Source organism: Pipistrellus kuhlii, unplaced genomic scaffold (genome assembly GCF_014108245.1).
Source record: "Pipistrellus kuhlii isolate mPipKuh1 unplaced genomic scaffold, mPipKuh1.p scaffold_m20_p_4, whole genome shotgun sequence".
Classification (NCBI taxonomy): Eukaryota; Metazoa; Chordata; class Mammalia; order Chiroptera; family Vespertilionidae; genus Pipistrellus; species Pipistrellus kuhlii.
The window spans coordinates 64,944,734-65,233,091 of NW_023425540.1; the positions used below are offsets into that span (position 1 = coordinate 64,944,734).

The window sequence follows — 288,358 nt, forward strand, 5'->3', positions numbered from 1 at the left end:
GATGAAGAGCAGGTATTAGAATCTAGTAACTAGATGAAAGTGTTGGAGTTCTTACCCTCACCCCGGCAATTACTGATCTGGGCCGCAATGCTATTCCAGGCACCAAACACCTCTTCCCTCACTGCTCTGTTAACTGGCGCTGCACAATCTTGAATTCCCTTCTAGCTGAGGTTATGGGAAGAATTTCGGAACTTTTTGATGCTCATTTTGCACATTGACTTCACATCAGAGATGAAGGCCTGTCCTATCAGAAGGGACCACTGGGGACAGAACAAGCACGTCCTGGGAATGGGAGCGAAAAGAAAGAATCTGCTGTGAGCAGCAGGGAAATCTGTTAGAGCTCCCTACGGGCGGTCTTATCAAGCAGCCTTGGAAGTGTTTCCAAATGGGGTCCCAGTGTTTCCCAGAATGGCTCCCAGGCGACACTGCCTCAGTCTGGGGAATACCCGCCCAAGTCCTTCATGGAAAAAAGAAGCTGCTACTGTCAAGCAGACCCTTCTGTGAGCGGGGAGGAAACCGAGGGCAGATAGGACAAGTCCTGCACCCCGTGGTCCTTCTGTGCTTCTGACATTAGGAGCATTTTGTTTCTTTGCACCCTTGTCTAAACCAACAAGTCATGACTTTAATCCGGTATCAGATTAAAGGGCAGGAAGTTTGGCCCTTTCCTTTCCCAATGCTGAGGGGTCCATTCCCTCCTCTGGCGACAGTCCATCTTCTTTCACCATCGACTACTTTCCTACTGACTCAGTTTCTGGCCCACAGGAACTGCTGTGCCTGGTCCTGCCCTGCCCACTCTGTGTGCACTAGGACCAGAAATGAGAGAGAGAGAGAGAGAGAGAGAGAGAGAGAGAGAGAGAGAGAGAGAGAGAGAGAGAGAGGATTTTCCTGCATTTGGAAGAAACTGCACAAATGAAAAGCAGTCAAGTTTCTAGTGGGGGCCAAATCGAGTGCAATAGGAAGAATGTACACCAAGAAAAACATTAAGTCATTACAGGATGGTACTTCTTTATGCTTAGCTCTTAAAATATATATATATATATATATATATATATATATATATATATATATATATATATAAAATTAATTTCAGAGAGGAAGGGAGAGGGAAAGAGAGATGGAAATATCAACGATGAGAGAGAATCATTAATTGGTTGCCTCCTGCACTCCCCCTACTGGAGATCTAGCCCACAACCTGAGCACGTGCCCTTGATCAGAATCGAACCCAGGACTTTTCAGTCCACAGGCTAATTCTCTCTGTCCACTGAACCAAACTAGCTAGGGCTATGCTTAGTTCTTTTAATATTTTGTTATAAAAATGTTTAAATAGACATACTCAGAGGGAAATGTTTTGGATTGGATTTGAATGTTTTACGTTTCAAATACTACTCTTATACAGAGGAAGATGGAGGTGCCAGGGACAGGCACTGAATGTCCTCATTATGCCGTTTAGTTCTACTGCTAGAAACAAAACATTAAGCCAGCATGCGTTTACATCAGTGTGGTAAAGAAGCCCTACCTGGGCATCATGAGGGCTGGGTCTTCTCATTGGTTCACACTGACCACCCTAAAGGCCAGGCTTTTTCAGATGATTCGTAGTTGAGAGTGTGTTGGGCAAAAGAATGGCCCTCAAGGATGTTGATGCCCTAGTCTCCAGAACTTGTGACTGTGTTGCCTTGCATAGTAAAGAGACTCTGTAGATGTGGTTAAGGTGATGGGCCTTGTAATGGGAAGAGAATCTGGGATTACCTGGATGGGCCCCATGTAATATCATGAGTCCTTACAAGACGAATAAGAAGGAAAAATAGGAGTGAGAGAGATGGCAGCATAAAAAAGGTTCAAAACCCTGTTGTTGGTCCTGAAATGTAGGGAACTAAGTGCAAGGACCCGAGAGAAGCCTCTCTAGGAGGTAAGGGCAGCCTCAGCAGATTACCAGCAAGGAGACTGGAACCTCAGTCCTATAACCACAAGGAACTGGATTCTGCCAACAACCCCAATGAGTAAGGAAACAGATTCTCCCCCGGAGCCTGCGGGAACAACTTGTTTTTATATGATGAATCCAGGGTTGAAATTCTGACCTTTAGAACAGAAACTAAGTAAATGTTTGGTGTTTAAGTTACTAAGTTTGTAGTAACTTGTTATGGCAGCAACAGACAACTAATAGAGGAAGCATCTATGTGGCATAGGGTAGGACCAATAAAATTTTCTATTGATCAGGGAAGAGCCCTCAACTCCCTGAGGGACACTGGCCACCTCCACTGCTGACATTAGTGAGGGGGCACCATAGCCAACATACAATAGGGACAGTGGGCCCAAGACTTGCTATCTCTGAATACACAGCTATCACCCAGCATGTACAAATGTGGATGCAAATATTTAATGTTATGTTTAATTTGTTGTAATTTTAATGTTCTGTTAATATTTTTTAACCATAAAATGGATTCTGTAATATGTACTTTTTTAAAAATAATGGGCAAATGCAGTTGAATTATTTGATGATTGACTTTTGGTGCCAGTGACTCCATGGCCTTGCCCTGCCCATCTGTCTGTCCTTTTCATGAGCTATGGAAGGGAAATAGGGGCATAGGCTAAAATAGTAGATGAATAGAGGAATCTCTTAGTAAGGTATTGACTGAAAATAGTCAAAATACCCAAATTCTGAAAGTGCAGATATGGTGTGAGCAAATGTGCACATCTATAAAGTATGCTGGACCATCAAAATGACTTGCTTAAAGTGTAGAGAAAGGCTAGGCCAAAGCACCTGATCTGAGGACCAGCATTCAGCAAATTATCAAGAAAAGTTTGCTTTCAATGTCTTCTTCTCCCCTCTTTGAATCTTCTTCCCTTCCCCTTCAACTCCTCAAGGTTTCTCCAGGGCCCCACCTTCCACCGACTACTACCCAGACTTCTGTTTCTTTTGGAAAAAGGTATTTCCATCTTCCAGATATTTCTCCATCTCTCCCAACCCGCCCTTCAATATTTCACTGCCTGGGTCTCTTTCTCTGCTCTTCATTAGGTATTTCATGAGAGGTAAATGTAAGAAAGTCATCTATTATGTTAAGGGGGTTTATGGATGACCGTGGTTTAATCTTTTCAGATGATACAGTTGTTTTAAAAGTTTCTTAGAAGTAGTATGTCTTTACTCAAAATAATGAAACCCACATGGTGAAATGGAAGTCAAGGAGGCATGGGGAGTGGGCCTCTTCTGAACCCTTGGTGTCCTTTTTGTCACAACACACAGACCTCTGCTAACTCCATGGCCGAGCCAGGGCACCTCTAACAGCATATCCATTTGCAGCTTGTATTAAGGTGGGCCAGCTGCTCTAACAGACAGACCCAAACAGTATAATGGCTTAAATAACCGGGACACTTATTTAAAAAAGAGCCAGGAGCAAGTAAACAGTTTAATGATCTATAACTCCATGAAATCATGCAGGGCCCTAAGCTGCCGCTATGCCATTTTCAACACATGACCCTCAAAAGTTGCCCTGGGAGCTCCCTTCCTTGCAGCCCAGCCACAAAGAGAAAAATCAAATCGCATGGAGTGACACATTTTGCAGATTTGTATGGGCCAGGCCTGGAAGAAATGCTCACCATTCCGCTCACACTCAGTTGGCTAAATCTCAGCCACTTTGGCTTTCCTAAGCGCACAGGGGGCTGGACATGGTGTTCTCACTGCAGCAGCAGGAGGCAGCGGTGAGTGGGATTTGGAGGAACAGGTAGCAGTCTTGCCATGCACCTCAAAGGTAAATCTATCCCTGGATTTCTGTTATGGGGCCACTTTCCCTCTTGAAGAAAATTGACAATATTTGGACTCAAACCCAGGAGGATAGTGCACTGTTTTTACCATCAAGGCAGACAAGATGGATAAATTAAGACAAAAAAAAAAAAAAGTAAAACTAAAGTACTGCAGCCATTTTCATATGTCAGGAATAGCAGTATCAATTTTTGAAAGATTTTTTTGTTAACTGTTTGAGGAAACACTCTAAAAGGCATTTTAAATATGCAACGTTTAGTCCCCCGAGGGTTTAGTTGCAACAAAGAGGAGAGAGAGAATTTTGCAAAATAATGTGAATGGCTACCTTTATAGCAATGGAGCTGATACCAAGTTTTGAATGTTCCTTTCCTGCATTCTAATTATGCGCATTATCGTCAAGCCTTCACTCATTAGCTGTACTGGGGTGTGAGATGGAGTTGTGAAGTGTGAGGGGAGTACATGTCTACACATGGAAAAAGAGAAAAAGCACTTGGAACTGCATGGACCACACCAAGCCGCAGTTAGGAGCAAGGGGTGGCCAGCAACAGCCAAGGCAGGTGCGTACTCTCTGGTCATCCTCAGAATCATCTCAGTAGAGGACTGGGATTTCTTTTTCTTTTTTAAATATGTTAATTTTTTACAGAGAGGAAGAGAGAGGGATAGATAGCTAAAAACATTGATGAGAGAGAAACATCAATCAGCTGCCTCCTGCACACCCCCTACTGGGCATGTGCCCACAACCAAGGTACATGCCCTTGACCGGAATAGAACCTGGGACCTTTCAGTCCACAAGCCGACTCTCTATCCACTGAGCCAAACTGATTTCAGCAGGACTGGGATTTCTGACAGGATCTAATGGAAGCTTAGATATGGATTATTTGGCTGGAAAAGAGGTGTGCAGCCCCAGAAGGTCAGAGAACCGGGGTCTATGGTTAAGCATGCTCCAATTAAACATCGGTGACCAACCCGAGACTGTGTGTCACTGTGACAAGCGATGCTGGAGAGCCCTCACTCCTGCAGCCAGTGCGGGTGAGAGGACTGACGCTGTTAGGAGGACCTCCTGGCAGAGGGAGGTTGGAGCTGGCCCTGACCGGATGAACTGGTAGAGGCAGATGGGGCACGAAAGGACACCCCAGGCCAAAGGCCACAGGGATTGTGTTCTACCCCAAGGATTGCCGATGGCGTGTTTTGTTTCCACTCTAGTTGGCTTGTTTTTCTCTATTACTCCCTGGGGTTTGTCCACAGGATTTCCTGGTACTCTGATAAAGCATGTTCCTTGGCCTGACTCTGGCACGTTTCCTAGACCACAGCTTCCTAGCCAGTGTGCCCGGTATTGGTGTGCTAACACATTCATCCCCTCGGCCCTCCAGTTCCATCTGCCAGGGCCTGTGGAGGTGGCCTCTGGCTGCAAGCAGCCCCTCTGGCTCATGTTGCTGTGCCATACCAACCTCAGCATTTTCTAGATGTGTTGTAAAGTGAAACATAGTGGAAAGTTCTATGTTCTTTACATCAACAAGTGGCATTGGCTGCAGTGGGGGAGGTGAATACAGAGACGTTAGACTGTTGGATCCGCTTATAAAAAAAAGTTATCAAAGTTCACATTGTAGTTGCTTGCTCTGCCTAAAATTGGGCCTCTCTCTCTCTCTCTCTCTCTCTCTCTCTCTCTCTCTCTCTCTCTCTCTCTCTCTCTCTCTCTCTCTCTTTCTGTTCTCTCTAACATGCTTCCTGCCCAGCTCCTATTATCAATGTGCTGTTTTCCAGATCCAGAAGAAGCCATTCCATATACCTTTAGGCGCTGAGAGCCAGAGGGGAAAACCTGTATACAGCTGGGCGATCAGGCAAGGCCCCCATAGGCGGTTCAAAGTGGGCGTGTTATGTGCAGTTTCCGGGAGAGTGGCGAGGACAGCAAGTCGGACGACCGGCTGGGCTGGTGCGAGCAGGATTCGTGTGCTAGAAAGGTGAGGGGCAGGGACAGTGAAGAAATCAGACAGTCCTGGCTTCATCCTTCCAAGCCCTCGGCTATGCCAAAGCAAATGGGACAAATTATTACTTGTCTGCTTTTGCTCAGGAGGGCACTGGATAAGAGAACCTGTGCAGGAAAAATGTGGGGAGGGAACCTAAAGGCGAGGAGGGTTATAAATCTGCTCTTGCCATTTTCTTCCCACACTTGCCTTCTCCTCATTTTCACTTTCTCACAATCTTTGTCCCCAATTTCATTTCTCTGCACAGGCAGGCTCATTCCACACAGCTCTAGCAGTAAGCACGCTCTCGCCAGAAGAGGGCAGTGTTCGGAAGCAATGAGGCCAGAGATTCTCACAGGGCAGGCACGGGCCTCACCAGGCCAGAGACGGGTTTGTCATTTTTTGTTTACTTTGGTAACAAACTATAAAAGGAACACAAATATACTCCTGAAGTCTTATCATGTGACTTCATCTGCCCTTCCTCTCAGCTTTTTTAAGGAACAATCATAAATATTTAGGGTACAGATATTAACTTGGCTTCATAACAGGTCATGCTTTGGCCAGTTTTCTTTTTTTTTTTTTTTATGAAAGTTACATAGAAGATAGAATGCAAATATCTAAATATTGTGAGTGATTCAGGCAAAACTGATGCTTTGCTTGAAGTATGGCTGCTCTGCCCTGGCCAGGTGGCTCAGTCGGTTGAAAGGTTGATTCTAGGTACTGGCACGTATGGTAGACAACCAAGCAATCTCTCTCTCTCTCTCTCTCTCTCTCTCTCTCTCTCTCTCTCTCTCTCTCTCTCTCTCTCTCTCTTCCTCTCTCTAAACATATCCTTGGGTGAGGATTAAAAAGAACAACACACATATGACTGCTCTTACTATGCAGTTGTCAAGTTACATTTGATTGCTACCCAGTTTTTTGTTTGTTTGCTTTCAATATGAGTATACAGATCATTTATTAACTTTCTCAACCATTATTTCCTGAGCACTTAGGGTGAACAAGGGGGAGGTTCAGAGATGACCGCAATAAAAGAGAGACTGGGTGGTATAAATGGATGACTTGAGCTTGAAAGAAACTGGATTTTTTAAAAAGATACAGAATTTCTAAGAAGGGAAAACAATGGGAAGTAGTCAGGCCCCATCCCCAGGCCCTGTGAGATGTGGGATAAGGGAATGTGACAATGTCCTTGGGGACAGCTAAGATTTTTTTAGAGTAAGAAGAATTCTTTTGACCATGAAATGGGGATAGAGGGTATTCTGCTGACGACAAACTGTAAGGCAATAAAAAAAGGGGGTAGAGTAGGGAACTGAGCAACATTATGAGAATACAATGTGTGTTGCAGTCCTTCACTTAGAAGGGCCCCATGCTTGGTTACTGCAACCATTAAGAAATTCTTACTAATTTCTAAAATATATTTTTATTGATTTCAGAGAGGAAGTGGGGGGGGGAGGGAGAGAGAGAGAGAGAGAGAGAGAGAGAGAGAGGATGAGAATCATTCATGGGCTGCCTCCCTTCTGCATGCTCCCTACTGGGTATTGAGCCTGCAACCATGGCATGTGCCCTGACTGGGAATTGAATCTTTACTTCCTGGTTCATAGGTCAATGCTCAACCACTGAGCCACGCCAGCTATTCATCTTATTATTTTTTTTTTAACAAGGACCCTACATTTTCATTTTACATTTGGTGCTGTAAATTCTGTAGCTGGAGCCCAGGGGCATGTGGAATGGGGGTAAAGTCAGACTAGGGAGTTACAGATGTGTCTGTGGTAAGAGTCTCCATGAGGCTCTGGGAAGCTTGAACTTCTGGTGATGTTTAAACAGGATGTAATTCCCAATGAGATTAAAATACTGATGGTCTTTTAAAGAACGCTGGCTCCCCATTCTAATTAAGTGGGGCGGGGGCTGAAGAGAGGCAGTACTCTAGGGGCACTCACTGGTCTGTGGGTCAGGAAAGGTGGCTCTGGTCGAAATGTGGGGCCTCACTTAGGCCTAGGGGTACTTGGTGCTCAGTCCTTTCCTTTCTATACTGCATGGTAAAGTGTGGTGAGGGATTAGAGAGAGCTTCGGGGCCTTCCTTAAGTCCCACTATAGGCAGTGCTATATCTGAAAGAGCAATGTCTTATCAGGAGCCATACATCTGAATGTGATAAAATAGGTTAGACTTTTTCTTTGTGCTTTCTGAGTATGATGTCCAGGTGAAAAAGCTTTCTTCCTCACCAAGGCTATAGGTTGATCTCTTAAATTCCCTCTAACAATGTTTATTTGTTATATGTAGGCTTTAATTCATCTGAGATTTTATTATTATCTGATGCATAGTAGAGATCTAACATTTTTGTTCAATGAAGTTATCCAGCACTGTTAATTAATTAGTTTATCCTATATAAAAATGGCACCATTTTTAATGTTCCATGCCATTCTATTGATCTATTTTCCTATCTTTGCAACAGTATCACACTGTTACATGTTTATCTTTAGAATATACCTTAATATTGTACAGCACAGGCCTGCTTCTTTTTCAAACATTTTTTGAGTTGTCTTTATTTCTTCTTCTAGATGAATTTAGAATGAAGTGTGTCAAATAACATAATTCTGTTAAGATATTGATTTGCATTGAATCAAATTGATAAACTCCTTTAGGAAAAATCAACATTTTTACAACGTGGGTTCCATTCAGGAGGAACACTCTAACAATCTGTTTGCGTGTCTTCTACTTATTGGTGGAGCTGTTGGTGTCTCCCTTCCCCTGGGATGTGTTTTCAGATAACTCTGAGGGGCAGTGAACACATATGAATTAAGAGTTTGAGGACAGTAAAAACTTCACACAAATGTTTGAACTACTACCCTGTTTCCCCGAAAATAAGACAGTGTCTTATATTAATTTTTTCTCCCAAAGTTTCACTAGGTCTTATTTTCAGGGGATGTCTTACCTTTCCACGCACTAGGTCTTATTTTCGGAGGTTGTCTTATTTTTGGGGATACGCGGTAAGAGCCCTCGTTCATTTCTTAAATCTACGTTGTTAAATTGAATTGTTTATTATTGTAAGTGCTCTAGAAAATATTTGCAAAGTTTTCCTCAGACCCTGAAGATGTCCACATTAATAATTCCTCTGCAATCCGACAGTTAAAAGGCAAAGCCATATGGAATTAAATGCCAACCATCATTGCAAATCAGTATCCTGTTGGGAAAGCACCCTTCATAGTTCCCTCTACTTTTCAGGAAACCCAAACCTTCAGCAATGCCCATCTTGTAAAATGCAGAAAGAAGAAAATCATTTCTATTCAGCCAATTCACTTATTACACTGTCCAAGGCTAATCAAGGCATGTGATTAATAATATTCCCTTAAAATCATCCTGGGAAGTGTTTTCACTTAGGTTTAATGAAAAACACTTGGAAACAATTGAGTGCTGTGGAGAAGTGGTTACTCATGATCCTTGTTTACGAATTAGCATGAGTTTAAAGAGTAGTTGATGCTGAGGGCTAAGTTTTTATTTCTCTTTCACAACAATGTTCCATCTAAACTGAAACAGAGAGATTGACAAATGTCAGAGGGTGGCTAGCCTGCCAAAGAAGCCAAAAGTCTAGCAAAGATGTGGAATCGGAGGTTGTGAACTGGAGAGGCTGAGGAAAACTGAGGAGCCCAGCAGGTGGCAATAGAGGCCCTTCTCTCCCCTCCATGTGCAGGCATTTCATGTTACCCAGCTTCCTAAACCATCATGAAGACAAACCTAATTTCAATTATCTACGGTCTCCTTGTTGTCATGGAAACGAGAATAGGAGCAGTCAGGGAACACTAGGAGGAATGAAAGCTTCTAAATAAAATCTGAGCCCTTGAGAAGGACTTTGCTTTCCGGAGTCACTAAGGACTCCTATTCATAAAGAACATGCATGTTTTAATGGCCTCTGTGCATGTTACCATAGAATTTTTTTAGCTGGGGAGGGACAATAAAATTTTAATCATCAATAGTTTTCAGCTTAATAGTCAGGCTCTTGGCAGACGGTTTGGTATGGCTTATTTGTTCAAAGGGAGATCATTGCAATGCTTGAACTGCTAATGACTGTTATAAAAAGCAAAAACTTTAAACCCCGAGTGTTTTCATGCAGAACCTGGAAAGAACTGCATGTTACAAGAAGGAGTTGGAAAAGGGATACTTCTACACTAGGTTGGATTAGTGTTTTTAGGTCACACCTGGAAAAGAAGACATTCTAATGGGTGTTTCTCAAAGATCTTGAAAGTAGACAGACCTTTCTTTTAGGTCTTTATTTAATTGTTAAAGTATGCTTGGTGGAAATAACATAGACTTTGGATCTTACAGCTTGAATCCAAATCCCACCTCCACTAATTACTAGCCATGGGATTTCAAGTAAATTATTCATCCTTTCTGTGCTTCAGTTTCTTTGTCTGTAAAATGGACTTAATAATGGGATTTGCCTCATAGGGTTGTCAGCAATCAATGTTAAGCACTGTGATATTATAATTTATGATAATAAATATATTTATTTGGTTTTAGTCTCTATTTCTGGCACAGGACTGCTAAAAAACCTTGGACTTTCTTAATTAAGGAGCGCCAACAAAGGTGTCTTTTGTTATGTTAATGAGATACTTTTTCACTAAACCTAAGGATGGGGGGGGGGGGGCTGGGGGATAGAGGCTGGTTGCAAAGAGAGCCAAGCATGTGACTAGAAGGCTGAACCTTTTAATCCTACTTCCTGACCTCTAGGGAGGGGAGAAAGTCAAATCTGTTGCCAGTGGCCAATGATTTAATGATTCATGCCTATGAAATGAAGCCACTATTAAAACCCCAAAGGATGGTATTGGCACTTACGCGTTGGTGAACAGGCACTTCCGGGTTGGGAGACTGGCATTCCTGGGACCAAGAGCATGGGAGTTCTATGCCTTTTCCCCATTCCCTGCCCTATGCAGCACTTTCATGGGCTGTTCCTGAGTTACACCTTTTTAAAATAAGCCATGCATCAGGTAAGTAAAATGTTTCTTTGAGTTCTTTGAGATGCTGTAGCAAATTAATCTAACCTAAAGTCAGGGTTGTTGGAATCTCTAATCTATAACTGGTCAATCAGAAGCACAGGTAATAACCTGGACTTTGGATTGTTATCTGGCGGGGAGGGGCAGTCTTGAAGGACTGACCCTTTACTTGTGGGATATGACAATGTTTTCAGGTACAGTGTCCGAATTGAGTTTAGTTGTAGGACGCTCAGCTGGTGTCTAAGAAATGTTGTTTGTGTGGAACCCTCACCCTACCCTGGTGGGGTTAGGTGCAGAACCTTTAAACGCTTAGAAGGATATTGTCACATGGACATAATCAATAGACATTGGCTATTGTGGTGGAGACAATTAGTGCTCGATGCTTCTTTATTTGTTCTGCTACATTTCTCAGAATCGGATTAAGGCCATGTGCCTAATTATAGCCAATGAATTGAAGCAGCAGGATTGAGGCAGTTAAGAGCCAGTGTGCCTTTGAGATGTCCCTTTCCCTGATGAAGGGAACTTGGCGGCCATGTGTTCCAGATGGTACTGCTCCAAATGGAGGAGAGCCACCCAACCCACATTAGGGTACAATCGGGGTGACAAATAAGTTGTTGTGTGATGTCACTAAGGTTTCAAGGTTAATTTATTATCACAGCATAGCTTCACTGTGTAAGGAAGACATAACGTTTGACTATTAGGGTTTCTCTATAACTATTATGAATTCTAGATAATGTCTAATAAAATATTGAGATAAAATAAGTAGCTAACTTCTAGTTCTTTTTTAAAATATATTTTTTGATTTTTTTTACAGAGAGGAAAGGACAGGGAGAGAAAGAAACATTGGTGAGAGAGAGACATCAATCAGCTGCCTCCTGCACACTCCCTACTGGAGATATGCCCAAAACCAAGGTACATGCCCTTGGCCAGAATCTAACCTGGGACCCTTGAGTCTACAGGCCAAACTCTATCCACTGAGCCAAATGGGTTAGGGCTAACTTCTAGTTCTTAATAAGCTGAAAGTAATTTTTATAAAAAGAGGGATTTTATCTGTCTTATTTAGCCACTACCTAAAACAGTGCTTGGCACATAGTAAGTGCTAAATACCATATTTTCCGGCGTATAAGACGACCCCCTAATTTTACAAGTTAAAACATAAGTTTAGGCCTATATTCACTGTATAAGACTACCCCCCACTTCCGAGGCAACAACAGTTCTTTATTTAATAGATCGCCTCTCTGACTCTGGCCAATCTGAGTAGGCTTTTTACTAGTGTCGTCTTATACGCCGGAAAATACGGTACATTTGTGTGTGTGTGAGGCTCGTTACATTTTTAAAGCACTCTTCATACATTGTGTATGTAAATGCACAAGAAATAAAAACTTGGTCTTTGCCCGGCCAGTGGTGGTTCAGTGATTGAGTGTTGACCTAGAAACCAAGAGGTCACCAGTTCGATTCCCAGTCAAAGCACATGCCTGGATTGTGGGCTGGATCCCCAAAGGGGGACATGCCATCAATGTTTCTATCTCTATACCCCTCTTCCTTCCTCTCTCTAAAAATCAATTATATATATAAACATGGTCTTTGAGTATATAATCTTATATACCTCAGCTGAAGAGAGCCATCTGGGCCAAGGTCTCATTCTCTTTTCAGGGCAACCCATATCCAGAGATTGATTGACGCCAAAGTGTAAAGATTAGGCTCCTTGCCTTAATGGAAAGACAATTCTGACCCTGCTGGAGTTGCTCAGTTGGTTGAGCATTGTCTTGTGCACTAAAGGGTTGTTGGTCAGGGCATATGTCTGGGTTTTGGGTTTGACCCCCAGTGTCCGGAATGCAACTAATTGATGTTTCTCTTTCACATTGATGTTTTTCTCTTTCTCCTTTCCTCTCTCCTCTCTCTAAGCATATCCTTCTCAGGTGATGATTGAAAAAGAAAAGATAGTTCTACAGCTGTCCCAGCGCCAAGCTCCCCATGAGATTGTCAGAGGCCTTTGTTGTGACTGAATCACAGCCTCCTGTATTGCAGCCTAACATCTGTCTTTGCCCACAGGCACCAATTCCCAAAGTAAGCCCATTGCTTCCCATCTCCATCTCAAAATCTGCTTTCCAACAGATAGTGAGGATGAGATGAATTTATGGAGGGTCACACAGCCAGGAGGAGCTTAGAGCTTAGACTTGTTGGAGAAAAAAAAAAAAAAAAAAAGACTCACTAATGACTTTCCAGGGAAGAATTTAGCCTAGTAATGAAATGGAGGGAAGGGAATGGTGGGTAGGTGGATGGAGGCAAAGATCCTACTTTGGAAAAGTCAAAAATCACTTCCAAGAATTTTGCTGAATGCCAATGGAGCCCTTCAGTGCAGTTCCATTGTCCAGACCCTGTTATATTTGCCTGAAATGTGGCTATTATTTTGAAGTCCACTTAGGACTCTGAGCTACAAGTCTAATGAATAGAAGGGAGTGAACTTTCTTTCAGTCACTAAATTTCTCAGAGGTTTCTAGAAGATACTTGAGTAACCTCATAACTGTGGTTTTGAACTCTATATCCAGTAGTTTGCTTTCATTCATTTCTTTCATTTGTGACTTTTTTCTTTGTCTCCATCTTTTGGCTGCTTCCCTGTGTTTGTTTCTATGTACTGGGTAGCTGCTAAGTCTCCTTGAGTTGATAGAGTGGCCTTGTGTGGTAGGTGTCCTATAGGGCCCAGTGGCTCAGCCACTGAGGTGGACAGTCTTGGTGCACCCCTTTGTGGGTTGTGTGCGCACTTTGTTGTAGTTAACCCTTGATTGCTGTTGGTATCACTGGAAGGAATTGACCTCTAGGCCAACTGGCTGTGATGACCAGCTGTGTCTACACTGGAAGATCTGTTGTGCAGGAGACACCCTTATGGGGCAGGATTTGCTTCAATAGGGCTTTGGTGTTCACTGAGCTGCCCCTTAAGTGGGTCTCTTACAGATGTGGAGAATTATAATCTGGTATGGTCTCACTCTGACCACTGGGTACACTGGCTCTTGGATCTCCAAGGGGGTGCAAGGACAACCACTGTCTGGGGCCACCCAACAGGCTCTACAGAGACATCTGCAGATTCCTCCTCTTTGTATGGGGATTGGAAGTGCCCAGATGAGGTCCAGCTGTGAAGCAAGGGGTTCTCTGACCCAGCTGCAGTTTGACAGGTTTTAGAAGGAGAAAAGACAGGCCATTCATATGCAAAAACTGATGCACACAGCTTGGGTAGAATTGTAAATTGGAAAGGGTGGGGTCTCTGGGAATCACCCTGGCAGAGCAAACAGCAATGGCTGTCAATCATCCCTACACCTGAGAGGTCCTTGGGTCTCCATGCAGGAACAATGATCACTGAGAGCACCTCTGAAAGCCACTCTTGCATTCCTGTCCCAATGCCAGACAGTCCAGTTTCTCCCTGCATGTGTCAGGGTCCCCCAAAGTCTCACCCGGAACTGGAGTTCAGAGCAAGCAGGAGCTTGTATGTCCCTCCGGATTAAAAGAGCAGCACCTCCAGGTGCCAGCACTTTCCTCACCTCTGCACCTCTTACCAGTCTCACTGAACTTTCCTCACCTCTTTAGTTGTGGAATTTCTACTCAGCCAGCTTTCCTGTGGTTCTGGGTGGTAGTTGTTCTTCCTTTTAGTTGTAATTTTGATGTGGTTGTGAGAGGCAGCTAGTAAAAGTGTTTACCTATGCTGCTATCTTGGTTCTCCCTTTTTATTTCTGTATAGTTATAAAGATGGCTCTAGTGACATTGGGAATATCAGGGCATTATGTCTTAGATGCTGATTGCTATTAGAATCATGCTCATTTGATAGAAACAAATCTAATACATATTTTCAATAGAGTCTTGGGAAACTTATTTTGATTGGAGCAGTTCTAGAAATGCTGATTAAATATTTAAATAAGAACTCTGGAAAAAAAGGGTTCTTCTTCTAAAATGTTTTTATAATAGGGCTATTAGCTCTAGGGAGCTTGGCATGCTATGCCTGTGGCCCCAGACTGATGGAAGAGATGTTATAAGATGTAAATGTAGGAATTTTTATATTCAAAGGAAGGAGCAGAGATGGATATCCTCAGGGAGAATATAAGCAATGAATGGTCTTGATGCTAATGAGCCCATTTAGATGGGAATTATTTGCCTTCTGAGCTCATTTGACAAACATTTCTTGAGCCCCTATACCTTGTGCTAAGCACTACGTGGAGTGTGTTTGGCAAATTTATGAAAAAAAACTGGAACTGGTAAGACTTTCTGAAATCAGAACAAAAAGGTAAAAGAGACAAAGGGTTTGGAAAAGAACTGAAGCTTGTTATTAGGCAACTAGGGTGAGTGAAATCTGGCCTGAGTGGCCATTACCAGTCAGATTCCCTTATAGGTTGAATCAGGCAATCAATCCTGTGACCTCTGGGAAGAGAGGCATCTGCGGCATACGGAGTGGTTCGAAGCGCCTGTCTAGAGTCAGGCTGCCTGAGTTTACATCACAGGCCTATCGCCACAATCATTCAATGTTGGCTGGGTTCCTCAATCCCTCTATCTCTCAGTTCCCCACCTATAGTACAATAGCTCATGGGATTGTTGCTAGAAAGTAATAAGATAATTCATGTAGAGTACTCCACTCAATACCTTGCACTCTATGTAAGTCCTTGAATAGATCTGCACTTGCTCTATGACAGTTGATGTACCGTGTATGAGGGAGTTGTCACTGGAGAAATGAAAAGGGAACGTGTCCTTGGGAAGCAGTCCTTGCTAATGCCTTCCCTAAATTCCCTCGGGGGAGGGAATAGAAAGATCGCCCAGCTCAGCAGCTTGAGGAGCAAAGCTACGAGACATTCATTCTCTCTGGACTCATTTATCTCACTGCAGACATCCATACAGACGCGTAATTTCTTTCCTCTTAAGTTTATAGCTTATAGAATGTCTTCGCTTCTGATAGACTGCAGGTACCTTCTGGTGAGACTTAAGCAATTTTCTCAACTTTTGCTTAATAAGAATAATTCACTCTAAGTGCCAAGTCAGCATAAATAGTTCCTGACAGATGAAACAGTTTATAAATCCTCAAGAGCTTTTTATTATCCTTGAAAAAAAAAAAAAGCCTTTACACTTACTGTCTGTGGGCCCCGAGGGCCTGTGGTATGGGAAGAGCTCCCCCCATAAAGAACAAAGGCAGGCCGAAACCGGTTTGGCTCAGTGGATAGAGCCTGGGCCTGTGGACTAAAAGGTCCCAAGTTCGATTCCAGTCAAGGGCATGTACATTGGTTGCGGGCACATCCCCAGTAGGGGGCGTGCAAGAGGCAGCTGATCGATGACTCTCTCTCATCGATGTTTTTAACTCTTCCTATCCCTTCCTCTCTGTAAAAAATCAATAAAATATATATTTTTTTTTAAAAAAGAAGAAGAACAAAGGCAGGCCGAAACCGGTTTGGCTCAGTGGTAGAGCGTCGGTCTGTGGACTGAAAGGTCCCAAGTTCAATTCCGGTCAGGGGCATGTACATTGGTTGTGGGGTGTGCAAGAGGCAGCTGGTCGATGTTTCTCTCTCATCGACATTTCTGGCTCTCTATCTCTCTCCCTTCCTCTTGGTAAAAAATCAATAAAATATATTTAAAAAAAAAATCTTCCCTGATACTATCTCCATTTTTCAGATGGAAATATGGGCACAGAGAAATTAGGGGAGAGGCTCAATTAAAAAAAAAAAAGTAGAACAAAGGCAGGCATCGGTTAAAAAAAAAAAAAAAAGGCAGGCATAATTGCCCTGCTGGACTGAGACTCCCTTACACTCCAAAACTTCAAAATCTTGCTCACTTTTAGGTTGAGCACTTCATCAAGAGCAGGAGAAAGCCATATTCGTAGGATCTCCATGTCAGCAATGCTGGGCCCATGCATGGCAGGTAACAAATGGCTTTTTCTTTTCTTTTTTTTCATTCATTGTTGCAACCTCTGACATATCTGAACTCTTGCTCTTATACAATATCTTCTCTGGTCTTTGAGGTAAATAAAGCAGCTGCCGGTTAAGCAGAGGTAAAGTAGATTTTGAAAGGGTTATTTTGGCTTTCCGAAGCTCCAATTAGGAATAAAGTAAAGAGAAGAGATTTAATTTGCCCCAAATGACAATATATCCTAATAGGAGAGAAGAATAGCATCGTCTGTAACTCCCATCAGATTCACCCAAGCCAGCTGGTGAAAGTCACGTTCATTTCCTGCCCTCTCTACTTAGGGGGACACTTGGCTTTCTAGCTCTTCACTCATCTTAGTTCTGGGTGTGAGCCACGTAGAATACTGGAGGTTATCTTTGGGTACGCCTTTGTATATCTGCAAACTTAATTAAGGCCCCAGGAAAAACTTTCTAGAGACATGGTGCTAGGAAACAATTCTCCAAGAATCTCATGTTTCTGCACTTCTTGCAAAAGAGATACAAACTGTCCTTTCTTCTTGGCCATATTTCTAAGAATGTTTATATAGTGAACAGCCATGGAATATAGTGTCTCCCTCTGGAGCGAAGGGCAGGCATGCCTTAGAAAAGATTCGGAGACCCTTAGCTTGGGTGCCTAGCACACTGCGTGTACAGATTTACTATGGCTCTCCTTGCAGTGCCTGTGGGAACCAAGCTCAGAGAGAAGGATAGTGATGTTATGTAATAAACTGTGTGTAATAAAGTGTCCTTAGACTCTGATCCAAGAGTCCTGTATCTTCTGCCAGCCTCCCTGAAACTGTGGCAAGCTAATTTGTATGTAAGTTGAAATCTTAGGCCCTTCCCAGTTCTTGACACATAGTTCCAAATTTAAAACGATTCCAAGATATGTTAACGTACAGAATCCCTGACAAGAATTTGTAATGTGTGGACCACTGTGATGCTATACCCAACTAGCATCCCACTACTAGCTCAGCATGACTCACTACCTTCTCTCTCAGAAACTTATCCTATGTGTGTAACAGTGGCTGCACGCAATCACTATTCTTTTCAAAGCATTATTTTTGGAAACTTTTGAAAAGTTGGTAAAAAACAAACAAACAAAAAATACACACCACACATTCAAATTTCAGATTACTTTCTAAATGTCATCAGATGCTTGATCTATGCACTAAGGATTAAGGTCCTGTAGATGGCTGGGACAATTCTTGTCTAGTGATAACACAAAAGGATTCTCTGTTCCCACTGTATAGATTAGTCTAGTCATTCTGACCCATTCATTTATTCAAATCAATTTATGCATTAACTTAAAAATACATCTCACAGGGGTGAATACTACAGGTACATTTCTGCCTTCATGAAACTTCTTCTTTCCTGGGAAATTAAAAATAATTACAAGAAAATACTATTATAAACATTATAAATGAACTAAATATTATGAAACAAGATAAAGAATGTAATAGGAATTTTTTTTCTCTTAAATTTCAAAAATACATATATTATCAATGAAAGTTATACAAAACTATAAAACCTTTTAAATAATTGAGGGCTTTTTTTTTTTTTTTTTCTTAGATCTAGTAGGTAAGTAAGAAATAAGAACTCAAGTATATATGTTCTTCTCAGTTTTACCCAAGCTCCATTGATAATCTTTGAGAAGTTGAAACTTGTTGGCCATTTTGTAGGAATTAGAAACTGGAGCATGTGAGAAAAGAAGGGGCACATTTCACTTCTCAAATCAGTAAAGTAGACTTAAGACCTGAAAGAATTTTCTCATCTTTCCTGGCCAAGTTGTATAACTATATTTCGATGACTACAGCCTGTGATTATAAACATCTAATCTGTTAAGTATTAAAATAAGACCATTGAAATAATGAAGAGGAGAACACACATAACTAGTGGTTAGTTATAAACACTCCAAATTAAAATCATAGAAAAGCAAAAACAGGGAGATTTTTCTAGACAAATCTCAGCTTTATTTAATTCACAGATTGATTTGAGAAAAAATTTGTTTTTGCAAATCAGCAGGGTCAGCTAGTATGGTAGACCTGTGGGGACTAGGCTTTCTGTGTCTGTTTCTCTCTGCATGTGTGTAAACTTATTGCCTTGGTTTTCTGGATAATTCAAACATTTGTGTTTTAACTTGTGAATTATTCCAAATTAGGCAGATAATTTACTAAAATCTGTACTTGGCCTCATATTAGCAAAGTTTGCTTATAAAATCCAAGCAATAAAGCTATCTTTAAGGGGGAATGAAGAAAGCCTGGGATAGGGAGGGGATTTAGCTGAGGGATAGTTTTGAAAAGAAGGTATTATTATGTTCATCTAGATTGAAGGAATCTAATCCAATTGAAATTCTTCTTTTAAGGTGGTGCCAGAAAGGAATTTATTCTTCTTTGTAGTAATGCTGGGACTTGAAATAACTTACCTAGTAATTACTTACTTCATGGGAAAGAAAAATCTTGTTTGTGTTGCATACTGAATCAGAAGGCCAAGGAGCCAAGATGTGGTAGACCAGTTCTCTTCATCTGTCAGCAATGGTTGATGTTTACCACTGTGTCTCCACAAATGCTGCATGTGCATGTGGACGAGGCTGAAGCTTTCTGCCAAAGCATGCAGAACTGTGCTGCTATCCAGCAAGCCAACTGCTCCCAGCTATTGCTTCTGCTTGGTGACCCTCACTACACTGCACAGCTCATTTTGGACAGAGATTGTTCGTTATGCTTGTCCCTTGTTCTTAAAAGCACATACCTTACAAATTGTCCTAAGATTTCTGGTTTTCTTTCAGAATGTGTGTAGATGAGTGTATTTTCTCTAACCCTATCAGTAGCACAAACACCCTCTCCTTTGACGCTTTAAATGTTTTAAATTTATCTTTATTGTGCAGAGTGTTACATATGTCCTCTCCCCCACCCCTTTGGTCCCCCACCATCCTGCGCTCCCTCCCTCACCCCCACAAAGCTTACCACGCTATTGTCTGTATCCATGGGTTATGCATATATGCATATAACTTCTTTGGTTAATGTCTTCCTGTTCCCCTCTTCCTCCCTTCAACATTTTAATTTTATGAGCGCTTTAACACTGCCATCAAAGTCAAATAGGAGTTCAGAAGGCTACACTCTTTCATTTCTTATCCCTGTGAGGGAGGGAATCCTGGGGCGAGGCACAGGTGGGAGTAAAAGGCCTTTTTGTGTAAGAAGCAAGCCTGCATTATATTGCCTGTGTTTGGAAATATCCGCACGGTGTTCGATTTCTTTCTTCACGTCCAACACCGGCAGTTTCTGGCACCTAACAGTCGGACTCTGGTCTCCTCTTTGAGTCTTGGTAACCGCTGCTACTTCATCTGAATTACAGTTTGTAAAATAACATAAGCAACTAACTCATATTGTATTAATAAAGGAAATTCTCCTGCTGGATCCAAGTCAGTCTCACAATGCCTACACAGAAAACAATTGTGGGTTTTATATTGGCATCCTTAGTTCTATCTATTTCTGCAGGAGTCGACCTAAGTGATACTGCCCTGAGAATTTTATAAACAGTAAGACATTTCCATTTAATGACAATTGAAATGAAAGCAAGTACTTTCTGCTTTAGAAAGTTATTCTACAAAGATTCCCATTGATAGTGGAAGTGTTGTGACTCAGTGAGGAATCACAGAAGCCATACCTCTGAATGTGTCTTTAAGTGTGGTGAACCGGGGGCTCTTGCTGACCTGAGTCTCCCCCACATGTCTCCTAGAGTCCTAAGTCCAGAGCCATTTACATCCAGTACTGCCTTTGGGACTAATTGTATCATAATCATTTGGGGAACTTTAAAAATAATACAGATTTGAAGACACCAGTCCCAGGATTCTGAGTCAGTTGGTCTTAGGCAAAGTTTTAGAATCACTCTTACTCAATTTTAAGGAATGCAAATTTGAGAAACAGTTTTTAAATCCATAAGATACTTTAGCTACTTTTTCTTGTAATACTTTTCCATGAAGAAATTAACTGACTTCTGGTCAAGCCAAAATAAATGTCCTCGTGCTTTTTTGTTGCTTTTATTTTTTCAAAGAGCCTGCTTTGATGGCAAAGCACTATCAATAGATTGTTTGGGAAGAGCCAGCTCGGGCAAATTTGTGTAATTTGTCCAATTTGTCCAATATGAAAACATTCAAGAAATGGCGTACCTCTATTATTATAACTGCTCTTGTTTTAGTTACCCTTAGGCCCTCTCTTTGTCCACGGTTACCTGGGTATCTGCATCAGTCAGCATAAATTAGGTTGTACCATGGAAAAGAACAGTCCCCAAATCTCAGTGGCTTAATACAACAAAGTTTATTTATTACGCGTGATACAGATCCATATGATCGACCTTGGCTTCGCTCCACAGCATTTTCCCTGGGGCTCAGGCAGACAGAACGGCCTCTGTCTAGAACATTGCTGGTTGTTGTGACAGAGCGATAGAGAAGACATGGGCACCATGAGCAGGTCTTCGAGCTTCTGCGCAGGGAGAATCACACAGCTCTGCGTGAAGTCTGTGGGGAAGGGGGCAATAATCTCCCAACAGGAAGGGATAGCAAATATTTGAGACTCAAAGTGCACCACATAATTCTTTATAGAATATAAATAGTGCTGATCTTAAACCAACAGAAAACAAGTACCCACTAAGTACCTACCATGTCCCAGACACTGGGGATATAACAGTGAATGGAAAACACAAAATCCCTGAACTGTGGGGCTTTCATTGAAGGGCTGGGAGGGGGAATGACAATATTTTCCTTTGAAGAAACTACAGCAGGATCGGAGAGTAAGTGTAATGAGAGTTTTGTGAGTTCTACTTGGACAGAATACTCAGGAAAGTGTCTTGTGAGATATTTGAGAATAGAATTTAAAGAGAATAGAGTCTATCCCTAGAGCTGGAGGAGATTTTGAGGGCAGACCAACAATGGCAGATGTCCCGCGGCAGAATGTTTGTTGCCTGACAGGAACTACAAGAAGGCCAAACTGAAGAGACACTTCCATTCCAAAAGGGAAAAATTGGACAGAAAGAAAAAATAGCAGGTCTCCAATAAGTCCAAATTACAAGGCAAATTGCATGAGATCTTGAAGTTCAGGAACACTTCCCCCTGGTGTGAAGTGCTGCCCTGCAGGTCTGGCCCACTTTCCAGACACACTGCAGGGAGCTCCCACCCTGTGACCATCTTGCCCCGAACTTTGCCAGACCAGAGTGGGACCTCAAGGCTCTGGGAAGCCCCACCCCATGATATTGGCTGGTGGAAAGTGAAGGGATGGTCTTCCCTTTGGAAACCAAGGAGGCAGCCCTCATGATCCCTGAGACGCCTTCAGGGTTATTCTTCCCTTGTCTTGAGGAACAACACACATTCTCTAGCTTTATGTCTTGTAAAATCCTAGAAGTCCAACAGTCTTCCTTCTTCCTTCCCATTCCTCCTGCTTTGGTTCAACCTGGCAGTTTTCCTGGTGAAGTGGCTGACTAAATCCATAGTGTACACATTCATGCATGTGTGTGTGTGCTTACACACACACATACACACACACACACACTTCTCTCTTTACCAAAAGAATGCATGCCATACTCTCCCAGACACATTTTCTCAATATTTTCCAATATAAACAGGTTGAACATTTTAAAAATTTTAAATATCTGTCTCCTTTTTTGCTTAAGTTCATCTTTAAGTTATTTCTCTCTCCCCACATTTAACCATAAGCAGAGAGAAGGGGCCTAGCCATAACTTCAACACTTGCTTAGAAATTCTTTCAGCTAAGTATTATATTTTACTGCTCACACGTTCTACCTTCCGCAAAATACTAGAACTGAAATGCAATTCAGTCAAGTTCTTTGACACTTTATAAGGAAGAAGGCTTTTTCTTCAGTTTTTATTCAATAATATGTTTCTCTTTTCTGTCTGAAACCTCATAATAATGGCCTCTATAGTTCCTATTGCTACCAGCATTCTCTTCAGGAGGACTTAGGCATGCTCTAGGAAGACTGGGGTATTCTCTATAGCTCTCCTACTTTCCTCCTGAGCTCTTCACCAGAATCTCCCTTAAAGATCTGTTCATAGCAATATAGGCCTGTTCTAACATGCACTTCAAAACACTTCCAGCCTTTATTCATTACCCAGTTCTAAAGCTACTTCCACATATGTAGGTATTCGTTACAGCAGCACCTGACATGGTACCAATTTATATTTTAGTCCATTAGGCTAAAACCAAATGCTGTTTTAGATAGGGTAGCTTGTAAGCAATATAAATCAGACATTTATTTCTCACAGTTTATTGATTTTTTTATATTCCATACTATTCCACAGGCCTATCTGTCTATTCTTTTCCCAATATTTAGCAATGCCATATTAAGCCCTTTTTTATTATGATGTACATTATTCTATTAATGAAGTTCTTTATTAAAAGTGCTAATGTTTTCTGTAACTGTGTGATAGATGTTAATTAGAGGTCTTATGGTGATTGTTTCAGTATATGCAAATACTGAATCATTATGCTGTATATCTGAAACTAATATATGTTGTAAATCAATTATCCTATATAATAAAAGGCTAATATGCAAATAGACCAAATGGCAGAACGAGCGGTTGCTATGATGTTCACTGACCACCAGGGGGAGATGCTCAACCCAGGAGCTGCCCCCTGGTGGTCAGTCTGCTCCCACAGAGGGAGCACTGCTCAGCCAGAATTCAGCCCCATGCTGGCAAGCACAGGGGCAGTGGCAGAAGTCTCTGATACATATCCGACTGCCAGCCCACAGGAAGTGGGCCTAAGCTGTCAGTCAGGCATCCCCTGAGGGCTCCCAGACTGTGAGAGGGCGCAGGCCAGGCTGAGGGACCACCTCCTCCCACAGTGCACGAATTTCATGCAACAGGCCTCTAGTACCTTAATAAAAATGGTAATATTTTATTTAGGGTTTTGCCTTTAGCTTTATAATAAAAAGACCTATTATGTTCTCTTTCTAAAAATATCCTAATCTGATTCTGTAACATCCATATTCTGGCTTTAGACTATATTTTTCAATTAGTCTATGCTGCTCGTCTGTTGTTTTTTTTTTAATTTCTTGATGCATTCTTATTAATTTATATTTCTAAGGAAGTCAATTATATTTTAAAAATTATTTTGTGTAAAAATGTTCTCTTATTTTTAAAAAATTATGTATTTATAGTTTTGATGTCTTTATCACTTTAATGTTTTATTTTTGACCAGGTTAGTGAAGGTGTACAAATTAGATTTCATTGGCATTTTCAAAGAGGCATCATTTGCCTTTACATATATATTCTATTGTGTGCTTATTTATAATTATCTTTTGAATTGAATTGAATAGTCTTCTACTATCTTTGGGTGTATTTTTTTTTTGTTATTTCTCAAGTTTATCTTGGCTATTTGATTTATTTATATTTAATTTTTATTGAATAAATACTTTAAGCCTAAATTTTTATTATTATCATTTTGTGTATTTTTAAATTTGAAATGAATAGGTTTTCCTGTGTTGGTTTCTCTTTTTTCTTTTCTTTAGAAGTTTTTATTTTGTTGCATTTTTTTTTTTGTCTACTTTATATATATATTTTTTTGTCTACTTGTATTGTCCACTAATAAAGGTTTATTAAAGTCTCCCAAATTAGGATAAAGTCATGTTGCTGGACTAATCCCAGCACACACATCACAAAATATCTATGGATTGCACTCAGAGTTCCAAAGAGAGAGAAAGAAAAAGAGAGAGGGAGAGAGCTGGAAGAATAATACCTTAACGCAGCAATTTTTGAATGGTATGCTGCAAGAATTTTTAGTCAGGAGCACTAACCTTTTTTCCCTTGGATTGTCAAATAAAAACAATGACAACAGCCAACACAACAATAATTGTCCAGGGTGAATGAATCAAGATTGTCCCTATTTTTTGTGTGTGTGTCAGATTGGGCAAAAAATATACTATGCTTTTTGGTGTGCCACAACATTTCAGTAATTAGCTTATGTGTGACATGAGATGAAAAAGGTTGAAGATTGCAGCCTTAATGCAATGCCTGTTGCATCATATCTTTATTTCCCTAGCTAGAGCCAAATCAGCAGTACTCTTGGCAAGCTAGACCCTCTCTGGAGCAACTGTATGTAATTAATGAACAAAGCAATCTCTCTCTATATGACATTTTTTATAAGATTTCCTGGAAGTGATGAAGGAAATTGGAAATTCCCTGGTGAAAGTCTTTGTATACACTCTGAGCACTCATTTACTTCCATAAGATGCAAATGTCTGAACTGTTAAACAACTAAATGACTTTGACAACAGTACCTCCTTTCCAAAGGAAGAAAATTTGATTTGTAAAGAGGTTGGAAATGTCATGGCTTCAGAGAAAGTTTTCCAAAATGGATTATAATTAAAGTTTATTCTAGTTCATAGCGTAGTTTCATATACACTAGATAATTTTATACTAGCAGCAATTCTGTGCCTAAAGTGGAAAAGACGTGTCTACATCTCCATTCTGCTGGATGCCAGGCAGAACTAGGGATCAGAAGTGACTCCTTCAAAATTACCCAGCTAGCGCATGATGACATCAGTATCAGAATACACGTTTTAGGACGTCAACTGCCCAGTTACTTTCCCTTTATCATAACAGTTTCCTATAATCCTGAGACTCAGTTTTCATAGGAAAATGCTCCTTGGATCTCAATTCATGTAGATGATGAAATATTGGAAATGAGGAATTCTTCAAATGGAGTTGGTCAGTAGACATTGGCTGATTTTAATAGAAATGTGCTAGATCTCTTCCAGTCACCCCTTCACCCTTTCTGCCATGATGGTACACCAAGACTCTGACTTAAACCCAGCATCTTGGGTTCCTTTACCCTGTGAGGAAGGGTTGACCAATGGGAGTGCAGCAGGAGATGCTGTGGAAGAGGAGAGTGAGAGCAGGGCCCTCCTTGCAGGTTGATTTGGGCTGGCCATGTAACTTAACTGAAGATCCCACTTCTTATCAGAGGCCTTTTTCACCCAGTTCATTTCTCCCCCTAGTCCAGTAGCAATATCCACCCTTGACTTCTCAGGCCTCGGATGGGAATGGTTCCCCAAGTGTTACTTTCCCTAAGAACTATACCATCAACTTGAGGTTTCTCTCTACCCTGCTCACACCTTTGCAAAGGTTTCTTTTTAAACAATCCTCAAATTATCCCATTTAAAATATGCCAGCTGTTTTTCTGCAAGGACCCCTACTGATAAAGGAGACAAATTACTTTCAACATTTTATAGTGTAAGTAAAAAGAGATGGGGTGAAGGGACAAGCTTCCTAGCCAAGCCACAGCTATTCAGAAACTAATATCTGATTACTACAGTTTTGGAAAGGGGTTGGTTCTTTTAATATATTTTTCATTGGGGATTACATATTTTCTGGACCAAAATCATAATCAGATCCAAAAGATTTCTAATACTTTATATATGGTTAATAAAATTTAATGGTAACGGGGGAACAAAGAGAAAAGAAAACAATCCTTTCAGTTTCGAAAGCAGCAAAAAGAAGTGCAGTCCTCCTAAATCATTCCGTTTCTAGGCAAACTTCTTTGCCATCCCACTCTAAGAAATCCCTTGGAAGAGCTGATGCCAATTCTTTGCCTAATTAAAGCAGGCATGGGCACCGCGAGGGCTCTCCTTCCAAAGTTCAGTGTGAGAAGAGAGTGGGAATGCTAATTACATGTGAACAGAGGGATTGAAACAATACCTTTCCAGCAGGCATTTCTATGTGAATGTAGATACACACACACACACAGCCAGAAAGGCCAACTTGCGGAGAAAATGGTGTGATTCTCAGAATTCACTCTGCTGCTTGGGGACTAGACGGGAATGGAGGCTATTACTTTCCTCCTGAGCCGGAGCAGGGTGACATGCTGACATGTCTGGTCTTTTCTGCCAGTTGGCCATAATTTGGGTGGGTGGGGAGATATACTCACTCCAATTTTCCTTCCATATTCCCCTGCCATGGGTTAATTTTTAATATAGCCCACAAGGAATATTATGATTCAACAAGTCAGAAAGGGTTCAAGCTGCCTAATTTCTTAATCAATATGAGATTGGTCTCCCTGTCAGATGGCGTGGAGCATTACCCTCCAGTGGGTTTGTTTTCCTGTGGTTTGTACGGGAGTCAGACTGACTGCATTTTCCTCTTCTGCATTTTAATGAGAAGGGGGTCTGGAAACTAACACACAATGACTGCAGTCACTGTGGAGCAAAGCAAGAGCGGGCCATTTGCATTAGCAATGTTCGGTTTTGAAGTCTCTCTGTTGTCATTCAAGGTGATGAGATAAAACGGCCTACTAGAAATTTCAGTTTTAAAATTTAAGATTTAAAATCTTGACCAATTATTATGGATTGCTCTGTCCTTGGTTCCATTTTTAGGAGCATAATAGTTATTTCCTCGGACCACCAACTTAGAGGTACAAGCATGGCACAAAATAATAATAAAACAATTTGAACGTCAGCCCTTCTAGGTTTGGAACAAGGGAGTTGAGAGTAGTATTGTTAAAATTTACATTTAGCCGAAACCAGTTTGGCTCAATGGATAGAGCGTCAGCTTGGGGACTGAAAGATCCCGGGTTCGATTCCGGTCAAGGGCATGTACCTTGGTTGCGGGCACATCCCCAGGAGGGGGTGTGCAGGAGGCAGCTGATCGATGACTCTCTCATCAATGTTTCTAACTCTCTTTCTCTCTCCTTTCCTTACTGTACAAAATCAATAAAATATATTAAAAAATATATATATATATATTTTAAATTTACATTTAGTTCTAATATCTCAAAGTGAGTAAAAATAGCTTTACTTTAAATGAAAATTGATATATTGAGAACCACAGGTTTAAATATATTACTTAAAATTATAACTGCAATTGCTATTTGAACTTAAAATAGTCAATTTTTTCAAATATCAATGGAGATGGCAAAGAAATGGCAAAGAAAGGAGATGCAGCATATTGAAAGCAGAAGATGACATCAGTATGACAAAAAGTCCTGATATATTGGCTTAATGGTAAAAGTAATGTCATAATGATGTAAATAAATCAAACGATGGAAGAAACTTTATCCTAATATCAGCCAGAGGTCAATTCAAGCTAAAAGTTATACTTACTTAATGATACTGATTAAAAGCTACAGAGAAGTTATAATTATTCCTTATTTCTTATTAGTAAAAATACAAATAAAACAAAATTACAGAAGATAAGAGATATATTTATAAGAATTATTAAATGGTAGAAGGTGACACCTCACTTTCAATTCTTGATGGATAAAAAGGGCAAAATTTAAATGTAGTATATTTTTATAGTAATATGTGTAATAGTAATTAGTAGATATTCATATGTCAAATATCAAACCCTAAACACAAAGAAATGCATATCTTTCCCCCCCCCCAAGGACCTATAAATATTCAGAGAATTTATCATCCTTTTGAAAGACTAAAACTATAATATTAAGTTCTAAAAAGTATAATAGAAATACATTAGATAATGTTCTCTAACCCAAATGCATTCAATGCTAGAAACAAATAAGAAAATTTGAAATTAAACATCTTTATTAAATAATTCTTAGGTTAAATAAATAATATAATCACAACACAGAATGTCTACAATATAAGTGCGAAAATAATTAAAATCATATAATTTATATTACTAAAGAAGAAACAATGGAAATAAGTAAGATGTGACTTGTTCAGCTATTATAGAAAAACAAATAACAAAATAAACTTTAGAAAAAACAGAAGGAAGAAATTTTTTAAAATATGCAAGTATCCATAAAGAAACAAATGATAGAAATTATAAATAAGTTCAAGACTTTGTTCTGTGGGAGAAAAAAAAATCAAACAAATAAATCATTTACTAACTATGAGAGAATAAAAGAGAGAAGTAACACAAATTTCTAAAATAAAGAAGGAAGCCCTGGCCATTGTGGTTGAGCATCCTCCCATGCACCAGGAGGTCCCAGGTTTGATTCCAGGTCAGGGCACATACCGGGATTATGCACTCCATCCCCTGAAGGGGGGGTGCAGGAGGAGCCAATTGATGATTCTATCTCTTGCTCCCTCTACATTCCTCCCTCACTCTCTTTAAAAATAGATAAAACGTTTTTAAAAATAAAATAACCAATAAAAAGGGAAATGCCTACTGAAAATGAGAAAAATCATAAGAAAATCCTTTGTGCCGAAACCAGTTTGGCTCAGTGGATAGAGCGTCTGCCTGCTGACTGAAAGGTCCCAGGTTCAATTCTGGTCAAGGGCATGTACCTTGGTTGCGGGCACATTCCCAGTAGGGGGTGTGCAAGAGGCAGCTGATCAATGATTCTCTCTCATCGATGTTTCTAACTCTCTATCCCTCTTTCTTCCTCTCTGTAAAATATCAATAAAAATATTAAAAAAAAAAGAAAAAGAAAAGAAAAAAAATCTTTTGCAAGCTTTATAAGGATATGTTTTTATTGATTTAAAAAAAAGAGGAAGATGGAGAGAGAAAAACATCGATGTGAGAGAGAAACATTGATCAATTGCTTTCCATACAAACCCCTACTGGGAATTGAACATGTGACTTTTCAGTGTATGAGATGATGATTCAACCAACTGAGCCTCATCAGCCAGGGCTATACTAAAAACTTTTAAAACTAGTGTGTGTGTGTGTGTGTGTGTGTGTGTGTGTGTGTCTGTGTGTGTGTGTCTGTGTGTGTGTGTTTTCAGGAAGAAATAGATTACAAATTGTGAATGTTGTCAACTTTTCCAAAAAGCTTCTGTCACAGGTGTCTTTGGTAATATATATATTTTTCTTTTCCAAGAAACAGATTATTCCAATATGATTTAAATTTGTTTCAAAGCAACATAAAACAAGGAATTCCTTTCAAATTACTTTATGACACCAGCATATGTGTGATAGTCACATAGAACAGATTTTCTCTCTTTCTCTCTCTCTTTCCTCAGAATAATTCTGATTGACATATTAACAGAGAGAATTGAGGTATACATTAAAAAAGTACTACTATATAACCGAGTACTACTACCAGTATATATCCAATTAATTCAAGAATGTGTCCAATTCAACACTGGATACATTGATTTCTTTAGAAATACACTGATTTCTTTCAATCAGACAAATCTCATTATACTGAAAGGTATCTGATTAAATTTAGGACCTAACAAAAAACTTGACTTAACAAAAAACAACTTTAAAACTACCAAAAATTATAAATAAGAAGATATTATTGTAATAATAATAATATGAATTTGGCAAAAAAGATACTGTAAGAAAAATTATATTCAAAATAGTATTATAAATAAAAATATCTATGAATAAACTAAGAGATATTAAGTTGTTTTAAATTTCAAAATTAAAATTTTAATTAAATGATTAGAAATTCTCTTTTAAATGTACAAATGTGATCTCCTAATTAATATTTTATCATCAGTATTATTACATTTATTAAAGAGGCAGTATAGCCAACTGGTTAAAAATATTCTACTAAGCCAAAACCAGTTTGGCTCAGTGGATAGGGCGTCGGCCTGCGGACTGAGGAGTCCCAGGTTCGATTCTGGTCTAGGGCATGTATGTTGGTTGGAGGTACATCCCCAGTAGGGGGTGTGCAAGAGGCGGCTGATCAATGTTTCTCTCTCATTGATATTTTTAACTGTATCCCTCTCTTACTCTCTGTAAAAAAATCAATAAAATATATATTTAAAAAATATATTCTACTAAAGGACATTAAATATAATTTAGTAAATGAAAATATGTCCTGTTTTAGGTTACAAAAACTCAATACTTTAAGCTTATTAACCTAGCCACTTTCTTCAAAATAATCTATACTATCAGTGTATTTTTATTTAATAGTGAAGCAATATTTTCTTAAGAACTTATAAATTATCCTAAAATTATTTTTTTAAATGGATAAATGAAAAAACCTAGAAAATTTGGAAGGACTAAAAAGAAATAATGATAAGGATACTTATTCTCTTATATATTAAAATTTATAAATTTCTGTATTTAAAACAGAACCTCTAAAGGAGGCACAGAAACAGTCTGAATTGAAACATAATAAAATAGTCAGAAATAGAGTCAGGAATATGTGGTACTTAATTGTATAAATAAGATGGCATTTTACATTGGTGAAAAAGAAAAGAATTTCCAATAAATCATGTCTTACTGGCTAGATATTTGGGGAAAAAAGAAAGCTAAATCCTTTAAAGGAAAATAACTTCCAAATGGATCAGAGATTTAAATGTATATTTTTGAAAAGATAAGAAAAGAGAAAGAAAGAAACTAGGCCCTAGCCATATTGGCTCAGTGGATAGTGTGTGGGTCTGCGGACTGGGGGATCCTGGGTTTGATTCTGGTCAAGGGCACATGCTTAGGGTTGAGGGCTTGATCCCCAATAGGGGGCCTGCAGGAGGCAGCGGATCACCGATTCTCTCTCATCATTGATGTTTCTTTCTTCCCGTCTCCCTCCCTCTCAAACATCAATAAAAATATATTTAAAAAGAAACCAGAAAACATGAGTGAATAATTGTATAATCTTAGAATGGAAAAACCTTCCTAAGCCATATAAGTAATTCAGGATCCATAATTAAATGTTGATAAGTTTGGTTATATAATAATGTAAACTTTCTGTACCATGAAATAAACTTAGAGTAAATCCAAACACAAAATACAAGCTGGCAAATATAGGAGAAAGAATTACTATGCTTAGCATATGAAGAACTCTAGCATATCAGTGAAACTGAACCACTCCATCAGAAATATGGGTTAAAAAAATAACAGGCAGTTCAAACAAGGAGAAAATACAAGGACCGATAAACATGTGGAAAATTAGTCACTCTCACTAATGGAGAAATGGAAAAGAAATCAGCTATATTATTTTTCACTCTTGAAACTACTGGATGTTTATGTGACTGTAGGGAACACTGAAGTGTCCAAGTCCTACTGGTGTGAACATAACTCCATAGACATCTGGAAGGCAGTGTGGGAGTGTGTAATATATCTTAAATTAGATATCTTTGGCCTAACAACTTACAAAAATTTATCCCAAGGAGATCATTGTATGGGTTAAATTAATATATATGTATGAGGATTCTCTTTAATGTTATGAAATACCAATATAGATCTCAATATAATTACCCAGAAGGATTCTCATGACATATTTTTTGGGTTAAGAAGTTTAAAAATTAGTAGGTAAAGAATAAACTGAGTGTAATATTGTATGTAACTAGATACCCTGTGCACAAATTTGTGCACCAGTGTGGTCCCTCCGCCTGGCCTTTGGGATCAGGCCAAAATAGGCTCTCTGACATCCCCTGAGGGGTCCCAGATTGGGAGAGGGTGCAGGCCAGGCCGAGGGACCTCATCAGTGCATGATTGGGGCCAGGGAGTGATGTGGGAAGTTGGCCAGCCAGGGAGGGACCGCAGGAGGGCTCCAGGGCATATCCAGCTCATCTCGCTCAGTCCTGATTCACCAGAACCCAGCAGCAAGCTAACCTACTGGTCGGAGTGTCTGCCCCCTAGTAGTCAGTGCACATCATAGCGAGTGATTGAGCAGCCTTAACATATCATTAGCATGTTATGCTTTGATTGGTTGAATGACAACAGGACACTTAGCATATTAGGCTTTTATCATATAGGATAAGACCCATCTATTAGATATACACATAGAAATATACAAATGTTTACCATCCCGTATTACTTATATTTCCCTTGAATACAAGTAACAGAAACTCAGTCCAAACTGATTTAAGCAAAAGGGGAAATTTTTAGTTCAGATGGTTGAAAAGTGTAGAGTTTCGGTTTGCTTTCAGGCACATCTCTTCCCCAGGCTTCAGCCAGGGTCATCAGGAAGAGTCAGTTTTTCTGTTCCCAGTTTCTGCTCTTCTTTTTCTGAGGTGGTTCTATTTTCAGAATGGTATCTCCCCTCATGGTGAAAGATGACTGCCACAGTTTTTGCGCTTCCTCTCCATTTCAGCACTAACATGAAAGAAAGTCTTTTTTTTCGATTATTCGGTTTAAAATAGTTTCATGGGACCTCGTTGACTTGATTTGGGACATGTGCCCATACTAAAATCAACTCTGTGCTCTAGAGAATATAAGATTGCTATTGGCTTAGGCCTGTGCATCACATGGTCCACCATATATCCATGATGCCCACAGATAGTGCAGGATAATACCTACAGCTTGTAGCCTGAGATTTGAGTTGGGTAGGGAAAGAGAGGAGGAATCTCTCGAAAGGAAAACAGGTGGTATTATTATTACCTGGAGAGGGTGAGTGGATGCTTGGCTACTAAAAGAACAAAAGAAGTTTGCCTATTCATGATGATGTTTCTGGACACATTTATTCTCTGTTTTCTACTTTTTTGTGCTCTTTGAGAATTTACCACTTTTAATTAGCAAAACTATGAAAAAACTATTAGCTTGCATAATTTTTTATATTTTAAAAATCTATTTTCAATATAAATCATATAGACAGATATTTATTTCTCTAGTTCATGCTGTGTTTGTTCTTTTGTATTTCTGCTTTTTGCTTATTTATTTTTGTTTTCTATAAACCTTTCAGCATTACCTTTTTCTGTTATATTTCTATAATTATTCAAGCATACAAAGTCACAGACCCAAGAAACTGTGCAAAAACTGAACTGTTACCCTAGGAAGTGTTTCAGAGAAAGAAGTGCAGAAGTAAAGAAATAAAAGGTGCTCCAAATGTTTGAAGGCTGCATTTAAGGACTCATTTTTATGTTATATTTACATAGCAAACACAAGAATTTTTTACTTTTCTTACAAGTACCTATGCAGTTGCAGGAGGAAAGGGTGGCTTTCCCAAGCCTATTTGATCCTGCTTTTGGTGAATGGTTTATTTAGACCAGTGCCTAAAAAAGCGTCCATGTACATGTGCATCACCTAGGGATCTATTAAAATGCAGATTCAGATTCATATGTCCATGATTATTCATAAAGGCTCAAGATTCTTCATTTCTCACACACTCCCAGATGGAGTTAAATGCTACAAGTCTATAGGCCATACTTTAAAAAGGGAGCATTTGAATAACATTTTCCTATCAAGTAAAAAACATGAGCATCTATAACAACAAAAAGAATTTGTTGATGAATAAAAGTAGTACCAAAACCTATATGTATTTTTATCAGAGACATTGAGCTTTAGTAACCAAAAATATCTCATAGTAAACAACTTTCTGCTGTAAAATCATGATGCTTGTTTGATAGTGGATGTTGGTGGACCATTGATGTAGACAAAGTCTTAATATGTAGGTTAACCTTTAACCTTTCTCCCAGAACCCAGAGACCCCCACAGTGTTCTCCTGTGGCTTGGCAATTCATCTCCCCCTTCCTTCTCTGGGCCTCAGACACTTGGTGACCGGGGACCCTATAGGACTTTAGAGTTAATGACGCCAGCATTGTGGCATTGTGTATACCCGTAGACAAAGTCTTGCAAATGTGTGTGACAATTTTTTTTTTTTTTTTTTTTTTTTGCAGGTGGGAGGAAGGTGGTGGGTCTTGTTTAAACACATCTGTGAACTTGGCTGGATGAGTACAGTTGGGAGATCTGGTGACAGGCACCAACAAGCAGTATCAGGGCTTGCTGCAATACAGGGGAAGTCACGGTTATTTAAAAATACTTTTATTTATTTATTCAGAACTGGGTGTGATGGAAGAACAGCAACTTTGCTGAGATATGATACTGGGAGGGGGGGGGCAGGGAGACTGAAATGTGATGCTGGAAGCTCTTCTTGACTCTGAAACGAGGCCTGCTCACCTAAGTGCTCACCAGTTGCACTTGTTACCCCCCACCAGGCCTCCTATCCCTGCGTGTGCAGCATGAACCTGGGGTACAGTGGGCAGGAAGCAGCTGGAGGGATGCTGGGAAGAATCCAAGAAGGGGCTATCCAGGGCCTGCATATAGGAGTGGTGCTGCTGCATGATCTGGTTGGTCAAGACGGCCTTCCATTTCTCTTTGTGCTGAGCCAGTGCCACCTAGAGCGGCTTGGTGCCCAGGATGTCCCCATCCATCTCTGTCACAGCCTTCCTTGCCTCTTCTGGAGAGGAAAGACACACAAACCAAGCCCTGGGTTGGCTGCCCTCAGTCATTCCTGGCACCAGTGATCACTGAGTAGGGAGAGAACTCTTTCCTGTCTATCAAGACCCGAGGAGTCCTCTAGATTCCTCACATGCAAGTTCATTCCCTGATAATGGTTTAGCCGGTCCTGCTCCATCTCTTTCATCTGCTGGAGGCTTCACATGAGCTCACGCTACTGCTCCTGGGCATGGTCCAAGTAGAACAGCTGCCTGCAAATCTCCTTCCCGTTCTTCACAGCCTTCTGCTTCCCATAGGTGACAAAGCCAAAGCCTTGGGAGTGGCCGCTATTGTTGCTCTAGCCTTCATACTCAGCATCTCCCCTGACTGGCAGGAGACTCCTCCAGGACCTGCTCATCTGTGTCTGTCTGCAGGTTCTTTGCATAGCTGTGAACCCAACGGCCCGAGCCCCAGCTCCGCCTCCCGCTCCAGTCAGGACTTGAGGGGGCTAATGAAGACTTTGCAGTCCTTGAGCCGCACCCCATTCCAAATGCTGAGGGCCTGCTGGGCAGCCGCACGGGTCTCCAAATGGACAGAGGCAAAGCCTCGGGAGCCACGGTCCTCACATGTCACCCTGCAAGGCAGGATGTTCCCAAAGGCAGAGAAGGTGTCATCCAAGACCTTGTTGTCAATGGGCTCCTCTGGGTTCTTCATGAGGATGCTGCCCACACCTGACTTTCCCAGTGGTCTCGCTGGGGCCACACAATGCAGTTGGCCTTTGAAAACCTTCAAGTTCATTTGTCCGGTGTCTGCGCTGTGTGGGCCGATGCTGGAAGGTGCTGTAGGCCCAGCCCAGCAAGGGCCTGGCCACGTAGCGGCACAGGTTGGTAGACAGGGTGGGCCTGGCGCAGGGAACTTCTCAGAGAGCACAGCCTCGGTCACCTTGGGGTGCAGGTCGCCCATGTAGAGCGAAGCAAGTGGGCAGCCGGGCCTCTGGTGGTTTTTTTTTTAATATATATTTTATTGATTTTTTTACAGAGAGGAAGGGAGAGGGATAGAGAGAGACATCGATGGGAGAGAAACATCCATCAGCTGCCTCTTGCATACCTACTGGGGATGTACCCGCAACCAAGGTACATGCCCTTGACCGGAATCAAACCTGGGACCCTTGAGACCGCAGGCCAACGCTCTATCCACTGAGCCAAACCGGTCAGGGCCCACTGGTGTTCTTGGTGGGCGACGGGGGAGACCAGGAGCTGGTGCCCATGTGAGTCACTGGGTGAGAACCTAGGCCGAGGTGGCAGAGCACAGGAGACAAGGGACTCTCCTGTGGCTAATTTTTAAACACATAAGGAGAAAAAAATGTAAGTTCCCTGATTTGGGGATATAAAACGTAAGCTATGGCAGAACACATAAAGGATTCCAATATGTTTTGAATAACCCATTTATTCTGGAGCATCTGGCAAACATAAACTTGGAAGTATGGAAGAACCTCCATGTTAACAATGGCCACTTTCCAAAGAGCTGTGAGGGACATAGATTTAAAAACAACAACAACAGAGCACAGACCACAGTCCTCTGCCACAGGAGTAACGACGGCAGGAATTCTAAAGGCTGGTGATAATGAGCGGAAGGCTCTGCCTTCAAGTCCTGCCAGGGAAAGCCAACTTAATGAAATGAGGGTTTAATTAGAAAAACAAAGATGACTTTCACTTCTATTTTTAATTTCGTGGATGAAAAGTCAGCCTCAGAAATATGAAAGGACCAAATAAAGGCATCAAGTAAGAAGAACTTAAACTTCTTTTCTTCTCCTGGTTTGGGAGAGGGTTGGGGAGTTTTAGAGCAGAAGATCCTTTGGCAAGCAACAGATAAATATCAGCAAACTGAAGCCCTTGACTTTGCCTTAAGTGGCAAAATGCATGATGAAGACAAGGCTGAAGGAGGCTGAGTTGTATATAAACATGGAGGCAATTATTGGTCTTATTTATTGGCTTATAAAGCCCTTCTTGCTTAATAGAAGGTACTGTGGTGAAAAGCAGAATGTCTATTAAAACCTCAAAGTGGAGACATTCTGAGAACTGAAAGCCTACAGAATATTTCTAGATACTTCAGAAAAGAAAATATTATATGTCGATCTATGAGTATGAGAGAGTTTCACTCAATAAGGATTCTAATTTCAAAATGAATGCTGTACCATGTGCCCAGATGGCAATGGGTTGAACCTAAACAAAGAATTTAGGCGAAAGCATGAAAACAAATGAAGGTATTTTAAATCTAATTTATTATTCTTACATTATTTTTAAACTTTTTTTTTTCTGGGTGAGGGATGGTGGGGGGTTAGGAAGGATGATGAAAAGAGTTACAGAAAGAGAAGTGCCACAGTGGTTAAGTCAAAATCAGTTAGTTCAGAGAAACTCGGTGGGAGGTCTATATCATATTTTTTACATTTGTAATAAACCCAAAATTGCATTGGTCTTCTTTTTCCCCCCTAAACTGGCAAGTTTATGTGGCTGTATTTATCTATACCAGGTCTGAGTGGGCATATACACAAACCAAAATGTTTAAAAAAAATGTTTTGCCTGTCTCCAGGACATTTTCAAACTAATTTATTTAACTCTACATCATCATTAAGAAAGATTATTTAAACAGAGGCACAGTCTACTCTTTGAATATCCTACCCTGGAACTAAAATTAGCAATGAAACCCATGAATTTAAACCATTCCAAGTTTTGCATCCAATCGTATTAACCTTCCTACCAGTTTTCCTGCTCAGTTTAATCTGATAGCCCCAAGAGATGGGTTCTGAAGGAATGCCTGGGCTCTTGGGGAAGGAAGTGGTTAAGAAGGAAGAAGTACATTTCTTGGCAGAGTTTCTGAGCATGCAGTGATCTTTCTCAGGGCTGGAGTAGATAGGGCCTAAATATCTCTGAGTCTAAAAGTATAATGTAAAGGTGTCAAAAGGCCTACCAGCTCTAAAGTACCTATGTTCTCACCATAAGCACTCATCAAGCATACATTTGTTAATTAAACATTTTGGTTAGAGAGGGTACCTATCTTATGCACAGTTTGTGTTTGGCATTTATGGGAGGTTGGGGGTGGGGTCGGGACTAAAACATGGCCTTTGATTTCAAGAACAGATGCACCTCACATTTTCCAGGCCCTGTCAAGAATGCAAATGGAAGCCCCACACCATATGTCTAAATATTTTAAAGCCATAAATTAAATTTTTAAACAACTTATTGAGATATCTTAAATATACAAAATAGTGGATATTTAAGGGATACAGCATGATGTTTTGATATACCTATATATGTGAATAGAACATTACAATCAAGCTAAGTAATTTTTTCATCACCTTTACATAGTTACTATTTTGCATGTATGAGAGAGAAAGAAAAAGAGAGGAAGTGAAAGAAAGAGACTAAACAAAGAAGCTAAGTTTAAAATGTATATGAAATGCTAAAAGATCAAAAATACCCATGACAATTTTGTAGATAACAAAGTCGAAAGATTTACACGAGTGGATATCAACACATATCATACATCTACAATTAATAAAACAATATGGTATTCAGAAAAGGAGAAAAAATCCAGAGAACATTGCAAAAAATTAAAAAGCAGGTCTATACCCAAAAGAACATTTGATTTGTGACAATAATGGTCCTGCTTATGGTGAGGGAAGGACAGTCCCTTTCATTAAGCGATGATAAGTTCATTGGCTAACCATATATGGAACTGAATGAAATTTCATACCCAAACATCAATTATAGATCTAAATGTGAGAGGTAAAGCATCAGAAGGTAGCATGGGAACATCTTTCCGAACTTTAGGGATGAAAATCTATTTTACAACAACATAAAAGTGGTAACCATGAAGAAAAATATTTACAAATTGAACTTTATAAAAATTAAGTTCTGTTTATCAAAAAGATCATTAACACAGTGAGAAGTTAAGCCAGAAGATATTTCCTGTACATATAAATATCTTACAGGATTCACATCCAGACTATGTAAGAAACTCCTACAACTACGTAAGAAAAATACAGATTACACAATAGAAAACGGGCAAGAAATTCGAGTAGGCACTTCACAAAGAGGATATCCAAATGGCCAAGAAATGTGAACATGTGCTAAACCTGTCAGTCATTAGGTAAATACAAATGAAAACCCCAATGAGATATAAAAGCACATTCACCAAAATGGCTAACATTTTCTAAACGATTATCAATATCAAGTTTTGGTATAAATGTAGACCTCTTGCACTTTGGTGATGTAAATATAAATTGGTACAACCACTTTAGAAAACTTATTTGTAGTGTATATTAAACCTAAAAAAAATCTTATTCAGAGACCGAGTAATGTAATTTTTAGATATATACCTATCAGAAATGCATACATATGTGCATCAAAACAATGGACAAAAATGTTTAGAGCAGTAATATTTGCAATGGTCCCAGATAGTTCATCTTAGTAACAAGATGCATATATTGTTGTATGATTATACAATGAAGTGATGTTCAGCCATGAGAATGAACTACACTATAAGCAACATTAAGGGTGAATCTCATAAATATTATATTGCATAGAAGAAGTAAAATGAAAGAGCATATTCTATTTTATAAATTAAAAAACACTCAAGCTAATCTAGATGTTTGGATGCAGCTATTTTTGGGTAGAAGAGAATGAATGACCCAAAAGGGGCCAGGAGGTGGGTGTCTGGATGCTGACACTGCTCTACTACTGGACCTATGAAGGTCACTGTGTAGAAATGTATCAAGTTGTATAGTTAGGATTTATGCAGTTTTGGCAAACATTAAATACTTTGAGCACATGTGTTTAAATGCTATGAAGAAGCCCTGACCAGTGGCTCAGTTGGATGAGCATTGTCCTAGGCACCAAAAGGCTGCTGGTTCACTTCTCATCAGGGCACATGCCCTGGGTCACAGGTTCAATCCCTGGTAAGGTGTGTGCAGGAGGTAGCCCATCCATGTTTTGCTCTCACAGTGCTTCTCTCTCTCCTTTCCTCTCTCTCTAAAAATCAATAAAAATGTAAAGAAAAATAAACAGTGATGAAGTAGAGAACAGGTTGGAGAGGTGGGGGTGGGGGGAGGGTAAGTGTCAGGAAAAGGCTTCCTGAGGATGTGAATTCCTAGAGCAATGGCTCTCAACCTTTCTAATGCCACGACCCTTTAATACAGTTCATGTTGTGGTGACCCCCAACCATAAAATTATTTTTATTGCTATTTCATAACTGTAATTTTGCTACTGTTAATGAATCATAATGTAAATATCTGTGTTTTCTGATGGTCCTAGGCTCTACAGTAGTGGTTCTCAATCTGTGGGCCGCTAGGAGACCATCAGAAAACACAGATATTTACATTACTATTCATAACAGTAGCAATGTATAAATCTATTGATGAGTTCAACAAACATGTATAGATCTATTGATGAGTTCACATGAGCAAATCCACTCAAGGGAGCTGAGTGAACAAAAAATACATAAGTTGGGGGTTTAGAAAGGAAAGACAGAGGAGGTGGGCTCCATTAATAAAGATAATATGAAAATTAGATACATAAGTTTGTTTGACATCTTCCGGGGAAAATTAACCATTTTATAGACATTTGTCACCTTTAAACAAAATTAGTACATGCACAAAAATTAAGAGATCATGAGCCAAAAGGGGAATGCAATAAAGATGAAGACAAGTCTTCTGAAAGCCTTCCTAGGTTCCATAATTGATATTATGAAGAAATGAATTAGAGTCACATTCAAAAACCATGACAATGACAAAAAAAATCATACTGACCTTTTTGCATTATTTAGAAAGCGCCTGATACGTTACTCCTCTGCATAAATAGGGTTTTCATACACATCTTGAGTATAGATGTTTCTAGCTCTTGGGCTAGAAACTTTATAGACAGAAGAGAGTGACGATGCCAACCTTCTGAGCATCGTAGCAACACAAAGACTGACAGGTTCACACACAGCTGACGGTGTGGTGTTTGAGAGAAAGCCAGTGTAACTAACCAATCCTCCCAATTGTTACTTCAGGTATTTGTTGTGCACAAAAAAGGTTCAAAGTAGTCATATTAGTTTGATAGTAGAAATAGGAAAATCCAAAATCCAAAGACTGCTCACAGAGTTCTAAAATTATCACCATAAAATTTACTTTTGCAGGTGTGAGCCAGATGCGGTAAGGTTATTTTAAGGTACTTTCTCTTCTGCAGAGACTTTCCTTTCAACATATCCTCAAGGATTATATATCGACGATTCACACTTGTGTTGAACACACTCCAAATTGCCTGAGTAGGAGTTACTTCTAACAAAAATCAAACGAAGGCTTTTGAAGATTTATTTAACTGGTGCTTTCTTAGGAGTCATTTATTTTCTAGCATTTCGGGGGGGTGGGGCAAAAATCTGAAACATTAAAATACAGTGGACATTGCCATCATTAAAAAGTAATCAGTGATAATTAACTGAGAGCTTGTAAAGCAATAAAAAAAAGGTCACAATATTTTTTTTTTATTTACAGAATCCTTATTGCATGAAGTAATACTCAGCTCATTACAATGAAAGACTTTCTTTTGGGGCAAACAGGTATGTAACAGCTGGGAAAAGCAATTTGAGAGGGGCGGGGCCGGAGGGCACGCCACCAGCTAAGAGGCCTCTGGTTAGCCAGCACGAGTCACGTGATTCCAGGTAGCTGATGTCCATGCAGCCTGCTCAGCTCCCCTGACCTGAGTCCTCCGAAGGGCCTGGGTCGGGTGGTCTGCTGGCACCTTTGCTGTCCCTAGCTATGGACAACCCCGGGAAGGAAGCAGAGGCGATGCCGCTGCTGGCCAAGGCCGACTGCAAAGTGATCCTTCTTCTTGGGCCTCTTTGGAGGCTCCTCCAAAACCGGGGAAGCCTGCGAGATCTACACCGGAGCAGCAAACATGTTCACAATGGCCAACAGCTGGAGTGCGGCCGGCAACGCCTTCTGCCAGGCAGCGCCGCTGCATCTGCGGCTCCAGAATAAGGACGCAGCACCTGCTTCGTGGACGCCAGTAATGCGTTCAAGAGAGCGGACCCCAAGAGGCTGTTCACCGTCTGCTGAGAGCCATCGAGATCTACTCGGACCTGGGCCGCTTCCCCATCGCGGCCAAGCACCACGTCTCAGTCGCTGAGATCTACGGGACGGAGCTGGAGAAGGCCATGGGTCTGCAGGCTGCTACCTGAGCAGGGCGTCCAGCAGCCCAGCCCGCAGGTGTCTGTGAAGGCAGCTGGGTACATGGCGCAGCGGCAGCAGTGTCAGAAGCCCTGACATCTACGAACAGGTGGGGACCAACACCGTGGACAGCTCCCTCCTCCGGTACAGCGCCAAGGACAGCGCCAAGGCCTCTGCTACTTCTGTATCCACACGCTCAGGGCCAAGCTTGCTGTGCAGAAGTGCGAGGGGCTATTCCCCGGGAGTGCGAGCTGATGAAGAAATTGCTAGACGCCCACGAGGAGCAGGACGTGGACAGCCACACCGAGGTGGTGAAGGAGTTGGACTCCCTCTCCCGGCTGGACCAGTGGCTGCCCACCGTGCTGCCGCTCATCAAGAAGACCATCCAGGCCTACGAGGAGGACCTGCTCTAAGCCCCACGGCTGGCACCTGTCTTTCAGCCCCTCTGCTTTCCCCAGAGGCCCCTCCAGACACTGCGTGAGCCCAGAGAGGTGGCCCAAGACCTGGCTGAGACCTTCTCTCCCTCCCCCGCCCCCAGGAGTCTCGGGGGCCACAGTGCAGGCTCCACACTGCCTCAGGGCCCTGGAGGCCGGCCTGCTGGTTAGACAAGCACCTCGTCCCTCCCATGCCCATTTAGTTAAGCCCCAAAGAGACCTTTTTCCACACCGAAACACCAAATCTGTGGCATAGACCTGTTAGCTGTGGGTGCTGCCAGGGGGTGGGGTCAGCATCTGATCATCCATCACCTGACGGCTGGGGCGGGAGCATGAGGTTGATTTCTGTCTCTGGACTTCTGACCCTTAGCCAAGCTCTGAGCACATGTAGCAGCAGCTGAGATTTGCTCTCCGCTGTGGGGGGAGCTTCCCACCGCCCCCCACTTCCTACCCCCCTGCACCGGAAGCCTCCCAGCCTCCTGCAGCCCAGCCTCCCAGGAGAGACCCCAGGCCCTGGAGCAGGGCTTCATCCTGCACCCGCCCCACATCTGCTCCTGCCATTGTGCTTTGAGGTTTTGTTGGTGGGAAGCTGCAATTGGCCCCCAAGAGAAAAGAAAAAAAACAACAATTTTGAAAAAAAGAAGAAGAAAAAAATTTCATATCATAAAATATATAAATGACACACTCCCCTTGTCTTCAGTAAACGTACATATATATAGCCTAGACATAACAAAAAAGATTAATAAATATACAATATACATTTTGTGGTAGGGTTGAACAAAGATAAATTACATTTTATTACACTATAGGTAAAACTAGAGAAATATTTGGCCTTCTTTCCCCAAATTTCCCACTAGTCCTATGTCCAAAAAACAAATGTTAGAAAAATGCAGTGTACATTTATCATGTAGGACACCTAAAACTGGGACTGAGGCTGTGACAGGGGTCTGTGTGTCACAGCAGGGGGACGTCCTGGACGGACACTAGCCCATGCTTTATGGGAAGAGGGATGGGGAAAACACATCTAGTGCTGAGGCATTTTTCTAGGCTAATTGGGATGTGACAATATTGTAGTAGAATCCTCCCTCTGGCTGTTCTTACCAGTTTCCAATGATGGCAGCAGAGAAATCTCACCTTGTGGCTTTTCCTTCTCCAGGAAACAATGTGTCTCAGGGGAATGGCCATGGCTCTCAGCTAATTCCATCACTGCCAGTGATGCATTGCCAGACATATCCTGGGGAGAAGCATCTGTAGGCTTCTCCCATGCAGTAATGATGACTTCATTAGACACCATCTCTGGAACCACACCTACGAAGACCCTCCCCAGGTACACACTCACCCCCCCTGACCCCTCTCCCCTTTATCATTTCCCCATCTCCACTGCCTCTCTACCTAGGGCTCTTTCTCAGGTCCCCTTTCCCAAGCTCTCACTCTGTTATTCATTTTTCATCTCTTGTTCTCCTAGCCATCTTGTTGTCATCCTCTTTGTCTCTGTTTCATCCTCCATCTCTACTTCTTCCATCCAACCTGCCTGTCTATTTCCTTTGTCCCTCTTTCATCTATTTAGTGTATTTGGGGATGGATGCCTCTCTGAGCATATTCTCAGCTTATTTCAACAGCTTTCCTCAATGTCGCATCTTTGCCCCACTGCACACCTCACCCTGGGTCCAAGCTGAACCCTTGTATTCCAAACACATCATCCCCAGTAGGAAGGTAGAGTGGGTTAGACAGATAGATATCTTATAGAAAATCAGTCTCCTATTGATTTATTGCTATCAGCAACACATTCAGGCTGGATTTTCAAGGGCTTTACCCTTTCAGAGTTTCCTGTTTTTAAGGCTTCTTTTTTTTTTATTTTTAAAGCCAGTAAATTGTTTCCTTCAAAATAGGATACCAAAAGCTAATTTTATCTCATTAAAATGAAGGTTGTTCCTTTGGAAATCTGGTAAAAAATATTGGTGGAATTGCTCTATTAGTCAAGGCTCAAAAGACCAATAGAATGCATATCTTTAGGAGGGAAAAAATGGCAGTGTTGTGACTACAACCTAATGATTGAGGTAGATGTCAGAGCCAGCAACTGATATCACCGTGATGAGTCACCAGGGCCTGCGTTTCAGAGATGAAGTGGCTGAGGAAATTAAGCCTGAAGTACACAGATGCCATCATCTCCCCACTACTGCTTTACTGTCTGTGGGGAAATAGTCCAGAGTCAGACCCCGGGAAAGGGGGCCCCTTGGAGTTCTGTTGGTGGGTGCTCTGCTCATGGAGTGCATGGGAACATGATTCCACGCACCACCACTCCCAAATAATATTAACAACTATATGGTCATGAAAACTGAGCTCCTGGATTATGTGCCCACTTTCCCCTTTTTTCAAAATGCTGTTTGGTTCTTTACACTGTGAATTCTCTTACCGTCAAAGTGGGAGTTAAACATAGTGCTTATCTGTGTTGTCCTTGACAGGATTTCAAATGAAGCCAAATTCTTTCCTCCTGCTTGAACCAGACAAGAAGTTATCGCCTTCATGTTTCATTACTGAGTCCTATCAGCTGTTTCATGATTCCCAATTCAGCATGTGAACGTGGGGTTCTTTCTGCAATTACCCCAAATTAGAGTTTACATTATCTGATTTCTTTCAGGTTTTCTTATTGGATGAAAGAAGCATACTTGGCATTCATTGGAAATTATGATAATGAAAATGACCCTAGCCAGCCATCCGGGAACTAAAAATATGTGGTTTGCTAATTACAAAAGCCATTATGAAAAGATTAAATCTTTATCTCTTAATGGGCAGAAGGCTCAGAGTTTCCTTGTCTGAAGGTTGTCCTTAAATCAATGACTCCCTTTGTATTGGAGTCTAAGGAATCTGCTTTTGTTACTTGACACGTTCAATAGGAATTGCTAGCAATATAAGAAATACTTTGAAATGGGTAAGGGAACTATCTGAAAATGAAAAGAATACCAACCAGTTAATTGTTTAAAGGGCATAAATATTTGTTTTCAAGTATATGCACACACACACACACACACACACACACACACACACGCATACACACATCTCATAACATTTACATTTTCCCAAACGATCATAGAATGTTCACATTGAAGAGGATTTTAGAGATCAACCAGTGGTTCTCAAGTGTAGCTTGCAGCAGAAACACTGGGAGGGCTTGTTAGAACACAGCTGGTGGCTTCACCCCCGAGTTTCTGATTCAGCAAGTACAGGTCACGCCGCTGCTCCGGCGATAACACCGTGAGAACCTCTGACCCGTGCCAACCCTCTTCATTTACAAATTAGAAACCTGCACGTTCAATACATTGCCCCGTACTAAACACCTTGAGAATGGATGAGGTAAGAAAAGAGCCTGTCTGTCTTGCTCCTAGTTTCAGTCTTGGTCTTCTACAGCACTGCTTCTCACCCTCTAACCTGCATGCAAATGACCTGTGAAAGAATTTGTGATTCAGAAGGTCTGGGCTGAGACCTGTAGAAACATTTCTAGCAAGCTCCCAGGTGCTGTCCTTGAAGATGGACCGCAGATATGCTTCAAGTGAGGAAGGTCCTACACTGTATGTATATATATATTTTTTTTTTATTGATTTTTTTCAAAGAGAGAGGGATAGAGAGCCAGAAACATCTATAAGAGAGAAACAATCGATCAGCCGCCTCCTGCCCACCTCCGACTGGGGATGTGCCCGCAACCAAAGTACATGCCCTTGACCGGAATCAAACCTAGTACCCTTGAGTCTGCAGGCTAACTCTTTACCCACTGAGCCAAGCTGGTCAGGGCAGTGTTGTCTTTTTTATGTTAATTACTTACATTCAAAAAATGTAGACCAGATTTTTTTTTTAATAACAAACTTTATTTTAGAGCAGTTTTAGACTCAAAGAAAAATTGAGCAGAAAGTGCAAAGATTCCCCATATACTCCCTCTTCCCACCCCATGCACACTCTTTCCCACTATCGAGATCCCTCACCGGTGGGATTGTGAACCTACATCAATGCATGATCACCCAAAGTCCATTGATCACATGAGGGTTCATAATGATCCTTGCAAGTTCTATGAGTTTTAGCAAACATAAAATGGCAGGCATCCATTATTATACTATCTTACAATATAGTTTCACCGCCCTAACAATCCTGGATGCTCTGCCTATTCACCCCTTCTTCCCGCTAAGTCCTGGGAACCCTAATCTTTTTTACTGTCTCCATTGTTTTGCTTTTTTTTTTTTTTTTTTTTTTTTTAAGAAAGTCATACATTGAAATTATACAATATGTAGCCTTTTCAGTTTTACTTCTTTCACTTAGGTTCCTCCATGTCTTCTCATGACTTGATAGCTCATTTCTTTATAGTGCTGGATGACATTCCATTGTCTGGATGCACCTCAGTTTATCCATTTAAATGCTGAAGGACATCTTGGTTGCTTCCAAGGTTTGGCAATTAGGAATAAACATCCCTGTGAAAGTTTTCCTGTGGATGTAAGTTTTCAGCTCCTTTGGGTAAATACCAAGGAGTGGGATTGCTGGGACAAATGGTCCAAGTATGTTTAGTTTTATAAGAAATGTCCAAACTGAGTTTCAAAGTAGTTGGAGCATCATGTATCCTCACCAGCAATTCATGAGAGTTCTATTGCTCTGCAATCTCACAGCATTTGGTGTTGCTCAGTGTTCCAGATTTTGAGCATTTTAATAGGTGTTTGGTGATATCTCATTATTTTAATAAGGTCCTTTACCCATTTTCAATCAGTTGTGGGTTTTTATTTTGAGTTTCAAGAGTTCTTTCTGTATGTTGGATACTAGTGCTTTATAATGCGTGCCTTTTGCAAGTGTTTTCTCCCAGTCTTTGGCTTTTCTTCTCATTTTTTTTTAACTCAATCTTTATTGTTCATATTATTACAAAGGTTCCTCATTTCTTCCCCCCTCCACCAGGTTCCCACCCCACCCTCCGCCCCCTTCCCACCCCCATTTGTCCTCATCTATAGGTGCACAGTTTATGTTCAGTCTCTTCCCGCATCCACCACTCCCCCTTTCCCCAAGAACAGTCAGTCCACTCCCCTCCCATATCGCTGACTTTACTACAATCAACAGCTAATATTGTTCATCAGGTTCTTCAATCTCCTTTTTTTTCCTCATTTTCTTGATAGATATTCTTTTTTTTCTTCCTTTTTTTCTTTTTTAAGGCAAAGGGCCTCATTCATTTCTTGCTTAGGTTTTTATTCTTTCATAAGTTTAAGCTTTACTGATTGGCACTAATTCTATATTATGAAAGTATGTGAATTATTGAAAATATGTTTTAAACTACTATTTTATTATTTTGAGAGGAAAATGTACTCTGAATATTCTGAGCATCTTTGAGGATGTGTTAAAATATTTCAGTGAGTAGTTATTAAATAGCCATTGCTAGCTTGTATATGTACCCGTTCATTCAAGAGCATTTATTAAAAGTACTTTTCCTGTGCCTGAAACTTGGAACATGAGAGTCATAAGGTCCAGTCTCTGCCATCAAGTCTAGTCAGGAAGGCAAGTGTAAACTGAAGTGCAGAGTGTGCTGTCGTAGGTGTTAGCTCAGCAACACGTACGGGAATGGAATGAGTACCGGAGGGAATGAGAGTTTAAGGATGACTTTCCAGAGGAGGTGACTTCTAAGCTGGATATAAAAATACACTTGGGAGTTTGACAGACTTTGAGAGGGGGAAGGAGGGAGAGACAGGCATTCCCGACGGAGAAGTCATAGAGCCCCAGACTAGAAGAGGAAAGGCCTGAGAAGGAAGCATCGAGGAAGGTTCACATTTAGGAAGGTGAAGGAGGAAGAGAAAAGCAAAATAGAGGGAGGGCATTTTCAGAGATACTAGTGACTTCTAAAATGAAATCTAATTGTCCTGAGCTCCAGCAGATACAAATAATGAGCAACTAGCTTTTTTATTATTATCATTTGAGAGAGAGAGAAGGGGGTGGATTTGGTCAGCCGCCTCAGGCCCTTCTGGGATACAGAACAACACCCCAATGAACTGAGCCACACTGGCTAGGATGCACACCAGCTTCTTATCAGCTAAGAAAACCCAACACATGACAGCTCAATAGGACTAATTGTTAAGGCAGACACACTGGCTAAAACTCCAGGGATTCATATAAATTTAGAAGTGGTAATTTTACAAACATTATCCCTCTTAAGCAATTAAAATGTAAACCGATAATATCTAGCCCTGGCCGGTATGGCTTGGTTGGCTGTGTCCTGTGCACCAAAGACTCACTGTCCCATTCTGGTCAGAGTACAGGGCCAGGTTGCCGGTTTCCATTCCTGGTCAGGGTGTGTACTGGAGACAACTGTTTGATTTTCCTCTCTCACATCAGTTGGTTGTCCTCTCTCACATCGATGTTTCCCTCTCTCTCAAATCAATAAAAAATACAATGTAAACCAATATATGATCATCTATTTTAAGTGAGATATATTTTTAAGCAACCCAATAACATAAAATCAATTTGTTAGACTGGGAACTTTAGAAGAACAGGACTGTAAGTTCCATAGTCTTTTAAATATTAACTAATATTTTACTTACTTTTCGCCCTTTACTTCTTTTAAAACTTATATATGTTTTTAAAGAAAGGACTTCTTTTCTTTCTACATTTATTCTCAGCTTAGCTGAGTTGCAAACCCCTGCTCTTTTTGGCAGCTCACTTCTCTTCAGGGAGTGATCTTTCTCTGACTCAGACATTTCTGCCTTTTCCCCTCTCTCGTGTAAGACCTCTACCTAAATTTTCCAGCTATATTTAAGCTGAAATATCCCTTCTTTCCTGTGTGGGTAATTCATTTCTTTCTAGTGTATTTTCTTCTCTGCAGTTTCCCTGTCCTTCCTTGAGAGAAAGACCTTTTATAAAACTTGGTTAGCTCAACAAACATATCTGTGTATAGTGATTTAGAGTTATGTTGCAAATTTCCCTCAAATATGACTTTTTACATTAGGAGAGAATACTTGTAAATACCCAGACTCTCTTCAAATGTAAACTTAACCTATTATCTGCCAATTAACTGATTTTTTTGTTTTCTATCTAAACTTTTGTCACCATGAATAGTTAAATTCTAAACATTGTTACCAATTTAAAAATCATTAAGTATTTAACACAGTTCATATCTATGGACTGGCCCTTATGTAAACTCATAAATTGTTAGATGTTAAAATAAAAATATAAATATAGAAAAATAAACTTTTTATACCATTAATCAGAAGGAAGAAAATAATAAAGGTAAGAATATTAATCAATGAAATTAAAACAGAAAAACAATAGAGAAAATCAATGGGACAAAACACTGATTCTTTAAAAAGAAAAATCAATAAAATTGATAAATCTCCAGCAAAACTGAAAGATAGAGAGAGAAAATACAAATCACCAAATCAGGAATAAAACAGGCTATCGAAACAGATCCTGCAGACATCAATGATAAAGGAATACTACAAACAACTTTATGCTGACAAATATGACAGCTTAAGAAATGGTCTTAGCCGAAACCAGTTTGGCTCAGTGGTAGAGTGTTGGTCTGTGGACTGAAAGGTCCCGGGTTTGATTCTGGTCAAGGGCATGTACCTTGGTTGCGGGCACATCCCCAGTAGGGGGTGTGCAAGAGGCAGCTGGTCGATGTTTCTCTCTCATCGACGTTTCTGGCTCTCTATCTCTCTCCCTTCCTCTCTGTAAAAAATCAATAAAATATATATTTTTTTAAGAAATGGTCTTAAAGATCACATGCTACTAAAACTCATCCAAGTCAAAAATAGGCAGCTGAATAATCCTACAAACACCAAATTGAGTTAATAATTTAAAAGTGCCTGAAAAATAAATCCCCAAGCAGAGATGGTTTCACTGGGGAAATCTACCAAACATTTAAATAACTAGTACCAATTAAACACAATCTCCTCCAGAAAAATAGAAAAGGAGAGAACATTTTTCAGGTTATTTTTATGAGGTTTCTATTACCCTGATACCCAAATCAGTTTCCCTGTCCTTTCTTAAGAGAAAAACAACACAGAAAAAGAAAACTAAAGTCCAATATTTTTCATGAACATATTATATTAAAAAACTATCAACAAAACAAATCAAATTTACAAATGTGTAATAATAATTACATAACATGACCAAGTGGGACTTATTCCAGGTATGCAAGGCTGGTTCAACATTTGAAAATCAATCATCTACCATATCAACAGGCTAAGGAAGATCATATGATTATATCAATGCAGAAAAGGCATTTGACGAAATCCAACTCCCAATTATAATAAAAACCCTTGGCAAACTAGGAATAGGGGGAAAACATCAACTTGATAAAAATGCATCTACAAAACATCTATTGCTAATATCACACTTAATAGTGAAAGACTCAAGATAAGGATGTCCATTCTCATCTTTTTTATTCAACACAGTAGTGAAAGTTCTAGCCACTGCAAGGAGGAAGGAAGGAAGGAAGGAAGGAAGGAAGGAAGGAAGGAAGGAAGGAAGGGAGGAAGGAAGAAGGGAGGGAGGAAGGGAGGGAGGGAGGGAAGGAGGAGAAGGGAGGGAAAGAGAAAGGGAAGAAGGGAGGGAGGGAGGAAGGAAGGGAGAAAGGAGGAAGGGAGGAAGTGAGGGAGGAAGGAAGGGAGGAAGGGAGGGAAGAAAGGATAGCCATCAGATAGGACACATGGGTCTGGTGGGGGGTTGGGTTTCAGGATAACAGCACTGTAGTACTAGGGATGTAAGGGGTTTCTTAGTGGTATCTAAAGAAAAAGAGAAATTAATACTCATCATCAGAGGGCAATGTTATTAGGAGTAGATCTTTACCAAAGTCGGTGTAAAGATATATCAGATGTAAATTACTTTCACTTTGTGGCTGTTTGTACCTGGTATCTACTGTTAATCCTCTAAGGAGTTTAAGAGAGGTGTTGGAATTTTTTCACTTGCATATTAGTTAATTTGAGACATGTTTTTTTGAGGCTAATTTATAGACTTTCATATTAAGTGTTTAGTAAAATCTTAATGTCAGGCAAAGTGTCTACTCACAAATTTGAACTTTTTCTTTCCCCATTTCCCCAGCATCTGGACACCCTGGTGTGAGTGTATGTGGGGGCTGGGGTTGGGAGAGGTAAATAAAGGAAAGTGATCAGACCACGTAGGATCTATTGAAAAACTGATATTAAATTTTTTAGAAACTCTAAGAACCACATTCAATAACTAAAAAGTAATTTCCATCATAGTAAAAGATAGCAAAACCACATTTAATGAACCCTGCAATTGTAAAACAATGTTTGGTTTGAATGTGAAGGTTGATCAAGTCCCAAACCTGGCTTATCAATTTCTTCAGATAATTTTCAAAAGCTTGGGCTTTGAATTTGGAAAAAATTTTACACATTAAAATAGTTGGTCATCATTACGCCCACCTCTAATTTAACTAATGAGTGACATAATAAAAATCACATATAAATAAGGTCTTCAAATGCAAACACAAAGCCCTCACACCCCCTTCCTGCTCCTCCTCCTTTCTATTTCCGGAAAGGATTGGAGATTCATAAAACAGACCTGTTTTAATCAGCACAGTTCAAAAAAAAAAGTTTAGATTCAACAAAGAATGTTTTTAATTTAGTCTGATGAGCTGAATTTCAAATAGCCATGTAGATTGGATGCTTGAGAGTCATTTTCTTATACATACACACACCTACCCCTTTGATGGTCACAAAGCAAACTCTTGTAATCACAAGATTGCAGGACTGAACTCCTTGGGAGGCATGCCATCTAAGAACCCACAACTTCAGAGAAATTTAATTACCATGTTGCCCCATGGAGCTTATCCTCAACTCTGATGAGTAGATTTCATGTTAATCTTATAAACAAAATGTCTAAACTCTTATTGCTCAGAATAAAGAAGAAAATGACTGTATGTTTTCTCAAGTAATCAGCCCCAAGATAAAGAATCCCGAAAACAATCTAATCTAATAAAAAGGGAATATGCTAATTGACCCTCACGCTGTCATAAGGATGACAGTGCCCACAGCCAATAGGAGGGAATATACTAATTGACTGCTCCGCCCTCAAAATTGGCAGCACACACAGCCACAAGATGGCGGTGCCCAGTACCCTCAGCCCCACTGGGGCAGCAGGTTCATGGCAAGGCCCAGCCTGCCTCCAGGCAGGCCTGGCTGCTCCATGCTTGCCTCCAAAGTCCCCCAGTCCCATCAGCCCCCCAGCTACCCAGGACCAACCTGAGGTGCAGGCAAGCCTTGGATGGCAGCTGCCCAGCCTCCCAGGGCTGGCCGAGGCTTGCACTGCCAGCAGTGGCAACAGCAGAGGTGTGATGGGGTGTTGCCTTCCCCTGATCACCGAGTCACCTCCTGCCCCTGAGGGCTCCTGGACTGTGAGGGGTGCTGGTTGGGCTGAGGGAAGCCCCCCCCCCCCCTCCAGTGCATCAATTTTCATGCACTGGGCCTCTAGTGGTTTATAAGCTGATATGGTAATGTCAAATAGCAGATACCATGCAAAAACATCCAGTATGAGTTTTCTTCTGCATGGCAAAGTCTAGTTCATCACCTATTGTAGATAAACTGGACTCTGATACACATTATGAGTATGAGATCAGCAATTTCTTCCTCAGGTGGTAGTTGACGTAGAAACACCTGAAGCCTGTGCTCTTTGGAATAGCTGTAATTATAATACAATGATTTTGAAGCATGCATAGCTATTTAAGTAATATTGACTACAAAACTTTAAAGCATAGGCTCCAAATTATGCATTGTTCCACATCAGACAAATCACTCCACACCATGCCTGCCAGTTGCTCTCTGGGACCAGATTAGTAACTCTCTATCCTGACACTCCTAAAACTGACGATCACCTCGGATTCCTAGCACAAACGGAAAGGTAGTTAAAAACAATAGACAAGGTAACACAGGAGACTAAAGAATCCAAGGAAACCAATTGTTCTGAATTTTTATCTTTGATAAGTGTTAACAGATTGGAATTGTGGGTTTGTAGTTTTTGGCAAGCATGTTTATTTTGCACTGATGGAAATATTTGGCTTTGCAAAATGTGTTTTAGTCAGGTAGACTCACTCTCCAGGCCATCCATCACTGGAGTAATGTCAGGACTAGAACAGTTTGGCAGGTCGAGGAGAACATGAATTTCCCTGGTCCGTAGCGAAGAGCAGTCCCTGAATGAGCAGGTATCTGGGGTGGTACCACATGGCCCAGCTGCTGGTAGCAGCTGCTGGCCATTATCTCCTTCGTCACTCAGAGGCACATATCTGCAAATCACAGAGCGACTCAGACCTTCCTGACTGTGCACAGGACCACAATCGTCTTGCAAACTGGCGAGAGGTCCACTGAGGGTCTGGGCTGGTCTGGGACAGCCTGAGCAGGTGGGCAATTCTAACTGTTGCTGTGCTGGCCAGTCCCAGAGGTCTCCCGAGGCGGATGGGGCATGGCCCAAGCCTAGAGTAAGTAAGTAAATGATCAGGTCACACCACTCACTCCCCCAGCAGAAGTGGCCATTCTTTGCTGACACATAGGACAGTGCTGTGCCATAGGATTGGCCATGTGGTGGTTGTGAGTGGGGGAAGGTGTGTGTGTGGGGGGGAGGGTAGATGACGTCAGAGCACACATTTTCCTCTGTGGGCTGAACTCAGTGCACATGGCAAAGTCCCCAAGCTGTCCTTTGCATCTGCCTACCATAACTCCCATAGAGGAAGACTTTGTCTACATACATATGCAAAGATCCTCCCCTGCAGGGGGCAGCCAGGCCAGATGCCAGATGTGGCATTTTAGGAAGCCCTAGACAATCTGCTGTCACCTGATGCTGCAACATTGCTGCTACCAAGCAACAGGAAGCGGACGGAGATGCACTCTTGTGAACTGTGCCTTGAGCACCTGGCCCCACTTCCTCTGTTCCTGCACTCGCTTCCATTCCAACTGCGCAGCACGGAAGTTTGGCAACCGGCTGATCCATCTGTGCTGTAAGCAGACAATATTAATGGGTAGTTAGGGTCAAATGTGAAACTATCTTCCCGTTCTCTTGGGCCAAGTGTAAAGCATGGCTGGCCTTTCATTTACATCCTGTCACTCTTGGGGATGAGCTTCCAGTTATGCAGGCTTGTGGTAAAATCCTTCCACCAGGTGCTTTGCCTGTTTCCACGCCATTTGGTTCTGAACTGCCTAGTTTCTCTTCCGATGCGGCAGGTCTGCATTTTCACGGTGTGTGGACTGATGCTTCTTCATGGTGATCTATGCCCATCCTGTCACCGAGGTGTTGAAGCCCAAGAGGATAGGATTCCCCATGTTCCTTTGAAGCACAGACCTCTGTTGTGTGTTTTGGAGGGGGGGAAGGGGGGCGTTCCTATTAATAGATGAAAGATGAATTTAACGGAAAGACTATTTAAAGATAAGCTCTCATGGCACACACAGAAAGCTGGCGCTCCGGTTCCCACTTGCGGAGTGTCTGGGACAGGAGGAATGCCGGAGCCCAGCTGCTTCTTATTTGGCGCGCCACGACGATGCACTTCCCCTTGAAATGCTGGCTTTGGAGGTGTCACGTGGTTCTTGTAGCTGGAGGAGCCTTTCTCTAACTTTTCTATGTGCAAGATACATTAGCTAAGAGTACCTTAATTTTAATTTTTTAAGATAAAATTAAAAAAAAAGACTTGTTTTCTTTTGCTGAGTTAGGAAGGGGCTTCTTGTAGGGCAAAGGGGGTCCCAATGTTTCAGCTTGATACCAGGTCCATCACCATCATTGTTCAGTAGTTTTTCTTTCTGATTACCTTATGTTTTTAAGGTCCCCCTTTTAAGGTTTGTAAGAAACAAAACAAAACAAAAAATCTGTTTGAAAAATTATGCTAGAACGGAGGAAAAACACACTTATCTTTATAAAACTAAAACCCAAGTATTTTCAATTGATTTTTTCCACCAAATTTCTGGATCCCTTTCTTTTTTAAAAATATATTTTTATTGATCTCAGAGAGGAAGGGGCAGGGAGAAAGAGTTGAAAACATCAATGATGAGAAAGAATCGTTGATTGGCTGCCTTCTGCACACCTCCCACTAGGGAAAGAGCCCACAACCCAGACACATGCCCTTGACCAGAATACAACCTGGAACCCTTTACTCTGCAGGCCGACGCTCTATCCACTGAGCCACACTGGCTTGGGCCTGAATCCTTTTCTAAGAATATAAGTATCTAAACTTTACGTGCATACTGGAATTAACTCTGCAGTGTCTAATTCTCATACTTGTATTTCTTGGGTAGGAGAACCAACTCTCTAATTTTTGCAACATGCTGAGATTAAGGAGAAAGAAGAATTTAGGGAAAACAGGATTCATGGGTGACCCTGCAGGGAGAGCCTCCTGATTTCCTTCCCTCACAGAGGCTGAGTCTCTGCACAGACTCTTCTAGGAGGATCACAGTTAGGAGATGCGGGAGGATGTGTCCTGTGGAGACATATTTGAAATGTCTGCCCTAGTGTTAGCCCCGCATTTCCAGCCTTCTGGAGCCACCCTATTCTTTACTCTCCAAATAAATGGGTTCAATGCCCTGATCCCACTGCCCCTCCCCCTATTTTTACAAACATCCCAGAAGGATTTGTTTTCCTGGTTTATCTCTTTGCCTGAATTCCCGAGTCTGTGTGGCAGCCTACCTACCCCTCCCACATCCCCTGTTCCCACTCCGGGGAGCATCGAGGGCTACGCACTGTACAAAACTAGCAGTGTCTATGTGAATGGTGTCCTCCGGACCACATTGAAGTAAATGGTGTCTTTGGCCCTGGGCAACATAATAGCTGAAAAAAACAACCCCCTTTACTCCCACCGTTTGTGAAAGTACTATTAATTCAACAGAGAAGTCTCTTGAAGATGTGACTAATAGAAAGTAATTACATCACAAGGTGGGCAACCCTTTTAGACTAAGTGGGGGTAGGAGGGGGAGGGGCTCAATTTTCATAGCCAAACACACCAAGGTCATTAGGATATTTTCTTTAAAAAAATATATTATTGAAAAGAATCCTGCCTTCTTCCTAAGCCTTTGCCTCAAAAAGCTAACATGACAGGTATTTTTATTGCCTCTACAGATAGTTTGAGGAGAAATGAGGGAAGGGTGAGTTGAGACCATAGAGATGCTTTAGGAGGATGGCAAAGCCCCAAACTAAAATCCCTGGATTTATTCCCTACACACCCCTTCCCATTATGTATTCAGCCTCCTCCTGTCTGTCTGAGTACCAGGGAAAATACAGCTTCCAGAGGGTTATTCAGAAACAAGTGCCTCTTATCTATCCAGTGTCAGCCAGTTGTTTACTCTATTGATTTGTAAATCCACACACACACACACACCTTGCCTTAGGTCTTTCTTACATTGCCAATTAGCTTGTTCCTAATGTCCTGTCACCAACACTGAGATCCCCTAATTAGGGATTTATAACTGCAATCACATTTTCATTACATTTTTTGAGATGTGAAGTTTTCCCCTACTGTGCATTTCCCCATACTGTGCAATTCTTCTCACTTGAGCACCAACATATTTAATTGAGTGAAAAGCAAATAAATGTTTCTTGTATAATGATTTACAAGAGCTTAATTCAATCCAAAGCAAGGTTTGCAATTATTCTTTATCTTTCAGATAGCTACATCACTGACTATAAGATTAATTAACATCGTACCTATAAATTTTCTTTTATGTCATGCTAAAGTTAAGTAAATTGAGCAAAGGCCTTCACCTATGAAAAAATTAGAAAGGAAGTGTTTATGTATACTGAGTCCAAAATAGTTAAGTAGGCAGGAAAATCTGTTCCTGTTAATAGATTATTAGTTGGCTGCTCTAAACTACCTTATAAAAGAACATAACGGAAATAGAAAGATGAGCCATAGAATAATCAATTGAATTTATGAAAATACTTAGAAAAAAACATTGAAGTCTGTGAAATGAATTTTTATTTACATTTAAGAAATAAGAGAAATAGATGACTTTCCTAAGAACTTTAGATGAACTTCCCCTCTCTATGATATTCATCAAAAATCACTTGTGTGCCATACTATGTTTTCGTTTGCAGCTTGAAAATTAGATTGAAATACTGCATAGAATCTATACGCTATTTAAAGGGGGGGGGGAATCATAGTATGAAACAGTGAATCTAAAGGTATCAGGAAAAAAGGACTGAGTTGAAAAGACAAGAGACAAAATAAATTATTGAATGTTTTATTCAGTTGAAACAATGCTGCCTTCCCGATCACAATGTGGCCTGACATGTGATTCTATTGAGCTCCCTTATTGAACATACATGGCAGGCATTTAAATGAGTTCTGTAGGAGCGGTTAGCTTACCTGGTCACACATGTGCCTTCTAAAAGACAGGCTGACATGGGGGAGGTGAAACTTAAGTGTGGGAAGAGTCTTCAGTGTAATCTACACATTTCAAAGGACAGGATCTTTCACAGCCTGTCTTATAGAATGTCCAAAGCCTACTTTATATTGGAGAACGGCTTCCTGGCACAGCTCTCTTCCTCGGCTGCAGGTGGAGACATAAGGACTTTCGAAGTTATAGTGCAGCTCTGTTAGGATTGCCCTTGAACTTCCCTGTCAGAACGGTGGAAGGCAGAAAGCCAGACTAAGTTGGTGTGATAGGAAGCTGTCTCAGACTGATCTTTGAGGAGTTTCTAAAAGCAACCCTGTCACTGAAACCCTCCATAAGAAAGGACCTTAAAGCCACACCATAATATTCATTCCATTTGCACAATGAGGATCCTAACCAGATTCAGGAGCAGGCTCTTAACTGCACATATCACCCAAGACATGTCCTCACTGTGATCACACTTGTATAATTTTATCAGCTTCACTCCAAATCCTATTAATATCTAAATGGAGGGGGACACAAGACAAGTATATTTTGGTGTCAAGTGTTGGGTGGAGACAGATAAGTCTGAGCAATGAACACAGCCCAGGTCTAAAAGCAAAGCGTGGTCCCAGGGAGCCCAGGCCAGGATATGGATAGTCAGCTTCCAGAGGCCAGAGAAGTTAGGGCTTATTTTGAGGGCAGGAGGGCAGTTGAAAAGTAACATGAGTTGGTTGATGCCGAACATTTACTTGGCCTGCCCCATCATTTTTTTCAGTCAAGTACCAGCCCTGGGCTTCAGGCACTCTTCAGCTTTGCCATGGTGAACTGGAACCTGCCATCAGGAGTTCGTCTTCTTTGTTAGCAAAGAAGCAGGGCTTGCTGTTTTCATTGGCCAGGATATTTTTTTTTTTTTTTTTTTTTTTTTGGCTAAAAATCTGCTACAACTGGAGATTTTATTACAAAACCAGCTCGTGTTATTTTGTTATTTTAAAAATAAAACTGAAGGGAAGAATAAAACAGAAGTTAAAGTTGCCCTGCTGCCTCCCTGGGCTCACAGTCACAGGCACCTGCACATCCTGTGGAGCTGGGGTTATCTGGGAACAAGGGCTGCACGGCCATCAGCACAGGATTCACTTCCTTTACTTTCCGCTCTGAATTTTTTTCCAAGGAAACTTCTAGAATTTTAAAAATTATCTCCCTGCTCCCAGGCACAAAAAGGCCAGTGGAGAGGACATTAAGCCAGGTGATAAACCACCACAAGAAGGGATTTCCCCCTCTCCCCCAAGTTTTCTTGCTGGGAGAAGGTCATAAACACCTCCCTTTTGTATGCAGACTACCCCCAAAATGGGCTGTTACTACCTGTGTGTTTACTAATGATACCAAGACAAAAATAAACAACGAAACCATTTTGAAAATTCTAGAAGAATCCTTGGAAAAAAATTCAGAGCGGAAAGCAAAGGAAGTGAATCCTGTTCACTGGGCTGATTAAAGAGAAGCGGTTGTAATGTCAGTCTTTCCAGGACTCCCAACGCCCCACAGAGGACAGAATTGGAGGGGCTCATAAGCCTCTTGATCTAGACAAATGGACAGCACACATCTGCCTGAAGGTGAAGAACTGTTTCACTAACTGTCTTGTGTGGCAATCGACAGAAGCTAACAGTAAAAAATGGCAAGAGATGTAGGTTAAGAGGTCAGTCATCTGCCAAGACCTGTAAGCCTGGAGCGTGATTTGAATGTCATGCAGCAACACAAGAGAAGGCAAGGTGCGTGTGTGATTGCGGGGGCAGGCCTCAGCCATCCTGCGTCAGATAATTCATGTTGATATTTCTTCTCATGTGGCACTTCCAATCCTGCCTTGCTGCTGCCTATTTTATCCCACCCAGTGTGAATAGACATAAGGAGGTGTGCAAGATGAGGGTTTTAACTGGCCCTTGTCCTGGCCTTTCGTTCCTAGTTTGTGATTAAGAAACTGCTGCAACAATAATAAAAGTCATCATCGTTTTAGGAAGGCTAAGAATGTATTGATGTTTGTTTGTTATATTATTGGATCTAGTAGCAAAATCAAAAGAAAATAAAAAACTAGAGACAGGCTAGATGTCCTTTAATACATTGATATATTAATCAGGCACTAAATAAAATGAAGTGGGCCTATATGTCTTTGCATGAAAAGATGTCCATAAAATGCTTTTAATTGCTAAAATAAAGAATTATATTGGTTCCTTATTAAAAGAAAAAATTGTTTTTGATATATGCTAGAGAAAGGATCTGGAAGTGTACACTCAATGTACTTGAGAAGTGACATTTGGATTTTTATTTTTTAATTGATTGACTTCTTTACTACTTATATATTTTATTTTATTTTTTTATTTATTATTATTTTTTTAATATATTTTATTGATTTTTACAGAGAGGAAGGGGGAGAGATAGAGAGCTAGAAACATCGATGAGAGAGAAACATCGACCAGCTGCCTCTTGCACACCCTCTACTGGGGATGTGCCCGCAACCAATGTACATGCTCCTGACCGGAATCGAACCTGGGACCCTTCAGTCCCCAGACTGACACTTTACCACTGAGCCAAACAGGTTTCAGCCTACTTATATATTTTAAAAATTAGTATACATTAGTTTATTAATTTTTAAAATAGTCAATAAAACTTTAATTTAGAAATGATGGAAATAGAGAAAACAAAATGGAAAGAGCTGAGAGTTATGGTTCAAAAAATTACGCTTTTGCATGCAAACTACCTCCTATACCAGGAAAAGTTAATATTATTGCAATTTTTTAGTTGATGTCCAATTCTAGTGGGCAAGTTAAGCTTGATATTCTCTTTAGAATTTTCATGTGTGCATTTGTGTGTGTAATGTGTGGGTGTGTGTGCATGTAACTTCTGCTAACACTGAGAAAATAAGCAGAGAAATTATCTAATCATTCCTAGTTTTCTTCTCCTATTTTGGGAGGCCCTTATTATTTTTTCTTTTTCCTTCCTTTCTCATTTTTTTACAGTGTTTATTTGCACTTAAACATCATGTATTAGTTATGAATCTTGATTACAAGAGACAGAAACCCATCTCAAATGAGTTTATGCTGAAAAGAGAAGCTGAGTGGAAATTTTGTGATCATGTACATAAGAAATCCAGGGGTTTAAATATTTTCATCAAGATTTTCTTTGTGTCAGACCTCTCAGCATTGCTTTTCTCTATATTGGCTTCATTTTCAATCAGACTGTCCCCTCAGGGTGGCAAAGATGGCAGCCACAGCTGCCCTAGCTTTCCATTACTCTCAGCGAGTAATAACCTAAGTACCCTAAGAGAACAGGAAAACATATCTCTATTTCAATCACCTCATCTCTGTGCAATCACTGTGGCCCAAAGGATAGGAGACTGATCAGCTAGTCTTGGTCATGTGCCTGACCCATGGTAAGGAAGGCAGGACAAACAATAAACCAATCTATCAACTGAGGAAGGGGGAGTTTCCAGAAGAAAAAGATAATAGCTGTTACAAGAAGAAAGAAGGTCTGCCGAGCAGGCAAAGACAACAGATCCACACTGAATGTGGGACTAAAGGGTGTTACTATTTATAGGAAGAAGTAATGGAGCCTCCCTCATCTTCTTGGTCTTAAACTCTTAAAAGTCTTCCCTCCTTCGGTTTCATATGTTCTTTGAAAAGTCTCTCACTGGATTGGAAGGTGACTGCCTGTCTGTGTTTTTTTTCCCCCTTGTGTATCCTGTTATGAGCAAAAGGCTCTTTCTCGGGTTTGCCCAACTGTCTGTGACTTGCTTCCCAATGATTTATATCAAAAGGAAACTGGTAAAATGAAAAATTCTGATTTTTAAAATACCTTATTTGATTAAGGAGGAAGAAAATGTACCGTTTCAGACAGGGTTTTTAAAAGTCTTGAGCTGGCGAGTTATTGCATAAAAATAAGTTATGTTCTTTTTCCCTGAGCCAGCAGTTCTCTAAAAAAAGCAGGTGTTCCGGATACTAGAGATGACAAACAGCTTTATAACTTACACAAGGAAGAACAGAGGACCGTGAACTCCTCTGCCAAGTGTTAAAGCCAAGGGCAAAATATTCCAAAATGGACTTTTCTGCAACCATTTAAAAATAGGGAAAGCCAGAGGATTAGTAAAACAGTAAGTGTACAGCCTGGTCACTTTAAAGCCTGACATATTAGCTAGTTTGCTAAGGGCATGTACATTCACACAGATCTTTTCGAGGGACAAGGCTGTATCTTTAGCCAAGTATGAAGATATAATAGCGTTGTCTCTATCCTCAGCTCCACTAAGCATCATCAACATCTGCTGCACAGTCTACATGAAGTGGGGCTATTGTCATGAAGTTTGTAGAATACATGCTGGAGGCCTTAACCTTGGACTGAAATGTTTTTTTTCCTGCTTGTTTTGTTGTTGTTGGGAAAAGAAGGAAAAGGGGGAGAGGGGTTGGTATAGGTTTGGAGAATTATGCATACTCTCCTGTTTAAAAAAACAAACAAACAATCTGAACGATAATATGGTCTGCAGCTCCTCAGTCACTGGGCACAGGGTGAAGTAGTGATTTGGGTTTTTTTGTTTTGTTTTGTTTTCATTCTTCCAGTTTCCTTCTTTGGGAACATCTACAGAGCACATTAGTAATTTCCTCCAACACTTATTGAAGAGTCTTCTACCAAGTATCAACTTTTTTCAGCACCATGTAACTGTCACATCCTTCTGTCACCTTTCTCATAACCCCATAGCTGTGTAGCCACCTGTTATTCCTTTGACACCACTCCATCCATTTTGATAGAACCATTTAGAATGGAAGCTTAGAGAACACGAACAAGGGAGGTGATTTTTCTCACTTCCCAGGACAGAGCTGTCAATAGAAATATAATGCAAGTGAAATATGTGATTTTAAATTTTGAAGTAGCTGAATACAAAAATGACAGGTGTAATTAATTTTCAATATTTTATTTAATCCAGTTTTTCCAAACATCATACAATTTATTAATGAGATATTTTACATTATTTTCCCCCCTGTATTCAAACTTCGAAATCTGATGTGTCTATGACACCTATAGCCCATCTTAGTTTGTACCAGCCACAGTTCAATTGATCAATAACTACTTCTGGCTAGTGGCTACTCAAGCATGTCAAACTTATGGTCTGCGGGCCGCATACCTTGTTTATTTGGCCTGTGTTAGCCTTTGACTTTGACATGCTTGCTACTGAATGGAACAGTGAAACCTTTGCAGGGATCCTCAAACTTTTTAAAGTGGGGGCCAGATCACGGTCCCTCAGAGAGCTGGAGGGCCGGACTATATGAACTACTAATTCCTACTGTAACACCTCGGCTGCGCTCACTGCCCAAAAAACCTGGCGGGCCGGATCAGACTCCTCTGCGGGCCGCATGTGGCCCGCGGGCCGTAGTTTGAAGTCGCCTGCTTAGAGGGACCCTGTAGGCTACATATAAATTATTGGTAGTGGGCTTCTTATGCTTTCATATAATACTATGTAGCTCTGAGTAGTTTATGATACTATGAGTAATAGAAGTGTGTGTGTGTGTGTGTGTAGCCCTTTTCCTCAAATCTGTACCATGATTCCATATTCTTTTGCCCTAGTCAATCTAATTGCTACAAGCCATTGCCAAGGTCATGACAGAGTTCAGAAAAACAAAACAAAAAATATGGAAAGATAGAGCTAAACAGAAGTGCTCCCAATTTCTAGGTCACAATTCTTTAAGCTAAATTTCCTATCAAATAGCAAGAATTATCAGAATGTCTCTTTCTGGTTATTTATGATTCTCACAGACTTTTTCATTACCTTTATGATTTCCTGCTACCTGACTTGCTTTTAAATATATTTTGGGTTCTGATCTCAATTCTCCAAGGTTTTGGAACAACTCATCTCCTTTCCATCTCAGCTCTATATTTCCAATCACACTGCTTAATTCTCACACCAGGGAGGGTGCTGTAGGAGCTGCAAGTTGCTCTGAAGACTTATTTCTCCGGGTTAGCAATATGCAGTGATATTGTTCTCACAGATGCTCTGCAAGCACTTTAATATGTCAACATTTCCACTTGTGTTTCCCTAATGTATGGCTAATAGTGTTGGTGATGATTGTTTTTGTACATATGTGGTACCAGGCCAAGAGGTAAATTGCATCTGACTCTTCTTAAATCACTTAGTTATTTGAGAACTACTCTGCACACCCTTGGTTCTAAGTGGTAGGTGGATGGATACTCAAAGTCTAAGCTGGATCTTCTGCCTGGAACTCTCCTCTTCTCACTGTTCACACGGTTGGCCTCTTCTCATTCTTCAAACCTCAGAGGCCTTCCCTGACCACCCAATGTTACATTAGATCCTCTGTTTGTAATTTTTCCCACAGCAATCTTTTTTTCAAACTCACAGCTTTTCACAACACTAAAATATAATTGTTTATGGATTATGTATAATGGTAGTCTGGCACATCTATTCTGTCCACCTCAGATATCCTAACAGTTAGCACAGGATCCAGTATGTAGCAGGTGCTCAGAATAAATGCACAACAAAGTACTTTATTTTTCCAAGAACTGTGTTTTTCCATTTATACCAGGTTAATGGTAAACACATCAAAATCATATTGATGGTTCTAGAGTTAAATTGTTGATGATACTCCTCTCACTAGGGATGTTTCATTTTTAAAAATACTTAATCTATTCCTTAATTGTTAATCAATCACTTTTGGAGGTCTGGGAAGAAAGTAAAATACTATTTACAAACCAAAGTTAAATATCAAATTAGAGGATTTAAATCTTTAAAAATCTTAAATTGCCAGAGTACCGATCACAATACTTAAACATAAACTTAAAGGCTATCCAAATAACATTTCACCTAATCTAAGTCATTATAATAAAAGTAGGCTTGTGAACAACAGTGCAGGGCCACATAGGAATCCAAGATGTGCTATTATTGTGGTTTGAGGAGCAAAGAATTCCAGGGCTATTTAATGCCATGATACAAATAGAGTAATAGATATATTTACAGCCAGCGAGGCAACACTCAAAATCAGCTCCAGAATGCATATTGCCAATGAATTCACCAGGTGCCATCAGCTTTCTAGAGTTCATTTTTTAAAGCAAATACTTATTAATACTCTTAATGTGTTAGCTTATTTAATTATCATAATAATTCTTTGAAGAAGGTACTACTTATAATAACAAAAGCCTAAACGACCATTGTAACCAAATGGACCACTGAATAGGCTGCATGGGGCAACCAAGCCTGAAAGGGGTGGGGGGCAGTAGGAGGTGACCAGGTTAGCAGGGGGTCAGTGAGGGGAGACCGGCTGGCAGAGGGGGGGAGTGAGGGGTTATCAGCAGGCAGGCAAGTGAGCAGTTAGACCCAGTGGTCCCGGATTGGAGAGGGTACAGGCTAGGCTGAGGAGATCCCCCTCCCCATGCACAAATCTCATGCACTGGGCCTCTAGTTAATGTGTAATTTTATAGTTATGGAAACTAAGGTCCAGACACATTAAATAATTTTGGAGACTGTAAAACATGAATCTGGGATTTGAACCCAGGAAATCTGACTTCTTGTTTAGTGACCTTAACCTCTCTGCTCCAGGGCTACCTTGGATTTTGAATTTAGTCTAGAACAATTAAATTTTTCTATATTCCTCCTAGAATCCACCTTTGAAACATTTCCCATAATTTATAAGGAATGTTTTTTCATCAGCCATCAGCTTTTCTCATCCAATTCAATATCTATTTAGCTTTTCTTTCATTATTGTCTTCTAAAAAGGACCATATGTCCCCCAGGTCAAGGAATTGGAAGCCAGGGACTATAAATTTGGGAAAGTAAGTAAAACTCACAAGTAGTCCTATTTAAGAAGACTGAAAACTTTACTTAAGTTTCAGATCTAGTCTTTCTTCCCCAGAGCTGTTTGGAAATGGGATTTATTCTGGTTTGGGACAGTGGTAATTATAATTACTACTCATAACATTCACTGACAGCTTTCTTCTGCCTTTTAGAGGTAACCAATTCTAATGTCTTTGCATGGCTTATCCAAGGGAGAAAGTTTAACCTACTAGAAGCTGCTTAAAGATAAAGCCAGGGACTAATCCATTACAGCTTTTCTCCCTACAGGCTCTAAATCCCTTTATGTCATTTCACAGCCATGCGCATCCAATAATCTCAAAATGCATGTTTTTAGTCTCAAGGTAAAATAGGTGAGTTAGAGGTAAATTACTTGAAAATAAAACAGAACTCAGTGCCCAAGTGAATACACACTGAATGGCCAGATTATATATTATGATCTCTGAACGAATAATAATCTGGCCACTAAATATATATATATATATATATATATATATATATATATATATATATATATGTATGTATATTTAGAGACCTGGTGCATGAATTCATGCATGGGTGGGGTCCAGAGAGCCTTGCCGGGGGAGGTGACATGGGCGGTTGGTCAGCCTGCCTGCTGGTCGAACTCCTGGTCCAGGGGACAATTTGTATATTAGCCTTTTATGATATAGGATATACACTGAGTGGCCAGATTACTATGTGTTCAGACATCATAATAATCTGGCCACTCAGTGTATATCATATTAATATGCAAAGCACAGATTATATATTACAATAAAATCATTATTAAGACAAAGGAGGGAGATTTTGTAGTTGCCTATATACAATTAAATATACAGTATGATAATTAATGATAAGTAATCAATAGAACACATTTTCATAGGTGTCATATTTTGCAACTGTGGCAGGTCCATGTTAAATGAGGCATGGTGTTCAAAGTTGACCTACTTTCCTCTTCAAATTATTTAACCACACTGTTAACTGCATTCCTTTTTAAAACAGCCTTATCAAATTTATTGCAGATATCAAAACTTCAAGCTAGAGATTTAATCTGCCTTTATGCACACATGTGAACTGTCCAGTGTCTAAATGTGTCCTTGCCTATGAATACTCCATGCTTACAGAATATCAATTTCACAAGACCTCCCAGCCATAGTACTCCAATCTTATATGAATTCTCTCTCCCTCTAACTCTCTCTCTCTTTCCCTCCCTCCTCCCTCCCTCTCTCCCCCTCTTCTCTTCCTCCTTCCCTCTCCTTTGCAAATGGAATGAAGCAAGACAAAATTTTCAGTCAGGATCAGACTGCCCCATTGTGGTATTATGCACATTAGCCTGTATCAGGGAATCATTCTGGAAGGAAAAATACAGGGCTCTTTCCTAAGAGGTTCTCTCCACTTCTCCCCTTTTTCCCTCCTCTTTCCCTCTTCTAAGAAGTCTTTAAGCTGTAGGATATACCAATTGTTGAAAGCACCCATCCTGGGTCTCCATCTTAGACATTATTTATCTGTCCTATTGGCCTAAGTTAGAAGGCAGTGTAACCCAGCAGGCAAATTACTAACTTGAAAGCTCTGGAAAATATATTAATCCCATGGTATAGTACAGAGAATCTGGCTGAGTATTTAATAGCTAAGATATTATGTATAAGTCATGCTATGAAAGCACGTATGCTGACCATTTGGCAATTTTATAGCATTTTCATTTATCCCTAAGTTGAATACTCTTGTGTAAAAGGGCTATTCATTTCACTAATAGAAAGGGAAAAAGGTAAGAAAAAGTTGAATAATGAGGCTGTATAATTTGAAGGATTTTTAAACACTGCTCAGTTATTGTGGTAGAATGTTAGGTATTTTCCTTACAGACAAAAATGTTAGATATAAAAATTTTCTTAGAAGTAACTATTTTATGGTTAAATAACAGATCCATGACCTCAATTCATATCACTGTCTAGGGTAGCTATGAATGAAGATGTGAGAGAGAGAGAGAGAGAGAGAGAGAGAGAGAGAGAGAGAGAGAGAGAGAGATTAGATTCCAAAGGAGGAAAGGTTTTATCAAAGACATAAACCAGACAAGTAAGATTGATTTGATTCTGCCCTAGAAATAGGGAGAGCACCCTCAATCTGACCATCACAGTGTTTCTGCAGGGTGATCTTGCACTAGACTTTTACGGGGAGGAACATATAAGTTACAGGTGGGGTGACTTACAGTTGACATTGTTTGGCAATCAGGGGAAGTTTAGGTCAGTTAGTTGAACAGGAAACGTTTTTCTCTGTGTCTTGAAAGTTTCAGAGGGACAAACAGGTCTAATCTCAACTATTCATTCATGAGACAAAGAATGGAAAGTTGGAGGGTCTGTGTCTGGTCTTGTCAGCATGTTCAGGCAGAAAGAGGGAAGTCTGTGTTTGCCCTTGACATAGGTAAACAAGAGAGTCATTTGTGAGTCTTATGAAGTCATGAGAAAGAACGGATCTCGAATTTTATCAGAGAAATATGGGGAGGTGGCTCTTTTCGGTAAGCCATTTCCCAGAACACAAAAAGGTGGGGGGAGGGTGGACATTTCTCCACCATCACTGAATTCTGGGAGCACAGGGATCAGGCAGATTTCATCATGGTCCATGGCAACCTGATTCAGATTGGAGGCATCAGACTGGACAGATGTGATACAACCCAAGGGGAGTCAATTCAAATGGATTGGAAGGCAACAAGCTACCTTCGGAGGGAAAAGGCTTTACATAAAGAATATTAAGGAAAAAATGACTGGCTTAAAGACAATGTGTGTATGTGTGTGGTGGTGGTCGGGGGGAGAGGGGTGGGGGAGGCAGGGTAGCTGAGAATCACTAGAAAAAAGAGACCAATCCACTGGTCTTAGGTTGCTGTAGAAATGTCACTTTTAAATCAAAATTGAAAGTTTACAGATGAAGCTCAAGGCCAAGGTGAAGTGTGAGCCCCAATCAACCTCAGGTGGAATTAAGTGCTAATCTGGCTATTAGGTTGAAGTAAATGTAGTTAAATCCAGTCACAAAACTTACACATTGCTGGCCCTAATAGAGTTTGATTTCAAGTTCCTCCTATTCCAGTAGCCTCACAGATACACTGTGCTGTCTGCTGGCAACTCATGGAAGGAGAGTGTGGTGGAAAAGATCATGGTCTCAAATCCTTTGATTTACCAAAAACCACTTAGCCCCTTGTGGACAGTCTTTGAATTTTTTGCTCCAGGCAGCTTCAGAACACAAGGTTATTTTTTGCACATGGCCTAATTGCCTCCCTTTAAAACAACAACAACAGCAACACTTCCAAAAATCTGTAAGAATAGGTAGGAACACAGTAATAGGATTAATTGGAATCCCAGTATAACCTCAGTGAGTTTGATTAACAATCCATAAAATTTCTTCTCATAAAATATTTTATTAAAGCTGCTATATGATCAACAGCTCACTGCTGAACTTGAATTTCATTTCTCTCTCTAATTTTAATTTTATTACAAGTGCTCAGATGAAGCAAAAGGATAAAACTTGCCCCAACAGGAGAGAAAAGAAGAAATATTGAAGGAAAATACAATCATTAGAAAGTGAAGAGATGACCATAGAAAACAGGTCAGGCGAGTAATGCTAAATTCCTGGTCACCTCAGCTCAGACATACAAAGACACACGGAGGTACCACGATGAGCACAGTCTGAAGAAGAAAGTGAAGACAAGGGAGATGTGATTGTGGAAAAGGATGTGAAGAGAACATGTGAGCGAGTCCTACAACCAGGTGGGAAACTGGGTAAAAACCAAATACTTCTATAATCAGTCCTTTCTCTGTGAAACTCAAAAATGTTCAAAAACTGGGTTTCTAATATTTTTTGTCAGTCACATTTTTTTAAATCTTGCTAATGTGCTTATTTCAGTATGTAAAACTGCTATCTTATCTAATAAAAGAATAATATGCAAACTGACCATCACTCCAACACACAAGATAGCTGCTCCCATGTGGTCAAAGATGGCTGCCCCCATTTGGACACAAGATGGCCACCACAAGATGGCCAGCAGGGGAGGTCAGTTGGGAGGGTCCAGGCCTGCAAGGGAGGGCAGTTAGGGGTGACCAGGCCTGCAGGGGAGGGCAGTTAGGGACAAACAGGCTGGCAGAGGAGCAGTTAGGCATCCATCAGGCTGGCAGGGGAGTGGTTGAGGGTGATCAGGCTGGCAGGCAGAAGTGGTTAGGGGTTATCAGGAAGGCAGACAGGGTGAACAGTTGGGATCCAGCAGTCCTGGATTGTGAGAGAGATCCCAGTAGGATCAGGCCTAAATGGGCAGTCCTATATCCCTGAAGGGGTCCTAGATTGGAGAGGGTACAGTCTGGGCTGAGGGACAATCCCCCATGCACAAATTTCATACACCAGGTCTTTACTAGAATTTATATTTCTGCCCAGCTTCTAGTTCCATACTTAAGCTCTACAGCTTTCATGTAAAAATTTCAAAATGTTCTCTGTTTTATAAGATCTAGAGTGACAAGTAATATGGCCATGCTTCCTCAGCCTATTATTTGCCAAATATTGTGGGTATATTGTATAATAGGATGCACTTCCTTGTCCTCTTGTGATTGGTGGAGCCACATGACTGGTTCTGGCTAATGAGTTGAGAGCAGAAGTGACACAGGTAACTACTGAGCTGGAGGATTTAATTCCGGTATGAGACCCTCCTGAGTTCTCTTTCCCTCACTGGAGTGACCAACAATATTGCTGTCAGTGGCTGCTCCATTAGACCTGCATGTTAAAGTGAAAAAGACACAAAGCAGAGTTGCAGGTGACCTGAAATTGTGACATAGCGAGAGCAATTCATTTTTACTCATCTATGGAAGTTTTGGGTGGTTGTTGTTGTTGTTGTTGTGTTACCACAGCAAAACCTAACCTATCTTGACTGATACAATTACATTTACATGTGAAGTGTGATCTGAGCCTTGATAAAAATACCTTAGAATTACTTACATACATTTACAAATGCCTCCAGAATAAAATAATAGTCTGGTCCAAACTATATATTGTAGTTCCCAACCAGAAATCAGAAAGAACCTCAATGGCAATAAACAATCCGAGCCTTTAATATTGAGTGGGATATTTTCTTACGCAAAATTGGTACTTAAAGAATAGGAGAAAAAGATCTGCCTGATCACTGGCAGTGTTATAGCAGGTCTATCCAATTTCCGTAGCCCAATAAAGATATATTATGGAAACTGGGTAAAATGGTGGAGGCAGATGTTTAATTGTAATAATTGAATGAACCATTACATGGCAGCTCTTTGGCAGATGATAAACAGTGACATGCACTGCTGTACTAATTATTTTCAGTAGTTAACTCTTGAGTTTAAAAAATGTGCTCAGTGTTGAAAATCTAAATATAAGCACTATGAATTCCCTTGGCATCTTGATGGGAACTGACAACGGAATAGCAGGGGATAAGAAATAGACATGAAGTGGAAAAATGCTAAGTGCTCTATGAGGTGTACACTCCCTGTTGTGGTAGGCATGAGTGGGGAGTATTCAAAAGGGGGTAAGTGGCCCAGCAAAACCATTTCATTGTTACTAAGATACAGTTGCTTGATTAGAAAACTGATGACCAGAAACTGATTGGTAGTAAGAAGCCACTGGACCAGGCAGGGCAGTTTTGTTAGCTTGGGAAAAAGCCAGGAAGCTGGCTTTCTTACTATCCAATCTAAAAATCTAGTGGCCAGCGTGGTCAAGTGGCTGAGCTGAGCATTGGCTTGGGAACCAGGAGATCTCGGTTCCCTTCCCAGTCAGGGCGCATGCCTGGGTTGGAGCTCAGTTCCCAGGCGTGCAGAAGGCAGCTGATGGGGGATTCTCTGTCATCTTTGATGTTTCTGTCTCTTCCTCTCGGCTCCTCTGTGAAATCAATAAAAATGTATCTTAAAAACAATAAAATCTAGCAGCTCTGTTTCAATCCAAATACTGGTATATCAATTTGTAGCTTATTGTTTGGCAAGAGTTTGCATTAAGGAGAAGCAAACCAACAAACAGTCCAAGCAAAAGCGATCCAAGCCTGTGTAGGAGAGTGGATATAAGCATTTAAATCACAGTGTAAAAATAATCATGGAAACAATGATAAATACTGTAATCAAAAACATGTTAGAAACAGAGTAAACCATAACAAAAGAACTATAAAAAACAGGAAAATATCTGAAATAGCATCTCGGAGTTTGCTCCTTAATTCTATGGCATGCCACTCCTTTGGCTATGCAGAATCAAAGACCATTCCTTTCAGGGACCACCCATTTTCTGTAGATGCAATATAATTGGGCCCCTTCTTGTTGAACCATTTCAATTAACACCTGGCTCACTGTTAGAGCTTATAGATGGTTAGGGCTGTTTGAAGAAGATATCCACTTCTAATTCTCCAATAAGTTACTTAATAAATTAAAATTTGGTTTTTTTAAAAGCAGGCTGTCAAAATATTTAAAAGGATGACAACGAAAGTATGTTGTGTATACAAAATGCCAAGGGTGACACCAATTCTATGCATATCTATTGTATGGAAGCAAGATGTGCTTTTCTCAGAGTTTACACTAGGCAAAAAAAAACAAAAAAGCATTTTTATTTTAACCAGATGTGAACAAATTAAACCCAATATTTTCAAGTATTTTTAGTGCCATATGATGTCATCTGACTTTATATTTTCTACCAAGGGATAATGTGTGTTTTTAAAATTGTGAAGCCACTTCCCATGTATGTGCTTAAAATGTTACATATAATAAATTACAATAAACAAATTACAACACTGCAGGACATGCTCTTGGCTGTTTATGTCGAAAGAGCAGAGCAAGAATTTCACTTTCTCAATAGGAAATGGAATTAAAAGAAAGAATGTCCTTTTGCTGGCCTTCCAGGTAGTCCTCAATTCAGTGACCCTGAGTAACACTGGCTCACGATTATCTTGTCCAAATAGGTACAGGGCAAGGTGACACCCCTCCCCCACCCCCCAGCCATGCCCTCCTAATAGTACAACTGCCTCTTTCCTGAACACACACACACACACTCACACAACCACACAAAAGAGCAGCCAGTGGAGTCCAGAGCCACTGCTTATATTAAATAGTACACTCCCTACTCATCCAAGGACACCCCCCTCTCCCCAGATTTTAAACAACCAATTCTTTCTTTTTTGTAAGTGACACATAGTTTCAATGACAGAGTCACACATGATAAGAGTCTCCATTTTCCCTAACCCAGGTAGTGCTGTTTCCCAGGGTCTCTTGTCCTCTGGAATGGGCAGGGAAGGGAGGGCGCCCCTACACAGAAGGGCCAGAACTTGCTTCCTCACACTTTCCTCTGGGGGCAGCGCCAGGCAAACAGCCACATCCCCAGCTGCAGTGTCGCCCTCCATGGCTTTGCTAAGTGAACTTCCACCGAGTCATCTCTCCTGGGAAAAGAGATTTCTTACAAACCATTTAAAGCTTTCCAAAGGGCAAGAGCGAGATGGTGGCGAGCCAATGTTACCATACATGCTTCCACTCTCCCTAAACTCATTTCGGAAATGGGAAGGAAAGAGACGGTCATCCCTGCTGGCTCCATCGCCTCATCCAGCGCGCACCCGCTCCGCCCTCATTAAAACGCTAAAAGAGTAGTTAATAAAGTGATGTGTTAAGCCGTGGTTGAATGAAAAAGCCCCGTGCTTTCAGACCAAAGCCTTCTCTCTCCATCCATCCCTCCCCCCACCCCCCAACACACACACACACACACACACACACACACACACACACACACACACACACACACACTTGAGCACAAAACCTTCTGGGCAGACCCCCTCGCCCTTCACTCCTTAGCGCAGTCCTCGGGGATGGGTGGGCGAGCTGGGGGAGGGTGAGAGGAGCGACGGGGCTGGAGGGGGGCTGGAGACTGCGTGCCAACGCCAACCCGGTGCCAGGAGCTGGGAAGCCCGGCCGTTCCCCAGGACCGTGCCCACGCCCCGTTCTCCCCCACCCCCTCGCCCATCGCTCTCCCCGGTCCCGGCTGCAGCCAGGGATGGTCCGGGGCCCCAGGAGGTGGCAGCGGTGGGCGCACGGGTCCCGGTGAGGGAGGGGCGCTGTCGGTGCCAGGGGGCGAGGCCGCCCAGCGGGGAGGTGGGGGCGGAGGGAAGCAGGAGAGTAGGAGGGAGGGGACACCCGGCCGCGGAGAAGCAGGGGCGGCGGAGGCGAGCGCGGAAGGTGGAGAAGAAAGGGCAGGTTCGCGGACGGGCGCGGCGGGCGGGCCGGGGGTCTCGGTGAGAAGGCGGCGGGGGACGAGGGGCGCCGGGGGCCGCGGGGGGCGCTGTCCGGAGGGGGCTCGCCGGCGGGGGGCGGATGCCGGGCGCGCAGTAGCTCAGCAGCCGGGGCAGAGGCGGCAGCGGCGGCGGCGGCGGCAGCCGCGCCCCCCGTGTCCGGTGCTCTCCGCTCCGCGCCCTCCGCGCCGGCTGGGGTCCCGCCGCCTCGGGGCCGCCCCCGCCCGCAGCCCTTCGGGGCCCGGGGCGCGGCGCTGCGCCGGCCGCATTGTGACGTAGCGGGGCCGCGGCTGCGCCCCCGCCGCCCGCTCCTGCGGCGGCTGTTCCTGCTCCCGCCGCCGCCGCCGTCCGTCCGCCCGTCAGTCTGTCCGCGCCCCGGAGCCCGCGGGCGTGCCGGCGGCCGGTGAGTGCGGGCGCGGGGCGGGCGCCGGGCCGAGCCTCTCTAAGTTCGCGGCGGGCGGGAGACTCGGCGAGTGTCGCCCCTGCTCCTGCCCGCGGGCCCCTTTGTGCGGGGTCCCGGCCGCCCCGGGGGGGAGCAGCGGCGGCTCTGCGGGAGGATCGGGGCGGGGGGCGGCGGGGAGAGGGGTCTCTATAGTAACGGCGGCGGCGGCGGCGGCGGCGGCTTTCCTGGGGGAAAGGAGGAAAGAACCCCCTCCCCCCCAATTCCCCGGGTTTCCAAAGGATTGTCCTTTTCATTTGCCGGTTTCCTCGGCCCGTTATTCTTGCTGCCACCTCACCCCATATCTCTCCGAGGCCGGGTGGGCAGCGCCCAGCTCCCGGGAGCTGGGCTGAGGAAGGGCGCACGGACAGGAATGAGGACAGAGCCCACCGTGGTCACCGCCGCCCGGGGGACACCGGGGGCCGCCGCCGCCCCGGGGGAGCCCCTCGCTCCTCAGCGCCGCGCGCCCCGCGTGTCCGTGCAGCCCGGGCGCTGACCGCTCCCTCCCGCCGCGCGGTCCCGCGTCCAGGCCGGTCCGGCCCATCCCGCCCGCGCGCTCCTCCCGCGGCCTCCCCCGGGGTGACTTTCACCTGCAGGTGGTAAGTGAGGTGAACGGGCGTCTGGGCTCTTGTCAAAAAAACCGTCAGGCTTTGCTTATTTCATTGTTTTTATGAAAAAAAAGGAACATTAGGAGCCGCTCCTGGCAGGCGTACAGTTTTCCACAGGAAATACTAGCATTCTTTGAGGAACACGCTACTGCTCGCAGGGAAGAAAGTCTCGAGGAAACAAAAAGGCAGGAGCATTGTTGCTCTTTTTTCTTTTTTTTCCAATGGGCCGCTAGGAGGGGAGAAACTGGGTTGTTTTTTTCCGGTGGGAGCCTTGCTTTCCTTGGGAAAGTTAATGAAGGGAGCTCGCTGCCCGCGTCAGTTCCTCAGGTGCTGGAAGCCGGACTGCACGCCCCATGGCTGCTACTGACAGGTGTCCATCAGGGCGCCCGGGGCAGGGAGCAGGGGCAGGCAGGCAGGCAGGCAGGACAGCCTCTCCATTCCCCACGTGCTGTGGAGCCGGGCCAGGGTGCAGTTTGCAAAATGAAATAAGGGCTGTCTGGGGAGGTTTATGAGGATTACATGTGTGCAAGAGCCTGTCAATTCTCCAAGGTGTCACTCCCAAGCACCACTTTCCTTGCTGAGTCTGCAGGAAGGCAAAAGCCCATGTCTCTCTCTTAGGGCAGACATCCCATTTGGGAATGAGTTGAAATCTGTATTTCATTTGTAAATATTGAAATTTTAAAAGGCAAAAAAGAAAAAAGAGAAAAAGATCAAGGTGTAGGAAGCAGTTATGCTAATGTGTTCACATCTGGGAGAGAATGTCTACTGGGTATTTCTGATGCATCTCACTGTTAAATTACATGCAGCATGGCCAGAGTGCAGGGAGACCCGGTAAGGATGCCCTTACAGCTATTCGGAAAAGATGTGACATGTTGGAACCATTCACAGAAGCTTCTCTGGAAGGCCATACTAACAACTGGTGATCAAACCTGTAGAAGGAATTCCCAGGTCTACAGTCGGAAAGAAGATAGTGCTTGGCTCCCTCGGTTAGAAATAAGCTATTAAAAAGGGGTATAATTTTGACTATAAACCTCATTTTCTCCATAGCAAGCATTTCATGACAAAGATGACAATATAGTGGATTTGAAAGGATGATGCCTTTGTTTTGACATTCACCATGTGTTGCTGTCCAGAAGGTAGTGAGTAAAGCAAGAGAATTTCTCTGTCCACGATGTCACAGCTTAGCGAATCCCAGGCAGTCCCTCTGGTGCAGGTGTACAGTGGAAATGTGGAACAGAGGCCAAGAGACTGTGTGTGTGCTGTTGTTTTGGAAGCAATCATAGCAGTGCTTTACTGCTCTTAAGAGGAGGGAAATCCACACAAACATCTAAAACAAACAAATGTCTTTGATATTATCAGAGAGAGAGAGCCTGGAGCTGTTTTTCCTTGCCAGACAGGCATTTCTTGTCAAAAGAGGAAATCTCCCAAGGAGCAGGTGCACCATTATGAGAAGCACAAGGGGATTTCTCTATTAAATGAGAAATCTAATTGAACAGTAAGGAGAGAGTCAGTGACATGCTTAGAATAGAAGCCTTGCTTTTGGCAGTCTGTCAGGTTAGGGTTGTGAACCACATAGGAGAAATATGTGTCTTGGGAGAAAAATAATATCCTGGTGAAAATCACACAGTTGCTTCTGTGAAACTTTTACCCTCACAGGCTTGTTTCTTTGTGCCCCTTTTTATGGTTATGCAGGCTCACTTGCAAGAAGTAATCGTCTGAAAATGAATCAATAACATAGTTTCTAGGATGATATATGCTATGCATGATTTTGTACTTTATAGGTTAGATAACTAGATTTCATAGTCTATGGTTTGCATCTTATCAAATCCTTTTTTAAGCTTGTAAAATTAATGATCAACATATGCATTGAAATGATGAATGTGAATTGATACGCTCGATGGAAAATACTGATTCCTAACTAGTCATTGTATATTCACTCTGTGCCTAGGCGAGATATAAAAATATAAAGTACACAGTCTCCTTACAAAAAACTTAAAAGGGGGGAAATAGAACACATAGAAAAATTAAATAATAGTACAAAACATGGAAGAAGATATTTTAGGATTGAGTGCCCAAGACTAAGTAGTAATTGAAAGGAATTCCTAGGAGAAAGTGACCAAATCAGCTTAGATCATCCTTGACCAAATAACAAATCACTCCAATAGTTGTTGCTTAAAATAAGGACTCTAGGCCATGATTCTGTGGTCAGCTATGAGGGCTGGCTTCCGCTAGGTGGTGGTTCTGCTGGTCACCATTGGAGTCCCTCAGGCATCTTCAGTCAGCTGGTGGGTTCGTTGGTGGTAGGATGATCTAGGATGGCCTCGCTTATGTCTGGCAGTTACTAGGTGTTGGCCAGGCTAACAGGTAACTGGGACATGTGCCTCCCATTCTCTAGCTTACTAGCCTGGGCTTCTTTACATAGCAACAAAACAGTGTTCCAAGAGCAACAATTCAAAAAGGATGGTTAAGCCTCTGTATTGCATTTGCTGTTCTCCAGTTGACCAAATCAAGACACAAGGTCACCCCAGATTCAAGAGGTGTCCAAAGACCCCACTTACGATGAGAAAGAGCTGCATCAAATTATAACCTTTTTTTTTTTTTTTTTCAATCCAAGACATGTTTGAAAATACTTGTTCCAGCAAAAGTTTTCTGCTGAGGAACGGTGTGCTGTGAGATAAGCAAGAGAGAAGTGGAGCCCGCTAGTAGATAGCCCAGCATTGAGGTTAGGGAATTGCCCTGTAAATCATTGTCCTGTAATCTTTGTTCTGTAAGCCTTGGGGAGGAGAGGAATGACTCAGCGATGATAAAATTGCAACCATATCCTTCTGTTTGTGGCACCAGAATGGCGTGGAGACGGTTGACTAGTGGCAGATTCAGCAGACCATTGTTGGGAGGCGGAAGGCTCTGACAATTAGAGGCAGAGAGAATGGGGAGGGAGGGATGGATGCGGGAGATTCCCATAGTTAGGATTAGGTGACTGATTATAGGGGGTTAGTGAAAGCTGAGAGTCAAAATCATTCCGGTACTTAAAAAATCTTATGTGACTGAAAGAATGATTGTGCTGTTGTGAGAAAGCAGTGAGTGATTTATTTGAGGGGAGGAGAAATACTCGGTTTCAGAAAGGTCGATTAAAAGATAAATTGGATGTGAAAGTACTTTATAAGCTGTGAAGTATGCTCTGAATGTTAGCTATTGCTTAGTGTTTAAATCACAGTGGATCTTGTATAGGTAAGTTCCTCTAGTTGTAAAGCAACAGAAAATGCAACGCAATGCAGTGTGGAGGATATCCTAAGGGTCAAAGGAAGTCGGAAGAACTGTTCTCAGGATGGAAACAGAAGTACTCTGGGCAGCTCTGAAGCAGGAACTGATGTTCTTTTTCCTGAGGCACAGCTGGAGGTCCGCCCTTGGAGCACTCTGCCCTTGGACTTAGCACAGAAGGAAAGAGAACACTTGGGCGTAGTTTGAGCAGCGTGCACACTGCTGAGCCCGAAGCTTTGATTGACAGCACCACCTAGACAGCACACAATGGGGAGCAGGTAGCTACTTCCTTAAAGGACGTGGGGGCACTGTTGTCAGAAGTGAGAATGGACGCATGGTAGGGTGGCAAACACCCCAAACCCCCACCCGCGATGGACACTTGAAGATTTATTTGAGCCTAGTCACTGGGAAGTACACTGAGTAGGAAGTGACAATTTAAGCGTATTTATATAGAGGTGTGGGTGCATTCATAAAAGGTTAGATCATGCTAGTGGTGGGTTTTTCTCATGGGGAGAAAGTAAAGAAAGAAAAGAGGGCCCAGCACAATGTGTCATCCAGGCTCCGCCATAAATGTCAGTAGATATTTTATTAGAGGGGAAGAGAAATGCAAATCATGTTCTGTCCCCCACCCCTCCGCCAAGGGCTCAGTTGAAGTTCTGCTTCACCAGCGTTGTTTTTCAGATGGCCGGTCGGGAATTCAGGTGGTGTCCTTCACATCCAGGACAGCTGTGGGGCCAGACAGAAACACCTGGCCTCTCTAACATGACACAGTTTGGCTGAAGAGCATACACAGCTGCTCTTCATGGAAGGGCCTTGGATGGATCAGCTCAAACCAGGCACAGAGTTTCATAGTTTCTATTGTCTAAGTCTGAGAGCCCTGAAGATATTCAGGAAATGTCAACTTAATGAGTGAATGTGCCATTGTTGGGGCAGTAACATTTTCTAAGGCAGCCTGGCTCGGCTTTTCATTATTCCTGGTGGAATTGGCTATCAAGTCCCTGAATGCCTTGTGCAGATTTAAATGCTTTAAGGTACTATTATCACAGCAATGTAGATTTTTCATAAATTCACCACTCACAAAAGTAGACTTTTTTTTGAAGCACAATTGTCTTCACTTTCTGTATTTGCCAGGACTCTTGGCAGCAAGTCACAGAAACCCAGTCTGTACTTGCTCAAGTAGGAAGGGCCATATCCTGGCTTCTGTACTGGAAAAGTTCAGGAAGGTTCCACTTACTTCCTCTCATCTTCAAGGTGGTGAAATAGTCCTCAGCAGCGTCAGGCTTAAACCCTGCAGGAAAAGGGAATAATTCAGGATTGACTTTAATTAGACTACTTTGATCCTGTGCGCATGCCTCAACCAGTACCTTTGGCCAAGGTGGAGCCTTTGGGAATGGGAGGGTGGTCTGTGTGCTGAGTGGCTTGGGAGGTGGATGAGGTGCATGGGAGTGTGGTCAGCAACTCTCTTTCAACCAGTTGGCCTGAGTGCAGGAGAGGGTGGTTTTAAAAGGAGATATTGGGAAGAGAGAGTGGATGCAGGGCAAGTAGAAACCACAGATATCTTTCATTTGTCTCTCCTGGAGGGTATTTCATCCTCTCCCTAAGCACCTGGCCTTACACCTGGGACTGATCCTGATCTCACCTCCTTCTGTTCCTCCTTCACCTGATCAATCTGCTGATTGACCAGGGCTCCCTACGCAGCTCTCGATCTTACTCTATTTCTCCTTTCATTTAGACCTGCCCTGTTTTACTCTTTACAAGTCGTTTGTAAAATGCTCCCTCCAGCCTCCCCGCTTGCAGGCCACCTTCCTCACCACTGCCTGAGTGCTCTTTCTAGAGAACAGATGCAATGGAATCATGAATCCATGGTCAGAAGGTACACACTTCCATTTATGAACAAATAAGCCACGAAGATGTGTGACATACATGTAAATATATGTGTGTGTATGTGTGTGTGTGTATATATATATATATATATATATATATATATATATATATATATATATCTGTAGTTAATAATACTGTGTTGCATATTTGGAAAGTTGCTAAGAAAGTAGATCTTAGATGTTCTCTTCACAAGACACACACACACAAAAAAAAGGAACTGTGTGTGGTAAGTGATGTTTCATTCAAAACCTCACAGATAGAACTAGAGAGAACCTCACAGAACTGTTCCAAACCTCAAAGCCTTGTGGAAAGGGGCAAAGTCCAGGCTCCTGCCTTGAGTCTGAGGACCCCCTGTCTCCTCCTGTGGACTCAGCAGATGGAAAGGAGGATGTGCAGCGAAGGCTGCTGCTTGTTGCGGACACTGTCCCTGGGCTGTGCTGACCTATGTAACACCAGTATCACCAGATGCTCCATTTTCAAGCTTTTGCGTGTGCTGTTATCTCTACAATATTGTTTCTCATTTTTGGAACTAGTGAACATCTACTCCTCCTTCCAGACTAAGCCCAAGTGTTATTTTTTCAAGAAGCCTTTGCTGAACACCCCCTCCTGCCTAGCCCCTGCACCAGACTTGACCCTGAGGCACAGTTTTGGCTGTACTTGTCTGTCTCCTGCTGTTCTGATCTTGCTTCTTTGTATATCCCTGTGCCTCTCACTTCATATATGCTGAGTAACTTTTAAAAAATATGTTTTGATTGATTTTTAGAGAGAGGAAGGGAGGGAGAGAAACATCAATGATGGGAGAGAGCCATCCATCGGCTGCCTCCTGTACACCCCACACTGGGGATGGAGTCTGCAAGCTGGGCATATGCCATGACCGGGATCGAACTGTGACCTCCCACTCAACACTGACCAGTCTATTTTAAATGAATGAAAAAAAAAATGTGTACTGAATCGCTCATCTTCAGGGTTTAAAGTGATTGCTTTGTAGGTTTATGCTGTTTCTTTTAACGATTCTCACATTTGCAGCTCAGTGTTGGACATGATGATAGGTTCTTTTTGAAGTTGCTGCTCAGACGCTCTTTCAGCTGGTGTGTGCTTTTTCCCTTCTTGGTCACTAAGAGATGCCTTAGGAAAGAAACTGAAATGTATTGTGGCCAAAGTCAATCTCGAGTCTAGAATCTTTGCCTCAGAAATCAGATGAGGAATACTTTTTCTTCCTACCATAAAGAAGATAGTTAATAGTTAATATTTATGAGGAATTTACTCTGTGTTGGGTGCTTACCAGATGCCTTACAATTATTTTCTTATTTAATTCTCACAGCAGCCCCGGGAAAAGGGTATTATCCCTATCATTCTTTCTCTCCATATGAGGATACTATGATTTAAGAGTTGAAATAGCTCTCTTGTCACCAAGTGTCCCCTTGCCAGAGACTGTAGCCACTTGACACTCATCAATCTTCTATTTCATTCATTATGAATTTTTTGTTTTTCTCTTAAAATGAAGTGACCGCATTCTAAGAATGAAACATTACAACTGCCTCCCTTGGCCATCAATTATGTCAAAAAGGCTATGAAAAAGATGCATTTAAAGAGGTAAGAGCTGGAGTGCAATTGTTGAAATTGAGATGAATTTCTTCTTTAGAAATGCCTGTCCTATTCCTTTAATTCTTCCATTCCAGATATAAGGGCCTCTTACAAAGGTTGTGATGCAGAGTACAACATGCAGGCCTCTTGAATAGGCATAGAGACATGAGTTCGGAGGGTGATTCAGTTGTTCTGTAAAAGGCACAGAAGCTCAATGCTTTTTACCTTCTTTCAGTCTGAGAGTCTTTTGAGGTTGTAGTAAAAGCTATGGATTCTGTCCTTAGAGAAGAAAAGGTGCGCACAGACATGCACACACGCACACACACATCCCACTTTGAATAATTCAGGGTGTTTCTGGGACCTGTGGAAGCCCATCTATAGATTTCCTGGGGTTCCAGGTTGAAAATTTTGCTGGAAACTATAATCCAAAAGAAACATATACATTGTTGAATGCTTACCATGTATCACATGTAACCATTTATTGAGTGTTTACCATGTGCCGGTCCTTTGTGAAAAGTACATTATGGCTAACCAACCCTCTAAGCCATGCATTACGAGCCTTTTGAAGCTGTGGAGAATGAGGTTCAGAGAAGGAAGTGAGTTTCCCAGCTGCCAAGTGGTGAGAAGGGAATTAATCACAGAACCCAGATCTGTATCACTGCTACTTCCTGCTGCCTCCATGGTCTTTCTTCTTGCCAAGCTGGGCAGGAGACCTGAGCCAGTGAACTTCTGAGCATGTATTAGTTCTGACTCCCCTCAGCCATCAACTTCCTTGATTAAAGGGTCTGCTGCTGCCAGAAAAGACTCCCGGCAGATTGTCCTTCACCTGGCACAACCTGCCACAGGTAGATAACATCATTCATGCAACCCAGCACCAACCGTGACCACTCCTGGTGGATCCCTGGCTTGTTCCTGAGTGTAGACTATATACCTGGAAACTTTAACCCAACAGATCGATTCTCAACAACAAAAATGACTGCAGCATCTCCACTGGGACCTGTCCAGAGACGTTTATTTGGGACCCGCTGTATTTTGGGCTCTGCACTGGAATCTGTGGTCAGAGCAGTGAGCACACAGTGTGGTTCCTGAGCTCATGGCACTTTTCATCCAGCTCATATATAGCAGACGATAAGGCTAACACAACTTCAATGAAATGCAATACATTGCATGAAAAAGGAAATATAAAGGATGTGTTCTGTGCGCATTTCTGTTCCTTGTGCAGCTTCAAAGTTCTAGTGACCAACCTCCTCCCTTCTCTATCTCTTTCCTCCCTCCCTCAGGGTGTTTAGAGCACCTCAGATTTCCAGAAGCTTGGCTGACAGAGGAAGGGGGACACACCATCAGCAGAGCCATTCATCTCAGTTCCCCCTTTTTATTGTACATGAGAAGGCAGAGTGGCCAAATGACTGGCCTCAGGCAGTGTGAAGACAGGCCTAACTAGGTCTGATCTCAGGCAGAGATGGCTCACCGTAAACCACAGGCTGCTGCTAAATTATTTGCCATGTGCTTACTGTCATTGTTTTTGGCCTTTATGTTGTGGCCTCTCTGCAGCACTGAATGGGCAGGCAAGCACTCTTCAGGAAGCAGAGCACGCCAGGTCCACCCCCTCTTCCAGGGCCGCCCCCCTTCGCAGTCATAGAGAGGTTCCCATGATGTTGTCTCCTTTCTCATTATGGTCACCTCTCCCTGCTTGCCCGCCTGCCCGAGAGCCTCCCAGGTGTTCTCCCACACTGTTTTTCTGTGACTGCTTAGACCAGAACTGGCTGGTAGGAATAATAGGATCCAGGAAGTGAGCCACAAAGGTCATTTCAAATTTTCTAATGGGCATGTTAAGGAAAGTAAAAGGAAATGGGTACCGTTTTAATAATGTATTTAAATTAACCAAATACATAAAAAATATGAGCATTCCCCTATGTAATCTATATTTAAAAATCATTAATCAGATAGTTTGCATTTTTTTTTTTTCAAACGCTTCCACATTTGGGCTGTGCTTTATTCTTAACTCAGACTAGCCACTCCTGTGATTCTCAGTAACCACCTTAGGCTAGTGGCTCCCATAGTGGTGGACCGCGGGCTTGGGCTCTGAGGAGGACCTGACTCTGTCTCCCTCAGCTCTTTGCTTGCACCTTCACTGTTGCTTATGCAGGAGGTGTTATATGTGGCTGTCTGTACTCTTGAACCTGGCTCGTGAGGGTAGGAATTGCGTCTGTCATCTTTCTGTCTTCATTGTAGAGTGCAGTGTTAAGTAGGACCTCATCTGGCATTTAGAACATTGGAAATGCATTAATAAGAGGGAGGATTCATTGGTAACCTCAGCTTCTGAAGGGATCGGTTTGTGGGGCTCACCTCACCAGCCCTGGCACCCATTTTTTAATCCCTGATGCTGTCCAGTGCCACAGATCTACATTTGAATCTGATTGAATGGAGAGAGGGGCCTCTATAGTCAAAAGGAATATTCTAGTCTAGAATTGTACTGAGTCTCTATGGGTCTTGTTTAGCTTTAGGTTTTACCTTTTGTAAAATTGAATACTAAAGAAATTTATCTGCACTCTGGTAGGTTAAACCATATGGTCTTATTTAACAGGATGACAATTAAAAAAAAAATTGACCAAACACCAAAATTAAACTTACCCACTTAATAACCCTTCTACTGAGCTTACATAAAAGACCAATTGACACCTGGAATATTGAATATACAAGGAAGGAAGAGCCTGCACTGGGAGCTGTTGGAGTCACCATGATATGCTTTCTCCATTTCCAGTGGTTTTAGATCATCTCTACTCCCTTCCCCCCAAGGGGAGATTTATATCCCGGAGTAAGTTTGCCCTTGCACATACAGTATTTAAATTTTGCAAGTGTTTCTAACCAACTAATGTGTATGTGCTTGCTTGTCTACTTTACCCCTAATGATAAATGTCACTTAAAATAATTCATACAACCACGTCTCAAAGATTGGCACTCCCATAAAACCATACTAACCACATATTCAAATAAACTCAAAGTTTGAAAATAGAAGAAAATATGAGCGTTTGATCTGTTAAGTCATATAAACATTTTTAGAAGGGATTCTTGTCTCAGAAAAAAAGTATGGTTACCTCAGGCCCACTTAAAGAGCACATTGAAAGAGAAAATGGACTTAGATCTAACCTCCCTATTACCATTGTTTACCAGTTTTAACCTAGAAAGTTTATTGACCTGCTTGGGGTTTCTGTTTCTCAGAGTGCATACAGCTGTCACACACTGTGTAGGAGGACGATGAATGAAGTCTAGAAAATGTTTTGAACAGTCCCTCCAAAAACTCTTTGGAACCATTTCAGGGCAAGGTAGCTTGCCAATATTTTTTCAAAGTCTAAAAAGTTAGCATACATCATACAGTAGATAACTAAACACTAGCCATGTATAAGTAATTTGTAGACCCCTTCTTTAGTAAGTCAAGATGGCACAAGACAGACAAAGCTTTGCATCTGTTGGCTCCAGCTTTGGGAATGCTGCTTTCATTTTTGAGTCTCTTAAAAAAGAGCCCATGCCTCTCTGCAACTGTAATATACTCCTTCCAACGCGACGGCTCTGGTGTGCTGTGTTGGTGTAATTGAAAACCTATAAAAAGGCTGAGAGCTACTTTTGAATTGGCTCAGTGAACTTGGACTGGATTTGTCAAAGTGGTGAAAGGTTTAAAGGAATTTTCATAAATGAGGTCTCCAAGCTGTGCTTTAACCAGAGAATTCCAATGAACTCCAAGGCCCTGTGAACTTGGAGAATAGCGCCTCGGAGAAGAGCAGTCATATCAAGATGGAAATAAATGATTCATTTTCATTCCCCGAGTTCTGCCGACATAGGCATACTTAGCCGCTGATCATCATAATTTAGCAGTACTGTTATGCACTAAAAATACAATTTAAAAGTCTAATCTTTAATTAAGTTGAGTACTTGCAGATTAACGTGGTTACAAATCTTGGGCACTGGATCGAGCACAATGTTTACTCGTGTTGCTAGGAAATAGCAGCGCTCTTAGCGAGTCACAGATTGATTTGGGAAGAGGAGGGATGTGAGCTTCTCCTGGTAATGTACTGGATTGTTTCTTCCTTGTTTTGTTACAGGGTGCATGCAAATGTACTTCATGCAGCAAGAGTCTTGCACATGGTAGAGCTTTTGTTGGCAGAAGGCACAGGTGTGGGTACCTCAGTGAATCTTTGGAGCATATTTGAAATAGCGATTTTTACCTAGAGCTCTTGGGTGAAGTTATAAGCATTATGAAATATTTGAGTTTTTAATTAAATGAATTTTTCCATGTGTTAGAGTTATCAAGAAGTAGACTGTTCTTTAAAATATAATTGTTAATGAGGCTAACTGATGGTTTTACATTCTTGCCATTAGTGGCAAACTGTCCAGTAAGTATAGAAATTTGATCCAGGTTGGTGGTTTTCCAAAGTCATTTAAACTTGCCTGTAGGAACTCAACTCTGCTATTCTTTTTTCCCCCCTTTCCGTCCCTTTGGCAAACCTCGCTACATGACACATTGTACAATCGTGGTTTTTTTTTTAAATGCAAAGCCAGTGCGCGGCATGAAAGGCAGTAGCGATGCCAGCTCGTTTGCCTTGTCCCTGAGAAAGATGAAAGATTTCTGTGTGCTATTTCAGTCAGGACCAGGCATGAAAGAGCGCCTCTCCGAGCTCCTAACAGAACTGAGAAAAAACCTACAGGGACAAATTCCTGTTTGATCTATTTGAGGCTGGCCCTTGTACATGAGGCTGGCATTTCAAAGCAGAGGCCCTTCCTAAGAGATGGAAATGAGCAGAACACTCAATTATCTTGTGGCACAACACAAGGCTTGGGATGGCTTATGCTTCTCAGAGAACTTTACCCTGTGTTCAAGCTCAGAACATGGGGCTAAGTAAGAGGGAGTGATACTGAACGGCAGGATCATGACTTCACTTCGGGATGAATGCCCATGACCTCTCTTGGTAATTAGCATACTTTTAACTCCCTCTGGATAATTATCAACTCCTTCCATAGAAAGCCAGGTATGGGTTTTGGTAAGAATTGCTTTCTCAATCTTACCTAGCATAGCTCCAATTATATACTGTACGGTCATTATTTGTTAGTTGAAAAAATGAATCCTTTAACAGGTCTTGCAAGTAAATCTATTAATAATACAAGACCAAAGGCTTACTCTATTGAATTAAATGGAGGTTAAGGTTTTGGCTTGTCTTCTAAAAGATATCAGCATGTTACCTGTATTATTTATATTCAGAACACCCTCAGAGGCAAGATACTGCCAAACAAGTGGGCACAATGCCATGTGATGGAAGGTTTCACTGCTTAGCTGCTAGATGGAATAGGTGATGGAATTGTATGAGGGCTAAGACCTGCTTGTATAGAACTTTTGATGCTGGAAGGGAATTGGAGATTTGACAATAAGGAGATGGAAAGATGAAATAATAAAACTGGTACATAGATTGTAAGCTTCTTGGAGGTCACACTTATTTCCTTTCATTTTCACTGTCTCCCAAGACACCCATTAGCATGCTTATAAATGGTTTGGTATAAAGATGGTGCATAGGGGCAAAATACCATATTGGTTATGAGCATGGACTTGAACCTCAGAGCAAAGCTTACCTTAGCCTCTTTCTATGTTTGTGACCAGGAAAGCTTACGGAGCCTCTTGATTTACTTTTTCTTTGGCTAATAAATATTTAGTAATTGCCATATTTATTCAAGGTAAGTTTTGGATTTATTCAAAGGGAGTAATGATGTCAGATCCACTCTCTTCCTTTCTGCACCTTCTCTGTGTGTTGAGATATTCGGACTGAATCAGCAGGATCCTTTGCTCTTCAGTTTCTGGTTGGGTTTAGCCAATGGGAGACATTAGCAGAAGGTATAGGAAGAGAGTTTGAGTTGTTCATTTCCTGGGTACCCTACTTGCCAGGTCACCTCCCACTGCTGTAGGCCACAGCTTCTGGCATGCAGCCAGCTCCCTAAGATTGCTTTATGAATTCTGGTAATTGTGCTCTCCTCCAGATATTTCATGCTGCTGACTCTTCCCTTTAGTCTTACTATAAGCTCACTATATCATCTCTTATAATTTCTCCAAACCCTGACAACACCTTTGCAAATGTCTCTTTATTAGAGTACCCTCAAATTGCATTTGAATGTGTCTTCGTTCAGGAGCCCGACACAAGTGATGACCTCTCTGAGATCATGTTAAGAATGACATGATTTAGGTATAATTTAGTGCAATGATTGGCTCATAGGTTAAGTGTTATCATCAGTTTTTTTGTTTGTTTGTTTTACAAGGTATTGGGTTTGCCACATTAATTGCATTTCTTTAACATTTTAAAAATATGAGAAGAAACATATCATCTTGCAAATTTTAAAAATTGAAAAAGTGAAACATACACTCAAGGGCTAAAGTTGCAGTGCTTCAGTGACGAAACTAAAAAGATACTTACCTTGTTTTTGTGCACAGGGTACATAGTCACAGCATGTCTGCAAAAGAAATTTATAGCATTAAAGTATTTAGTAAATTAAAACATAACTTATCAGTATAATTGGGTATACCTAATGTTATAAACTCTATTCATGACCACCGAGTAATAATTGGTTTGAATTATGGACAGTTCAGCATCTTCATTTCATTACTGTAGGGGGAGGGCTAAGCATTTTCATATTTATACCCTCTTGGTAGTTTCAAGGCAGATGATTCCTAGGCCTGAATTTTTTGTGGACTCTTGAGGGTAGATCTATTTATTTATAATCAAAGCTGAGTAGGATACCAGCACCATGGTGCATGGATAGTAGATTTTCTGCACTTAGCAAACACATTTTTCTAACTTCTGTCTTAAAAGTTCTCATTCTTTAGTCACACAAAATAGGTCACTCTGTTATATTTAGAGTCATCTTATCTATAACTTATAGTACACTCGTGAAATGGTCCAGAATGAAAACTAACAAATTCCTGAAGAAGTAGTGGTCGGTTTGGGAAATAAAACACCCAGCAACTTATTTCCATTTTATAATAAGTTTGTCATAGTTGTTGAAATTTCAGACCATATCAATGTATCTTTCAATGTCTTGGAAAAAGTGTGTAAGTATTTTCTAACTAGAAAGCAAATGAATTTCAGAAATGACTTCTTTTTACAGTTTAAGTAGAGTCAAGGGAGGAATAGCAATTTGGAGGGCCTTTTGATGTCGGTGCAAATAAAGATTTATAGATTGTCCCTTTCTATTCAAGGAGCTGAGTAGGCAAAAACAAATATCCTGTTGCTAGAAAAGTTGATGCTTCTAAAAGGAATGTTCATCATTTGAACATTTGGATCTCTTTTTATTCTTTAGCATTTTCCTTAAAAGTCAACTGAGGTATGGCTCCTGTCTTCTTTTATTGTAAAGAATGCTTTTCATGAATTAGGCACTTAAATATAAATTTTCTCAATTATTTATCATTTATCTATTTATCTGTCTACCTACCTACCTACCTATCTATCATCTATCATCTTTGAATTGTCCTTTCTGGAGATTCTACGCCAAAGTGCCATACCAATCTCCTAATTGATCCTAGTGAATCCCCCTATTGCCTTGTTCCAGCCCTCTACTTCTTTCATCTCTTCCTATTTTTTGCCTTAGTGAAATAAGTGATTGTCACTTAGAGAAACTAGTGTATTCATAGTAATTATTATTCTAAATGATTGAACTGTTTTTACCACATTAGTTATATCAGTATGAATTCTAACCTCATGGGAATAGAAACAGTTCTTAGTAAAGTATACTGAAAATAGCATATTACATGCCTAAATACCTTCTGTGGCTGTGCACCAAGCAGAAGTCCTCGTAAGTTTTTTAAAGTAGAGTAATTGGTAATGTTTGCAGATAAAGGACACATCATGCAGTCATTCTATACCATGTTTTGGTACCATTTAGTGTGTAGATTCAGTCTTTTATTTCTAGGAAGGACCATGTTTCTATCTAGTGGAGGAGAAAAGTTGTATACGAACAGTTTAGGCATGGATCAAGTGCAATAGTAGGAAAGAGGAGGGCGCTATGAACTTCACCTGGAATTGAGAGGAAGATGGTTAGAGTATCAAGAAAAGATGGTCAGATTCTCAGGAAAAGTAACATTTGATTTAGTAGAGTGAAAGGCTAAGTGAGTGTTCACCAGGCAGAAAATTTAGGGGAGGGCATTGGGTTCTGACAGACTTGGAAAATCGTATTTTGATGTGACTTCACAGTAAGATATATAGCACGGTGTCGCAGGAAATAATGTTAAAAGGACAACTGGAGCCAAATCTTGATCCATTTCCCACTACAGAAAGAAGGGAGCTTATAAATCTTTTTCAATGAGTGATATTATAAATAGTCCTGAATAGATTCTTGTGTCATCCATTCTCAAGGTTTATGATATCACCTGACGTCCAATTTTTATCTCTAGCCCTGGGCTAGAAATCCTTTCTGTCTTCTGGGTGTCCACATTTTGATAGTTCATCAGTTCTCACAGAGTCTACTCCCCAGAAAATAAATTTATCACCTCTCCCTCAAAAGCTTGGCTCTGTTCCAATTTCTTAGTTTAGTAATGACTCCAATTTTCAAGGACATCATCCCTACTCTCCTTATTCATTCAGTTACTCTAAACATCATTGCTTTCTTTCCACTCCTTTTTTTAGTGTCTTGATTCAGATTGTCAGATTTTTCCCTTTGATTATTGCAGCCAACTCTTAACCCAACTCCACCCATTTTTTTTTTAATCAATTCCTCCATTGCTACCAAGTTGATTTTTCTTAGACTGATTGCATTAATGACTGTGCTAATATATTTTTAGTGAGTTTTCATTGCCTATGGATAAAATCCAAAATCCTTAGCATAAAGCCCTTATGATATGGGTCCTGCCTATCTGTCCAGCCTCCTGGATCCCATGACTTATCCTCTCCCCTTCTCGAGACTCATGAAACAACTTGAAGCTCCCAGCAATTTCTAGTCTGGGAAATTTCCTGTTCCTATTCCCAGTCTTGTTACCCTGTCACCTCACTCCTCCTGACCTCTGCCTCCACCCCCATTAGGGTGAGGTGTTTCCACAACTGTATGGTGATAGATTGTTTACTTTTCTCTGTCTCCACTAGACTTCAGGCTCCTCGGTGCCAGTTACCATGTCTTATTCATGTGCTTAGCTTCATGTCTGGCACAGAGGTATAGCAAAAATAATCATTTTTACAAAGCACTTATTACAGATGAGGCAAAGTGCTAAATTATTTACTTTCATTATTTCCTTTAAAGGTGAAAAACAGAGTCAAGCTATGCTTTGGAAAGGAATGTGGCACAAAAGCCAAAATTAGGCAAGAGAATTGTCATATGGAGTTCAGTCAAGACAGTATTTTAGCAAAGCAAATGATAATTTAAGAGATCTATACTAAGGTAGAGACAGTAGACATCAAGTAAGAATTCATTATAATGATTTCTAGAGATATTGGATGGATGGATGGATGGATGGATGGATGGACGGACGAAGGGGGGGTGGTGGGGGGAGAGGAAGAGAGGGAGGGAAGATTAGAAAGCCCAGCATGCATTTTTTAGAACTTGCTGTAGAACTTACTTTATTTAACTTACAAATCTTAATAACTCAGTGCAACAAGTTTATTGGACTTGAGGATCAACAATCTAGGTGAAACAAACCTTTGACTGGAAGCTTAGGGATTATAGGTAGGTAGAGAGTAATGGTTAAAAGTGTGATTCCGGAATCACAGTGTCTAGTTTGAATTCTTGCTCAGCCATTAAGTAGCTATAGGACCTGGGACAAATTATGTAACCTTTAACATGGAGGCACCTTCATTGTTGGGTGTGATCATGATTAAATGAAAGAAGAAAAGCATGTGCTACTGTAGCATAGTGGGATATAGCAAGCATTCAGTGAAATATGGCTTACCTCTGTGCTCAGCTTCATTCCTTAGCAATAGTGGGAAAGGGAGCAGTTACTGTGTTTGTACTTCAGCTCATATTTTTGATTGTCCTTCATCGTTTTTTGTAGATGTGTTATAATTGGAGAGATTTTGCTTTGTTTTATATTAAAAATGACCATTGTGTATACTAAAATTCACTGTAAGTAACTTGTGCAGCCTAAGGACATTGGGTTTCCCCCCACAATTTGTGCAAAAGTTAGTGAGGAGAACAAATAAATGTTAGTGGTGAACATTCACATAATGCACACAGTGTATTAAAATATGGAACCTAGTTAATTCCTCTTTGGTTGGGATTCTCAAGTTCATTTGTTTTGAATATTAATTAAGCAATCCCTTTTACTAGTCATTATTTTAACTGTATAGTCAAACATCTTACCAGGAAGAACCCTTAAAATATGCTATTTTCCAAATGCTCAAAACTTATCATTAGTCCCTATGCATTTCAAGGTAAAAGTATTGTGTCCTTAAGATGAATTGCCCAGAAATACAAAAAAAAAAAAAAGTTGGCATAATGATTGCCCAACCAATAATGAACACTGGATAAGCACAGATAGTGAAGCTTTTATAGCTTCTTTGACTTGTCTGCTTTGGGTTTTTTTTTAGTGGATATAAACTCAATATATTTGGTGCCTCCTCTCAGTCTACTATCATTCTCTTTACTTTTACCTCATGTTACTTTTTTTCTGTTATAGCTCCTACCTCAGCTTAGCATAGCCTACATTTATTTACTTACTTATTGTCTAACTCCCCCCATTGCATGTAAGCTGACTTTTCTTTGTTCACTACTATCTTCCCCAAACTTAGCATAATGCCTGGCCATAGCAGAAACTGAGTAAATATTTGTTGAATGAATAAGTGTATAGATATAAGCTTGTGCTTAGTAGAGAGTCCTAACAGGCTATGCTGCCAGATGAGTGTATTTTGTACACAATGTTTGCTGAATATAATGTAACACATGTTAGTCTGAAAACAAAAAACTTGGAAACTACAAATAAGTATCGATAGAAAAATGTGAAATCATTCTTCAACTCTGAGACAGTGAGGTAACACTTTGGTGTATTATCCCCTTCCTGTATTTGATGTCATAATTATGCGTCATCTTGGATAGATTATTTGGTAGCCTGCATTTTTTCACCTAGTATTATATCATCAGCATATTCCTATATTTTTATGCAAGTTTTTATACACTCATATTTTTAAATGTTGGGGTAAAAATACATTTCTTCTGCCTTCCACATAACAACACAATAATGAAAAGCAGGGAAGAAAATCCATCTATAATGCAACAAATCATTAGCAACAACCCTAAAGCACAAACCTTTACATTACACCTGCCAGGTCAGCAATGTTCACTTATAGGAGAAGGAAGACATAAGTACCTAGTCTCATCATCTTGGGCCTTGAGCAAGACACAGATTTCCTCCTGTCAACTGATGGTCATGAGTGCCATTTCAATGCCAATAGGAATCCCCAATTTGAGGTGCAAAGAGGCACATTTTCTAAGCCAAAACAGCTCAATTGTAATACAGCAAGTCTGTGAAAACAGCATAGCTGTGAGGCAGCCCTGGGGCCAGGCAGCCCAGATGCCAGGCCCCTCTCTGGTGAGACAGCTCTGCTCTGCTCCTGTTAGTCTGCTTTGTGCTTTGCTGGTCTGCTGCACTGTGCTCCTCCTGCAAGATGTCTTCTGTGTTTCAGCTCCAGCCAAGGAAAATAAGTCTTCTGTGGGAAAGGAAAGTGCATTCTCAGAGCCAGAAGGTAGTGGCTGTTATGGACAGAAGTTCCCACCCCTGCTCTCAGATTGCCTTGTCCTCATGCAAATGAGGACTCCAAATCCTCACAGTTGAATTGGTTTAAAAGGCACCGCTACCCTGATTGGTCAGAAAAGAACCGCTCTGGTTGGATGGAGTGACACAGGTCCAGTTAGATAGGGAAAGTCTCAGTCCTATTGGTTGAAATAGGATTGCAGGCACTCCTTGACAAGGGCTTGCTCAGACGGCAGAAACACAGTATAGGCAGGCAGTTCACTGCAGAGGCAGGGAGTTAGTTCAGTTCTCCCTGAAGGGCAGTTTGCTTGAGAGGCCCTGCATAGAAATGGCTTCTAGGCTCTGTTTTTGTGTTGTGTGTATTTTTATTTTATTTTATTTTTTGTAATTTGAGCCCCGTTAGCCACCAGGAACCCTTTTTTTAGTAGGTGTCTTCTTTCTTAGGGTTCACACTTCATATTACATGAATTGCCATAAAGGACATCTCCAGTGTTCCCTGACTTGTGTGACAAGACCTAGAGCTATAGATAGACTGTGGGTGACATTGGGAGTGACTCTAACCATCCAAGTGTTGCAGCTAAAAGGCAGACGAAATGAAACTGGAGGAGAAACCATCCTCCTGTGGCATTTTAATTTGCTGCTGCCTAGCCTACTGGCTACGGGAGCCTGGTGCAGAGAGGGAGAGCAGACAGCACTGCCCGCGAAGGCTTGCTGTGAGTCACACTAGAGCAAGCCAGGGGAGGGGCAGGGGCAGAAGAGAAGGGCTTTCTGGAAGAGCTAGCCAGAGAAACACACTACTTATTCCAAACTCTGAGAACATACTTAGACATCGACTAGTATTTGGTGAATTGAAAGAGTAAATTCTCTCTAACCTATTTGATAGAGAGAGATGGCCACCAGGGAGAAAATAGCCCATTAAGATTAGAAATAAGAATGAAATAGCTGAGCGCGTACAGCTTTGTGTAGTTTACAGAAAGAGGTTAGCCTAAAGATGGGAGCCATAAATCAAAGATGAAGCAACATGGCCCACGGACTGTGTTTCTGCCGTCTGCGTTCCTGTGATTGTAAAACAAGCTTTGCAGCAGAAGGTGATGCTGAGCTGTTCACATTGCTGGGATGTCACTGTTTATTTATGAGCCAAGATAAAACTCACTTTTAGATAAATGACTAAATGGAAATACTATAATGCTTCCCATTGAAGTGCTGCTATGGCTTAAAAAAAAAAGTAGCTATAAAAATGTCAAATTATCATGGAACCTCTTTGTGGGTTAGGCGTTTTCCGGGTCCTATCTCCTCAATTTATTGAGTCCCACCTGGATTCTCTGTAGCCTGGCTTTGTGGCCAGTACACGGGAGTTACTGTGAAAACAAGATCTATGGCTTTCTACCTCACACCGCCCTGAAGAACCCCTGGAACTCTTAAAACCAGAACTGCTACTGGCAATGATAATGTTAGAGGAAGTGGGTATAAAAACACTCTGTTGATGGAGACCATACCTGAGCGCCAGGAAAATAGGGTCTCTTCAAAATTCAAGCGCGTGTTTAATTTGCATCTTTACATCCTGCATTCTAGTTGGTCTACCATTTCCCTTGAGCATGCAAACTGTGCTACCTCTCTGCCAAATTTAACCAAGGCAGTGCTTTTACGATCCTGGGTGGGGCAAAGCAGGTGTACAGTTGTTCATATGGGGAATAATATAATAATTAATAAATAATAATACAAGAATGAACCGTGCTTCACGTACTCACAAGTGTAAACCTACGTATGCTTCACCCTGTGTAATTCCTTAAACAAGCCAGAGCAAGATGGCAAGAGAGCAGCAGTCCTGCCTTTTGTGTGCCGTGCAGGTTAAGACTAGAAATGTTAGAAAATCACATTTTACATTTTATAAGTCACAGTGGGAGACAGCTGATGATAATTCAAAAACAATGGGAAAATGGAATATATGCTATGGTGGTTATGGAGGAGGTGGCGGCCTCAAGAGAAAGTAGGTCCATAAGAAAACTGAGCTTTGTAAAGAAGTGAGAAGTTAACCAAGAGGATGGGTGAGGAAGCAATGTCAGAGGATGCTATAGTGGGCTGGCATTCTCCAGAGAGGTTGTAAGAAGAGGAACGCAAGGAAAATGAAAATAGAATGGCACACTAATTATAGCGAACACAAAATTACCATGTGCAGGCACTGCCCTAAATGCTTTACATAAGTCAACTAATTGAATTTTCACAATAACCCAGTGAGATAGGAATGATTATCATCGCCACTATACTGATGAGGAAAATAAAAATAAAAGAAGCATAGAAAGTTTTTAAGTGACTTGCTTAAGTCACATAACTAACAAGAGGCCCAGCTGGGAACTGAATCTGGAGACCTCAGACCCAAGTCCACACACTTGGTCATAACACTGTATTGTCCCTTTCAGACATGGGTGACAACTTAAGATGATTGATCAGAGTATATTGTATGAAACAGTGAGTTAGTCAAGTCTTTGTTTAAGGTCAACACCTGAGTAATTGATATCATGACAGTTACAGCAGAGAGGTGACAGTAAAAGAGGGCACACAAGTTCACGTTCCTGGACACCAGGGAGTAGAATTGAGTGAGGGAAAATAATAGCAAAGGCCTTATCTAGGAATTTTGGATTCATATTAGAAATATATGTTTCTTTTAAAAGTTTCATTCTGCAATTGAAAAATATCTTTTTAGATATGCAGCTTTACAGAGGTTCTAGATTAAATAGCATTTAAAATACATTATCATCACAATATACAAATGAATAAATCACTGATTTTGAGTAAGTGTCCAGTAATTTGCGAATGATTCTTTCAACTTATGCTCCTTGGGCAAAAATGATATTAACCCTCTAGGTGTGGATGTAGTTACTGCAGTTTTCAGGAAATGTTATTGAATTGCCAGATATATTTTTAAATCAATGTAGATTTGGTTGGAAGATATTTTTCAATGCATTTGACAAAGCTCCTTCACTTGTAACAACTAACATCATTGGAAAGATGGGAGGAAGACTTTTAGGCAACATAAGTACGTATTTTTAAGAACTTCTCCTTGTTTCTTTTTAAAAAAATATATTTTATTGATTTTACACATAGAGGAATTGAGAGGGACAGAGAGTTAGAAACTTCAATGAGAGAGAAACACCGACCAGCTGCCTCCTGCACACCCCCCACTGGGAATGTGCCCGCAACCAAGGTACATGCCCTTGACCGGAATCGAACCCGGGACCTTTCAGTCCGCAGGCCAACGCTCTATCCACTGAGCCAAACTGGTCCTGGTCCTTGTTTCTTTTTTATTGACAATGAAGATAATGTATTATCTTATTTTAAATAGAAACAAATGTAATGTTTTAGCATTCATCTTTAGTGAAATATAGTTGTTAAGGGGAAAATATTTTTATAGAGAAGTTTGAGTGGAATAATTGCTAAGGACCCAAAAGACAGGCTACTTCACCTGCCATATCTGAGGCATTGTCTCTGCAATGTCCAAATAACAGTTTATCGATAGTTCAATTCCCCACTCAGTTGCCTGATCCACTGGGGAAAACTAACCATGTGGCTACATTAACCTGTTTTTTATTTTCTTCTCTCATCTTTCTCAATTAAAAGTACCCATTTGTAGAGAAAGCAGCTGCATCAGCTCTTATGAACAATAAAATGTGTTTTAGTTATGATGGTACAGGAAGCCAGACCTTAGTAACCTTTAAAGTGCAGTGAGTTCAAGCAGATGGTTTTACTGTTGTACATCAGGTTCCTTTGGAAATAGACTCTGGAGGAAGTTAGAGGGTTTTGTTGGGGTCAGCACCTGTGGGCGGAGGGGAAGGAAGCAGATATGGGCAGAAGTTGGGCTCTGACTCCCTGTCACCAAAGGCCTCAGGCGACCTGTGGAGGGTGCTCCTCGGCAGTGTACCGAGTTGGGGCAAAAGGACCTCACCTGTGCAAACCCCTGCCAGCCAGTCATTGGATACAGTGGGCCTCTGAAGGCTCTCTCTAGCCAAGGGCAATTCCCAGAGAAGGTGGACAGCTGAAGGCGTTCCTTCCAGCAGCTGAGGGAGTAAGTCCTTTGGTGTTGAAAGGGAATCTGAGTAACATGCAGCAGTCCTTTCTACTCTAACTGACTAAAATGTCTTGACATTTTAAGGAAAAAATCGAAAAAATAAAAATAATTTCTCCATTTATTGTGGATATTGAAGTTATACTCTCTACAGTTGTGACAGTTGTCTCTTTTGTACGAAGGCAATAAGGCTAGAAGAAATTTTGTTACCTGAATAAGCCTTTTTTTGTATAGAAAAGAGAAAGAGATCATATATTTAGTTCTGTACTGGTTATCAAGAGAAAATATGTGTTTTATAAAAAATAAAGTGATTGGACTAATAATAGATAAAATGAGCCAGTTAGTCTTATGCACGGTATTAGTCTTAATGTTAGGAACTTCTTATATACTTTAGTCTGTGTTACTCCCCTATGATGACAGTACTGTTGTCCTGATTCTGTCGATAAATACACAGACTCAGAGAGGTTAAGTCTTGTCCAAGATCACACAGCTACGTAGTGGTATAGTCATGACTCTAAGCCAAGCCTGTCCAAATATATGTTCTTTTTCTTGGTCCTATATGTGTTGTTGGTTCTGATCCTTGAACCTTATCCAAAGATTTTCTGTTTCAATAAAAAACTTTTCACACTAGTTTTACCTGTTTCCTTATTCAGCATTTTGTCCTTAAAAAACTCAGGAATTTTACTTTAAACTGAGTGTATACTGCATTTGACCCTTGTCACAATTTTTGTAGGTAAGAGGCAAGTATTTTTATCTCCACTTAAGTAGGACTGTAGTGCTGATGACAGAGGCCCAGCTTCCTATGAAAACAGGTCTTTTCTGGGATGACTTTTGCCCTATACCTCTTTCCCCATCTAATAGATGAGTTGGCAGGGAATAGAAACTCATGCTGCTAAAATGTGGTGAGAGACAGAGGTGAAACTGATTCCAAGTCCCGTGCTTACTTCCCCTGTCAGTGGGATTAACATGCGGAAAGAAAAGTGTGTGTGTGTGTGTGTGTGTGTGTGTGTGTGTGTGTGTGTGTAAGTACAGAAACAAACTAGCTTTTAAATGACCCTTCATTATAATGATCTTATTTATTATGAGAAAATTCTGGAACCAGTAGAAAGAATCCATTTGAGTGGCTATTAGGGAAAATATTAGTAGATACACTTTAAGTATATGACATTTGAAATTAATGTATCAATATACCTCATTTAGATTTGAATAACTTCCTGTGGGCTTCTCATTTGATTAGAATGTCTGAACTATACTGTTTTCTGTCTTCTGAGAGAGAATATGGTTGACTGATCCCCCACTTGATTCAGGTTACAAATGATACACTTCCATTGCTCTGCATGTCGGCTTCCTCTGGTTTGCTGTTGACAGCACAAGTGAAATAGACAAGGTTCTCTTGTTCCTTTGTTTATTTTAATAGGGTACTGCTTGTGATAAATAACCCAGGAGAATTTAAAGATATTTGTCAGATTTTCAGATAATATTTTATCTTCTATAGTAAAAAATGGACTAAGGAGAGGCATTGTAGTATATGTAGTCACATGTGTTCTTTTATATAACGAAGTAAATGTCAAATAATCACAATCTGAGGTATTTTATAAGCATTTTCTCAAGCAACTATTACTTTATTCGTTATGTCTTTTGTTTTTAACTCAATATTAATTTAATGGGGGATTTTGAGAACAGTAGGGTGGAGCAGATACTTCTGCGTCGTTGATTCAGTGTGACATATATATTATAAAGCTGCATTATAAATTATTTGGAACTTTAGTATTAAAAACAGATGACAGTATGTTTGCTTTTTGAAATGTAGAAATAAGGATATCATTATATAAACATAAAGATTTTAATATATCATGAACACATATGCATTCATGAGTGTTCATTAACAAATCACTCGGCTTAAAAATACATATTCACAATTTATCAGCATTAATCTAAACATCTATAAGCTGGAGTATACTACTTGTGCTATAGTCGAGACCAACTAAGCATTTGTTATTTTTATTGTTCTGGATATTCAAATGGTCACAGGACTACAGTAATACCATTTCATATCTGTACTTACATATATTAGCTATGCTGACACTGACAATTGTAAGTGAAATAATATGAGTGAAAACCACACTAAAGATGCCTTTGAATTCTCCATTTTCCTACAGTGGAGTCAGAAATCAAATACTAATATCATATCTTGAGAACTCATAAATGCAGAACGATTTAATAAAGACTTTCAGGTTCCAGCGTTATTTTAGATCCCAATAGTATTGGAATGAGGTTTTGTGTGTTATTCGAGTCTGTTGGCCCAAGTCTTCCAGGGAATGCTCATTTCCTAAAACCTCTTTATGGGCTAAACATAAGCGTTTATAGCAGGATTCACATGCACCTCTGCTTCTAGGGCAGGGATTCTAAAGCCCTATGTGTACAGAGGCAGGAAGTACTTGGATACCAGCGGGGGACTTGGCTGTTACATAGTGGGGAGTAGTGGAAACTGGCACCAGCTGAATGGGCAGGCCTAGTCTGAAGGAAGCAGCTGGGTTTGCGATCATTTGGGAAGGTAGTGCCACATTCTCCACATCTGACTTTCAAGAGGAGACAAAACTATGGGTGTTTTTGTAAAATTCCTTATTTTTAGAATACCACGTGGGCCAAATCAATGCCGTGTGTGTGCTCCATGTGGCCCCAAGGCTTCCCGTGTTCACATTTCCCTCAGAGTCACTGGTCGTCTTCCATTTTACATGCTTGGGTTTTCATAGTTTGAATAGAAAACTGATGAACTTAACAGAGTCTTCAGAATAAAATCAGACTTTGGTAAGTTTAAATGTTCTTCTTCAAGTGTGAAACATATAGTGACCCTCCAGTTTTCTAGTTTAAACCATGTAAATGTACTTTTAGCCGAAAGAGGGTGGGGGTGGGATTGTTTGCAATCCTGTTTCATTTGGAATATTGTGTTTTATTATTGATTGCTCCAGAATTGGATACGGAATTTCCTCTCACTTCTATCTCACTATGATATTTCCTGTCCTGATTCAAGCCTTTGTGGCCAGTTTTTATCTGATCATTTGTCTGTCTGATATTCCTGATATGTTTTTATAACATTTTAAACAGAAAGTGTAAGTGCTATTTATGGAAAGCAAGCGGTTGGCGGGGAAGGGTCTCCTGTGACTTCTCGAGTTGTTTTCACATTCGACTGATACTGGCTTCTAGAACAGAAGTCTGGGAACTAACACTGAATGTTAGACCATGGAACACAGGTTTCTTTCCTTTCCAAGTCCGCTGCAGGGGCAGAGAGGAAAGACGAATGGGAATAGAAAATAGATGCTTGCAGCTGAGCAGTAGGCTAATTATATTAATTTCAGACTCAACCCAGCTTGAAGACAATATAATAATCTATAAAAAATGGAATGCCAACCAGGAGCCAAACTACTATTACCATTTTTTTTTTTCTTTTTAAGAGCACAATATGTTATAGCAATCAGGAGCTCATAAATTGCCCTTACAAGCCGTTTAGAAAAAGACACTATGTAAAACCTACTTAGAACTGGAAACTGTGGGGAGATTCTTTTCCCAGTTGTACCTGAAGTAGTTTTTCCATGTGCTGATTTCTCAGAGGAGAACATGGGAATTCCGCTGTGCTTCTTGAACATGGGGTGGATGAGGAAGGGTCAGGATCCAACTGAGTTATTTTAAACACCAGGAGGCAAACGTAAGTAGTACTCTAGTGATGTTCCCTTGTTGTATATGTGAGTACTGAGAGCCATCACGTTTCCCCTCATTTGTACTAAGATACCTGGCACTAAGAAGTAAGTGGGGATGAGGATGGGGAGAAGTAGAAGGGAGTCATGAAACATTCCAGCTTTCTCCAACACATATCTCTCCCTTCCTTCACTAGGAAAGCTTCAGTTCCTCTCATTCATCAAAAATACTAAGAATCACCCGACTGATGTTTGTCAGTGGTTTAACCTCGACCTATGAACCTGGAGGTCATTACCATTTGATTCCTGAACAGGGCACATGCCCAGGTTGTGGGGTCAATCCCCAGTTAGGGGGCTTGCAGGAGCTAGCCTATCAATGATCCTCATCATTGATGTTTCTATCTCTCTCTCCCTCTTCTTCACCCTTCCTCTCGGAAATCAATAAAAATATTTTTAAAACAGACTAAGAACCACCAGGTAAAAAGACTGATGAAAACTGTTGACACCTTTAAACAATGGAATATTCTTCACCGAATTTACAGCAGCCAAGAAAATCGTTTAGAAAGTGGATCTCTCCTTAAACTTAGCAAAAATGGATCTCTCCTCAACTTGGCAAAAATTGTGCAAAATATTCTTTATATTCTGTATGATTTTGTCCTGCAAACATATGCAATCATGTCAATGACTCTTTTTATTCAATGATGAGAAAGAACACTTATATTTCATTGCTGCAAAGAAGCACATGATCCTACAAGTCCATGGAAATTTTCAAGTAGATTTTATTACCTCTTCACCTGTGTTCAGACAAATTTATTAGGTACTTGCTGATGGTGAGTAATACCTGTTTATTAAGCTGATTTTCAGGCTGCTTACAGGGGAGCTTTCATTATTAGCTTTAGTACCTTAGGATTTAAGCTTAGACAGAGATTGGGCATTCATGAATTGAATCCAGTGGTCATGGACTGAGAGGGAAGAAAAATGTTTGTTATTGCGTTTTTGGTCCACCACCCCTCCCTCTCCTTTAACCCCGGGAGCTTCCCCATAAGGAAGCACACATTTAGAGTTAGAACCTCTAGTGCCAGAAATTTCTACTTCATGTCTTGGCTAACCAGTGAGGATAATCAGCACCTTGTCTCTCTTAAAACTGGTGGGGTACATTTTTAAAGTGTTGAAAGGCAAGTGTACAGAGCTTACAGGTTGAGCAGTCTCAATTCTCTGGCCTCCTGAAGATTTTGAACTTAAGTTGTTTTCAGTTGTCAGGGTAAATGAATTGGCTACTTTACCAATTTTCTAGCTAATACATACAAATTGGAAGTGCATACCCTGAAACACAAAAAATTGGCATTATTAATAGCGATGTTCATTTTGTGTAGTTTCATGCTACGTTTACTAAAAGAAAAATAAAATCTCTTTCCCAGTTTGGTAAGCCTATCAGCTGTTCAGTATATTAATGTTAAAAAGGCCAGAGTGGCTCTGTTGGTTGGACATCATCCCGTTCACTGAAATGTTGCCAGTTGTTTCCAGGTCAGGGCACATTCCTGGAGTTTCGGGCTTGATCCCTGGTAGTGGGTATGTAGAAGGCAGCCTATTGATGTTTCGCTTTTTTACATCTCTCTCCTCTCTCTAAAAATCAATAAACTATTTTTTTAAAGGAATAACTAAAGTTTACTTTTAAAAAAAAGGCAAGCCATTTAAAGACTCAGATTTAAATCTACTGGAAAATAACCCAATTCCGGGTTTTGAATTAACTGCCTAAATTCAAACAACTGCAGCGTGCCTCCAGTTTATTCTGCACTTTTATTTGGAAAATAATAAGATTGTTTATGCCTTCTGTCACTGTTTAAAACGGTGGTCCCGCCAGTACCTCCTCAGATGATCAGTAAGAGCATCACCTTTTGGGGTTCTGTCAGAAACTCCATTGTCTTTGGACAGGCTCAATTTGAAATGCTCAATGGGAGGATATATTTTGGGGTAGGGTGGGAATAGCCAGCACTGAATAAACAGACCCATCCTCATTTTAGCTGCTTCCAAAATTTCTTGTTTCTCATAAATTTGCTTCTTTTTTTATTTTTATTTTTTTAAATATGTTTTATTGGAAGGGAGAGAGCTAGAGAGCTAGAAACATTGATGAGAGAGAAACATCGATGAGCTGCCTCTTGCACACCCCCCACCGGGGATGTGCCCACAACCAACGTACATGTCCCTGACCAGAATCGAACCTGGGACCTTTCAGTCCGCAGACCGATGCTCTACTGCTGAGCCAAACCGGTTTCGGCATAAATTCGCTTCTTAATTATGTCATAGAATCAAAAGTTAAAAAAGTATAAAATACACTTTAAGACATTTTTACTAGTGAATTTAAATAAACATATGCTTTTGTCTTCAAGCTACCTCTCTTTCTAGGAGAGTGAAACTGATAGTTCTGTGGATGGTTCAATTGGGATATTTTGGATTTTAGTGTGGTTGCCCATCAGCTGTGTGTTTGCACACAAATCAGGCTGTAGATCGCCAGCCATTGATAGCAATGTACACAAGGCTTTAATTTTTATTTATTTATTTATTTATTTATTTATTTATTTTATTTCCTCTCTTCCACCCATCCTTTCTTCTCAATGGTTGGTCCATTGTCATCTTGTTACCTAAGTACTTATGTCAGAGTGTAGAGAAGACTGAGCAGGGTGATATGGGGAATGGAAGAAGAGAACCAGCATGGCTCTGCTCCTTCCCAGCAGTCACTGCTCCCAGTGCAAAAATCCTCAGGTAATGTCCAGGGGAGATGAGTGCAGGTTTTCAGGGGCCTTTGGCAAGCATAGATCTGAGATCTCTTTACCATGATTCAGATAGTTGGACATGGATTTTGATGCTGAAGAAAAAGCAGAATCATTTCAATCCACATGCAGCTAATGACAGCACTAATAGCTGTCAGTCATTATTGGAACCTTATGCAGCACCCAGTGAAGTGCAAGTACTCTCAGATGTTGCCTTGTTTCATCCTGATAACAGTCTTACAGGGACCTTTGACGACTATTACCCGCAACTGACAGACAAAGAAGCTGGTGCTTATAGAGAGCTTAAGGAACTTGTCCGTGGTTATTCTTCAGGTAATTGGTGGTAAAAGGACTCAACCTTGCCTCCAAAACTCATGCCCTTAACTTGGACATGTGTCCTCCCAACTGTCTAATCCGCTCACCAGTATGTACGATGCATTCCACAATGTTAGCTTCTGCATCCTGTCACTGGTTTTCATGGTGACAGTGTGATAAGCAGGCATTGCTCTTTTTCCAGTAGCAGAATGTTTAAGATATATTGCTCCTAGATGGTGTATAAGAGATTTTTGCAATTGATATGTGAAATTCTATCTCCATGTTTGCCTTAAGTAAGAAACAAACAGGATGTCTTTTTCTTTCTTTCCTCTTAAACTCGTGATTACACTTGTATTGGAAGAGATGTCATGACAGATGGGATCTTAAAATAGTTTTCACAAATCTGTTCATGAGTTAAAATTATAGAAGTCCTTAATACCAACCAGATTTTTCAATGGCACACTACAAACTGAAGATGCAAGTGTTGAAAACTACTTAGGTGCTTAGCTTTCAAACTAAATTAACCAGGTGTTATTTTCTGCTTGTTTCTTAGTGGTGTATAGCTAAGTGTTTGCATAGGGAACGAAACTCTTGCCAGTCAAGTAGTTTTCTGATGGTCTCCCTTCTTCTCACTAGCCTAACACTCATCACTGTCTGAAATCTTTCATTCAAACTGCTCATTAGAGTAGGAATACATTTTAAAAATTCAATGATTTAAACTGGGGACTCTTGAAGTTAGTGCAAGTTTTAATTCCAGGATATTTGAAAGAACAATGATATGGCTTTTACATGTAAGCAGTTATTTAAACTGAAGTAATAAAATATTTGTAAATATATCTTGCTCTGACGAATCACTGAGACATTTAAAAATAAGCTCTGCACAGATATCTTAGAGGATGGGATGCCCTTGTTTGTTTCCTCTGAGGGAGTTATGGAGGGTTTGGGAGTGGCCAGGAATGCCTCATCCTCTGTGGCAGGGTTTCTTCCTAACCCTTGTCCTATTGACATCTTAGGTGACATAATTTGCTGTTGTAGGGACTGTCCCTGTGCATGGCAGGATATTTAGCAGCATTCGAACAGCAACCTCCTCCCGCCCTCCCCATGTGACAATCTCAGAGAGGTGGGGGAGGGGTGACAGGAAGAGATTAACGGAAGAACACATATGCATATATACATAGCCCATAGTGTGGTTGCCCACATAGATAATAGTGTGGATATATTGAAACCTTATGCAGTGTCCAGTGAAGGGGTAAGGTGGGGCTGGGAATGGGGGCAAAAGGGGGCTGGGAATGGGGGACATCTGTAATATTGTCAACAATAAAAAAGAAAATAAAAGAAATGCCCAGAGATTGACAAATATCTCCTAGGGGCAAAATCACATTAGGTTGAGAACCTCTGATCTCTGGTTCTCCAGAGGAGAAACCAGGGTTAGAGATGGATCAAAATATTAGTTCTGTTGATGGTGAAGCTAATGTGGGTAATATGGCTAGGGTCTAAGGTCAACATGGGCTTGTTTTTTATTTTATTTTTACATGCTTCTGCCCAGATGTTATTTTACCAGGTCTTCCATAACCACTCTATGCAAAAACTGCATAACCCTATGACCGTCACTCTCACCGTGCTCTATCTTCCCAGCCCCCTTCTCAACTTAACGTTGTGTATTTAACTGTGTATTATCTTCTTCTCCCATCAAAAATGTAAGCTAAATGAGAGCAGGAAATTTGTGTTTTATTTAATACTATAAACCCAGATCATAGATCAATGCCTGGCACGTAATTTGTAATGCATGAATAATTATTGACTAAATGAGTCGATTAGAGACACTTGCTATGAAAAAGTAAAGAGTGAGGATATTAAAGGTTGCAAATATAGTTTAAAATAAATTGCTGAACGAATAAGCACTGCTTCAAGTATGATAATTCTACCTAATGGTTTTAGAATTAATGATTCCATAATTGAGATTTAGATTTTCCCCTCATCTGATGTAATTAGTTTTACTAGAGTCTATTTTTTCATGTCAAGCAAACAATGGCTTCAGATGAGAGAAAGCTTTGAGCTGTAAAGAAATGAGGGATAGCCCAGGTGATGTATGAAGTGAGAAAGCAATAGGAAAATACCAACACTTCTTATAAAAGCAACAATTGAAAACATGTCAGTAAGCAAAAGCTTATCATTAGGTGGTTTCCCTGGAAGACATGGAAGAACAAGCATCTTTTGAATGCTTTTTGTAGTTTCAAAACTAACAACTGAAGTTTAGGATATTAAGCAAATAATTTATACATTGGGAATTAAAAATTTTAATTTTATTTTTTTAATTTTATTTTTTAAATATATTTTATTGATTTTTTACAGAGAGGAAGAGAGAGGGATAGAAAGTTAGAAACATCGGTGAGAGAGAAACATCGATCAGCTGCCTCTTGCACACCCCTACTGGGTGTGCCCGTAACCAGAGTACATGCCCTTGACCGGAACCAAACCTGGGACCTTTCAGTCTGCAGGCTGACCCTCTATCCACTGAGCCAAACCTGTTTCAGCAAAATATATATATATATATATATATATATATATATATATATATATATATATATTTTACTTATTTTGTACTCTTTTTCAAATCTCTAAATTTAATCCATTGCAAATGTTTTAAGCAGTTTTATACTTTTGAGCTGAAGTAGTAAAACTATTTAAATAGGAACTATTCAATAGGAAATGTGCATTTTATTATAAAGATAGAACACAAAATCCTTCACTTAATTATAAGGCCCAGAAATTGATGGGCTAATACACTGTAAGCTTAGCAAATATACATTCCACCAAATGTGTTTTGGTTTTGAAAAGTTATGGGCTTGTGTAGTGGTAAGGTGAAGGATACTGCCCTTTCAGGCTATGAACTGAACACTACTAACATTTTACATGACAGTAATTACCCACCTGGCCATGGGAAGGTGCCAGAATTCACTGGTATCATTAACAAAAGGGGCTGTGACAATCTATTTTTTTTTAAAATATTAATATCAAATTTGGTTGACTAGAGTGCCCTCATGTTTTTCTTAATTATAATGCCTATTTAACTATTTCAGAGAACATAATATTTCTTACTTTTTAAAAAAATATATATATTTTATTGATTTTTTACAGAGAAGAAGGGAGAGAGATAGAGAGCTAGAAACGTCAATGAGAGAGAAACATTGACCAACTGCCTCTTGCACACCCCCTACTGGGGATGTGCCCTCAACCAACATAGATGCCCCTGACCGGAATCGAACCTGGGACCTTTCAGTCCACAGACGGATGCTCTACCACTGAGCCAAACCGGTTTCGACAATATTTCTTACTTTTAAACATAGGACCAATATACAATATATATATATAGTTAGTAAAAATACTGGATTTGTGTGTGTTTTTTCTCTTTTCCCCATACCTGCTTCCTGAAATATACATAAAATATGTCTGAATAGTATAAGACATCCCCAGGGCTGTGGATTGGCATCTGTTTATTATAGATTTATAACACAACTGGAAGAACCAAAGTAAACCTTCTATTATATTCCTCTATTTGCTGTGGCTTGGAGAGCAATTGACTCACCCAGTCTCACCCAGTGCATCAGTGATAGATTCTTGACTGAGTCCTAGACCTCATGACCTCTGTTATTCTCATCTTCTGTTTATGGCATAATATGACCATATCGTATTCTATGTGGAGAATAACATTGGCCAATACCTAAGAGTCAGAGTTTCATAATGATAATGGGATGAGTGGAGGTGACAGAGAACAAAGAAATTTCAGAGAGCCCCCCTCTGAAATTCTGTACGCTGGAACATTTTAGAAATATGTTTAATCAGTTGACCTATTAAGTAGCTAAATACAAAACGTCTTGTAAGATGGTATGGGGGAATACAAAGATGTGTATGATCTGGCCAGGCCCTCTAGGAAAACACAGCCTCTAATGATTTCTTCCTTGAAATGGTCCAGTGCAGCCCATAGCTGCAGATCTTTCTGGAATGTTAGTGATTGAAGAAAAGCATGCTCCTGTGACTTTTGGATACTCAACAGGATGGCTTACACTGTGCGGTTTGGCTCATAGTGTTTTTGTCGTTCTTTAGAATTCATCTTCTCAGAGACCTTTCAAAAAAGTCAGACGTGTATTTCATTTATTTCATGATTTGTTCTTTGTGGCTTTATATTTTCTAAGTACATTAACATCACTAAAAGAGGGTAAAAGTAGGATTTCAGTGTCAGAGATGAGGGAATAGAGCTTGTCTCAAGTAGCTGGTGATTTTTCCAAATATGAAATAAAACTTCCTCTTTTCATTCAAGTAGAACGCAATGTGACCAATATATTCAATGATAGCCTATCTTCTGCAAAGCATAGATTCATGGACTGATAGGGTTTTAGAGTTTTAAAATTATTAGAGACTAGAGGCCCGAGCACTGGGGGAGGAGGGGGGGTGGCGGGGAGCATGGCCTGCGGGGATCATCTGATCAGCCAAGCAGCACTGCGCATTGACCCCCAGGAGGCAGCTCCTGCGTTGAGCATCTGCCCCTTGGTGGTCAGTGCATGTCATAGTGACTGCTCTACCATTGTTCTGGTCATTCTGCAATTCAGTGGCTGGGCTTTTATTATATAGGATACTCTCCTGGACAGCTGAATCAGTAGATACTTAAATATACATCTTCCTTTAAGTAATTGAATAATAGGACTTTCACAGTCTCCTCTAACTTATTGGAATTTGGGTAAATCAATGTAGGGTTGAAATGATGTATTTGATCTATTTTGACATGTCCAATTCATGGTAGTGTAAAGCTGAGAAATCAATTTTAAAACCTTTTAGTGGCCATATAGAAAGCAATCATTTTATTGACTACTGAGCTATTTGAACTACAGACTTGTAATAGAAACTAACGATATGGGTATAATTATGGATATAATGAAAGCATTTGTCGAATGGGTTGTGTAGGGGGTTTTTTTTTGGTGTTTTTTTTTTCAGTCATATTAACTATGGTACCACATCATTAGAGCAGAGTTAGAGGCAGGTTTTCCAGGAATGATTCCCAGATGTGAGTGAGCTCATTTTTATCATGTGATTAGAGATAACCCAATGTTTTAATGCTGCTGGAGCAAAAACCATGTCCCTCAGTAGAAACTTCAAGAAGATGGTGTTATTTAATTTTCTTCATTTTATCCGAAAATTATTTGAAGAGGTAGACTATGAATTCTTTGTCATCCATAAATATTACAGCTCTCTGGAAAGCCTGTGTGAGAAATGCTTTTCAAAGCTTGCTGGGATAAAGTGGTGATCACAGCATCTGAACCGCAAAGAACATCTGTTTGCCAGCTCTGCTTTCTTTGACGGCTTGTAGGAGCGCTTTAGGGAATGATTCTTTTTGTCTCTTGACAGGCTTCTGTGCTTGAGGCCAGACTGCAAAGATAACAATAGGGTGTGTGCGCACACGCACACACACACACACACACACACACATGCACATGTGTAGAGCATGCTCAGATCATAAGCATAGCCACATAAGAATATGTTCTGTTTCTGCAGATAATTTGAAAGTTCTTGGTACTTTCACATATGTGTAGATACCCTCAACTTGAAAAACTACTTATTTGTCTCTTCTTAGAATATTAATTTAGCACAGTAATTCTCAATTCTGGTCACACTTAAAAATACCTGAGGCATCTTTAAAAATACTGATGCCCACGTACCACTTCCAGAACAATTAAATCAGAATTTCTGAGGGGTAGAGGTTGAACTATTTTTGAAGCTTCTCATGAGATTCTAGTGAGTACACTCATAGTACATCAAAGAGGTATTAAAGCTTCCAATAATTAGCTTTTCAACAAATAAATGAATATATAGATATGATTTTTCTCCTAGTTTTATATTGAAAACATCCAAGATTTTCCCTTATATAAGTCAAATTAAAAAAATAATAATAGCATATTAGGTCTTTAGTGACAAGAAATATTCTCAAGCAGACAACTCATTTCTGTATTTCTTCAAATTTTTTCTATTATTTCTTTTTTTAAAAATGTATCTTTATTGTTGAAAGTATTATAGCTGTCCCCATGTTTCCTCCCATTCACCTCCCTCCACCTGGTCCCACATGCTTCTCTCCCCCTGCATGCTTCCCTCCCCCGACCCTCCTCTGCAGGTCTTCACCACACTATTGTCTGTGTCCATGGATTATGCATGTACGCATGTAACTTCTTTGGTTAATCTCTTCCTATCATCCCCTCCCCACTTCCCTCTGAGATTCCCCAGTCTGCCCATGTTATTTCTTCTCTTTAGAGAAAACATTGTACATAGTACTATTTATGTTTCTGAGAGGCCGAGGACCTGCCAGGCAGGACCTCATCACACCTCACTCTCCAATCTCCTCTGTTGTCCCCTCCCATTATGCATCCTACTCTAGCCACATAGTGTTCCCTTCAATGCTTTGGATGGAGCATTGCCCTGCCTGTGGCTGGGCTGCTGGACTTGCCTCCCAGCTCCCACAGTCCTTTGCTCCCATATCAGCTGAGTTTTCCTTAGAAGGAACAACTTTGTTGTATTCCTCCCTATCTAGATACTATAATTTGCTCATGGTAGAAAGACACTCAATATGTTCTTATTACATTAGGAAATAGTGGAAAAGAAAATAATGGAAAATATCCCCAAGTTTCATTCAACTGTAATAAAAGTTTACTCTGTAGATTTATTTCAAGAATTGCATTTTCTTGGTCATGTCACATTTCTACATCTGAAATAAGATATGCATGATAATATCTGAATTCAGGGGTCCATTCCAGCTGTAAACCCATAGATAAGTTGCTGATGTTTATGGAAAGAGAAATCAGAGGCAGTTAAGTTTCTTTCAAATACATAAGATAATTTCTTCTCTTCTCCTAATTAATTGAATTAGGTTCAACTAGTGGAATTATTTTTTAAATTGATATGACAGTTTTTTAATATTATTATGTTTTTTTCACAAATGGTAAATAGCTATTGTAATTTAGATTTGTGCATTTCTTTCCTGCACAAAGAATAATGCCTCACAAAGAGCTTACAAGGATTAAAGAGTTTTTGCCTGAATCATTGTTGATTACTAGGAAAATCTTATAAACTGCCTTTCCATATTTTAGCTCAGACTCTGACTCATAGCTCATCACTGACCAACCTTAATTGCAAGGGTTTTGGGGCAACAACCATGTTATTTTTAGGTTTTCTTTGTGCTGATGTATGCAGTGAAGCCTGGAGGTCACATAATGTGCACAACGAGGTCATTAGACAAGTATTCAAACCACTCTCGGGCTGCTTCCTGGCAAAAGCCTGACAAAAAGGTGCATCCCACATGGGAAGATGGAAGGAAAAGAAGCTACAAGATGAGATGAGGGTGTTCACAATGAAGTAGGGAGAATAGGTTAAGGTGGTAAAAAGGGATTCTTTTTTTTAACAAAAGCCAGACGTTAAAGACCATGTAAGAGTAAAGATTCAGTATTTATTGTTGCTTTCAGTATTGAGTGCTGTTTTCTTTCTCTAATCCTAAAGAACTTTGTTAGAAACATTAACTATGTGTCTACCACATCAGTCATTGTCACCCAGATCTTATTTTATTCTATCTCTGCTGTAGCACCAACGTTTTTCTGTCGATTCAGCATATTTACTTTTTGTTCTCTTGGATATAAAAGTGTTACTCTTTTTCATGCTTTGGTTATCCTATCTAAATTCTCTTTTGTGGTATCTTCTCTCTTCATTTTACATCTTCTCTCCCCTTGTTATTAGGTATACTGTTTGACTCCAGAGGAAAATTAAAAATGTAAACTGATTAAAGACACATTATTTCTTTTGTAGTAGTTGTGCACTGAGCAAACCAGTAAGCAGGTTTTTGTGTTTTTCATTTAATGTCATTAGGATGCAGGCCCAAACAAAGGGCAGTAATGAGCAGCATCTACATCTTCTCTCTGTGTTTTGACCCAGCTGTAACTAGGAATTTTGTACTGACCTCATCGGGGAAAGCTGGCTATTTAGCAAATTTGGCCAACCCTACCCTGAACCAAAAGAGTTTGTATAAAATATGCCGGCTGTGTACCAGAAGACCAGATGATTGGCCCAGAAGGAAGAATTGTTAGCAATGATGACCTCCTGTTTCCCAAAAAGCCAATATTACGACTTCCTCAACTGCTATGATTTCCCCCACCGCTGTCCTCTAGGAGGCAGGCCATCTCTGATTCATCTAATGGCTGTGTTAGAAGCAATAATGCTAACGGACTGTAGGCAAAGTGCAGTTTTAAAAATCATAGATGCTCATTGTTTGTCGATGATGTTTTCACAAATGTATTGGATTGGTAACATGCCATATTTTCAGTCAAGTCACTTATTTTTTTAACACTCTTTTTTAAAACATATATTGTTATTGATTTCAGAGAGGAAGGGAGAGAAAGAGAGATAGAAACATCAATGATGAGAAACAATCATTCATCTGCTGCCTCCTGCATGCCCCCCACTGGGGATTGAGCCCACAACCCCGGGCATATACCCTTGGCCATAATTGAACCTGGGACCCCTCAGTCTGCAGGCTGACGCTCTATCCACTGAGCCAAACTGGACAGGGCTTATTATCTTTTTATCTCTGTTCCTCTCATTAGATTTCACCCAGACATTCCCAGAAAGTGAGAGTTTCTTTTATATCAGTTCTTCATTGTCATCAAAGATTTACCATGATCACCATGGTTTACATAGAAATCTCAAAGGTCTTTTCAAACTTTCCAATGATTTTTTTTATAAGTATATGTTTTTAATAAGCCTTCTTTTAAAAATTCCAGAAATTTCATAGTTTCTTTTAAATTATTGAAGTTTCTATTGAGCTCTCATTAATAGGGTTTAAATCCACTTTTTTGTTGTCTTCTTTGATTACTGCATTTTCTATGTCTCTTAAGTAGGACAGAATGCAAAAATGTGATTGTTTATTTTATTTTCAAGATTCTGTTTACCATAAGTGTTAGAAACCTCTCTTTATGGTTTTATGTAGGGCTAGAAAAATAATTCCTCGATACAAAAAGAGCAACACCAGCCAGCCTTAAAACTTTTTGTTTTTTCCCTTTCCAAATTCAGATCCTAAATACAGAAAAAAATAAATTTTATTTTTTGAGATTTCACACAGAGCCACTGGAAATATCACAGATATATATTCTTAAAAATATCTTTTAACCTCTTTAAAATTTTATTTAGCTTTTTAAAAGTATTTATTGATTTAATATTAATGTACTGCATATTAATATAAATAACATATGCTATTATTTTGAGGTAAGATTTGTCCTCCTGAACCTCCTGACTCATTCTAATAATGAACAAAACATGGAAATTAAATATTATGTGCTCTGGTTTATCATATCTGGGTCTGAAAATAAAGTATGAGATTTTTTTAACATTGGAAGTTTGCCCAATTTTGATGGTCTTATTTACTTGGTTTGCTGATTAACACTCACATATACAAAATCAAAGGTTATTCTTTACTTCTTTGTGATTTTCCTAGATAGCAAAACCTTTTTTGTCTAAAGCAGTTTATTTTTCCATTATATATTAGATTATTTAAGGGGAAAAAGTTTCTCATTTATGAAAGAGTTGTTTCTTAATTTTATTAATCATATTTGATTATTTTAAAATGTTTTCTTGTTACTTTGATTAAAGAAGAAATCAAATATTTTTTGAAAGTCACCCATGACCCAGTCTCAATGATCATTTCTACATTTCTCTGAAAACTTATTTATTTATGTTTTTATGGTTTTATTGATTTCAGAGAAGAAAGGAGAGGGAAGAGAGATAGAAACATCAATGATAAAAGAATCAAAATTGGCTGCCTTCTGCATGCTCCCTACTGGGGATCAAGCCAACAACCTGGGCTTGTGCCCTGACTAGGAATCAAACTGTGACCTCCTGATTCATAAGTTGAAGCTCTACCACTGAGCAACACCAGCCAGCCTGAAAACTTTTTGATTTTTCTCTTTCCAAATTCAGATCCTAAATACAGGGGCGGGGGGGGGGGGGGATTGAGATTTCACACACAGCCACTGGAAATATCACAGAGATTTGTACTTTCATTATGAAAACAGAAGTACTAGAAACAGTTTTGTTTGAAATGTTACTACAGTAGTTCTCCCTTATCCATTGGGTATATATGTTTTTCCTGCACATATCATGAAATTTAATTTATATATTAGGCATATACATACCTCTGATAAAGTTTAATTTATAAATTAGGCACAATAAGAGATTAACAACATAACCAATGATAAAATAGAATAATTATAACAACATACTATAATAATTATGTGAATGTGGGCTTTTAAAATATTTTGTTGTGCTGAATTCATCCTTCTTCTGGTGATGATATGAATGATACAATGCCCACAAGATGAGGTGAAGTGAGGTGAATAATGTAGACATTATGATGCAGCTTTAGATTATTTATCATATTATAAGGGTTGCTTGAACATAAGCACTGCAGCACCTCAAACGTTGATCTGCTAACTGAAATAGCTAAGGGATTAATTGGCAGGTAGTGTATATAGCATGGATACACTGGACAAAGGGGTGATTCTTGTCTTGGGCAAGATGGAATGGACTGGTGTGAGATTTCATCATGATGCTCAGAACTACACTCAATATAAAACTTAGGGATTGTTGATTTCTGGATATTTCCATATAATGTTTTCAGACCAGGGGTAACTGAAACCTTGGAAGGTGAAACCTGGGATAAGGTGGAGGACTAATGTATTATAAAAGTTCTTGGAAAAAGATTGTCTAATAAGAATAGTCTCTCAGCCTTCCTTATGCTATCTTTGTATATTTATTTTGATATAAGTATTTCAGAAATTATCTGGATATTTGTCAATTCTCCACTTTCTATAATACTTTAATAGACGTCCTTTTTTAGAGTGTTTTAGATTCACAGAAAATTGAAAGGAAGATACTGAGGTTTCTCAAATACTTATTGTCCTCACACATGCATAGCCTCCCCCCTTATCAACACACCTCCCCCCAGACCCCATGGAATATTTGTTACATTTGGTAAGCCCACAGTGACACATCATTATCATCAAAGTCAATAATTTTCATTAGGATTTATTCTTAGTGTTGTATAGTTTATGGGTTTTGACAAATGTAAAATGACATGTATCCGTCAGTACAGCGTCACACAGAGTAGTCTCACTGCCGTATACATCCTCTGTGCCTGCATATTCCTTCATCCTTCCATATAGCTTTTCTTACCCACTATGAACCTTATGAAAAGAATCAGGCTCTTTAATCCTCACAGTTACAAGCCAAGAAAAATCATTGTAGGCAAATAACAGAATATAAGAAGACAACCTTGGGTTCCTTGAAAAGAGTGCATTAGTCCATTCACTCAACAAAATATTTCCTTTTATCTTCATGCAAATGAGTTACAGGTTACTTAAAATCACCAGCTCCCAGTTACTCATCACCAGTGAATGCAGAACCAGTGGGAAATCCTTTAGTACACATGTACACAAAGATGGTATCATTTAGACACTATCTACTTATGGTTCTCTCTGTTACTCTGATCAATTTTATTGCCCCGAGTGATTCAAAAGTGTTTTTTCTTCTAATCTGGGTTAGTAATTAGCATCAATAGAGATGGAAGGAATCAGCAGTTGTACTCAATTCAGTGGATGAGTCTCATAACATTATGTTGAGCAAAAGTAGCTAGGTAGGCACCAGAGAACATCCTGTGTGATTCCATTTCTATAAAACTAACAAGGCCAACCAATCTATTGTGTTGGAATTCAGGATAGTGGTTACTTAGGGTTGAAGTTGGGGCAAGAGGGAGATGGCTTCAGTGTGTGAAAATTCATTACACTGTACAATTATGAGTTGTGTACTTTTCAACCAGAATAATGTTGTGTACTTTTCAACTTAAAATAATCTACACTAATAAAAGAGAAACATGCAAATTGACCATCACTCTGCTACGCCTACCAGCCAATCAGAGCAAGTACGCAAATTAAACCAACAAAGATGGCGGTTAATTTGCATGTGCAGGTATAGAACATAGAAGGAAGAGGGTGGGATGGCGGTGGCAGCAGGAGGAAAGCCCGCCTCGGCAGGCTTCTGCAACGGACCTCTAGTCAAATAAATAATTTCAATGTTTGAGGGGAAAGACAACTGTTGTAGTTAAAGCAGGGATAGTTCTGAGCACCCAAGGTGGAGTGAGTTGTGGGTGAGCCAGTGTAAAAATCACTGCTGTAACCCAACCACCACATTTATAGCTGAGGAATTGATGAAATTGCACATCTACTTGATGAAAAATAAATATTCCCCAAAATGTATACATATTTATCATACATTATTAACTCCAATGGGTTAAATCTGAAAAGAATGGAATATCAACCGGCCTATCAGCTGTTAAAGTGTGTTTATATTTGGGGGGATCATATACACCAGGATGTACTTGGGAACCAGACTGATGCAGCCAGGTCCTGCCCTGACACAGTTTAGAATTTTGGTGTTTTTTTTTTAACATTTATTTTATTGATTTTTTTCCCCCCAGCCAACTCATTTGCATGACCTGCCACACCACAGTGACATTTGCACTTCTTGATTCACATTAATTAATCTTCCTGATTCAGAAAACTGGATATTTCATTTTGTTAAGGTGCAGACTAGCATTTCCTTCCCTTTCCTTGTGACATGTTTCTTTGTGTTCGTGGAGGATGTTTTGAGAATTGAGTGCAGTTTAATATTCCTTTACAAGGGACACTCTTCCACATTGGCCCTAATGAGAGCGGAGAATTCTTGCTGTCCTCCTCTGGGCTTGCAGACTCCAGTCCTATCATTACTGTGCGGGCAAGCTCCTTGCATCTCTGGGCTCCCAGTCTTGTCATCTGATCAGGCTCTCATCTGCATGTCAATGAGGCTTAAAGCCCATGGAAAGAATTAACTGGTCTGGGATGTTTATGCAACTTTTCAGCAAAGGCAATTGAAAGGAAAGTTGCTCTCACTGAGCTGATTGTCTTGGAGCAGATATATAGTGAAGTAATCATGTTAATATTTTGTGCCTCGGGTTATATGATATTTTCAATAATCAGCCTAGTAGGAGTTTAAACATGAGCAAAAACACCAACTAATCAAAAACAATAAATGCAACATCCCTTTTAAAGCAGATCAACTGGACTTTTATTTATTTTTTATACTTTCATTCCGATTAAAGCATAGGGCAACTTCATCTTTCTTTCAGTGTTTATGAACCATGTTTTCGATTGCATTATTAAACCAACAATATTAAATTTTCAGTTGTATTTCTTTTCCTTTAGGACTAATTAAAGAAAATGTGTTTGTTTTTCTAGGCATCACTCCCAAATCAGAAAGTGCCAGGATATAAATTCTGGTTTTATGTTCCAAAAGGATGTTTAAGTTTTGAGATCATATAATCTTTAGTAGAAAATAAAATCTTTAATGTGTGTATGTGTGTGTGTGTGTGTGTTTGTGTGTGTGTGTCTGTAGAAGATCATATGTTTTTTGGTAAAGAGTTTAGCTTCTTAACATAGCCATTTCTAGAGAGGTAAGCAAATTCCAGGCAAAAACTCCTGTACTTCTCCTGAACATACAACAAATTCATCTTAAATTTAAAACTATATTTCAGAGGCCATAAATTTAATAGCTATAATCCCTCAAAATTTGTATATTCTCTTTTGTGTTAATGTCCTTTGTATGTTAGATTTCCCTAACAAAAACAAAAACAAAAACAAACAAACAAAAACAAACCAAAAACAAAACCACAAACAATAACAACAGAAACTTGAGATAGCTTGGTTTTCAAGTTCTTTCTAACTGAAAGGTAGTAATATTAGACCCTTTATGATTTTCCTGCTGAGAAAAGTCGAATCCACTTTGTGCTAATAATGGCATATAGTGGACCCACATCCCATAGTAGATCAGGTTAGAAACTCCAGGCATGAGGCAAAATCATGTCTAGTCAAAATGACCCTTGAATGCCCATTAAATTGCCCATAAAATCCACTTTCCCACAAGCTCAGAGCTGCCCGTTTTCCCTCCAGCGATGGAAACAGTGCTTTGTCTTTGAGCATCAAATGAAGTGGGGCCATGCTATAGGGAAAAGTAACTCTAGATGGGCACCCAGCTTGGTAAGCTCTCCACATCATGGAATGAATGGGAACCAACTCAATGGGTGGAATGGCTAATTTCCTGCAAAGGCCCATGTTCATGATCTGGCCTATACACTCATTGAGAGAAATGATGGGTGGAATTCCCTATACTCTGTCAATTGCTTTCCTTTCTTTCTCCCTGACTCTGTAGCATTGGATTTAAATTAAGTGCCTGTGTGTAGTGATACCATCTTATTTATGAAACCTTTGTAGGGCTTTTCTGTGCATAAGTTGTCAACTCTAGTGTAACACTCAGAAACAACACCTGCAATGAGAGATGTAAGTGGTCTGCACCCTGCCGCTCCTACTAGATAGCCTTCGATGGTGGTTTAGAATGACTGGTTTTGAAGGTGGGTGGTATGTACCCATGTTCAAATATACGTACATGGTGTTTAATGCTAAGCCAAAGCACATTTTAGCAACAAAATGCTGCAAGAGTTGGCTTCCTTTTTAAAAGTTCATTACACAGTTTATATGCCTAAGATTAAATAAGTTCTTTTTGATCAGACTGAAATAATTGGGCACATTTTACTTAAAATTTTACACACACACACACACACACACACACACACACACACACGAATGGGCTTCCTCACATATGGACAAGGACTTTTCTGGTTTGACTACTTCTGGGAATTTGAGAATCTTTTTTTGCCCCCTTATACTGTTCAAGGGTTCAAAGGTCATACCCTCCCCAGAGTCTAATGATGTTGGGATAAGCTCTACAACTGACTTTGGAGTCATCCTCTTCGATCTCTCCCTTTTCCTGCTCGCACGCAGACATACTCTTGCCACATGTCATCCATCACAGGCCTGCTGGCTCTGCCCTCGTAATACATCCCACATCTGGCACTGCCATGGCCCTAGACAAGCCCCTGGGGCATCAGGCCTAACTAGGCAGTTCCCTCCTCACTGACCGCGGTTTCCACTCTTGCTGTCTGGTCTCCAACTAGCTGTTTGTCTGATCTTATTAAACATAAATCAGCTCATGATAATCTCCCACTCGAAGCCATTCACTGGCTTCCCTCCACATCAGAGTAAATTCCAGGCTCCTCCGGGCCCAGAAGGCTCTGCCTGCTCATACTCTGCCACTGCTCTCTGACTTGGCCTCCTCAGATCCCAGCCCTGCTCTCCGCCACACTGGCCTGGCTGTGTCTCTCTTCTAAGTTCCTTCTCACCTCAGGCCTTTGCACTTGGCAGTTCCCTCTTCCCCCACATTTTGTATGGCTTGATGCCTTTTCTTGTGTAGAAAGAGGCTTTTCTTGACCAGCTGAAGTTTAAAAAGCCTAGCCTGCCTTCCCCCAGTCACGTTCAGCCTCTTTCCCCCCATCATTGCACTTCTCCAGACTTGAAAATGTTTATATACTATATTTAATTGTTTGTTGTCCATTCATCTATTGGTATTGGGCTGTCCAATACAGTAGCCACTAGCCACAGTTGGCTATTTAAATTTGAATGCAATAAATTAAAATGGAATGAAATGTAAAATCTAGATCCTCCATTGTACCACACCCTTACAAGCTCTCAATAGTGGCTTACCACACCAGACAGCCCAGATACAAACCTTTACCATCATCACAGAAAGGTGCATGGCACTGGAATAAAACAGGAGTTCTCTGAGTCAGTGAGCCTGTGTTGTTTGTTCACTGCTCAATGGTCAGTGGCCATGGCGCACAATAGATATGAGTGGAAGGAGTAAAGGAAGGGATGAGAGTTAAGGGAGGGTGGGAATGGGAGAGGGAAGAAAAGGAAGACCCCCTATATTTTTCAGGAAGAGATATCTTCCTCACTTTAAAATTTATTTCCAGTCCTTCCATACCCCTCAATAGTCTTAAATTTCAGGATTAAAAAATTTGAAATATGTTTCTTAATATATAAAAGAGACCTGGGAGAAATATTTAAGTACCATAGTAGGATGCTTTTCTATTTCACCTCTCTCTGCCATCTTTCCTCATCATTTTAGATGTGAGTGTCACTGCAGGAACTCCAATCTTCAAATGAAGATATTATGTGACTTCCAGGAGAAAAACTCATTTTTCCTAGTCTCTGTTTAGCACAATAAATCGTTTTCCTCCCTTTATCTCCTGGATGTATGCACAATATTTTTCTCTAACACAACAGTTCCAAAAGGTTAGACTATCGAATATGTGTACCTGCAGGCTATTGGTATGATTTTTCTGAATTTACCTTGTCGGAAATTGCACTTTTTTCAGCGCATCCTCAGTGTATGAACTTTCAGCCCTGGGCATCACTCTGGACTGGCGGCATCTGCAGCAGGCCCCAGACTGGAGCTGCGTTTTGATTTAAAGCAGCACTTTCCCTCTGGCTTGCCTCAGAGCTAAGACCCTTATAAATTGTTGCTCTGAACTTTTGAACTCAGAGAAACTTCTGAATATATGTAATAAGAAGTAAGGTAATCCAGAGCTTAGAATTTGTGTCTTCCTGGTGACAAATCACATCTATTAAAAATAAGTTTGATTCTTGGCTCTTAAAGGTTTTATTACAATTTAATGTGCTGAAATTTATCTGAAACCTTTATCTATACTTCATAGAAGGTCTGTAAAAAGCAATTTTTTTTTATTGCTTAAAGTATTACATGTCTCCTTTTTCCCTCATTGCCCCTCCCCTGCCGTTCCCATCCTGAGGGAAAGCCCCCACTGCCCCAGTGTCTGTCTGTGTCCATTGGTTATGCTAATATACATGCATGCAAGTCCTTTGGTTGATCTCTTACCCCCCCCCCCAAAAAAAAAGCAATTTTTAATATACAATTGTCTAGATAGGAAATCATTCCATAGAGTAGATATGAAAATTATTTTTAAATGAGGAGGGTTTCAAAGATAATAATTGATCTTTTTTGTAAATGATCAAGTAAGCCCAGAATAGAAGTAAATCATTAAGCCCAGAATAATATACCAAACTGTGTTTTGAAGCCTAGATTCTAGATTTGAACTATCAAAAAACTGTCAAAACACTTGCATTTTTAGTAGGTTTCATATAGAATGCTCTATTACCCTGAGTAACAACATAAGATGTTTAGCTTTAATAAAACAAATACAAATCCTCTATCCCTTTCTCCAGAAAGCTTAATGAGTAGTGAATGCTTTTATTTAATAAGATTTTATGACAGAAATATATAATAGCTATTAGTGGGAAGTCGATTTAATTTTATTTTTATTGGAACACGTAAAGCATACCATGTTTTTAAAAGCCGAGTGCTACGCAGCCTACAAATCTGTAGGCTTAGAGATCAAGATCTTGGCCTCTACCAGGTGTTGCTGGCCACAAATAAGAATGCTTTCAGCATCTCAGGGGAGGATCCCATGCTGCAAGGCTGCCTGTGGAGCGTGTGCAGGCTGGGGGAATCTCGTGGATTAGAAGACCGTCCTTGTGCAATCAGGGCTGATGATTTGCACTTGTGATGGGGTTTTTCATGCAAAAGTGGGAAAACATTGTTCCAGGAGCACCTGTAACCACTTTCTCACAGTTCTTCTGGGACTTTAACTTCTTGATGTCAGAATTGCTTTTGACTCATTGAGACCTAAATATTTAGTGACATAGCCAGCCATTCTACTCAAAAGAATATCCCACAACACGCAAATGCATAAGAGGGCTTGCAAGAGCTTCAGATGTTTGTAGCTGCACAAGTTGGACGAATGCCTAAAACCCTTTGGAGCTGTGGATCTCATACACTGCCCACAGGCTGCTCAGCCCGCCCCAGAAGCTACACTTTAGTTTCTTGTGGAGACTGGTACTGAATAGGGTTGTATTAAACTACTGGTTTCCACCAACTCCAACATCCAGCACCAGGTATACTATTTCCCCCACATCAGGTGGAATGGTCGTAGGCTCACATTTGGTATGGATTGTAATCCTTTCTGCACCCGTTACTTGTTATATGAACTAAAGATTAGTACTTAACCCATAACTCAGTTTTCTTATCTCTAAAATAGGGATAACTGTATCAACTTTGCAGAGTTGTAGTAAGTCTCTGAACTTGGAAAATGCCTGGCATGTGGTAGTGGCTCAAAAAGCAGTACTGTCTCTTTAGTTTCATGAACTTCATTAGCTAGAAGTCTACTAGGAGAAGAGAACTCTCTTATTTTGGACTACATTCAGTTAGCATTTAAATTTTATTTTGTAATGTCTCCAAGTGTACTCCTTGAAAACAAAGTGTGATTCTATGAACTAGAGGTCCTCATTATTGGAGAATAATCAGGAGAGGAATAAAAGACCACTTAAACACAAAAACTTATAGACACAGACAAAAGTGTGGTGGTTACTAGAGGGAAGGGGGAGGGGGTAGTGAAAGGAAAAAGGGGTCAAATATATTAGACAAATAGATTAGACCTTGGGTGGTGAACAGACAATGCAATATACAAATGATGTATCATAGAAATCTACACTTGAAACCTATATAATTTTATTAACTAATGGCATCCCAGTAACCTTAATTTAAAGAGTGAAGTCACTATAAACTGCCACATATTCTCATAGTAAACAGTAAAACAAACAAACTTCACCAATTTGGAATTTGTCTTGAAAATTTAAACTGAAATTATGAAAATGAGACCGTTCATGACTATATATAATGAGATTTACATCAGAGCTTTAGAATGAATTGCCAGTCATTTCTTTCAACAAAATTATACATTCACATTACACATCATTTTGTGTTTGGCATTGTGGTACATAATTATGGTCATTTTTGACACCTCCCCCCTCAAAAAATGTCCATGGGCTTAATCAACTTACCCAAAGCCTCTCTTTATCTTTTGATAGTCATATCATTCTCTTATGAAACATCTATTACACCACCACCCTTGTTGACGTGTTTCTGAAATTACTAACCACTCTAACTTTTCCAATGACTTGACGTGTATTTCCAGAAGTTATTCAACATCACTGTTTCTGCATGAATCTTGCCTCTTTTTGTGCACTTTGCAATTTTGATTCCAGTCCACTTACATTGTATTTGTGTTGCATCAAAGAGATTTTGAAACCTCCCACAAGCAGTGTGGGACTAACTTCCAAAAATGTTGACTTAATGAAAGATGCTACATATAAGCAGGGAGGGGGCGGGTTTTGGGGGGATAGGGTGGGGAGGAAGGGTATTTTTAAATAGACTTCTACATCCATATATGACCTTAAAACTGTGGGAAGTTGGATAACCAGGCCTCCCTGGGTAGAATTGTGTCATGATCCACACATCCCTGACATGTTTGCTCATGCTGTCCCCTGGCTTTGCCAGAACAGCTTTTCACATCAGTATTATTTGACCTTCTGCTTCCACATAATCAGTTCCTAATGACAGGCCAGACATAGGGAAGGGGGAAAAGATCTTTCATGCTTCCTCAGCCCTGAATCAGCACAATCATCTTTTAACTAGCAAGGATTTTAAAAGTATGACCCTTGCAATTTTCCACTACTGGAGGATGGGTGCAGTATGGAACAACAGAAGATGGAAGATAATGTGTGTTGATGTTTTGAATTTCACATGTAGAGTCCTGTTTCCTGATCATCATTGACCCTGTGCACTAAATGATTTTACATTTGAGATATTGTCCTTGATCTAATAGGAGAATGATAATAAAAACAGGAACAGCTAGCATCTACTGAACACTACTCCAAGGACCTTGCCTATGTGATCTCATTGAAGCTTCATTTACCTTTAAAGTGCCCATCTTACAGATGAGGACACTATGTTTCCATCACATAAATGCCTGTGAACATTGGGTGATGGAGTATATATCTGGTAAGAGTGAGATGAATCTCGTGTTTTGCCTGCTGAGGTACCAAGATTATCATTATGGATCACCACAGTAGAGGTATTGGAAATTCAGAAATCTGGGTGTTTTCTGACCCCAGAAATGGAGCAAATGGAATGAATAATGGTGGAAAATCAGAGATATGCAGAGGAACTACAGAATTGGTTTGAAGTGAATTGTAGTGGATTAAAACAGAATTTAGGGCTTATCAGTAGAAATTGATGTTTGAAGTCTGAGAACTCATAGGAATGTGTACTGGTTACCAAGTGCAGATCAGATTAAAAAATGGAGGGGGAAGAAACTTAAGAATGTCTACATTTCTGCGTTTCACTAGATAATAACCGTAAGCCAATAACTCAATTGGAGTTGAACAAATGAAGGCAAGAAGTCCAGCTGAGCCTGGACTGAGCATGAACCATACTCAATGGCCTTGGCATGACCCCCCCACTGCCTTGATAGAAATATAATGATAACAAGCACATTCAAATAAATTAAACAGTACACAAAACCCGCTCCAACTTGCTCTGCCTGGGGGGATGGAGTTTGAAAAGTGTGATAAGGGTTTGAGTCCCAGACAAAACATGTGGTCAAGAAGGAAAGAATCTGTGTTTAAAACATCTAGTTTCCATTGTTTTTTCACTGGGTTGGTTGCATTTAATGCCAACAGTTCAAGTAATCACATATTGTCTTACCTACTTACCAGTTGGCATTGCTTCTTGCAAGGGTCTTGCTCTGGACGTGACAGAGCTCCTTCTCCTGAGACCCTGAGTCAGCAGGGTTCTGGTGGTTGAGATTGGCTCCCATGTGTTGGCTCACCTGGAAGAGTTCAGCCAGGAAAAGGGAAAATGAGGGGGGAGCTAGAGTTAAACTCAAGTGTTTAAATTGAGGATCCAACATCAGTTGGGTATAGAGGGGAAAAGGAAGAAAAAAAAAAACCCCCACAATAATCACTGTTTCCCTAGCACCTAGACTAGTAGTAGAAGCTGGTGAGGAGTTTAAAAATATCTTTTGATAGATTTAAATTAGTTTGAAGCTGAAAAGTTTCTTAAAGTCACATATCCAAGATAATGCATCTGAAAAAATAAATATGTATCTTCAACTTCTTATTGTCCAGACATTTGACATAGATGTGAAACTTTTGATGCATATTCTAAATAATTGAATTCAAGCAGATGTATTATTTGAACCACCATGTCTTTTGCCTGCTTGTGATGAACATGGACACCTGTGTTCTGACTGTCTCACTCATGAAGTCATTTGGACTTTGGTATGAATGCACGGGTGGCCAACTGGAGGTCAAGTCAAAAATTAAATATTTTAATGTCAAAAATTAAATCTTTTTTTTTTTTACTAATATTATTTCATTTGTTTTTTACTATTATTTATTTTTCAATAAATGTGAAAAATGTGGCAGGCAGAACAACTCAGTAGACCTGTGTTCTCTTCTCAACTCTGCCATTAGAAAGCTGGGTGGCCTTTAGGAAGTCACTAGGCCCTTCTAGATCTAATTTTTCCTAAATTGTAAACTTATAAGGTTGTGCTAAATAGAATTTTTAAAAGACTACTTTTTAAGAGAAGTTTTATGTTCACAGTAAATTTGAGAGGAAAGTAAAGAGATTTTCTGCATTCTTCCTGCTTCCACACATGCATAGTCCCTCCCAGTATCAGCCTCCCCCACAGAGTGGAATGTCTGTTAGAGTTGATACACCTACATTGACACATTTCAATCATCCAAAGTTCATAGTCTACCGTGGGGTTTACTCTTGGTGATAATAATATTGTTATGGTAAGTATATTGAATGTAATTTGCACAGGAATTTTGCACAAGAAGAAGAGGCAGATAGACAATCTAAACTTGAAGTCAGGTATAGCCATGAATGCTTCCTTAGGACCAATCCCTCAAGCTGAAAGGACAAAGGAAAGAGGTCTGTAATCACCTGCAAGTTAGGGCCTTCTAAAACATTGGAGAATGATGCCAGTGATGTTGCCTTATGGGAATGATAGCATATGGGAGACACTGCCTGTGACAGGACAAGAGAGTGTTTGAGAGAGAGGGAGAGGGAAAAAGAATGAAAATGAGAGAGGGGATGGAGAGGGAGATGGAGAGAGACTTACCGTATTTTTCGGACCATAAGACACACCAGTTTTTAGAGAAGGGAAATGAAGAAAAAAAGATTCTGAAACAAATAGTGTCCTAAAATATTTTATGTGCATTAAAACCCAACATCACAGTCATAAACACATGTAATCAACCCTGTAAAGTAAACAGCAGCATTTAGAACCATTTTAGAGCCAGGCAAGCACACAGAGACCACACAGAGCTGGGCAAGTAAAAAAACTTTTTTTTTAAAGTATATGTGTAGGCTATATTTGGACCATAAGACGCAGGGACTTTCCCCCCGCCCCCCCACTTCTGGTGGAAAAAAAGTGTGTCTTATGGTCCGAAAAATACGGTACTTTCTCCCTGCCCTCTCATCTGTCACCCCAGCCTGCCTTTGGCCAGACCTATCAGGTAGTCAGTCAGCTGTCAAAGGAGCTTAGGAAATACAGTTGCTTGAGTGAATAGGCAAATGATTGCACCATTCATTGGCAAATGGAAAGGCAATGATGGAGGTTTGGGTGGCTTGGGGTCATAATGAGAAAATAAGGATATACACGGAGATATCAGCATAAGCCAGAACCCCAGGACAAAGAGCAGCATGGGCTATACACAGAATCTCCATCAGTATCATTAAAGTTTCCAGTGTGAGTCAGAGATTGGTAGGAGCTGAACAGTATGCAGGCACCCAGAATGCTTGACTCTATATTACTGGTGAAGGAATTGGCCAACTGTCCTGTAGGCAGTGGGAAGACACTGGAGCGTTTTCAGTACCAAAGTGACAAGGCCAATTTTGCATTTTAAGTCACTTGGAGAGTTGTATAGACTGAGCATTTTTGAAGAAGCACAAAAAAAAAAAATTAATTTCCATGCCTTTAGTCTTTTCCTTCTCAAATTAGTTCCAGGGGGGGGGGGGAACAAAAAACAAACAAACAAACAAAAAAACAAACAAAAAAAAACAATGAGAAGCTATAATAAGAAAATGGTAGGAAGGATGAAAGGCTAAAAATTTAAGTGACAGAATGATTAAGTGACAGGATGATTGAATTTGCAGTGGAGGGAAAAAGGGGCCACGGATAACACCCAAGTCTGTGACCTTAACTGAGTGGAGAATGATGGTGTGGCTAAGTGAGGTTAAGTCTGAGCTGGGCAGCCGATGAATATCCAGGTGGAAATGTCCAGGAGCAGATGGATATCTGCACACATAGGGGTCTGTGGCTGAGTGAGAAAAGAATTGGACCAAGACTTTTGATCTATAGGGAGGAAAAAAATAACAGCCTTAAAATAAAAAGAGAAAGAATGTGAGACAGCACCAGGTGCTATTGGACTTACTGGTAGGAGGTAATCTTGTTCTAAATCATTTTCAGAGGAAAAGAAGTAGAAACAAAACTGTGATGGGTTAAGAAGTAAAATGGGACAGGAAAGCGGCAATAGTGAATAGAGGTGCCTCCTTTGGATGAGAGGGGAGAAAAGTTGCGATCGGTTTTATTTGTAGGGTTGATGTAGGTTGTCAGTTTTGTGGTCAGGTCCAAAAAGCCAGAGATCAGTTAATCTTTAAGGGATAGAATAGAGACCAAGGGGCTCAGGGATGGACTCTGCTGGAGAAGGTTCGGGGAATTTTCCATAGCTGCTTGCCAAGTAACCTAGCTTATGCTGCCGACAGTGTGTTTAGAATTTCAATCTTTGGCAAAGAGCCCACATAGCACCTTCCGGTCACAAGCAGAAAACACCTCTGTGACTGTCCATGTGATTTTAGGAGATAAATACAAAAACTAGCAATTGAATATAACACCTTGCAATCTTCAGACTGGGTTCACAGTTTCATTTGCCTCTATGATCTCCTCTTAGCTACGTGAGTAAACATAAACAGATATGTCTATGTATATGTCTGTTCATATGTATATACACAAGCTTGTATATACTTGCACATATATGGCTCTACTAGTATATATGTCATTGTCTGTAGGGAACTTGAGGTCAGAGTAGATACGACTCAACAAACCTTTCATAGTCCACATATGATTTAACCTCAGGTCTTCTGGCTTCAGATTTCTAAAGGCAGACTTTGTCACTCATAATTTGTCCTGGAGAGTGCCAGCGTAGGCACTGCCACCTCCACATTGCTTCCTGGTTCACCAGGCCTTTCAGCCTCTGGCACCTTTGGTGTGGGAAGAGCTGAGTGGTTTCCCTGTGCACCATAAAGCCATCCCTTTTCTTCTGGAAGCTTCTCCTCTCCCATTCTCCTTAGTTCTGACTTAGAGGCTTCCCCAGATTATACTCTCAGAGCTTCTCTAAGTGCAGGCTCTTCCTTACCTCTCTTGTACTGGGCTCCAAATACTTGGAGGCTTTAAAGGCTTGATTCTCAAATTTCCTCATTCTTCTCTGCTGCCCAGCTACTTCCAGCGTTTTGATATAGTGTTTCTCCCCGTTCCTACTCAAGGCCCTGCCAACCCACTGCCCTTGGGGGCCACACAAACCCGATGAGACTCCTGTTTCAATCATGTACCAACTGGAACCCACTGGGCAAGTGACTCGGCCGCATTGAAACCAGTCATACCTCCTAGGCTACTGTGCGGGTTTCAGGAGAGAATGTGTGTGAAGGGTCCAGCTGAGGGCCAGGCTTAATCAGTCGTAGCTACCCCACCAGCGTGGCCTGGAGCTAGTATGCACGTTTTTCAGCACTGAGCACACTAATGTATTGTAATTAGCAGCATTAGTAGATCTAAAAGGCAGTTACCATTTAACTGCTGGGGCCCCAGCCAGCCTGGCGTTCCTCTTCACTCCTAATTTGGACAAGGGGTTTTCAGTCCTAACCTGGCTGGTCACGAAACCACTGCCTTAAGAGAGAATTGAAAATAACTTCAAGCAGCCATTGATTAAGATAAAAGATTTGACGATCCCCTCCATTTTGTTCTATATAAAAATACCAGTTTGCTCCTGGCCAGGGAACACATCAGATAATTTTAAGCAGCATCTTTCTGTGAGACATTCTTAGTAAACCATCCAGCTTGGTCAGGCCAGCCTGCTTTCAAGAAGGCACACCCTCCCCCAGATGCTCTATACTGATCTTCATTAAAATAAATTAGTGCCCTTCTATAGATTCAGAATCAAGTTTCAGGCATCTCTTCTTAAAAGACATTTACTTCTATTACATACTCAATTTAAAGGAGTAAATGCCCTTCCCACGGGTGGCAAGGTTTGTTTATCTTTGGGCTACTGTGAGAACCTGATGCCCACAGGAAGCCGTGTGCTTTATTTCTCCTCTGCCAACCCAGCACTGCATGAAGTAACAGCAGCCTCTAATCATGAGGAACCCAAAGAACTTAAAGATTTTGAATCCGCAGCCTTCCTATAAGAACAGCACATGTGCGTTTGAGGGGGCCTGGATCGCCTTAAGCCACGCGGAAAGCATTTACATCTGAACCACTTTACATGTGATCGGGACTTAAAGCAAATTCTAAATAACTTCAGCAGTTTGCCATTTGGAAAACAGCCTGGGCCATATATGTTCTCCCTTAGTTCTTTTTCTGTTAAATCTTATGCCAAAGTAAATGGAAGCTGTGAAGAACCTTTGAACTCCTCAGTTCTCAAATGACCTCAGTGAAGTTGGGTTGGCAGAGCCTGTGTTCAGTGTCCCAAGGAAGATTTTTTTTCCTTCCTCCTCGAAGCATACACATGACCACTGACTTCCTCGGTGGAGGATGCCACATTGCTGCCTGGGCCCTCGGACGTGGGGCCCTGCTGAGAAATGGCTTTTCTGCTGTCAGGGCTCAGCAATTGCACAGGTTTCTCGGCACCTCTGCTTCACAATCCAGTCAGCTTTGCTTTCCCCGCCCCTTTCTGTTTCAGGAGAGCCGCTGAGAGCCAGAGGTCTGCAGAGTCCAGTGCCATCTCTTCCTGCTGGTTAGGGCAAGTGGTTTAACTTCTCCGAGCTTCAGTTTCCTTTCCTGTGAACTAAAGACTAAAAATAGTCCCAACCATAGGAGTCCCTTTCTTGTCTGAATGTTTTAATTTTTAAACTCACGACCAGACAATTTATTATATCATATTATTCATTACTTATTAATTTTTAATAAATACCTATTTAAATATACCTTATGATAAGTGACATAAATAACACATGCATTATACATCTCTGTGCTCTTACAACTAGACTATGTGCCTCTTGAAGTCAGGGACAATGGCTTCCACTCCTGTGTATCATTCTTAGAGTCCAGTGTATCAAGATAGATTCTCAGCAGACAACCAATTGATTCAGTCTTACAAAGATAACTCTGTAGCCCTACTTTGCCATAGGGAACAAAAGTATTATCATCCATCAATCAAGCCAGTATTCATGAAAATTATTTTTACTTCCCTTATATTTTAATGTATGCTATTTCTGAACCCTATGGGGGAGGAAAAAAAACATATATTTTACACTTTTGCCCTAATGCAAAGGGACATATTATATGTTTGCTGATCATTTGAAAAATTAATGTTTATGTAAGCCTTTTTTGGTGAGAGGTGGGGAGAGTTTACAAAACATTTGTTTTAACCCTTTTAGCCCTGAGAAGTCAGTATTACTTGCCATAAATTGTTTGGACATATTTGAGAAATAGCATCCCAAAGACAATTTCTTAGTTCATGCTGCCTATGGGGGCAGGAAGGGGAGTCTTGAAAACAGTCTTTTTCTGTTTCAAGTAAGGCATCTTGAACTGGTGTGGCAGAATGTTTAAAGATCTCTCCAAGACCCGCCATGTGTGTTGTTATCATTGGAGGAGGAGGAAGATGACTAATTACTATCCAAATAACATGTATGACTTGTATATTATAAACCTTAGGACTCACTTCTCAAAAGTTTATTATGGCCTCTGTATGTTGAGTATACAAATTGTAAGTCATTAGGGGAAGATCAAGAATAGTCAGCAGAAAATCCACCATCTGACAGCGTATGTGGAAAAGCTGTGATGAAGAACTGGTGGTTTGGGAATCAGTCATACCTGGTTTTGATTCCTGTGTCCATTACTCAGTACCTTTGAGCAATTTACTTTTCCTCTCTGGTTTTCTGTTTCCTCATCAGTGAAATGAAAATGATTTTAAGGATTATGTTAGGTTAACTTTATAAAGCCAAACATCAATATAGTGTCTGGCTCAAATTGGTATTAAATGATAGCCAATATGAGCATTATTATTGTCTTATTATTATTACTATCTTATTATTATCATCATCATTGGAAGCTTAGCCATTTTGACTGAGTACAGTTGACACCAAGGTAATGAATATTTTTTTTTTGAAAGAAAAATGTTGTATCAGGTCTCTGAACTGATTTCCTATCTTTGTAGCTGATGAAAGATCAAGGCTTTGATAGGAAGTGTTAGTCCCCCAGGCTCATCCTTCCCAATGGAATTGTGGGGCCCAACTTTTTTGGCTGATAACACTATCATAAACCTCCTACACGTGCCCTTAGTTAAAGGGTTGGTGTGTGCCAAATACTGATCTTACCCTTATATAGATAAAATACCAGTTAATTTTTTATAACTCTAATCTTTTTTTAGGCCAATGTTGTCTAGGAAAACAATTGTCCTTTTCCTCAAAAACCCTGATTTGTAGCATTTGCTCATTCCCATGGTGTAAATATTCCAAGCACACCCAATTTCAAGCTCCTAACATGAAGTTACTGACTGCAGAGTTGGAAAGAGATGTGCATAATTGCTCAAGTCAGTGCAAGCTGGCTCCAGTACACCACTGGGTGGACTGAAGCATGTATTGTGACAGTATAGGATAGGATGACTGACAGCAAAAGTTATAAATAGAGGGAAAGTAGCTTGTCCCCAGAATGGATCATTATGACATGCTTGGCCAAGAGAATTCATACAAAAAAATGAGTTATTGTCAGATTATTTGAGCAACGTGTTTCAATATCATTTTTCTGTCCTTGGTCTATACTCTCCAATCATACTAAGGACAGAAATATTTTTTTAGCCTCTTGTACCCTTGGGGGAGGGAAGAGTCTCCTTAATCACTCTCTTCCTTTCTTTCTCTCTTTGTTTCCTCCTCTACTACCTTCCCAAGTAGTTTCTATCGTCTTTTTTGTAAAATCACAATCACTTGAGATCACCAGAACAGGTAAGACTATTCATACTTTCCAAAAATGGTAGAGAAACTAGAAAACTACTGATCTTGTTAAATCTCTATCATGTTATTACTGTCATTGGTAATTTGCAAAATTTTTTTTAATAATTTGGTTATTTGAAAATCATCATTGCTATTCAGGTACACACACTTTTATTTTTTCCCATGAGTGAAAAGGGTCACTTTAGCCACTGACCACCTTTCCTTCGCTGGCACAAATTTATTCTCTCCCTCATGGTTGTTGAAAACCTATGATACTCATCTAGGAAATTGCATTACAGTGTTATAAATATATTTCTGAGAACTTTTAACTAAGTGATGATACCTAAAACTTTCTCATCACAGTTAATTCCCCAGAGATGATAAAACAGAATCCTCTTGGAAAGCTATTCTGTTTTCAGCAGCTCATCACTGGAGCAATCTCTGACAGACCATCTTTGAGCTGTTAGGGTGACACCAGTAGATGATTTTGTCAACATTCAGTGGATTTAAAAACAATGCAATTCTTCTCACTAAAGACCTCTTACCAGTTATTGGAATGCCTTGTGACTTAAACTGAAGAGAAGACCTTTGAGATCACCGATTTGCCAGTTATCATGAAGCCATCTGTAGTCATGCTCAAGATCATTGCTTGTGCCACCCTCATCCTCGTGAGCTTAGTTGAAAATGTGTGTTTATTTTATGCTACCAGGAAATGCATCACTGGGTATTTGCAAACATCTTTTTTTTCCTGATCTTCAGTCTTCTATTTGTCCAACTCATGAAAAACTTAGTGGTGAATGTCATGAAAATTGTTTATTCCTTTGGTTTCATGTTGGATTCAGCTGGTTGCAAGGTTTTGCACTTCTGACAGTCCTGATGACCTCACTGGCCATCTGGGTCATGTTACACTTTGTGTTGCTCTACCTGCAGAAGCTCCACCCAACTGCTCACCACCTGAAGGAGGCTCAAAACCTGGACTGTCAGAAGCATTCCTTGAAGGTGGTTGCTGCGTTTTGGATGGCTGGTGTGGCTGTGTACATCCCAATGTTAATTTATACTGGAAAATCAGAACACTCGAATGCAGGGAATGGTCCATACCCCTGGTCCTCTAACAGAATTTACCTGTGTTGCCTAACTGTGGAAGCAAGCAGATAGAGTTTTACTATGGGAAAGTATTTTTAGTTCTGATCCATATGCTTCCTTTAGCCATTTTAGCCTTTGTTTCTGGGTGTCACGTCTCCTTTCGGAAAGAAAGAAGATGACATATGGCGACATGTGGATTGGAGAGGATGACTCAGAAATTCTTAGAGGGGCCAAGTTCAGTATTTTATTAATGTGGCTGATTGCTCCACTTTGGATTTCTCACTTTATCTTCATCTGTTTCTTAAACGACTTGGCAGCCTGTGTCTTTTATCCAGCTGTTTTCACAGCCCCCTCTTCAGGCTTCTCTATTTTCAGTCCTTTCCTGCTTATGCTGGTGAATTACGAAGTGAAGTTGGTGTCTTTCTGTGGTGCTAAAGAGGAAAAGCCTACACTACAGCCTGCAAATTTTATTCTTTCTCCATATGCTAATTTAAAAACTCAGTTTTAATCTGTGGGAAATGAGCCCCATCATCGGAAAGTGCAGCTAAGGTTTCCATGGCTCGCGTCAATAGACCATTTCTGAAAGGGGGATCTGGAAGATGATTGACTCCTCCCCCCAAAATAGGCTTCTGAGGGAACTTGTGCAAGAAGAAGATATATGAACACAGACAGTCATCACAGCATTTGTTGTTTAGTACAACACTAAGATTATTCAGTAGAATGTATACAATGACTCAGTGATCACAGCCTGGATATGAACTCAATGTAAACAATATTACAATATTAAATGTTTACTCTGGGCAGGGTATTGTGTTAAAAATGGCATAAGCAAACTGTGGGTCCCACTTCCTAGCTGAATTCCTACAGATACTCAACAGTGACCTTGTGTTTTCCTCTTATGCTTTTCTTGAAATGCTTTGCCACATTGGAAATGCATTACTTAAGTATGCAGTGTGCAGTTTTTGTGCTGTTAATCATATTACCTCATACAAAATAGAAGCGTATTTTGTTCATTTTCCTTCCTTTAAGTGTCTTTAGTAAATTGGGGCTAGATAAAAGCATTGGATTAAAGAATTAGTTTTGCTAAATTACAATTTCTGTGTATGCATAGATCTGCCAGTATTGTTATTACAGACATTTAGCCCACTATGCTTGCTTAATCACCTAAATATCAAACTATACTCTTCTTCAGAAAAAAAGGACCTTTATTTTATAGGGAGCTTATTTCCTTTTTTGGTTATTAAACTGGAACATTTTAATTGAAGGAATTGATAAAATCTTAACAATATGATTTCTGAATTTGGATTCAATAAAAATAAACACATCCTATATAATAAAACCTAATATGCACATCAACCAAACAGCGGAACTACTGGTCTAACGACTGGTTGCTATGATGAACACTGACCACCAGGGGGCAGATGCTAGATGCAGGAGCTGCCCTCAGCCTGTAGGCCCCAGGCCAGCCAAAGCCGGTGCCAATATCGGCCCTGAACACCGGCCAGGCCTAGGGACCCTACCTATGCATGAATTTTGTGCATCAGGCTTCTAGTTATAATTATATTTGAAAATACATGGGCAGGATTTTATTTTTCACATTTAGCTAATATATGCATTTGGTCTGCTCTAGACTCCATGACTTTTAAATATCTTATGATGCGTACATGCTATGTAATCATTGAATTTTAAGCTAATTGTTATTAGATTCTTGCATTTTTCTATTTTCCTCCTTTATTAGTAGACATGAGATCTGTTATATTATAGTTCTGATGATTGGACAGCCCTACATTGAGATTCTTACTTTAAAAAGGCTGCATGTAAAATTTTAAACCTGGATTTCATTAACAGGAGAAACTTAGAAAACATTTGCTGCCATGAAGTGCTATGGAGAAAGGACATTTTAAAGTAACACAGGCCCAAATTTCATAGGGTTTCTACTTCAACGTCTGTCCCTTGTATAGTACTGAGAATTAAGCCCGTGCACGCGCACACACACACACACACACACACACAAATTTGAGACCTTCTGAGGTTTCTGGGTGGTCTTCATGGGAAATGCTTAGTGAATCCACTGAGTCAGTTTAATCAGAAGGGCACTAGGCATGGATCCTGCATAATGAAGTTACCATCTGTGGAGATGGGGGTTGTGGGGAAGAGGTCACCACCTTTTAATTAAGTGCAGATGTAGCCCGGGCTGGGACAAGTCATTGATCTTAGATAGCAGTTCTCAAATGTGGTTCTGGGACCAGCAGAACCAGCATCACCTGGAAGCTTGTTAGAAATGTACATTCTCAGGCTCCAAACCAGACCTACTGAACCAGAAACTCTTGGAGTTGGACCCAGCAATCTGTTTTAATAAGCCTTGGGGATGATTCTCATGCACGCTGAACTTTGAGCACCACTGGTCTGGTGTCGCCCAGACGTTTAGTCCTCGCAAACACTGAGAGGTATGAGTGTGAAGCCAGGACAACTGACTCTTGATTTGGATAGTCTTTAATGCCCCCCATGCATTTTGCTGTTATGTCTACTCAGCTCTAAAATGGGAATCAGGATTGTCATCTGTATTCCATACATTCTCAATAATAATTGCCAAACAAATCCACTGTAGAAATCAAGCAATCTTTGCAAAATCAGGAGCAAAGCATGACCACTTCAGGTGTGCCAAAAATTTGGAACTTGGATTTGGATAGTTTCCTGTACATGACTGTGTAAGGGATCCAGTTCCCAAATTATTCCATAGTTCCTTTCCAGAAGCCTGTGCAAGACACAGTTGGCTTAAGCCCAGGCTCAACTTCCTAGTGCTAGAAATGTTTCCTTTTTCTTCCCAGATACTTTCTTTTTGTTTGGTCCGCATTAGGTCATAGTTTTGTCCTTGTGGAATCAATAAGTTTCATCTACAACAGAGAGTAAATCATATTCTCATTGAATGAACATTTCCGTTTTGGTTTGTTTTTTTAAGTGTTTTCTCTCTCCTTTTCCCCTTCCTTGTCCTCCCTCCCCTCCCTTACACCTCCATATTTTATTCACATTCCTAGTGGGATCAGGATGGCTGAGGATGTCAGATAAAGGAAGTTCAGCAGAGAGTGTCCTGTAGCACCCTGGAGAGGGGTTGAAGTGGGTCAGGACTGTCCTGAGGTCCTGGTTTTGTTTCAGGGGTGTTTCTGCTGCCATCTCAGACCACACAGAATCTTTGAGTTAGAAAGTTACCTATTCCTCCTTCCCAATGTGTGATCCTGTTTTCCCTCCCTCTAAGATCCCTCCAGACCTCTATATGAACAGGTTCTTGTGGGGTGATTGTGATCTCAGAAAGCTGCCACCCCACATCAGCGCATTCCAGGTGTCATTGATAGGAAGTCATTGCTGAGTTTGGCACCCCTGAAATTTCTTCTAAGGTCTATCCTTGAAGGCAGATTCTCCTTTTATCTGATGGCTCTTTAGGTCCTTAGAGCGCAAGGAGAGTGCTTTTTGTCTCTGCAAGTTAGATGTTTCCTTAGCTGTGATACATGAACTGGTTTTCCAAACACAGCCTATCTTGACTTCCTTACTCTTCTTAGGACACTCCAATTTACCTGTGGCCTTCTTAAGAAGTGGCATCTAGAACTGAACACAATATATTTTATCTTGTGTTTATGTGTATGTTTATAAATTTTTTTTCTATTGTACATTCTTTTTACTTCTCTTGTGCAGCTACTGCAAGCATGGATATTTTTCCTCCTTTTCAAAAAATAATTTTAAATATTAAACCCACTTTTAATCTCACGCACACACAAAATTAAATGTATCTCTACCTCTAGGTTTAAAATGTAATACTTTCAACAATAACGATAAGTTTAAAAATATATAAGGTCTTTTCAAGCTCTGAAATTCTATAGTATAAGTTGGTTCATGCTCTGTATTGAGATTTTAGAAATAATTAAATGACCCCCAAATCATTTGCAAGTATTTTAAACTACAAGCTAGGGCTGCAAACTACAAAAAGGCCAACCGCTATAGGGATTTGTCAGAGCAGTCCTGACATCTAGAATGGGTTTTCCAGTACAATACTATCTTACTTGCCTTTTAAAATGAAATACAAGGAAAGATTGTCATAATCAGATTTTTCTCTTAAGATGATATCTAAGTGTTAAATGATTTGGCTATGGAATATACTAGTAATGGTCCAGAGTTCAGTGGTATCTGTGGGCAAGATAAGTTAGGGAAATAGAGATCCATACATGTTTCTCTAATGATGATGTCACTCCTACTATTTTTATAATATTTAGTCTCTGCCAGAGAGAGGAAGGAGCAATTTATTTGGAGTTACAGTTGGTAAACACCAAAAGCAATACAACCCAGGGCTGAGAGGATGTCTATGGAATTCTGACCTATATGATTTAAAGACGTGCCCACGTTTCACAGAAATCTGGGCGGGGGCGGTGAATCAGAAGAGCTCTGGGCTTGTTGCTGGGCATGGATTGTCTAAGCTGATGTTGCCCCTACTTGGTGGTGCATAACCTTGGCCAAACATTTCTGAGCTTTGCCATCTGTAAAATAGTTAGAATATGATTGCAAAAAACAATACAGAGTTGTAATAAATAAAATCAAATTAAAAATATAGTGAAGATGATTTTAAAAAAATGTTTAACACAAATAAAGTATTACTTTACCATTGCAGTTTTGCATGCTGAAATAAAGGAGAAAAGCAAATTTAACATCAGAACTCCTGGCTGCGTGTCTGAGGCAATTAAAAGAACCTCTGTAAGCCTTGATTTCCTTGTCCCCAGGAAAGACATTACAAAGGTATGTGTGTCCCAGGGTCTTTGTGAAACATATATAAGAGATTATATATAAAAGCATACAGATCCAGACCCTGGTGCAAAGTTTTGCTTCGTGAATGTTTTTGTGGGTGTTCAAACAGAAAATATAATGCCGCTTCCCCAGGAGACGGTTCAGGCTCAATACATTCCGTTGAAGTCTCCTTTTTGATAGCAAACATGCACTTATATTTTCTCCAAATTTTCCAGAAAATTTGATATTCCAAGAAATGTGCTGTGTTTACACTCTGGTTTTGGAAATACTCCCCCAACCACCCCTGCTTATCATCTCAGCATGGCCCTCACAATTCAAGACCCCCTTTTTGTAGATAAAAAAGATCAATAGAGGCTAAATCAGTGTCATTCATCTTTCTGGAAATTCTATTTCAGAATTCTCACCTCTAGGCCTTTGTGCATGCTGTAACTATTACCAAACTCAAGGGATTCACTGCTTGGAGTGCTCTAGTCAAGAACGAGACGTGGTTGTCATTAGGTAGTTTTATTTACTTGCAGCAAGAAAGCTCCGTCTCCCCGAAGGGAGGCTTAGCCATTGCTTATGTACACTATTTGGTTAATTACATGTTGATTTCTTCTTGGCAGTGGCTAAACTTACCAGGTTGGGTTCTGGTCAAGCTCATCAGGTTACAGCTGCATCTGCAAATACTGTGCTGCCTTTTAACCTAGCAAGACAAGCATTTACTAAGAACCGCCCAGACCTTGAGACCTTTGTCCTAACATCACTACTATCTGGAACACTTCCTTCTGCCCCTACAACTCCCTCTCCACCCACACCCTCATCCTCCAGCTTTCAGCTTAGATTTCACATCTACTAGGCAGACTTCTCTCATTGCCAAGGTCTAGGTTAGGTGTCTCAGACTGCTATGCATTTATTTGTCTAAGCAAGGACTGCATTATATTCTAATGGCTTGCTTTCTTGTCTGTCTCCCTCGTACTGTATGCCCCGCACCGGCGCGGAGAGTAGGGACCTCTCCCCCCAGCATGTGCACTCAGGAATATCCCGCAAGTGAAGAAGTGGGTGAAATCTGACAAGCTTGTGCCTTCCCTCTGGGTCCCCCTGTGTGCTTCTTGGCTCTCCTTTAGTTGCCTCTTTCCAGTAGAAGTTTCTTGCCTCTATCATTTTTCTGCTTCAGGACGAGACATTTAGCCACTGCCATGCTTCTGGCCACTGTTAAATCAGAGAGCGAAAGAAACTGAATCCAACATTTGGAATGAGTCGCTTCCTTGCCAGCCAAGCTACTGAGCCAACGGGGGACAACATTTCATATATTACACTTTTTTCCACCAAAGTATTCCAGTACTTAGTTTGTGATTAAAAAAAAAAAAAAAAAAAGCTCTTACTATATTAAAGAAAGTCTGGTATCTTATGTGCAGGCTTTCAAACTGAAAATTTATCCCAGTAAAAATTTGGCTGTGTGTGTGTGTGTGTGTGTGTGTGTGTGTGTGTGTGTGTGTTTGTAGGACTTTATAGGGAACTACTCTGTTTTCCCAAGTATTGGCAAATTAGAGAATAAAGAGAGAAGTTGCAATACAAATCAGTTGAGGTTACCTCATCACCGAATGTACTCTGCTCATTTATTTTGACAAGCCTTAACTTACTTTTAATTGCTGGGCCTCCTAGTTTACTGGTAAATGTGGCAACAGCGACTTCGGCAAAAGAGGAGAAATCTGTGTAACACGAGCCTTCAGAACGAAACAGTGCTGACTCCTTGTAAAACGGAGTGAGGCAGTTCATGCTAAGAAGAATTTCATTCGAGCCATTTATGTGATATGTGACTGAAATCACAATCAGTAAGCCCTTTATTGTGAGCCAAGCACACCAGAGCATGTATGTTAAAGGCGTGCAGTTCCTCAAAGAAATTTTGTTGGCCCCTCCAAGCTTTTTCCAGTGATGCTGCCATTCCCCAACAGATTTTTGGACGTCTCCGTTTGGAATTATTTTCAGAGTCAATTTTCAAGTCACAACCAAAACAATTTTTAAAATATCACCTGAATATCAGACTAGTAGAGGGGGAGGCTATTTTTTTAAATTGCTTGTCTGATTTTTATTATCCAGGAGGTCTCATGGTTGTTTTGAGCTCTTTTCCAAATTGAATCTTCCCTTAAAGGAAGCTTTTGGGCCATCGTTGAGGCCACTCATGAGAAGGTGACATGGTGTTGATAGACCCATTAGGCTCAGGAGCCCCTCCCACAAACTTTAACAGGCACTGGAGGGACTTCTGTTCTTGGCAGCTTATCAAAACTCCGTGGAGTAGGAAAAACCCTGCAGACATTGAGTATAGTTGCTGCTGCTTATTTTGTTCTTTGTTTTCTCCAGCCAAGCGTCAGTTTGGAGTTTGAATAAAGTTTCTCCCAGTGCTTTGGGCACATCAAAAGAAGGGGGGCAATGTGTCACCAGCAGATTCTGCACAATATGCAGGGCCCACCTCCTAGCTCTGTGTCTGCACGTCCCTACAAACTTTCCTGCCCAAAGTGGTAGAGCTGAAATTACTTTTTTTCTAGTCTCATCCCCTGCCCAATGTCTGCCCTCACCTCTACCCACTATGAAAATGTTAAACACACAGCACGCCTGCCTAATTGAATGACAAAAATCGAAAATTGCCAGCATCAGTGAAGAGCAATTCAAAGCTGAGCTGCAATGGACACATGGGTCCTGAAGGCAGGCAGACCTATGAGAGGTCTGTTGGGTGGTAGGGGTAGCAATATAAAAGGGAACCTGGGCAGACAGACTGCCGCTGGCAGGACTGGGGCTGAGAGGGTGGGGTGCAGCACAAATTCATAAATGACTGGGTCCTGGAGTCCCAAGCAGCCCAAGGCCAACTACGATGCAGAGTAATAAAATCTCATCTGCAGGGTTTTAAGCTGCACTGTCCTTTCTGGGGAGGCTGGAAATATTCTCCCGTAGGTGTGAACCCACTCCCATTGGCCTTGAATAAGATTGGTCCTCTTGCATCCAAGCTGCTGGTCGGGCCAGAGGAAGGACGGCTTCGGTCTTTTTGGGGCTTGCACTTGGCACACAGCTTCCCCGCTCCTCACAGCAACAGGGAGGTGCCGCCATGGAAACCCACAGTGCCCACCGCAGGCATGATCCCTTCCTTCCTCTAGCTGTAAAAGGAGGGAGATACAACCTCCATCCCGTAACACTTTATTATGTTCCTGAAGGTTTTCTTTTTCTAATACTGTGAGATAGAACGAAGGCCCTGTGAAAGCACAAACTGTAACATGCTGGTAGTTAATTTGTAAGAAGTTTTATTTTATTGTTGTTGTGGTATGAGAATTTAAAACAATCTTAAAATACAAATGAAGTAAACAATACTTATTGGCAGAAGGCACCAATAAGAAAAAAAAAAAAAAAGTAGGAGAAGGGGGGTGCTTATTGTTTAATACTGAATTCCTTTGAAAGGTCCTACACTCACATGCCTCCACGGCCGGGCACGGCCTGTCCACAAGGAGAGCAGATGGGAGGGGCTGGTGGGCTGGGGAGAGGCCGCCTGGCCAGGTAGGGCAGCTGCAGCTCTGCTGACGCCAACTCTCGTCACGCGGAATGCAGACCTGCGCTGCCACAGCTTCAGATATTTTTTAAGTGAAGCCAGAAGTCCAGAATTCAATGTGAAATCACCCAAGGTCTACATGTTGGCAACTGATCTGATTATTTTTAAAACGCTATTAGGGCCAAACACATCACATCTGTGGGCCAGACTCGGCTCATGGGCCTCGGGTGTATGCCCTCCATAGCTGAGCACTCCATCAGAGCCGTGCGTCCTCCGTCAAAAAAGGGCCTTGCAGGGTGGAATGGCGCCAGCCGAGCAGGATGGAGAAAGCGCCCTCAGCCTCGCTCATGGTCCTTATCAGGTTGGATTATTTGCAGCCGCTGCTCTAATCTGACCTCATTCATCCCTTCCTATCATGTCCTTAATTCCTCACCGGAATACCAAGGGTGCCAGGTGCTCAGTGGACGGGCAGATGAGGAAGGAGGAGGCAATGACCATGGGACAACTGTGGACTCGCCCTCAACTGAAAAGAAGCCATTAATGTTGGGAATGTGGCTGGGATTGGTGCACCACAGGGATTTTTGCACATTACAAATGAGGATGTAATACTTTCAAAGTGGCACCTTGCAAGAGAGAAGCTTTAAAACCAGACTAGATCCAGAAAACCAGACTAGATCCAGAGACATGGAAGCATGGAACAGACGATGAATCTCAGAGACATTATATGCATAATATGCATAACCCTTGGGCACAGACAGTAGTGTGAGGAAGGCCTGGGTGGGGCAAGGAAATGGGGTGGGAAAGGTCAGTGGGGGACAAAAGGGGACAAGTGTAATACTTCAACAGTAATAATAAAAAAATAAAAATAAATAAATAAAAGACCAAAGGAAGTGGGCTGTAGAATAAGGCATCTTAAAGGAGATGGCTGCATTGCACATGGAGGCCCATTAGGAAGTAAAGGAGGGTTCTGAATGCTAGGACCCTTTATTTTGAGGTTGGACCATCCCATCCACTGAGATAAATATGAACAGTGGCCAGGGCTTCCAGCAATGGACTCTAACTATTGTAACTCTTGTATTCTGGACTACAGAAGAAAGAATCTCACTATCATCCTCCAAGTCCAAATGTAAAGATGTTCTGCTTTCAAATCATCTGTAATAATAAAAGCGTAATATGCAAATCGACAGAATGACCGAACAGCAGAATGACTATTCTTATAACCTTCCGGACGACCATGCTATGACACACACTGGCAACAGGCCAGTCAAAGCAGATGCAATGCTATTGGTCAGGGAACCCCGCCATTGCCCTGCAGAGGCCACCCTCTGAAGGGCAATTGGTGGGGGGGAGGGATCCTTGATCAATCGCCCCAAAGAGGGAGGCCCAGGCCATCCTCTGTATGGCAATAGATTGCAGAGCCCCAGCCAGATGGGCAGGGCCTCCCTCTACAGGGCCGTCAATCTGGGGATCCCATGATCGACCGGCCCACAGAAGGAGGCCCAGGCCAGCCAGGCTATTGCATCCCATGCCTGTTGCCCACAGAGGGAGGTGACCGGTGGTGGGGGAGGGGAGGTCAGTGACATACATATGGCAAGCAGTGGCAGTGGCAGGGGTGGGGTCATTGATAGGTCCTGATTGCTGACCAGGCCTAGGAACCCTACCTGATGGGTCCCGGCTTGGCTTGTGAGAGGGTGCAGGACAGGCTGAGGGACCGCCCCTGCCTTCCTGCATGAATTTCACGCACCAGGTCTCTAAGTGACTTATATTATCCACTGGATATGTCCCATGAGAATGGCTATACTTTGAGTGTATGTTGCTCTTTATATTGTCAGAAGGACTCAAATAGGGGCTCACTGATTACTTGTTAATTAGCTTGATTAAGACGTGTTCATTTGCATTTTGCATTTTGTTTTGTGTTACTATATAAGTAGAGACTCACTCAGTCCCTGCTTTGAGGAGTATTTCTCTGCTTCATCTCCCTGTGTTTCCATGTTTCTAGTGATATTTTGTTTGTCTGCATCCCAGCATCATCTTTGTCTTCACCAAAGCCATGAGAATAGTCTGTAATTCAACAGTTCATTGTGGAGAACAGACTTAGTGCAGAGAAATTGGATTGGAAGGAAGTCTATTACTGACAAGCTGGAATCCAAAGAACCTGGATTGTCTCAGAATCCAGCAGAATGGAAGAGAACATTATTTTGAGTAATTTGCAAGTACGAATGTCTGTTTTTCTCTGAAAAGCTTCATGAGGATTAAGAAGAAAAGGGGTATATATTTTTTGTAACAATCAATGTGTTTAAGACCTAGTTTTAGATTTCTAGAAATAATAAAATTTCTGGATAAATACATATATTTATATATACATATTGGTTTTTATTTTAAACCTTATTGTGATTTCAGAAGAACTTTCAATGTTTATTTTAAACAGATAATCTCATTTGAACATGGTAGTGGGATTCCTAATCCTTTCTTAGACCAATTCTGTGTCTGCCATAATTTTTTTTTCTGCCATAATTTTAAAAAAACAAAAAAAATGGTACATTTATGTGAGATGGGAAGGAGAGAAAATACTAAAACTCAGGTGATGGGTTTGAGGTATGGGATGGCAAGCAAGCAATTTCTCCTTTATTGTCATTCTCCTCTTTGTATAGCTTTTTAAAAACGTACGATGAAAAAGCAATGTCTTCAGAGTAAGAGTTTACTTTTAAAACAGGTAATTTTACATTCTTGATCTTATATTGATGAGCTCATTTTCATTGGCCTAGATTTATTTTCACTTTCCAGTGACGTATTCCTTATGCCTCTGCAAGATACCCCCTGACTAGAGGAGGAGACAAATGACTCCTCCGGTCTGAGTACAGAAGGCCATTTTTATGGTCAGGAAGACAGGTTGCGGGAAGGGGAATCTGCTTCGCCGTCCGAGGGTTGCTCTGGGGAGAGGGCTGCACACCACGGCACTGCCGGGAGGTCTATATTTCTGTCTTGACGTCTGTGGGTGCCACTGCCGCCGCCAACGGTGACGATGATAAGTGATGAGAAAATGAACTGGGAGGTGATGCGTCTTCCTGACAGATGTAAGGAATTGCCACGGGCAGCCCCGAGGCAAGTGCTGGCTGCGGCCACTCTGGTGCCTGCCTCGGTCACGCTGGCACCAGCAGGCAGGGCTGCGAGAAGCAGGGCTCCGCAGTCATAATTCTGTGGTTTCAGTCTGTCCTTAGAGCCTCCTTTAACATGTTTTTTTGAGGGATGACTGGAGGTTGTGCTACAAATCCTGGAGTATCGTTACGGTTGACTCGTTGGTGTCTGTCTGGTACTTATATTATTGCGGTGGAGATCCAGTGTGTGTTGCTTGGCCAGGCAGGGATGTGTACCCAGGGATGTGCCCACACAGACACTGGAATGTGGCTTTCCTGAGGTGTCAGGGCACCCCATTCCCAAAGTCCTACTGTCACCTAAGGCGTCGCAGGTGCTGGCTCAGTCCTAATATGGACCACAGGGAATGCATTAGACCTGAGCTAGGACTGGGGGGTGGAGGGGCAGGAAGGAGCAAATGAAGTGAAGTGGAGGACCACAGGTACCCCCTGAGGAGCCATGGGGTTGTGGGGGGCCAGGAGGAGCGGCATTGGACGTTTCTGGAAAGCCAGCTTGGGGACATTCAAACAAAGGAAATGCATGCAAAGGCAGCATTGGCAGCAATTACCTTTTTCACTTTGTTTAAATATAGATGCAATTTTTGTTTGGAAAATAATTCACCCCCGTTTGCCTTTCTTTTCTATCTTGTCCAGGAATTTATGACTATTTGACCTGACTCAAAATGTGCAAAGAAGAATAATGGAAGCCCCTGAATACCTTGATTTGGATGAAATTGACTTCAGTGATGACATATCCGTAAGTATTGCTATCTGGAGGTAATGCTTTCGGGAGATTCTGCCTTCTCCTACATGGGCTGCTCGCTCAGTTCTAGTCTCTCCATTTTAAACTCTTCCAGCCACATTAGAACTTGACATCCTGTGGGGCACACAGAGTGTGGTTTTGGGATTTCCTGGACCAAGAAATGAATTCCACTTAATTGTGTGTGAGTTTGGGAGAGATTTAACCTGACTGAGCCTCCCATTTCTAATCTCTTTCATTGTTGCCAGAATTATTCACTGAGTACATTTATAAAGGGCCTGCTGATAGTAAGCACTTTCATATGCACATAATTATATGCACATAATTAACTTTCAATTATGCACATAATTAACCCTATTCATTTAGTTTTCTTTATCTGACCTGCTATGGAGCAGCCAGCGTTCTTGGCGTCCATAGCAGAGGGCCTGAAGGATGGCCAAGTTAGGTCAGCTGATGAACAACAAGAGGAAGTCTTCCAATCACTCTAGGCTTCAAGGTGCAGATCCGATGCTTGTTGGGAATACTGAGGAAGAGCCATGCATTGGTAAGGGCTGGGCCAGCTGACCTCTGAGCCCTGCTTAATCCTGCAGTGCTGTCAGCTACTGAACTTCTCAGAATCATGGCTGTTCCGGGGCTCCTCTCCATGCCCCTCTGCTTAGAGCTGGCAGTGACTTGTCCTGGGCCACACAGTTCTGCCGCATGTGGGCCTCTCATGTCCTCCCAGCCAAGTGGGCACTCAGAGTTTGTGATGAGAAGGTTGCCATTTCTGAATGAGTCATGTGACTTTTCTTCTCAAAACCTCCAAGGTCACTGTTGTTGTTTTTGTGTGTGTGTGTGTGTGTTTTTAAGAGAAGTAAGGCTTTATTTCCTTCTTTCAGAAATAAAGCTGGCTGAGCAAGTTGCTTTGTGGTGATTAATCAAAGAGACCAAATTCCATATTCTCATCCGACTCCCCCCAGTCCTCTTCTGCTACCCTTGGCGAGGGCTGCTGCGGCAGCAGGAGCCTCAGTGGTGGGGGCGGCCTCAGGGGCAGGTGGACACAATGTCTGACCTTACTTTTCATTGATATTTCATAGCACAGAGCTTTGGGTCACAGCTAGAAATTATCTCAAAAAATAAGCTTACTTTAAGGTGCCTCTGGCAACAACATTAGGGCTATCCTTCACTCTCTACTTTGAAGTGAAATCCACATACTTACTGTACACAAGAATTGAGTTATTGGGTTGAGTTTGATGAATGATCCATTTTAATCTTAGATGAGTCTTTGTACGAGGGAAAAGTGAATTCAGCCTTCTCTTACTTCCACATCCAGACAGTTTTTTTAATCCTTGTGAAGACCAACTAAAATGAGTTTCTTCCTTTCTGTAATATTGTTCTTTCTGTCTGTCTTTCTTCTGTGTTACTGTGCTTGGCTTAAAAGTGTTTGGAGCGTGGTTCTTTTATAACCACTCCTGTCAGGGTATTTTGAGTTGAGTGGGGAAGAGCAAGAGAGTGAATGCTATAGTATGGGGAGTTGTGGGCTTTACTAGTGAAGTTGCCTTTTAAAAACATAGCTTTGTGAAATAAGTCAGTCAGAGAAAGACAAGTATCACATGATCCCATTTATATGTGGAATCTAATGAAGAAAATAAACTGATGAACAAAATAGATCCAGAGACATTGAAGCATATAACAGACTAACATATTTCAGAGGGAAAGGGGAAAAGGCCAGAAGAGATTAACCAGTGAATTTACACACACACACACACACACACACACACACACACACACACACACATATGTACATACACACATATACTATCCTATATTATAAAAAGCCTGTGGTCCTGATGCCTTCAAGCCTGAGAAGGCCTGGGAAGGGGATAAGAATGGATTGAAGGGGTCAACAGAGAAAAAAAGGAGGACACCTGTTATACTTCTAACAATAAAGATTTAAAAAATAAAATTCGCACAAAACACACAAAAATAAATAAGTAAATAAAAGCATAGGCTTTGAAAGCTCCAGTCTGGGCTTCAGATGTGTTCTGACCTTTGCTGACCTCTCTGAGATACTCACCTAACTTTTAAGGTTTTTTGTTGTTGTGTAGGTTTTTTGTTTTGTTTGTTTTGTTTTAGGATTGAGTGAAATAATATATATGATGCACTTAGCTTAGCACACGGTAAGTTGCTCTTAAAAATGGTAGCTTTTGTTATTATTTCAATGAATAATACAGTAATATTTATTTGACCATTGGTGAAGAAAGAACTCGAGGGAAAAGACCAGGCATCATGTCAAAAACTTTTTTTTAACTCTGCAATAGAGCAGTTGTGTTTACAGAAGACTCATCTGGCAGCAGCCCATAATTTTGATGAATTAGGAATCTCCACTTAAAAGATAATAAAATATGTTAAGCAATAACTGAAACTGTTTAGCAAGTTGGGCTGCAGGATTATGCAATAGTTGAGTTTCTATAACTTGACCACTCTGAAACATAAATAAAGACATCCATCTGTAATTGTGTAACTGCACTCAAACCTTCCCTCCTTTAATTGTGTATTTATTGTGTGGATCTTTGACCTACATTTAAACTTTTACCAGAAGGAAAAACAGGAAGGTGCTTGGAATTGCTGAAACAATAGTAATGGTTACCATTTACTGAGCACTTGCTATAGGATAGGCACTATCCTTTTTAATTATCACAACAATCCTCTGGAGAAGGTACTTATTATTATTATCTCCATTTTACAGACGAAGAAACAGAAGCATGAAACAAGTTATAAAACTTGTCCACAGTCACCCACTTAGTTAGGGACACTTTGTCTCCAGTATTATACTTTTAGCTCTAATACTTGACTGCTTCTTCAAGATAAAAATAGACTATTGCAGTGGTCCTCATAAGAACAATTTTACCATCCTCAGATAATACCTGGGCAATGATGCTCATGCTAGGGATATGCTGCTACTGGCATCTAGTGGGTAGAGACCAAGAATGCTTCTAAACAACCTAAAATGCACAGGAAAATGCCCTGCAACAAAGAATTATCTGGCTTCAAATGTTGATAGTACTGAGGATAAGCAATCTTGGCCACATGAAACTAAAGAAGTTCAAATTTGACTGGCAACCTCTATAACATGGTAGATTATTCTATTCTAGTGCAATCTCATTCAAGTTCAATACCTTAAATGTGCCAGAATCATATTGTTCTTACATAATGATTTCATGTGAAAAGATGTAGAGATAACCTTTTAAATACTGAAACAGTTGTTTCAGCTTATGTAGGTAGACTGGGAGCAATAAATATTATATTTGTTTTAGAGGTAAAGCGGTGACTATTTAGGTGCTAACACTGAAAAACGAAGATGTGTTCAACTTGCTAGTTTATTGTCATAAAGAGAAACATAGTCTCTCACAAGCATGCCTTTATTTTTAGGATTCTGTAAACCTCCATCTCTCACAGCCCTTAAGTCTCCTTTGAAAAAGATGTTTACCAAAAAGATGCCCGAGCTTAAAACCGCTCTTCTTTCTTCCCAGCCATAGCCATCAGCTTTCTATTTTATGATTTTCCCCCTCTAGTTATGAGTCTGCTTCTTGTTTTAATTAAAACACAAGCTGTATAATGGTTCCAAAACACAACTAGAACTTCTTTTGCCTCTACCTAATGAGACAAAACACAGAAGGCACTTACATTATTTTGAAGCTTCCCAGACTCCAAAATAATGCTCATCCTTTGCAAAATGCAGGGTTTAAACTATACATTCTTGTAATCCTGCCATTGCAAAGGGCAGAACACTGTGCACTGGCTGCAGATGTGCGAGGGAGAGATGACGACACGCGTAAACACAGAGGGTCAGCGCAGGGCCTTGCTGTCACTGCACATGGGTTCACAGATTTCTTTGTTCCTATGGAAGCCAGAGCCCTGTGTCTGGGAAATGAAAAATGCTCTGGAATACCATTTTACCGTGGGGTACTTAGTAGTGTGGTGTGTTTTATTAAGAGAGGCCAGTTTGCTGTCTTCAGAAATAGCATGCACAGAACTGAATAATGCAGAGGCCAAACCAGGGATCCATTGAAGAGCCTGACTCGTGGCCATCAAATGTTGACGGTTCCACACACAGCACTGAGCTCTTTAAGTCAGTTGTTTTGTTTAAGCCTCACATCGACTCTGCAAAGCAAGCCCCTGTTTTAATCCCCTGTTTAGCAAATGAAGAAAATGAGGCTTAGCGATGTCGTATGACTTTCACAAGGTTACAAATGGGCAAGTGGCAGGTCAGGGTTTATATACAGAACTCTTCGACCATGTGACTCTTCCCCCTCTGAGTAACTTAGTTAAGTATAATGGGCCAGTCATCTCACCCATTACTATCCCCAAATAGACACTGAAGCAATTGCAAATAACTTTTTGGCACCAATGCAGTTGGTATATATATTATAAATAAAGTAAAACAAACTAAAGAGAACTTAGACAAATCTCTTCATTTTACTGTACCTCAACTTTTCCACCTATAAAATGATAATAATCATATCTACCAATTGCCCTGATTTTGTGGAGAAAATTTTAAATTTTATATATATATATATATATATATATATATATATATATATCCATATGTATCTGCATACACACATACACATATGTATACATATACCTACATATACATATACATGTAAATACATACGTGCTTGTGTACACACAAATACAACTAAGGAAAAAATTGTATTTCCATGCATAGAAATTTTTGTTGCTTTTCTATATCAGTATGGCTGCATCTTTGATGAAGGTTGACACTTTTTGGTAATTTCATAACCTATTTTTTTTGTGCAAATTAGATGAGATCAAGATAAATAAGTGTCCTTCCACTCTACTATCCCCTTTGACCCTAGAGTAGTAAGTAGCTCAGAATTCAGTGGATTAATTTTCCTAAGGTGCTTAGACTGCTGTCTGGTAGAAAAATAAATTCTGTGGCAAACAAATCTCACTAGCAACGAGTTTTCACTTTTTTTCCATCCTACAGATGGGGCATCAGTTGCACTAAAATATCTACCCACCCCAGTTTTGTGTGCACAGACTTTTACTCAGGTACTTCCCAGATTTCATTATATTTTTTAAAAATCTTTATTGTTGAAAGTATTACATAGGTCCCTTTCCCCCCCCCCCCTATTGACCGCTTATAGCCCACTTCTGCCTCCACCCACTCCCCATTGACCGCTTATAGCCCACTTCTGCCTCCACCCACTCCCCAGGCCTTCACCACCCTATTATCTATGGCCTGATTTTAGGGTGATAAAGAATAGAAAGATATGCTACATAATAAAGAGGTAATATGCAAATTAATCCTCACACCATAACACAGTCACAAGATGACGGTGCGTACCTAGTACTTATTACATTGATAACGAAAGTTATTTACCTCTTATGCATAACTAGATTTTATACCAATCTAATCCACAAGTATTTATTAAATATGTGCAGTGTACTAAGCATGGTTCTAGTTTGGTGTGAATGACACAGATGTGTCAGTGTTCTCACAGAGTTTATAGTAAGTATCCTACAATAACACAGGAGCAGACTATGAATTTCAGGTTAACTTCATGGTGGATCACATTTCATTACAATATTGAACTCCATCCTTGACAGACAGTATTTATATTTTGATGGCTGTTGATTATTAGTTTACAATTAAAATTAGACCATCATTGAAATTGAACAAGTAGCCGAAACTGGTTTGGCTCAGTGGTAGAGCATCGGTCTGCAGACTGAAAGGTCCCGGGGTCAATTCCAGTCAAGGGCATGTACCTTGGTTGCGTGCACATCCCTGGTAGGGGGTGTGCAAGAGGCAGCTGGTCAATGTTTCTCTCTCATCGATGTTTCTAGCTCTCTATCTTTCTCCCTTCCTCTCTGTAAAAAATAAAAATATATATTAAAAAAAAAAGAAATTGAACAAGTATTATGTCCAGCCATCTGCCTTACTGCAAGGTATACATCTTTTCCAATTTGTAATCTTTTCCTTAGTAGTTAGCATTACTTTGGCTAAATTTTTAAATGCTCATTTTTTATATATTTTAATTTAACTAATAATAGTGAACATTTATTGAACACTTACTCTGCATCAGATACTATTCCCCGTGATTTACATTATTAGTACACAATTTTCACTGTCACTTTCTGTTATAGGTACCATTATTATCTGTTTTACAGATGAAAAAGCTGATATACAGAGGTTAAGCAACTAAGATTAATTAGCCAGAAAATGATGAAGCCCGGATATGGTATGTGCAGTCTAGCTCTAGAATCCATGATGTAACCAGCGCAGTGGAAATGACCTCTACTGGGCCCCTTGGTGACCTCTAGCCACCCCCTTCACCCAGGTCTCTTCTCATTCATGAACACTTCTGACAGAAGTAGGCGGCCATTCAATACTGTGATCTCACCACCTTAACCAAAGTGCAGCTTCCTTTTTTGCCTGATGATACATGTTAGCACTCCAATAGAGCAGTTCCTTGCCAACTCTTTCTATGATCAAAAAAGAGTTACTGAGTTTTCCTGAATACCAACCACAAGCAATATCTTAGCATAAAATAATTTATTTCATTAACTTTAAAGAAAAAAACACTTGGAGAATAGTTTGATAAAAACAAGAGCAAAAACCAAATGTATTTGACAATAGAATTGTTTGTAATAATTTTCTTTAATGGAGCCTGAATGGTGAGAAGAAATGTATTTAAGGCAGACCGGGAAGGATATATGAAAGTGTAGGTCACTGGTGTCTGTAGTTTGTAAAGGGGGTGGTTAAAATAGTGGAAGCCAGCTCACCTGTGGAACAAGGAATGTGAGACCAGAAGAACGTTCCAAGGAAGGAACTGTGCATAAGTGTGTCTCATGCTGGTGAGAGTCTTCTACAAAATAGACTGGCAAGCAGTTTTCAGAGATATAGAAGGACACCTAAGGGAGCTAAAAAGGGTAAGGGATTTAAGGAATTTAAAGAAGGAAATGGTCAGCAGTGGGAAACAGGTCATTATAAATGAAAAGATTGAACAGTGCCCATTGGATTGTCTTGTTAAGACTCACAGGTGGCCATAATAAGAGCCGTGCCTGTGAGGGACAGAAGACATGGGTTAGTAGAGTAAATGCAAAGGTGAGGAAGTAGAGGCAAAAACCAAGGCAATTATTTTTTTTTTTTAATTTTAAATATATTTCTTATTGCTTTCAGAGAGGAAGGAAGAGGAAAATATATAAAATCAATAATGAAAGAGAATCATTGATCTTCCCCCTACTGGGTTTCAAGCCTACAATCTGGACATGTATCCTGACCAGAAATACAACCATAATGGCCTCATTCATAGGTTGATGCTCAACCACTAAGCCACACTGGCCAGGCAAGGCATTTCTTTTTTTAAAAAGATGGTTATGAACAGGAAAGCCCAGGGTGAACTGGAGAGGCAGCATGTCTTGAAGTGGTGGGGGTTTTGTTTGTTGTTATGGGGTCAGAGCAGAGAGTCGATGTTGAAAGAGTGGCTGAAGAGGAGGAGACCTGTGCACAAGCCAACAGCTAGCAATGAAGGGGTGGACTGTTAGTACCACATCCTCAGAGAAGGAGCAGAGAAGCAGGATCTGTTGTGGAGGTTGTGAAGTTATCATGCCCTCCTTGAATTGGACAGGCAAGACATTGGAGAAGTCAGAATTTTAGAAAAATGTGTTTCTGAACATCTCATTTCAGCTGTCCATCTTTGCTGTCACCAGCTTTTTTGTGTACACATTTTTTGTCATTTTATTGTGTGCCTGTTGAGACGTCTGCCTAAAGTTTGGAAAGCTGTGTGAAAAGTCATGAACTTCAGGATAGTTGTTTGGGTGACTGGCTTAATTGTTTCTTTTGGAAACTTCATGGGACCTTCATTGTTTGAAAGTCTCTAGCTTGAAAAGGTGCTTGGGATTTTTAGTTCTTTCAATTTCTGTGGCTCATTACCATTTGAGTAATGTCTGCTTGTTCACCCAACTGGCTCTAGCTATCAGGAATAAGGGCCAAAGCCTTTCAGGCCTGAACAATATCTAGGGTGGTCAGAGATCCCTGTAGTCCAATGTAGAAATCACACGTTGTTATTATGTATGCTCAAACTATTTTGCATGGCAGAGAGACAAAATTGACTGGTGTAGTCTGGGATGTGTAGGATTGTCTATGTTGTTTGAAAAGCTAAATTTCAGTGTCAGCCCTTGGCCGTGGATTATTTTGGATAAGGAAAGACCAAAGAGAAGCCAAATAACGTGCAGGGACCAGCTGAACTCTTCTTCCCTTCCTTTCCAAAACCATCTCAGCCCCCGCCCCTCTTCCTGCCTCATTAATTCTCACGTCTTGATCTATTGAGCTTAAAAACATGAGTGGAGTGAAGATGAGAGGGAAGGGCTGTGGGACACACATGGAAAACAGGTTGAAGAAAAAAGACAAAAACATCTAACATCACTTTACAGCTTGCAAATTGATTTCACTTACATTAGCTTGTATGTTTATCGGTTTAATAAGTTAAGCACCAGAAATATGAAATGACTTATTTGTCTGGAACCATAGAGCTAATTAATGTCAGAACTGGAACTTGTATCTAAGTCTTCTCACTCCAAATCCATTGTTCTTTATACAAAAGGCTAAGCATCAGCCAGCACTATTAATATATTGGAAGTGTTTTTTTCTTTAAAATATACCATGAGTACATTGCTATACTTGAAATTATGGATTTTTCTAAGAAGATTAGTGTTATGTAAATATTAACTACTATCATCATTACTATTATTGCCACTAAAATCATTGGCTGTGTAAGGGAATTCATTTTATTCAGTTCAATAGCCTAGTGTCTTTGATCAATAAAATATTACGCACATGCTCAAGAAGCATAAAAAGCAGTTAGGTAAACATATAAATGAAACATCATGTGATGGGTTCTGTAATGGACATATTCCTAAAATAGGAAAATAATACAGAACAATAGTTCCTAAACTTCAGCATATATTGAATCACCTTACTGGCTTGTAAAAACACAGATTGCTAGGCTCTGCCCTCAAAGTTTCTGAGATGGGGCCAAAGAATGTGAATTTCTCACACATTTCTGGATAGGTGATACCACCCATCAGGAAACCATAGTTTGAAAGTTGGCACTACTTCCATCTGGGAGAACCAAAGGAGATATTATAGAGGTGATACCCAGGTGTGATGAATTAAAAACAGTTTGCCTAAAAAAAATGAGTGGAATGACATTGGATATAGGTGGAATAGCATGTATAAAGGTATAGACAGGTAAAACAGTAGACAAAAATTTGGTATTGCCACCATCAGAAGATAAGTAGACAACAATGAGAGATAAGTCTGAACCCATGGAGGGTTTCATGTGCCCTATTCAGGAATATGGTTTCTGCCCTATAGGCTGTGATTTGAATGAGAGAAGCACGTTGATCAAGGTTGCATTTTAGAAAGTTGATTAATTCTATTGCAAGTATAGTAATTCCCACGTACTTAAATATGGGAAAAAATGCTTTTGCATATTTGTAATCATGCCCGGTGATTCAACAAATGTGTGTACATCTTGGTATTGCATTCAAATAGTTAATACATTCCTGTGTGCCATGCATGTAATATATAAGTCAGAGATGGTGCCCTCCCTCAGGTGCTTATGGGAGCCAACATTAATATATAGGAAACAACAGAGCATAAGGCAAGACTGATTTTCCAACGGCAGAAAAGGGGAAGGTCAGTAAGGGACAAAGCAATCAGTCAGGATTTCATGGAGAAGGCAGACACTAGCTGGCCTTGAAGAACAGTTCCATTTGCTTGGCTAGAGGGAGGCATGGCAGGCAAGGGGGACCCCAGAGTAAAGGAACAGAAGGGGAACTAAACTTTGAATGCACAGGGACACAGAAGAAGCAGAGGCAGTCTGTGACCTAAGAGACATTTCTCATCCATGTACATTTAGCACTAACTTGCTTCGTAATTTGAGAAATGCTATTTTATATTGGTAGGTGCTTGGTGAAAAAGCTGAGAAGCTGGACCCTAAGAAAGTGCTTCCAATTCTCTTTGGTTGAGTCAAACACATAGCAGCTAGTCGACCTTTGGTAGAAGCTTTTCTTAAGACATGACGGAGGAGTGGATCCAAAGGGCTGTTTCTACAAGGCAATCTTAGGGAGTTTTTTAGAGAAAGAATACAAGAGAGCAACATAGAGGTAGGAAATATAATCCTTCTCAACTATCTGCAAACCTCCATCCCTGTCTTATCACCCAAGGATAATAGGAATCCAGAGAACAGAATATACTGGTAAAAGCTTATGTTGGGAGCATGGGACAGGGAAGATACATTGGGCTTTGGTTCTGACAACAGTTGCTGCCCTGGGAGCTGGCCTTTGTCTTGAGAATGAGGTGGTTGGCGATCTGACAGCTTCATATAAAAGGCCATCTGCCCTGTGGAATGAAGGCCTTGGATGCCCTCCCTTTCAGCTCCCAGATGGTAGTACAGTGTGTTCATGCAAAGGTAGACTTCCTAGGTCATGTGCTTTTTCTCATATTTTGCAAATAAAGAAATGATTTTTAATGTTGATTATGTGAGTTGTGTGTTTCTTCTTCACCTCTTCACATCAAAACTCAATCAACTTTGCAGCATCCCTTAAGTATTTAGCTGAAACAAATCTATAAATTGATTTTTTTTTCTTAAGGTGTCTTTATAAAGAATGGAGGGTTTGTCCACAGTATAAATTGGAATTCATTGCTAAATTTGACATTTATATACCCTCATAATTTTCGAATACTTTGATTTTTTCTGGCCAACACATCATTCTTTTCTTTGATTACTGTATTGTTTATTTCCATTACCAGGAATAGCACATGATTTTCTCTTCAAGGTCATTGTTCCCAAAGAATTAAGATGTATGCCTTCACAGGTGACTTCCTGTCTGACCTTGGTGGAGAGGCAAAGCCACCATGGATGATGTAGGTTGAGGTAGTGGATGGGCATCAACTAGGCTTGTCTCTGCCTGTCGCTCAGTCCCCACATCAACCAGGCATCCAGCCACGCTGTTCAGATTTAACCCTCATCAAGTTAAGTTACTGCACACTGTAGATCTTTGGGGTCACATAGGAAGAACTGAAGTACAGCTCGTAAATCTGAGATTCTGATATGCTTGACTTTGGGTGGGAGTAGCAGTAGCTGGATGCATATAGCTGGAACTACAGATAGCACCGGCTTATTCAAATATAGCTCTTTAAGCCCAGTCAGCAACTTATTGAATTTATCATTAAATTATAAACAACACAAGCAGTCTTAAATTTCCTCCTTCTAAAACTGTGCTTTGGAAGAGAGAGAGGGGGGGAGGGAGAGGGAGAATAAAAGGGAGAGGGAAGGAGAGAGAGAGAGAGAGAGAGAGAGAGAGAGAGAGAGAGAGAGAGAGAGAGAGAGACTGAAACTTTGCCAAAGGGTGCTTTCCTGGGTACATGGCAGCCAAAACAAGAGGCCCAGTTTTAATTTAATTATAGACTGTGTAATTATTTAACCTGTACCAGCTGGTCTCAGGAAGCTACCAGATTCCTTGGAGACCTTGTACTTCGCTAGAAGCATAAGGTACCTTATTAGTAACCCTCCAAAAAATAAAATAAAAAGTGCCTCCTGTACCTGTGTATCCCAACCTCCAAAGAACATAATGTAGGAGGGAGAAAATCATTGAAGTTCATTTTTGATGTAAGAAGCAGCCCTCCCTCTCTCTGAGTGTGAGTGGATTTGCTAAAGCACTGGTAGTCCTCTGAGGAATGGCCAACACAAACAGGATGTTATTGCATCAGACAGGTAAGAGTAATTTCTCTAATTAATCACTTGAGGTTTTATTTTTCACTTGGAAGTACTGGACATTTAATTTGCTTGTGACATGAAATTGACAATAGCCACAACTGCCCCTCCCTCCGCCTTGCTATCCTGATATCCTATGGAGAATGGGGGGTGTCTCCATGTAGACACTATGCTTCATCTATCAGCATCAAGCTAACTAAAGTACCTTCTTATTGACAAATGTGCCCTAATTACACATTCCCCACTTGTAATGCTACAATAATCCTAATGAGTTTCCACGATCATTTTTCTTTTAGATTAAATGGTTTTTTTCATTCCTCCTACATTTTGCAACAGTGAAGTAATTCATAATACATTCTCATTTACATAAGAACGCGTGTCCTGAAGGGATAGAGCAAAATGTTTCTATGAATTAAAATGTGATTGAAGACAGCCCCTTGATGAAGGAAAGGGTTCATCCTTTAATTTTGTTTTAAAGCGCCCTTCTCTAAAGAAAGATTGATTGGCACCACGCGTAGTTCCCATCAATCATAGCTATTGATTTCACATTTGTTTGAACTCTTCTGATTTTATGCCCCCTTCTGTCATAATTTGTTATCCGGAGAGCCAGCCCCTGCGTTGGTGCTGGGCCTGAACCTGCAGGGTGGTTTCTTTCAGTTTAGTCTAATCTATATGTGAGACAGATGAGCTTTCAAACACAGAACCATGCTCCCCTCGCTTTTTATAACATTGCCCTGGTATTTCCCTTGGCGATTACAGATTCTACAATAGGCGAGTGGCAACGTGAGGGATGTTTGTGTAGTTCGGTCAGTGCAGACACAGCGGTGGCTCCTGGTGGCCCTGGGTGCGGCAGGAAGCTGGATGCTTCTCCCCAGGCTTTTCACACACAGATTCCCTCTTAGGCTTCCGAATGCAAGTGCAGTAGCTACCTTCTGGGAACCCTCAAGGTCAGAGCATCCTTCCATCTTCCAAGTAGCACAAGTGATGGGAGATAGAACGCCCAGCCCTCTTTTTAATCTGCACCTGCTTAGATGCTTATAGGTAGAGCTTGGGATCTCCCAGATCACCAGAGCATCCCAGTTAGGGTAAAATTAGCTAAACATTCTGGATGTACTCAGGTATCATTTCTCATGTTTTGACTTTTCTGGCCAGTTTGAATGAATGTCATGCTCTCATTTTAAATTGTTATTTCACCCCCTTTCTCCTCTGGCTTCCCATTTAGTACTCAGTCACATCCCTCAAGACCATCCCAGAACTGTGCCGAAGATGTGATTCACAGAACGAAGACAGATCAGGTAGGTGTTACCTCTCCCCTCTCCTCCTGATCCTGTCTCTCAGAGTGTGGGAGCTGCCCACCCCCCCTCCCCCCGCATTGTCTGCTCTGGCTTTCTGTTTTCATTTTCTTTCATGGCTTCTCCACCCTTGACAACAGACGCTAGGTCCTCCTCCAAACGCTGACAGGACAGGGAGGCCCTGATGAGGACACGGCTGTGTACAAATCAATGCAGGCGAGTGTCTCGACAGCCCAAACCACAGTGTTCGCAGCAATTTACTGAAAACCCAACAACCGTTGGTGACAAAACATAATGATGCAGGCGCCAATGAAAAAATGTTGGATGCATTTCCTACCCATATGGCAAGGCCAGCCTGGGGGATGGTGGTTGGCCAAAGCCTGAAATCCTATCAGGGATGCGACACGATAGAATCTGCAATAAGGCATACTGTAGCAGTTAAGATTAAAGCAAAGCTTGGGAGTTTAATAGTGCAAACTAAACAGAGAGTTATGGCAGATAGATGAAAACCAGCTGCTTGACCTTTTCTCCTTGCACAGCCCACCACCCCTGACCAAAAAAGTACGTTCAGGTTTGTTTTCCTCTCTGTAAATCAAATTAAATTTCCTCCTTTTCTCCCTGTGATGGGCAAAAATGAAAATAAGGAAGGATATCGATGGGAATGATACCATAGCATCAAATTAGGAAATGATGTTTATTATTTTTCCAAGTAATTACTCTAAGGCGTCACCATTAACCTTGCCAAAGCCGACCTCCTTGGACGGTAACTAGAGTCCTGAGAACCATGGGTGATGGAAGGCTTAAGATAATCCTCGAATTATGTGTATTGCACTTAAAAGTAAATAGATGGTCCTTACTTATGCGGCTACTAGACTTCCAGGGCTTTCTCACTGAAAGGACTTATACCAAGCTAATTTCCTTTTCTCCTGGCCTTTTGTTTTCTTTTGACATTTTGCTTAGATGAGACAGGGAAAATAATTAGTCTTTCTAGGTTTGTTAACACGCACGTGTGTGTGTGTGTGTGTGTGTGTGTGTGTGTGTGTGAGAGAGAGAGAGAGAGAGAGAGAGAGAGAGAGAGAGAGAGAATATGAAAGTAATGCTTCAATGTTTGGGTCAGAAACATCATAGAAGATGGTTTTAAAGTTCAAATAAACCTTTTCATTTACCTTCAACTTTATATATATATATATATATATATATATATATATATATATATATATATATATATATATAAAACATACTCAAGTTAATAGAGGCTTTGGCCACAAGGCTTATCTGGATATGTCTCCTTAAAAGGCAACACTAGGGTCCTGGCTGGTGTTGCTAAGTGATTAGAGCATTGTCTCACAGTCAAGTCAAGAGCACATACTGTGGTTGCAGGTTCAATTCCTAGTCCTAGTCTGGGCAGGTACGGGGGAGGGGGGCAACCAGTCGATGTGTCTCACATCGATGTTTTTTTTCCTTCTCTCTCTCTCTCTTTGTCTCTGCCTCGACCCCTAAACTCCCACTCCCTTCCACTCCCTAAAGATCAATGGAAAACATACCCTCCATTGAGATTTTTTTTTTAAAGACATCACTGGGTTCTGAGTTGAACCTCTTTGACCACAGTGGACAGGCCGCCAGCTTCAGAGTCAAAAGACCTGGTTCAAGTTAGCATTCAACCATTTATCAGCTATCCAACCCTGAACCTGTGACCAATCTCTTATATAAAAAGCCCGTGGCCATCACGCTGTAACACCTTCACCACCAAATGAGCAGCGGTTCTCGCAGCGGGTGGGGTGGGGCACGAGCTAGCAGAAGTGCTAGGAGCAGCAGAGAGCTATGAGCAGTGGAGGGCGGGGCAGCAAGCTAGGAGTGGTGATGGGCGAGATGGCCAGCTGAGGCACTCAGAATCGAGCTACTTGTGCATGATTTTGTGCACGCTCGGCCTCTAGTTGATCTATGTAATAGAAAAGAGACTTGTTCCACAATGTTACCAGACTATTATTGGAATTAAAATTGTAATATATCTGAAGGTACTTTGTAGATACAGTATTTTCTTTTTTCATTAATTGAGGTTGGGGATTAAAGGAGAAAAAAAAGAATAACAAACACTTCAATATTGCTTCATGTGAGTGCTTAGGTATGGTTGTAGCACTTGACTAACATTAGCTCAATCAAGCATAAAATCCTTGTGAGCTAAGCACTAAGTTGTTTGTATTATATAGATGGCCAAACTGAAACACAGAACAGAGAAGTTAAGTATCTTGCCCAGAGTCATACAGCAATGTCGTTACAGAGCAGGCATTCAAACCCCAAAAGTCTGCCTCTACAGACTGTATAGTACCTCTCAAATAACAGAACTTAGTGGTATTCATTTAATTTTAGGATATTATCCTTTTAAAACTTTAAATATCAGCATTCCCTTTTCATCAATTAAGTGGTGAATTTCTGTTCTCTGTTAAATCACTGCTCTTGCTTACCAAGTTAAGTAACTTAACCAAAACTTTCAAAAATATTTTCCCTTGTACTTGTTAATTTCATTTTCTCTAGGTATGTGACTTCTAGCCACTTCCACAATAGGTGATGTTAGACATTTCTTCTGTGTTTAAGAAGGAGGCTAGGTTCAAGTTCAGTAGCTTTAAAGCTTCACCCAGAGCAAAGACCCAGTGCTCAAGGTAGACCTGATAGAAAATGGATATATGGTAGAAAAAATCTCAATGTAATCACATGTACAATCCAATTTGATAGCCATTTTGTAGCTGGCAAACCACTTCCTAATAGAGAATGGTCCTAGGAAAAAAGAAACATGTGAAAATATCCACCTCTCCATAGCACTGTGTAGAACGGTCCATGGGCTCATTTGAAAGAAATCTCAGCATAGTAAAGTTTTCACAGCCAAAGTCCGAAGGAAGTGAGGCATTTGCCATGTGTTCCATGGGCATACCCACTTCCCACAGCCCTTCCGACTTTCTGTCAGACACTGCTCCCAACTGCTTGCAAATTTCCTTCTTTCTGGTGGTTTTCCCAACAGATGGCAACAGAAAGCACATTGGCTTCTGAGAAGAGACCTCATCTTTCTTCCAGCTGGGGCACTCTCTGCAGAAACTTTTCCCTACACCTCCTGTCACTTAGAATTTGCTCCACCTAATAAAGACCTCTCTCTTTTCTTTTCTAAAGTTTATTAAGCACATTCCACTTTGTGTAGGTTCTCAAATGTTAACATCCAGCCCTGTATGAATAGGCTCTGACCAGATAGTCTTGGATTCATTTGTACTTTTATTTATTCTTCAGCAAGTAGTGGTTGAGTGTTCTCTGTCCTGGGCACTGAGGACACAGTAACAACAAGATGTATACAAGACCTCACATTCTAGCAGGAAGCTTACATTCTAAGACAAGCATGTCAAACTCAAAAGCCAACATGGGCCAAATAAATGGGGCATGTGGCCTGAGGGGTTGAGAGTTTGACATGCTTGTACTATGGGGTGCCAGACAAAAGGCAAGCATATGAGGAACTGAGCCAGATCATTTCAGAGAGTGATGGGAGGTGACTTAAACCATGTGATAGAGTAATTGTGGGAGTCGGGGTAGAGGAGGGGGGTCAGGCAGTGTTAGAAGGGCCCAGCCACATCGAAACCAGTGAAGAACACTGAAGGCAGGGGAATGAGCCAGTGCAGAGTCCCTGAGCCAGCAAAGAGTGTCCATGTGTGAGGGAGAGAAAGAAAGAAAACCTATGTGGCTTGGTGCTCAGAGTGAGGACAAGGTCAGGGTCAGGCGCTACAGGGCCCCGTCCATCACACGTGTGGAGCTCAGATTTATGCCAGCTACTGGGTGACGCGCCACTAGCAGGGGTACAATTTTTCTAAAACCCTATTAACTGGAAAGAAGCTCAGCACATAGAATCATAACTCTCAAGGGAAGAAGGGACTGTAAAAATCACCTAGTCTGAGAAAGAGAAAGAGAGAAAGAGAGAGAGAGAGAGAGAGAGAGAGAGAGAGAGAGAGAGAGAGAGAGAGAGCGCCAATAATAAAGCAAATGGGTAAAATGTTGACAATTGATGAATGTAGATAAAAGACATAGAGTGTTCTTTGTACTATGATTTTTTCAACTCTTCTATAAATGTACTTACAGTGAAAATTTTTAATTGTTTGCAAATAAGTTTTGTAAAAGGCAAAAACAAACAAACAAAAAAACAACAGCAAACATTCATATAGTCCTAAGTCCATCAGATCTTTGAAGGTGATCCTTACTGTCCCTCCTAGGGCATCATCCTGTACTTCATCACCTTGGTGACATGGAGCTCACAGCCTCATGAGGTTGCCCACCTGTAAAGGTTCATTTTTTAAAAAATTATAGCTAATAATTTATTGGAGTGACATTGGTTGATAAAATTATATAGGTTTCAAGTGTACAGTTGTATAATACATCATCTGTATAGTTCATTGTGTGTTTACCATCCAAAGGTAAAGGGAGTCAAATATATGGTTAATATTTTAGTTCAGCCAAAATCAGTGTCTCTCAAATTTTCATCTGTTCTTCCTTTGGAATGATAGATAAGGACACTCCCCCTGGGCAAAGGTGCCACTAAGTGTTTGGAGATGGCAGTCATTCTCAGTCTTCTTCAGGTTAAAATTTCCCTCTGTGGTTTTAAGTGTATCTTGATCATTCTTCTTACACTCTCATGGATGACTGTGGTTTATCAGCATCCCTCCTAAAAGTGCAGCACCAGCCAAAACCAGTTTGGCTCAGTGGATAGAGCATCGGCCTGCAGACTGAAAGGTCTCGGGTTCGATTCCAGTCAAGGGCATGTACCTTGGTTGTGAGCACATCCCCGGTGAGTGGTGTGCAGGAGGCAGCTGATCGATGTCTCTTTCTCATCGATGTTTCTAACTCTCTATACCTCTCCCTTCCTCTCTGTAAAAAATTAATAAAATATATTTTTTTTAAAGTGCAGCACCAGAACTGAACCCATGGTGTTTCCATGCATGGTCTGATCAGAACTAATCAGCCCCACAGATCAGCCCCCTGGACTTACCATCATCTTTTCTGCCTTCCCAAGTGGGCTGCAAAGACAAGACACATGCCCGTCTTTCCCATCTGTTTTTCAAGTATTCTGAGAGGAGCAGGCTTGTCAGCTGAGCCAAGTTGGTGGCCCTTGGAAGCCACTCTGTGAGACATGTTCCCCAGAACTCACTCCACTTCATCGCTGGTCCCTGGGCCAGATCCACGGTGGGATTTGAGAAAGGCAGATGCCAGAGTGTTGTCAGGGTGTTACAGTGTCTCTGTAACTTTAACTAGCTCAGCAATGCTCGATGGGTCTGCCCTGGAAGTGCCCCTGCTCTGGCCAAAGGCTTTGATGCCTATAGAAATCTATATCCTCCCTTGGCATTAATATTTCAAATTGTTCTTCATCAACTACATGGCACTAAGGCTGGGTTTCAAATTGTGTGAGAAATGAAGTTTTGGAAAGAAATGTGAAGATAGTGGAGATACCACAAAATGGTGGAAGGGAGGTAAAGAAAGAGGAGTTAGAAGCGTGAGATCAAATTCTGCCTCTTCTTGGAGCTGCTCAGGTGCTATTGACAGTTCGCAGTTGTTTCTTGGGGCTGTAATGTACCAGGCATTTTGCCAGGTCCTTGGTAAATAGCTTATTTGTCTCAGAACAGTTCTCTGAGGGAGGACCATTATTGTGCCCAGCTTATTGGTGTGGAAACTGAGCTCACAGACGGTAGCTGATTTGGCCATAGTTCTAGAGCCTAGCAAGTGCATTTGAAACCATGTCTGCTGAGCCACTGTGAAGTTGAGGCAACTGAAGAGTAATTTTAGCCCAAGGAACCTTGTATGGCTAGTGTTGTAGGACAAGTGTGGAAGTTGCATGTGAAAAAAATGTGCACCTCTACAAGAGTTTTTTGTGAAATGTTTGCATATATTCTCTGCTTAATCCCTGCTACTCACATAGGAGAAGAGGACAACATGAAACAGTGGGTGTTAACTCTGTTGTATGGTTTAGCCAAATGAGGACTAAAAAGCAGCAGGTTGACATTCGGTATTCAAATCAAACATATTCAATTACATTGACTTTAAAGTTTTTTTTTTTTTAATTAGACATTCAGATGCACATGTTTTTTCAATTAATTAACTGTTTGTGATTCTTTAAAAATGTGTTTGCTGAGTTTATTGTATCATTTTCTTATGAAAGAAGGAAGATAAATATTAATTTAGCTTTGCATCTGAGTACTTTGATGAGCTAAGGTTACAGAATCCGGTTATGGAACAGTAATTGATGGCTTTGGGATGTGTTTGAGAAAAGATTCTGAAAGAACACACCTCCATTATACTTCACTTGGATGGCAATGAGTAAGGGACACAATACTTTCTAAACTTGGTATCTGGTAAAAGTCATTTTGGATGTGTATTTAACAGCATTACAAAGTTGCTGTATTTTTAGTCCCTGTGCATGTACATTTTATAACAAATCCTGGACTTCAGAAAACATAGAATGTTCTAAAATTTCCAACACTTTCAGCCAGCACCAAAGATAATAAGTTGCCATGAAATGTAGCCTTTCAGTGTTGCTGTAACATAGCTGGTGATTCTAAGAATAAACATCCTGTTTTCCATTTTATTAAGCTTCAATACGGAAAGCATGAAGTGGGATGTTGGCATGACAGTTTACATTGAAAATCATGCTAATCGGTCCATTTCACATGATGTAATGTAAAATAGACTCCAAAGAATAAGGAAATACAGTTTCTAATATCTCAATCAAGAAAACGAACACTCCAACCCAGTTGTCGGCAAACTTATTAGTCAACAGAACCAAATATCAGCACTACAACGATTGAATTTTCTTTTGAGAGCCAAATTTTTTAAATTTAAACTTCTTCTAACGCCACTTCTTCAAAATAGACTCACCCAGGCCATGGTATTTTGTGGAAGAGCCACAAGTGGCTCGCGAGTCCCAATTTGCCAACCACGGCTCCAACCTAATGCAATAAAGAATCTAACATTTATGACATAACTCTCAGTTTATTTAATTCCAGTAAAAATTTACATACGGTAAAATATCTACATGAAAATGTTAGTCATATAAATAATGCAATTAATAAATAATACAATTCTTTTCATTTTTCTTGGACAAAATTATTATACTTTATCTGTTTGAAAAGTTATTAATAATGTGATGTTGGTTTAATATCAGTGTTCTCTCATAGACTAAGTAAAATCCCTTTGGGGTAATTTTGTTCGTTATAGTATCTCCAGTGTTGGCACTGGTGCTAAGTGCATATATATTGAGGTTCGGCCAGATGGATGACTGCAGAGAAAGGTGAAAGGAAGCCTTGCTTCTTTGAGTTTTGTATTATAACTGAGGAAAGGGACATACCTTCTTTTCATTTGGCTTTACACCTTGATCCTTCAGTTCTCTCCCTTTTTAGCTATAACATCAATGTCTTTCTGTGTTTGGGTTATTACCCTCAGCCTACAAACACTCTCTGATTATCTTCTATCTTAAAGCACCAAGCAAACAGCACTCCTTTTAGTGGCTTCCACCTGATTCTCTGCTGCTTCTCCTCCCACGCCTTCTGGTTTACAGCCAGCCTGCTTTAAAAAGGTAAGGGAGCCTCCATCTAGTCTTCTACCTCCCATTCACAACAAGTATCTACAACAAGCATATCAAACTCAAAGGCTAACACAGGCCAAATAAACAAGATTTAAGTTTATGTGGGCCACAAAAAATAAAAGCTTCAATTTTCATAGAAACATGGGTTTATTTCGATAGAGATATGCTGAATACAAAGGGCTGTAATAAATGAGCAATCATTAACATAAAATAGTAGAACATTTTAATAAAAATTAATATTTCTTCTTGAACATTAACTTATCAGATACTGAATAACTGTACAAATTAATAAACATAATGCAAATAAACCTATTTTTCTTATTCTCCGAAAGGGAAATATCTCCTGTTGCAAACACCAAACAAGTCAGTACAAGGCTAACGATGTGGCAGTCAGCTGCTGAAATATTCGCTGCTAGTATTAGTGGAGAGAAGTGGCGCACCTGCATGTAATGCACACAAGGGAAATGAAAATAACAATGATTATAGAAACCAGTCATTAGTGAACATTGTAGTTTGTTATTAATAATTATGTATAACAGGATATTATAAAAATTAAGTTACGAAATTTTTATTAAAATGTTTCTTACATACCGTTATATTGGCTGGGTCACAAAGGTATTCTATGTGGGCTGCATGTAGCCCGCGGGCCATAAGTTTGACATGCTTGACCTATAGAATGACTTTGCACCTCCCTAGCAATGGTCACAACTTCCAGATTGTCAAGTCCATTGACACTGATATTCTCATCTTTCTTGGCCTCTTCATATTTTTTGAGACTTGGCTATGCCTTTATGGAAACATTTTCCTCTCTTGGTTTCAGGATACTACCGCTCTTCCCATTTTTCTCCCAATACTCTTAACATTTTTTTAGCCTCCTTTGCAGCTCCTCCTCCTTCTCTACCTGACCTTCATATATCTAAGGGGGACTCAAGTATTCAATAGGACTCGGTCTCCCCTCAGTTTCCAAGTCTCTTTGGGTTGATATTTCATCTATTCTCACAACTTCACATATCACCTACATGCTGCTGCTACTGGCCTCAGCACTCCGAGTCTCCTATTTAATGGCCACTCCGTGACTACATGACATGCCTTATGGAATTCTGAAGAGAAAGTCTTGCATCTCCTTTCTTTATATGTTCCTCCTCTTTTCTCCCTTAGGTAGAGGTACTGGGTTTACTGAAATATCAACTCAGTGGCTAAGCCAGAACTCTCCCCCCAAATCAACTTTCATCTATGTACCAGATCCTGAGTTGTCTTTCCTCAAAGTGACTCCCCCTCTGTCCATTTCTCTTCATCTCAACAGCCACCAGCTCATCCAGGCCACCTTTCAGATTCATCTGAATTAACAGTCATGAACTAGTCTCACTTCTTTGTTCACCACCAGTCCTTGCACCCCTATTTCCCACAGAGTAGATAGGAGGGCATATTTTATGATGTAAAGCAGATCATTTTGCTTCTCTGTGAAATCCCCCCAGGGATACCGCATTTCAGTGAAAATACAAACCAAACTCTTTGTTGTGGTCAATAAAATGCCCAAATGAGCTGGCCCTTGATAACCTTCCCCAACTCCATCCTTGATTGCACTCAGCCTGGCTCACCCTGCTCTAGCTATAAGAATTTTGAAACAACTAGCCAGATTCTCTCTTTCGTTGGCCATTTGAAATGTGCTTTCTTTCACCCAGATCTTCGCAGAATTAACTTTCCTCTTGTATTTCCCCCAGATCCTCACATGATCAGCTTCTTATTCCCTTGGTTTTAGCTTGCCATATTTTCCGGCGTATAAGATGACCCCCTAATTTTACAGTTAAAACATAGGTTTAGGCCTATATTCGCTGTATAAGACAACCCCCCACTTCTGAGGCAACACCAGTTCTTTTTTTAATAGACTGCCTCTCTGACTCTGGCCAATCTGAGCAGATTTTTACTAGAACACAGTGTCGTCTTATACGCCGGAAAATACGGTAAATGTCACCTCCATAATGACACATCTTAGTGATTCTCTAACCCAGTACACTGCTTGTCTCTCTCAAAGCACTTTGCATGTTCTCATTTCTTATCCCTCTGTATACTTGCTTTGCTTTTTGGTTCTGCCTTTAGGCAGGGACTTTGTCAATTTCATTCATCTCTGTACCTAAAGCCATGTCCATGGAAAGCATTCAATAAATGATTATTGAATGAATAAACCCTTAAGAGTATTTTAGCATTCTGCCAATTACCTGAACACCTCTGAACAAGCTTTATAACATTTTTGTATCTCTAGCTTACATTAGAAGGATATTGCCACCTCCAACCAATTGAAGGAATTGGCAGCTGAGAGAACAGATTCTCAGTGATAAGGAGACTCTAAATTTAGGCTGATGCACTAAAAATAAAAAGCAGGGAAATTCTTCTACTCGTCTGTTTCTAAGAAAAATTGCTTTTAAAAACCATTTTTTTCTAATTTTGCTCCCTCACAGAAGCTTCAGAGTCAGTGGTTGCCAAAATTTAGGCAGAGAACACAGTTTAGGGTTTAGGTAAAAATGAATCCGAAATGAGTACTACCGGGTTTTGCCACTGGTTTCTGGAATCTACTTGCCTACATCTGACCCAGAGAACATGTAAATTGCATGTTTAGGAAATAATTTTCATTAAGGCGGTCCTTAATGAAACTGCAGTGTTATGGAAAGAAATTGGAGTCAGGGAACCTCAGTCCTGGTTGAGAAGGAAGCGTGCTCTGTAATTTTCCACGTAACACTTAAAATTCCCTGGGTCCTCCTCAATTTTCATGCAAGAATACATGAGAATTGCTCATCTATTCTCCAGAGTTCTTGTAAAAACTTACATGGCTTTATAGAAATATATTGTATTAGCAATTCTAAAGTGTTAAATGGAGGAAATTTTAGAATTCCAATGAAGAAATACTGTTTTGAGGAAGTATTAGCCTACAGTGTCTTTTTCCACTGGTTATGCTGGTGCCAGAGAACAACACACTGAACTGCACCAGGAGGCGGAGGCAGCGTGGCTCCACCGTGCATGTATCCTGGGACCAGCCTCTGTCTGCTCTTGGCTTCTCTCAGCTGCACCTGCCCCGCTCTCTCTGGAGCCTTGTAACTGAGAACTCTGGCCCAGGCAGGAGCTTGGTGTGCCTGCCAAGAGGAAGAGAAGGCTGCAGGCCAGTGCTGGTTCTTCCTCCCATTTCTCCTCCCCCTTACAGTGCATCCATCTCAAAATGGGACCAGCTTCACAGACTGACCTCCATTTCTCTTATAATTCATTTAACTTTTAGCCCTCCCCCCAAAAAACAAAACAAAAAAACACACAACGTAATACACAGTAGAAGAACCATGAAGATGTACCCCCTTTTCTTTCTCTTCTTAATTTTACAACTGTATTTCTAATGTGGAGATATATAGCTCTATATTTAGAAGTAAAAGAAACAGCCATCAGTTGGAGGTAGGGAGTAGAAGGGAGAGAGGAAGGATTCTCCATACTCCCTCTGCCCTGCCATCTACCCCCCCTACACACACACACACACACACACACACACACACACACACACACTCCTCTCCATCTGCTTCTTGCTCTCTCTGACAAAGGAGCTGTTACTTGCTGTTCTTTGTCTTTGACTTTAGGTCAGCACTGTAAAACATCGCCACCTTCAGTTAGAACTGGTAAGTGTGTTTCTGCACTTTCCACAAACCAACTGAGCTTGCTGACACTTTGCAGAAAAACACACTGAACAAGTTCTCCCATTTCTGCACTTCTCTGCTTGATGTCTCTTGATGTATATCTCTTTCTTCAATTCAGCACAAAGAGGGAATGGAGGGAGGAGGGAAGGAATGAGGGGGGAGGAGAGGGGAAAGGAGAGGAGGGGGAAAGGGAAGGAAGGAAGGAAGGAAGGAAGGAAGGAAGGAAGGAAGGAAGGAAGGAAGGAAGGAAGGAAGGAAGGAAGGAAGGAAGGAAGGAAGGAAAGAAGGAAGGAAGGAAAAGGAAGGGAAGGACACCTGGAACGAATATTACTTAATCCACTCAAGAGGTTTTACTAATGTCAAAGTGAAGGTCAGCATATTTTTTAGATGACAGAATAACTCTGAAACCATATACTTTCGTCAGACTCACCAATTGTTATTCTGTGTGAACTGTACTTTTGAAGTCCAAAGGTTTAAAGTTGTCTAAATATTGAGTCTGATTTTATGATAGAACATGCAGTTTTGGTGAAGAAGTATTATTTCTACCCAGGGTAGTAAGAGCTTGAGTATGTCTATGAATATTCACAGGCCAAGGAAATGGATGCAGGTGGTGTGCAAAGTTAAGTGAGCAGGTCTCGACAATTCTGGGCAGAACTAAGAGAAATGATATGTGAATCTGATACTTGCAGCAGCTGCTTGGTATCAGTAGCCACTAAAAGTCAGGAAATTTAAAGTCCTCTGTACTTCCCCTGCAGCCTCACAGTACTCTCGGAAAGGTTCTGTGGCATCAGTGAAAGGGATGAGCAAACAACACTGTGGGAACGTTCCAGACATACATTCATCATGCCTGACGTCATGGCCTGAACACAATTCTCCAAAGTCAGGGCAACCCTTTCTTGGATCAGGTTACATCTAGGACGATATAGAAGAGCATTCAGTGAATAGTTCTCACTCAGACTCCATACCCTCTTCCTATTGTCATAAGATGGTATAAGTCACCTCTTCTAGAGCCTCAGGTGTTTGCAATAAGTGGGGTCACTAGATATTCCTGTTTTTGTTGGGTTAAGGAAACTCATGACATTAGCATCGGCACCCCTCATCTTTCAGAACGTCCCTCCCTTGGGTGTATAAATAGAAGAAGTGGAATGCTGGAGCACTTAAAAAGTATGTTCTTGAAGGTGCCTGGGATTGCAGTAGTTATAGATGTGAAGTGCAGTGTTATGTACATTTAAGGCAATTACAGTTAAAAGAGTACATTTTGTTTCATAGAATATAGAATTCAGGAAATGTTAAACAGAAGGGAAACACCATTTTATCCTAAAGGCATACCCTCTTGCTTTCTCTTCTCGATGTCCCACGTTCATATTTCCTAATCTGAACATACAATTCCATATTTAGAAGTAAAGTAAACAGGGCTTTGGGGAGCCAGCATTGACATTCAGTCTTGAAAATTGGATCCACCGTTGCAATAGCAAACTGTACATTATCTTCCTAAGAAAATACAAATTTATCAGTCCCAAGAGCCAAAGAATTGTTCTGTGTCAGCAATCAGGTTAGCCTCATAATTATAAATTTGTAAGGATCTGTTGAAAGACATGGAATTATAGTGTTTCATAGTGAATCACTCAGAATAAAGAGCCCTGTTATTTGTAGACATTCCATACAGTTACAGAAATTTAGAGGTGGGTCAGGTCTTAGCAATCATGTAGTCTAACCCCTGTATTTTACAGATGAAGAAATCGAGACTTAGAATTTGTAGGAAATATATGGAAATGTTTCCATATGCAGGACATCTTCTGAATGTCTGAACATCTTCAATAGCTTACTAACTTCTCTTTGAAAGTCAACACAGATAGTATGCCCAGAATGTGGCTGGAGTGCCTCATTGTGAGCAGACTCCTATTCATTTACTATACTTTGCATCTTTAGTCTGGCATATTCCTTCCTCCTTCCTCCCTCCCTGCCTTGCCTCCCCCTTTCTTTCATTTCCTCCTTCTCTCTTCCCTTTATTAATTTATTCATTAAACGATTTAGCCACTGATCCCCAATATCTGTGAGATTTTGTGCTAGAGAGAGGGCTGGTTAAAAACACAAGTCATCTTTGCTGGTGAGGAAGTCTCAAGAGAGAAGGTGAGATAGAAACATGCGGGAATAGTTGCAGCAGAACTTCAGAAATGCCCACCCCTGTGTATGGCCAAATGTAATCAGGACACTAAGGAGAAAGAAGCCTTAATTCCTTGGGAACATTAGTGATGTGGGAATGAAGGATGCTGAGATGAGAAGATAAATTAGAAAATAAGTAAAAGAACTGCTACATTCCATGCAAAAGATTTTAGGTACTATCCTGAAAACCTGGGTTTCCAAACCCCAGTAATTCAACTATTATTTCCACAACACGTGATAGAGCCTGCATCTCCCTCTGTTATTTTTACTTTACTTACATATCACTTGTACTATTGTTTATTTAACACACTTTTCTAAAGTAACTTACTTTTAAACACTAATTTTTAAAAGAAACGTTATCAGTGTTGTAAATATTTCGAAAACCAATTGTGACCTGCAATAATTTTAAAGTCTTCATTAAAATGAATGTGATGGAAATAAAATATGTCTGCTAAACCTTTACCTATAAAAATTTCTGAACCTATGGCCTATGGTCACATTATTCCAAAGGGAGATTATACATTTTGAAGAGGAGTTAAATTCATTGTCAACTCCTTCAATTAATTAGGAGGAAGAAAGTTGAAAGGTGTATAGCTTCTCATTCTCTCAGGGGAATTTAGCTGTGTGCCTCCTTAGATATGGCATGGACATGCATCCCACGTAAGGAGGAAATCCTGTTTCAGACAGTCCAGGGTGACCTGAGGTTTGTGAGCTAAGAAGTAACAAAATCAGACTTAGCTGCAGAGGGTTGACTCAGGACTGGAAAGGAAGACCCAAAAAGGAGCTAGAACTTTGCAGAGAATGGGTGAGGGTCCCAGTGTGGCCCCAGTGTAATGGGATGATTAAAGATGATTTGAGAAGGATTTAGGATCAGGCCACAGCAGGTATTGGTTCCAGAGGGATGAGGGGCAGTGATAAAGGGAAGAGCAGGGTGAGCCAGCCCAGCTGGTGTTGCTCAGTAGTTGAGCATCAACCTATGAACCAGGAGGTTGAGATTCAATTCCTGGTCAGGGCATATACCTCGGTTGTGGGCTCGACCCCTAGTAGGTGGGGCATGCAGGAGGCAGCTGATCGATGATTCTCTTTTGTCACCGATGTTTCTATCTCTTTCTCTCTCCCTCTCCCCCCTTCTCTCTTTCTGAAATCAATAAAAAACATTTTTACACATATATATAGAGAGAAGGATGAGCCATTCCTTGTAGATGGCTTGTTTATGAGACTGTGTAAGCAGCCATGCAATCCAAAGCAGCAGGAACAAGAAATATAGCGGGGGGGGGGGGGGGGAGGACGACACACAGGAGGGGAGGACATGGGAGGGGAGGGGAAGAGAAAGCACAACTGGAGAGGGATAATACCCCTAAACCATAACATGCTGCCTGCCACAAATGCTTGCCATTCCTAGACTCACAGTAAATATTTGTTGTATAAATGGATGGTCAGCAGGCAATTGGGAATATCTTGCTGGTGATCAGAGACATTCTAAATGCCAGCTAGATTGGAAGAGATCATTGTGGCCTATAAGTCAGCCTCACATACACTTCCACTTACCTACTGACCATTTTAGAAAATTTGTGACCTAATCAGCCAACAGATTTAAGGTGTATTGGACATGTTTACTTTGGTAAGATGTTAAAAATGAATCCATTCAACCAAAAGTCATTAGGAACCTACTTATGTAAGGAACAGAAAGATTAATTACTCACAGGCCCTGTTCTACAGAGTTTGTAAAGATCTAATAAGATAACAGATAACATTTTCAGGCACTTAAAGTTTGTTAACATGTGAAGTATTTATTCATGACCCTCAGAAAACAAATTTAGCCTCAAAAATCTTCCTAGTAACCTAGTTAGTCTGAACTTTGTTTCCATGTATTATAAGAAATTTATTATCGTGTTGGGATAGAACTACAGTTACTAATAGCCCCTTTTCTTGTGTTGTGCTTAAAATACCCTTTTGCCCAGCTTAGGAGAAATAAACTCACTGAATTTTATCTTTTGCACATATGTAAAATTGTCCTTCTCAGATGAGGATGTGATATAGTAATAAATTAGAGTATTCTCATGAAGGCCTATTAAATAATCCATTTCTCATGGCTGGAATTTGTTCCCAGCAATCGAGACACAGACTAGAAAGCATAGGTTTCATTTGGCCTAAAAAAGAGTCATCCGTTTGAGTAAGGGGAAGGACAACAAGCCTAATGTTGACACCCATTCTTCAGTTCCTAGACCCTTGTGTGGAGAGAAGTGTTTTCATAAGACTCAGACAGAATTCATTTCCATAGAGCGTTCTTAATGGCTCCTGTCAGAACAAAACAGCTGGGGAACATATGGTATCCATTTCCCTGTATCACTTGGAAAAAATTTCACATGTAAATAAAGCCAACATAAAAGAGTAGCCCTTTGAACCCACGACCTTATGCAATACATAAATATATTGGTACAATGCACTCATTGTACTGGCCCACTAAGTTATGTGCCTTTAAAAATTCTTTATTGCATCCTGAGATGCACATTTTCAAGAAGTTCCAAAGAACTGAAGGTAATGGGCAAAAATATTAGCAAGCAACATTATCTAACAAGTATGTATCTCAGAAATGTGAATACACACACACACACACACACACACACACACACACCCCGTATTTTCCGGCGTATAAGACGACCCCCTAATTTTACAGTTAAAACATAGGTTTAGGCCTATATTCGCTGTATAAGACTACCCCCCACCTCAAAGAAAAGACTTACTTTGCCATCAAGATCTGCAGGTAATTTTTGTGCAATTTTGGTCTTTTGCCCCCAATTTTCGGTTGACTTTTTTTTGTTTCAAAAGTCATTTTATACACCAGAAAATACGGTATATATATTTATTTAAAGCTTTTCAGAAAATTAATGGATAAAATTAAAGACATATTTACACATTATGAACTCTGTCCATTAGCTCTCTATTGTTTTCAATAAATAAGTAACCATGTGTTCTTGAAAGGAAGAAAGAAAAAAAGGCTTGGCAAAAAATTTGGGCAGACTTTAGTTTTATCGCTTTACATTTTTAGGGAGAAAAGGACATAGAAAGGATAGAAAAACTTTTTAAATTTATAACGGACCAACTGGAATTAGTCTTTGTCTTTTGCATATTTACATTTTGTGCATAACTTCAGAAAATCCAGCTCTTACTGCTAATTAGGGCTCCTCTAAGTTTATTAGCAGAAGTTCTTTCCCTTATGAAATTAAGCTGTAAATCCCTGGGAAGGATGCACTTTGGGTATTTAAAAAGAGGCTTAATGTGTTGTGCAAAGCGAGATTTAAATCCAAAGACTAGCATTTGTTAATTGTCAGCTCCGTGCCAAGTACCATGCACAGCGAAGAGCCAGAGCCGACAAAAGGGAAGAAACACAGCAGCACAAGAACATCTCAATCCCTCCCTTCCTTCTGGAACATTCCCTATTAATACCTGTTCTGAACTGGAAAGAATCCAAGCCTCGCCTCACAGCTTATAACATTCTTATTTTAGATTCTAAAATGCCAGAGCTAGGAGGGCCTCAGAGGAGGACCACATAGTGGAGATCCTCTGAAAACCGCAGCAGAATTGAGGGCAGTCTTGGAGAAAGAACCCACCCGTAGTTGTATAGCATTCGAGCTCAGAACATTCACTCTCTTCTCCTTAGCTTTGTTCCAGGACCTTTCTGAATCCTCTTAGAACACATCCTAGCAGGAGGAAGGACGGATGACCTTGGTTTTTTAAATTTTGGAAACTTTTATAACTCTGTCCAAACATTTAATAATTCCCACTCCCACCCTCACAATCAGTGGTAGCCGGAGACTCTTGCCGAAGTTACAGACTGGAGTATCCATGCCTGCTGTCACTTTTGTTGTGCCCAACAGCAAAGAACAGACACAGAAACATGCTTTGGGGTTAAAACCTTCCCACCTGCTGTTGTCCGGGAAGGATAGCTAGGTGAGAGGTCCGGGTTGGAGGGCACGTCCTGAAACCTCACTCCTGTGATGGGGGATGGTGTAAACCGAGTGGAAGGGGAGTAGGGATCTGTCAATCGCTGGCCTCAGGTTTCCAGGGTCCTGGATCATCTGTCATCGGGTCAGGGGAGTCTCCCCGAGAGGAAGCAGTATCCTGGTGTCTGAGGATGTCGCTCCACCGTCCTGCACCGAGGGGCTAACTGGGAGAAGTGGTGGTTCGTCCCTTTTGCCTCCAGATGTGTTGCTGTTTCTCATTATGCTCCATCTCAACCAGACACTTGTTCAAATGCAAACCGTACAGTGTTTATCTGAGCTTTGAACAGAAACAAGAAAAAACAACAAACACAACCTAACCTGCCTGCCTCACCCTCCCTCTGCAACGCCCTTCTCCTCCTGTTGGTTTCCAGCTTTTCAGACAATGGAGGGTAGCATTCAATCTTCAAGAGCTCATTCAGCTGCCAAGTGTCCGTGTGCTGTGTCGGACAGCACTGGGAAATACCCCCGAGCAGCCGTCCACTGGGATGCTCAGGCTAGGGTGGAGCGAACCCATGGCTTATCTCCCAGGGTCCTGTCAACTCCTGACCCCTGCGTTCCTCTCTGTTTTTTCCCCACTTGCATCTAACAAATCACCTGGCGAATCACCCCATCAGCCATCATTTGTTTTTAACGCAGAGGACCCTGCCCTCCAATCCTACTCCCCAGCGTGGGGACCAGTATCCACATCCTTGCCCATCAGGTGCAGCTGTCCAGGGAACAGACCTAAATATCTGACGGGGTTTGCTTTCTTCAGCTGCCGGCGGCTCTCACCATTCCCACTGCTTTCACTAACTCTGAGCCCGCATATCCTAATGGTCTTTTATCTTGCGCAGTTTTCCAGTGGTAAGTGCACTGTTTGCTTTACAATCCACGGTCCAAGTGGCCGCTTCCACAGGGGCTTACTTGGAGCCTAACTTGAGTGGGCCATGTCTGTCTGCCTGCCTGGCCAAGATGTTTTCAGTGTTTCTTTCATTTTTTAAAATAATATTTTATTGATTTTTTTTTTACAGAGAGGAAGGGAGAGGGGTAGAGAGCTAGAAACATCGACCAGCTGCCTCTTGCACACCCTCTACTGGGGATGTGCCCGCCACCAAGGTACATGCCGTTGACCGGAATCGAACCTGGGACGTGTTAGTCCGCAGGCCAACGCTCTATCCATTGAGCCAAACCGGTTTCGGCTGTTTTCAGTGTTTCAATGGCATAATCCCCTCTGGCTTGTTTTAACACAGTGTCTGGCTCCGGCTGGAACTGCGGCGTCACGGCGCTGATCAGCAGCGCGCAGAAGCCCACGGGCATCGCGGACGTGTACAGCAAGTTCCGCCCCGTGAAGCGCGTGTCCCCGCTCAAACACCAGCCGGAGACCCTGGACAACAACGAGAGCGATGACCAGAAGAACCAGAAGGCGGAGTACCAGAAAGGGGGCGACCCCGACGCAGACCCCCAAGCCGAAGAGCTCAGCCCCGGAGGAGGAGGAGGAGAGAGAGAGGGCGGCCCCCAGAGTAAATGCGCAGAGCCCGGTGCCTTGCTGGGCGAGCTGGAGCACTACGACCTGGACATGGACGAGATCCTGGACGTGCCTTACATTAAGTCCAGCCAGCAGCTCGCCCCTTTCCCCAAGGTGACTGCAGAAAAGAGAATGCTGGGCTTATGCACAACCATCAACGGCCTTTCTGGCAAAGTCGCCGCCGCGGCAGGAAATGCTGAGACCTTGCCGCCGTCCAACACAACCCCGTTCTGCGTCCTGTCCCCAGTGAAAAGCCCTCTCGTGAGAAAAGCGTCCTCTGGCCTCCGCGACCAGCCTAAGCTCTCCCCAGAAGACACCGAGAGCTCGCCGCCGCCGCTGGCCAAGGGTGGCTCTGCCTATGAGCCTGAGAGCCAGAGCAAGGACTTCCTCAGCAAGACCTTCGGCGATGCCCACGGCCGGAGCAGCAGCGTGGAGAAGCCCCTGCCTGACTGCCAGCTCAGGGCCTTCCACCTGCAGGCCTCCCCAGCAGCGGAGCCCAAACTGGAAGAGCAGGTGGGCGGCCTGAGCTGGACCAGCTCCCAAGGCCCCGAAGAGAGGAGTGAGTGCCTGCAAAAAGTAAAAAGCATCTTGAACATCGTTAAAGAAGGACAGATATCTCTACTGGTAAGTATGATCTCATTCGGCATCCATAGGAGTCATTCAGAGACTAGTGTGGCAGCTCTGTTCCTTAGTAACAGAATGAAGATGAATTGGTTCGTCTTCTTCTTCTTCTTCTTCTTCTTCTTCTTCTTCTTCTTCTTTTTTTAATGTATCTTTATTGTTGAAAGTATTATAGATGTCTCCTTTCTTTCCCCGACTGACCCCCTCCACCTGGACCCACCTCTGACCCAGGCCTTCACCACACTACTGTCTGTGTCCATGGTTGATGCAGTGTTTACTTGTGGCTTTAGTTAGGTGGTTTGACTTTAGAGTTTTAAAATAAAAAGGAGGTTAAGACAGGGAAAAACAAAGGACTCGAGAGGGAGTGTTGTTTCACTTTAAGTTTGCATAAATGCAACTGGAATCTGGACACTTAATCTAATACAAAAACAAAAGAGAGGAGCCCAGCACTTTCTCTAGCTTGAATCTTAATGCCTTTCTTTTTGCTTTCCAATGGTTTCCAATGCTCTCACTCACATGTTTGTGGGGATGTCAGTTTCTTGCCCAAGGTGGACCTGCCAGATACGTGAACACAGAGTCTTCTGTTTTATCCTGATTATTATTCCGGAGTGCTGGACTAGGATGCTTAAAAGCATTTGCAGATAGATGCTTACCCTAGAGCTTGATTGCCCTCTGAGCCACATGGGGCTGTGACTAGTTCCAGCTCTGCATGCCCAGGGAGCGTGAAGAAGCTTTTCTAACGACTCTAGACATGGAGCAACATGATGTAAGAAAAGTCTGTTCTGCTTCGGCTCAGGGAGCTGAACTGAAATCACACTCCATCTGCCTGCATTGTTCTTTTCTGGCTTCCAGACTTGGATGGAACAGTAGCAAGCCTGGGCTAGTACAGCGATGCTAATTGAAGTCTCATTCAGGAAAATCATCACATCTTGGCAGTGTGATTCTACTTAGGCTACAACCATGGATAGATAAGTACAGTGTGTTCGCTGTATTTATCACAAATCTTATTGTTGTAATGGGATGATATGATTGAATAATTTTACTAAATGAAGTAATACTTTTTTTTCCCCTCCTGAAAATGTCTTTTCCATTTCTCTTGGCCCTTCTTCTCTATTTCTCTTTGGTTCATTTCTTTCTTTTGTCCTTCCCATGTTTCCCAAATGATGAACCCCTCTCCATGTCACAAACGCTCTTTATTGACCGGTTTATACTCCGGGGATGAACTTCACTGGAGGTGAGAAAACCAAAGGCAGGCAGCCTCCCAGTGCCCCCGGAACAAGTCTACGGACGAACGTGTCTAGACTCCAGAGGGACCCATGGGAGCTCTAGTCGCAGCAGCCACCAAGTAGCAGGCAGTCAAAGCCAGTTCTCCAGGGTTCAAGGCAAAGCAGGTGGTTGAGAGATATAGTTCATCCTTCCAACAAATGTACAGCGGGGAACATAGCACAACCTGGCCTCAGGACGTAGCAGTGAGTGGAAGAGACAGACAGGGAACCTGCCAAGTACTATAAATGTCATCACAGTGGTTTTCAGGCCAGCCTAGAACCTCCCCAAGCTCGCGACCTATCCCTGTCACCATGTCTCACGCGGAAATAAGTCTCTTGAACTTTTATGTTCTAAAGTATACCATAGCAACGTAATGGAAAGGCATTAGCATTAATAGCAAGGAATTCTGACTTATCAGGCTCCAATGGCTGTCACCAGAGCTCCTGGAAGCTCTTCTCTACTTCCCAGAGTGTCTCATTTGGATTTATTGACCTGGGTTTTTCTCATCTTCCTGTTTGGACAGCCACATCTAGCTGCTGACAATCTAGACAAAATTCATGACGAAAGTGGAAACAATCTCTTACACATTGCGGCGTCGCAGGGCCACGCAGAGTGCCTGCAGCACCTCACTTCTCTGATGGGAGAAGATTGCCTCAACGAGCGGAATGCAGAGAAGCTGACTCCCGCGGGCCTGGCCATCAAGGTCAGTGGTTGGGGGCTGGGCTCTCCACAGCTAAAAGTTAGATTTCTATTTTTTAAGATTCCTAGTGAGCTAAAGTGCTGGGATGGAGAGGGAGAGAAGAGTGATATACCAAGCAAACAGCAAATGAACATATTCTGTTTAAGAGAGTAATCATTTCACTCCTGACCTGCTTTGAGATTTTGAGATTTTGCATTCCAATTTACTGTGCAATGAGGGTGAGCTTCAAAGCAGCTAGTAAAGAGAAGGGGCAATGGTCTCTTGCATTGCTGAGAACTTCTGTTATTCATGGAGCCTGCAGTTTAGACTCTGAACTGTATTGGATCTATTGGAGGCTGTTTTATTTTTCCCCTGTTGTGAGTATAATGAGTAAGACAAAGAGGTAGTAGCGCTCAGGAGTATTTCAGACAATGAAGTGGGCTTCTCACAGATCACATTCAAAGCTTAGGTGTCTTCAGGATCAGGAGTTGTTTGGAATATCAGTGCTGAGTGTGCATTTAGCTCCTGCAAAACATAGTAGGTTCTGTGTCAAAACTACACACATTAATGTCTACTGCGACAGAGTTAAACCCTAGAAACTGTGATACAGGAAGACATGGTCTTTTATAGCCTTGCAGTGAGCACCACATCACTAGGAGGTTAGCTATTAAACTAAAATTACTTTTAAGGACTTTGGCAAATAAATGTGGAATTCAGTCATATTTATTAAGAAGCTAGAAATGAAGTTTAGGGAAATATAATACATCTTGTGCTTTTGCACATGTACTTTACTTAATGTCTTCTAAAAGCTGAATAATCATAATTTTTATTAATGGAATTATATTGAAATTTATTAGAGAAACTTGCTAGTTAAAGAAATATACTTATGAAATCACTAAAGATCATATAAGATTTAAAAGCAAGCTGTTGCTGTCTTACCCCTAATATATCTTTATGCAAATCTAATTTTTATACCTTTATTTACCATTTTAGTAAAGTCATATATTAAAAGTTGTTGTCTGTTTTATTTAGTTTTACCCAATTATCAGGTATTATTTTAAAGATAGTGTAAAAGATAATTTTTTGGTAAATCTATAAGCTCAGTGAATATCATTTTTCTTTATTTGTGAGTGATACTATATCAAATCAAAAGCTGACCTGCAGGCAACCATCATGAAGAAAGAGAAATCAAATGTGAAGTCAAGGTTCAGCATAGTTGAGTTCAACAATATGTTACTAAGTCCATTGGGTAGTGTGTTAGGTGATGGTAATGAAAATTTGAATGAGACATAATCCCTTTTCTTAAGAAGCGGGTAGCCCAGTGGATAAGGTGGGTACACTGTCAGTAATTTAAGTGTAGATGGAAAATTAAAAATCTAGCCCATTGTCAGAGTCCTGTGGGAAGACAGGAGGTGGGTCTGGTCCTCAGTGGGTACATGCCAGTGACGAATAAAATATTCTGGCAATGCCAATGAACACTGACATTAGAACACTATATGTTTTGGTGTTTGTAAACTATTTATAACTTCTAATATATAGTTTTCCTGACCCATGCTAGATTATTGGATATATTCTAACTATACAGTTGGAAGAAAAATGTTTTCTTAATTTATATGGCCTAGTCCTGTTTTGTAAAAAGGTACATAAGGAACTTAATGGTCATTAAGCCAACCCTAGACATAAACTCTCTCTTGTGGCATCCATAGTAAGTGCTATTCTTTCTTGAACTCTTCCAGTCAACATAGTATTGCCATCACACAATCAGTAGGCAAAACCTAGCACTTTTGTTACTTTTAATGAAGAACACATACAAATCCATAAGACTCAAAAGCTTTTCATGCTTTTCTTCTGGACAATGATTTGAGAAACGGAAGTTTTCTTCTATGCCTTTATTCTACCTAGATTTCACAAAAGCGGTAAATACAAATATTTTATAACCAGTGCCACCCTCTTTAGAAATCTGTCTTGACATATGTCCTACTTCAGTATATTTAGTGGAGTTGGGAGACATGAATGCAGAGAGAGTCCTAAGAAATCTTCATTTTCTGTTTTAGGACCTTGTTTTGAACACCAGTAACAGGCTGGTGGTATTTCACCTCTTTAAGGCACAGTTCTGACAGCCCTGCTGTCATTCAAGCAAACAAACTTGATAAAATGGGCAGAAGTTGCTCACATAATATGACTTGAAGCAGACAGGAAACAGAGTCAGAGATAGGGTATCAAATAAAAAGATTACCTGAGAGGGGGGGAAAGGGAGCTTTGAAGAAATACCAAGGCTTAAGAACAGCTCTCTCCCACTCGTAAACTCCTTAAATGGAACATCATAAATTCTTGCCACTTACATGCAGAATTTATTGAGTGTTTTCTGGGGAACCGAACACTAGATACTGCAGGAATTCAGAGCATTGGAAAGAAAATTTCTATAAGATGAAATTATTTTAGGAGCTAAACAGACTGGGAATGACATTTCTTTAATTACTTGTTCTCATTCAGTCCCTCTGATGAAGCTATAAGAGAAAATGTTGGTTTGGTGAGAAAAATTACTTCAACCAACTGACATTCCTTTATAACAGAGACCAGGAGGCAAAAAGCTCCCACTAGAATTTAATAACATTTTTTGTTTTCTTGGTATTTCTATTTGTGACAGGTGATATTACTTTCAAACTCATAGTAATGATATATTTATTTTTTCCCTATTTAAAGGTTGCATTCTTAAATAACTCTACCTACTAGGCATGTAACAAAGCATTCTACCCAACAACAGCAGAATTCTTCTCAAGTGCACATTGAACATTTTCCAGAATAAACCATATGTTAGACCATAAAACAGGTCTCAATAAATTTAAAATGATTAAAATCATATGAAGTATGTTCTTTAACCATAATGGAATGCAATTAGGAATCAATAACAGACAGAATTTTGGTATATTCACAAGTATATGGAACTAACTCTAAAATAATCATTGCATCAAAGAAGAAATTACAAGGGAAATTGAAAAATAATTGGAGATGAATGAAAATGCAACATTAAGGAGCTAAAGCATTACTTAAATGGGAAATTTATAGCCATAAATGTCTGTGTTAAAGAAAAAGAAAAGAAGATCTCAAATCAATAGCCTAACATTCTACCTTAGGGAACTAGAAAAATAAAAGTGAACTAAATTCAAAACAAACATAAGGAAGGAAATAAAAACATCCAAGTGGAAATAAATGAAATAGAGAATAGAAAAACAATAGAGAAAATCATCAAAACGAAATTTAGCTCTATGAAAAGATCAAAAAAATTAATAAACCTTTAGTTAGACCAAGAAAAAATACCCAAATAATTAAAATCAGAAATTTTTCTGTGTTCTGTGTAAATACCAGTTTATAGAAACTGTCTTGCCTAGTAGATGCTCAATATGGTTCCCATTCCTTTCTTCATCCAGAGGAAATGAACACATTATATTAGTGTGATTTTAAAAAAAAAAATCCTGTTAGAAAACACTTGGCAATGTTCAGATTATATAACTTAAGGAAAGTCAGTAATGAAGGATTTATATATAAGAGGAGGGTGGGTAGGTTGTAGGGAGCCCACAATATCTGAGGGTCACAACCAGAGCACAGTTACCACCCCAGAGCCTGAAGGGACTGGGGAAGGACCTGAGATGGAGAGGGCTGCATAGAAGACTGGTTGCCCTTTGACCTTTGACTGGTAGAGGGATTCAGCCAGCCAATGGCAACCCCATAAAGGGGTAACGGGAGCCAGGAACAGAGGGAACCTCAAACTCACTCTACTTTCTTGGTCTCTTACTACAACTCTCCACCAATCAAACCCAGCCAGAAGCCATGGGGCATGGGAGCCAATACATTCAGATTAGTGTCCCCGGGCAGCCAGGAGGACAGAGAAGGGAGGCAATAGATGTGAATGAGGCACCAGAAAGGTGTTCAGTAAACCCCCAGTTGGTTATGCTAGATATTTCAATGGCAGGAATACACTCTGCATGTGTATAGTTGTGAGATGACTACTTGAAACTCTATAGCAGTAAATGAAGAATGATTCCTTCCTCTGTCTTGTTTTTAGAATAGACTTCCCTGAGCTCATGCCACAAAAGCTCTTTATTCCTGCGCTAGGTCCCACACCATGCAAACCAGGGAGGCAGCTGGGTGTCTCATTTGTCTTACAGAGTGTCTCAGAGAGCACTTTGATAGTATAAGGTGGCAAGTGTTGTATGCTTAGTAAACTGACGTGCTTCGACTCATTTGATCTCCACGGTACATTTATGAGGTGGTTACTACTCACCCTGCTGTTTCACAGAGGAGAAAATTGAGTATCAGAGAAGTGAAGTAGCTTGATCAGGTCTTGTAACTAAGTGGTAAATTAAGGGTCTTAGTCACTAGGTTATATAGATCACAACTGCATTCCCGGTTCGCACAGCGTGGGACCTCACACAGGAGAAAAGAACTCTGATGGGTACGAGTCAGGGAAGCCTTCAGGGAAGGTAGCACTGGGGCCAGTGGACTGGGATTACTTTGTCTTTCTTTAGTTTGTTGATGGGTAAACAAAATGTGATGTATGCATGTAATGGAATACTCCTCGGCAATAAAAAGGAATGAATTATTATTATAATATAAGCAGTAGCTTGGATGAATCTCAGAAGCATCATGCTGAATGAAAGAAGCCAGATGCAATAGAGATAGAATTTTATGGTGACAGACTCCACACCAGAGGTTGCCTGGGGCAAAGGTGAGGGGTGATGAGAACAAAAGGCTAGCAGAAATGTTTTGGGGTAGGATGATGGAAATGTTCTAATCTTGATTGGAGTTGTAGATACAGGTGAGTATGTATTGCCAAAATTTATCAAACTGTATATTTTAAAAGGGTATATTTTATAGTGTGCAGATTATACTTCAATATAATGATTTTAAAATAACTGATGAAAATTATGAAAATATGCCTGAATAAATTCTATAGTTTATTTAGACCAGAGCCACATATGAGAAATATAATAGGTGGTATACATATGTTGTAAATAAATTAAATCTGATACAGAAGTAAAAATTTAATTTCTTTCTTCTTCCCTTTTTTCTAAAATCTAGAATGGTCAGTTAGAGTGCGTTCGCTGGATGGTGAGTGAAACGGAAGCCATTGCAGAACTGAGTTGTTCTAAGGATTTTCCAAGCCTTATTCATTATGCAGGTGGCTTTGGCCAGGTATGAAGAATTTTTAATTATCAGATTTATAAGCAATCATATTCACTATAGAATTTACTGAAAAAAAGTTCTAAAACAAGTTAAAATACCATAGTAAGATATTAGATAAATAATGAAGCTATATTCATATGATGAAATTTTATAGGAAAATGTCCATTATATAATATTTAAGTTAAAATTTATGATATAAAACTGTTCCTATAATTGGGTACCAAATTTGAACTTTGGGAAGAGAGAGAAAGAAAAATAGGTAATAAGACTAGAAAAAAACTTGTGTCACTGTTATTTATAGTAGTGGAATTATTGATACATGTGGGTGTTTTTTTTTCTTTTGTATTTTTAAGTATTTTCCAAATTTTTTATAATAAACACATTTAACTTCTATCAAAAATAAAGCTAATAATTATTTTCTTTTTAATGATTAGAGAGAGAGAGAGAGAGAGAGAGAGAGAGAGAGAGAGAGAGATTTATTCCTCTTATCCATGCATGTATTGATTGCTTCTTGTATGTGTCCTGACTAGAGATTGAATCCATAACCCTGGTATATTGGGACAATGTTCTAACCAACTGAGCTCAAAATATGATATTCTTGAACCCAAAATTAAGAAAAAAATATTTAGTAAGACATTGATCAAGGAAGCCCCCCTCTATTAAAAATGAACAAGCATGCTTACTAGATGAGTCTCAGTGAATTTCTACAGTAGGAAATCCCAGTGTGAGTAATTGATATACCCAGATCACAATCCAGTGCATGGAGTGAAAAATCATCACTAACTCCCTTGGAGGGAATGAATATAAATTATCTTTTAAAAAAAGTTGGACCACAAAATGCCAATCTCAGTCTTTAAAAAATAAATAAAGTCAGCACTATATTAAAATAGATTCAATCATATTTGTTTGTGGCAAAGAAAATTGCTTCTCATGCATATAACTGTATCCCCTTTGGCTTCATAAACTTTCCCCAGTGGCAGTAAATTGTGGTATTGTCAACAAGAGATTATGCTTTTGCAAGCATGACAATCTCAAGTTCAAAACATTGACTTGGAGAATATTTCTGCAGTCTTTTTTTTTTTTAGTGGGAGTCTTTGTGACTTCAATTAAAAAATATATTAATGTGTACTGTTTTCCATATGTTACCAGGCACCATGCCATTGGAGTTTGTGTACATTATCTACTTATTCCTTAAAACAACCCTGTAAGGTCATGCTTTTATCCCCACTCTATAGAGAAGACTGAACAAAGACAGCTAAGTAGCTTGCCCAGGTCTCATGGCTCGTAGTCCTCTGACTTTGGGGCTAGACTCTGTTTTGTCTCTCTGTAATTTGTAAAACTCGCTCACAGTGACATTGATTTAGCTGCAGCAATAATTTTGACCATTTTATCTAACAGTACTTTGTGATATATGGGGTACCTGATGCAGCCCACTGAAGAAGTGAGCACCTGTACTAAGTTTAGGAAATGAAGAAAAGAGCAGGAAGAACATTTAAAATTTGTAGAAGTCACTGTCTTTGAGAGGATTACTCCGCTTTTTGTGTGTATTATACAGCCACAGTATCCTACAAACAACCATAACAGTTAATAAGCATTTGCTAATTAATAAGCATTCCCTCCCCATTTGGTTGGTTTATACTGGCAATGAACAGAAGACAATTTTTCAAATGACCAAAAGAATTTAATCACTGCTAATCTTCAGAAATAGTTTTCAGTATAAAACAGAATTTAATTTATTCTCAAATCGTTAGAATAATTGTTTTATGTTCCTGATTTTATGTGCTTATATAAAGTCTAACAAGGAATTTTGATATGAGAGGAAATGCTGCCTGCACTTTTGGTCAAGTTTGCCAGAGAAAAGGAGGAAAGGATCGCATGGCTGTTCTGAGACTCAAAGTAAATAATTGGGCATCCGGCCTTCTTTGTCTTGGGAAATGTTGCTTATATGTGCCAGTTTCCCTGCTCAACTCTCACAGCAGGTTTCTCATAATTTGGAAGCTATTGGGACAGAACAATAAGAGTGCCCTTTCTGTGACTAGTTGAGGGATAGCGTGGCTTACTTGGCTGAACGAGAGGAAAAGATGGAAATTACTGACCTGTGTGAAGAGCAGTGTCAAACATTTGCTTCATGCTAATATCAATCTTCAGGTTGTTATTTCAAGCTGATAAGCTTTTTTAATGACCTCAAGTACGGCTCTGAGCAGGGCAGCCCAGCAGTGCCCTCGGGAGAGCATTCCTACCCAACGGGAAAATGGAGAAACCCATTAGATCTGTGAATTCTGTCCAGCCATCCTACATCGCCACAGTGACTTATATAACAGATAACCTGCAGAGATGCTGAACTTGGAACTGTGACAAGGCTAATATTTTCTCAAGGAAGACTGTTATTGAACAGTTTTCTAATGGATTCAGCACATGCAAGTTTTTCTACATCAAGCAGGCACTTGAGTGTGCTCTGGTTTTGTTTCCTTAGTAAATACCTCTGAAAAGGATAGTACAGAGGAAAATTCCTCTCCTAGTTTATTTTAGTTGCCCTCTGCCCCATAGAGATTCTTAAAGAATGGGCTCCATTTGACTCCCAACTTGTGTCCTTTTTCTTATAAAAATTTACTGTTAAAGACTCCAGTACCACAGGTAGGCAGCAGTTTTGTTTATTTGTTTGTTTGTGTGTTTGTTTGTTTAAATATATTTTATTGATTTTTTTTTTTTTTTTTTTACAGAGAGGAAGAGAGAGGGATAGTTAGAAACATTGATGAGAGAGAATCATTGATCTTCTGCCTCTTGCACACCCCATACTGGGGATGTGCCTGCAACCAAGGTACATGCCCTTGACCGGAATTGAGCCCAGGACCTTTCAGTCCGCAGGCTGACACTCCATCCACTGTGTCAAACCGGTTTCAGCTAGGCAGCAGTTTTGAGTGGTGTCCGGCAATGATAGAGTTTTGGGTGATGGGAATTGATTTTCCTCATCTTGACACATGAAGTCTCAGAGGGTGCAATTATTTCATTGCCTGATTGTACCCAGCAGAGCCAGCCCAGGGAGCGTGAAGGTGAGAGCCTCAGGGAGGCTCGGGAATGAGTGGGGTTGTCCTCGGAGAGACCTGCTCTGCTGACCCTGGAGAGAGATGTTGCTAATGTAACAGTTGAGACTGAATTGTCTCACGTCAAGGCTACCGCCTGTGTAAGTCTGCCTGATTTATTCGCACATGAAGGTTCAGATGGTCTCATCCAGCAAAGCTCTCGCCCTCAGCTCCTGGGGCTTCAGCCTGTTTTGCATTGGTCGCTGCTTTAGTGGGCTGTTATGTTCACCTTCAAGCCTGTGAACATTTAGTTTCTGAAGCATTCACATGACTTTTAGTCAAGAGATTCTGCTGCAAGAACAACCTTCCTCATAGCAATGGGCATTTACCAAGAATACCTTTGTCCACACTCTGGTGTTCATTTTTCTATTTCAATGTTTGCCCTGATGCAGATTTGGGTGGGTGGGGGCATGGGCACTTTTTAAAATGCCCATGGTCATGAACAGTGATAGGCATGCTGGTAAAGGGGGAATGCTTCGACAGGCTGTGTTCCTGTTTTTCCACAATTTACTTTTAAAAGGGGAAGTATTCCTTTTACTTCATTGCTTTTCACCATCATGGGGAAGAAATAAGTAAACACACTGAGAGTGCTGTGATTGCAGATGAAAGCAAAACAGAGAAATCTTTGATTAGCATGAGCATCCATTTGCTCTCCAAGGACTGATCTGAGAAAAATCATAACCAACACAGAGCCCCATGAACCTATAGACTGACCATGATTTCTGGGGCTCAAAGGGTGCAAAGCAAGCGTACTTTTATGGAGACAGGGCTCATGGGCATTGAGCTGTTGTGAATTTTCATACTCAGAAGTCAGAAAACAGAGTTATGGAGAATATTGATTCCTGAGTCAAGTGTCTGTTTTTAAACCTTGGCCTTATCACTTACTAGCTCAATGGCCTTGATACTTTTTTTTTTTTTTTTTTTTTTAAGAAAAGGTCTCCCTGGACCCCAGTTTCTTCATCTTTAAAATGGAGATAATAGCTCTTATTGGTTTGCTTAGTGGGTAGAGCCTCGGCTCAAGGACTGGAAGGGTCAAGGATTTGATTCCAGTCAAAGGACATGTACCTGGTTTGCAGGTTCGATCCCCAGCTCTGGTCAGGGCACCTGTGGGAGGTAACCAATTATAATATAATCAATCGATGTGCCTTTCTCACATCCATGTTTTTCCATCTTTCTCTTTCCCTTCATCCCTCCTTCTTTTCTTCCCTCCCTTCCTCCTTTCCTTTCACACTCCCTAAAAATAAATGGAAAAAAATATCCTCAAGTGAAGATTTTTTCAAAAAAATTGAGATAATAGATGTTTTCTCACAGGGTTGCTCTGGGGACTAAATGAATAAAGCCCCATGAAGCTCTGCCCATTGTGGACATATACTAGACACTAGATAAATGTTGGCTATTATAATTAGATGGCTTCCAATTTATTATTTTTATTGTTATCAATATTTAGCTTATTTCACCATAAGTAAAATATAAGAAAAATTTAACAAAGAATCATTCAATCCTTAATCAATTCTTAGATGTACTTCCCCCCCCCCCCATTTTACTATCTCTAGATTTTACATTTATCTCACAATAAATGACATTTTGAAATCATCACTGGCCATTTACTTTACATTTTAACATCCTAGGCCAAAATAAATCTTATAAGTGATGATGTATTTGATTTGATGATCTATGACCACAGGCAAAGCTGCCTCCTTCAACAATTGTAGTTGCATCAAAAACTGCAGGGATTTTATTCATTCCAGTAATAAACCTGAAGCACACTCTTCAATTACAATTTTATTAGACTTCATTTGGCAATATCAAAAATTACATATATTAATCAATTGCCTCTTTAAACAATTGCATTGCCTTTAGGAAAAGCATAGGCATTCCCAGAAGATGAAACTAGTAGATGAAGTTTTCAGTCAATAATGAAAGTTGAATGGCTATAGACAGATGTGTGGGTGAATGGGTAGAGTAAGTGGGAGAAGCATTCTGTTAAACAGCAATAATACAGAGGAACCTCTCCAGCCATGTGACTGCATTGGATGCTCTCTGAAAGCAATACTTTTAGGAAAATATGAATTCTTCCTCTAACATCTTCTGCAGGGGAGCAGGGGTGGAGATAGGCAGGTGTGTGTTAGAGTGTGAAAGGTCTTATAGGGAAGAGGTGGACACCATAATATATATATATTCATCAGGGGCCTTCTTGTTTGCAGAAAACAGCTGTATTTGTTTGGTTCTTCTTACTAGATATTTGTTAAGTTTAAATTGTCTAAATTGTAGGATCTCTACAATGAAGTAGGAGCAGAAAGCAACTTTTCTCTGAAAGCCAATGCTCAATGCTTTTACCAAAACCAAGGATTCTAGCCATCTCCATATCCATATCAGAAATCCTAGATATTAGAACTGGAATCCTAGATGATAGAAATCCCAAGTTATTAGAACAGTTGTATATCATCTAAACCCTTTTGGTAATTGTCAAAGAGATTCTTGTTTCTATATAATATCTCAGTGGACAAGCCAATGGATTATTGTTTTATTAAAATAAATTGTCAATGCAGAACACAAAAATGAACTTGAGGTGCAAGGCAAAGGCCTGTCTTATTGTGAACAATCAAGTAATGGTTCTTCCTTTGTTAAACTCTTGCATATTGAGTTGGGTAAGATCTTTAATTGTAAGGAAGAAAGAGTTGCCCATGCCATCATAAGAAAAGAAGACAGGTCATTGTAACAGTGGAGAGCCATCAGGAGCTAAGGCAACTCTCGCCTCACACGGACTTGTCTTCTTCTCCCAGATTATCAGCCCCTACAAAGTCCAGGTGGCTAGATTCTTTCCCAGATTTCTACAAGGGCAAAATTCCTAGTCATATGAAATGCAGTATTCCATTTCCTACTACCCCATTTCTAAAAGTCAGAGCACTGTGAATTATCATAAAGTGCATTTTCCGTGCATGTGAAATAGACATAGCCACTATAATATTTTATTGAGTCTGAAAAATATGAAAATATGCCTGACCAGAAGGTACCTATAAAACATTTCTAAATACCTTGAACTCCTCTGAACATTACTTTCTAAAGAAAAGAGCTGCTAGAATATCAGAAAATAATTATTTTTTTCAATTTTCTGATTCATAAAATAAGAGTGTGTGAGTTGGATGAGTCACTAAACTCCCTTGCACTTGGCAGTATGATGATCCCATGATTTAATATCGTGGAGTAAGCCAGGGCACCGCAGGCTTGAGGATGGCCTGCTGGAGATGGCAGGACTGCCCTTTGTATCTGCAAAGTTGCAGCAGCCTGCCCTCTTAATGTGTCTATGCCTCCGCCATCGATTTTGAACCAGGTGGAATGTCCTTTAACCTGAGACACGTCCACTCATCAGCATCTTTTAAGGAGTTAAGTTGAACAGATGGTGCAATCATCTGTCTCCACATAAATATAATCTATAAGAAAAGTAAAGCAAATTGCCGTACACTATGCATGTGAAAGATTACCTGCTCCAGGTCAAATTTCAGCTCAAACTTTTCCCAAGTTTGTCTGTATAGAAGAGGGTTAAGCCCTTCGGTAGATCCTTATCCCAGTTCTAACTCCTAGCCTGGCCTCCAGGCTCTGTTCCACCTCCTGCTCTGGGGATGGGGAAGGTTTCACTTTCTGCAAGTTCTCTCTGTTTTAAATGCAGCTAACACTTCACTCTGCTCGCCCTGGGTGCATCTTGGTAGGTTGTAGGCATTGATTACATTTTTCTCTTCTTACTCTCTAGGGTTCTTACTCCCTGCTTGCTCATGTGGGAAAAGTGTGGTGCAAATGTTCAGTCTGTCCCCGATGCCCCAGATGCCTTCATAAACAGTGCCCTGCTCCCCACATGACGGGTGAAACATTAAAGGAGTTGGCTGTTTTTATCCAACATTCCTTTAGCAGATTAGTTGGCATGTTCAGAAGGTGAAGGCAAATTTAATCCAGAGAAGTATAAAAGTTCATGACTAGCCCGAGCAAATAACTGGAAATAAAGCCTTTAAAAGGCTAAGGAGAGGTTCAAGGCTTTTTCAAACACATGATCGTCTTTTTGAAATGTCAGATTACACTCACTAAACTCGATGCTGTTGTTTTTACCACTCTTGTATTTTTTTTTTTTACATTTTATTTCATTTTTCTGTTTTAAAACAGTAAAACCCCATCCCCCTGCTTTCTGCCTGGGCCAAACATAACATGAAAACACCACAAAGACTCCGTGGGTAAAATGCAAAATGAAAAGGGGTTCTGGTGACACACTCCAACTGCTCTGTGTCTTTGCTTTTGAAAGCTTGTGTTCAGAATCATAGGTGCTTCCCTTTGAACTTGGAAGAAGTGAAAACTGCCTTCAAAACATGACCAATATGTGGTCAGAAAAATCAAGAGGGTGCCAGTTTTATGTTTGTGGTGTTCTCTTAGACTCTGCAACTCAAGGTATTGCCTCCTTTTGTAAGCCTATTGATTGCAGGAGCTTTGGGATTAGGAAGGTATGGTGGAAGCATTAAAGCTTAAAAGTGGAAGCTAGCTGTCTCACTAGTTCAATGTTTTATAATAATATTCTGGAAGCCTACAGACAGTATAATAAAGTAACAAAAACATTGTCTGGGGCTTAAAAGACCCGGATTCTGGTTTCCACATTGGATCTGTCTAGCTGGGAGACTTGGAGGAGGTCCTCAAACTTTCAGCAAATGAACTGTCCCATCTATAGAAGAGTAAGTAAAATAAGAGCAGTTCTGAGATAACTTCCTACTCTTAAACTTCCCTGAGCATTCCTCTTCCATTGACTTCAGAGATCCATAGATTTTCCGTTCATGTTCCATGGGAATTATCTCTTGATATGGTAAGGGTGGTTATGTCCTATCTTCACAATTTGGGTTTCCCCCCCCCCCTCTGACTTTATATTAGATTTCTCCACATGACATTCCATTATTTCCTACTCTCTTTGTGTTTATAGGAAAAGATTCTTCTGTGGCTTCTTCAGTTTATGCAAGAACAAGGCATCTCATTGGACGAAGTGGACCAAGATGGCAACAGTGCAGTTCACATAGCGTCTCAGCATGGCTACCTTGGGTGCATACAGGTACACAGGCCCTGCTGCTTGGAAGAGCAAAATGCATTTATCAAGTAATTTTTAAAAAGGAAATTCTGTTCAATCCATTGGGAGAATAGATTAAATCAGCTTTTCCTATTGTAGTAGATGACAAGGAATTATATACTTATATTTTTATTTTCATAAATCCACACAGCTATAAGAAGAATAACCCTATAAGATTCTCCTTGAATGCCACAGGATTCTGAGGACAATAGACATTAAGTACCTCCATGTTCTCAAGATAGCAGGAAATCAGTACCACACTGACATCTCTCAGACTCTCAAAGGGCAGACTGTTCTTGCTACCATTGGCACACTTTTCAGGTATATGAAAAATAGGGACAGATTTTTTTAAGAATGAGTTAAGAGGAATTCTTGGAAGAAAGGAGCAGTGGGTTAGAGAGAGTGTGCTATAGTCTTCCCCTATCCCTGTAGTAGGACCGAGCTTCTCAAATGCATTTAAACGGGCCTAGAGTGGATAACAGGAAGGACTCAGCTATGGATCCCTTCAGCTGTTGGGCAGGCTAGCCACGGTGTTAGTTGAACAGCTACTCTAGCCACTGGTCTCAGGGGGGCTCATCTTTTAAGCTGAGTATGCCTTACCAGTATTACTGTAATCTATTAGTATGTGTGCAAAGATGTAACAAGGCGGGGAAGCAGAGCCACAGGAGAGGGGAGGGAGGTTCTCCCCCTGCCCCAAACCACATGAGGGGCATCAGAGAGGGTAGGATTCCCTCAAGAGGAGTCAGCACCTTATCCCTCAGCCAAATGCAGAGCTGCACGGAGCTGAGCTTGACCAGGTGCTGCCATCATAACAGCACACAGTAGGAGGACCAAGCAAGGGTCTTCCTGCGAATGGAAAAGCCAGATAGACCTCTTCAATCAGAAAAAAGCATTCAGGACCCAAGTGACAAAGCAGAGAGGACAGCTGAAGTGTCAGGGGAAGAGCAGGTAGAAGAGGAGTGACAGTGTGATGGAAAGAAAGTCTGGGAATCAGAAACAGGGTTTAGATGTGGCCTTGAATTTAATTTATGAACAGGAGTCGCAATGAACAGAATTGGACCAACCACACCATTCTTATCATTGAAAATGACTCAACACCTGTGGCTTTGTTCCCACTCCTTGAACAGAGCCGTTGAGAGCATGTGGTTGACAGCCAGGACGAGAGAAATTACTTCTACTTCACAAGTTCACACAGTTCAAATATGCTATGTGTACATAACAACTCTAAGAAAGCAACACTCTTTGTTGCCTTATGTGTTGTTTCTTTTATTGCAAACTTAATGTGCTCATTTATTTAGCAGGTACTTATTAGGTTCCTACTGTGCACAAGGCAGACTGTATCTGATAAGAGAAAACTGAGCAGTGAGAACCGTTGATCAGGAAAGTAGAGAGGACTCAGGAAATGACATGAGAAGATATGGAAAAGTTATAAAGTAAAAGGCAGAAAATGATTTTTTTTTTTAAAGCAGAGAGCTGTCTAGAGTGTCCACCCACATACAACTGCTCTTTAGAGAGCTAAATTGATAGAAAATATTCCACATGTTCAAGAGTTCCCCCACTATTGTTGGCAAAGGATAAAGCTTCTAATTTAAGGCCTCAAGTTGTAAAAGGAGTGATGAGAAATTGGAGAGAAATTTAAATTATTACCAGGATCTGCAGGAAGATGAAAGGAGTAGCATTATTTTTTTGTGTGTGTGTGTGGAAGAAAAATAATCAAATAAAAATGGAAAACGTTCTTTTTCCATTTAACAAAACACTCCAATATTTAATAGTCTTGAAATAAACTTTTTTATCAGCTAATAAATGACGAAAGCCAAAGAAAACCAGCTGATATCACCAATTCTGTTTGAGATTTCAGTTATTTTTCTATTTAATATGTGAGGAGAGGCAGCCTGTCCTTTCAGAACATTCATCACTCCACTTAGCACAAATGATACTTTTGGCACTCGATACCATGGATGTAGAAATTTGGATAATCTTGGAAGTGAGTCTATGTACTGGGTGTGAGATTTTTAAAAAATACAAAGAGACTGAGCGTAGAAGAGGGAGTGACCGAGGTTCCTTATGAGGTGAGAAGGAGACTGAGCTTGAAAAACATTGGAAAGAAATCTGCAGAGACCTGAGTCAAGGGAGCGATCCAGGCTGTGTTTACACTGAGACTCAGAGAGCTGGGGTGGGAGAGGTGGTCCCCTGCCTCTTGGAGGGCAGGGGGGAGGGGTAAATTGGAGTGGCTTTCTGGCAGATTGGCCTTTCATAGTGAGTGATCCTAAGCTAAAAGGAAAACGAAGCTCCTCAATGACCCTTGAGTCTAAGTAGTCTAGAAATTTAAAAATTTCAAGCATTGCTTGTGGGAAGAGCATTACCTATTACTGAAATAAATCCAAGGATCTATAATCTCATGTTGACAGTGTCAAAGGATATGTCGGATTATGCCAGTGGATCTGTGTTGGTATCCCAGCTGTTTGTGGCATCTTGTGTCATCACGGTATAATGTGAAATCATTTTGCTGTTGGTTTTTAATTAATGACGTCAACCATGCGTGATTAAATCTCTCCTCTACTAATACTACATTGGCCAGATTCCATAACTTTTTGCTTGCTTTTAACTATTAACATTTCACCCAAACCAATTTAAAGTCTCAGTCTTATTTCTGATTGAAAGCATTCTCATCCCCAGCCCAGACTAGACTCAGAGGTCAAGGGACTTGGCATGGGGGAGTGAGGCATGATCGGCTTTCTATTCGCCATGCTAGCTCCTATTCCCCTCTCTCTTCTGGGCTCCAGTGTTGGGGAGAAAGTAGGAGTATGGAGAGGAAAAGTCCACTGTCTCTTTGCTTAACTGGGAAAGGTCAAGGCACTCTCCATGAAAGTTGTCACCGCTTCTTCAGCTCACCGTGGTTCGCCACTGATGCCCTCTGTGGGCAGCCTTCAGGAGCTGATTTCTAAAGGGGCATTCATGGGGCCCTCTGAGTCTCCCCACTGTTACCTGACAGGGGAGATCTGGCCCCAACTTTATATCCCCCTTTCCCCACACAATTCTCCTCGTGGCCAAGGCTGGAGAACCCTCCCATATTTAATAGGGCAATAGCAACCTGGCATCAAGCTCCCTTCTACTCCATCTGCTCAATCTACGGGACATACGTTTGCTATGGTACATGGTGGGAGAGCAGGCTGCTGCCCAGCCCTGGCCATGTCATTTCATTGCAGTTCTTTTAATTCGTGATCAGGATCATTTAGGCTCAGCAACATGTCAAGTGTGCTGCCCAAGTCTATAGGCACCGATAAACAAGTCCCACTCTCCTCCTGACAGGCAACGTTACAAACCCACCCATTGAAAGGGACGAGGCGTCTCCACACAGACATCGCCCTGCATGCCTCATACAGGACGGGACCTTAAGGATGGCAGCAACCTCCTCCCCTTCCAGGCTTCTCTGGAGCCTGGGTGGAGTTGCTGGTAGTAGGGCAGGAGGTGTCTGATATCGACTGCTGAAAGCTCGCCAGGTTGCCCCACCCTGTCCTGTTATGGGCTCTGGGAACTGGTTCTGGAATAACAGGAAAGGCTCCATTCAACCTTCTGTTACAGTCATTAAAAGTGTTTAGAAGAAGGCCCCGAAATGACCCCATGTCTCTGCCTTTCTGACAGACCTTGGTTGAGTATGGAGCAAATGTCACCATGCAGAACCACGCGGGGGACAAGCCCTCCCAGAGCGCAGAGCGCCATGGGCACACCCTGTGCTCCCGGTACCTGGTGGTGGTGGAGACCTGCATGTCACTGGCCTCACAGGTGGTAAAGTTAACCAAGCAACTGAAGGAGTAAGTGCCTGTTTGCTCCCTGAGAACAACGTCTGGCCCATCATCCCTGTGCTTAGGTCTCAGCAGGTGCTTTGGGAAGCTCCCCATGTGGGTTGTATGGGGACTTCCTTGCATTCTCATCTCCTCTCCCTCTGCCCCAAATCCTCACAGCCAGCGTTCATGCTGAAGCCATCTCTGCAGAGGCCAGATGATATTCACACAAACAAGAAAAATGCAAAGCAAGCTTTCGAAGCAGGGAATTTAAGCTATTGGACAGAGAGAGAGCTCTCTCTGTGTGTTCCCACCTCAGGCCAGATAACAGGGCAGCGTGGGATAATCCCTCAACTTCTAAAGCTCACGAGAAAGAAAAGTCTAGAGATGGGCCAGTTTCTCTGTTTTCTCAAGAAGAAAAATATATAGTTGGGAAATTACAGACAGTTAACCTGGTAACCATCACTAATAAATTGTTATAAAAATTAATCAGATGGCTCATGAATCCTCAGAACATAAAATCTTATTCAGTCAGCAAGATGTTACTCTGTCTAGCTGCAGTCAGTTCTTTGTGAGATTGTTAAACTGACAGACATTGCGTACCTCACTGTCAGGGAAGCTTTCTGGGATTGCTGTCAGGATAGGCTTGGAGAAAGGGGGGCTGGAGAACAGGTAGGTCTTCGATGGGTTGAAGAATTAGGAGCAGACACCTGCCTGAGACCAAGGTCAGCCCTTGGAAAACAGTGGTCAAGATAGAGTTGCCATAGTGGGGACAGAATCAGTATTTGAAATAACATTAATGGAATGGGATGATAAGCCTTAAAAATTAAATTGTAAAGGAAAATTATGAAGTGTATGCTTGGTGGAAGGCCTTCACTTATTACAAGTGTAATTTACAAAAGCATGTGACAAGGCCTTGGACCCTCTGGCTCTTCTACAAGCTTGGGGAACCCTTGATCTCCCTACTTATACTGTCTTGCCTTAGAGGTACAAGTCTCTGCATCCCTTTACCCTACCCCTTGCCAGTACATAGAATACTGTCTTTAAAGAGATTAGGCTTTTCATAGAGGAAATATATAATATTATTTTTAAATAATATGGTTCCTTGCAAGCATTCTTCACCCCGTTGCACAAAAACACAAAGTTCCCCTGGGGCAAGTGAGCTAAGTGAGTTCCAAGGGCTGGCTGTAATTGAAGAGAACATGCACACAAAATTCTAACTCAATAAGTTATCTTCCCACAGAGAACATACATGTCTTTTTGTACACAGCTTTTTGTACATGTGTAGACATTTCTAAAACTAAGTTCCTAGAAAGGGAATTTCTAGAACATAGGGCATACATATTCAAAATATAGATAGATGCCACCTAGTATCCTTCCCAGAATGTTGTACCCATGTCCACTCCCCACAGTAGTTTATAGACATATCCATGAAGAGGAAATTTAAAATGATCTAAAAAATGCTTTTTCTAAAGCGTCATATGAGAGAGGAGCTCACACAACATCCCCCCCAGACTCTGTACCACAGGCTTTCATGAGCTGGAATAGCTGTTCTATTGGTGAACTTTTCACAGTCAGAGTCTTGGCTGCTCTCTCTATTGATGATCCTGGGATAAAATACACATGTACACTAATAGGCAGCAGTTCTTCCATTGTGCCCAAAGCTGAATGCTGTGGACAGTTGTAGTTAGGCCAATGACAAAGTAACATAGGATAGGTTACATGTAGACCCTAGTCCTTTTCTCACCATGTTCCTCAGTGAAGTTGGCAAACTAGAAACAAGCAGAGAGATCCACTTTGTGTAGCCAGGGCACACTGTACCCTGCAGGCTCCAGGGCAGGAGGAGGGATGGAAAACACTGGTTTTTCCAGTTCAAAATTTGGAGTGGGAGACATTCTTGAGTGCTTTTGCCTATCAGGATACCTTTACCACTTCTAGGTAACAAACACAGTTACTGTTCAGCTCTGTTAGATATCCTAACCTACAAGCCTAAATATTATGGTTTGAATTGTGATCCTCTAAAAAATCCTATATAATGAAAGCCTAATATGCTAAGTGTCCAGACGGCTGGTTGGCCCTTCAACCAATCAAAGTATTATATGGTAATGATATGCTAAGGCTGCTCAACCACTAGCTATGACATGCACAAATCATCAAGGGGCCAGACAGTCGACTAGTCGCTATGATGTGCACTGACCATCAGGGGAAGGATGCTCCAACTGGTAGGTGAGCTTGCTGCTGGGGTCCAGCCAATCGGAACTAAGCGAGATGGGCCAGACACGCCCTGGAGCCCTCCCACGGTCCCTCCCCAGCTGGCCAACCTCCCACGTCCCTCCCTGGTCCCAATTGTGCACCAGTGGGGTCCATCTGCCTGGCCTGCACCCTCTTGCAATCTGAAACTCCTCAGGGGATGCCGGAGAGCTGGTTTGGCCCGATTCTGCAGACCAGGCAGAGGGACCCACTGGTGCACAAATTCGTACACTGGGCTTCTAATATATGAAAATATGTTAGAGTCCTAATCCCAGTACCTCAGAAAATGACCTTGATGAGAGAGAGAGAGAGAGAGAGAGAGAGAGAGAGAGAGAGAGAGAGAGAGAATCTTAAAAATGAGATTATACTGCACACAGTATTTTATAACTTCCTTTTTTACTTAAGGAAAGTAAAATACACTTTATAAAATATTCTCTCTCCTTTTTCTTCCTCTCTCTCTCTCTCTTATATGAAACTTCTTTAAATTTTAAATAAATATATATCCAAGTGTGTTATTCTTTTAGTAGCTCCCTTTATATATAGAAATAATTACAATTTTTTTACTCAGTCTTACTGATGAGCATTTAGATTACTTACAGTTCTCCACCATATGAATAATAAATTTGCATCCATTTTGGGTGCTTTTGATTGTATCTTTGGGAAATTTTCTGAACTTTAAGGATGAAGATTATGAGGCTTTCAGATTTATAGCAACTTTTTGTAAATTATCATGAAAAATTTTACACCTGCTGATTCATAGTAGGCACTGTGTACCAGAGAGTTTACTGCCTTGGTCTGTTCTCCCAGACAGACAGTGGAACGGGTCACACTGCAGCACCAGCTCCAGCAACTCCTAGAGGCCCAGAGATCCGAGGGCAAGTCACTCCTCTCTTCGCCCAGGTAATGCCAGATACATCAGTAGACGGAGTCCTTACAGCTCTTAAACCTCAGAGCCTTCTTTTGGACTTCCTTCTAATGTCTTTTAAGAAAATGACAACAGAACACATTTTAGCTTTATAAGGAGGAATAAGAATTCAATAGCCCGGGAAGACAGCGCTGGACATGGGGTCTGATAAACTGGTTTGTCTCTGCTCTGCCATTTCTTCCTTCAGTGACTGTGAACAAGTCATTTACTCTTTCAGGTTCTTTCATTTCATCACCTATAAAACGAGAATAAGGATATATAGCTGCATTAGGTTGTTGAAGATGGGATAAATTGAGGAAATCGGTGCAAGATTCATGTGCAAATAGTAAAGTAGTGGACAATTTTTGTCATGGTATAAGGTATGAGGCATACTATACTTAGGTTATGGTTGCCCCTATGGAGGATTTGTGCATTGCTTTGAACAAACATTAAGTGATTATTCTTATTCCAATCTTATTGATTTGTAAGTTGTTAGTGGTAGTCAAGACCATGCCATGACTTGGGGCCGAGTCATTTTAACACAGTGGGAAATCATCCCAATGTGTCTTTCCTCCTCTTTTCAGTTCGCCATGCTCTCCTGCTTCCAGAAAGTCCCAGTGGAAATCCCCAGACACTGATGATGAATCTGTAGCCAAAAGCAAACCAGGAGTCCAAGAGGGGATGCAGGTCCTTGCAAGCCTGTCAGCATCCAGCCGGGCCAGAGCTAAAGCAAAAGATGAAGATTCAGATAGAATCCTTCGCCAGTTATTGGGGAAAGACATCTCAGAGAATGTCTGCACCCAGGAAAAGCTGTCCTTGGAATTCCAGGATACTCAGGCTTCCTCTAGAAATTCCAAGAAGATCCCTCCGGAGAAGAGGGAACTGAAGTTAGCCCGACTGCGGCAGCTGATGCAGCGGTCACTGAGCGAGTCGGACACAGACTCCAACACCTCCGAGGACCCCAAGACCACACCCGTGAGGAAGGCCGAGCGGCCCAGGCCACAGCCCATTGTGGAAAGTGCAGAGGCCATAGACAGCGCCGAAAGCTTGCACTTGATGATCAAGAAGCACACCTTGGCGTCAGGACGCCGGTTTCCTTTCGGGATCAAGGCCTCCAAATCTCTGGATGGCCACAGCCCATCTCCCACCTCAGAGAGCAGCGAACCAGACTTGGAATCCCATGGTCCAGGTTCAGGGACCACTCCCCCAAACCAGCCCTCTGGAGACCCCACTCTGCCCAGCCCCGACAGCTCAGCTGCCCAGAAAGTGGCCACGAGTCCCAAGAGTGCCCTCAAGTCTCCGTCCTCCAAGCGCCGGACATCTCAGAACTTGAAACTCAGAGTCACCTTTGAGGAGCCCGTGGTGCAGATGGAGCAAACTGGCCTTGAACTCAATGGAGAGAAGGACAGAGACAAGGGCAGGACCCTCCAGCGGACCTCCACCAGTAGCGAATCAGGGGACCAGCTCAAAAGGCCTTTCGGGACTTTCCGATCCATCATGGAGACGCTCAGTGGCAACCAGAACAATAATAATAATTATCAGGCGGTCAACCAGCTGAAGACTTACACACTGCCCTTAACCTCACTTGGAAGGAAGACGACAGACGCCAAGGGAAACCCCGCAAGCGCTGCTAGCAAAGGAAAGAATAAGGCGGTGAGTGCTATCTGGAGGATATCTCTTTTTTTCCTTTGAATTTTGTCATTCTTGACATTGCAGATTGCTGACCTTTGTCACCTTGAGGTAATCCCCAGAAAAATCCCAAAGGAATGGATGGAAAGCCAAATGTATGTGTTTCGAATGAGATGTGTTAGGGTACAGACTCTTTGCTATGCCTCAGATAATACTCTGAAAGATTAAATACATCACAGGAAATTACATTCTGCTCTCTAAATTTCCCTAAATAGTTTGATCCTTGCTTATTAGGAGTCCTCGACCACCAGCTGATGGGAAACCAGGCCCTTCTCGGGCGTGGAGTCTGCCTCAGGAAGCGTCTGTTTTCCTCACACGACTGCATGGTTTATTCCCCAGCCCAATTAAAGAGCTCATAAATAGAAACTCTATTTCTAAAGACTTAACTATTGAACACTGGAGTGATCTTTAAAATAAATCACAGCAGGGAGGGTAGGGAGATCTGGGGGAGATAAGAGATCAACCGAAGGGCTTGTACAACCAATGGACACAAAACTCTGGGGAGGGAGGGTATGTATGGGAGGGGGGGGCAATGTTAAAATATGTACACAGATAATAATTTAATTTAAAAAAATAATAATAAGCTGAGACCGGTTTGGCTCAATGGATAGAGCGTCAGCTTGGGGACTGAAGGGTCCCGGGTTCGATTCCAGTCAAGGGCATGTACCTTGGTTGCGGGCATAATCCCCAGTGGGGGGTGTGCAAGAGGCAGCTGATCGATGACTCTCTCTCATCGATGTTTCTAACTCTTTATCTCTCTCCCTTCCTCTCTGTACAAAATCAATAAAATATATTTAAAAAATAATAATAATAATAATAAAAAGAAAGATCATAAAATAAATAAATAAACTGCAGGGACCTCCACATTGGCATTGTATGATGCAGGCCCTGCATGTGGATCCAGAGGCCAGAGCAGCCGAGTGCCTGCCAGCACACAGGGGGTGGCAGAGGGAGCCACGAACTACGTTTTATAATTGCATTTGTTGGAAAACCATGCACTGTAATCTGTGGTTTAAATCCAGGGAATAAGAAACACCAGCATCTTTTTAGGTGATGTTTCCAGCATGCTCTGTGCACACCATGCCCTCAAAAATGGTATGGCAGCCAAAATGCAAAATTGAGGAATGGAAGGACCCAGGATATCCATCATGCAATCTAGAGAGTCACCCCCACATGGTTTATTATTTGGTACAAGGTAAACTCCCAGCCAGGAGTCACAACTGTTGTTTTGTTTTGTTTTTCAATACCAACATCAAGTTTTAGTTTTTATCTCTCTAATTAATTAAACCCCGATTGGTTTCCACCATGAATTGTCTTCATTATAAAGAACTTCAGCTGTATTTGTTTCAGCTAGAAGAGTCACACTTGTGCCCCAAACACCAGGCCCTTGGGGTTAACTATGACCAAACATGAATTGCTCAGATAAAATGATTCCTGATTCCAAGTAACTGGACAGGTTCTCTTGCTCAGGGGTACAAGGATTTTCTCAACAGCCCCCTCCCCCAGCTCCTTCAAGTGCACACAAAGCTTCAAGTCTGCTCTCTCCCCTGCATGCCTCCCGTTCATTGAGACTTGCATGTGCTGTGCTTGCTGCATGTTTCAGATGATGTTTAATTGCATCTCTAGGAGAAGGCCAGCAGCTGCATCAGCCTTCCCTCTAACACGCTGACTGAAGAGCATCTGCATAACTGCACACGGTATGTGGGGCAGGGGATGTATAGCGCAGGGATGCCCTGTCTTCGCTTTGAATTGCATAACCTTTTCTTTTCTATTTATTTTTTAAATATATTTTTATTGATTTCAGGGAGGAAGGGGGAGGGAGAGAGTATCATTAATTGGATGCCTCCTGCACTCCCTCTACTGGGGATCAAGCCTGCAGCGCTTGCCCTGACTAGGAATGAAGCCATGACCTCCTGGTTCGCAGGTCGGTGCTCAACCACTGAGCTATGCCAGCCAGGCTGCACGACCTTTTAAATCATGACCCTGGAGCCACTTAGCAGGGTTGGCACTGAGGAAGAAGAAGCCTATAGCCCTTCCTCTGAATAGAAGCAGGCAGGCTTGTCACTGGTCCTTAGAGAGGAAGCAAGTGCCCTGTAGGAGGGCCCAGGAGTCTACTCCGCTCACAAACACCCTGTGTTTTCTAGTTGACTTTGGCTTTCAATCTTTGTTTTCATGGAGTCAAGTACCAAGTAGGTACAGAAATTAAATTTCCTGTCATGGGTGGAATGACTCAACCTCCACTCAGGATCAGAACTTTGAAGCAGAGCTGTGGCTTTCTTGTTGATCGTAGACAGAAAGCTCATTTCATCACTATTCTGCTGCCCCTGGGAGAAGCCGGGCCCTGACATTCTGAAATTGCTCCAGCGTAGCATTCGGAACCACAGTGCCGGTCAGTAAGCCGGCCTCTTTCTCACACAAAACCGCTACAAGTTGAAATGCATGGACTGTGCATAAAAGGGTCATGGTGAAGGTCACAGGTGGCTGGACTCCTGCCGTAGCTGAGCTTTGTTGCATCTTCCTGGGGGGATATGCATTTCTCCCTGACAAGGTGGGGAACAGGGGGCAGGAAAAGGAGCGCAGTGGAGAGGAGTCAATGCAGGCAGTGCCCTGACTAGCTTATTTCAGAGGAGTTAAACCCAAACCCATTTTAAAAGGAAATGTCACTTTTAAATCATTTAAATTAAATTTAAATTAAACAAATAATTTAACTTAAAATTTAATTTAAATTAAAAGTATGACACACCTTTTAGCCCTCTTCCAAAATGTTCATATATCTATCTATCTATCTATCTATCTATATATATATATATATATATATATATACACATATGTATATATGAACATTTTGCGCATGTGCTGTGGATATGAATTTTAGTTCAAAATACTAAGACAAGAGAAATGTTACTCTCCTTCCCTCCTCTCCTCTAAATCAAATTTAATCTGCTTCAGATCTCTATTCAGGCTAGACCATCACAGCCATTTTAATGGGTACCCTTAGGGGTCTCATTAATGCAGTAAATTGAAGGAAGTGCCTTGAATGTTCAGCATTTACTGATCACCAGACTTCTGCTTGGGGCAGGCTCACATGTTGCCTAAGTCTGGGCTGCTGTGGCCACACTGGGGCAGGGAATCTTGGCCAGTGCTGACAGCCCAGTGCCTGGTGGTGGGGAGGGAACAGGAAAAATATCAGCTCCCTTCCCAGACGTTGGCATTGGCACTTCTGTTTCTCCTAACCTACCTTCCCCACCCACATACCTCCTCTGTCCCCATTTCTGGTGCCTAAAAAATTCTGTTGTAGTCCTTAAACAAAAGTCCCCAATGATACCCTGAGGCAGTGTTTCCTAAACTTTTGACATATGTGTACCCCTTCTATAATTTTCATAATGCTGAGTACCCCTCATACTAATGAGAACATAGAATTAGGCGCAGCTAAGCACAGTGCAGTACATATCCCCACCAAACTCCGGTGCAACGCGTGCCCCCACCAAACTCTTCCCATACCCTGGGGGTACGTGTACCACACTTTGGGAAACACTGCCCTAAGGGAATGAAGTACAAAGACTGACCAACTCTTGTGGGGAGAGGACTGGGGAGGACCCCTCATTTCTTTTCTTTTTTAACATATTTTATTGTTTTTACACAGGGAGGAAGGAAGACGGATAGAGAGCTAGAAATGTCAATGAGAGAAAAACATCGACCAGCTGCCTCCTGCACACCCCCTAACCAGAGATGTGCCCACAACCAATGTACATGCGCTTGACCGGAATTGAACCTGGGACCTTTTAGTCCACAGGCTGATGTTCTATCCACTGAGCCAAACCGGTTTCGGCAGGACCCCTCATTTCTTCTAGGTTTCTTTAGCACCTGGAAAAAAAGACAGTATCACAGTACATTCTCCTGCCAGAAATAGTTCATCCTGTCTTCCTATAAGCAAGGGAACAAAACTGAATAATGTACTGTAGTAGGATGACAAAAATCAGAGCACAGCATGCGGCTGTAGGGCTACTTGGATATCTGACATGAGGTTAACAGTTCCCTAGTCAGTTTAAGAAACAAGCCTTCTGAAGGCTGTTTTGAACCTATCAGATTCCTGGGCTTTTTGTATTGAATTTTATTTTGGTGATAAATGGAAACCCAAAAGTAAACATATTCATTGTATTTAAATAAGCATCATGGCCATTTCCATCCCTGCCTTATAAGTTAACCTGCACTGTATTATGTTTTTAGTTTGACCACTTTGTTCATGCCAAAGAGGGGAGATTTCCTTCTTTCACTCATAATCACCCAGAGGCTGGGACAGCCAGCCCAGTTACTCCTTAGGCAAAGGAAGGATGGGAATCTCTAGTTGAAATAAGGATTCCTCAGAGAAATTAAGACTAGCATGAGAACAAGGGCATGAAAAACACCGAATCAACTCTAGTGCCTGCTTCATTTTGCCTGTGGGGCCCACAGAGAAAGCATCCCATAGAAAGATGCAAGAAGGAAAGGAACCAGGTGTTCATCCATCAGAGATGGCCTCACATCTTGTCGCTAGAACTTCTTTGAAGGCCAGATGGCCCCTCTCGGGTAGCAGGGTTGCCAGGATCATAGAACTTTGGAAACCAGTGGCAGTCCGTGGGTTAGCTTGACTCCACACATTATGCCACTAATTGACCCTGTCAGTATAACCCTGAGAGAAAGGGTGAGGCAGTAGGCCCCATTTCCAGGCTTACTCTGGAATCATATTTCAGTTCCAGAGAATTTATTATTTTTCCTGGTAAATAAGAAATGGGGGCAATAAACGCAACATTTTAAAGAATGTCAGCACTGTGAGGGGGTTCTGTTTGCTGTTTATTTTTCTAAATTGGTCACAGCTTGATAGAAAGAATCTAAATTTCTTTTCAATGCCATTTAAAATTAGATTTAACTCTATTACTTTGAACAGTTTTCCCAGTGCGTTTCAACTGCAGAAGATGACTTTGTTTATAACACAGATTTATCTCTTCTTTTTATCACAAAGGACAAATTAGTTTTGAGTTATTACAACTCCGAGGAAATGTTTGCCATTTCTTGTCTTAAAATGTCAATAAGCCATCCATTTCCCAGAGTTTAAGTCTATCTGAGATCTGTAGCAAATGAAATGAGTATTGGTTCCAGTTATGAATGGGCATTAGCCCTTGTTCACTACCAGTCACATCCTCTCTGATCACAGTGTCACTGTGCCCTGAGGGGTTAACATCAGGAGACTCCTGATCCTGGGACCAACTTGAGAATAGACTCTCCTTTAAGACAGTAAGTAATAAACACTGTGAGTGTGGATTTTTCTATGAAGGAATTAGCCATACTCAGAATTATACATGTAGAGCCAAGAGCTAGCATCAGATATTTTACATAGCTATCAAGGTCGTTCAGCAACCACACCAAACAGAGTGATATGTTTGACCTGAGATAACAAGAGCATGTGACAGTGGTCCTATGCTGTGCCCAACAGGAGATGAGTTCAGGGTGCCCACCCCCACCAGTTGGCAAGCATGTGCTTACACACACACACACACACACACACACACACACACACATTTTTCTCTTTGTTGTTATATTATCAGAACAAACTCTAAACAGCAAAATGAGCAGAGATGTGGAAGACATTGGGAATATAGAGGTGAGGCCCTGGCTGAAACTTGACCCTCAGCCCTACTGAGCAGCATTTCCAGATCCCGATGGAAACATGCATTCGGTCCAGAAAGGAATCCCTGATCCTACTGAGCAAGTGCATTTTTGCCATAATGTCTCTGGATATAATAAAGTGACCACATTTTAGTCTTTCCTTAAATGTTTGACCTGGACGTATTTATTTTTAACCCACATGCTTTTTAAGGATCCTTGTCGGGAATGATTATATAAGTAGCCATGGGCACGTTTCTAGGCTCTCTGAGTATGTGTTGATTGCATAGTTCTAGAGCGCACCCAGGAAAGCAGACAAAATCTTCCCAATGTGACTATTTAGGAAATTTCGTTAACGTACTATTACTAAAAGGGTATTTTGTAACACTTATAGACATTAGACTTCCTGCAAAACAAAACAAAACAAACAAAAAAACCCAAAACTCTAGTTTCTAAATCTAAGCTTCATCTGAAGTATTTGTGTGTTGTTTTTTCTCATTTCTAATATACTAGCTCTGGGTCCAGAGTTGATTCCTGACTTGAGGTGATCAATCATTGATGCTCCAGAATCACCTCCCTCCCCGCCCCAGCCCCAGAGTCTATCTGGTCTCCTTTCTTCCCACACCTCCCAGGTTCCCCAGTGTTCTGTGCTCCCTGCACAACCTTGTCCCTCCCACCTCCACCTCTGCCTCCCTAGGGTTCAAATGTGATTCCAAGAGAAAACCTGCATTTCACACTGAAGCTTTGTCCATATGACTTGGAGGGAGGAAGGAGAGCCCAATCTTGAACCATTCCTCCAGATTCCATTAACTGACAGGTTCTCCTCTGAAAGGAGCCACAGCTGTACATTGCCGTTGGCTGTTACCCAGCAGGAGACTCTGTAGAGAAAAATGTCCATGTTATGAGGAATACGTCAAGTGACTGGATCTTTCCAGCATCTAAGCACAATTTAGCAGACGCTTTCTGAAACCTGCCAGAGCTCTCAGGATTGATGAGAGCATGATTCACAAATGCAGCTTCTTTTCATAAGCTCCTTGCTCCCCCTGGGAAAAGGAGAGAGCATATTCTGCAGTGAATTTAATATAAAAGTAGAATGAGTTGAGACACGGGAAAAATAAAAAATAAAAAGTTATTACAATGAAGATCCTATGTTCTGTCTTAAAGCACTGCCTTCGGAAGGCAAGAAATGAGCATGTGGATACTCATGAGCTATAGGTAGGAGGTGCAGGGGAGACCTGCCTTGGAAACTAAAATCATCCCACCGGAAATACATTTCTTCCAGCATGCTAATCCTGGTTTCAGCTTAAGAACAAAACTCCCTTCACCCAACTCCACTCTCCTTTCCTCACTCCCCCAGGGTCCGGTTTTGAACTGTGTAACTCCAAAAGGGACACATTCTAGTGTGAGTCCTCATGGTGCCATGCTTGCCACAACTAGGATATTCTTGAACACTAAACGAGCAGTGCCTGTCTATGAACTCCCTTAAAGTTGGAGTTTTAAAGAATCAGAAAGTTACTTGAGGTTTAAAAGTACCAGATGGAGACTTGACTCAGCATGGTCAAATATCTTCACCAAGCACCCCTGCTCCAACCAGTCCCTTGGGATTTTCCTTCCCACCAGAGATCAGTGCAGATACGGGATGTTCCTAGACCCGCATCCCTGAGTTGCCGGCGCACTTATTTCAACAACATCGTCAGCTCTAAGCCACCCATTTTGCTGTGCCATAGTAAGCCTGGGTCCCTTCATTCAGTGAGATCATAATCAAGAGAGAATTAAAAGAGGATACCATTAAAAAGTTATAAATTCCATGAAAGGTCCAAGAACTTCATGAGATCAGTGATCCCTGATGGTAGTATCATACCTCCAGTTGTATCCCAGGTGTCCACCGTGGTGGCTGGCACTCGCTAGGGACTTCATAGAGATTTGGAGAGAGGGAGAGGTAGAGGGAAGGAATGGAAGAAGAGGGCAAAAGCGAAGTAAAACACAAGGACCGAGGCTGTCATCTCACGGAAAGAGTGGTGTGCTCTGTTTATAGCTAGACCTTCTGGCTCCCAATCCACCTACCAGCAGGGAGTGTTGGTTTGGGTACTTGGGTTTTCGTTCTTTGAACCAGAACCCCATTTTTCAGTAGCTGGGATTTGTAGATATGCTCTCTCACTAGAGCTTGTAAGGGGACCACAAAAGTAGCAACATCCCCTATTTTGGTTATCGGGGAGTGCAATGCATACCCGTGGACCATGTAAGACTAACCCGCTAAGTTGCCATCTGGGCTATGGAAATCCATGCCTAGAGGAGCAGCAAATTCAAGTTCATGAAAAACTGATTTAAATTCAAGCCTTTTCTTCTTTCCAATTTTGGTCACCGAGAATGTGATTTTATATCCAAAAAATGAAATCAAGGACCAGCAAATTATCTGAATAATTCATGCTACAATTACTGAAATACTTTTGTTCTTTAGAATGCTGGTAATTAAGGACTGAGTAATTGAAGGGTTCAGAGATGCTTGAATTAGCCTGATATTATTCAGATAAATACCTCAAATTAACATTTTGCTGGATATATATTCAGCTCTAATCATTCTGGATTTGTCCTGCAGAAAGTGTTCTTCTTAGAGTTTTCGACCATGGTATCTCTTATTTAAAGCAGAAATACTACACCTGTCTATTCTCCTTCCTGTTTCTAAAATATTATTGGCATTTTTGTCTGTTATCATCTCCTCTTCCATTACCCTTATTCATTTAGGTTTATGCTTTTTTATGTATTTCCTTTTTTTTTTAATGTACTGTTGTTTTGTGAGAAAATGTGTGTTTAATCCACCATGTTTAATTGGAAGTCCTCACAATGTCAGCTGGGTTTTCCTTCTCCCTTTTTCACGTATGGACAACTCTCTGTAGTTCTATTCAGAGGAATACATAAAGTTAAGAATTATATCTTTCATATTGTGACAATAATCAAATACTTATTAAAACACTAAAAATATTCCCTAGCACAGTGGTCAACAAATTCATTAGTCAACAGAACGGCAAACGGTGGCTCGCAAGCTGCAGTTTGCTGACCACCGCCCTAACAGGTTTGGCTCAGTGGATAGAGCATCAGCCTGCAGACTGAAGGGTCCCGGGTTTGATTCCAGTCAAGGGCATGTTCCTTGCTTGGGCAGGATTCATGCAGGAGGCAACCAATTTCTCTCACATCAATATTTCTGTATTTTTTTTGCTCTTCCAGTCTCTCTAAAAATCAATGGAAAAATATCCTCAGGTGAGGATTAACAGCAATAAGAAGAAGCTATTAAGCTTATTGGAGAATAAAAGGTGTCACCAGTGAATCCATGTAAAATACAAATATCTCATATTTCCACTAAATCAGCAGTATTATACATACTTTCTATTTTGTTTGTGATAAAATTCACTTGACTATAGAATTTCACCTGGATTCCAATCAGTAGTTGGAATTGAGAATTTAAAAGTGTTCACTCTGTGTGTGTTATGACATATTTTTTACTTATTTTTCAAAGAGAGGCTTACTTACATGAAAAGAGAATAATTTGCCTACTGGAATGAAGTGTTCTTCAGTGTGGTTTGTGTGAGGATAACTTCCATTTTTGGTGAATTGGTTAGTGGTGTTGTCTTGTAACTTGACTGTAGTTTTATCTAATTTTGGCCTCGTGGTTTCTCTTCTGCTTAGGCATAATGACATCAATAGAAGAATGAAGAAATCCTACGGCATAAAGCACATTGCTGAGCCAGAGCCAAAAGAACTCTTCTTGTAAATCCCTTTTTTACCATCGCTGCCCTCTGGACACCATTGGAAACTGGACTCTCCTCTGTGGAAATAGAACCATGGGAACAATGCCTCGCCAGCAGCAGAATAGAGTTTCAGGATGCCTTAAATCTATAGAAGACACATTTTGGGGGGGTGATATTTGTATATATAACTTGTTTTTAAAGAGACCTTCACCAAGCCACTGACACCGTTTTGTATTTTATCAATTGCATGAGTGTTTGCTAATGTTGATTGATCTTCCCTTTCCCCATAATATGGGCTGTTTGGGCTCAGCATCTCAATGAGACCAGGCCAGTGATACTGTTTTCTGTCAAGAACATTTTTCTGGCATTTCTACTTTTTGTATCGAGGAAACAAAACACTGTTAACAGCCACCTATAAGCTGGGGACACCTACTTTCTAATAAATCTCTGATCTGATTTCTAAGGGACGCTGAGAGTATTTTGATTACTGCTATTTCATTTCAGGAACAAACTGCCCAGTTTAGCTGTGTTCCCACAGGGATCAAATAAAACATTCTAGTTTTCATTAAGTACTAAAGGATCAAACAAGTATATAAAATAAGTCAATTCCTCCGTCTTTTCAAATCTCAGCGTTGACATGAGAAAATACTAATGACAACTGAGGATTTAGCCCCTTTTTGGGTCCCTTTTTTCCCCTGCCTCTTGCACATTATGAAGCTTGTCTAATCCCTTTAGGAGACAGTGTGGAGCCTGCGTTTATAACAGCCCTATTGATGCAGCTTTTTCAATCCATGGATGGAAGCAGTGAGTTCCATGAGATTTCATCTTATCATGTAAAAACACATTTCTGTTGAAACTTCAGGAGTTTTATTTGCAAAGTGTTGGCAGAGCATTGCCTGCAAGAGGCCCTGTCAGATTTTAGTATTAAAGTGAAATATATTCTTACCAGTAGGAAAGTGCACTGTATGCACGAATAAACAGTTACTAGCAATGCCACTGCAATCAAATGTGAAGCATTCTGTATCCTGCGGACAAAATAAGCCAAGGGACCAAATTAAGAAGTCATTTTGCATATGAGGGCCAACTGAAAAACTTGGTCTTAATGAGATGCAATGAGATATAGAAGAAGGAGCTAATATTTAAGTGTCTTTTATGCACCAACCTCACTTATGTGCAGACATTACCCCCATTTTATAAATTAGAAAATTAAACCAGAAAGTTTAAGTCCTGTGTCCAAGGTAAATGGAAGAATTGGCTTTGGTACACATTTTCTCACTGTCTCCATTACACTTTATCCATCTGTCCAGCACTATGCTATCTTCTTAATACATTGCCCACTGGACTAGCACACAGGAAACAGGAGTTGTGGTGTTGGCTCTACTTGTGGACAATTCTTTGGTCTTGAGTAAAAGATACTGCCTCCTTGGTAAACCTGGGAAAGGGCAAGACTGGACTACGTACACAACCTACCTTCCAGCTTACAGAACAGCATGTCTATAAATTTCGGCCCATTTGCTCTGTTCTGTTATTGGTACCTGGTTCCATGTGTGGTTGTGCATTTCTCACATTGTCTTTTTGTCAAATGAAATGCCCTGTTCTTATTTTGGTCCCTCGATTGTGCCCCCTTTAATTTCTTCCTCAGATTTTACTGCTCTGTTCCAGTGCTTGAGCCTCTAATAGAGAATATATGGCAAGAACACATGGAATTTAGATTCCCATGTTTTCTACTTGGTGCAGAGGAGGATGCTGGGATCACACAAGAGCCAACCTTGGGTCTTAGCTCTAGAAGTGGATCCTTAAAGGAAGGATATCCTGAGATAATATGTCCCACAGAGGCCCCAGTTTTGTTCTTAGACTGTTTTTAAACTTGAATGTTGAAGTTGGGTCTGGGTATTCTGCAGATTTTCTAGGCCAGACACAGAGTTCCCAATTAAATATAGCAAAGAAAATCTCTAGAGTTTGAAAGAAAGAGATACTACCTCAACCTAGAAAACTCTGGCGATTTGATGATTAACACTATCATTTAAAATACCACAGTACTGCCAAAACTGGTTTGGCTCAGTGGATAGAGTGTCGGCCTGCGGACTGAAGGATCCCAGGTTCAATTCCGGTCAAGGGCATATACATTAGAGTCTCTCTTTCTCTCTCATCAATGTTTCTAGCTCTCTATCTCTCTCCCTTCTTCTCTGTAAAAAAATCAATAAAATGTATTTTTTTAAAAATACCACAGTACTAAGCAAAGAAAAGCAAAGAATTTGTAAAAGGTAAAACAAGGAAGTTGAGCAGATTCAGATGAGCCAAACTGCAAGACAATGCAGTGAGTGCTGGATGATGTTGCTAGGACACTAAAAATGCAGGCCCTTAAAGCTTATGTGGAAAATATTTTTACCATCCAAGTTCCTTATGAAGGAGATACATTGTTTGCTTGAACGTCATAGAAATGATATTTTCATTACCATAAACCTAGTTTTATGCAGAATTTTTAAAAATGAAAACATTTCTTTATAGAAATCAAGACATTCACATGTGAAAAGTGTTTCCTTTTAGTAAGGAGAGCTTTGTGGTGCCGGCCCCAACCCCTCCCTTTGGGGCAGTAAGTTGGAGAAAGCTCTGTCTGCATGTCTAATTACATGCAGTGGAGCAGGAAACAGCTCCATTGTAAAAAACTATCACAACATCTGTCAGCATCTTTTAAAGACTGGCTTCTTTTATGTCACTAAAGGGACTTGTATTGCCCAAGTTCAACACATCAAATGAAGAATGTTTCTTAGAAACAATAACAAGAAACCAAACCTTCACCACTTTGGATGGCTTGAGTTCCAATTATTTATTCTCATAAAACATTAGTATCAAGACATCAATCCTTATAAAGAATTGTACAGCACAGAGAAGGTAGCGGGAACAAGACTGTCTAAGGGTATCTTCAAGTAAATTTTAAGAATTGTGGTGTTTTTTCCTCAAAGTGAATATTCATAACCAACATCCTAGATAGTCCAGACTAGAAGAAATAACTATAAAATAAATATTTATATAATTCTCTGAAAGACTTTCTGATATAAATTAGGTTAAATGTTATTTCTTCAGATGCCACCTTTATGCTTAATGTTAAGTTGATAAAGCCAAGTAAGGACAAGGATTTTGTTACAATAGGGTTATTATCATTTCTCCCCATATAAATAGTGTTCATTCTGTCTATTGCCTATAACTCTCATTTGTTGATAGATTTGTTTATTTGTTGTGTGTTATCTCTGGTATTATTTTCCTTTACTCTTTTACTATTATACAGTTTTCTATAATTTTTTCTGTTTCCTATGAGTACATAAGTTTGTTGAGCTTTGTGTCACCTCTTGCCGAGGATGGTTAGTAATTTATCTAACAACTAGAGGTTGGTGCATGAAGTTCATGCACTGGGTAGGGGGGATGTCCCTCAGCCAGCCTGCATCCTCTCCAATTGGACCCGTTGGGGGACATCCCTCTCACAATCTGGGACTGTTGGCTCTTAATCACTCACCTGCCTGGCTGCCTGATTGTCCCTAACCACTCTGCCTGCTGACCTGATTGACACCTAACTGCTTTCCTGCCAGCCTGATCACTCCCAACTACCCTCTTCTGCAGGCTTGGTCGCCCCCAACTGCCCTCCCCTGCAGGCCTGTTTACTCCCAACTGCCCTCCCCTGCCAGCCATCTTGTGACAATATGGGGGCAGCCATTTTATGGTGGCCATTTTGTGACAACTTCGGAGCTGCCATCTTGTGATGTGAGGGCGTGAGGGTCAATTTGAAAATTACCTCTTTATTATATAGGGTAGGATTTTTTTTAATACCCTTATACTCATCTTTTTTTCTTCTTATTTCTTTCCAATTCTTCTTCTTTCACCCCTTTCTCCTCCCTTTTCTCACTTTCCCTCTCCTCTGCCTTCCCTTATTCTCTCTCCCCTTCATCTTTGCTATTATCCACCTTCCTTTTCCCACTTCTCTCTTCTCTGCCCTCAATTCCCACGATCTCTGAACCCTTGATATAGGCCCATCCTTGGAAGAAGCTGGCAAAGGAATTTCAATAAATAGAAATGTGCTAGACCCATGTTTTTAAATATATATATTTTATTAATATTTTACAGAGAGGAAGGGAGAAGGATAGAGAGGTAGAAACATCGATGAGAGAGAAACATCAATCAGTTGCCTCCTAAACACCTCTATTAGGGATGTGCCTGCAACTAAGGTACATGCCCTTGATTGGAATCAAACCTGGGACCTTTCAGTCCGCAGAACAACATTCTATCCACTGAACCAAACCCATTAGGGCTGGACCCATGTTTACAATGAAAAACAAATCACCTCTCCTGCCTTGCCAGAGCCCGTAAGTAAAACAAGCATCTTTCTATATGCTGATATAGTCAACAAACTCCTATCGAGCCCATACCAAGAATGCAGTCTCTCCTTGGATAGTAAACCCTAGACTGAGTACCAACCATAGTGGGGTGTATAAGGATAAATAAGGCTATCAAACTGTGTGTGGAGGGACCGTGGGGGGGAAATATTCTAATGTGTTTACAGTGGTTCTTAAACTTTGCTGCACATTAAGATCACCTGGGGAACTCTTAAAAACCTGATGTCCAAACTGAACCCCGTAACAAATAAATCCTGCTCTTTGGGGTGGAGCCCAAGTATTGGCATTTATACAAACTTCCCCAGGATTCCAATATGCAGGCAAGCTTGAAATCCAGTGTCTTGCTACTCAGTGCTCTCAGCAGTCGGCATTGGCATCGGCTGGGAGCACGTTAGAAAGGCAGAATCTCCGAGCATTTACCTGTGTTTCTGTTTTTTTTATTTAATGGTGCTGTTTGCGGTGGTGGGCAAACTGTGGCTCGTGACCCACTTGCGGCTCTTTGGCCCCTTGAGTGTGGCTCTTCCACAAAAGACCGCGGCCTGGGTGAGTCTATTTTGAAGAAGTGGCATTAGAAGAAGTTTAAGTTTAAAAAATTTAGCTCTCAAAAGAAATTTCAATCGTTATACTGTTGATATTTGGTTCTGTTGACTAATGAGTTCGCCATCCGCTGTTGAGACAGTATTTGAGAAGACAGTTTGGTAAAAAGGACCCATCCTCAAGGAGAGGGGAGAATGGTGTGCTGCTAAACCTGGGACAGGGCATGGAGAAGAGACTATTGTGTATTTTAGGAAGTGCCCCTGGAGATATGACACTCATGTTTATTTAATGTGGTTATAGAGTGAAAATCATATTCAATACTATTACTTCATATGTAGAAAATTATATTTAAAAATTATAGAAAGTGAGATTTTCTGGATGAGATAGGTAGATGACAGAGCAATACTTTTTTAAAAAAAGGATGGGGTCATTGCACTTCTACGGTTAATCATAATGAGGCTAGCTTTTCCATTGGTATTTCTCTAAATTTCCTAAAAATCTATGTTTATAGAAATGAAATCATCAGAAAGTTACCCATCTGGCAGTGGCATAACCAAGACAAAAGCACACCAAAGCAAAAGCTAAAAACCATCCCCCAATCACTGCTGCAGGGGCTCCCCATAATATGCCAGCAAGATACATGATATAGTTCATGATCTCATTACACAGTACATTGCTATATTGCATACCAATATATCCCTCTGTTTACACACACACACACACACACACACACACACACACTGAATCTCTACAATGTGCAGAGCTATGTCCCAAGCAGCAGAAATGCAACCATTAATCGCTGGTAATAAATGCACAGTGATTTTGATGAAATGAGGAAAGCCTGCATTAAACGGGATGAATTCGCAAAGTAGAGCAATCTGTTGTGATGTTGCGCTCATATTTATATCTATATTTTATAATCATATTTATCTTTTCCTTCTATGGAATTTGTTCTTGCAGTTGTCCAGTCAATTAGGACCAAAGAAGGAAGAATTTAAATTCTATTACTGGTGGTAAGCAGTGCTAGTTGCCTTCTCAATATCCTTCTTCCCTTTCCTCCTAATCAGAGGAGTCAGCTAAATGTTTTCAAGTAAAATTACTTTCCCAGGTTTCCTTGATTAGGAATGGTCATGTGACCCGGCTCTGGCTAATGAAAAGTCAGTAGATATCAGTGTGATGCTTTAGAAAACTTGGTGAAGCAAGAAACTTGCCTGGCCCTTCTCCTCACCCCTGGCACTTCACCCTTCTCCTCCTTCTGGGTAGAGCAGCACCCCTTGCAGCCATGAGAACTAAAGTAACCATGCCAGAAAAGCAAGAGGCAGGAGGAGAAAGAACTCCATTCCGGAGCAGCTGCATAAGCCCTGGACTGTCCTGCTTGATATTATCGTGAGTAAAATGAGCTCTCTTCACTGACTAAGTCACTGACGTTCTGGTTTCTGGCAGGGGTTGCTAAGTATAAAATCTAATTGATGTTTTCATCATACAAATAAAGAGTGTACATCCAGGCTATTAGAATAAAGCAACACTTCACAAATTTTATTCTATCCATCATTCAGTCTAGGGCAGTGGTCGGCAAACTCATTAGTCAACAGTACAATGATTGAAAAATTTTTTTGAGAGCCAAATTTTTTAAACTTAAACTTCTTCTAATGCCACTTCCTCAAAATAGACTGGCACAGGCCATGGTCTTTTGTAGAAGAGCCACACTCAAGGAGCCAAAGAGCTACATGTGGCTCGCGAGCTGCAGTTTGCCCATCACAGGTCTAGGTGCTATTTGGCTGTTCCTATTCTCCGGGATTAAAGTATGTTTTGCTAGCATAGTAAACAGTGCATACAAAATTCTATAATTCATTGTGTTGCATGCACCTTCCAGAAACAAAGGATTTATTCCCCAGCTGCCAGCACTGTTGCTGCCCAGAGCCCTCAGGTGTTGGCCCTCAGGGTATGGCCTTTGCAAAAAAGACTTACGTTGCCAAAAAGCACATCTCTTCCCAAGGCAGCCTGTGTTCACTGACTAGCCAGCGTGGGGCTATGCAGGCCCAGTCTTTCACCCAACTTAAGACAACTCCGAAAAGCCATCCCAGTGCCAGAACTTTCCACGGGTGTGGCCAGCTTCTTCCTCTGCCTTACCCTGGACCCTCCTTTGCACTTCCATAGGTATTGATTCCTGAGCACTCGTCTCAAGGTCAGAGTCTACTTACCAGGGTACCCAGGCTGGGGGAACATATTAGCATGCTCGAGTCCTGAAGAATCTCAGAGTGCAAAAAGAGACCTGTGTGATTGTTTTCGGCGCTTAAACTGATTTGTAAATGGGAAGAACAATCTTCACGTTCCCCAGTGTGATTTCTCAACATGAGCGTGAGACCTACTGGAGTCAGTGTTGTATGGAATTTAGACTGTTCTAATATGATGAATGCCCCATGTCAAATCAAAATGTGTCCGTGCAGAACTATTTAGCCAAATTTCAAGGAAATGCAGCTAAGATAGTCTCTTTGAATACAACTTCACTTGTTTGCTAATGTCAAACTGGTACTTAATGCAGTAGCCTGTAGTCATCATTATTGTAACATACTGTTCCCAGGATCCTTCCATAGGCTGTAGGCCCAGATGTGATCCATCACCCTCCTATCATTGCTGATGATTGAACAGCATTCTGCGTCCCCAAAGAATTGTCTTCTCTGAACCATGGCATTTATCAAAAATCAAAATAAGAAATAGCCAGATAGAAAAAAACGTTTCTATATATTTTTTATAAAACTTATTGAAACCATCATATGTTTAAGAAGCCAATGGCTCTGTAAGGGGTCATAAAATAAATGCTTCTTAGACTTCGTGCTAGGGGGGAAAATCTACTCCTATAGAAAAACTGGCATGTTCTTTTTATTAGCTAACAAGAACCTTATATAACTTGCGTTTTCCTTTTTGTCTCGCCTGCCAGGAAAAGGTCAAAAGCAAAGTTTGCATTCAATCTCAGTAGTAATCCCAAGCTTCGTTTTCTTTAGTATACCACTCTCACTCAAATCCACCCCCTTCCTTTGTTCTGACTTCATTATCCTTTTTTAAGGGTTGTAACACATCTGTGTCTTCTATTATAGGCCACCCCTAGACCTTCTGGAAATAAGTAGATGGAAATAAATGTTCCCATAATTTTCTCCCACCTTACCCTCCTACCTGCTCAATCCTCCCCATTCTGTTTAACTGATGTTGAAACCTACACCGATTGTATGTACGAGATCAAGCTGATTTAAAGTGTAAGACAACTGTTACCTTTAAGTTATTTGTTGTCTTTCGAAGACAGTGGAAATCACATGCACACACATGTAAGGTGCAAGACAAGGGATGATATGAGGTGGGGGCTCAGGGAGGGGTGTTGTTGAAGGAGAGAGAAATCACTTTCGGTTTGACTGAGGCCAGGCAGGGTCTCTGTAAGGTTCCCATTTAATAGAGGCAGACACATACAGTACTTAGATTCAGTGATTGGCTGCCTATGTGCCCATGTAATGAGACTGTGTCAAAATGAGAATCACAGTTCTGAACATTACATATCCACAGCCAAATGGCCTTCCTGGTAGTTTGTCCCATTCAGAGCATCTTGGAAAGTGCTGATTCCGTTCTGAACTTGATCAAGCACTATTTTCCAAACCACAGACAAGTGGGCAGAGATTCCAAAGTGAGTTCTCTATGTTATTCAACTTGTCTTCTTGCTCTAACCCAGACCCAACACCTTAGTCCTAGACTCTCAGGGCCTTCTAACTCCTGTGCCAGTACCCTGTTACCCCTTGGCATGGCTGTGAAGTTCACCCCGCTGAACACTCTTAAAATCCTTCTGTGAGGAGCACCTTCAGCTCTGCTGTGGCAATCATTCCAAGGCCACACTTCCCCCGGATTTTCTTAGCCAGGCACTGAGCACAGCAGAAGTAGTAGAGCCAGGGTATATCCTCCCAGGGCCTCTTCTAAGGGACACCTGTGGCCTGGGACTCCCCTTTATCTGGCCAAAGCTTGCTCCAAAATGTGCTGCTGTCTGAGGAGCCTCCTGCCCAATTCCTCCTTCCCCTTCTCCCTTCCCAGGTGTCAGCCCTTGTACTGTCTGAAGGCTCTCCAGCCTTCTCCTGCCTCTCCCTTTGCCTTTCATAGGTGTGTCCCTCGTTAAGTTGCTTGCACATCTATCCCATTCTGATGGCTCCTCCTTAGATGGCTTTAACTGACACACCCTTGACCTTCCTTCTCATGCCCTCCTCCTTTGATTCACCCACCCTATTCTAGGTTCAACCGCCTGTTGATTTAAATACTCAGCGTGGTCTATTCTGTTCTCCCTCCTTTCTCTCCTCCCCTTGCTAGGTGTGGTGGGGGGAGGGGAAGTGGAGTGAGGATGGTGCTTAAGGTCCTAGGCATGGAGGTGGTACAGGCCTTTTGACCTCTCTGCTAAAATGAACTTAGTGCTGGGATGTATGTTGCTCGTAACTTATGCTGAGTCTTTCTTTTCTTCCCCGACTTGAGTTATATCACAAAAAACCATATTCTGTTTCCCTATGTCCCATAAATTCCAGACTTAAGGACTAGCTTTTGGCTTAGTGGGAGAGAAAGAGGGGCAAGCCGAGCAGGGAAAAATGATAGTGATCAAGGAAAACTCATCCTAAAACATGAGTAAGTGTTATCTGAGTTTAAAGAAAAGAATGATCAATAAAAGATGAAAGAGAGCTTCCATTTTACATTAAGCTTTCCCAGTTTTTCTTTGCATTTGTTGTCCCATACTCAAAAAGCTTTGCTGGCCCTAGCCGGCTTGGTTCAGTGGAAAGAGCGTTGGCCTGTGGACTGAAGGGTCCCAGGTATGAGTCCAGGTTCAATTCCAGTCAAGGGCACATGCCCAAGTTGTGGGCTCGATCCCCAGCAGGGAGCATGCAGGAGGCAGTGAATCAATGATTCTCTCTCATCATTGATGTTATATTTCTTGTTCTCTCTTCCTTCTCCTCTGAAATCAATAAATGTATGTTTTTTAAAAACCTCAATAGGTATTTACCTATGCTGTTCATGGGTAAATAACTCATAATTCCCCTCTCACCTTAGGTTCCTTCTTTATGTCATTTTTCTCCATTTTTAAGTTAATTTAGTACAAAGAACATGTAAGCAAATTACTAAAGTTATCTAGCATTATATCTTGAAAGAGATGGACTTTTAAGAATAAAAATACTTACAATTTTCACAAACTTACTATAGATAGTAGATAGCAGGTACCAGGGAATAAATATTAAGTTAGATTGATAAATTTCTAGTCATTATGTTATTGACAGTGGTTGCCTCTTTTGGCCCACCTGCAAAATTCATTGTACACAGTCAATTTCCAAAGCTTGTAAAAACTTCAAGGAGAAAGGAACGGTTTTGTGGCTCATCTGAATGAAGTCCTGGCATCGTGGCTGTTAGCCTCCAGGTTTATCTGGATCTGTACACATCTGCTAGAAAAATCCTGTGAGGTCACATTCCCAATAATGGCTGGATTGAAATGATAAAGCTCCAGGAGGAAGCCATTCTTCCTTAAGCTTCAGAGTGATCAGGAGAGCAAGAAAGGCCTTCTTCCTGCGTTTTGTACAAGAGCAGCATTCCCAGTGAATTCCTAGCTATGGTGTCCCTCCCTCCCCCGTTCCCCCCTGCTCGCCCCCCCCCCCCCGATTTGATGACTATAAAAAAATCACACCTCTAATTCTGGGACTCTTTTTTAAGAATTTACCTTGGCCCAGTAGACACTTAAAAGGAGTTGCATTAGTCCTGACCAGTATGGCTCAGTTGGTTGGGCATCATCCCAGGCACTGAGAGGTTTCCAGTTCGATTCCCAGGCAGAGCAGAGCCCAGGTTGCAGTTTGGTGGAGGATGTGCAGGAGGCCAATGTTGAGTTCTCATATTGATTATTCTCTTCTTTCCCCTTCCTCTCTCCCTAAAAACCAATAAACTATTCTTTTCTTTTCTTTTTAAGTTGCTTTATTTGACTATCCTTCAACCCCCTCCTGAACATGTTTTAAAGGCTGAGCACCCCTCCCATTCCCCTTTTGTTTTCCAGACACACCACAAACCCTACAGAGGGCCCAGCCTGCACTATGCAAAATGTTCAGTACAGGGTTTCTTGATTGGCTACCTAATTAAGTAAATCTCCTCGCCTGGAGGAAACTAAGTTAAAATAACCTTGAGGTCCATCCCTAAGCCCGCAGGGGGTGAAAAAAAATTAAAAACCAGGGCTGAAAATTCCCTCTGTTGTGCAATGAGTGTTGGATACTAGCTTGTCAGATGGAGTTTCAGATGTGTATTAACATTTTCCTAAACACAAGTGAAGACCCCACAGTCTCTTAATTGTTGCAGGTGTGGCCAATGTTAGTTCCTGGAGGATTACCTTGTTGAAAACCATCAGCAATGAAGTAACTCCAGAAACTCTCCTTAGTTTAAGGTAAGAGAGCTCTCTCTTCTGCCTTCCAGTGATAAACATGGAGAAGAAAACCATGGCATGCTGGGCAGGGACCTGAGAGACCTTCTGCCTCCGAACACTTCTGGAGGAGCACGTGCACACCCTTCCACACAGAGGAGGGCATGTACTTTGTTTGTTAAACCTCAGAGAATCAGATTCCATCATCCCTCTCTGTACTTCTTTGGGTTGGTACAACATTAATGCCAGGCATTTCTTCCTTCAGAATTACTATTTCTGAGGTCCTATCTTCCCAAACACACTTCTATTCAGATTGACCATTTGCAATCCAGTGCAAATATAGAAAGATTAGGGAAGAGTCAGCTCTGAAAATGGATAACAGTAAGTGAGGAATTGGTAGCTTTTTTAGTGTAAGCATCAGCGCTTCATTTTTTAAAACCATAATAGTACTAAAATATATCTCTCTCATAAAGGCATTTTCATGGATATGTGTGTGGTTCAATAAGATGAGAACCACATGAGGGAAAAATAAAATAAAATTTAAAATATGATGAGGGTACTGTATAATTTGGCTATTGATTTTGCTATTTTAAATTTGATCATAATATGTACTTTAATCTTTCTTATATTAGTCAATCTTACAACAAACATAGTCCAAAATATAACTTGTCAGATGTTTTGTTTAGCAGAACATGTGTGACATTTATATATGCTACAACTGTAATTTATAAAAATGAGCTGTATAGTACAATAAACTTTGGGGAAGAAAAAATATGAGAACAACTTTAAAGCTAATAAGTTTCTCATATTCACTTTGACCCATGGAATAAATACCATTTCATTGGATTTATACATCATCTTACAGTTTCTTTGTAAACATTCAATGTTTAAGGCATCACACCAACAGCTGGCACTATCAGATCAATAGGGAGAATATCCTTGAATTAATTTAGTACATCTGTAATGCTATCAACAATAAAAAATATATTAAAATAAATAAATAAAGTTCAGATATACCCCCCTTTCACCACCCCACAAAAATCTATTATATTAGAATTATCTGGATTATTTCCATATTAGTGTGTGATATCTAAGATGGCTAGTTTACATGGCTTACCATATTTTCTGGGCATAAGTGTTTATAGGAAAAACTTTAGATTTATACAAGGTCTCGGACATGTGACTCATATAAACTAGAATAAGAGCATTGTTGCTAAAACCTGAGGCTTGCTTTGAAGCCTCCTTATACTGTTCTTGGGAAACCATTAAGCAAAATGCCCCGAAGGGTAGGAAAAATTGCATTGAGCAATAAAATGTCAACAGACTGCAGAATTTGAACATCAGGCACTTTCATCTAAACATGCCCTTCTCTCCTTTCACTTGGCAGGGATTTGGTTTTTAAAAAGTAATAAACTCTAGCACTCCAGTTGACCTGGGATGTGTTTAAGAAATCAAATCCTAGAGCCAGAAGCATTATGACCTTCAATGTGGACTCCCCAACTCAGAAAAACCATAGAATGAGAAATACAAACAGGAAAGGAAGACAAATATATGTCTCAATTGTCTGGGTCTTGGATTTTTTTTCTTTTTTTTTTTTAGAAAAGATACACAACAAAACTTTTGGCCAGAAGGAACAAGCTTAAATCTGTTTAAACAGGTGTCCAGTACTCACTGTCTCACAAAAAGCCAATGGATGTAATCATAGCACAACATAAGAAGGATAGGAACAAGGAAAACCTATTTATAAGCCTGGGTAACCTTTGTTAACCTAGAACAGACAGCTTGGTCTCAGAGTATGGTTGCAGTCAGTCAAGAAATAGCATCCCACAGTCAGCAGTAATTTCAAAATATTCAAAACCTTTACTTATGTTTCCTGAAAACCATAAAGAGGATCTAGATTCAAAGACCATAAAAGTGTTTATTAAAACCCCCTTGCATCTTCTAATTCTCCTTCCAACACTCTGCTTGCCATTCCAGAGCATTTCAATTCACAATTCCTCACAACTTCTTTCAATAGAGCATCCTCTTTTCTCCTCCTTTCCTCACAATCTCTTTCCTCTATTACTTTAGTATCTAGATTGGTGTTACCTCTTTCTGAGCAGAAAAGAAGCCCTTTCTGTAAGGAGAAAAAGAATCAGGAAATTGATCTGGTAATTAGTTCATTTTCTTTGGCATAGGGCAGGGGCATAAATAATGAACATCCCACATTAATAACTTGGTCTCAGCAAAACTGTGACATAAATTAAAGGAGCATCAACCTATGAACCAGGAGGTCAGGGCACATCCTGGGGTTGTGGGCTCAAACCCCTGTGTGGGATGTGCAGAAGGCAGCCAGTCAATGATTCTCATCATTGTTATTTCTAACTCTCTCCCTCTCTAAAATCAATAAGAATATATATTTTTAAAAGGCTGATGGACGAGACCTTTATCTTCAATATACCCTTTAAATAGAGACCTGAAAAATTGGACAGACATTATGTTTGCTTAATTCCAGAGGTAATGTTTGCCTAGAAAAACTCATGTTTATTGAAGCATAGAGGTGATCTCTTTTCTGTATCTCAAAAAAGTGGAGTTCCCTTTGGAAGTATAAATCTGATAGGGTACCAAATGGGAGTGCAGAATTTCTTGGAGAAGGGAGCAGAAGGAAACATAACAGAATACTAAACGTGGACACTGGAACATATCCATGTCCGCATGTACCAGGTGTACTGTTTAATAATGTGGATTTTTTTCAATAGATGGAGTTACACTGTGTTGATTTATATGTAATTTGATATGTATGCTATTTTGTTGTATTGTATTTACAGCAAGCTTCAAAACCTTACATGTCAACTTTTCTGGAGGTGTTAACATTATAGCTATTTTTATGCTTAAAAATATCAAATTTCATGCCTAAAAAAAAAGATCATATGTGGAAGGTTTTTAATTCATTACTTTGTTTTTAAGAAAAATGCTGCTGAAAGTTATCTTATAATTTGGGAAGCTTATGAACATGTTCCATCTCAAGATACTTGTGAACACTGGTTTAAATGTTTTTAAAAGTGATGCTTTTGATGTGAAAGACAAAAAATATCCAGGTCAACCGAAAAAGTTTAAAGACCAACAATTATAAGCATTATAGGATGAAGATGCATGTCAAACTCAAAAACAACTTGCAGAAAGATTAAACATTGCTCAGCAAACAATTTCTGATTGTTTACAAGCAATGGGAAAGATTTGAAAGGAAGGAAAATGGGTGCCACATTAACTGAACGAAAGACAAGTGGAAAACCTAAAAGTCATCAGTAAAATCTTGCTTCAATGGCATGAAAGAAAGTACTTTTTGCATCGAATTGTGACTGGTGATGAAAAGTGGATTTATTATGGGAATCTCAAATGCACAAAATCATGGGTTGATCCAGGTCAACCATCAACATTGACTGCAAGGCCAAATCACTTCAGAAAGAAGACAATGTTCTGAGTTTGATGGGATCAGGAAGGTGTGGTGTATTATGAGCTTCTAAAACCAGGTGAAACCATTAATATTGATTGCTACCAACAACAAGTAATCGATTGGAACCACACTTTGATCGTGAAACAAACTGGGTCAGAAGAAACGGCAAAGTAATTTTGCTTCATGATAATGCACCATTACACATTTCAAAACTAGTTAAAGACACATTAAAAGATCTTGCCTGGGAAGTATTAACCCACCAGCTGTATTCATCAGGCCTTGCTCCTTCAGATTACCACTTGTTCAAATTGATGGCACACACACACTTTCTGAGCAGCACTTCAAAAACGTATGAAGAAGTGGAAAATTGGTTCTCTGAATGGTTTGCCTCAAAACAAGAAAAGTTCTATTGGGATGTTTCTGAGTTACCTGAAAGATGGGGAAATGTGTAGCTAGCGATGGACATTATTTTGAATAAAGCACTTTTGATGTTTCTCTTGAAATTAGTGTGTTTTCTTATAATTACAAAATCTGCATTATTAACTGGTACACCTGGTAGAGAGCCTGTGCCAATGGTCTGGAATGATAAGTCACAGTTTGCCTATACATGACTAACATTAGTTTTCTAAAAGGCTCTATCCTATCAAATCAGGGATTGTAAACCCAAATTCCTTAAGTGTCAATCTGTATTCTAACCAATGGCAGTAGCTGAGGGAGAACTGTACTGAAATGGAAAATGCATGTGTATCTAAAATAATTACTCCTTTCCCACTAATTCTTACCATGTAGGAATGCGGGCCCAGTGTTGCCAGATTTCCAATTTGCAAGAGCCTAAAAATCCATAAGCTTTATATAATACCCCCTCAATTTCACATGTTGGCAGTTTAAGTATTTTTCATCACTGTGAATGCCAAATAGTCACAACTATGAGCTGATGCATCCTATAGGAATAAAAATTTTGCCAAGAAACAAATATCAATATTTGGTCCCTTCAGTACAAATATTTAATAAAATTTTCTGCAAAAAATCATATACCAACAAATAGAAAGCCTTAAAGAAAATTAAACAAGCAGAAAGTGTGCCAAATAAATTAATTCCATCATGTAAAAGAATGTAGGCTTAGGCCCAAGAAGTCAATATAAAAATGGGAAACTGCCTTGAAAAAGAACATCATTACCCAAAAATTCAACTTACAGAAAATAACACAAAGACAAAACTCTTAGTTGCATACTGATTAATATATGAGGATATTTATCATAATAACTCACAACTATCAAAAATTGAAAACAACCAAGCTATCCAACAATTGGAGTTTAGTTTAAATAAATTTTGTATAATATACCAATAATGTACAAAACTATGCACTCATTAAAAATGATGCTGTAGCCGAAACCGGTTTGGCTCAGTGGTAGAGCATCGGTCTGCAGACTGAAAGGTCCCGAGTTCGATTCCAGTCAAGGGCATGGTTGCAGGCACATCCCCAGTAGGGGGTGTGCAAGAGGCAGCTGGTCGATGTTTCTCTATCATCGACATTTCTAGCTCTCTATCTCTCTCCCTTCTTCTCTGTAAAAAATCAATAAAATATATTAAATAAAAAAATGATGCTGCAGCCGAAACCGGTTTGGCACCATGGTAGAGCGTTGGTCTGCAGACTGGAAGGTCCCAGGTTCGATTCCAGTCAAGGGCATGTACATTGGTTGCGAGTCGATGTTTCTCTCATCGATGTTTCTAGCTCTTTATCTCCCCTCCTCTCTGTAAAAAATCAATAAAATATATATATATATATTTTTTTTAATTATGCTGCAGAAAATTATTTAATGAAAAGATGTTCTCGGTATTACTGTTAAGTAAAAAATAGGTAACAAATACAAATAAAGTATTACTTCATTTTCTTATAGTTTAAATTTTGTGTATATATCTTTGGATCAAAGAAGATATAACAAAGAAAATTAGAAATTAGTTTAAAGTGAAAACAAAATATCAAAATTTGTGGAATGCAGCTAAAGCAGAGATAAGTGCAAACTTTAGATTATAATGCTTATGCAAGAGAGGAAAGAATGTTTAATATCACATGTAAATTTCCACATTAAGAAGCTATAAAAAGAAAAGCAATTCAACCCAAATAGAATGAAAGAAATAATGAAAATGAGAGCAAAAAATAATGAAAAAGAAAACCAGCAATAGAGAAAAATCTAATAATTTGGAAAAATCTATAAAATTGATAAACCCCAAATTAATCAAGAAAAAATACATGAAATATCAATATCAGTGATAAGTCATTATAACTGTAGATTCTACAGCCACTTTGAAAGCTAAGAGAATAAAATGAACACTTTTAAACAATAAATTTGAAAACATAAGAAAAATAGCCAAATTCCTTGAAAGACAAAATTACCAAAATTGATACAAGAAGAAATAAAAAAATCTGAATAACCTCATATATTGTAGAGTTCTATATCAAATAAATAAATTGAATTTATGATTTTAAAAACATATGAGCAATGTCAACCAAATCATATATAAGACTGACAAAAAAAAAAACTTTGGAAAATAGAATCCTTTTAATAAAGAAGGTTTAATAGAGGCCTTGTGCATGAAATTGTGCACTGGTTGGGTCCAATTGGCCCATCCCAATGGGGGCTGATCAGGGATGAGGCTGGCTGGATGAGGGGCTGTGGTTGTTCCGGTCATTCCTGTCATTCTACCATTTGGCCACTGGGCTTTTATTATACAGAATATACAATGACTGGTCAGATTATTATGACCATCTGACGTTTGTAGGCAAATTAGCCATACACTGCATCAAATGGGATATGGAAGGCAGAGGCCTGGTCGAACACCTTTGCTGTCTGCAGTTACCAAGTCTCCAATTCACACAGGAACACAAGGATTGAATAGTTGAGCATTGGAGAAAAGTCATGTGGTCTGATGAATCACATTTCCAGTTGCATCATGCAGATTGTAGAGTGAGAATTTCATGGAAACAGCATGAAAGCATGTACCCCACATGCATGAGTACAACCCTTCAAGCTGATGGGGGCAGTATTATGGTTTGGGGTGTGTTTTCCTGGAAGCATTTGGGCCCTTTAATTCATGTGGAACAACTTCTGAACAGCACAATGTACCTAAGTATCGTTGCTGATCAAGTTCATCCTATCATGTTGATGGTGTATCCCAATGGCTTCTTCCAACAAGACAATGCACCATGCCACAGTGCTCATATTGTGCAGGAGTGCTTTCAAGAACATGAGGGAGACTTTACCTTGCTTAGGTAGTCCCCATAATCACCAGATTTCAATCCAATTGAGCATTTGTGGGATGAAGTTAAAAGAGCCATCAGGCAGCTGGTTCCACAATCATCAAATCTCACAGAACTGGACAGTGCTATTTATTAAGTATGGTGTCAGATTCCTTGCATCACCTTTCAACATCTCATGGAATCAATGCCAAGAAGAATCACCACAGTATTGAAGGCAAAAGGTGGCCAAACGAAATACTGATGGGGTGGTCATAATACAAATAAATCTGGCCACTCAGTATATATATCCTATATAATAAAAGGCTAATATGCAAATTGACAGAACTGTAGAACTACTGGTCACTATGACATACTGACCACCAGGGGGGCAGACGCTCAACGCAGGAGCTGCTCACCCGGTGGTCAGTGTGCTCCAATGGGGAGTGCCACTCAGCCAGAAGCTGGGCTCATGGCTGGACAAGTGCAGAGGCAGTGGTGAGAGCCTCTCCCCTGTCCAGGCTAAGGATGTCTGACTGATGGCTTAGGCAGAGTGGGCCTAAAGCTGACTGTTTTAGGCAGTCAGAATCCCCCTAAAGTTCCTGAATGTAAGAAGGCGCAGGACATCCCCCTCATCCCCGAGTTCATGAATTTCATGCATGGGGCCTCTAATATATATATTTATATATATATATGTGTGTGTGTGTGTGTGTGTGTGTGTGTGTGTGTGTGTATTATATGAAAGAAAGGAAGGAAGGAAGAGAAAGAAAACTTCAGATTAAAATGGTTTCACTGGTGAACTCTATCAAACATTTAAGAAAAAAATACCAATCCTTTCTAATCTTACAGAAAGTCAGAAAAGAGAGATGTAAGGAACATTTTCTAATCTATTTTTATTAGCCTGATATCAAAACCAGATAAATATACTTTTTAAAAATGTAGAAAAAGAAGCCAAAGCATTTTAACAAAATGTTGGCAAACTGAACCTGGCAAGACAAAGAATAATACATTATGACTCAGTGGGGGTTATTCTAGGAACTGAAGGTTGATTTTCACCATTTTTAAAGCATTCAATGTAATGTACCACAATAACACACACACACACAAAAAAAAAAAAAAAAAAAAACAAAAAAACCCCACAGTGTATGATTATATTAATGGATTTAGTAAAAGCATTTGACAAAACTTAATACCTATTCGTGAATAAAAACTTTCAGCCAACAAGAAAAAAAGGAAACATTTTTAACATGATAAAGGGCATCTTAGAAAAGCTTGCAGCTAATATTCCAAAGCATGATGAAAGATTTACTGCCTTCCCTAAAATTGGAGCAGGACAAGGATGTCCCTCTCATTGCTGCAGTTCAAATTGTAATGAAAGTCCTAACCAGTATAATAAGACAAGGACAAGCAATAAAAGGCCTGCAGATTGGGAAAAAATAGTAAAATTGTCTTTCAGATGACATGATTGTGTGCACAGAAAATCCTAAGGAGTCTACAGAATAAGCTACAAGAACTAGTAAGTGAATTGTGTAAGGTCTCAGGATACCATGTTAATAAATAATAAATTGCATTTCTATATATTAGCAGTGAATAATTGGAAATTTTATAATAGCCATAAAAAAATCATAGACTACTAAGGAACAAATTTAATAAAGTACATGTAAGGCACTCTGAAAATTTTAAGACAAAAAACAAAATAAAACACTGCTGAGATAAATTGAAGACTTAAAAAACATTTTTAATTGCAAATGTAATAGCAAATCAAGATGTGAATTGTCCCAAATTGATATGTAGTGTCAATATAATCCCAAAGTCTTGACAGAATTTTATTCTTTTTAAGAAATTAGCATACTGATTTTAAAATGCATATAGACATTCAAAGGACATAGAAAAACCAGAGTAATTTTGGAAAAAAGAAACAAGTTGGAGGATTTATAGCCCTTAAGTTCAAAGTTTGCTGCAAAATTGCAGAAATCAAGACAGTTGTATTGGTGTAAAGATAAATTCACAGATCAATGGAATAGAATAGAGTCTGAAAATAGACCCATACATGTATGACCGATTGATTTTTGACAAAGTTCCCAAGGTAATTCAGTGGAAAATGGATAGTATTTTCAACAAGTGACCCCAGAACAACTGAATATTTGTGTGAATCTGGTGGTTAATTTTATGTGTCCACTTGGCTGGGCCATCATGCTCTTGAGATCCAGTATTAAGGATAAAATACTTTAATGGCAAAGTGAGAATAAGGGTCTCTACTCTGGCTCTTTGTCAAGGTGACCCTAAAGGATCCTTACTATTTTACTTTTGTTAAATCACAGAGTATGTTTCTGTAATCTGTGCCACTACAAACCATAAAAATTGTAGTAGTTAGGAAATCCCTTTCTCTGAAAACCATTGTTTGCTAGTTTGGCTTAACTCAAAATAATGTCAAAGATTGTAACTCTAAGCCTATTAATATGAGGATATTTCTTCCAAAGCAAGGCTTTGTTTATTGTGTCCAGGCTTGCAGGGTAACTTTACAGAGAAAAGTGTGTGTGTGTGTGTGTGTGTGTGTGTGTGTGTGTGTGTATGTGTGTGTGTGTGTTTTCATTCCTAATCCCTTAAACTTCAGGTTCTAGAAGACTAAGACATCAAACCATTTTTTTTCAAACTACAAATGTTCATTAGGCCTTCTTCACCTTTAATATAAATGTTTTTAATCAATTGGACTACCATGAGAACTCAGGGAGTGGAACTCTAGCTGGGTGAGAAAGAAGACAAATCTCTGTGCAGAGGAGTCGTGGTCAGGGAGGGGAAAGATTTAGAAGGCAAATGGCAACAGGAGGAAATTCAATAGCTAGAGTGAAATAAATGGGGTGGAAGAAAGAGGTGGGCTGAAATGTGGAATGCAAGCTTGACCTTCTCTGGGGCCCCTGCTTCCCACAAGGTAGACAACTTCTCATGTGGAACTACAAACACCCTCCTCCTGAAGGGAGAGCTGCCCAGCACAACTGCACCAGAGTGAAGTTTACTGAGAATAAGTCATTAGTAGCTAAAGTTTAAATATTATGCTTCTCAAGAAATTAGTCTAGAAGGGGGAAATTCCAAGACAATTACAAATTAGTAAAAAGAAAAAAATAGTCCAGCCAGTGTGGCTCAGTGGTTGAGCATGGGTCTATGAAATCTGGAGGTCATGGTTCAATTCCTAGTCAGGGCGTATGCTCATGTTCCGGACTCAATCACTGGAGGCAGCAGATCAATGATGATAGAGAATGGAAGGAAGGAAGGAAGGAAGGAAGGAAGGAAGGAAGGAAGGAAGGAAGGAAGGAAGGAAGGAAGGAAGATATATATATATATATATATATATATATATATATATATATATATATATATTTTATGTGTAATCATCTTAATTTTTTTAGTACTACAAAAAATATACAACTTTTATTAATGAAAAATCAATCTCCTCACCCCTACTAAATAAAAGTTAAACAAACATACAAAGATTGTATAAGTTTGAAGGAATTCCAAAGTATTTACCTTGGACAGGATTCCATACTGCTGGGTCCAGGCTTGCTATAATGTACTTTCTTAAATGTGCCCACAGCCAAGAATCTCTTCCCTCTTGCTCTAAATGGAAATAAATACTTGATCCCAGTTGATCCTAAAAACATATTTGGGCAAGAATTAACAGTTCTAATGCCAACCAATAATTAACTGAAATACTTAGAGTTGGAGATGGATGTTTTGTTTTGTTCTTTTGTATAGGAACTATAATATTTAGAGATTCAGATATGAATATGAGAGTCCAAAAGAGGTCAACTTATGACTAATATGAAGAATTACTACTTACAAAGCAGGTAGTGACTTAAGTAACGTACAGCCCTCCATTGAGAGAAATTGATGGGCACCAGTTAGAATGGATAAACAGAGGCATGTCTCATTCTTTCTGATTGCCTTTTAGGAGAACAGCTGTGCCCCTTTCTTCCTTGGACATGCCTTGGTCTCTCCATTAGACATGGAATACCCATTAGATAGGCAAATCTTGTGCTTACATTCTGAAAGTATGGGGTTTAAGATGCTAAGAGTCAATGGTTTCTACAGACCTGCATTAGCTAGATGTTTCAGGGAGCTCAGAAGAGAATTCTAACAATTCCAAAAAAGTCATGTTTAATGGAATGTTGCCTCATGAGTATTTATCTCTTAGAAATATTTAAGATATTAGCTAACATGAGGCCTCTGCTTTTACTCACTACTTGACATTTCATATGTTTATCTAAAGGAGTTGTCTCTGAATAACCCATGCCCTGGAATATTCTCTAAATTCTTAAACAATGATCTGTGCCCCTCATTTGTCATTGAATATATACTACTCTATAGGATTCTCCATGTTTATCTAAGGAGTTGTCTCTGAATAACCCATGCCCTAGAATATTCTCTAAATTCTTAAACAATGATCTGTGCCCCTCATTTGTCATTTAATATATACTACTCTATAGGGTCCTTCCTTCCTTTCTTCTCCCTCCCTCCTTCTTTTCTTCATTCTCTTTCCTTCTCCTTACAGTTTCCCCTTCTTTTTTTCCTAAAATTTGTTAGCCACTTATTCTGTGTGAACATTTGTTCTAATCTCTTTTCAGTCAGTTTTCTAATTTAATCTTCATAACAACTCTATTATCTATCCTCTCCCAATTAGATTCCTTAGTTCTTGTGATAAAGACTGCCTTATTCCACTTTGGATCCTAGGTACCTAATACTCAAATGCTTCCAAAGGAATACCACTTTGACCAAAATCTACATACAATTAAAGTGCACACTTATATTTGAGTGTGACTCACTCTAGTACACTTGAACAATTAATTTTGTCATTCTTATTTCAATTAGGACTATATCCTAGATTTGTAATAATCGTCATGCATGGCAGGTCCTAGAGCAAACAAAAAAACATTTAGATAAATGATAGATAGATGATAGATAGATAGATAGATAGATAGATAGATAGATAGATAGATAGATAGAAAATAAAGAAGGAGAGAGAAAAAAGAGCGAGACAGGAAGAGGGAGGTGAGGGAAGAGAGAAGAAAGGAGGACTGCCATATTGCCTTATATTTTTTATTAAACTGTAAAACATACCTCTGTTTTGTATGCCTCTCCCACTCCTCTATTCTTTTAAATCATCCAAGAAAAGAGTATTAATTTCTTGAAGAATACTTTTCAAAGTAATTGCATAAAAACATTCATATTCTCAGAAAGAGAAAAGGGTAGTTGATAGGTAAAGGGAGGACATTTCTTAAACCCTAATCAGCAACCATGAAAGGCCATTTCCTCAAAATTGTAACTTATTTCAAAAAATGGCTCTCCCTTTACACACCATTTACTACTTTACTATTAAATCTGTTTGTATCTGACCTAAGCCCTTGAATCCCAAAAGCTGGGACTTGAACCCTTGGCTTCAGAACCCATCAGTGACCTACATGCTCATAATGGGAAGTGAAGGGGGAAGGTCCAACCCCAGAGCCCACAGGAACAAGGCCCAGGTCTCCCCATGCTCACGAGGCTGCTGATCCCACTCTACGGGAATGTGGAAGACAGCAACTTTCCTGGAGAGAGACTCCAAGTTGTACGTTTAGGTAATGCAATCCAAGCCAAGTTTCCTTACTGGCCAGGGAGAGAGCCAAGGAAATTTCTGTCAGTTCCACAGCTCTTCTTGAACTCTTTAGTCACCAGAAATCAGAAATTACCACAATAAAAAATTATCTAGGAAAATGCACAGAGTACTAAAATGTTATTAACAGCTGTCCTTTGAGGACCTACTACATGCCAACAATTAAGCAACTTTAAGCTTTTCTCACTATTACAACAACCATAAACAATATTGAATGGACAAGGATATGAGCACTCAGACACTAAATAACTTCCTGAGTGGCAGAAGCAGGATTCGAGCCCACGTCTATCTCAGTGTTTCTCAACAAAAGCCAGTTTTGCCCCCTGGGGAACAGTAACTAACGTCTGGAGACATCTGTGGTTACCGAGCCTAGAAGGCGTGCTACTGGCATCTAGTGGGTAGAGGGTAGGGATCCTGCCGCACATCCTGCCAGGCACAGGGCTGCCCCCCCACACAGAACTATCCAGCCCGAGATGTCAGTGGTGCACAAGCCAAGAATTCCTCGTCCACCTGATTCTAAGGCTGGCATTATTGCTTTGCAAACCATCCAGCATCTGGATAGACATGGAGACACAGATGAGACTGTGATGGCATGGCTGGGGGCAAAAGAGGATGAAGGCGAGTTGTTGGCTTGAAGTAGAGATTTCCATTCATTTGTTTTGGAGGAGGGGGGATGAGCAAGGAACAGAATTCAAGCCAATAACTTCCTATCATTTAAATTAACGGCTCCCTTTGTCGACTGGTGAATATCACCCAACATGATAGAAGACATAGGAGGCCCTGCCAATGGGTCTGGAGGAAGCCAAGCATTCCAGTCTAGGGAACCTTTCGCTCCTGCTGCCTCTGACCATCGTCTGCCTGCCCTGAGACTGACAGAGGAGCCAAGGCAGCCCATTAGGCACACTTATCTCAGCATGCCGAGGCTGGCTGGGAACGAGCTCTGCTGATGTCTGCTTCATCATGGGACTGGCCTTTGGCTGTCAGCACCTGGAGCGGGGCCAGCGGGGGCGGGGTGGAGTGGCTGGTACCAAACACCCAGGCCTGCTCTTGTCCTCCCCCTACTAATACATGACTTTCTGGGCGCTGCCAACTCACGGATCATGGATTCCCTGTCAGCAGGACAGCCATTTTTCTCTGCCTGATGGGAGCAGGAAACACAGGAAGCTTTCTTGGATTGTAGTTTAGTGTAAATGCTCTCTCGCACATTTTCTCCATCATGAAGCCGTCATAAATCAATCCACTAAACAACCTCTTTATCCCTTGGTGAAGGTTTCTACAACCCCTCCTGGAACTGGGCTGTGCTGGGAGAATTGCACAGGGAATTTACCATGAGCCTTCAACCTTTCCCAGCACGCCTTCCCTTTTGCTCCCAGGGTAAGATGCAGCTTTATCCAGCCCCCTTCCTTGCTCTCCCGCGTGACCCCGCAGACCCCTGTCTGTCCCCAGAAGACCACTCACCTTTCTGTATCTAGTTGCTCTCCCATCTGGCCTGTGAGCTGGCTGGGGACTCTCTTATCCATAAGTTGTACTCTCAACATTTAACAATGAACCTGGTTCTGATAAGTGGACCAGATTATATCAGTGAAATAAATGGGAGTGATGTCCAGACAGATAACTGTGTAGCAGTTATCTTACTGCATCGTCATTTTTAGGTGTCTGGCTCCTCTACAGAACAGAAAGCCCCTTGAAGCTTTTTGTGCTCCTTTGTAGTCCCAATGCCTGGTACATACTAGTAACAGGGGCTAAAATGGTTGAATGAGTGAACAGAATAAATTGAAGCAATTAATGAATCTAGGTTTGAGACTGCCTTTATATTTGACTTCCTACATCAAAACAAAGCACAAGATGTTACCCAAACTATATGGTTGTCAAAAGTCATAGGACTATATGCAAAGGAGGGTGATTTTACTATATATAACCTAACTTAATTTTTTTTTAAAAAATGTTTATATGATTTATTGATTTGAAAGAGAGAGGGGGGGGGGCCGGGGGAGAGAAAGAGAGAGAGACAGAGACATCAATTAGCTGCCTCCTGCACACTTAGTACTGGGGATCAAGCCTGAAACTCGGGGGTGTGCCCTGACCGGGAATCCAACTGGTGACCTCCTGGTGCATGGCTCATTGCTAAACTACTGAGCCACAGTGACCAGGCTAACCTAAATTTTAAAAATAAAAAAGCATATTAAAAATGTACCAGGAAAAATGAATTCATTTTCTCTAATATATAATTGCAGGCATTATAAAATTTTAAATCAATTTTCTCTCTTTAAAATGTTTTAAAAAAAGAAAGATGTAGCTATCATCAACAAATCAACAAATGACAAGTGCTGGTGAGGATGTGGAGAAAAAGGAACCCTCCTGCACTGCTGGTGGGAATGCAGACTGGTGCAGCCACTGTGGAGAACAGTATGGTGTTTCCTCAAAAAACTAAAAATGGAACTCCCATTTGATCCAGTAATCCCACTTCTAGGAATATATCCCAAGAAACCAGAAATACAAATCAGAAAGGATATATGCATCCCTATGTTCATAACAGCACAATTTGCACTAGTTAAGATTTGGAAACAGCCTAAGTGCCCATCAGCAGATGAGTGAATTAGAAAACTGTGGTACATCTACACAATGGAATAGTATGCTGCTATAAAAAAAGAAAGACTTCTTACCATTTGCAAAAGCATGAATGGACTTAGAGAGCATTATGCTAAGTGAAATAAGGCAGTCGGAGAAAGATAAATATCACATGATCTCATTGTGGAATTTAATGAATAACATAAACTGATGAACAAAAATAGAGCCAGAGACATAGTATGGAACTGACTATCAAACTTCAGAGTGAAGGCTGGCGGGTAAGAGATCAATCAAAGGACTATGTATGCATGTATTGATATATAAGCATAACCAATGGACACAGACACTAGGAGGGTGACGGCATGTGCTGGGGGTTGGGGGTGGCTGGGGAGAGGTCAATGGGGGGGGAGGGAAGGAGACATATGTAATACTGTATATAATACTTTAAACAATAAAGAATTAAAAAATAAAACTGATCCCCTCACCCCCCCCCCAAAAAAAAGTGCTTGTTATTATAGAAGCAGTACTTCACTAGCAGAGAAAAGGGAACATTTCATAGCTCATGATATACATGAGCTTGTGTATGTCAATGTAATCTTGACATACACAAGCTCATAATAAACATGAAGCATTCCCAGTTCCTTAAGGCAACGTTCAGCTGCGGATATGTCTTCTGAGAGTAAATGGGTTTTGCTTGTTTTTTTAGCAGAATGTCATTTTTTAGATTAAAAAAAAATGATGTGTGTTAGGATTCCTTTGTGTTTTCCCTGGGGAATTTATCTACTCTAGGCCAGCATATGACATCATAAAATAGCACACCTGAGCTGACAGGAGCAGCATCCTAGGGACATACAGAGTTAACAGGATATTTTCTAAATTAAAAATATTTTATAAAATTCAAAAAAATCCCCAATTTTACAATGGTAAAAAAATAAAAATAAAAATAAATGTATAAGCAGGGGCACCAGAGGTCATATCTTTGGTAAAAAGCAACAGAATTGGCACAGCCCTTCTTGCAGTCTTCTGTGACCCTCTCAGCTCATGCCAGAATCGCCCATCTGTAAATCCTACTGGCACTTTCTGTGTGTTTATATCTGTTGAGACTGAGATCATCAGCCTGAGGCAGATTTTATCTAGGCCACGTGTAGAATGAATATAGTACTAGTTTGTGTGTGGGTGTGTGTTATTTTGTTTGACTTGCAGGTTTGTAATTTGTTAACATTTCCAAAATTGGCAAACTTCCTGTGCATATCCAGTGTTCTCATTTCTCTTGAGAAATCAGAAAATTCTGGTGATGACCAATCCATAAGCTGCCAGAGCCAAGTGGTGGCTGCTTTCTGTAGAAAGAGACTGTGCCCTCGCGTTTGTGTGTCTCCACAATCATTTGTGGTGCCCTCTCTGGCCTGGGGACTTAGAACATGTGACCCCGGACACACAGGAACAGCCTGGTAGAGGCCATACTGGTGCAGACTCACTTGGTGTGGATGAACAGGCCAAGGCAATGGCTGAGAGCCTGCAGACAGTGTTGGGCCAACGAACGTGGTTGTGAGTACAGCTGAAGCCACAAAGTGGAGGGAAGGCTCACAGGCTTAGAGAATCAGGACATTTTCATGGAGATTGCAGATGACCGTAGGATGGTCTAGCTGAGAATGGACAAGTATTCCTCAAAAGGGAGCGATGGCAATTGCTGTCATTAATGCTATGCTGGTATCATCTGGGCCCCACAGGTCATGACCTCTGCCAGGCTATGTTGCGGCTATTTCCTTCTACAAAGGAACCAGAACCACATGGAAGCAGGGGGTCCCATAAGAGTCATTACATCAAGGGGTACAGGTGCTCATCAATGTCATCACTCTCTTCTGAGGCGGAGTCAGGGGCTCTGGCTTCAGAAACCTTCACCGAGACCTCATTTTTATAATCACTCACATCCTATCTTATACTGGCTCTCAGTGTCTGTTTTGCATCTTCAGTAAGAGTGACTTTCCTGTGGGTGAGTGAAATGCCTTACATTTCAATTATTGCCTTCTATGGCAAACTACTGTGTGTTCCTCAAACAGCATGTTCCTTATTCTACACTGAAGCAGATCATCTTTAGTGCATAAGATTATAAAGACAGAATGGCTGAGTGATAATGGGGGTGGGGGGGTGCCTCCCTGGGGCCATGGGACAGTCAGCATGGATCCTGCTTTGTTCTGTGAGAGCTGGGATCTGTTTGACTCCTGCCAGGCTCCAGAGAGGAGACCCTTTGAGACGTATTATCCATATATCCGGAAGCATATATGGGAGTTCTCACCCAATTACACCTGAGAACTGGTACTGCATGGCTGCAATGTTCTCTAGGAGACTTTTGAAGCTAAAAGACTTCAGAGGATATGTCTTCTCCCTGAAGATTGCATGGTTTCAAACAACTCCCAGCCAACTATCAGAAGAGATTTGTTCCTCCACTCATACAGGTTTCTAACAGAAAAGAGCTCAAAGAGCCGTGGGAAGGAAGGTTCTTCCGTTGGTTTATCAGCCTTGCTGCCATTAGCATACACGCTGTCTGCTAATTATTCCCTAATTTGTGCTGTGCAAACATCTAACAATTCCCCCACCAACAGCTTTTCTAATTAGCAAGAGAATCGGTGGCAGATGTGAAATTCCTGGGATGCTGAATGTAAAAGTTAATTAATTTTTAAAACTTGGAAGCCTACAAAAAAAGCCCTTTCTGAGAAAACTTCATGTGATGTCCTCATTAACAGAGGCCCTGAAACAGCCTTTTCTTACTGTGCTACATACACCATTCCTGGACTCTTCTCTGGGTGGAAGCTATTGGGGACTTTATTCATTATGAAATCATTGTTTCAGCCGGACCGGGAGTTGGTTACTCTGACACCTTTGACCAAATGTCTCTGTCCTGACTCTGGTGATCAGCGGGACCCTACCCCTCCCACCTCAGGCAGTGTGAGAAAAACAATGAGGGCCTGGGTCTCTCCTTGGGGGCTTCATCTTATCTCACATCTAAAAGCTCCCAAGACCCCTGGAGTTCCTCTTGAGAATTTGTGCCTACCCCTTTGTGCAGCAGAATTGTCCCCCAAGATGCTCCAGTGTGAGCAGTCACTCTGGCCCCCCACTCCCTGTCTCCCGCCCCCCCCCCCCCCCGGGTTTAATAGGCCTCCTGCTTCAGGGACCAGCTGGGGACCTAACAATGACATCATCATCTTCAATCACCCCTACAGTGAAATTGCAAGAAACAAATTCCTATCTCCTGGTGACACACATTTCTCCTGGGAGGCAAAGGGGTGGTAACCCAGGTTCTTCCCGGGGCGGTCCCACTGACTCCATAGTCCCAAGAACACAGTTGAGATGGAGAGCCAGCTTGCTTACCCCCATTTTACTGAGGAAGACATTAGTATGGCTCAGAAAAGCCAAATCATTTACACAAAGTCAAACAGCTGAAAAATAGTGGAATCGGAATTTGATCCAAAGAATCTTCCAGAGATAGAAATTTCTAAATTCTTCTGGTGACCAGAATCTGGAGAATTTTTAATTTGTTTGTTTGTTTGTGATATATACAATATATGCGTGTATGTGTGTGTGTGTGTGTGTGTGTGTGTGTGTGTACTTTATAACCTCTAGGATCTGACTTGAAAATACCAGCTGTGCATTGCTGCAAGGAAACTGACTCCTAATACAGTATACACCCCCATCCTTTCACAGATAGTGACTCCTCTGCAGATGACTTAGTTTTGCTGGAGAAGCTACACTCTCTAAGGACAAGTGTCTTCATGGGCCCCAGCACCGCAATAGCCTGAGCGCCCTCTGCCAGGCACAGCGCAAGTGCTGATGGGAGTTCTTTTTCACCCTTCACAGACACCTGTGGTTCTCGCACCCTCGTACGGATGAGGAAATAGGCCCGGCGTTTCAGTAATGCCCTGGTAGGCGGCAGAGCTGGCACTCAGGCCCAGGTGGTTGAATGGGGAGCTCGTGCCATTCATTACTGGTGAGACATGGCCCCAAATGGGAGCTCCTATTTGAGTCTTCGAAGGGAAAGAGTGAGCCTATTTATCAACGGAGGCTTCACCTTCTCCGGAAAACAGGGCGAGCTGCAGCCTGTACAGGAGTCCGGAGTGAGAGTGGTCACCAGAGGGAGACAGAGCTTGAGGTATCGCAGGCTCTTCTGCTTCTGCAAGGAACTCTGCAGAGCTCCGTTTTGGTTTAATTTCTGCTGCTGCTGCTGCTGCTGCTGCTTCTGCTTCTGCCTCTTGTTCTCCTCCCTCTCCTCTTCCTCCTCTTTTCTCCACTTTGGTATCAGGAATTTTGTCCAGTCTCATGGAATGAGGTGAGAAGCGTCCCACTTTTCTTTGCTCTGGAATAGTTTTTGAAACAAGAGAGATCTTTTGGTAAGATCTCTCTTCAAACCACCGGGGCTCTGCCCATGTTTTCAAATATTCCAAAATTCTTTGTAGGTTCACGTGCTTACTTCTTAATTTTATTTTTTTAATAATTTTATTGATTGTTTACAGAGAGGAAGAGAGAGGGATAGATAATTAGAAACATCGATGAGAGAGAAACATCGATCAGCTGCCTCTTGCACACTCCCTACTGGGGATGTGCTCGCAACCAATGTACATTGATTGGAATTGAACCTGGGGCTTTTCAGTCCGCAGGCCGATGCTCTACCCACTGAGCCAAACCGGTTTCAGCTACTTCTTAAGTTTAATCGTGAATGTATTTTGGATATGTTCTCTAAGAGCCTAGAGCTTTATATAAAAGGCTTCCTGGTGAAAATACTTAGGCAGAATTGTAGTGTAGAAAATAGAGAAGAGCATCTGCCAAGAGTGGGGAATGGTGAACGTCGGGCTCCAGACAACAAGGAGTTTGGACAAAAAGTAATGGCTGTCTAACCATAATTTGGCAAAATGTCTAGAAAAGGAGAATTTATAATCAGAAAAGACACAGAGGTCTTAACTCTATTCATCTCTCCCAGATGTTTTCTCTTATGAATATGGAACACAGTATTGAAGTGAAAAGAAAAGCCGCCCAATACTGTTGAAAACTTCCAGATTAGACATTCTATATTCAGATCGTCCTCTGCCTTCTGTTTTCTACATGGTCTTGGTCAATTGACAGTCTCACTGAGTTCCAGGACATTCATCTAATTTTTATGCCCCAGTTGCTAAGATACCTACAGAACAATCATCCATGGCCACCGTAGCATTTGCTATGTCCTAAGGGATACAGATCCTCTCACATGCCACCAATTGGTGTAGCTGTGCTTAGCTGGGTTGACAAGGATTCTGGGTCGTTCCCAGGACTAACAAAACTAAGCTCCATGATTGGTTAACTACCTGCCAAGAAGGAGTCTTTATTTGCCACTTTAATCCCAGATGGAGAAAGCACATGTGGCAGCTCAGTTTCCCACTTTATGAAGGGATGGCTTCCTCCTTCACAGATCACATGAGAATATCTACATGTGTGTCTTACCACTCCTAGTGGGCGGGAAGTAAGACAGCTCCAAGCATGCCTGTGGCATTGTGCTTTGAGCCAATGTTGAAAAGGTGTTACTCCATAGATATTTATAGGCCATCCTTTTTGTTTTATTTATGTATGTATGTATGTATGTATGTATGTATTTCCTCACCTGAGGATTTGTTTTTTATTTGAGAGGAAGAGAAACAGAGAGGAAGGAGAGAGAGAGAGACAAAGAGAAACATCTATCCCTTGCCTCCCATATGTGTCTCACTGGGGATGGAACCCCCACCTTTTCGTCTACGGGACTCTGCTCCAACCAACTGAGCCACCCACCTGGGTTAGGCCATCCTTTTTTATTTTTTTTAATGTATTTATTTATTTAATATATTTTATTTATTTATTTATTTATTTATTTACTTATTTATTTATTTATTTTACAGAGAGGAAGGGAGAAGGAGAGTTAGAAACATCAGTGAGAGAGAATCATTGATCAGCTGCCTCCTGCACACTCCCTACTAGGGATGTGCCCACAACCACAGTATATGCCCTTGGCCAGAATCAAACCTGGAACCTTTCAGTCCACAGGCTGACCCTCTATCCACTGAGCCAAACCGGTTAGGGCTAGGCCATCCTTTGTAAATGATCTCAACAGCAAACCTTTTCCTTCTGTCAGGACGTCCTCCTCGTGGCAATACTACGAAGCTCCTTACCAATGAAGACTTCCTGATCACACTAGGGGGACTAGGATCCGTTAGATAGACATTGATTTCTGGTTGCAATTATTTGACTCTGGTTAATTTTTCTCAGGTTATGAAAACAGGAAATAATAACTCAGACTAACAGTTGACTCCTCGGTGATGGGCGGATGGGAAGGCTTTATCTCTATCTGCTCGCCCTGTCGTTGTGACACCTTGCTGGAAAAGCCCACCCCAGCACAGAAGTGGAAGGTGGAAGATGGAATAAAGGAGTTGGGGCAGAAACAGCAGCCCGAGGTTCAAGAGGATGGGAGCTGCTGGGGAGCAGAGTTGCAACCCAGGGCAACCCCTCCACTTCCCATTGTGGCTGGTGGCCCCTTAGGGGCTGGAGACAGTCCTCTCATGAAGGATTATGGTATGGAGGCCTTCCCCAAGTCCTCCTCCAGCTCCTTCACTTTACTGATTACATGTGTAGTTGGTAGATTTTGATCATCCACTCTGTGCCAGACATCGGGGTACCTGGGGATTTTAAACATGAATTAGTCTGACTGCTGTGGCTCAGTGGTTGAGCGTCAATCTATGAACCAGGAGGTTACGGTGTGATTCCCAGTCAGGGCACATGCCCGGGGTTGCAGGCTCCATCCCCAGTGTGGGGCATGCAGCAAGGAGCTAATTAATGATTCTCCCTCATCATTGATGTTTCTATCTCTCTCCCCCTCTCTCTTCCTCTCTGAAATCAATAAAAATACATTTAAAAAATAAATAAATAAATAAAAATAAATTAGATCCCTCTTAGGAGTTCAGAGTTTAGAGAAGAAGGACACATATATGGTGGTAAGTTCTATGAAGGAGGGATGGTATCTTAAGGAACAAGTCCTTAATGCTGATATACTCATAGACTAGGAGCTGCACAAGAGATAACAAAGATATTTATTATGAGCTTTGGTTTTCCATAGTTATTAGATCATTGGATTCCCAAACAATTTTTATGACTCAAAAGCAAGTTTTAAAGGCACCCTCGCCAGCCTATCTAGTTTAATTCTCATTTGCTTCCTGACTCTTTAGATAAGTTGTAGCAATATTGCATTCACGTTTAGCTAAGTAAATATAATTTGCAGAAGTGCAGGTTTATAAGACCTGTTCATGATTTTGTCGGTGCTTCTTATTTCTGGTTTATTTATATGTTTATCTGAGGCCCCTTTCCCTCCATAAACAGAACTATTTGCTTTGCTGCCATTTCAATGTTTCCAGGGATATTTTTTGTTTTACCACCAGCTGTTTATCAGTAGGCAAGCACCTGCACTGGAGTATACCATTCTCTGCAGTCCCATTTAACTACTTAGCTCTCAAATCTTAAAACAACGTAACTCCTTTGTACCTGGTGGAATTTTTCAGGTAAATGAAAGGGTTGATCTCTCAGTCCTTACTTTGCTTCAAACCCATATTTTAGACCCAGTTCACGGCTTTTCATCCTGCTTATCTGATTTTGTATAAAAGCCAATGCCAGTAACCAGAATTGATGAAGTTATAATCCAAATTGTAGAAACCTGCTTAAAGGGAATCGGGAATTTTCTCCACACCAGCTAAATGGTTTTAACACTGGCGAGCAATCTGGTGTGAGCCTCACTGCAAGCCACTGGAGGCAAGGCCCTATGCACCCGCTGCGCCTCCCCCGTCCCTCCAGCCATGCCCCCCCCACTGCTGCTCCACAGTCCAAGTGCACACCTGCTTCAGAGCCTGGCTTTACCGACCCTTCTGTTCAGAACTCTCTTCCTGTAGGTATCCCCCCGGGCTTGTCTCCTATACTTCACTCAGTTCCCTTCCCAAATGCCATTTCTCAGAGAAGCCTTCCCTGACAGAGACAGAAAGACAGACACACAGAGAGAGACACACAGAGAGAAAGACCAAGAGAGAGAGAGACAGAAAGACAGAGACACACAGAGATGAAGCTTTCCTTCTGTCAAAAATAGTGTCCATCACTGCATAGCTCTTACTCTACTTTGTGTTTCTTCATAGCATATGGCTCCAGATATATTACATCTCACAAGTTTATCACCTGTTGCCCCAGCTAGATTGTGAGCCCTGTGAGAGCAGAGATTTGGCTGTTTCATTCATTGCTGAATCCTCATAACATGGATCAGCGCCTGGCACATAGTAGCTGCTCACTTAATTTTTGTTGAATGAACGAGTGCATTGAATGCTTATTCTGGTGAGTGGGTGTTTAATGTCTTAGCCTGTGCTCTTTGACCTCTTCAAATAAAATAATTATATAGAGTCAGCCTTGATGTAGTAACAGACTCCTGTTGAATTTCATACATAACCAGGCTTTGCCTCGTCCCCATTGGTGAAAACACCGCCTCAATAAGCCAGAGAAGCACATGGTGGCCTGTGTGGGCATATTCTGTCAGCGCCTGAATGCAGTCCTTTTCTCCCAGGAGCCCCCTCCTCTCTCTTGTTCCGGGAAGAGAGCTATCGAGGAAAAGTTTGGCTGAATTTTCTCTAATTTGAAAATAAAGGGCAGAAAAGCAAACTCTCTGGGTAATTGCAGGAGGATTGATGGGAAGGATATTTAAAATAATAAGTTAGTTTCTGACGCCAGGAGAATTCCAGCATCGCCCAGGGCAAGTGATTGGTGCTGGGAATGGAATGCAGGCAAATCAGATTCTCATTCCAAAAGCCTGACCATGCCTAATCTCTAGAAGGAATTTGGGAGATTAGAGAGCTTGTGCTGGTCTTGGGAATGCGGCAGCTCTGTTTTGTTCTTGTTCTGGTGATTCTTTATTCTTTGCTTTGAGTGGCAGGCATCCTGCATCCTCCCCTCAAACCCTTCTTAAGAGCAGGAGTTTGATACCAATGTGTACATATCTTTGCTCAAAGCATTACTGACTGGATATGGAGTGGTCGCCAAACCCTGTCTGTCTGACCCCTGGAGTTAGTTGCCGGGAGATTCTGGGTTCTTCTCTATGGAATGTATGCCTAACCGTTCTGTGTAGGCAGAAGCGCAAAGCCCAGGTTGGAGTCGCAATGTGGTGTATGTCTGGACAAACTGGTACTCCCACTGACGTCAGCAGTGTTTGGGATGAAGGGACTTATTCCGCCATAACGCGATGCCTGTATGTATGCTTGTGGGCCTTTCACTCGCATTCATTAGCACACGCCAAGTTTGTGGCCTGGAGGACAGTACTCACCCAGGCAGTGAGTCTCAGGGATGGGGGGATGGGGAGAGCTTGCAGGGAAGAATCTTGCAGGAGGGCTCCTGGAAAAGCAGAGGACTCTTCTAAGACTGGGTCCATCCCCCTCTGGGCAGACACACAAAGTGTTTAAAGACCAGGATGGCTTTCTAGTAAAATATAAATGAAAGACATAAGGACACAAGAATGCTCGTTAAAAAAAAAAAAAAAGTGGGGGTGGTAATGATCAAGGGATGCTGAGGTAGAAAATCTGATGGCGAAGAAACGTCTCAGCAAGGAGTAAACTGCCAGGTGGCCCTTTTCAGTTCTCTCAGAAGCCAGCAGAGAGCGCTGTTGTCCTGCGCATGTGATTGCTCTTGGCCGGCCTCGCCACGCTTCAAGTTAGTCTTCCTAGCAAGGGATTTGTTACAGGCAGGGGCGTTCAGGTTAAAACAGAGAGCAGTAGGCTCAGAACCAGATTTGAATTTCAATCCCAGCCCTGTCCCTTGGCAAGTCACTCTCTGGGAATCAGTTTGGGGTCCACCAGATGAGGGGGGGAGCTGCACTAGTAAAAAATAACATTCTCCATTCACTGACTCCTTGTCAGACCCAGTGCTAGGTCCTTCCATCAGCAGGCCTTTGCAGTACCTTTAGATATTTGTGTGATTTGGGGTAAATTCAGACGTAATCACCTTAAATTCAGTTTCCTTATCTACGAATTAGAGAGAACAAATCTTTGTGGGATTATCCTGAAGATTAAATTAATGTATAGAAACCACTCAGCACGGGGCCTGGCACATTCCTGTCCACAAAGGGCAGCTGTCATCATTCGCTCATTTTATTTCATCTTCACAGAGTCCTACAAGGAAGTCATTCTTTTCTGTTATGGAAGTGAGGGCAGGGAGGCTCTGGGATGTAGCTGTGGTGGCCCTGTATCTAGATCCAGCTGCGAGCTTCCCTCTCCGCTATGCCAAGTTTTCTTAGCCAGCACACACTGCATGCTGACAGCCCCATCTCTCCGACTATGGCTTAGCAATGGAAACAGCCGGGGGAAGCGGGGACAGAGGGGCATTCTCACGCTGCGTGAAGCTAAGCGAGCTCCCCATGGGATCAGAACAAGTTCGCAGGGTAAGCACGGGTGCAGTCAGCTCTTCTGAGATTCTGAGACTCTGAGACGGGGCTAGCTGCTGTAAACTAAGCTTTCCTGTTTCAGCCCACTTTCTTTCATTCTTCAAAGTACGTCTTCAAACTAGCTCTCTAAGAGGACATAAGCCACATTTTACCTAAAGATCTCCAGAGAAGCAGTGTGACATCAAGGGCTGTTGAATGAAGTCTGACAGCATGCCGTTCGGGAGGTTTCTGCTCCACCAGTGTATCTGCCAGGCTTGCTCTTCTTCCCTCCAGGTCAGTGGTCGGCAAACTCATTAGTCAACAGAGCCAAATATCAACAGTACAATGAATGAAATTTCTTTTGAGAGCCAAGTTTTTTAAACCTAAACTTCTTCTAAAGCCATTTCTTCAAAATAGACTCGCCCAGACTGTGGTATTCTGTGGAAGAGCCACACTCGAGGGGCCAAAGAGCCACATGTGGTTCGAGAGCCGCAGTTTGCTGACCACTCCTCCAGGCAGACCAACATCCGGTGTGGGCGGGGCCTTCTCCCCACTGGGCGGAGTCTTGCCTCAAAGCCACCTGAGGAAGAGTAAGAAAAGCCACCATGTAGGTCTGCTTTTACCTTCCAGTCTCTGTGCTCAGCACCCCACACATGCTGTGTTTAATTCTCCAACAACACTGCAGTGTTAGTATTTGTATCCCTCTTTGGAGGTTGAAGAAAGTGAAAGAGTGGCGAGGCCCTTAAGTCAGACTGGAGACTTGAATTCAGGATTTGTTGGGCTCCAACATCCACTGTCCTTCCAGTTCTCAATGTTACTTCCTGGCCTGACCTCAGAAGTGGCTTCTGTTCTGCACCTGAGACTACCCCGTTGCTTTGGAAAGTCATTGGACTGTATTTTGCTTCAGTTTGGTTTGGCTTTGTAACCAGGATTCATTCCCAGCCCCTTTTATGCTTTCTACTAGAAGCCTGGCATACAGGTTCTGGATAGAATTTGCGCTGTGGATGCTTGAGGTGCATGGCACTGGATCGGAGAGTGGAACTCCTTATCCTCTGGCAGCAGAGCAGGGGAGTGAGCTTGGGGGGGGAGGGGTTGTGCAGCAGCCTCCCTGCCCCCCTACGGATCGCCACCTCCACATGAAGCTGTATTTGTGAGACTACAAACAGCTTTCTGCAGGTCCCTGTCCTCAGGTGGTGGCAGCAGCTCTGACTGGGTACCGCTGCCGTGGCAGGGAGCCTGGGAGCTAAGCTGAGGCCCAGCCTTTTCGGTAATTTCATAGGCACCTAAGTCTCTGCTTGAAATCCTTCAGGTTGTTTCTGGTTTCCTGTCTGATCCCTGCCCAGTGTGATTAGCTTCTTCAGCATGCTTTTCTTCTAAATGCTCCTTAAATACAGGCGCTCTCGCAGATCTCAGACCCACACTTCCTTTCTTCTTACTTAGGCACTTCCAAGGACAGCGCCTCTATCTATCGCTTCAGTTAGAATGGATGTGCTGATGACACCCAATGGACGTTTCCAGCCCAGAAAACCACCCTACAACGTCTCGGCGTCAAACAAGAGTTTTATTATGCTCATCGATTCTGTGGGTCAGGATCTGAGAGGGCAGGGATGACTGAGCTGCAGTGCACTCTGTCAGGGGCCTCACCTGGGAAGGTGAGGGGGTCCACATGATGGTGTAGACCTGGAATCGTCTAGATACACCTTCACTCGCAAGTGTGGTGGTTGGTGTTCCTGTTGTCTGGGCCTTCAGTGGGGCTGCTGGGTGGCAAGCAGGGTTTGTCCATGGGGTGCCCGTCTGGACTTCCTCACAATATGGCCACTGTGTTCTGAGATCAAGCATCCTGAGAGAGAGAGGGAGAAGTGTAGGGAGTTTTGATGCTGCGGCCTGAGGAGGCACAGAGCATGAATTCCATCATATTCTATGGGTCACAGAGGTCCACCCAGGTTCAGGTGGAGGACATACCAAAGTCACAGTGTAGTGAGAGCATGTGGTATGCGTGATAAGATTGGGACCATCTCCAAAAACACGATCTACCACACATCTGAAACTCAGCATGTTCAAAACCCAAATCATCTTTTCTGCCCTCCAAATACACCTTCTCTCCGTTTCTTCACCTTAATGAATACCATTATTCCTAAATTGCTTGAGCCAGAAGCATGGGAGCTAAGCTAGAATCCTATTCTATCCCATTACACAACACCCGATCTAAGCCCACTCAGTTTGTCATCCAATTGCCCACTTTGCCTTCTAAAGGTACCCTAAACCCATATCTTCCTTTTATCCTCAGAGCCCCAGTTCATGGCACCTGATTCCCTCCTTGTTGTCTTCTCCTTCTCCATCAACTGCAACCTCAAAACCACAGAGAGTCATTTTCTAAAATTTAAATCTGATCAAGCTACCCCTTTGCTGAAACCCTTCACTGCCTCCCAAATTCCCTAACTCGCTGTGCCAAGCCATCCACATCAGCTTCTGATCCAGCTCCACTCTGAGGCGGATCACTCCGGCAGACCCAACTTTGCTGTAGAGAGCCATTTCCGGTTCTCCAGCGCACCAAGGACTTTCTCACTGTGCAGGGCTCTCTGCACAGTGCTCCTACTGCTCTCCTTTCTCTGTCCACCTCCTCCTGTCCTACAAAACTCAGCCAAGGGATTCCCTCCCCCAGGATGTCTTCCCAGTGTCTCTTTCCCCGCAGACTGAGTAGGTGGTTTTCTCGTTGTTGTTGTTGTTGTTGTTGTTTTCTGTTATATATGCATTTGGCTAAACCAAGAGCTTGCTTTGATTTTAGTTACCCTCCAATTCTGACTGCCCTGAGGAAATTCTGTCATATAGAAATTCTGTTCAAGTTCTTTAAAACTTGAAAGAACTTGAACAATGATGTAATCTGACTCTCTTACCCGCCGGCTCCTCACACAAAGTGAGCATATCATAGTCTATGGCTTAGCACCTGGCCATCTAGTATGTAGTAGGTAGTAGAATGGTACCTGTTTATTTGAATAAATGCCCAAACTTTCACAGCCAAATCTGGATGTTCCAGTTTGGAAGCATACCAACCTTCAACCTGGTGTGAGGAGAGGATCAGAAGTCTGGCATGCTGAGAACTCTCTTTGGACCCCTAAGCGAAGGGGGAGAAAGGAGAGAGGCGTATTTTTTATTTTCTTACCTATAAAAGATCTTCAGTTTTCTTTTACTGATTTTCCAACGAAAACATCACTCATGAATGACTCGGGCATTTTTTGAATCCACATAATTTTTTCTTTCCAATGTTGTCTTATTTTATGTCTTCTGCCTAAATGGAGAGCAAAAAATCATCACAGGATTTGTGGTTTTGAATAAGTAACTTCAGACATCCAAAGCAAATCGAATCTCATTTTCTCTCTTCTCTTCTCAAGAGTATCTCATTCCTTCTTATAATGTTGCTGAAAGCGGTAGTTTATATGGTCCAAGAAAACCACAGCATACCTTCCAGGTGAATGTAGATGTTTTCATATTTTATGAACTAATCATCCACATCCTTAGTAAATAAAACTTTTATAAGCCTTTAAGTTCCCCATCTAGCTTTTTAATCTAAAAGCTTTTTTGAAAGAGGCAAAGTGTTTTAACAGCAATGAACAAGAGATCAAATGTTAAAAACAGAAGGAAGATGGTAGGACACGGAAGCTGCTGTTTCCTCCTCTTCTGTTGGGGAAAAGCACAGACTGTCACTAGTGTGACCACCAGCATTGATCAGGTTTGCCTATTGTCACTACAATGACGTGGAGAGTTCTAAAAAGGAGACTCCCAGGACACTGCTTAGATCACTTTCCTCCAATAGAATGAAGGAAGGGGTGACTGCTTTTCCTAAGCCAAGTTCCAACTATGTTTGAAATATAATGTGTAGGAAATATTTATTTCTTGTGAGAAGAGAAGGAAAGGCCAGGAAGTGTAACCGTGACTTCTAAAAATATCCTAAATACTTAGCCTGTGTAATACAAAAATAAGGCTAACTCATTGTAGAAAGTCTAAAATATCTGAATAACAAACAATAAAAATCTCCCACAATCCCACCACTCAGAGATAGTTAGTGTCAGGACTTCAATTCTTATCCTGTCAGTTTCTCTCTCTCTTCCCTCTAGCCCCTTAATGTGCATATGTGTGTGTACACATGTGTGTATAAACAAAGACTCAATTGTGTGTTAACCAAACCAAGTCAGCTCTATATATTGTTTTGTAACCTGAGTTTTAGCCCACTTTTGTAATTTTTATTCATTATAGTTCATGAAAGCATAGTATGTCAGTGTGAAAAGGTAGAGAATTTAACCAGTTTTCTGTCTTTGGTGTCGATGGCTTTTTAATGAGACATTTTTGGCATCAAGACTGGACAGAAGGGAAGCTACTTTGGGTGAGGTTGGGAGGAGCCGGAACTTGGAGCCCGTCCATTTCCACCCAAGGTGGACTCCTCCAGCGAGCACTGTGTTCAGAGCTCATGCTGCTGTGGCAGGGATTTTGTCAGCTGGGCGTCACCTGCTGGTGCTCCCCTTCCAGTCCAGCTTCCTCCCTTTCCTTTCACAGGTTTCACTGTGAATAACCCCTTTGTCCTCCTAACTCCGCCTCACCATTGGCTTCCTGGAGGACCCATGACACATTCCCTCTTTTGAATCCCAAAAGAGCGCTTGTTTTCAATTGGCTTCTGAGTAGGATTGCCGAATAAAACACAGGATAAATTTGAATTTCAGATAAACAACAAATGATTTTTAAATATATTTCCCATTCAATATTTGGGCTATACTAAAAAAAATCATTCATTGTTTATCTGAAATTCGAATTTAATTGAAAATTCTGTATTTGTAAGGAGCCTACTTCTGGAGTCATCTTTTTGCCTGTGTAACTTTTCTCATCAACTAGATCATAAGGTTCTTGAGAATATAAACCCCAGATCTTAGAATTCTGTTTCCCCAAATGTTCATGGAGATATGCTCTCTAAAGGGGAGAGGTGGTCCCCGAATAGTTTCCATGGACCCAGAAACCTCCCAGAAAACAAAGGCAATGTATTCTATAACATAGAAAACTCACATGTCTGCAGTTGTTTACAACTACCCAAATATTCTCTGCTCTTCACAAAACTCTGGGAAGTAAGACGCCCTAAAAAAAAATATATTTCTCCTCGCACTTTACAGGTTAAAATTATGCAGAAGCATATTCACAAGATCATACATAGGTGAACTAAGTATTTAAGCCATGTTCCTAGTCAGGCATTATATTCCTGCAGTCCTTCCTTTCTATAGAAATACAATTTAACATATAACATTACTTGAATATATATAATTATAATATAAAAATATAATTTCTCACCCAGCAGTTATGTCTCAGTGGTTGAGTGTTGGTCCATGAACCAGGAGGTCAGTTTCATTCTCAGTCAGGGCACATGTCCGGTTGCAGCCTTGATCCCCAATAGGGGGTATGCTGGAGGCAGCTGATCAATGTGATCAATATTTCTCATAGATATTTCTATCTCCCTATCCCTCTCCCTTCCTCTCTCTAAAATCAATAAAAACATTTCAATACATACATACATACACACACAATTTCTCAAATGAAAGATATCCTCAAGTTAGCTTTTGTTAAGAAACAGCCATGTTGATAAAAATAAAATGACAGATAATAGTGGGATGTCCAATGGGCACTTATAAACTGAATAGAGAAAACTGTGTTGTTTTCTGAAGCCCTAATCCCCTGTGTGTTGGTATTTGGAGATGGCAGCTTTGGGAAACAAGTTTAAATGAGGTCATGAGGGTAGAGCCCCATGATGGGATGAGTGCCCTTATAAATAGAGGAAGATGGAGCCCACTCTTTCTCCACCGAGTGAAGACACAGCAAGAAGACAAGAAGATGGCCATCTGCCAGCCAGGAAATGGGGCCTCAACAAGAACCAAATCTGCCAGCACCTTGACCTGGGATTCCCAGGTTCCAAAACTGGGGAGGAAATGCCTACTTTCTAAGCCATTGAGTCTGTGGTGTTTTGGTATAGCAACCTGAGCTGATTAGAACAGCGAGTTTGTTTCTGTGTCTAACCACCATAGCACTGTAGCATGGTAGATTTGTGGGAATAAAACAGAGATGAAATAAAGCAAACTTTGGGGGAAGGTTTCTTTAAGTCTAAACGTGCTGATTAAGCTATTTGCCACAAGTCCACTTGTAGGCCAGCTCTGGCCCAGCATCCCTGAGTTTTCCACCAGTTACACTGAATTTTCCAGGTGATGCAAAGAAGTGAGGAGAAGCAGCCTGCTGGCCACTTCTCGGAGTTTCTGTCTGCACCCTAGGACACAGGCAAAATCTTTGCCTATTGTCTAACTCTGCTGCCAGCGTTATTATAGAAAAGGATAATGTCCTTCTTCCTTATAAATACAAATTATCCCATTTAAAATTAAACCCAATAGACAAAAGCATAAACTCATAAAACATAAAGTGGGTGATAACTATGGGCATTACAAAAGGATTTTTTGCTCAAATCACTCCCTTCTGAAACATCTTTCAAATGCCTTTTGCTCTTTGTACAAAGCTCCTTAAGATGGCACAGGGCCTTGGCAATCAGTGTTTTCTCCAGCCACGCCCATCTTCCAGCACCCAGTACCCTTTGTTTAAATTGTAGTCAATGGCTAGCTTTTTCTTTAGAAATGTCACAAACATTTGTGCCTCTGCTTGCACAAAGTGGCGTCCTCTGAAGAGGCTCTCCTGACTCCTCCAGGCCCTGCTCTGGGCTCCAGATTTTTCATACAATATAATGACACTCGTTATATCAAGATTCACACTTGTATTGGTTCCTGTTGCCGCTGTAACAAATCACCACAAATTTAGCAGCTTAAAGCAACACACATCTATTATTTTGGGGGCCAGAATTCCAAAATGGGTCTCACTGGAATCAGAGTGTCAGCAGGGCTCTTCTGCTTTGGAGCCTCTGGGACAGAATCTGCCTTTTGCTTTTTCCAGCTCCTGGAGATTGCATGCACACCTTAGCTTGCAGCCCCTTCCTCCATCTTCAAAGTCAGCAGCATAGCATCTTCCAGTCTTCTATTCTCACAGTCCTGCCAACCTCTTATAGGGACTCTTGTGATTTTAGGGGACCGTGTCAAATAATTCAAGACAATATTCCTATCTCAAGATCCTTAGTAGATCTGTAAAGTCTCTTTTGCCATGCAGGTTTGGGGAATTAGGACATGGATGTCCTGGGTGGGGCATTATTCTGCCTACCACAGTGCTTGATCTGTTTTATGCGAAGTCCACCTCAGAATTTTAAAAAATATCAAAACTACCTATTTGCATTAAAGTAACAAGAATGATAATTATTTACTTAGAAATCATTGATGAAATCTCTTAATTAATTTATTGATAATGGCAGATAAATTTATTGGTAATAATAACTATGGGGTCACTGTGAAGACAATTCAGTTGAGACAATTCATATAAATTACTTAGAGCAGTGTCTTGTGTATAGAAACTATATAATAATATTAGTTTATTGCTACAATTATTACTATTATTGCTATTATTAATATACATATTTATCATGGGGCAAAGTAAGGTAAGGGTCAAAATATCTTCCTGCAAGAGAAAAAATATCAAGTGTTTATTATAGGTTTTAAGAGGATACAAGAAGCAATTGGAGCTATGAAAAGGGAACAGTTACAATAAGTTGGAAGCATTTTATTCAGTTAAGAATTCACCTTTGAGGTTCTGGCCAGGTAGCTCAGTTGGTTGGAGCATCATCCTGATATGCAAACGTTTTGAATTCTATCTCCTATCAGGGCACATACAGGATCAACCAAGAATGCATAAGTAAGAGGAACAACAAGTTCTCTCTCTCTCTCTCTCTCTCTCTCTCTCTCTCTCTCTCTCTCTCTCTCTCTCTCTCATCTTTCTCCCTCTCTTTAAAATTCAACAGTAATTTTTTTAAAAATATATTTTATTGATTTTTGTTACAGAGAGGAAGAGAGAGGGATAGAGAGTTAGAAACATCAATGAGAGAAAGTCATCGGTCAGCTGCCTCTTGTACACCCCCTACTGGGGATGTGCCCGCAACCAAGGTACATGCCCCTGACCGGAATCGAACCTGGGACCTTTCAGTCCACAGGCCGACGCTCTATCCACTGAGCCAAACCGGTTTCGGCTCAATCAGTAAATTTTTTTTTAAAAGAATTTCACTTTTGAATATATTGTGTGTGGATTTTACAGAGAAGTCTAAAACCAATTCTGAAGGAAGCAGAAGGTGGAGGAATAGAGAACAACTTTCTGGTCCTGGCTGGGTCTCAGGCTGAGGAAGGGAGCCGCACGCCCCTGTGTGAGTTGGGAACAGGTGCAATCCCCACAAAGCGACTTCAGGAGCTCGCCCAGCACCGCCAGTTACTGTCTATCTCACTGGCAGTCCAAAGTGTAGGGGCAAAGTGAATAAGGATAATGATGTAAAAGTAAATACAACATGCTGGTAATTACTTCTAGGTTCTGCCCTTTCATAAAACCTAATAAAATTGGACTTTAAATGTCCATCTTCATAATGCAGCTGTGATATGTTTGTTCTGGTATTACTTTTTTATCTGTCCTGAATGTAAAAATACAAAAAAAGGGTTCATTTCATTGAAAAACAGTACATTTTTTTATTTTAAGTGGAATAGGAAAAAAATTGATTTTTTTCTCAGCTCTAATTGCAAACATGTCAAATAACATGTCACATTTAAAGGCTGTCATGGGAGCCCCGCAGTGTAATTGTATATGGACAGTGCTATCTAATTTAGTTGGGTTTGTATGATTTACTAGGCTATTTTGCTATTGGTTGCATTATTTAGATCTTTGATAATCTCATTCTTTTCCCTGATAATCTAAATCTGGAAATTTTTTGCTTCTTTTGCATCAGGAGGTCATTTTTGTTTATCAAATTATCGGGATGCAGCAGGAACTGAGTCCCCCACCACACCCCACCTCAAAACAGATGAACAAAGCAGAGTCCCTGAAGCTTTACAGTTTATAAAGCAGGGGCTGGTGTTATGGGCACAAGATCAATGGGCTAGTCAAGGCTTTCAGGGGGTTGTTTGCATATGTTTTGGAAAAGTTGTTGCCAAATTTTTTTTTCCTCACAAAGCTCTTCTATTATAATATTTCTTAATATAAATTCAGGTCAAAGCACTAATTTACCCAACTTAGATTGGGTTGTGGAGTGTGTGTGTGTTTGCGTGTGTTGTTGTTGTTGTTAATACAACTTGTTTTCAATAAGAATTGAGAATAAACTATTTCCAAATCACTTCTATGTGGTTCACTATGTAGGTTTTTAAATCTTTGAACTTGATTAGTGTGGTGGGACACTGTGTCTAATAGGTCTACTGCCTGTCAGGAGACCTCTGAGTTTATAATATGAAAGCACCCTTTGCCATCGTTGAGGTGCTCATGTAATGTGATCCTGGCTGCTGTGATTTGGGGCTTTCACATGAGGCCATCCACACCCCCTTTCATTGATTCCAGGTTTCAAGCCACATGCGGGTGGTTGTGCACCCCCTATCGGCTGTCTGAGGAAAGAGTAGCAGCTGGTACTTCATGAAAAGCTCTGGGAAAACATATGAGACCTACTGCAGCTAGTAGGACCCTTTCTTTCTTCTTATGCTGGACTTTTTATCTGGAAATTGTCATATCAACAAATATCTCTTAGGATCTGGAAACTTGTTGTTAAGGTAGCTAGGTGTGACATTGCCTGCAATAACCTGAGAGGGGGCCTTTTATCTGAGTTAGAGGAAACATGGCTTCAGAAAGGAAATTATTTAGAGGATTGGGTAATGTGGCTCTGAACATCACGTAGCTATCATATTCTTTGCTGAGACACATTCTTTGGAAAACGGAAAGAGAGAGAGTCTAGTTCTGTCCCACTAATGAGGCTACCAATGGATATCATTTGTTGATAAACAGCTCTTAAAAAAGAAGAAAAGTAGAATAGTTGGGACTACAACTAATTGAAAAGGTGGGTTATAGCACACTGAGTCAGAAACATTTATACATGCCTTCCTTAAATATGTTTTTAACTTAAGACCTCTAAAAGTGTCTTCACTTGCCAATCTTTTCATTGAGTGCCTTTCATTTACTGTGAGTGTGAATATACTAACTAGTTGTTTGTTAACTTTATTTCTCAACCCAGAAAGCGTCATTTGTGATTTCTATTTCCAATTTCTTTAACGTACAGTGAGAACTTTAATAATTTGTGATGAAATTTTAGCACGAGATCCATCTACATTAACTATTTGTGCATATTTTTAAATTACTTTTCCTAATGTGGCTCAGTCGTTGAATGTTGACCTGTGAACCAGGAGGTCAAGGTTCAATTACCAATCAGGGCACAGGCCCTGGTTGTGGGCTGGATCCCCAGTAGGGGGTGTGCAGGAGGCAGCCAATCATTGATTCTCTCTTGTCATTGATGATTTTATCTATCTCTCCCTCTCTGAAGTAAATAAAAATATACTTTAAAACAATAACAACAACAATATCTCAACTGATCTTCATAGTGACCCAGTGCCTGCCAGGGTCCAGAGAGAAGTACATGCCAGCACTCAGGGAAAGGAAGGCTTACTCTTGCACAAATTTCATGCATCAGGCCTCTAGTATATAAATAATGACCACAATAAAAAAGGATAATAGCCAAATAATTGATACCTAAGATAAAAGTTAGTGAATAGAAAAGTGAATATGCTCTTCTGTTCTTAGATTTGTTACCTAATAATAAATGATTCTTTATATTTTCCAAGTCAGTAAAATAGCCATGCAAAATTATTTTTAGAATTGTTAAGAATTCATCCTGCCATGGTTATTTGTTTCATCAAGTTTCAATTTAGATTTGATTCCTATTACATATCACACACACACACTTTTTAAAAAATCCTCATTCAAGGATATGTTTTCTACTAATTTCAGAGAGAGAGATCAGTTGCCCCTGACTGGGGATTGAACCCAAAACCTAGGTATGTACTCTGACAGGAAATTGAACCCACAACCTTCTGATATACTGGATCACATGTGTCAAACACAAGGCCCGCGGGCCAAATCCGTCCCGCCAGGCCTTGCAATGTGGCCCGCACCTCGCTGCGTTTCCATCACAATGACAGTTTATGACTGTTCAGTAAACCATTCGGCCCGCGATTTAGGCTGGATTTTAGATTTTGGCCCCTTCTCTGATTGAGTTCAATACCCCTATACTGGATGATACTCCAACCAACTGAGCCATCCAGTTTTCCATTGAATACAATCCAATTAAAATGTGATAAAAGAAAATTTTCCCCCTCTTTCCAACTACTTATAATATTTTTAAATAGTATTATTGAGCAGGTACTTTCATTTATTTTTAAATATATTTTTATTTATTTTAGAGGGGAAGGGAAAGAGAGAGAGAAACATCAATGATGAGAGAGAAGCATTGACTGGCTGCCTCCTACACACTCCTCTACTGGGGATCGCTCCTGCAATCAGGGCATATGCCCTTGACAGGAATCAAACCTGAGACCCTTCAATCCCCAGGCCCATGCTCTATCCACTGAGGCAAACCAGCTAGGAATACTTATAATATTTTATGAGCATAAAAAGCATCCATCTTTTGGATATCCTCAACACTCTCTAGGGGTGTCGAACTCAATCAGAGAAGGGGCCAAAATCTAAAATCCATCCTAAATCGCGGGCCGAATGGTTTACTGAACAGTCATAAACTGTCATTGTGATGGAAACGCAGTGGAGTGCAGTGATGACAGCACTGTGCGGGCCACATTGCAAGGCCTGGCGGGATGGATTTGGCCCGCGGGCCTTGTGTTTGACACATGTGCTCCACCATCAAACTATAAATGTTTAATTTAATTTTTATAATATCAAAATCATACATTTTATGTATTGATTACAAATGTAATATGTATTATAGAAAATGAAGACTATCCAGAATAATTTAAGGAAGAAAATTTGAATTTTCAATGATCTCCATCAAGTAGACTAGTTGCTGCAACTTTGTTAGGTATTTAGGTTATTTCTATTCTTTTTTTTTTCTTTTTTTTTCTTTTTTGCTATTATAATTGTTGTTGTATATTGATATAACACTAGCAGATAAACTCTGGAAATCTTAACAGATTTTAAACAGTTTACTTATTGCTCATCTATAGTCTAGACTAGAGCAATATTCTTGATCATCATTTAGCTTTCCTTCACCTGGTGATTCAGGGAGGCAAGATCTTTTCATATTATGGCTCCATCATCATTAACATGTGGTTGCCAAGGTTACTATCGGAAGAAAAAAATAAACAATTACGAAGGACACTGGAATTGACACATATCACACATCACTTCCACTCAAGTTCCATTGGGTGGAACTTAATCAGATGGCTACCTGTAAATACAAGGGAGGCTGGGGAATATGTATTAGCTGTGTGACCTGGAAGATGAGGAAATGAGTTTTGTGATTAGTTAATAGTTTTTACTACACATTTATTGAGATAATCCCTGTGTAAGTAAATCTTCTCACATTCATCATTATTTATTTAAAAGAAACTTCCAGACATGGAGAATAATTGTATTATTATATTTTACAAGTATTTTGAACACATCAGACTTCTAATTTTTCATCACATTCCTAAGAGATAGATCACATATGTTTGTGTTCTTATCAAGAACCCTAGTTTACTTGAACTTGTTGGAAAAAAAAATTATGAATCCGCAATGTTTCTACACTGTGATTATTTCCCTAATGATATGCCATTAATGAAAAGCTACACTTCCTAGATGAATGTGTGTGTACACATACACATGTATGTATATGCTAGAGCTTAGCTAAATATAATGTGCAAATATATTTCAGTTATTTTTAAAAGCACATTCATGTTTCTATACTACAAAAAACTATTTACAAAGTTTCTGGTTGTCATAGAGTCATTTTCTTAAATACAAATTTCTTTTTAAAACCAATCAAAAATTTTATCTATCTTGGATAACTTAAAAATTCAAGTAACATATTTTTGAATTGTATTGTTTTTTTATTTATACAGACTAAAAGTTACCCCAAATTATTTTCTTTTCACTAGTTATCTCTCTACCATTTATAATCAACAAAAAAATAACCAGCATAGAAGGAAAATTCTAACATGGATGAATATAATTTCCTGGAATCTAAAATATAAATTTATATTAGCAGTGCTTAATGTGTATTTGCTTGTTTGTTTCCTCTCATGGCATAAATTTGTTCCCCATGGAATTTTCCATTTATCACTTCATAAAGGTAATCTGTATTGATTCATTTATACCTTTCCAACTCTTCACAAGTTTAATCATTGCTTTTTTGACAATTTCTTTTCTAGTTTCTCTTTGAATGGTCATGTGTTTATTTAAATTATTTATAAAATGGATACTTTTCACATATTTACTGTATACTTTTCATATCTATTCTCAGTACTGACTATGGCATTTACTTCCCTTCTGTGTTTCCTCTTTAAAGGGGTGGTTAACAATAATCCTGTCTTGAAATAGAAAATATGGTTCAGAGACTTGAACCAAATGAAATATCGATTCAGGTTGAAGAATTATTTTGATGTTTTAGTTTTGTTACAGTTCAGTCATTTTAGAAAATATGTAAGTTTGGATTTAGTTCAGGCTGGCTCAGTGGGTTTTTTGTTTTTAATGGATTTGATTTATAGTTCTGTAAAAAGTTTAATATTGGGTTGAAGTTGGATAGGACACAATCAGCAAAATAGTTGTTTCCAATTTTGGTTCATGGGTCATTACAAGACCTTGGTGTTGTAGCTATTTCCAGGGCCAGAGCATGAAGTTTGCACCTCACCCTGGAGTCTTCCTCCAAGAGGCTAATAGACGCCATTCACTCCCAGCAGAATTGTAGCCACTCACAGTGGACCTGACATGATCACATGCATACTATGTAAAACATGGCCATATTAAAAAGTCCCAGTTGGGGGATTATTTGAGTTTAAACTACAACAGGATCGACAACAAGATTTTCTTTTTCTTTTTTCTACATATAGATAGGAGGTTTCCTATAATTTCAAAATTTATACTTTTTACTTCAATTTTTAATCGATTTCTGTTTAGTGGGCTTCGCGTTCAGGATTGTTCCTTATTTCCAGGAGACTCAACTGGAAGGCTGGTGTTTTAATCACTTCCATATTTTCACTTTTGTTTTAATGCAAAATGTGGTAAAGGATGCTCAAGTTACTGAGTATAGCTTTGGTCATATTTTTCCAGCCTAGACATGTTTTATACAAAACTGCACTTAAAATATTGGTGGGGTTGTCATTGGGTGGAACAATACTTAAGATGAAGAAAGAGGGCAAAATCCTCTCACTAGAAAAACTCTTTAAAAGCTGGATAAATAGTAAGGAGTGTGTTTAATACAACTAATTTATAGATAAATGTGGTGCCAAGCTAGAATACATTAACTAAGGCTTCAGGGTCTGTAGGTAAGATAATATATTGCTTTCATTAAAAAGCAATCTGCATGGACGATATCCACCAGCACTGGAAAGTCTGCAGCTGTCACCTTTATCAGGGGAACAAGAGCAAGCCACTACATTTTAATCACTGGAGTTTGTCAGGAACGAAAAACAGCCAGCTTCCCACAAATCAACAGACATGTATCCTGATAAGGGAAGTGCACTGGGAAAGGACAGCTACATACCACATGACACCACCTATTCTAGGGTGATCAAAGCCCAGTAATTGTTGAAGATAAATCTACTGAATTAGACTTGAGGATGAAACAGTTGTCTTTAAATGAAGCAGACACATATTTATACGAATTATCCATGACTTAGAACATGTTGAGGTCAGAGTATATTTTTGCAATGTGGGGAGGAACGGACCATCAAACAGCAAAGCACGAGGCACAGGCATCCTCACGTTATACTTGTTCTGATAACTGGCGTCTGGCTGTGTTGTGCTTTGATTAAATTGAGAAGCCATCGGGAAAAAGTTGGAATAAGAGTCACTCAAGACTAGTATATCTGAGTAAATGCAATCTGGACATATGAGACAGGGATGGGGACTGAGTCCTACCCACTCACACCTCTCACACTTGCACTTAGGGAAACAGAAAGACACTAGCCCAGGTCCAACAGCTGCCATTCCAACCCTGTTCCAGTTCAACCGAAATAGGGCCCTTACAATAGAGCCCCTTGCTCAAGATGTCTTGAGAAAGTCTCTCTGCTTTTAACATAAGAATTAAAAAACAAAAACAAAACAACAACAACAAAACAGAAGGTTACAAACAAAAACAAACAAAAAAAGTGAATATGCATAAATGTTACAATTTTTTTAAGGACTGAGGCATCATAATGAAAAACATATGACAGGAATGTAGAGCCAATCAAACAGGGGTTAGATTTAAAAGTAGAGTGCCTTGAAATTAATGACATCATAAGGATCAGTGAAGTGTAGGAAGATGAGACATATGAGGATAAACGTGGTGGCAAAAATGAGGCCATTTACTCATAGGGGGAGAAAAGTGAGGGGAAACAACTTCATTTTTGGATGCCATCGAGGGTCACTACCAAGGCGATTGTGATCTATTTTTCAAAACCCAAAAAGGATTATGGTCTCTGGTTAAAATTGAACAATGCTGGCTCCCCAAAGAGAAGGCTACCTGTTAATAACATTAAACACTTTATGTCTTATCAAGGTAAAAAAGCATAAATTCCATAGACTTTCCAGTTATTTACTTGGGCAACAGACTCTTGAGAGAGTACATTTATGATATTGATGACAATGGAATAGTAAAGTCATGTTAAGATAGACAGCAAACTGTGTTCTTATACAAAAAGAAATGAAAAAGAATGCTTTTGGGGGCAATATTGGGATCAGAGCTGCTTCTGAACCATTTCAATCACTAAATTCTATAAAGTAAGTTAACCAAAATCTGTCCATATAGTGCCTCTAATGAATGATAGGTCCTCTGGGGGCAAGAATCAGATCTGTCAGTCCTTGTGTCACTGCACCATAGCACATGGTCTAGCACACAATAGCGGCTTCACCAAGAGTAATAATATGATATTCTTGTAGTGGTGATCAAGCAAGCATTCATCCCAATATATTATTTATTTGGACAATAAAAGGGAGCACCACTTAAATACCTTAAATGAGTGTCTCCATGTTATCTATACCTATGGAAGCCATTTTATCAAATAATAAACAATGATCCTTTGCAGTTTGGCATTACCTATTTTCTAAAAAGATATCGGAGAAGTTGCAATGTCCTTGCAAGGTAGGAGCTAGAAAGACTAACATAAACTTGGCAGCCAGGCTAAGTATTCAATAACTAATGCTGCCTGATGACACAGAGCATACTTATAATGATAGTTTCCTATAATTAAAGAAAAACTAACTGTAAAGGACTAGAAAGAAAAGATATTGAGTATAAATTTGAAATTACTGTGAAACAGAGAGAGAATCCAAGATGGCGGCATAGGTAACACCTAACTGCAGCCTCACACAACAATTTCAATAAAATACAACTAAAATACAAAATGGACATTACCCAGAACTACAGGAAAGCTGACTGACTGGAAATTCTACAACGAGAAGGAAAGAGAAAACCAGAAGGAAAATCAGAGGAGTTATAAAAGCCTAAGGTACGAAGACACGTTGTGCGTGCAGAGAGGATGGAGCCGGAGAGGAGGAGGAGGCTGAGTGCCTGGCTGGTGTTCCCTAGCAGGAAGGAGATAAAAGCTCTGGACTGTGTTGAACCCCAGACCTGACAGCACTGAACCCCAGTTTTGGGCCAGACCCTGGGGACCCAGGCTCATACAGAGAGAGCCTGGGCTGTTAGGCGGAATCTCAGAGGAGTGGCGAAAGGCAGAGCCCCCAGAGGCACGCACATTGCCACTGAATTGTCCTAGTGGGAAGGAGACAAAAGCTCCAGACTGCTCTGAACCCCACTTCCATCTGAACTGAACTCCAGTTCTGGGCTCACTGGGGGAGAGCCTAGACTGTTTGGTAGCAGGCAAAACTCGAGGGCACCTTTCTCTCAGAGGTGCTTTCAATGAGTACTGAAGAACCCTGAAGGACCCTGAGAAATACTAAGACTCAGGAGCCTCATAGGGCGTGGGTGACGGAAGCCAAGGCTGTAGGCTCCACCCTGAAACTCTGCCCCATCCAAGCTGAACACAGAGACTTTCAAGGCTACCAACTCAGGGAAGCTGCAAAAATGCTGAGACAAGGAAACAGATCACAAACAAAAGAAATGGAGAACAAAAAGTGACTGGGTATAGAGTTCAAAACCACGCTTATAAGGTTTTACAAGAATTTCCTAGAAAAGGCCGATAAGACCTATGAGGATATGAAAAGGGATCAACTAGAAATAATAAGAAATCAACAAGAAATAATAAGGGATCAATAAGAAATAAAGAAAACATTCTCTGAAATAAAAAATATTATACAGAGTCTTAAAAACAGAATGGAAGATTGCAAGAATCAAGTCAAAGACTTGGAACATAAAGAGCCAGAAGACACTCCTCCGCAGAAGCAAGAAGACAAGAGAATCCAGAAAGTTGAAGATAATGTAAGAAAACTCTGGGACAACTTCAAGCGAACAACATCAGAATTATGGGGGTCCCAGAAGATGAGAGAGAGCAAGATACCGAAAACATACTAAAAGAAATAGTGACAGAAAACTTCCCCCACCTGGTGAAGGAATTAGACTTACAAGTTCAGGAAGCGCACAGAATCCCAAACAAAAGGAATCCAAAGAGGACCACAGCAAGGCACATCATAATTAAAATTCCAAGAGCAAAAGACAAAGAGAGAACATTAAAAGCAGCAAGAGAGAAACAGGTAGTTACCTATAAAGGAGCACCCATACGGTTCTCAACTGATTTCTCAACAGAAACCATGCAGGCCAGACGGGAATGGCAAGAAATATTCAAGGTGATGAATAGCAAGAACCTACAGCCAAAAATAATCTACCCAGCAAAGCTATCACTCAGAATCGAAGGCCAGATAAGGAGCTTCACTAATAAAAAAAAAAGCTAAAGGAGTTCATCACTGCCAAACCAGAATTATATGAATTGCTGAAGGGGGTTCTTTTGGAAGAGAAAGAAAATAAAGATAAAAATTATAAACAACAAATACATAAATATCAACAAGTGAACCTATAAACCAAGGGAATTAAAAAACCTGATGAACAATATTAACTGTTGAATATAATAGAATCAGAGGTATGGAAGGGGAATGGACTGATGATTCTCAGGGAAAAGAGGAGTGGGAGATGCGGGAAGAGACTGAACATAAACTGTGCACCTATAGATGAGGACAATGGGGAGTGGGAAAAGGGCAGAGGGTGGGGTAGGAACCTGGTGAAGGGGAAAAAAATGAGGAACTTTTGTAATAATATGAACAATAAAGGTTTATTTAAAAAAAAAAAATAAGCCGAGACTGGTTTGGCTCAATGGATAGAGTGTCGGCTTGGGGACTGAAGGGTCCCAGGTTCGATTCCGGTCAAGGGCATGTACCTTGGTTGCAGGCATATCCCCAGTAGGGGATGTGCAAGAGGCAGCTGATCGATGACTCTCTCTCATTGATGTTTCTAACTCTTTATCTCTCTCCCTTCCTCTCTGTACAAAATCAATAAAAATATATTTAAAAATAAATAAAATAAAATAAAATTACTATGAATCATAAAAAAAGAAAGAAAAAAAAAGAAAAGAAAATATATTTTATTCCTGCTGCTTTTAGATAGATCAGAAAGAATATTGTAAAAATACTTGTCTATTTTCAAACTAGAGGCCCAGTGCACAACATTTGTGCACTGGGGTTAGGGGAGGAGTGGGGAGATGGTCCCTTGGCTCGGCCTGTGTCCTTTAACAGTGCCAGAGCCCTCAGGGAATGTCTGACTGACAACCTAGGCCCACTTCTCTTTGAATATCCTTAGTGCTACTGCAGAGGCAGAAGCGGCTCCTGCCACCTCCACTGTGCTCCTGAGTTGAGCATCTTCCCCCTGGTGGTGAGTGCATATCATAGCAACCAGTCTTTCTGCCGACTAGTTGATTTGCATATTACCCTTTTATTATATAGGATAGGTATAATTGAAACAAATATTGCACTGCACAAGGAAAAAAATATTTTGGCTCCATCGAGTGTTTACTTCTGAAATCTTTGATACCTTTTCTAAACTTAAGGAGAGTGCTTTCCCATTTCCTCTCTCCTTGATCAAATATTATAAGAAAACAAGCTTTTTAAATACAGTGAGTACATTTTGTTTTAAAGGAGAGGAAAAAGATACACAACAATTAATAAGACTTTGAGGATTCTACTAACTGAGATGGCAATAACCAACATTAACTATTCAGAATACTTATTCATATATGATAACTGAGGAAAAAAATTTAAATTGTGTCTCTTAAGAGGGGAGGCAAAAGTCTTTAACAGGGCTCATTGGGGGTTTTAAGGAACATAGTACAATATTCTACTTCTTGTTTACCCTGATTTTGCTATTACAAACACAGTAAGCAGAGACCATCACTGCGTTTACCAGTCATCTATCACTAGGGTTCTATCCTACCATAAACTTTCTCACTGGTCTTGGGCAAGTACTTTCAAAGCTTCGTTTTCTGGATTTGTGAAATGAGGGTATTAGAGTTTATTACTTCTGACGTCATTTCCAGTCCCAGAGTCCTTTTTAACATGCAATAAATCCTCCATGGTTATCTACAGGGATAACATTTTAAAAGTCAAGAATTAGGCAGCAATCATTTAAATAACAGCAATGTAGAAAATAAAACCAATCGAGTCCATTCATTTAAAAAGGGTTTTCTGTTTTATGCAGCTTTTGCAGATTGAAAGAGAGATTACATAAAACACACTATAGCCCATGACTTATTCTGGTATAAAACCACAGAACTGTTTCATGATAATATTGACAGTCATGGAAAAATCTGAATTTTATCTTCTCTTATCTAGCTCTCTGTCATCCACAACCCTCTTTGTCAGCAAAGGTTATGGAGTTTGAGTGATTGCTGAATTATCTGAAATTCTTGGTTAATGAACCAAACAAGCACCCTGGATAATTATAGGAAAGTTATGGGAATTTCAAGTCAGGGGCAAATTTCATTCTCCAAGTATCTAGGCAGTGATTCTTCTTTGACTATGAATAATAAGACTACAAACAGTTAAAGAGAGTCCCTTGAACAAGAATGCTGATCTTCTGATATGATTGAAATCTATGGCTGAAATGGTTCAGAAATATCTAAATCATCAATTAATCAGAGGGTTTTTCACTAGTTGTCATTTTAATTCATGAAAATTTAGTATGCTTTTGTTTGTGTTATTTTCATGATGGGCTTAAACATATTGTTTATACACTAGGATGTTGGAATAAGTTGGTTAACCACAACTCTACTCCCTTGGACAAGCGATTTAGCCATTCTAGACTTGTTTCAAGTCCAGACTGAAATCGACAATGGATATTTATGGAATGAATGCATGTTTTGTCCCTATTAGAAATGCCATGTTCTCCTTGTGCTCATCACTGATAAGTGGATCTGGGCAGTATTTGGTCTCCTTTGGGCCATTGTTGCTTTGCAGGAAGTCACTTGCACACATGCCATGTTGCCTCTTCCTAGGCTTGTTTTCCACTCAGAAAATCCTTCTAACTAGCACATATGTTTAAGATAGAAACTTTGCACTTCTCAGCACACCACTAGATACACTATCTTAGGTTGCAGCCTTATTTTTTAAGCCACTCAACCAAATTTTAACTGAAGTTTTATTTTTTATATATTTTATTAATTTTTTTAACAGAGAGTAAGGGAGAGAAATAGAGAGAAACATCAATGAGAGAAAAACATTGATCAGCTGCCTCCTGCACAACCCCCACTTGGGATGTGCCTGCAACAGAGGTACATGCCCTTGTCTGGAATTGAACCTGGGTCCCTTCAGTCCGCAGGCCGATACTCTATCCACTGAGCCAAACCAGTTAGGGCTTGACTGAAGTGTTAAAAGAAAGAGAAGCTCCATCCAAACCCCATGCTAGCCAAGGATGCATTTCTCATGATTGTGCCCACTAAAAACATACATGAGCTCTCTGTGGTCCTGTGTGCTCAGTCTAAATCCTTCCCTTGATATTACAGACTCAGGATGTTTTCTAGGATATGAGGGCATACTTTTTGCTAAAGTCCAGGAAAGTCAGTAAAGGGAAATTGTGCATCACACACCCATACTTAGAAGTGGTGTTGCCCCCTGATATCCTGAATAGAACAAGAATTAAGAGGTTTTCTTAGACTATCATTTTCTCCTGGAATAAAAATCTCTGTAATCCATCATCCAGAAAACTACTTAAATAACATCGCCAGTCGTCTACCCGCCAGGGGAGAAGCCACACTGTCCTTTCTTTTTTCTTGTACTTTTCAAGAGAGAAACTGAGAATTTCATGTTGATTGCTTGATTGGCTGCAGAGGGACTCTTTAAAAAATACTTTAAAAAAAAAGAAAATCAGGAGTCCAGTACAAATCAAACAGAAGCGACTATCAATCATATGCTCAGGGCGTTATGTGAGGTTTTTACTCAGAGAGATGTCATTAAAAGTTGCAAAAATTAATTGGTGCCATTGAATGTAATGGCCTTTCCTGCCATAGTTTCTCAAATGTAAAGAAAAATTATGGATAACGTAAATTCCTTGTGGGATTCTTATAGATGTCTGCTTTGTTCTGTTATTGTTTATTGCAAATGTTATTACTGTGATCTATGGCCCTATCACGCTTTGTCTGTACTGTGCTGCTATTCTGCAGCCCACAACAGCGGAGGGCTTTACTCATAAGCTGAGACCATGTTTATTTGGAAATCCTTTGCTTTCATATATTCCAAAAATGTCTCAAGGTGTTCATTTCGTGTGTTTAAATTTTTATACGAAAACGGATTTGTTCTGATTGATTAAATATTGACTTACACCATTTTTAGAACAACTCTGAATCTTATTTAAGTTCAGGGTTTGTGTTCTGCTTTCCCAGAAGGTTTGAATTCAGTGTAATAATGGCTATTACTTTGTGTGAATCGATGGATAGATAGAGATCTGCAATCTTTCTCAATAACAACATTGGCTTAATTAGTAGTGGTTTAAAAAGTTGACTCTTAATTAAGGAGCAATTTTGTATCTGAAAAGTTTAAGGAATGGAACTTCTTTTTTGCATATCAATTGTCTTATATTGCATAACTTGTAACTCCAACTTATATTAAATTTTTATCTGCACCTCTAAAGGTTAACCTTTGTTTCTAGATATCTTGAAAGCATTTGTGGATGCCTCATTATTCTTTTCTGATTCTATGATACAAGGTTCTAGAAATGCATGTAAAAGGACAGGATGCCCCTTAGAACATGGAAAGAATTGAACTCACAATTCTAGTTTGCCCATCTTTTGGTTGTGTTTAGTGAAACTTTAGAGTTTTCTATCTTAAACTATTTAAGACATATCTTGAGATTTTAATTAGTTGAGATCATTCAAATGTTAAAAAATCAATAATAAAAAGTTAAAGTCAAGATCAAGATGGCTTCTTATGTTCACATACTCTCTTGCCCCTGATACATAGAAATGATAGGGAAAAGAATTAAGAGGTTACTTTAAAAATTAGTCAAAACAAATTTTAGCATATAGGAAAATAATAAAACTAAATCTCTGGGAAAAAAGCAATAATGTTTTGTTTGGGGCTGTTTAATGATATTTAAAATCTGTTAATTCATGGTATGTTAGGTAAGAGGCTATAAATTTTATGTTTTGAATAATTTTATGTTTTGTTATTAAAATATAAATAAATATAGATATAATATAGTAATGACCCCTAAAATAATGTGGTGAATTATGGAAATTCAATTAAACCACCAATGGAAAATGAAGAAATTTGGAAAAATTTTAACAATCCAATAAAATGCAGAATGGAAGAGGAAGGCAGCAAATAAAGTTACACAGAAAACACAATATTAGATGGTATAAATAGGTACAATATATGCCTAGCTGCAAAAATACAAATACATTATTGACTATATTAGAAGACAATTTATTAAAGTATATTTTTTAAATGCAGCTCTATCTTGCTTAGAAGAAACAACTTGAAATATTTATTTTTCAAAAGCTTTGTAGGCTAAGACATGTTTATGAAAAATGAGGCCAAGGTTACATAGTTCAAGAGAAAGTTAGTGTGAGTGACCCTATCAGGAAAAGTTCAGCAGAGAAGCAGAACCAGTAGGAGATATATATGAGGAGATTTATTACAAGGAGTTGATTTACGCAGTTGTCAGGGCTGGGCAGGTCAGAAACCCACAGGGCGGGCCCTCTGGTCTCTGGGAAGGCCACTGGTCTGGCATGAGGAATTCCTTCAAGACTCAGCTCTGCTTTGGAGACCATTTAATTAATCAAGTCAGGTCCATGCAGCTTAACTTGGACAATCTCCCTTACAGCCAACTGATCATAGACTTTAATCACATCTACAAAATACATTCCTAGTAGCACCTAGATTAGTGTTTCATTGAACAATTTGGGTCTGTAGATGAGCCAACCTTTGATACATCAAAAAGACCATCAGAGTGACCAAGATCTGACAGTATTGAAGGTCAAAGCAGGTATCCCCCAGACTCTAATGCTGGAGACCATCTCTCTCACTTTAGCCTCTGGATTGAATCTCATCTTTGTGCCTAGATACTAGCACCACAATGAGCTTCTGCTAAAACCTCCTTGAATAACAAGTCAACTGCAAATTCTAAGAGCACAAAGATTTGATTTACCAGCCTCTCTCCATTCTTGTACATCATTGCTGTGAGTGGCCACTTACTAGGCAATTCTAAGCCATTGTTGGTGGACATTTTGTGTTTGCCTTCTCTCTTGAGGCTATCACAGTGCAGGGTGACTGTTCCTTTTGCAGACCTTGGTGCGGAGAAGAGATTGCATACCCCAGTTGGAATAAAAATTGAACAGAATTATTTAAACAGCCAGTTCACCACAGAAGATGTACAGATAACAAATAAGTCAACATGACTCATCAGAGAAATGCAAATTAGAACCACAAAGTAATATCACTATACACTTGTTAAAATGATAAATGTTTTTTAAAAAGAAGAAAACTTCTTACCCATGACAGGCACTATTCTAAGTATTTTTTCAGGTATTATCTTTTAATAATTTAAAAAACCTGAGGTGGATGCTATAATTGTTTCCATGTTACAGAGGGGATGATAAGTGGTGAACCTGGGATTAGACTTGGGCAGTCTGATTTCTGATTTTCTATGCTTTTAACTATTCTGCCTAAGACTTTTCCTTTAGGCTTCTCTCTCACACTACAGATCTTCTTTCCAGAATATTACACATATAATCATACAAAAGATACTATTAAATTCAGGGGAGCATTCCAATTTTGGCAGAAAGTTTAATATTGATAATTATAAGCAAAATTTTAAAAATTTGCATTTTCTTTCTACAAATAGATACTTTTTTTAAGTTTTCTATGAATTAACCCATTTCCATACCATGAGTAATGTATTTCAAAGTTCAATGAAATATCCTGTGTTAAGTTGGGAATATATCATGTTCACAGGTCTAAAACTCTTATTTTTTTTCTAGAGAATGGATCTTTTAAATGGTAACAGAGAGTGAAGAAACTCTCTTAATTTTAGGTTGATAAGAAATAAACATCCTCAACTATTGTTAAATGGGCACAAAATAAATTATCTTTCATTTTCTACTCACTTGAGACTATTAAGGAGATACAAATTTTAAGAAAGTAGCTATTATAGATAAAATAGATATAAAATTTGCTGGCTCTTAGATTTTTATCTGGATAGCACATCTTGATAAGGGCAGAAAGAAATGTATAAAATCTTAAAACCAAGAATTTGAAATGACAACACCTAAATTATATGAAGAATAAGCTAGTTCCTTGAAAAGCAACTAAAATTGATGATGCTGAGCTTTAAAATACGCTCTTTAAATAAGTGCATCTGACATTTCATAGCAGTCCATAGCAATTTTAAAGAGTATTGCTCTCTTAGGCATGTCCCTCACAGTGGACACCTGAAGAATAGAGGTCTGCACACATAAAACAATGCCATATTGCCCTTCATAAAAAGAAGTCTTTTAGAACACACCAAATCACTCTGACTCTTCTGGCAGGAGCTAAAGTGAAGGGATTACAAGTTAGCCAACTGTGAAATCAGCCCCTTTTGCAAACATTGCATTTCTGTGAGAATTGAATTGAATTTAAGCCCCATAAGATCCCTTAGGCTCTCCTCCAACATGTCCTTAGCTACTGGTCTTGGGAGAGTTCATGTCTCCTGGGTGTGGCTGAGTCTGGTTGGCTATATCCGAATCTCTCAGAGTATGGCATCTCTTCTTACCTGGTATCTCCATTTTATCACTGTGGCTAGGCAAATAAGCTGTGAGATTCCAGGGGAAATGACACAGATAAATATCTTTAAATTTTTGACAACATGTTTTTCCCTTTAGTTTTTTTCCTTCAGAAAACTGCTGGCATGGAATTCTGTATAAAGTGAGTTACAGAGAAAAAGCATGAAAAAGATCTCAGAAGAAAAAAGGGGGGGGGGGGGGAGAATTTAATGTAGTTCTTCTATTTCCCCTGAAGCACCAAGCCTTTAATCTTTATCATTCTAACCTCTTGCTATGTGAGAGTTGACATAGCTTCTGTTTGATGATGATGCCTGTTGAAGGGTCACGGCCAATATCCTGGTTTCTTCAAGGACTCAAGATTGCTTGTGCTTTTTGATGTGTTACCTCTCCCAGGCCTAGTAAGCAGATAGATGACCATGATAAATGGGTTTCAAGGGAGAGTGATAAGAACTTAGAGGTTTGGCATGAGTTATGTCCTCACTCATACAGAAGTGAAGATTCTCTTATCTTCCCTCTTTAATTTCTTAATTACAAAAAAAAATGTTCCTATCTAAGCAGCATGAGTTCACAAACCACTTCGTGACTGTTGTCTAGTATCAACTACTTTGCTCTAAGATCTGTCTCTTGTTCAAGTGTTTTTGTTGTTGTTCATTTTGTTGTTGTTGATAAAAGATAACATGCCCCATTAAATATTGAAGTTGTTTTCCTTTCATAGAAACATTTCCTTACTGAAGAAACAACAAGCAAAAATCGCCATTGAATGTAGGCCACAGGAGCGCACTGTGTATGTAAAGATCCCAGGCTCCTCCCTCCCCTTCTCCCTCTAACCAGCCCCCTCGCAGAGCATGCTCATTGCCTCACTGCCCTAATCCTCAGCTTGCACACAGATGTGGGTTCTAACTCAAACCTGGCCCCTCACCCTTCCCTCCTACTCAAGCTGGCACAGGGAAAGGGTTTGAATCCACCCTTACCACTGTTCTCAGGCGGCAAATGCTCCCCTGGCACAGGGGTCTTGGCAGAGGAAGAAGATAGGAGCATCGTCAGTCCTGCCCAGTATCTGTGCCTCTGAGCATCACACTCCTCCCTCATCCCTTCTTTCTTCTGGCTGCTGCCTGCCAAAATCATACTCCTTGCTGTACCCTCCTCTGTGAAAGATCTTCCCCTTCTCTTTGATTGAAATTATCCATGCCCTTTATTCTCCAAGGTACCATCCTTCTTTAGCAATGATGAAGGAGAAGAGCATGGATCTGATCTGGTTAAATTCTGGCTCTGCTCTTTATTATAATAGCTATGTGATCTTGGGTACATTACTTAACCTCTCTAAAAATCCAGTTTCATCATCTGTAAAACGGAGATGGCAACACTTATTTACAGGACTGTCTTGATAAGTACGTGAGATAAAAATACACCAAAGTGCCTGTGACGATGTCTGGCACATAGTACCACTTGATCAATGTTAGCTCCTCCATAAACATTTCATTGGCAGGAACACGCACCTCCCTGCACCAAAGTCCCGCGAGGCGAAATATGATAACACTATTACATGTACATTAAATGGCCACTTAAATTGTAAAAAAAATAAAAAATAAAAAAAAAATAAAAAAAAATTTAAATGATGGGGCTGCTTATTTCTCGTCTCGTTTTCATTAGGAAAATAGAGAGAGGCAAGCAGGTCTATAACTTGAGTACCTGTCACTTGACTTCCTCCACTCCCACCTGGATATGTCATTCACTAATATAAAAAGCCATTAATTTTTTTTCTTGCACAATTTAGATCCACTGATGAAGAGAGATCTTATATCCAAGTAATCTATTCTCTTACAATATCTAGCGACCAACAGTCTGTGGTTATCTCCTGGACTTCTTTGGCGTGCACTGTAGCTGGTCATTTGCACATTCATTTCATCCACTCGTGTGTGAGCTTCCCGAGATCGCGTCACAGTCTTCTGTTTTCTCCAAAGCTCCCTACACAGGGATTTGGACACAGTGGTTAGTAAATTGCTCTGTCACTCCTCTCAGAGAGAAGACTCAAAGCAAGTGTGTTAGTTCTCCAAGTCCACGTATGTTGGCAAAGAAGTGACTCTCCTAAACAGGGAAGGCTAAAGTTTGCTTTAATATGTCAAGCCTTCTCTTTTTTAAATGTACTTTCTGGCTTGCTTTATTTTTATTTCATTAGAGAGGTCGTCTACCGAGTCTAGAGTTAGTCCTCCTGACTTTGTAGGACCCAAGACCCCCTCCCAGCGCTCTACTTTATTTCCCATGTGACCTTACGAAAGCCCCTTACCTTTTCTTACCCACCGCGTCTCCATTGTAGCCAACTCTCTCCTTTTAGAGATGGCTTCCGAGATCTCTTAATTCTGACACTTCATGGCAAGCATGAAAATCCACCTTACAGGTTTGAGGGGTGCTACTGAGCATGGCCTGACAAAGGCCTCTCCCCTGAAGCTCTAGAGCACATGTGTCAAACACAAGGCCCGCGGGCCAAATCCGTCCCGCCAGGCCTTGCAATGTGGCCCGCACCGCGCTGTCATCACTGCACTCCGCTGCGTTTCCATCACAATGACAGTTTATGACTGTTCAGTAAACCATTCGGCCCCCGATTTAGGCTGGATTTTAGATTTTGGCCCCTTCTCTGATTGAGTTCGACACCCCTACTAGAGAGTCACATCAGACACTTCTGTGGAGGCACAACGAGGGAGTGCCTGGACTTCCACAGACAGCAAGGGCTTAGAGACTTTCTCCTTCTCATACAAGCTACAGCGACAGAGGCTGCTACAGCCTGCAGATTTCTCCCCTCTGCTGTTGACAAGGCCGCCCAGCTTGTCTTGGGCATCACATAACAGCTCGGAGTCAGCATCTTCTCTGATGGATCCAGAGAAAAACCAGAGAAGTCAGGCTTGTTCTGCGTTAAGAGAGAACAATAAGTAAGAGACTTTCATCATGATCATCCTAGTTTGGTCTGTTTTCCAACATGGTGATGATACTCTGTGACTTGTCAGTAAAAACACAGAGACTTCATACAAGCCAGTCCCCCATATGAAAAGGATTGTAGCCAAAACCTAGCCCAGTTTGGGGTACATGACAAACCCATGATAGAGTTTTACTATGGAGATAAAGAACGTACTCCTACCCCCGGCCTGTTTGGCTCAGTGGATAGAGCGTTGGCCTGCAGACTGAAAGATCCCAGGCTCAATTCCAGTCAAGGGCATGTACCTTGGTTGTGGGCTCAACCCCCGTAGAGGGTGTGCAGGAAGCAGCTGATCGATATTTCTCTCTCATCAATGTTTCTAACTCTCTATCCATCTCTTTCCCTCTGTAAAAAATCAATAAAAAAAATTTTTTTTTAAAAGAACATACTCCTATCCCTGTTTTCATCACCTATATGTTCACATACTTCCAGGTCTTCTTCATGTGGCTAGAGGTTTTTATCTCCACTTTAAGCTGGAACCTCTCTGTTTTCCCTATAAACATCAGTTCTCAACACCCTCTGTTTTCAATGTAGAATAGTGCTGAAGTATTTCCTCTAAAAACCCTTTACCTCTTACTCACATAGATCCTTGACTGTGCAAGCAAAATATTGCATGCAATTCTTGGTTCTAATTTGGAACTCAGACGCATTTTCTAAGGCAGTAAGAAAAAGAAGTAAGGAGGTAGAAATAGAGAGATGAGCAACCTGTATATAAATGGTAACGTCAGAAATGCAAAAAGAGAGCACTTTGCACCATAATTATTCAGATTTCTTCAGTCTCCTTTCAAACCAGGATTTGTTTACTAGAGGCATTACAATTTAGTGAGACAAATTAGACTAAACTTTTTTATCTCGGGTGGTTTGCACATGCACTGATTGAACTAGTATTTCTTCCAAAGATTTCCTGGGAAGATAAATGAACAGAAGGAGCAATTAGGGTAAGGAAAAACTAAAGATTGGCTGACATGATTTAAGTTTACCACTAGGGCAGTTCGTCATTTTGTCTCTATAATCTCTATCAGAATTGACTAAAACAGTAAACATAAATCATTATACTAATTTATTTCACTACACTGTGGTCTGGGAAAAGAAGATTTCATTTTTTTCTGAGAGGCTGGGGATTCAGGCAACCACTTTGAACTAATTTTCATTTATATATTTGGGAAAAGTGAGGAAATCAAAGATGAGCGCTTTCAGTTCCTTAAAAATGGTATTTTTGGTGGCCAGCCAAGTTGTTTTTACTAATATGTCAAAATAACTATGGAGTCATGCATTAAAAGCAGCTCAACATTGATTGTATTCATTTTTTTAAAAAGCAAAAATTAATTCTTCAAGCAGAGATGTAATCAAATGTACAGCTGAAAGTGATTTTTCAAATAGTCGTTAATAAGCCTCTAAGTTTGTTTTTTCCTCTGAAGAAGCTTCTGTGACCAGAGTCAAATCCCATAAACAGAGAGTTTTTATGAGAGACCAACACTCTTGATAATTAGGACTATTCGGAGCACAGCATTGCTGACTCACCAAGACAAAAGCAACACCAACAGGCCCTGAGACATGATCCAACTGGCTACTTGAACAAAAATGAGGCCATTGGTTAATTTATGGAAGTAGGGTATTGTTTCTAGCTTTTTTATTTTTTTAGATTAAAATGTTTCTTTAGAAAATAAGTCTCACTGTAAACCCATTACAAATTAGTAATTCCTCCCAAAATTTTTATATAATTTCTAATATTTTTCATGTTTGTATACATACTTAGAAATATATATGTATGTACCGTATTCTCCGGCGTATAAGACGACCTCCTAATTTTACAGTTAAAACATAGGTATAGGCCTATATTCGCTGTATAAGACTACCCCTCACTTCCGAGGCAACACCAGTTCTTTTTTTAATAGACCGCCTCTCTAACTCAGCCAATCCAAGCAGGCTTTTTATGCATGCAAATTATACATGTTCTGTACCCGAAGCTACACTGTGTTCTAGTAAAAAGCCTGCTCAGATTGGCCAGAGTCAGAGAGGCGGTCTATTAAAAAAAGAACTGGTGTTGCCTCGGAAGTGGGGGGTAGTCTTATACAGTGAACATAGGCCTAAACCTATGTTTTATCTGTAAAATTAGGGTGTCGTCTTATACGCCGGAAAATATAGTATATTTATTTACATATTGCAGGCCCGGTGCACAAAATTCAGGCACTGGGGAGGGGAGGTCCCTCAGCCTGGCCTGTGCCCTCTCATAGTCCAAAAGCCCTCAGGCAATGTCCGACTGATGGCTTAGGCCTGCTTCCTGGGGTATCCATAGCACTGCTGCGGAGGCAAGAGAAGCTCTCGATACTGTGCAGAGCCAGCCATGAGCCCGGCTTCTGGCTGAGCAGTGCTCCCCCTGTGGGAGCACACTGACCACCAGGGGCAGCTCCTGCAATAAGTGGGATGGGGCGGAAACTGGCTCTCTGACATCCCCCGAGGGGTCCTGAATTATGAGAGGGTGCAGGCCAGGCATGACCGCACCAGAGCACGATTGGGGTTGGGAAGGGGCATGCAATATTGGCATGGATTGGGAGGGATTGTGGGAGGGCTCCAGGGCATTTCTGACCTGTCTCGCTCAGTCCCAATTGGCTGGACCCCAGCAGCAAGCTAACCTACCAGTTGGAACATCTACCCCCCTGGTGGTCAGTGCATGTCATAGCGAGTGTTGAGCAACTTTGGCACATCATTAGCATATTATGCTTTGATTGGTTGAATGGATGACTGGACGACCAGGTGCTTAGCATATTAGGCTTTTATTATATAGGATATGTATATATACATGTATATTTCCAGCTGTAATAATTATGAAGTATAATTATCACAATTTTCTTTAGGGTTTCAAGAAATTCTGAAGCTATAGGAAATGCATACATGTTTTTTATACAACTATTTTAATGAGTATCCTATCAACCCTTTGTATGAGGGAAATAGTCAAATGAGTTTTAAGATTTAAAACTTCTTGTCCTTGGGGTATTACAACCTAGGGTAGAAAGTAGGGTGTAACATAGATGTCTATAGCATTAGGCAGAATCCCAAGTGCCCTTCAGCTAGATATTAACAGGCTGCTGGAGGCAGGAGTGAAGATCTCTTTGACTGAGGAATTGGGGGAAATTCTACCAATGGGATGTCAGCTGATGTGGGTCTCACAGGGTGGTATAATTTCAGCAGCTCTTTCAAGGCAAAAGCAAAAGCAGGAGTGACTGGTACAGGAATTGAAAAGTTTGAAATACTTCTCAGAAATGAAGGTGAACACTGGTTATGCCAGGACTAAAAGGAGTTGTCACTCTTGGAAGCTACCAAGAGCATGAGGAAAGATTAGTTGAGATTGGATGAGAATTTCTATGTAATTTAACCAGTTCATGTGAGCAGCGATGAGAGCTTGTGGGTGGTCCCAAGATTTAGCCTGGAAAAAGTGGAATCTGATAAAATACAAAACAGAGAGAGGGGGGGGGGGGGAGAGAGAGAGAGAGAGAGAGAGAGAGAGAGAGAGAGAGAGAGAGAGAGAGAAATAAGTTTGTTAACCACCTGTGAAACACTGGAAAGTATTAACTTTGAAAACAATGTTGGACCACACTTGTCAAGATCCTTGAATGCCAATATAAAAGGAGTTCTGAACTTTATTTAGGAGAGGATAGGAAGCAACAGAAGATTTTTACATAAGGAAGTGGGAGTTCTAAATTATGAAGATTAATCTGGCAATAGAGCTTGATATTAAAGTAGCTAAGAATCTATTTGCAGTAGCCTTGAAAAGGAGCTATAAACTTAACTAGGATTGTGATTGTAAGAAATAAAATAGTAAATGGATATAAGATATATTGTGGGTATAGAATCAGTACCAAATTATGCAATAGGGCTAGGGAAAATCACTGACCAGAAGAAGCTTGCCATGATTACTAAAAATACAACTTCAGGTAAAGCCAAAGATTTGGGAAGGATAATAAATTCACTTTGGAACATTTAACTTGATTCAGTATTGCAGAACATAGATAGAGATGTCTAGCAGAAAATAAAAATTACTAGATAGAGATAGGGTGTATGATATATGGAGCTGGTCATTTTTGTGTTTATTAAATTTATTTAAGATCTGCCTCTTTCTACAAGGAAAAGCAAAAAGGGAACTAATATTGTGAGCTCTGATTCAGTGCCTACATCATCCTGAATACTTCACATGTTTTCTTATTTAATTGTGAGAACATTCCACCAATAGGTATTATTGGCCACATTTTACAGTGAGAAGATTCTCACTGGCGTAGGTAATCTGGGCCTGGCTCCAAAACTGTAAGACAACTTGCTACCTCTGAAAAGTTATAAAGCAGGTACTTATAAAGAAAAAATTTAGATCATCTGCTTAAGAGATGAAAATGTCAGCAAATGAAAATGCCAAGGGGAAAAGTGTAAATAGGGAATGGCTGAGGGTAAAGCAAAACTTGAGGCAATGACATACAAATATAGGGATGAGTTATATGCGAAAAGGGCTGGCCAATGCCTTGGTATACTACTGAGAAGTTAAGAATTATGACAACTAAGAAATGGCCATTGTAGTTGGTCTATAAAGATTTATTAGTGACATCTGAGAGAAAGTTTGCTTATAATAGAACAGAAGCCAGTTCACAAGCAGCATGACATGGGAGGAGAAAATTAGATTTAGCTACTATGTAATATTCTTCCAAGACGTTTAACACTATAGAGTAGGGGTGTCGAACTCAATCAGAGAAGGGGCCAAAATCTAAAATCCAGCCTAAATCACGGGCCGAATGGTTTACTGAACAGTCATAAACTGTCATTGTGATGGAAACGCAGCAGAGTGCAGTGATGACAGCGCGGTGCGGGCCACATTGCAAGGCCTGGCGGGACGGATTTGGCCCGCGGGCCTTGTGTTTGACACATGTGCTATAGAGCAATGACAAGCCATTATCTTTTAAGGGAGTAGCAGAATTAACTAAAGGAATATTTGTTGTTATTTTGTTGTTGTTGTTTTGTTTTTGTTTTCTCTATCAAAAGAAGACCCTCGCATGTTTTCATTCAGAAATGAAATCAACTGATTAAGTGTTCAAAGGTCAGAGGGTAATTAACAGAGCAAGATTCTAGAAGAGTAAAAAGAATTAGATTTAGAATTAATGGTAGTGAGAATACATTGTCCTCTGAAAATAAAGGCCTCTGATGACATAATAAGTAGAAAAGCCATCAAGGTATAGAGGAGGGGCAATCTCTGCTTATCAAAAGCAGAGAGGAAGGTCATGTCTTAATGTAGCCTTACTATAAAGTAGGCAATGTAAAAGCCAAAAAATTGTAAGCCCCAAATATTTTAACTCAGCCTGGGTTAAAATTATATGTAAAACCATATTCCCCAAGCCACCACAGTATTTAGTGATCAACGATGGAATACTTAAGTATTTTAACAGTGCAAAACACTGGGTTGGTCATTAACCTATCTTGTAAATATAAGACCATAGGCTGGTGACTATTTATAAATCAGTGTCCATAAAAGCATAAAGATTAATGCTTTTAAGGTCATTAGCCAGGCGGGAAAGCAGTCAGTCCTATTTAAGTTAGATCTAAACATGTTCTGTATTTGTCACCCAAGGGACCTCATATCTGGTCTTCAGTTATTCTGTTTGCTGAAGATGACAAACTTTCCTGGGTGTTTTCTGCTTTTTTAAACAGAAAGAGTTAATCTTATCTGCTATGAAAAGTAGCATTAAACTCAGACTTTAACTATCCTTTGAGGCATGTAATTATACTAACGCACACATGTTTTTGTAGGAAATTGTATTTATTTTAACATGCTTCTAGTAGGAATTTAATTTCAGTTAGTTAAGCTTTAATAGACTTGTATATACCAAGATGGCTATTTCACTACATCTTCACTAATGTTATTCCATTAATCCATAAATCTTCAATAATGTTATTCCATAAATTTGTTTTACTTATATTAATCGTATATATGTGAAACAAATTCATTATCATATTTTTTATTACAGATTCTTTTTAAAAGATCACACAAAATATCATGACTCTAATTCAGTTCTGAAATATAACACAAAGCCTGTTTCTTTAAAAAAAAGAAAAGAAAAAAAAAGCGGGGGAAGCATGTTTTTTGTTCAGGCATAAATATTGAAGGCCTGCTGATGCTCTGAGAGATAAAAAACAAAATAACTCACCTGGCGCAGGAGTGACCTCTGTCAAAGCAAAAAAAAAAAAAAAAGTGTTGTTTTTTTATATTTTATTAATGTTCTATATCTGTGGCTCTTACATATACTTATTAAAATGTATCAGGTATTATAATGAGTTTGGTAAGGCTAACATTTGGCTAACTATCATATTTTAATCCTACCTTTAAGGTAAATAATGAACAAGCAAATCCTTCAAAAAATGTTACAGTTAAAACTATAAAATGAAAAAGCCTTCAGAAAAATTTGACTCCAAGACTAATGAAAAGTAATCATTTAAAAAGTCATATATACATATATTGTACTTATTCTTATTTTCAAAGCTACTCAGTTCCCTCACAGATTACACACGCACACATACACAGAGATATACAAGTGCTATTTTTCTCCCCTTCTTTTCTTCATTTCTATGGCAGTCTTCAGCCTCTTTCATTTTCTTAGAAGGTCTACTTTTCACTCCCTAAAGAGAGAAGCCTTGGAGGGGAGGGGAAGTGTAACACATCAGATTTCCATGAGCTAGAAAGAAGTCTCAGACAGGAAAACTGATTTGATTCCAAATTAATGCAATGTCAGAACTCGCTACAAATTGCAGAGTGGAGGCTTGGCCCACACCATCAGCCATTGGATGAGCACTTGACTCTGCCTTTCCTTGTCATGAACTGTAACACATCATTCTCTTTGGAACCCTTTGTATCTATAAGCAAGAACCTGAGGATGGGTAATTAGTACAAGGGCCAAGACATGGAATTCTAGTTTCAACTCTGTTCCTTATCGTGTAATTAGATCACCAGAACTTATTGCCCAAATCACTCTTAGCTCCTAACTAATTCCACTTATACCTACAATTAATACAAATCAGTTTATGTTACATATAATTTCAAATGAGACCCAGAAACAGGTAAAAATTTGGCAGGCTTATGGAGTCCTCATTTTTCAAATATCAACCCAGATGCCCATAAGGATGTAAGCAAATTCAAATCTAAATAGTCACTAATACTAAACTTTGTTATGAAATAAAACATTCCAAGCTACAAGAAAAAGAAAAAAAACCTTGCATTTGGTCAATATTTAATATTTAGTAGCTCACTAACCCCTTCAACTCTACTCTGAATCATAGAAATTCTGCACCTAAACTCACCCATTAATTTCTTGTTTTGGCTTAATAACATTGTTACCAGGGACTTCCTGTTAGGTTTTATTTTCTAAGTCTATGCTGTACTTGCTTTTTTACACAATAAACATTTTCCTCTTTGGAGTAAGCTAAGCCTCTGAATTTTAATTATATTTGTCCTAATCTTACCCTATCAATCCTGTAGCCATAAAACAATAATCTTAACCTTTTGAAAGTTACAAACCCTGTGAGAACCTGGGAAAAGCCACAGACCCTAGTTCTAGGAAAATGTATATACACACACACACACCAGTTTAGGCTTTGGAATTTCAAGTTCTATTCTTTGCAAGCTGTAATGTCATAATTTGTTTAGTCAACATATTAAACTTGTTAAAATCTATATGGGCCATGAGTTGGATATAAATAAGAACCTCTGCATTACATTTGCCCAAATAGAGAGTACACTTTTGCATCAAAAAAAAATCCTCATAAAGGACCTAATCCTGGAGGGAGGGAGGAGAAAAGAGGATTTTGTTTTGTTCTTTACATGTAAGCTGGTTATGAATATTTTACTAAGTCGTTTCTTCATGATTTTTCTATAATTCCAGCATAGATTTTTTTTCTATATAAGTCCAGCCAAAATTTTAGAAATGTCTATCAATCTATAGTATGTAGACACTGATTGTCTCTAATGAGGGATGGAATTGTAAGATGTCTAATTGAATGCAGCCCCTAAGATTCATGAAGATTGTTCTCCATCCCTGGCAATGGAAGTTAGCAATATGTCTCCTTTTCCACAACATGTTATTATTCTTTTAAAATATGCTATGCCACAGAACATTTTTCTTTTGCTGTAGATGTGCTCTTTGTCTGTTATCTATACATATACAGATGTCACACACAGTATCTTAAAGTTTGGACAAATGTGAATTTTTGGTAATTCTCTTTTCAAACAGAGTTTGGATCACAATCAAATAAATATGGTTCTAAGGACAAACCCACTAGAACAAAAACATTAAGTCCCAGCCAGTGACCAGTTAAGGTCACTTCATTATTTAAAATTTTAGTCTTTACAAAATATTGCTTTCTATGGCAGTGATTTTCAACCCCATAGTTGCAAACTCAACACCTGAGTAGTATGGCACATGTCCAAATCACAGCGGGAAATCTTATCCAGCTGGGAGATGGAGGAGGATAGAGAGGTACCACAGTTGAGAATCACTATTCTCTAGTAAAATAATATTTTCTCATGGTCTATATCATGTTGTAGAAGGAACTTAAGAGAATTGCTAATCCTGAAAGTAATTTCACTCTTCACTGTGCCCAGAAGAGAAATGAGTAAGGGCATTGCCAAAATTACAGTAGGCTATAATGTGTATGTGGTAGGGGGATAATAGTGTTTCTTTAAAAAAAAAAATCTGTGATTGATATGTTAGGAAGTTTAGTTTATCATTCTTAAATTAAGACTATATATACCATGTCTTTATAATTATTATTAAGTGATCTATCGGAACCTGTACACAGAACTATTTCCAAGTAGCACATACCTTACAGAGCTTGGAAATAAGCTGAAAAAAACTAACACGCTCTGAACAGAAGTCAGGATTAAGACATACCTTCTTTGGGAGATGATATGTATCTTTGTACCTGGAAAAACGTGGTAATCTTCCAATCCAATCCAATCCAATCCAATCTCTGAATCCAGGATATGACTAAATCACTCAATTATTTGGTAACGTGTCAGGCATGAGGAGATAATAAATGGGAACTGGAGAGAAAGAATCGATCAGTTTTTTCCTTCATCCTGGCTATTGAAAGGCTCAGGTAGAAACTTAGAACCAACCTCTGCCAAGCATGCAGGATTTCATAGACCTCAACTTATCTCCCATCACCACCACTCCACACCACACACACACACACTGTTTTTTCTTCTTGGATTCCATTCCCTTATTTGAATTTTAAAAATAACACAATATCATACAATATCATAATCTATTATGTGTATTATTATAAACAATTTAAAATTATATATATATATATATATATATATATATATATATATATATATATATATATATCCTAAGTGACTGTTAAGACCTGTTGACTGAATGACCATTTAACAGGTCACTATAACAGGCACTGACCACCAGGGGTCAGATACTCAACACAGGAGCTGCCCCCTCGTGGTCAGTGTGCTCCCACAGTCAACCTCCCATGGTCCCTCCCCCCAGACCAGCCCCCCAGATCACTGGCCAGGCCAAGGGACCCCACCCATGCACGAATTTGTACACCAGGACTCTAGTTATAAATATTTGTGTTTATCTGGCTCTGTATAGGAAGAGGGTTCTCTAAAGAGCAAATGTGAGTATTTCTGTAAGGTGATGCTCCAAGTACCCACACTATTTACACCCCAAGCTCTTCAAACCCTCAAACCTTGATTCCAATGACATTATCATTATGCAACTACCTATCTGGCCTCTTCCCAAGCAGCCACATAAGACACATTGAGCTGACCGATAGACATGAGTATTTGGTTTGCTTGGTCTAATTTTATTTGTAAATTTTAAAGTTCACATTCCAGTCTATTAATTGTTCTCTTCTGAGTTTGATTCAAATGAGGTAGCCCTGTAACACCTTACCAACTTAATGATCTGGTAGATTTTTGGTTGCTGATCATATTCCTGTAATAAATGGGCCTGAAGCCTTTGTTCTGCCTCCATGGGGCTCCCAGAGCAGACAGGGAACCAAAAAACTCCATTACACCTTTACATTCACAATTCACCATTAATGCCTTTTGAAATGCCCTTAAGCTTAAATGTTTCTCAGCAAAAAGTCTGCTATTATGCCATTGGTGAGTAAAATGGTGGGACTTCCCCCAGACACCACAAGTACAAAGCAGTTGTGTTTAGGTCTGAAATCTACCAAAGTAGCCCAATCTCTGGCATTTTCTTTTCTTTACAAAAACCTTATTTACTTTGGGCTCTTTTGAAATAAGTAACCAGATGCCTTTGACTAGTACACTTATCTGTTTAGTCCCTCATCTAACCAGGGGATAGATGCTCAACACAGGAGCTGCCCCCTGGTGGTCAGTGTGCCCCCACAGCCACCCTCCCATGGTTCCTCCCCTGGGCTGATTGCCAGGACACTGGCCAGGCTGAGGAACCCCACCCGTGCACACATTTTTGCACCAGGACTCTAGTTAGAAATATTTGTGTTTATCTGGCTCTGTACAGGAAGGAGGGTACTCTAAAAAGCAGATGTATTTCTGTAAGGTGACACTCCAAGTACCCACACTATCTACATCCCTGAAGAACCCAAGCACTTCAAACCCTCAAACCTTGATTTGAGGACAGAGCATTTATTGAGTGCCTACTATGTGTTAAATGTGGTGGTAGGTGTTAGATCCTGCCTTATGGAACAAAAAAGTCTAGTGTTGAATACAGATGTTTTTAAAGCACATAAATCAATGTGTCCTTACACATTGTGATAAGAGACATGAGAAAAAATTATTGGCTGCTAAAGTAAAAAATAGCCAGGGGGAGTACTAGCGTTGGATTGTAGAGCCAGAGCACACCGCCTTCCACACCATGAAATCGCCTTTTAACTGGGTGAGCCCAGGTGCCTGTTTTATTGGGATGGAACCAGTGAATGCCGGTTGTCCCTGCTTAATTATTAATAGAGCCTCCTTGCCACTAAAAGGATCCTGGTCAAGATAATAAATTACAGGGTTACACTAATTTTAAACAAAGTGGAAACTTAGTAAACTGCTAGATCCTCTAGGGATAATGACTCTTAAGTACTTTGGAAAACATCCTGAGGTGAAGAGGAGCATTAGTAGTGTAATGGGCTGAGATTAACTTGGTTCCTGGCTCGATTTCAGGGGGGAAAAAATCACAGCTTCAAACATAATGCATTTAAGGGCATGAAATCAATGTTGAGTGAAGGGAAAAGAAGAAAGGACTCTTCAGTAAATAAAGCTCGAACCCTTTTCAACACTGTGCAGACAGAATTAGCAGAAGAGAAAAACCCTAAGCCATCGGCCTAATGGAAACCGGGAAACTTTGTGAGTGAAAGCAGATAGCAGAATGTAGCCATAAAATGCGTCAAGTGAAGGAACCTTGGAAATCAGCTCAGGCAGCTGCCCCATCTTAAAGTAAATGATGCCACGGGGCATGAAGGTGAAGGGCACACTTGGAGGCTGTCAATCACCGTATCGTACGATGGGGGAAACAAAGGCTACAGACACAGGTCACTTGTGTGATAGTCCCAGTTCCTCGGGCCCGTCACTCACTTACTCGGCACCACAGTTCCTTCAAATGGAATCCCAGAATCAAAATCCCCTGCCCACAATCCCCCAGGGTTGTTGTGAAGACTACAAATAAAGTCATATAAGCTATACATGGCTTTGCAGATTTAGTTGTTGTTGGTAATATATGCATTAGCCTCGCCCATGTTCTAAGCAAAAAGCTCTAAAGCTACCATGAAGTTGTTGCAAGAAGTGTCCATGTCCTTTCAAGTTGAATAAAGGGAATTGTGATTTGGGTTTGAAGCTCTCATAGTCCTCCCTTCTTTGATCCCTCAAAATCCACCAAGTCAAATACAAATAAAGAGTGGTAATTAGGAAAGTAACAAAAATTGGGGATTTACACACACTCTGGTTTGGGCTGAGGCTATCTCTATAAAAGATAATATACACCATGCATACACAAATGTCTTCCCTTGTAGGATTAGATTAATACGCACTTAAACAGG

General features: G+C 40.6%; 1 protein-coding gene and 2 pseudogenes across 5 annotated transcripts; 2 read left to right on the plus strand and 1 right to left on the minus strand.

Annotated features, from left to right (window-relative positions):
* Window positions 1-34,373: 34,373 nt before the first annotated feature.
* LOC118703664 lies at window positions 34,374-37,629 on the minus strand (annotated as a pseudogene).
* A 3,790-nt stretch (window positions 37,630-41,419) lies between these two features.
* LOC118703627 lies at window positions 41,420-42,918 on the plus strand (annotated as a pseudogene).
* Window positions 42,919-73,567: 30,649 nt separating this feature from the next.
* LOC118703442 (synuclein alpha interacting protein) lies at window positions 73,568-211,803 on the plus strand. 5 transcript variants are annotated; one of them, XM_036410386.2, is made up of 12 exons: window positions 73,568-73,672; window positions 145,283-145,385; window positions 158,400-158,472; window positions 177,134-178,032; window positions 179,819-179,998; window positions 185,054-185,167; window positions 193,190-193,315; window positions 196,973-197,142; window positions 200,170-200,262; window positions 200,851-201,919; window positions 203,582-203,652; window positions 211,277-211,803. In XM_036410386.2, the coding sequence occupies exons 2-12, from the start codon at window positions 145,329-145,331 to the stop codon at window positions 211,359-211,361; spliced, it is 2,937 nt and encodes a 978-aa protein (XP_036266279.1). In that variant the 5' UTR covers window positions 73,568-73,672; window positions 145,283-145,328; the 3' UTR covers window positions 211,362-211,803. The 5 variants fall into 5 exon arrangements, with proteins under 5 accessions (XP_036266279.1, XP_036266280.1, XP_045427834.1 ...); XM_036410387.2 differs by having other exon boundaries at window positions 73,583-73,634; XM_045571877.1 differs by lacking the exon at window positions 73,568-73,672 and adding an exon at window positions 73,845-74,072.
* Window positions 211,804-288,358: the final 76,555 nt, after the last annotated feature.

Coding starts and splice junctions, on each gene's coding strand:
- LOC118703442 (XM_036410386.2), top strand. CDS start 145,329: ATGGAAGCCCCTGAATACCTTGATTTGGATGAAATTGACTTCAGTGAT. Junction 178,033..179,818: donor AAGGACAGATATCTCTACTG/GTAAGTATGATC, acceptor CTGTTTGGACAG/CCACATCTAGCTGCTGACAA. Junction 203,653..211,276: donor CATCTGCATAACTGCACACG/GTATGTGGGGCA, acceptor TCTTCTGCTTAG/GCATAATGACATCAATAGAA.